The following is a 288,358-nucleotide window of genomic DNA, read 5'->3' as shown; positions in this document are numbered from 1 at the left end:
TGGCACATTTTGAGTTTGCGAAAAGACATATGGGAGACTCTGTTCTGATGAGACTAAAATTGAACTTTTTGGCCATCAAAGAAAACTCTATGTCTGGCGCAAACCCAACACATCATATCACCCAAAGACCACCATCCCCACAGTGAAATATGGTGGTGGCAGCATCATGTTGTTGAGATGTTTTTCAGCAGTCGGGACTGGGAAATGGGTCAGAGTTGAGGGAAAGATGGATGGTGCTAAATACAGGGATATTCTTGAGCAAAACCTGTACAGCTCTGTGTGTGATCTGGGGCTAGGATGGAGGTTCACCTTCCAGCAGGACAAGACCCAAAACACACTGCTAAAGCAACACTTGAGTGGTTTAGGGGGAAACATGTAAATGTGTTGGAATGACCTAGTCAAATGCCAGACCTCAATCCAATGGAAAATCTGTGGTCAGACTTAAAGATTGCTGTTCAAAAGCGCAAACCATCCAACTTAAAGAAGCTGGAGCAGTTATGCAAGGAGGAATCGCAAAAAATCCCAGTGGTAAGATGTGGCAAGCTCATAGAGACTATCCAAAGCGACTTGGAGCTGTGATAGCCACAAAAGGTGGCTCTACAAAGTATTGACTTTAGGGGGGTGAATAGTTATGCACATTGACTTTTTCTGTTATTTTGTCCTATTTGTTTTTTGCTTCACATTAAAAAAAAACATCTTCAAAGTTGTGGACATGTTCTGTAAATTAAATGATGCAAATCCTCAAACAATCCATGTTAATTCCAGGTTGTGAGGCAACAAAACACAAAAAATGCCAAGGGGTGAATATTTTTGTAAGACACTGTATTAACTTAATACAGGTGAAGCTTTTATATTTAGTAGGGATTTTGTAAAATTCTCTGTGGTTTAATCTGCTAATAATGGTTTCAGTGTATTTTTTGCAAATATATTGGTTTGATAAACATTTGCGCAAATACCACAGGGTCTAAAAAATCATTAGCACCATCTTTTTATTCTACTGATCATGTGCTTTCACAAAATGTATGGTTTATATATAGCTTTCACAAATTCTGAAAGTTATAAGTGAAAAATAAAAAAGGAAAAATTGCAAAAATGGTCTGGCCACCTGAGTGTACAAAATGGAGCACAGGGCCTGGCAGGGAAAGGGTTCATTAACCACTTAACAACCGGCCCATAGCTGAATGATGGCTACAGGGCGGTTGTTTAACTCTGGGAGGCCGTCATATGATGTCCTCCCAGAATTCCGCTGTTGTGCGCCCCCTGGGGCGCGCACTCGAGAGCATCCGTGACCGCCGGGTCCACAGGACCCAGCGCATCACGGATCACGGCTCATCGCGGCCGTTTACCACGTGATCGCTCTGTCAAATGACGGAGTGATCACTTGTAAACAAACCGGCTTCATGTTATAACGTCGGTTCCTCCCTCCCCCTCTCTGTACCAATCGGTACAGCGGAGGGGGAAGAGATCAGTGTCAGCAGCGCTGTGGGCTGCATCTGCAGTGCCCACATCGCTGCTCATCGAAATTTAACCCCTCAATTCCCTGCCATTACTCTGCAATACCCTGCAACACTCTGCAATACCCTGCAACACTCTGCAATGCTCTGCAACACCCGCCAATACCCTGCAACACTCTGCAATGCTCTGCAACACCCACGAATACCCTTCAACACTCTGCAATACCCTGCAACACTCTGCAATGCTCTGCAACACCCGCAAATACCCTGCAACACTCTGCAATGCTCTGCAACACCCGCCAATACCCTGCAACATTCTGCAATGCTCTGCAACACCCGCCAATACCCTGCAATGCTCTGCAACGCAATACTCTGCAACGCCATACTCGGAGATACCCAGCCATAGACACCCCCCCCCCCTCCCGCCGCCCTCCGGTGCTTCTACCAACTCGCCAATACGATCAAAGCCAGAATCTTTTTTTTTTTTTTCAGGCTTCCCAGCTTAGAGGTGAGATGCGGGGTCTTATTGACCCCATATCTCACTGTAAAGAGGACCTGTCATGCCACATTCCTATTACAAGGGATATTTACATTCCTTGTAACAGGAATAAAAGTGATCAAAAAATGTATTTTTGGGGAAAAAAATGTCAAACTAAAATAAATAAAGTAAAATGAACAATAAAAAAAATATATTTTTTTTAAAGCGCCCCTGTCCCCATGTGCTCGCATGCAGAAGCGAATGCATATGTAAATCCCGCCCACATATGAAAATGGTGTTCAAATCACACATGTGAGGTATCGCTGCGAACGTTAGAGCGAGAGCAATAATACTAGCCACAGACCTCCTCTGTAACTCAAAACATATAACCAGTAAAAAAAATTTAAATCATCGCCTATGGGGATTTTTAAGTAGCGACGTTTGGCGCCATTCCACGAGCGTGTGAAATTTTGAAGAGTGACATGTTAGGTATCTATTTACTCAGCGTAACTTCATCTTTCACATTATGCAAAAATTGGGCTAACTTTACTGTGTTTTATTTTTTTTAAGCACAAAACTGTTTTTTTTTTTTCTAAAAAAAAGCATTTGAAAAATTGCTGCGCAAATACCGTGTGAGATAAAAAGTTGCAACGACCACCATTGTATTCTCCAGGGTGTTTTCTAAAAAAAACATATATAATGTTTTGGGATTCTATGTAATTTTCTAGCAAATAAATGATGATTTTTACATGTAAGAGAGAAATGTCAGAATTGTCCTGGGTGCTCCAGAACGCCTGATGGCGCTCCCTGCATGTTGGGCCTCTGTATGTGGCCACACTGTGTAAAAGTCTCGCACATGTGGTATTGCCATACTCTGGAGTAATAGCAGAATGTGTTTTGGGGTGTAATTTGTGGTATTCATATGCTGTGTGTGAGACATAAACTGATAATATGACAATTTTGTGAAAAAAAAAAAAGTAAAAAAAATCTTGATTTTGCAAAGAATTGTGGGAAAAAATTACAACTTCCAAAAACTCATCATGCCTCTTACTAAATACCTTGGAATGTCTTCTTTCAAAAAAGGGGTCATTTGGGGGGTATTTGTACTTTTCTGGCATGTTAGGGTCTCAAGAATTCAAATAGGCCGTCAGTACTTCATGTGTGATCAATTTTCAGATATTGGCACCATAGCTTGTGGACTCTATAACTTTCACAAAAACCAAATAATATCCACCAATTTGTACTTATTTTTACCAAAGATATGTAGTAGTATAAATTTTGGCCAAAATTTATGAGGAAAAAATTACTAATCTGCTAAGTTTTATAACAGAAACAAAGAAAATTTTATTTTTTTACAGAATTTTCTGTATTTTTTCTTTTATAGCACAAAAAATAAAAAACCGAGCGGTGATTAAATACCACCAAAAGAAAGCTCCATTTGTGTGAAAAAAGGACAACAATTTCATATAGGTCCAGTGTTGCATGACTGAGTAATTGTCATTTAAAATGTGAGAGCACCGAAAGCTGAAAATTGGTCTGGTTATTAAGGGTGTTTATGTGCCCAGTGGTCAAGTGGTTAAAGAATAAAATGTAAAATATGAAGTTAACCTGTACTCCATTTTAGGCCGCGTACACACGCGGGGACTGTTCGCCCAACTTTGTCCGTCAAACAGTTTCGGCAAACAGTCCGCTCAAAATTAGCATGGACGGACATGGCCACACACGACGAACGAACAGTTTGCTGAAACCGTGCGCGATGACGTGAACGGCACGTACGACGGGACGAAAAATACGACGTCCTATACACTGCATTATAACTTTCGGCGTGTAAATCCTTTCTGAGCATGCGCGGAACTTAGTTTGACGAACAAGGCTACACACGAGCGGACTGTTCACTGAAACAAGGTTTCAGCGGACAGTTTTTCGGAAATTCCGTAAAACCTTGTTCGTCAAACTGTCCGCTGAAACTGTCCGCTGAAAGCCCACACACGAGCGGACTGTCCGCCCAAACACTGTTCAGCGGACAAAGTTGGGCGAACAGTCCGCCCGTGTGTACGCGGCCTTAGAGTATTAAAAGCAAAAGTCCTGTTAAAGAACTGACACCACAAAATCCATATGATTGCCTTTTTTTATCCCTCGAACCCTCTTCTGATTTAGTTTTTCTTGGATATTGGGGCCTGACCTTCCTTGACTTCACATTTAAAGGACTACTTTTATATATAAAAAAAAAAGTTGACCTGAAATATTAAGTATATAAGAATTCCTTTTTTTCACAGGCATTTACTTAAACTAGCAAAAGGTGCATGTTCCAGAATGAGCGAAGTTGGAGATATTATCAGCAATGGAACAAAGTATAATACTAGTTATTTTTAAATACAAAGCTTTTGAACAGTGTTTGTAACCTCGTCTCTAGCTGGGAACAGCGTGTCTTTTTTTTCTGTATTATTAGAACCTTTTAAAACATTTCCATACAGTCAAGAGTTCAGAATATGTTTAAGTTTGTGTGCATGTTTCCCACATTTGTTAAAGCTAAAAAGCACATAATTTAAACACAAGTCTAAGGGCCAGTTCACACCACATGCAGTAAAGTGCATTTTTTTCTGCATCAAAAATGCATGGAAAGTAGGTTAAATGATTTCCAATTGCATAGTTCACACCAGTGCTTGCAGTTCCAGTGTGTTCCAGTTCCAGAAAAAAAGTAGAACATGCTGCATGTTTCCTGCACTAAACTGTACCGGAACGCCGTAAAAAGCATCAAAAGTGCACTGGAATGCACCTAAACGCACTTAAACACACCAAAAACACTGGAACACCTATGTCTTTATATAATGTTAAGGGCCAGTTTACACCATAGAAACTCTGGATACATTCCACAAGCTTTTCTGCATGCATATTTTTGACGTGTTATTGGTGCAGTCCAATGCATCCCCCCCCCCCTCCCTTTTTCTTAACCTCAAATAAGAACATGGAATACATGTAAGAAGCTGTGCTAAGTATTCAAATAATAAATTGTGTGAATAAGCAGCAAACCTCTTGTGAGATATAAGCATAATAATAAACATAAAAAACATATAGGTTGCGCTAAACAAACGTAAACATAAACAGCTGTGATGCAAGTAGTTAAATAAATAGTCCACAAATAATGTGATATATGGATCCTAGTATCACTCTACTTCATCCACCACCATAGCGATCCTTAAAACTCAGTGACTTCACCCATCAGCAGAATTGCTCACTTACCAACTATCTATCTATCTATGATGATTTCTCAAAAAAAAAAAAAGAAGTGCTCCACATAGTGTAAAATCCTTAAAACGTTCATGAAAAAGTAAAGGAATGCACTTACAACTATCACTGGTATATTGCGCCTTTTGTTTAATGTGTATGGGCACTACACAAACACAGCTGTCCTTCTAGAGCACGTGTGGGATTGGTGACGTCAGCATGTCGCTCTACCCAGGGTGTAGTGGCCGACACACTTTAATCTAAAGGCGCAATATACCATTATAGTTGCATTTCTTTACTCTTTAATAAAGGTTTTAAGGATTTTACAGCAATTCTGCTGATAGGTGAAGTCACTGAATTTTAAGGATCACTATGGTGGTGGATGATGTAGAGTGATACTAGGATCCATATATCACATTGCTTGTGGACTATGTTATTTATGTTTTTATTTTTTTTTAAATAAAGACTTGTGTGTACCAGTGCATTTTTGGTGCATTCCTGTGCATTACGGTGCATTTCCATGCTTTTTTGATGTGTTTTACAGTACAGTCCAGTGCAGGAAGAATGCAACATATTCTACTTTTTTCTTTTGGAACTGGAACGCATTGGTGTGAACTATGACATTGAAAATCATATAACCTACTTTCCATGCGTTTTTGGTGAAAAAAAACACACTTGACTGCATGTGGTGTGAACTGGCCCCAAGAAAAAAATAGGGGGACAATGTACTAGACTGCATAAAAAACGCACCAACACCCATCAAAAATGGACTGGAACGCATCAAAAACACGTCAAAAATGTACATGCAAAAAAAGCATCTGGAACGCATCCGGACTGCATTTCTATGGTGTGAACTGGCCCTCAATGATTGAATTTGACTTGCTATCAGCTTTTAAGTAAATGTATGCCTCAAAATAGTTGGATCTCTGCAAGTTAAAGGGGTACCATCATCCTGTTGATAGCAATTATGATATAGCCAGGGGTTACCCCCACTAGACCCCCAACATGGGGAGAATGGACTATCTCTGTACCCAAGAAAGTAACACAGATTATGTAATAAAAATGTTTTTACATTTTATTTAAACAAAAATTTAAAAAAAGAACACACATCCTTACACATAAAACAAACAATTATTGCAATAACATTTGTATTACATAGGTATTGCTAGTTACAAAGTTAGTCAGTTACATAGTTAGTCAGGTTGAAAAAAGACACAAGTCCATCTAGTTCAACCACAAAAAAAATTAAAATAACAATAATAATATCATACAATCCCATATACCCAATTCTATACCCACAGTTGATCCAGATGAAGGCAAAAAACCCCAGCAGAGCATGATCCAATTTGCTAAAGCAGGGGAAAAAATTCCTTCCTGATCCCCCGAGAGGCAATCGGATTTTCCCCGGATCAATTTTACCTATAAATGTTAGTACACAGTTATATTATGTACACTTAGGAAATAATCCAGGCCCTTCTTAAAGCAATCCACTGAGCTGGCCAGAACCACCTCTGCAGGGAGTCTATTCCACATTTTCACAGCTCTTACTGTGAAGAAACCTTTCCGTATTTGGAGATTAAATCTCTTTTCCTCTAGACGTAAAGAGTGCCCCCTTGTCCTCTTTTTTGACTGTAAAGTGAATAACTCGACACCAAGTTCACTATATGGACCCCTTATATATTTTTACATGTTGATCATATCCCCCCTTAATCTCCTCTTTAGTGATGGCCGAACGGTTCGCCCGGCGGTCGTTTCGCGGCGAATTTCGGCTGTTCACGGTCCGCCCGTTCGGCGGACTATTGGCGCCGTTCGCCCGGCGGACTTCCGTGTTTACTGTGTAAAAGAACTTTGACCTATGATGACACATCCCTCATGGGGTACAGGACAGCCAATTGAGACATTACAGCACATGGACACTTGGACATTCCCCCTAACTTATAAATACACCCGATCCGGCGGCCATTTTACATTCTTTCTTCTGTCACTATAGGGAGAGGTTGCTGTGTGGAGCAGGGAGAGATTACAGTGACCCAAATCGCTAGCTATTTGGTACACAAAAGTTCTTTTCAGGACTGGTATAGGTGTTAGGTGTAGTTCAGGATAGGCAGTGCTGTGCTAGTGATTGTTGCAGCAGCCTGAGTGTCTTTTGTCAGTTTAGAGAAAGGGACAGGACGGTGTGTGCTGCAGGGACAGCCAGTTTAGTCATTAGCTGTTACTATCAGGTCCACAAAAGTGCTATTTCAATTATTGTTCCAGTAGCCTCTGTTTTGTCAGTTTATATAGAGACAGGCAGGAAGCAGTGTGTGAGGCAGTGAGGGCCAGTTTAATCAGTAGCTGTTACTATTAGTTCCACAAAGGATCTTTTCAGGACTGGTATCAGTGGTATGGTAATAGGCTTGTACACGTATAATATTCTTTCTTCCAAATATAGAAAAAAATATTATACTTGACTGCTGCCCTTCTGCTGCAGTCTGCTAATCATTCACAACCCACTTGTTCCACAAAGCTTCTTATAAGGACTGGTAACTTGGTCTGTCTAGGGTGCTACAGTAGATAGGGTTGAGTGAGGTACAGTCTGCCGTTCTATAAGGACTGGTATAGGTCCACAATACATAGGGTTGAGGTGCACTACTGCTGACCGCTGCCCTATACTGCAGAAGTCCTTCATCGGTATAGGGACTGACGTACAGTCTGCTAATCACTCACACACAACCTACTTGGTCCACAAAAGTCCTTATAAGGACTGGTAAGGTATAGGGTGCTACAGTACATAGGGTTGAGTGAGGTACAGCCTGCTACTCTATTAGAACTGGTATAGGTCCACAATACATAGGGTTGAGGTGCACTACTGCTGACCGCTGCCCTATACTGCAGCAGTCCTTCATCGGTATAGGGACTGACGTACAGTCTGCTAATCACTCACACACAACCTACTTGGTCCACAAAAGTCCTTATAAGGACTGGTAAGGTATAGGGTACTACAGTACATAGGGTTGAGTGAGGTACAGTCTGCCATTCTATAAGGACTGGTATCGGTCCACAATAAATAGGGTTGAGGTGCACTACTGCTGACCGCTGCCCTATACTGCAGCAGTCCTTTATCGGTATAGGGACTGACATACAGTCTGCTAATCACTCACACACAACCTACTTGGTCCAGAAAGGTCCTTATAAGGACTGGTAAGGTATAGGGTACTACAGTACATAGGGTTGAGTGAGGTACAGTCTGCCATTCTATAAGGACTGGTATCGGTCCACAATACATAGGGTTGAGGTGCACTACTGCTGACCGCTGCCCTATACTGCAGAAGTCCTTCATCGGTATAGGGACTGATGTACAGTCTGCTAATCACTCACACACAACCTACTTGGTCCACAAAAGTCCTTATAAGGACTGGTAAGGTATAGGGTGCTACAGTACATAGGGTTGAGTGAGGTACAGCCTGCTACTCTATAAGGACTGGTATAGGTCCACAATACATAGGGTTGAGGTGCACTACTGCTGACCGCTGCCCTATACTGCAGCAGTCCTTCATCGGTATAGGGACTGACGTACAGTCTGCTAATCACTCACACACAACCTACTTGGTCCACAAAAGTCCTTATAAGGACTGGTAAGGTATAGGGTGCTACAGTACATAGGGTTGAGTGAGGTACAGCCTGCTACTCTATAAGGACTGGTATAGGTCCACAATACATAGGGTTGAGGTGCACTACTGCTGACCGCTGCCCTATACTGCAGCAGTCCTTCATCGGTATAGGGACTGATGTACAGTCTGCTAATCACTCACACACAACCTACTTGGTCCACAAAAGTCCTTATAAGGACTGGTAAGGTATAGGGTACTACAGTACATAGGGTTGAGTGAGGAACAGTCTGCCATTCTATAAGGACTGGTATCGGTCCACAATAAATAGGGTTGAGGTGCACTACTGCTGACCGCTGCCCTATACTGCAGCAGTCCTTCATCGGTATAGGGACTGACGTACAGTCTGCTAATCACTCACACACAACCTACTTGGTCCACAAAGGTCCTTATAAGGACTGGTAAGGTATAGGGTACTACAGTACATAGGGTTGAGTGAGGTACAGTCTGCCATTCTATAAGAACTGGTATCGGTCCACAGTACATAGGGTTGAGGTGCACTACTGCTGACCGCTGCCCTATACTGCAGCAGTCCTTCATCGGTATAGGGACTGACGTACAGTCTGCTAATCACTCACACACAACCTACTTGGTCCACAAAGGTCCTTATAAGGACTGGTAAGGTATAGGGTACTACAGTACATAGGGTTGAGTGAGGTACAGTCTGCCATTCTATAAGGACTGGTATCGGTCCACAATACATAGGGTTGAGGTGCACTACTGCTGACCGCTGCCCTATACTGCAGCAGTCCTTCATCGGTATAGGGATTTATGTACAGTCTGCTAATAACTCACACACAACCTACTTGATCCACAAAAGTCCTTATAAGGACTGGTAAGGTATAGGGTGTTACAGTACATATTGTTGAGTGAGGTACAGTCTGCTACTCTATAAGGACTGGTATAGGTCCACAATACATAGGGTTGAGGTGCACTACTGCTGACTGCTGCCCTATACTGCAGCAGTCCTTCATCGGTATAGGGACTGACGTACAGTCTGCTAATCACTCACACACAACCTACTTGGTCCACAAAAGTCCTTATAAGGACTGGTAAAGCATAGGGTACTACAGTACATAGGGTTGAGTGAGGTACAGTCTGCCATTCTATAAGGACTGGTATCGGTCCACAATAAATAGGGTTGAGGTGCACTACTGCTGACCGCTGCCCTATACTGCAGCAGTACTTCATCGGTATAGGGACGGACGTACAGTCTGCTAATCACTCACACACAACCTACTTGGTCCACAAAGGTCCTTATAAGGACTGGTAAGGTATAGGGTACTACAGTACATAGGGTTGAGTGAGGTACAGTCTGCCATTCTATAAGGACTGGTATCGGTCCACAATACATAGGGTTGAGGTGCACTACTGCTGACCGCTGCCCTATACTGCAGCAGTCCTTCATCTCTATAGGGACTGAGAGTTTTGTCACAGGGTCATTTAAAAAATGACAGGCAGAGGAAGAGGCAGGCCCTTCCGCAGGGGTGGTAGGGGTAGGGCAGGAGCAACAGGCTTGAGCCAAAGTGGGAAGTTGCAGAAGGTGCGTTCAATTACTTTAAAGGACGCACCAGACTTGGTTGAGTGGCTCGCTCAGCCTTACTCTTCTGCACCCTCCTCATCCTCTCGATCTGCACCCTCTTCTTCACTCTCTGCTATGTGCACCCCCAAAGACACTACCACCAACAACACCACTACCACCACCACCACCACCACATACCTTCCGCTTGAGTCACAGGAATTATTTTCCGATCCATATCAAGACATTTCTGATGCGCAGCCACTCTTGGTATTGGATCAGGAAGAGGAGGCAGCAACAACCGCTACTCAGCAGTCTGACGACAGTACCCAGATCAGCCCAAGGAGGAGGTTGGTCCCCGGTGTTGCTGCCTACTCCGAGATCTCTACTTATAGCGGTGGGGAAGGTGACGTTGCTGATGGCGTGGGGAGTTCAGAGGGAGATATGGACCAGCAGACAGGGAGGAGAAGCAGGAATAACTTACATTGCACAGGAGGGACAAAGCAGACTGCAAATGTATCAGGAGCGAGTCATCGACCATGTACGGTCACATCTGGCGCTCCCAGGACACCGGCACATGGCTTCGCAGTCAACGCATTAGTCGCGGTAAGCCCAACACTCACCTTGGGACGACTGCCTTAAGAAGGCACATGAGCAGCCATCACGAGCCGAGTGGGAGCACCGGAACACACAAAGCCACACTGCAGGCTCTCACCGTCCAGCCTCGTCTTCTACTTCTCCTTCTCCTCTCTCCTCACAATTGTCCTCCACTCCACCTTCCATCACGCCAAGCTCACGTTTTTCTGCAAAAAGGCAGGCTTCCGTGGGCCTAATGTTCAAGCGTACAAAAATGATGACGCCGGATAACCCTCTTGCCCAACGGTTGACGGCTGGCTTGTCAGAACTCATAGCCCGCCAACTACTGCCATATAAACTGGTGGACTCGGAGGCCTTTCGCAAATTTGTGGCCATTGGAACACCACAATGGAAGGTCCCAGGAAGGAAGTATTTCTCAGAGACGGGCATCCCAGAGCTATATGGCCATGTTCAGCGGCAAGTGAATGTATCTCTGGCACACAGTGTTGGTGCCAAGATACATCTGACCACAGACACGTGGTCTAGCAAACACGGGCAGGAAAGGTATATCACTTTTACTGCCCACTGGGTGAACCTTCTGACGGCCGTCAAGTATGTAACCCGTGGCACCCGTGTAGATTTGGTTTTACCGCCACGGATCGCATGCAGGCCTGACTCTTCTTCTCCTCCTCCTCCTACTCCATCCTCCTCCCTCTCCTCCTCGACTGACTCCTCCTTTTCCGCTGCTAGCGTCTCTTCCGCTGCGCTGCCCAAGCTCCCCAGAACCTATTCGACATGCCAGGTGAGACGTTGCCATGCCGTGCTGCGTCTGTTGTGCCTGGAAGCCAAGAGCCACACTGGCCCGGCACTCCTTTCAGCTTTGCGTTCACAGGCAGATCAGTGGCTAACACCGCTCAATTTGACAGTTGGTAAAGTGTTGACAACGGTGCCAATCTGCTTAGCGCATTGAAACAGGGCAAAATCACGCACGTGCCATGCATGGCACACGTCTTAAACTTGGTCGTGCAGCGATTCCTTGTCAAATACCCTGGGGGCCAGGACATCTTGCGGCAGGCAAGGAAAATCTCGGCCCATTTCAGAAGATCTTACACGGCCATGGTTCGCCTTGCTGACATTCAGCGGCGACACAATCTGCCGGTCAGACGTCTTATTTGCGATTGCCCGACGCGATGGAACTCAACCTTCTATATGCTTGATAGGCTGCTCCGGCAGAAACGTGCAGTTAACGTCTACCTGTATGAACTCTGCGGCAGAACCGGTTCTGGGGAGCTGTTTTTTTTTTCACCGCGCCAGTGGTTGCTCATGCGCGACGCATGCAGACTTCTGCGCCCATTTGAGGAGATCACCAAACTGGTCAGTCGCAGCCATGGCGCCATCAGTGACATGGTACCTTATGCCTTCTTTATGGAGCATGCATTGCGTCGTGTCATTAATCAAGCTGTGGAGGAGCAGGAGTGGGAAGATGAGGAAGTCACAATGCTGGATGAATTCCCAGGGGGGCTACTCTATCTGAGACAAGTCAACAACAGGAGTCTGAAGAGGAGTCAGAGGAGGATGGTGCCGGGGCGGATGAGGAGGAGCAAGAAGAGCATGCTTTAAACCTTTCTGGGATCCCTGTTGTGCGTGGATGGGGAGAGGAGAATGAAGAGGACGACATTATCCTGGATGATGAGCAGGAGCCAGGCCACCACACCGCTTCCACTTTAGTGCAAATGGGGGCCTTCATGCTCCAGTGTTTTAATAGGGACCCCCGTATAAAAAGCATAAGGGTCAAGGACCAGTACTGGGTGGCAATGTACTTAGACCCCCGGTACAAACACAAAATGGCGTAAATGTTACCGCCGTCACAGAGGGCTGTCAGAATGCAGCACTTCCAGGCCTTGCTTCGAGAAATGCTGCATTCTGCAATTCCCACTCCCAGAGAAGGAGTTGCGGGTACCAATCCAACAGCGCCTGCAAGAAGAGGCCGGTTTGAAGATGTGTTGGTGACTTCAGATATGAGGTCATTCTTTGAGCCGACTCATCGACAGGTGTCATCCGGATCCAGCATCAGGGAACGCCTACACCGTCAGGTGTCCGACTACATCGGGTTAACGGCCGATGTGGACGCTCTGAGGAGTGAGGAACCCCTGGACTACTGGGTGGGCAGGCTTGACCTCTGGCCAGAGCTTGCCCAATTTGCAATCGAACTGTTGGCTTGCCCCTCATCCAGTGTCCTGTCCAAAAGGACGTTCAGCGCAGCAGGGGGGATCGTGACCGATAAGCGTACTCGCCTAGCTCACGACAGTGTTAACTACCTCACATTTCTAAAAATGAATGAGGCATGGATCTCGGAGGAATTCAACACATGTGACCAGTAGACCATGTATATGTCTATAAACAATTTTTTTAATCGAGCACAGAGACCTTCTTTCTTCATTTGGCTCACTTCTTTGTCCAAAAAAAGCACACCGTACTATATGCCCGTACCCTCCTCTTTGAAGAGGTTGAGCGGTGTCATATTTCTACTGGGGCTGCTTATTATGAGGGGCTGCCACCATCCCTGTGCTGTGTTGACATCCTCCTGGGGCTGTACCTCTGCTGTGCATATTATGAGGGGCTCCCACCATCCCTGTGCTGTGCTGACTTCCTCCTGGGGCTGTACCTCTGCTGTGCATATTTTGAGGTGCTCCCACCATCCCTGTGCTATGCTCATTATGAGGGGCTCCCACCATCCCTGTGCTGTGCTGACTTACTCCTGGGGCTGCTTATTATGAGGGGCTCCCACCATCCCTGTGCTATGCTGACATCCTCCTGGGGCTGCTTATTATGAGGGGCTCCCACCATCCCTGTGCTATGCTGACATCCTCCTGGGGCTGCTTATTATGAGGGGCTCCCACCATCCCTGTGCTATGCTCATTATGAGGGGCTCCCACCATCCCTGTGCTATGCTGACTTCCTCCTGGGGCTGCTTACGGTGCAGGTGTCAGTGCTGTATATCACGGTGCTGATGTCAGTGCTCTCTGTCACGGTGCTGCTGTCAGTGCTGTATATCACGGTGCTGGTGTGAGTGCTTTATGTCACGCTGCTGATGTCAGTGCTCTCTATCACGGTGCTGGTGTCAGATCACTCTATCACGGTGCAGGTGTCATTGCTGTATGTCACGCTGCTGATGTCAGTGCTCTCTATCATGGTGCTGCTGTCAGTGCTGTATATCACGGTGCTGGTGTTAGTGCTTTATGTCACGCTGCTGATGTCAGTGCTCTCTATCACGGTGCTGTTGTCAGATCACTCTATCACGGTGCAGGTGTCATTGCTGTATGTCACGCTGCTGATGTCAGCGCTCTCTATCACGGTGCTGCTGTCAGATGACTCTATCACGGTGCAGGTGTCATTGCTGTATGTCACGCTGCTGGTGATCATCTCCTGCACCCTCTTCTTTGCCTACCCTGGTCCCTGACCTTCCCTCTCCTCCATTGCCTTCATGCGCGCCACAGTCCTGAATTGTCACAACAATTTCCCATATAAAAAAAGAATGCTTGTAGTTGTCGATCCCAGATTCACCTCATACATGTGTTATGTCATTGGCCATGTGGTGGGACTATGTTTGCACAGCTATTAATTATTTTGTGTCTGCAAATTTGACCTGTAGGTTTGCGAAGTTCGCCTCCCATTGAAGTCAATGGGGCCCGCCGCGAACGTTCCGGTTCGCGAACTATCGGCCGCGTTCGCGGAACGTCCCGTCGGAAGTTCGTCCATCACTACTCCTCTTATCAAGAGTGAATAAATTCAGTTCCTCTAATCTTTCCTCATAGCTGAGCTCCTCCGTGCCTCTTATGAGTTTGGTTGCCCTTCTCTGCACTTTCTCCAGATCCCCGATATCCTTTTTGAGAACTGGTGCCCAAAACTGAACTGCTCATCTATTCTAGATGAGGTCTTACTAATGATTTGAACAGGGGCAAAATGATATCTCTCTCTCTGGAGTCCATGCCTCTCTTAATACAGGAAAGGACTTTGCTCGCTTTGGAAACCGCAGCTTTGCATTGCATGCTATTATTTAGCTTATGATCTACCAAAACCCCCAGATCCTTCTCCACTATGGATTCCCTCAGTTGTACTCTCCCTAAAATCTATGATGCATGCATATTCTTAGCCCCCAAGTACATAACTTTACATTTCTCAACACTAAACCTCATCTGCCACATAGTCGCCCAATTAGACAGAGCATTGAGGTCGGCTTGCAAACTGGAGACATCCTGTAAGGACGTTATTCCACTGCATAGCTTGGAGTCATCTGCAAAGACAGAAATGTTACTTTTGATCCCAGACCCTATATAATTTATAAAGATATTAAAAAGTAAGGGTTCCAGCACTGAACCTTGGGGTACACCACTGATAACCTTAGACCATTCAGAGTAAGAATCATTAACCACTACTCTCTGAATTCTGTCTTTTAGCCAGTTTTCTATCCATTTACAAACTGATATTTCCAAACCTGTAGACTTTACCTTACACATGAGCCATGTGTGCGGAACTGTATCGAACGCTTTTGCAAAATTCAAGTATACCATGTCCACCGCCACCCCTCTGTCCAAGGTTTTACTTACCTCTTCATAAAAAGAAATCAGGTTTGTCTGACAACTTCTGTCTTTCATGAATCCATGCTGTCTGTTGCTTAAAATATTTTTTTCCTGCAAGAACTCGTCTATGTGGTCATTTATTAAAGTGGTTGTAAACCATTATGCGATGCATAGTAGTCCATTATGCTTTACCTTTGCAGGGAATGAAAGAGGAAGTAAACTCATCAGGGTTTACTTCCTCTTTAATCTCTCCAGTATCTTCCCAACTATAGACGTTAAACTAACAGGTTTATAGTTACTTGGTAAAGATTTTGTTGCCTTTTTAAATATAGGCACCACATTGGCCCTGCGCCAATCCAGTGGTACGATTCCTGTCATTAATGAGTCCCTAAAAATTAGATACAATGGCTTTGAAATTACAGAGCTCAATTCTTTTTGTATCCGTGGGTGGATGCCATCAGGTCCAGGTACTTTTTCCACCTTTATTCAGTCCAAATATTTCTGGACCATATCACTTTTGAGCCATTGTGGATTTGGGCTGTGTCACTACCACCCCCAGTATGGACATGAGCTCCCCCATGCTCCTTTGTATACACAGAGCTGAAGAAAGTATTTAATAAGTTAGCCTTCTCTTTGTCCCCAGTCACCCACTCCAGATTATTTTTTAACCACCTCAATACAGTGTCCTGACCAGACCAATTTTCAGCTTTCAGCGCTCTCACAGTTTGAATGACAATTAGTCAGTCATCCAATACTGTACCCATATGAAACTTGCGTCCTTTTTTCTACACAAATAGAGCTTTCTTTTAGTGGTATTTAATCACTAGTGGGTTTTTTTTTTTCATGCTATAAATAAAATAATACGTAAATTTTGTGGAAAAGGCCTTCAGTACATCAGGTGTATCTCATTTCTTGAGACACTAACAAGTCAGGAAAGTACAAATACCCCCCAAATGACCCCTTTTTACAAAGTAGACATTCCAAGGTATTAAGTAAGTAGCATGGTGAGTTTTTTTAAGTTGTCATTTTTTCCCACAATTCTTAGCAAATTGAAGATTTTTTTTTTTATTATTTTTTTTTTTTACAAAATTGTCATATTATCAGGTTATTTCTCACACACAGCATATGCATACAACAAATTACACCCCAAAATACATTCTGCTTCTCTTCCCGAGTATGGTGATACCACATGTGTGAGACTTTTACACAGCCTGGCCACATACAGAGCACCAACATTGATGCAGTACCTTCAGACGTTCTACGAGCAAAAATGACGCATCTCATTTCTCAACCACCTATTACACTTTTGAAGGCCCTGGAGTACCAGGACAATGGAATTTCCCATAAAATTACCCCATTTTGGAAAGCAAACACCCCAACGTATAATCTGTGAGGCATAATGAGTCTTTTGAATGGTTAATTTTTTTTCCAGAAGTTTTTGGAATATGTGCAAAAAAAATTTAAAACGCATTTTTTTTTACACAAAGTTGTCAATTTATAAGATATTTCTAACACATAGCATATATATAGCAAAAATTACACCCCAAAATACATTCTGCTACTCTTCCCGAGTATGGCAATACCACATGTGTAGGACTTTTACACAGCCTGGCCACATAGAGAGGCCGAACATTGAAGTAGTACGTTCAGGCGTTCTAGGAGCATAAATGACACATCTCATTTCATTCCTACCCATCACACTTTTGAAGGTCCTGGACCACCAGAACAGTGAAATTACCCACAAAATGACCCCATTTTGGAAAGCAAACACCCCAACGTATATTCTATGAGACATGGGCAGCAAATAGGTACTCAGGTACTCTGATGGGCTGGAGATAGGTACTCTGGTACTCTGATGGCCTGGTGACAGGTACTCGGGTAGCCAGATCGGGTAGTCAGCCAGTCCAAAGTTCATAAACCAGATCGGGTAATCAGCCAGTCCAAACGTCAGGAATCCACGGAGAGCAACTGCAAGCAGGATGGAAGCCAGGAGGGATGTTAGCAAGCCAGTCTTGAAACAACAGCAGGAGATGGTTCCTAGTGATGTGACAAAACGTGAAGGCAAATGAGAAATGAGCTGGAAGACTTTATATAGGCAGGCCAGAGGAGCATCATCGGGAACAGCTGGTAACTGAAGAGAGAGAAGAGAGCTGACAATTAGCCAACAGCTGAGCGGCCAGCCCAGAGGAGGAAGGGCTAAGCCAGCCCTGACAGTACCCCCCCCCCCAATGACCCCTCTCCCTCGGAGGGCCCGGGCTTGAGGGGAAACCGTCGATGGAACTCGCGGAGGAGGACACGGGCATGTACGTCAGAGGATGAAACCCAGGAGCATTCCTCCGGACCGTACCCTTTCCAATGCACGAGGTACTGTATGCGCCCAGGGAACCTACGAGAGTCCACAATGGATTGTACCTCATATTCCTTATGGTTCTCAACCTGAATAGGGTGAGGACGTGGCACCGAAGTGGTAAATCGGTTACAGACCAACGGTTTCAATAAGGAGACATGAAACACATTTGAGATGCGCATACTAGGAGGAAGTTCCAACACGTAAGCTACTGGGTTAATCCTGCGAAGGATACGGAAAGGCCCAATAAACCAAGGTGCAAACTTCAGTGAGGGAACATGAAGCCGGAGGTTGTGAGATGACAGCCAGACCCTGTCCTCAACCTGGTAGGAAGGCGGTGACAGGCGTCTGCGGTCAGCATGGAGTCTGTACCTATCATTAGCATGACGCAAAGCCTCCTGGCAACATGGAAGGTTGGAAACCATAATTTGCCATAAATGGAGACAATCGGGAGGCAGAATTCAAGGCACTGTTGTGAGAAAACTCTGCCCAAGGTAATAGGTCAGATCAGTTGTTATGATGGCCAGAAATATAGCAACGTAGGAATTACTCCAAGGACTGATTGGCTCGTTCTGCGGCCCCATTAGACTGCCGGTGATACGCAGAAGAGAACGTAAGCTGGATTCCCAACTGTGCACAAAAGACTTGCCAGAATCGGGAGACAAACTGACTGCCCCTATCCGAGAAAATCACCTTGGGTAGCCCATGTAAGCGAAAGATCTCCCAAGCAAAAATGGAAGCCAGTTCCTTAAAGGTGGGCAACTTCTTAAGCGGAATACAATGACACATCTTTGAGAACCGGTCAACCACCATAAGGATAACAGTGTTGCCTTGGGAGCTGGGCAATTCCACAATGAAATCCATAGACAGGTGAGTCCAGGGCCTCTCTCCATTGGGTATGGGTTGTAGGAAGCCCACTGGAAGGTGTCATGGAGTCTTACTCTGAGCACACACGGGACAGGCAGCTACCAAAGCAGTAACATCAGCCCATAGACTAGGCCACCAGAATTGTTGGGAGATGGCCCAAATAAGTTGATTCTTCCCAGGATGGCCAGCTGCCTTGGGAGAATGATAAGTCTGGAGCACTGCAGTATGGAGACTCTCTGGGACAAAGCAGCAGTCACAAGGTTTATCAGGAGGAGTATGGACCTGAGCAGCAAGAATTTTGTCACCCAAAGGAGAAGTAAGACTGGTGCGAACCGTAGCTAAGATACGATCAAGAGGAATCATAAAAACCAGAACCGACTCCGACTTGCAAGTGGAGGAAAATTGTCATGACAAGGCATCAGCCCTTACATTCTTAGTACCGGATAAGAATGAGACAATGTAATTAAAGCTTGACAAGAAAAGAGCTCATCGTGCCCTTCTGGGAGAGAGTCGTTTAGCCTCAGACAAGAACGTAAGATTCTTATGGTCAGTAAGAATAAGAACAGGCACAGTGGTACCTTCAAGGAGATGTCTCCATTCTTTCAGGGCTAAAATGATCACCAACAGCTCTCTGTCACCAATCTCATAATTGCACTCAGCAGGTGATAATTTCTTGGAAAAGTAGCCACACGGATGCATAGCACTCTCAGAGTTAGGACGTTGAGATAGAAGGGCGCCAACTCCAGTCTCAGAAGCATCAACTTCTAGGATAAAAGGCAACGTAGGATCAGATTGTGCCAACACAGGAGCAGAAACTAAGGCAGCCCTGAGAGTCTCAAAGGCCTTAATGGACTCCGGAGACCAACTCTGTGGGTTACCGTTCTTTCTGGTCATATCAGTCAGAGGCTTGACCAGAAACGATAAGTTACGAATAAACTTCCGACAGTAATTGGCAAAGCCCAGGAAACGCTGCAGAGGACGTAAACCCACAGGTCGAGGCCACTGTCGGACTGCCGAAAGTTTCTCTGGGTCCATTGAAAAACCAGCAGTGGAAATGACATAGCCCAGGAATGTAACCTATTCACGATGGAACTCGCACTTCTCCAGTTTACAATAGAGATTGTTCTCTCTTAGTTTCTGAAGTACACGACAGACATCTGTGTGGTGGCTCTCCAGGGACTTGGAAAATATGAATATATCATCGAGATAGACCACCACACACAACTGCAACAAATTTTTGAGGACATTGTTAATACATTCCTGGAAAACTGCTGGGGCATTACAAAGGCCAAAAGGCATTACCAGGTATTCATAATACCTCGAAGCAGCAGATGACGGAGAGCCGTGTCTCCTCGTACTGCTAGACCTAAGTGCAGCGTTTGATACAGTAGATCACAATACTCTACTCGTCCGCCTCACAGAAGTAGCCGGAGTCCAAGACATAGATCTCCAATGGTTCGCGTCCTTCCTAGGAAATCGGTCACAGACAGTGAAACTAGGAAAATTCCTCTCCGAAACTCGGGCAGTCACCTGCGGAGTCCCTCAAGGCTCTCCGTTGTCACCCGTTCTCTTCAACATTTACATTCGCCCACTCCTTCAAATCATCAGATGCTCAGATCTCTGCTTCCACTCTTACGCTGACGACACGCAACTTTATTTCCGGATCAATGGAAAAAAAGATCACCAACAACAACTTGAAAACTGCCTCAAATCAATAGAGGACTGGATGACCACCAACTCCCTCCAGCTGAACCAATCAAAGACAGAGCTTCTTATCTTACACCCAAATCATAAGCCCGCAACCAAAACCTCCTGGTCTCCACCAACCGTCTTTGGGCAGACTATCTCCCCAAAGACCAAAGCGAAGAGTCTTGGGGTTATTTTAGACGCACAATTGTCAATGGATGCGCAAATAGGATCTGTAGTCAGTCGATCTCACCATCTGCTGCGCATGCTTCGCAGACTCATCCCTTTTATCCCAAAGAATGACAAAGCAGTGGTAGTTGGAACAATCATTAATTCACGACTGGACTACGCAAACTCGCTTTACATAGGATTACCACAATATCAACTTGCGCGATTACAACTGATCCAAAACACGGCGGCAAGGCTGATAACAGCAAAAAAACCCTGGGAATCAATTTCTCCTTCACTGAGGAGCTTACATTGGCTAACCGTAAAAAATCGGATCACGTTCAAGACCCTTTACCTCACCCACAAATGCGTGCATAGAGAAGCTCCGCAATACCTAATGGAGAAAATAAATCATTACACACCAAACCGCAGTCTTCGATCAGCCAACAAAAACCTCCTCCTCGTGCCCAAAGCCCGGTATAAATCCAAGGGTGATCGGAGATTCGCTGTCCAAGGGCCTCGGCTATGGAATGCTCTACCAATCAACATCCGCCTGGAAGAAAATCACCTGGCTTTTAGGAAAAAACTCAAGACCTTCCTCTTTTAGCAGATGATCAAAGCTCGCCACAGCGCCTAGAGGCGATTCAGTTCGCATTGTGCGCTATACAAGTATTTCATTCATTCATTCATAATGGCCAGTTCTGGTATTAAACGCAGTTTTCCACTAATCACCCTCCTTAATGCGCACAAGATTGTATGCCCCTCTCAGGTCAAGCTTCGTGAAAACCGTTGCTCCCTTAAAGCGGTCAAATAACTCAGTAATCAATGGAATCGGGTAGGCATTCTTAATCGTGACACGATTGAGACCCCTATAATCTATACAAGGTCTCAGTTCACCGCTCTTCTTTTTCACAAAGAAGAAACCAGCACCAGCAGGAGACGAGGATTTGCGGATGAAACCTCGAGAAAGTGCGTCAGCAACCTACTCCTCCATGGCCTTATCCTCCAAGACCGACAAAGGGTAAACCCGGCCACGAGGAGGTATGGCACCAGGTTGAAGGTCAATTGCACAATCATAAGGGCGGTGTGGAGGCAAACTACCGGCTTGACCTTAATCAAAGACATCGCCAAAATCACGGTACTCATCCGGCAGGGAGGGGAGTGAAGCGGTGCACAGGACCTTGGATACCTTCAGGAAGCATGTCCCACTGCATTGTGGTGACCAGGAGAGAACCTCAGCACGGAGCCAATCAAAAGAGGGGTTGTGCCTCTGTAACCAAGGATAACCAATAACCAGTGGAAATCTTTGTGAGGAAATAACTTGGAATTGGATTATCTCATGGTGAAGAGCCCCTACGGCCATGGACAACAGAACCGTCTCATGAGTCACATGGGCACGCTGTAAAGGTCTCCCGTCAAGAGCCTCAATGGCAAGTGGAGTGTCACGCCGCTGCAGTGGAGTCGAGTGCTGCGAAACAAATGCAGCATCAATGAACAGGCCTGCAGCCCCAGAGTCGATTAGAGCCTGTATCTCGATGGACGACTCAGCCCAAGAAAGAGTGACCAAAACCAGGGGCTTATCCTTCTGGATAACTGGGGACGAAACAACGCCACCTAAGGTCTGTCCATGACCGGACCTCAAGGTTCGGGCGTTCCCTGGACGGGTAGGACAAGACTTCAAAAAGTGACCTGCCTGACCACAATAAAGGCACAATCTCTCCCTCCTCCTAAAGGCTCTCTCATGCGCAGAGAGACGCGTGAAGCCCAGGTGCATGGGTTAATCTTCACTGACCAACTCGGTACCAGGAGGCATGGGAGGTGAGGGAGGCATGGGTGGGACTACAAAGCTCGGAGGCAAACATACAGGAGGCTTCCGCAAGCGCTCCTTAAGAGAAAGTCTTTCTCTGAGTCTGGAGTCAATGAGGATGGCAAACGAGATCAAGCTCTCCAGCTCAGTGGGTATATCTCGGGCTGCTATCTCATCATTGATGTAATCTGAGAGACCATGAGAAAAAGCAGCCACGAGGGCCTCATTGTTCCAAGCAACCTCTGCTGCCAGAGTACGGAATTCAATGGCGTAGTCGGCAACAGTTCTCGTACTCTGTTTGATGGACATGAGGCACTTGGCAACAGAAGCGGATCGTGCGGGAACGTCAAAAACCCTTTTAAAGGAGGCCACAAACTGAGGGTAACTCAAGACAACAGGTTTTTGCGTCTCCCATAGAGGGTTATCCCAGGCCAAGGCTCTCTCAGAAAGCAAAGATATTACGAAACCTACTTTGCTTCCGTCCGTGGGAAACGCCTGGGGCAGCATTTCGAAGTATATCTCAACCTGATTAAGAAACCCTCTGCATTGAACTGGATCGCCCCCAAATCACTGGGGAAGTGGAGCAGAACCAGACATACCTCTTATAGAGGTAATACTCCAGGTGAGCCATGCGATTCAGGAGCGTTTTAATGCTAAGGCAAACTGATCCATGTGGTGATCTTGCTCAGCCAATCTGGAAAAAATATTGCCAACAAGTGGATTGACTGTATCTTCTGAATTCATAGCCTTCACGTACTGTCAGGAACCATGAAACAGACAGAGACAAAAGTACAATCTAATCACACTTGTTTATTAATAAAAATAAAAAGATAAATAGGAAAAAGCGTAGTCAAGCAAGCCAGAGTCCAGTAGCCAGATCGGGTAGTCAGCCAGTCTAAAGTCCATAAACCAGATCGGGTAATCAGCCAGTTCAGACGTCAGGGATCCACGGAGAGCAACTGCAAGCAGGATGGAAGCCAGGAGGGATGTTAGCAAGCCAGTCTTGAAACAACAGCAGGAGATGGTTCCTAGTGATGTGATCAAACGTGAAGGCAAAGGAGAAATGAGCTGGAAGATTTTATATAGGCAGGCCAGAGGAGCATCATCGGGAACAGCTGGTAACTGAAGAGAGAGAAGAGAGCTGACAATTAGCCAACAGCTGAGCGGCCAGCCCAGAGGAGGAAGGGCTAAGCCAGCCCTGACACATATTCTGTTATATTCTTTGTAACATTTAAATGACACTGTTCCTTCATTTTTATATTTTTTAAAAGCTCTTTTCTTATAATTTATAGCTTTTTTTTAACTTTGGCCGTTAGTTGTAACCACTAAACATGTTGAGGATTGGTTGTACATCAAGAATTATTACATCCTGTGTCCTCAGGATCCACCTGGGGATACTACACCACCAGCAATACCTGCATAATACAAATGTTATAGCAAGCATTGTTTGTTTTATGTGTAAGGATGTGTGTCCTTTTTTAAATTGTTGTATAATTGTTGTATTTTTTTTTTTTTTACCTACTGTCACCAGTCAGTATACAGTGTCTTAAAAAGTATTCATACCCCTCGAATTTTCCACATTTTGTCATGTTACAACCAAAAACTTAAATGTATTTTATTGGGATTTTATGTGATAAACCAACACATAATTGTGAAGTAGAAGGAAAATGATAAATGGTTTTCAAAAATGTTAACAAATAAATATGTGAAAAGTGTGGCATGCGAGTGACATTTTTCCCATTATTCTTTGCAAAATAGCTCAAGCTCTGTCAGAATGGATGGAGAGCATCTGTGAACAGCAATTTTCAAGTCTTGTCAGATTCTCAATTGTATTTAGGTCTGGACTTTGACTGGGCCATTCTAACACATGAATACACTTTGATCTAAACCATTCCATTGTAGCTCTGGCTGTATGTTTAGGGTTGTTTACCTGCTGGAAGATGAACCTCCACCCCAGTCTCAAGTCTTTTGCAGACTCTAACAGGTCTTATTTTAAGATTTCCCTGTATTCGGCTCCATTCATCTTCCCATCAACTCTGACCAGCTTCCCTGTCCCTGCTGAAAAAAAGGATCCCCACAACATGATGCTGCCACCACCATGTTTCACAATGGGGATGGTGTGCTCAGGGTGATGTGCAGTGTTAGTTTTCCGCTACCCATAGTGTTTTGCTTGTAGGCCAAAAAGATTTTGCTCTCATCTGACCAGAGTACCTTCTTCCACATGTTTGCTGTGGCTTCTCACAAACTGTATGGCTTCTCGCAAACTGCAAACAGGACTTCTTATGACTTTCTTCCATCAATGGCTTTCTTCTTGTCCCTCTTCCATAAAGGCCAGATTGGTGGAGTGCACAACTAATAGTTGTCCTGTGACTAGGGATGAGCTTCGAGTTCGAGACAAACTCATGTTCGACTCGAACATTGCCTGTTCGCCTGTTTGGTGAACAGTGAACAATTTGGGGTGTTCGCGGCAAATTTGAAAAGCCACGGAACACCCTGTACAAGTCTATGGGAGAAATCTAAAGTGCTAATTTTAAAGGCTAATATGCAAGTTATTGTCCTAAAAAGTTGTTTGGGGACCTGGGTCCTGCCCCAGGGGACATGTATCAATGCAAAAAAAGTTTTAAAAACGTAAGTTTTTTCGGGAGCAGTGATTTTAATAATGCTTAAAGTGAAACAATAAAAGTGTAATATTCCTTTAAATTTCGTACCTGGGGGGTGTCTATAGTATGCCTGTAAAGGGGTGCATGTTTCCTGTGCTTAGAACTGTCCCTGCACAAAGTGTCATTTCTGCAGGAAAAAAAGTCATTTAAAATCACTCGTGGCTATAATGAATTGTCAGCTCCCAGTAAAAATTTCACTTTTATTGTTTCACTTTAAGCATTATTAAAATCACTGCTCCCAAAAAAACTTACGTTTTTAAAACTTTTTTTTGCATTGATACATGTCCCCTGGGGCAGGACCCAGGTCCCCAAACACTTTTTAGGACAATAACTTGCATATTAGCCTATAAAATTAGCACTTTAGTTTTTGAATGTTTGAGTCCCATAGACTTTAACCACTTAACAACCGGCCCATAGCCGAATGATGGCTACAGGGCGGTTGTTTAACTCTGGGAGGCCGTCATATGACGTTCTCCCAGAATTCCGCTCTCGCGCGTCCCTGGGGTGCGCACTCGAGAGCATCCGTGACCACTCGAGAGCATCCGGATCACGATAAACGGCCGCTCATCGCGGCCGTTTACCACGTGATCGCTCCGTCAAATGACGGAGCGATCACTTGTAAACAAACCGGCGTCATAACGTTCCTCCCTCCCCCTCTCTGTACCGATTGGTACAGCGGAGGGGGAAGAGATCGTGTCAGCAGCGCTGTGGGCTGCATCTGCAGTGCCCACATCACTGCTCACCGAAAATTAACCACATCATACCCTGCCATTACTCTGCAATACTCTGCTGCAATACTCTGCAATACTCTGCTGCAATACTCTGCTCTGCTGCAATACTCTGCTGCAATACTGTGCAATACTCTACTGCAATACTCTGCAATGCTCTGCAACACCCGCCAATACCCTGCAACACTCTGCAATACCCTGCAACACCCGCCAATACCCTGCAACACTCTGCAATGCTCTGCAACACCCGCCAATACCCTGCAACACTCTGCAATGGTCTGCAACACTCTGCAATGCTCTGCAACACCCACCAATACCCTGCAACACTCTGCAATGCTCTGCAACACCCGCCAATACCCTGCAACACTCTGCAACACCCGCCAATACCCTGCAATACCCTGCAACACCCTGCAATACCCTGCAACAACCTGCAACACCCTGCAATACTCTGCAATGCTCTGCAACACCCGCCAATACCCTGCAACACTCTGCAATACCCTGCAACACCCGCCAATACCCTGCAACACTCTGCAATGCTCTGCAACACCCTCCAATACCCTGCAACACTCTGCAATGGTCTGCAACACTCTGCAATGCTCTGCAACACCCATCAATACCCTACAACACTCTGCAATGCTCTGCAACACCCGCCAATACCCTGCAACACTCTGCAACACCCGCCAATACCCTGCAATACCCTGCAACACCCTGCAATACCCTGCAACAACCTGCAACACTCTGCAACACTCTGCAATGCTCTGCAACACCCGCCAATACCCTGCAACACTCTGCAATGCTCTGCAACACCCGCCAATACCCTGCAACACTCTGCAATGCTCTGCAACACCCCCCAATACCCTGCAATGCTCTGCAACGCAATACTCTGCAATGCCATACTCTGAGATACCCAGTCATACTCGGAGATACCCAGCCATACTCGGAGATACCCAGCCATACTCGGAGATACCCAGCCATACCCAGCCATAGTCGGTGATACCTTGCAATACCCAGCCATAGACATTCCCCCCCTCCCGCCGCCCTCCGGTGCTTCTACCAACTCGCCAATACGATCAAAGCCAGAATCTTTTTTTTTTTCAGGCTTCCCAGCTTAGAAGTGAGATGCGGGGTCTTATTGACCCCATATCTCACTGTAAAGAGGACCTGTCATGCCATATTCCTATTACAAGGGATGTTTACATTCCTTGTAATAGGAATAAAAGTGATCAAAAAATAAATTTTTGGGGAAAAAAATGTCAAACTAAAATAAATAAAGTAAAATGAACAATAAAAAATATTTTTTTTTTAAAGCGCCCCTGTCCCCATGTGCTCGCATGCAGAAGCGAACGCGTACGTAAGTCCCGCCCACATATGAAAACGATGTTCAAACCACACATGTGAGGTATTGCTGTGAACGTTAGAGCAAGAGCAATAATTCTAGCCCTAGACCTCCTCTGTAACTCAAAACATATAACCAGTAAAAAAAATGTAAATCATCTCCTATGGGGATTTTTAAGTAGTGACGTTTGGCGCCATTCCATGAGCGTGTGCAATTTTGAAGAGTGACATGTTAGGTATCTATTTACTCAGCGTAACTTCATCTTTCACATCCTGTAAAAATTGGGCTAACTTTACTGTGTTTTTTTTTTTTAAGCACAAAACTGTTTTTTTTCCAAAAAAAAAGCATTCGAAAAATTGCTGCGCAAATACCGTGTGAGATAAAAAGTTGCGACGACCACCATTGTATTCTCCAGGGTGTTTGCTAAAAAAAACATATATAATGTTTTGGGATTCTATGTAATTTTCTAGCAAATGAATGTAGATTTTTACATGTAGGAGAGATATGTCAGAATTGTCCTGGGTGCTCCAGAACGCCTGATGGCGCTCCCTGCATGTTGGGCCTCTGTATGTGGCCACACTGTGTAAAAGTCTCACACATGTGGTATCGCCGTACTCAGGAGTAATAGCAGAATGTGTTTTGGGGTGTAATTTGTGGTATGCATATGCTGTGTGTGAGAAATAAACTGATAATATGACAATTTTGTGAAAAAAAAAAAATCTTGATTTTGCAAAGAATTGTGGGAAAAAATTACAACTTCAAAAAACTCATCATGCCTCTTACTAAATACCTTGGAATGTCTTCTTTCCAAAAAGGGGTCATTTGGGGGGTATTTGTACTTTTCTGGCATGTTAGGGTCTCAAGAATTCAAATAGGCCGTCAGTACTTCAGGTGTGATCAATTTTCAGATATTGGCACCATAGCTTGTGGACTCTATAACTTTCACAAAGACCAAATGATATCCACCAATTTGTACTTATTTTTACCAAAGATATGTAGTAGTATAAATTTTGGCCAAAATTTATGAAAAAAAATTACTAATCTGCTAAATTTTATAACAGAAACAAAGAAAAATTCTTTTTTTTTTTTACAGAATTTTCTGTATTTTTTCTTTTATAGCACAAAAAATAAAAAACCGAGCGGTGATTAAATACCACCAAAAGAAAGCTCTATTTGTGTGAAAAAAAGGACAAAAATTTCATATAGGTCCAGTGTTGCATGACTGAGTAATTGTCATTCAAAATGTGAGAGCACCGAAAGCTGAAAATCGGTCTGGTTATTAAGGGTGTTTAAGTGCCCAGTGGTCAAGTGGTTAATAGGGTTCTAAAGTTCACACAAAGTTTAGATCTGTTTGCAGGTTCTGGTGCGAACCGGGAGGGGGGGGGGGGGGGTGTTTGGCTCATCCTTACCTCTGACAGATTGTCTCACCTGATCTGTGGATCTCTGCAGATCCTCCAGAGTTTCCATGGGCCTCTTGGCTGCTTCTCTGATTAATGCTCTCCTTGCGCATTCTGTCAGTTTAGGTGGATGGCCATGTCTTGGTAGATTTGTAGTTGTGCCATGCTCTTTTCATTTTTGGATGACGGATTGAACAGTGTTCCATGAGATGTTCAAAGAATGGGATTTTTTTTTATAGCCTAACCCTGCTTAAACTTCTCCACAACTTTACCCCTGACCTGTCTGGTGTGTTCCTTGGCCTTCACGATGCTGTTTGTTCACTAAGGTTCTCTAACAAACCTCCAAGGGCTTCACAGAACAGCTGTATTTATACTAAGATTAAATTAAACACAGGTGGACTGTTTACTAATTAGGTGACCTCTGAAGGCAATTGGTTCTGCTAGATTTTAGTTAGGGGTATCAGAGTAAAGGGGGTTGAATACAAATGCATACCACACTTTTTACATATTTATTTGTAAAAATATTTTGAAAACCATTTATCATTTTCCTTCCACTTCACAATTATGTGCCACTTTGTGTTGGTCTATAACATAAAATCCCAATAAAATACATTTCCTGACAGACTCCATGGCAGTCTACGTGTAGGTTAACCCCAGGGCCCAGCCATGGGCGGGTGCGTGGCCTCAGGCCTCTGTGTTCAGTGGTGAAGACGGCCGGCGTATGCCCAGGAGTGAAGGATCGACTGGGCAAGGTCTCAAGCTTCCAAATTCCATGGCAGTGGTTTTTGTGTACATGTCTGTTTTTTGTCATTGTCCCCCCTCACGCCGTAACTGGTCCTGTTTTCTTTTTTTTTGTTCTTTTTTCCCCTTATGGCATCTGCAACATTATTGCATTCCAACAATAATCCAGGGTCCTGTTTGTTCAGGGCTTGAATAGCCAGATGGCATAGCAGATCCTGATCCCTCCTTAAGTCTTCACCTCAAACTTGCAACAGCCCACAGTAGCGCCTGGGTATCCCACAGGGATGAACTCTGATAGACTCAGCGGCAACATCTCCATTTATCTTCTGAGCCATGCCCTGGCACAAGGCCCACACACCTTCTTCAATCACGTAGACCCAATCCTTCAACTCTTCTTCTTTCCTACGCATCTCGATTTCCTGCACCAGGTCAGTACTTCAAACTGAACTTGAACCCAGCCAAGGCTGCCAGCCATCTGTGCCCTATAGCATCTAATTTGGCGGATGCCAAGAGGTATGTTAAGGGATTATTATCCTTCTTTACAACAACCTTAGCTTCATACAAATAGTCCTTCAATTTGTCTACCCCTGTCCACTTCAGGGCCAGGAACTCCAACTTGTAGACAGGGTAATTCCTCTCAGATGGTGTAAGGCTACGACTCACATAAGCCATGGCTCTGATACCACCATTCTGTTCTTGATTGAGAACTCCTCCCAGTTCCCCTTGACTGGCATCCACATGAAGTTCATAAGGCTTGCCAGGATCAGCAGCCAAGACCGGTACTTCCGTGAGGCTCTTCCTTAATTGCCAAAATGATCTTTCACATTGAGGAATCCATTGATTCTGGACTGACTCTCCTTTCCTGCGAGCACCAGACTTCTTCATCCAGGCTCCATCCTCTCCTTCTCCCGTGGCCACTTATAACAGCTCATTAAGGGGCGGAGCAATCTTGGCGAAGTTAGCCACAAATTACTGATAATAAGAACAGAACCCCAAGAACGATCTTAGTTCAGTCACAGTCCTTGGCCTGGGCCAGGTGGTAACAGCCTCCAACTTCTGCGGATCCCTGGCAACTCCTCCTGCGGAGACAACATGACCCAGATACGTGACAGAGGTTCTGTAAAACTGATATTTCTCCAAAGACAACTTCATGGAGGCATGAGACAACCTTCTCTAGTCAAGCTTCATGTTCTTCTAATGTTCTTCCAATGTTCTTCCAAACACAATGATGTCATATAGAAACACCTCCACTAGATTCATGTCTCCTACCTTTCTCTCCATCAGTTGCTGGAAGGTCGCAGGGGCCCTTGATAATCCTTAATTCATTTAGCTGAACTCATAAAATCCCAAAGGGCAAATTAATACAGTTTTTTCTCAGACTTCTGGAATGCGTGGGCATCTGATAGTACCCACTCTTCAAATCGAGTACACTGAACCATTTAGCCCCAGTAAGACACTGAAGGGCATCTTCAATGAATCCCTGAACAGGGATGTGTGCCGGTTTAGAGTCCGGTAGTCAATGCACATGCACAGTGATCCATTCTTCCGCACCACCACAATAGGGGATGAATATGGGCTCCCGGGTTCATGATTGACCCCTGACCTCTTCAGCTCCACCAACTGCTGAAGGTGTTCCAGGTCACTAAGCGGTGTTGTCCTAGCTAATTCTAATAAAGGCTTACCCTCCTGTAACTGGATTTGATTTTGAGTGCACTTAGCACATCCCACATCAAAATCATCATCCTTTGAAAATATCTTCTCCCATCTCATTAATTGGGACTTCATTATTTGCTGCCATGCAGGGGTAAAACTTCAGCACAACCCTGGAACTCCTTCCGCTTCTGCTGACCATCCTCTTGACCTTTGATCTCTTCAGAAAACTCAGGGGTGGCTGCACTTACTTGCCCCACCAACATGTGTGCCCCCAATGTGATTGGATGATCTGTAACATTCCGAAGACTAATTGTCACTTTTTTCCAGTTTGAGACAGATCCCTGGTGGGGACCAATTCAGGAACCATCTTTAATCTAACAGCTCTTACTTGTTCATCAGTTTCTAACACAACAAAGGGTCCTGGTTTTTCCCAGGTCAGTTTGACTTTAGCTTTCACACCAGCAACCTCTCCTGGCTACGACACTCTTTTCTTGGCTTATAACTTCCACAAGCCTCCCACCCCCTTAACAGGGGCATTCTTCTCTATTGCCACACGCTGACAGGCCTTCAGTAAGTGATGGTGGATCTTGTTTGGAATGGAACATCTTCTCCCAATGCCGATGACAACAATCTCCTTACCAGGTCAGTATTCGTCTCAATTAATATTGAATTCCATCCAGCCTCGGGTAGCCTGGGGCACACGACTGCCAAAGTGTCCACGGCCACCAATTTTCTGCCAGCTGCTGGCCTGAAGGATATTTGAATAGGGATGTACCCATCATATGGGCACTTGGCAGTTCCAATTCCCCAGATCTCCAGTTCCTCAAGCTTGCATAGAGAAAGGTGACTGAGGTACTTGTCATAGAAGTCCCAATATAAAAGCGTGACTTGGGCCCCAGTGTCTAACAAGGCCCTTGTGTAAATGCCCTCCATTTGTATGGACAACATCGGGGATGGTCCCACTGATTTCTCTGGAAAGCTCTCTAAGTTATTTCTGGTAGAGTTGGGTTTGCAATCCCTCTTAGATGTATTCTGAGAGGACCTAACAGTAGCCCTAGGTGGTGACACTAGGTTGTTTTTAGTAGAGTTATGTTTTCAATCTCTCTTAGGTGTATTCTGAGAGGACCTAACAGTGGCACTGAGTGGTGACAAAGCATTGACACTCTGTGTCCGGGTCCCTAAACCCGGAGATGGGTTACTTGGCTGCGAGAGTGATGAGGGTGTTGCTGCCAAACTCTTATTCTGAGGCCTTCTTCTGACCCTCCTCCTTCTTGCAGTTTTGGAGCCCTGTTTCAGAGAATTTAACTTCCGTGGGACTACAAGTACCACCAGCTAAACTGTGTGGGGGTTGTTTAACAGCAGGTCCTTAACTATAACAAGGGCTATGCCCGCTTACCACTCCAAGTTTCAGATGGATTAGATAACAGTGCAGATGATGAGAAGACTCCAGTCGGAACTCTCTCTCTGTGTCTTTGTTCTGTAAAATGGCGACCGGGGCACCATGCTGCAGCTCCCTGGAATCAGAATTGCAGATGCCTCTGGAAGAACCAGAACACCCGCCTGTCCACTGCACTGAAGAAGTCATGCTGTCTGCCGAGATTCCTCTGGGTATACCCAGTCTGGCTCCCCACTGTGTAGGCCACAAATCGTCAGAAAACTCACACCTGTCACACAGACCTCCTTCTGGCAGAGTAAAAACTTTGTCCAGAGAGGCTGATCTAGGCCATGCCAGCCCTTTTTATATCCTCTCTCAGCAGTCTGTTCTGTGCACTCAGCATTCTGTTCCTTGTAGTTCAGATCAATCCTGCTAGCAGTGTCACTTCAGTATTCTGAACAACATGTTCCATGATGCTTTTCTCTGAATCCTCACAAAGGAAGAGAAGAAATTCACACATAGAGTCCAGAATACACTATAGGGAGCCAACCCCACATTAACAACACAACTTATAAGCATAATAGCTGACCATGGCTACAGTTTTAACATGACAAAATGTGGAAAATTTCAATAGATGTGAATACTTTTTCAAGGCATACCATAGTTACCAAAGAAATGTAGTTGACTACATTTTGGTCTAAACTAATGAAGAAAGATTATTTGTTTGTTAAATTTTGTAACAGAATCTAAAACAAATTAGAATTTTTTTCTAAATTTTCTGTATTTCTTTCTTTATATAGCAAAAAACAAAAAAAACAAAAACAAAACAGTGGTAACTAACTATTGCTAACAGAAAGCTCTATTTGTGTGCAAAAAAAAAATTTAATTTAATTTGGATACAGTGTTGCATGACCGAGCAATTGCCAGTTAAAGTAGCGCAGTGCTTAATAGCAAAATATTTCCTTGTCGTGAAGGGAGTAAAACTTTCCGAAGGTCAAGTGGTTTAACGTACCTTTTTATTACATGCACCTGCATTGCCTAAATAAAATGCATCATTTAAAAATATTGCAATGTCTGTCTTGTAGCTATAAATGTTTCAGTAGTCTACAAAATGACTTGATGTCTTATTGTGGTATGCGTTTGATATTGCTGTTTCCTGTCTACAAGTGACACCTTTTAACATGTGGCTTTTGCTGCTGGGGCATGCAATATAATTACTGTAACTGGCTTTTTACCAGCAGCTTCCAGTAAAGTCTTGTCTGTAAGGTTTTTTTTTTTTAAATGGTAAGTATTTTGATCAACTTAGAAATAACTGAGATCATGTTTACTATTTGGTGTAAAGTGTCGCAGAGTTACTATTTATTTTAATAATATATACTGACAACTCCTAAATGTAGCAATGAATCCACTGACTCCTTTGCCATTTCCTAGCGCTTATCAACCGCATGCTTTACATACATAAGCAGACCTTTCATCTGACATAGCACAAGATAAGATATTCACCAAACGGATTGAAAACCAGAGCATTATTCTGCATAGACACATGCTTTAGGAACATTTTCATCAGGTTTTTTTTTTTTTTTTTTTTTTTTTTGAGGACAGATTTTAGATCTTAGACATATTTCACTGTCAGATATTTGCACAGTAAATGATAATAATATTCACATAGAAAATAAATATTAAATATGTGGTAACGCTGTCCAAGTTAATTCAATAATGTACCAGATATATCCATAAACATAAATAATTAAAGAAACCACATTTCATAGCATAAGTGCTAATGCAAACAATAAACAAACAATAAACCAGATAATTAGTACATGATTATAATGTGCAAAAATACAAATAAAAAGTCCTTATAATTGTGTTTAGGTAGTGATTATTCTTATAGATTGTGCAAACAAAAGTTTTTAGTCAATAAAGTTCTTCAAAAATACAACACACAGTGCTCTTCCACTTCACAAACTGTGCTCCATTCACCAGGTGAAGCGCATGCTCATCTTCATTTCAGACCCACAAAGCTTGTTTGGCTGCACTTCACCTATGGATCATAGGAGTGCAATTTGTTTTGCACTCCTGTGACCCGCTTCTAGCAGAGAGCAGGCTGAAGTCCGCTCTCTGCTGATGTCACAGAAGTCTGTCCAGGCACCGCGTCATCTCAACAATGGAAATCTGGATTCGCCAGGTGCCTGGACTGACACCCTGCTCAGCCTCTCAGCGCTGAGAGTCTGAGCCGGCCGCTCCTGCCCCCTCCACAGCCCAGCGCTCCAGTGAGTGAGGAAGAAGCAGAGCGGAGAGGTGTTGATTGAGTCAGCAGCTTTCTGCTTGGGGAACTGTCAGAACCAATCGATTGCGGTGTTCAAACACTCGGTTCTCAGTATAGAGGCGCCGGGGGACAGATACAGCATCATATCGATGCTACATTCACCTAGGTATGTATAAATCAGGAAAAACAAACCAACCCATACTTTTTTAAGAATGATCTTGTTTTCCTTCCAAAGAAGCTTCATTCTCCAAACAGTTTACAAGCAACTCACAGGTAACATATAAGAAAAGCAGCCTCCAATAGTGCAGTACCCGGATCAATCAACTTAACAAAACCGCACAAAACCCAGCTTCAAAGGTTCACATTTTTTAAATAAAACATCAGCATGTAATAAAATACAGCATGTATCTAACGTAATCCAATAGACAAGATCGCCGCCAGGCTCAACCTCTACGCATTATTCCACCTACGCACGTGGCTTAATCTGGAGGAAAGTCGAAGCTCGGTTATGAAGCACTTTATTGATTAAAGACTTTCGTTCCTTTGCACGATCTATAAGAAGAATAACTACCTGAACACAATTATAAGAGGACTTTTAGTTTTACCATGTTTTTATTGAAAATTAAAAAAAAAATTGAATTATAAGTAATCGAATAAAATAATTTTGATTTCCTGCTAATAGTAAGATAGGTACATGAAAATGAAACAGGTCTATTTAATGCAAACAATGTTGAAAAAATATAATATAACCAAACAAACATTGTGTATTAATGAATCCACAACAATGCAGTGACGTTAGTCATGGTGCCAGCACATCCGAACACCCCAATGGGAACAAACTGTATCCAGGTATGGTTCTTTCATATTATCAAGAAATATACTTGAATTTAAAAATTTCTGAAGGTTGTTTCATGTTAAGTCAAGGTTAAAGTGGAGTTAAGGGTAAAGTTAAACAAGCTAGTACTGTATGTTTATAAAAAGGTGACACGGTTTATTTGACCAGCTAGAAGGAGATTCTAGGTTAAGAGATTCCGAGTAGTGAATTCAGCATGCCCATGTATTAGTGAATTGGTAGGATTGTCCTTTGCTATGTGTATCAGCTCTTCCATTTCTGCTGTTTGACAAACATAGAGCGTCCAATCCACTAGTGATGGGGGAGTAGATGAGCCCCATTTCAGCAGAATACATATTTTAGCTGCATTTACAAAATGTAGGGACAGGGATTTGTGATACGTAGAGCATGGGAGAGAGGAGTGGTGTAAAAGATATCACGCAGGTATAAAATCTAGAGCAAATGTGGGCATTTTTATATGATTTCATGTATCTATATCCAAAAGGGATGAACTTTCGAACAAGGACTCCTAGATGTGTATTAGAGACCCACATTCGACACCACATCTCCAGCAGAGAGGTGATAATGATGTGAGGGAAAATTTGCTTAGTCAAACAAGTGTAAGGTACCAGTCAGTTTGCCAGTAACACCCTGGATATTGCTCACCCCTTGGTAGAGAGACAGTCTATCTACCTTCTTTTTTGTCTTTAGTATCAGACCAGAAGCTTCAAATGCATTACCCAACCATTACTAGAGACTGAACAACACACAAGAGCATCTGTTATGAAGAATGGCAGTTCTTAATCTAAATTATTATTCACCTTGTGTTAGCTTCAGGACTGAGACCCAGAGGACTTGATTAGAGACCTGTGGCCAGGGCTGCTGTCAGAAATCACAGGGCCCCATACAACCTAACTGACTCCCCCCCCCAAAAAAAATCTAAATGATATTTTTGCTAAAAATACACTAAAATCATTATTGGCAGACACAAACACAACATAACTTACAAACTACCTGCTAAATCTAACCCTGTGGGCTTGTTCCTGAGCCATGCTGTGTGCATCCATAGACCCACGCAATGCAACTCGGCCACACCGCTATTTACACAGAAGTAAATGGCGTTAAACTGGCAGTAATGCACAAAACTATATGGAGTTAAACTGGCAGTAATGCACACAGAAATATATGGCGTTAAACTGGCAGTAACGCATGCAAAACTATATGGCGTTAAACTGTCAGTAACACACACAGAACTATATGACATTAAACAGGCAGTAACACATGCAAAACAATATGGCGTTAAACAGGAAGTAACACACACAATATGATATGGCATTAAACTGCCAGTAACGCACACACAAGTAAATGGGGTTAAACTGGCAGTAACGCACACAGAACTATATGGCGTTAAACTGGCAGTGATACACACAAAACAATATTGCGTTAAACTGGTAGTAATGCATGCAAAACGATATGGCGCGAAACTGGCAGTAACACACGCAAAACTATATGGTGTTAAGCTGGATGTAACGCACGCAAAACTATATGGCGTTAAACTGGCAGTAAAAACTGAGTCAGGTTGTTCTGGGAGGTCACAACAAGTTTATCTAGGGAAAAATACAGGTAAATGTTTTTGTTTTATTAGTGGGTATTAGATTAACTCTAAGCCCTTGTACACACGGCTGGACATTCCGATGGAAAATGTCCGATCGGACAGTGTTGTCGGATAATCCGACCGTGTGTGGGCTCCATCAGACTGTTTCCATTGGAATATCCGACCGACAAAGTTTTAGAGCTGGGCTGTAAAATTTTCCGACAACACGAGCCAATCGGACTTTGTCCGATCGTTTGTAGAAAATTCCGATCGGACAAAGTGTCACGCATGCTCAGATCAAATTCCTAAACCAAAGATATTGGCTACTAGCCTGAATGTTGTCCCGTCATAACGAAATAACGTCATCACGTTCTGAACGATCGGATTTTCCGACAACTTTGTCCGACCGTGTGTATGCAACACCAGTTTCGGACAAAATCCGATGGATTTGGTTATTGGAATGTCCGACCGTGTGTACAAGGGCTAAAAAGGAGGGAGGATACAACACATATTTTGGTTTGCTTAATATCCCATAATTTTAGTTGAAAAAGTTATTTGGAAGTACCATTATAACCGGTCAACGTAATGGGGAGGAAGTAACTTGGCGGGAAAAAATTTGTTTTTTCTTATTTGTTTCTTTGGTGCTCACTAAGGTCGAGCTGAACACCCCCCTGTTCGGTTCGCAATAGAACCTGCGAACAGACCTAAACTTCGTGTGAACTTTAGAACCCTATTAAAGTCTATGGGACTCGAACGTTCACAATCTAAAGTGCTAATTTTAAAGGCTAATATGCAAGTTACTGTCCTAAAAAGTGTTTGGGGACCCGGGTCCTGCCTCAGGGGACATGGATCAATGCAAAAAAAAGTTTTAAAAACGGCCGATTTTCAGGAGCAGAAAAAATACAGCAAACGTGAGGGTAAGACTGCACTAATTTTTGCATCATTTTGGTTAGCTAACAATTACAGACTGTTATTGTTGCAAAGCATATGTCTCAAGGATAATCTAGAAATAGCCAAAAGTAATATCAGTACTCTAAGCCCTTGTACACACGATCGGACATTCCAACAACCAAATCCGTCAGATCTTGTCCGACGGATTTTGTTCGACGGATTTTACATAGTTACATAGTTACATAGTTAGTCAGGTTGAAAAAAGACAAGTCCATCCAGTTCAACCTTAAAAACAAATAAATAAAATAAAAAAACCCTGTGGGCTTGTTCCTGAGCCATGCTGTGTGCATCCATAGACCCACGCAATGTTAACCATCGCAATGTTAACCATCATCCATAGACCCACGCAATTTTTGCATACACACAGTCGGACAAAGTTGTCAGAAAATCCGATCATACTTAACGTGATGACGTTATTTAGTTAGGACGGGACTACTTTCAGGCTAGTAGCCAATAGCTTTGGTCTAGGAATTTGATCTGAGCATGCGTGGCACTTTGTCCGATCGGAATTCTCTACACATGATCGGACAAAGTCCGATCGGAGCATGTTGACGGAGAATTTTATAGCCCAGCTGGAAAACTTGGTCCGTCGGATACTCCGACCGAAACAGTCCGATGGAGCCCACACACTTTATCCGACAATACGGTCCTATCGGACATTGTCCATCGGAATGTCCGACCGTGTGTACAAGGGCTAAGAGTTTCTATGACAAATATAAATGCTAGCTACCAGCAGCCAACAATAGACAACCAAAACAAGCAGGGAGAGGTTGATCAGCTAATATGGGGGCTGAAGGCTGCAGACAGTAAATGTGAACAATTGTCTGCATCTTCCAGCCCAGGGCAGCGTGTGCAATCTACACATACCATAGATTGTAATGCAACCAGTTTGAGTATTTCTAGAGGCAACAGGAAATTATCTCCATCTGGAGTAGGTGTTATTTTCAACAACTCAGTGAAAGGTAAGAGCCATTTTGAAAGTGCCCCTAGATCTCTTATGAAGACAGCAGAAATTGTTAATCGGGTTGTAGCCATTGAATATTCTCAGCCTAAAACCACACCAGTTGTTAAGAGACACTTTAATGCTTTACAAAAGATAAAGTGCTACACCTGTGGGTTATTCGGACATATTTCTCAGTTTTGTTTGTCTTCTGGTGAAAAGATATCTAAACAGAAGCAATATCCAACAAAGAGGTTTGACGTGGATGTGTACTCACCACGCTGGGGTGAACGGCCTAGGAGTAATAAATATGATAATACAAAATCATACATCCCTTCCTCAACTAGTAAGGCTGAGAATGAGGCTTTACAGTATGAGATTAGGTAAATGAAACAGGCACGTGATGAGTTTGTGAAAGAATTCCAATTCTTTAAAAGAAAAGTTATTGAATATTTGCTTTGGAAAAATGGAGGGAGTAACTTGTCCTTTGGGAACCAAATCAGTGCACTAAAACTGGGGATGAAATACAAGATATAAGTTATGTTTTGGAGGTCTATGGCATTTTAGTTTCACTATATCAAGGCTGGAATGTCATTGACCATCTACCAATGTACACGTAAGAATGATGTATTGTTTGCTTTAAATAAAAAAGAAAAGGGGGACAGAGTAATAACGGTTTTCTTTTAAATATAATAAACGGTTAACAGTGTTCTGTGCCCTGCTTGGCTGAAGTGTTCACTGCTTCAGCCAATCAGGGCTTGGAATGCACTGTTGGATGACCCGAACTTATGCTCAGACTGAACCGTTCGCCCATCCCTAATTGTAATGCACATGTGCTATGCACAAATGAAACCTATCGAATACATCCATTAAAGTAGCAAGTCTAAGCCCTTGTACACACGGTCGGAGATTCCGACAACCAAATCCGTCGGATTAAAATCCGACGGATCTTGTCCGAAACTGTTGCATACACACGGTCGGACAAAGTTGTCAGAAAATCCGATCATACTTAACGTGATGACGTTATTTCGTTAGGACGGGACTACTTTCAGGCTAGTAGCCAATAGCTTTGATGTAGGAATTTGATCTGAGCATGCGTGGCACTTTGTCCGATCGGAATTCTCTACACATGATCGGAGTATGTGCGCTTGGAGCATTTTGCAAGTTGGAAAATTTGGTCCGACGGATATTCCGACGGAAACAGTCCGATGCAGACCACACACAGTCGGAATATCCATCAAAACGCTCCGATCGGACACATTCCGTCGGAATCTCCGATCGTGTGTACTATGATGGGCTATGAAATTTAAAGTGGTTCTGAAATCAGAAAGTTTTTTGTCTTAATGCATTCTATACATTAAGATAAAAAAAACTTCTGTGTGCAGCAGCCCATCTCAGCCCCCTATTACTTAGCTGCGCCCACCTTGATCCAGCGATGTGCACGGACTCTCTCTCATCACTGTGAATCAAAGTCAGTGAGCCAATGAGGAGAGAGAGGGGGTGGGGCCTTGCCTATGTGTCTGAATGGACACACAGAGCAGAGGCTCGGCTCAGGTGCCCCAATAGCAAGCTGATTGCTGTGAGAGAGGGGCCAGGAGCGCCGGTGAGGGACCCGAGAAAATGAGGATCTGGGCTGCTCTGTGCAAAACCATTGTACAGGGCAGGTAAGTATAACATGCTGGCTACAAGAGCGAGTTTACTGGGTAGTGATAAATGGGGAGTACTTGGAATGGCCAGTGGGGTGGGTAGTGGGGCCCCCCAGGGTTCTGTGCTGGGACCAATCCTATTTAATTTGTTCACAAACGACCTGGAGGATGGAGTAAACAGTTCAATCCCTGTATTTACAGATGATACAAAGCTAAGCAGGGCAATAACTTCTATGCTGGATGTGGAAACCTTGCAAAAAGATCTGAACAAATTAATGGGGTGGGCAACTACATGGCAAATGACAAAAAAAGCAAGTGGGCTAGCAAGCAAGCAACAAGGGGGTGGGCCTTTTTGTGAAGCACCTGGTTTGCAATGAGGTAGATTGGTGGATTGATAAATTGTTTAATAAATCATACACAATAGGTAACATCCATATTGCTGATGTAAATTTAAAGAGCAGTTGAACATGGTAATGACACTGGTAATTTTACATACATGATAAAATTAAAAAGCCCACCAATTGCATATAGAGGTATACAGTAGCTTCAAGGTCTTGCCTGCATGACCTATGGGCTCAATATTCCTGTGTGATTGATGAATTATAAACTTTTGAAAGGTAACATAAAATTGAAGTATGGCATCTAGTAGCTCAACGCATTTTGTGGCTACGTGCCACTCGTCAGGAGCATGGGTGCGGTGCATCTGTAATTTAAAGATCAAAAAATTGTCTATCATATATCAACATGAAAGCAGATGAGGTAGAAATAACCCTCCCCCAATACATGTGTACCCACTGGAGCTCATATGCTGGTGAAAAGAGCTGAGAGCAGTGAGCCATCCGGGGACATGATGAGCGGTATCTAAGGTGGGCTGCCCAGCAACAGCAGCCAACACAGGCACAATCCGGGGTGGACCCGAGACAGCAGGGCACTCTGGGGAAGTGGGTGATGGAAATACGCAGCCTTACCAGGCCATGATTTAATTTAAAGTCCCAAAAACCCGCCCTTGCTTTATAATACATGGCAAATGAGGATTAATGTAGAAAAATTTAAAATAATGCATTTGGGTGGCAAAAATACGAATGCAATTTATACACTGGGGGGAGAACCTCTGGGGGAATCTAGGATGGAAAAGGACCTGGGGATTCTAGCAGATGATAGACTCAGCAATGGCATGCAATGCCAAGCTGCTGCTAACAAAGCAAACAGAATATTGGCATGCATTAAAAAGGAGATCAACTACAGGGGGTGTGCCTAACCAGCGGAGAGAATGGCTGCACACTGAAACAGCTCTTCTCCACCGCTATCAGGGACTAACAGAGTGAATTGTGCCGTCATCAGGCTCCAGCACAGTGGGCACACTTTCCGATGACAAGTACCAGTAAGAGAAAAGACTGGCCGAAGCTGGGAAAAATGACAAACTTCTTCTTGCAGCCACCTGTTCTAACAGCCAAAATGGCGCCGGCGGCCCCGCTGGATCCACATGCAGCTCTCACCTGCAGCACAGCTCAGCTCACAAGCAAGTCCCAGCACACAGCATCAAACAGGAACAGGGAGGATATTCTCCTTGTCAAAAAGATTTTATTGAACATACAATAGAGTATTTGACAATAGGTTAAGTACATAAGATACAACAGAAGTAATGAAGCTCAGAGTTATATATTCAATACAATGTAAATTATATATATTTAACTATAATTACTACTATAACAATAATGCATATTAATGGTATGGTTTATTAGAGGAATTAGCTTCTTAAGTAGGAAAGAGCTTCAAAATCATAATAGGAATAGATAGAGAAGAAAGGAAAGATAGGAAGAGAAGAAACTAGGAAGGGAAGAAGAGAGGTCTGCAGGGTCAAGTCGAGGGCCGTCATATCACTCAGAATCCACATACTGTAATCACTTACCCATCGGGTCAGCTACCATGGTAATAGAACTTCTTTGTTAAAATTTGATGGTAAATAATTTTTTATCCACGGATGCCATACTTTTTCAAATTTGATAAGCTTGTCAGCTTAAAGAGCTGCCATTTTGGCTTGCGTCATAGTGTTGTTCATCCTATTCACTACCTCATCCACAATCAATGAAGGGGATTTCCAGGCTCTTGCGAGTGTTTGTTTTGCTGTGGTGAATACATTAACAATTAATTTAAATTGGGTATGTGTTAGAAAGTCTGTCTTTCGATTGATGAGTGCCATTGAGGGATCTGAGGTAATGGATATTCCTAACATTTTAGATGCTATAGTAAAGATCTCATTCCAATAAATTTGAGCTTTGGGACATGACCACCAAATGTGGAAATCTGTTCCTAACTTAGCGCATCCACGGTAACAATCTGAGGAGTAGTTATGCACATATTTCGCTATTCTAGCCAGTACAAGGTACCATCTTATTAGTACTTTATAATTCTCCTCTACCGCTAATATATTGGGAGAGGCTGTTTTGGTTGTTAACCAGACTTGATTCCATTCTGTGGTTTCCAGTGTTTGTTCTAAGTCCACCTCCCATTTCTGGACATAAGCTGGTTTTACTGTTTCAGGTTTAGCTAACAATTGAACATATAAGGTCGAGATTATGCCCCTAGCATGAGGGTCGTTTTTACAATATTTTTCAAAGTTAGTTAAATTGGTTAGTGAACTGTTTGTGGTTAAAAGAGGCATAAAGAAATTTTTGATCTGGAGGTACCTAAATAGTTCTGATTGTAGTATCCATAATTATCACAGGATAATCAATAGGCAAGAATTAAAATTGGAATTGGTAAGACTCTGAAAGGTACAATAATTTGGGTAAGACTGTCATTTTTATTGTGTTGATTCTTCCGAACCATGATAAAGGAAGGTGGTTCGAAGATTTCAACATATTTGTTATATTTTTTTAACATTGGAGGGCAATTAGCTAAAAAAAGATCCAAGAGTGATGCAGTGAGGTGTATTCCTAGATATGGAATTGATTTATCTGCCCAGGTAAAGGGGAGACCTACCTTAGCTGAACTTAATTCTAAATTTGAAAGAGATACATTTAGTGCTACACATTTCTTTGGATTAATGAAAAGGCCAGAGAAGGTAGCAAAGTCATTAAGTATTTGCATTAGGTTAGGGCCTGATACTTGTGGCGATGAAAGAAATAGGAGGATATCATCGGCCAATAAAATAAAAATAAAACATTTTGTGTTGAAATCCCCCTACTTCAACACCCGTTATGGTGGGATCTGATCTGATCCCTTGGGTTTTATAAGAAGTGCAAATAACAGGGGTGAAAGCGGACACCCCTGCCTAGTGCCCCTTTCAATATTAAAGGAATCCGATTTATAACCTGCATATTTAACATATGCATTAGGTTTATTATATAGTGCCCTGATCCAGTTAGTAAAATTGTGGGCCAAAACCCCACTTCTGTAATGTGTAATGCAGGTAGGACCAGAATATAGAATCAAAAGTCTTTTGAATATCAAGTGAGAGAAAGCAGGAGGAAATGCAACGTGTTTTGGCAAATTGTGCTAAAAGAACTGCTCGGCGTACATTATCGCCTGCTTGTCGTGTTGGCATAAAACCAACTTGATCAAGATTTATAAGTGTGCCAATGAATCTACTTAGACAGGATGCTAAGATCTTCGCAAGAATTTTGATTTTAAGATTTAGCATTGATATAGGTCGGTAGTTAGTACAAGAAGTATCATCAGAATGGGGTTTGGGAATCATACATATGATCGCCAATAAGGATTCTTGTCTAAATGATTTATTTTCAAGTAAATCATTGAATGCCTCTGCCAATATAGGGGAAATAGAGTCTGAAAAGGTGCGGTAGTATAATGCAGAATAACCATCTGGTCCATCTGGTCCTGGTCTTTTATTAATTTTCAACGATTACCTTTTCTACTTCCTCTGCCGTAATAGGTATCTCAAGTTGTGTTTTTTGTGAAACAGTTAGTTCAGGTAGATTAATTTGTGAGAAGAAGGAATCTGCTTCATTTGAATTGAATGTATTTGTGTCAGGCTAGGTGCAGATAACAAGTAACAGTTCAGGTGTGCTGATTATACAAAGAGTTCAAAGCACATACCATGAGCAGGTCTAAGCAGAGCAGGTCAGCTGGGACTTGTAGTACACCGCTGTAGACGAAGGTAGGTGATTGCTGGACCTTGTAGTTCACTGCTGTAGATGAGGATAGATGAGTGCTGGACCTTGTAGTTCACTGTTGTAGATGAGGATAGATGATTGCTGGACCTTGTGGTTCACTGCTGCAGATGTGGGTACTAGTAGAATCAGGCAAAGCGTAGTCTAGGCAAGCTGGGTCATACACAGGTAGATCAGAATCCAAACGGTGCAGAATCAGAAGCAAGCAAGGAAGGTCAAACAAGCCGGGTCAAACACGAAAGTCACAGAGCAAATATCAGCTGGATCAAACACAAGTGAACTCTAACACGAGCGCTGACTGAATGCTGATACAGGTGATTTAAACGTGAGCTGGCCAATCACTGTTGTTTCCCAGACACAGGCTGTGTCAGGTGAGTTGTGCTGGGTCCTAAAGGGATTCTAGCACTGACAGTACCCCCCCTTTCTCGAGGGGTTGCTCCTGCACCCCCAGGCTTACTTGGATAACGGAGATGGAACTTCTTCTTAAGTCGATCAGCATGAAGATCACGAGCTGGTACCCAAGATCGATCCTCTGGGCCGAACCCTTTCCAATGAACAAGATATTGTAAGGAATTGCGCACTTGTCTGGAATCAAGAATAAATGCCACTTCATATTCTTGACTGTCCAACACATCCACAGGTTCTGGTTCATTTACTAGGAGGCTGGAATGAACAGGTTTCAACAATGAAACATGAAAGACATTTGGAATGCGCATGGATGGGGGCAGTTTTAATCTGTAGGACACAGGATTAACAATCTCCGAGATTTCATAAGGCCCGATGAATTTTGGGCCAAGCTTTTTAGATGGAACATGCAGGGACAGATTCCGAGATGATAACCACACTTTGTCACCAACTTTATATTCTGGTGCCTTTGAGCGCTTCTTGTCAGCAGTTTTCTTAAAAGCCTGCACAGAGCGGGAAATAGCATGATTTACATCGGACCAGATTTTGGAGAAATGTTCAATCGTGGTGTTGGCATCTGGAACATCAGAGGGCGGAAGATCAAAGGAGCACACACGAGGATGCAACCCGTAAACACAAAAGAAAGGAGAGGTCCCTGTAGATGTGCTGGCACAATTATTAAAGGCAAACTCTGCCCATGGAAGGATGTTGACCCACTCCACCTCATCTTTGGCCATCAGACAACGTACCATCTTCTCTAGAGTCTGATTAGTCCTTTCTGTTTGGCCATTAGTCTCAGGATGATATGCTGAAGAATATGATAATTTAATCCCCAGCTGAGAGCAAAGGGCCTTCCAAAACTGAGCTATAAACTGAGAGCCACGGTCAGAGACAATGTTAACTGGTGCCCCATGGAGCCTGAAAATGTGCTTAATGAATAAAGATGCCAGTTCTTTAGCAGATGGAAGCTTCGGAAGCGGAACAAAGTGGGCCATTTTACTGAACCTGTCTACCACCACCCAGATCGTGGAACATCCCTGGGACAGAGGCAAGTCTGTGATAAAGTCCATAGATAAATGGGTCCAGGGACAGGTAGGTATTGGTAGAGGACGAAGGAGACCGGGGGGCTTAGAGGTACTGCTCTTGCTTCTGGCGCAAACTTCACAGGCCTGGACGAAGGCTAACACATCCTGCCTAAGCGATGGCCACCAGAGGTTGCGAGAGACAATCTCAAAAGTTTGTCTAAACCCTGGATGTGCTGCAGGTTTTGATGCATGTACTTGTTGCAATACCTGCAAACGAAGAGCCAGGGGCACAAAGAGCATACCAGGGGGAGTGGAGGGAGGGGCTTCAGCCTGTGCTGGTAACAAGGCCTCAGAGATGTCAGTCTGGGTAAAAGCCAAAATCCTATCCTCAGAGATAATGGGTTGAGGAGGAAGCGGAGGAGGAGACTCTGATAAAAAACTGCGAGACAAGGCATCGGCCTTAATGTTTTTTGGACCTGGTAAATAAGAAATTGTAAAGTCAAATCTGGAGAAGAACAATGACCACCTGGCTTGACGCGAGTTCAGTCTTTTAGCAGAACGGATATATTCAAGGTTTTTGTGGTCAGTCAGAACTATGAATGGATAGCGAGCTCCCTCCAGCCAATGTCTCCATTCCTCTAAAGCTAGCTTTATGGCTAAAAGTTCTCTGTTGCCTATATCGTAATTGCGTTCTGCTGGGGAATATTTACGGGACAAGAAGGCACAAGGGTGGATGGCAGCACTTACAGGATCTTTTTGTGACAAAAGCGCCCCCACTCCTACTTCAGATGCATCTACCTCTACAATAAAAGGTAGCTCAGGAACAGGATGGCGTAGAATTGGTGCAGAGGTAAAGGCTTTCTTTAACTGGGTGAAGGCTGCCTGGGCTTCAGTAGTCCATTTAAATGTACTAGGAGTCTTCCTGGTGAGAGAGGTGATGGGATGTGCAATGGTGGCAAAGTTCTTAATGAATTTTCGATAGAAATTTGCAAAGCCCAGGAAGCGTTGAACTGCCTTCAGGTCTGAAGGTGGTGCCCAGTCTAGAATGGCTTGAACCTTGGCTGGGTCCATGGTGAGACCTGTGTCAGAAATTAGATAACCCAGGAAAGGTACCTGTTTAACATGGAAAAGACATTTTTCAGGCTTTACAAAAAGGGAGTGAGTCTTTAGTCGGGCTAATACCGAGCAGACATGCTTCTGATGTGTTTCAAGATTGGGAGAGTAAATCAAAATATCGTCTAAATAAACAAGCATGAAGCGACCCATCATGTCACGGAAAATGTCATTCATGAAGTTCTGAAAGACGGCTGGTGCATTCCTGAGGCCGAAAGGCATGACAAGACATTCATAATGACCATCCTTGGTGTTAAAGGCCGTCTTCCATTCATCGCCTGCACGGATTCGCACCAGATTATAGGCTCCCCTTAAATCCAGTTTGGAGAAGATTTTGGCTCCCTGGATTTGAGAGAACAACTCTGTGATGAGAGGGAGAGGATACCGATTGGGAATGGTTATTTTATTTAGGCCTCTGTAATCAACACAAAGTCGCAGTCCTCCATCCTTCTTCGGGACAAAGAAGCATCCTGCTCCTGCGGGAGAAGTGGAGGGACGGATGAAACCCTTAGCTAGGTTTTCCTGGATGTATTCTTGCAAAGCAAGATTCTCTGGTTCAGACAGTGGAAAGACTCTCCCTCGAGGAGGTGTAGTGTCAGGCAAGAGGTCAATGGGACAATCATAACTGCGATGAGGAGGTAAAGTGTCAGCAATTCCTTTAGAAAACACATCCCGAAAGTCCTTATAACAAAGTGGAATCTGTTCTATTCCCACTTGACAGGTATCAAGTCGAACAGGGTGCTGGATGCAGCTCTTTTTACACTGATTGGACCAAGCCAGAATATCTCTTGTTGGCCAGTCAATTACAGGATTGTGCTTCTGAAGCCAAGGAAGGCCTAGGATCAAAGGAGTGGATGGAGAGTCAATGACAAGACAAGAAATCTTCTCCCAATGAAAAGCCCCTAATTGTAACTGGAAAGGGTTGGTGGATTGGAGCACTAGGTCTTGTGAGAGAGGCCGATTATCCACAGAGATCAGGCGGACTGGACAATCTAGAGCATGAGTTTCCAGGGACAAAGAGGTGATCAGAGTTTTATCAATAAAATTCTCAGCTGCTCCAGAATCCACCAAGGCCAGCAGTTCATGAGCCCCTGTCCCAAAGTGAATGACAGCGGGTAAAAGTATACGATTGTCCCCCTGGGGAGATGAGAGTAGACCTAAGGTGACCTCCCCGCAATCACCTAGGTCCTGGCGTTTCCCGGACGTGTAGGGCACGAACGGAGCATATGACCCTTGAGGCCACAGTATAAGCAGAGTCCCATATTACGCCTGCGTTTGTGTTCCTGGGCAGATAACCGGGTGGAGCCTAACTGCATAGGTTCTTCCTCAGATTTGGCACTGGAGATGGAATAATCAGGTGGTAAGGAAGGTATACAGTTTGCCACAGCCATCGTTTGTTCTCGCCTTCTCTCTCGCTGGCGGCGGTCAATTCTAATAGCTAGACACATAGCCTCCTCCAGTGAGGCTGGATAGGAGAAGTTGACCAGAGCGTCTTTAATCGCATCTGAAAGGCCAATTCTAAACTGGCTGCGGAGAGCTGCATCATTCCAGCCAGATTCCGGGGCCCACCTGCGAAACTCTGAGCAATACATTTCAGCTGTGGTAGTTCCTTGTTTTAAGTTACGCAGGGTCGATTCTGCAGTAGCAGCACGATCTGGATCATCATATAGCAACCCAAGGGCTTCAAAGAAGGCATCTACTGTTAGTAAGGCTGGATGGTTAGGTTCCAGGTTAAAGGCCCAAGCCTGGGGGTCACCCTGTAGTAGAGAGATAATGATTTGAACCCTCTGAGTTTCAGGGCCAGACGAGGATGGCCTCAACTTGAAATATAATTTGCAGCTGTTTTTAAAGTTGCAAAACGCTTTACGGTCACCAGAAAACCGGTCGGGCAAAGGAATTTTAGGTTCAGATGGAGTTTTAGTAATGGTGGTAGTAGAAGGAGATTGCACCTTGGTGAGCTCTGTGGCCATTTCCTGAACTTGATGCGATAAACGGCAAAGTTCTTGTGTAAACAACTGAGCCTGTTCAGGATTCATGATAGGTTTCCCTTTATGTATTGGCTCGTGTTAATGTCAGGCTAGGTGCAGATAACAAGTAACAGTTCAGGTGTGCTGATTATACAAAGAGTTCAAAGCACATACCATGAGCAGGTCTAAGCAGAGCAGGTCAGCTGGGACTTGTAGTACACCGCTGTAGACGAAGGTAGGTGATTGCTGGACCTTGTAGTTCACTGCTGTAGATGAGGATAGATGAGTGCTGGACCTTGTAGTTCACTGTTGTAGATGAGGATAGATGATTGCTGGACCTTGTGGTTCACTGCTGCAGATGTGGGTACTAGTAGAATCAGGCAAAGCGTAGTCTAGGCAAGTTGGGTCATACACAGGTAGATCAGAATCCAAACGGTGCAGAATCAGAAGCAAGCAAGGAAGGTCAAACAAGCCGGGTCAAACACGAAAGTCACAGAGCAAATATCAGCTGGATCAAACACAAGTGAACTCTAACACGAGCGCTGACTGAATGCTGATACAGGTGATTTAAACGTGAGCTGGCCAATCACTGTTGTTTCCCAGACACAGGCTGTGTCAGGTGAGTTGTGCTGGGTCCTAAAGGGATTCTAGCACTGACAATTTGATTCCGTGTATAGTGTATTTAAGTGAGAATGAAATTTGTGAACGATTTTAAGGGGGTTGCTTGTATATATGTTTTTAGATAGTTTTAATCTAATTGGTTTAAATTAGTTATTTGTTGATCTGAGTGCCCTCGCCAGATATGTGCCTGGTTTGTTAGATTTCATGAAGAAAGCATGTCTGGAACGACGCAGTAATTTATCAGGTGATTCTGTAACAAAAAGATCATGTTCCAGGCGTGCCTTCTCTAAATTATTTTTATTAGTTGGATTAGGATTGCTTTGGAAAGCTAAAAAAAGGAGATAAATTGTGTTTCTAATTTACGTGCAAGATTTCGGCGTTCTCTATTGAGTATTCCATACTGCTGCTGAAGTGTTCCCCTCAAAACCAGTTTATGTGATTCCCACAATGTTATGGGGAAATTTCTGGACTTTTGTTGAATGTTAAATATTCTTTCAGAGCATGTTCAATTTTCTGACAATATAAAGGGTTTTTAAGTAATATCTCTGGTAAATACCATGTTTTGTCTTGTGCTTTAGGTATGGTTGATGCAATAGTTGTTAGGATGGCATTATGGTCAGACCATGGGATGGGGATTATATTTGATGAGAGAATCTCAGGTATCATTCCCGTGGTCAGGAAAATGTGGTCAATACGACTGAATGTTTGGTGAGGGTGTGAAAAGTAGGTGTAATTTATTTTTGTTGGATTATTCTCTCTATGAATCAATTAAATTGTGTTTGGAAAGGAGTTGAGAGAGAGATATTTTAGAGTGGTCACGGGGTGGAGTATATGGTGTTTTGTCCAATAATGGTGGGAGAACCTGGTTGGAATCGCCACATACAATGATTGTTCCCAGCCTATGTGCATTAACTACTTGTAATAGATGTGTTAAGAATGGAATTGGCTGTTTGTTAGGTGCATAATAAGAAACCACAGTTACTTCTGTGTTCAAAATGTGTCCCGTAAGGATTAGATATCTTCCTTCCGGATCCCTAATTTCTGAATGAATTGTGAATGGAGTGGACCGGTGGAAAGCCCCAAGAGTTACACATTGTTTTGTATTGGCCGAGGCAGTGAATATTTGTGGATGGTATGAACTAAAAAATGTAGGCGTTGATTTTACTGTAAAATAAGTCTCTTCCAGGCACACAATGTGTGCATTTTTTTGCTTGGAATGACCTAAATTCTTTACTGTGTTTCTGTGGTACATTGTGTCCCCGTACGTGCAGGGATAAAATGTTTAAGGGGGCCATGGTAGCCGAGTCAATAGGCATCACTCCTCCCTTGGACTTGAAAAAGGAAAAAATAAAGAAAAGTCCAATGTTATCTAGATTAGGAAAGAAGAAAAAGACAGATAACTTTACATTACCTAAGCTTAATAATATAATATGAAAGTATTCAAAATGTACCCGTGGTGAAGGGTAAACCCCCCCCAACAGGGGACAAGAGGCCCTCATCGAGTCCCCCCATATTAAGGGAGGGGATCCGAGGAAGACTGGGTGAGGCATACGGAACTTCCGTGAATAGGAGAACTGCTGTGTTAAACAAGAAACAAAAATATAAATAAAAAATAAAATAAAATAAAAACTTTTTGCATCGCTAGGATGCATGTTTATAGCCCTTATGGCTTAATGAAAGTATTATCTATTTTCTATAATAGGTTTTCCAAGAAAAATAAAAAAATAAAATAATTAAGATTATTAAATTCCTGCAATACTTGAAAGAGTAGTCTATCTAATCTAAAAAAGGTAAATGTGATATGTCTTTTATCAAGAACTTAGACTTCTATAAAACTTTGTTTCTAAAGACTATATAAATACATCAACCCTATAAATAAATTATATCTTTTCAGTCATGAATGAGTCTCCTTATTTGTTTAATGATAATATGCAACGCTAGATGGCAAGTAGTGAATAAGGAGAGCTCTTTTAACCATTCTATTTAGGTAAAGAGAAAAATAAACTTTGTTTCATATATTGGAGATACTGTAGCTGATGAAAATGATGTTCCCATATGATTGTGCTCAGCATATTCAGGTTTAACCTTAGTAGGGGATTTCTCCTGACCCATAATGTATTCTATTTATAGGATACAGGTGCGGGCTGCAATTTTGGGTCAAATGAGCATAGTTAATGAGTTCAGTATGTTATTGTTCCTCTGGGAACATATCTCCCATATTAGCTTATAACTGTATCTCTTAAAGAATAGCCTGTCAGTCCATTGGATCTTCTTGGCCCTGTGGGGGGGAAACATAGCTACCCCTTTTGTGTGTGTGATGAACCCCATTTTTCTCAGTTGCATGGGATGAGTTAGGTAGGGAAGAGGTAGATGCTGTTCTTCTATGTGAGGTTGTAGCTGCAGATGTTCCATCAATCAATTTAAGGTCAAGTAAGGCTTGTTGAAGTTTGTTCGGTGATCTACAGATGTGTTTGGTACCTTTGTAGCTGAAGCGTATGGAGAATGGAAAACCCCATTGGTATGTGATGTTATGACGTTGTAATTCCATTAAATGTGGTTTCATGGCACGTCTTTTAGAAATGGTTACTTGAGAGAGATCAGCGAAAATCTGAAAATTGTGACCTTGGAAGGTTAGGTTGTCTTTCTCTCTGGCTGCAATTAAGAGTTGTTCCTTTGTGTCATAAAAATTTAACTTTGCTATGATGTCACGTGGGAGTCCATTTGCTTTTTTAGGCATGAGAGCTCTGTGCACCCTGTCCATTTCCAGCCTTTCAATCGGTATTCCTGGTTGCAATTCTTGGCATAATGCTGTTATTGTGGCAGATAAGTCAGTGATCGATTCAGGTATGCCTCTGAATCGCAAATTGGACCTTCTTGCACGGTTATCATAATCTTCCAGTTTATTTTGTAATGTAATGTTTTCTTCTTTAAGAAGATTTATTTCATTCAAGTATTCAAGTTGCACCTCGAGGTAAGCAGCTTTGATTCTTCACTAGATGATACCAGGGAATTACAAGACTCCATCTCTGAATTCCCCACAACAAACCAGCTAGTTATGGACAGCACATTGAAGGATATGTTAGTGTCACTGCATTCTACCCTTCATGCAGACATACTAGCACTGGCACAACAATTTAAATCAGATTTCTGCAGTAAATAAGAGAGTCTCCCATATTAAAACAAAAATGGTGGAATTTGCATAAATTTTTATTAACTTTGTTGATGCTCATAATGACAGAGATGATGAGATCATGAGAATGAAAACTAAAATGGCGGACTTAGAGGGCAGATCGTGATGTAACAACGTCAAACTTCGGGGATCCCCGAAACTATCAAACCTTCTGACCTGAAAGAATATTTTACAAATATCATGAAAGATGCACTCCCTGATGCAACATTGGAAGATTTCCTCATAGATTGCATACATAGACTGCCAAGACCCAAGCACATACCATCCCACCTACCCAGGGATACTATTGTTAGAATACATTCTACCACATAAAGGATCATTTAATATCGGTCACAAGATACTGTGATAATTTACACTAAAGTATGCAAGTCCTGTTATTCTTCACTGACCTATCTGCCTTCACTTTACAACAGCACAGGCAACTTGCTACCATCACAAAACTGCTGAATAAGCACCGCATCACGTATCACTGGCTGTACCGTGCTAAACTTCTAGTGACAAAAGAGGGCACCACCTATGTGATCACTACTGTACAAGAAGGCCTCCACCTCCTGCGAGACTGGCAAATCATAGAACCACAAGTACGGAAGAGGAAAGCATCTCCCACTCACCTCTGTCTACTCAGGAAAATGCAGATGTAGAAGTGGGCTGAACCTATGTATCTATCAAATATAAAATAATCCCACCCTCTGATGGCCCAGGAGATAGCCACATTGCTTTTCCTTTGACCCCAAAAGTTCTAGCGGTTGTTTATCCATACAGATTCTGTATAGAATCGTTTATTTTTATCTTGTGTTTTCTTTACTTTTGTTTTTGGTTTTAATAACATTCCTGTAAAGATCTTCAATTACAGACTTCCATTTCCTGACGTTCAACCAATTGTGATATCTTGTTTCCAATAATTCTATCCTTCCCTACTGCAGCTCCATTGACAACCATCTCTCTAACAGATAATACACTATTACAATTTTTTCCTGCCATACAGATTATCAACAACACTCCTACTACCGTCTCTGGGTAATTATGGCATTCAAAATTTCCTCCTTAAATGTAAAAGGCCTGAATAGTCCCACTAAGAGACAGATGGTCTAGAAGGAAGTGGGTCGACTTCTATGTGATATCATATGTTTTCAAAAGACACACCTCTGGTTTTTCAACATCGCAAATTCTCATGTTTTTATGGCTAATGACCCCTCAAAGAAAAGGGCAGTGGCAATTGCCATCAAAGACTCTATTCAATTCACTCAACTAAATGTATACTCGGATGCATCAGGCAGATTTCTGATCCTTATGTGCAAAACTAATAATACCACATATACGTTGGCCAACTTATATCTTCCCAATACAAAGCAACTATCTTTCCTGAGGAAAATCTGGAAAAAAGTTTCTTCACTCCATCAGGGACATGCAATGCTATGTGATGACTTTAATGAAATCTCAGATAAGGTCCTGGACCTCTCCAGTGAGACACAACACCAGCCGCGCAGATCGACATTGGCCCATTTTCTATCCACTTCAGGAATGTTCGATGTATGGAGATGCTAACATTCCTCAGAACAATGTTTCACATTTTTCTCCATGTTCATCATGCTTACTCCCACATCGAATTATTTTTGGTGGACAAGTTTTTGCTACAGAAGATTGTTAGGTCAGATACATGGTCTGACCATGCCTCAATTTCCATCAATGTGGGGCAAACAGATGGCGCAATGATATCTTCCCCCTCTCTCAACATGAGAACACAAAACAAATTCACAAAGCCCTTTTTGACATTAATGCCCCTTCAGTCAATGATCCCTTCACATTGTGGAACTCTCATAATGTTTACATTAGGGGACTACTCAAATAACTAAATGCAAAAATAAAAAGGCAAAGGACAAAGCGGCTCAATGACCTGTTATCGAATATACAACATCTAGAAAGCATTAACAAACAAAATACTACACAAACAGTCCATGAGCATCTATTTCTCGATAGACAGGACTTACGCACTCTTCTTATATCCCAATATGATAGCCATCTTCATTGCGTAAAAGCCCATTCATACTGATGTGGGAACAAAGCCGGGAAATTGTTGGACAATCAATTAAAAGAAAAAGTTGTTAAACAAAAAATCCCCTATATCCATAACCCAAAAACAAGAACAGGGAACAAAGTCACCAATCCAAAAGAAATTGCGGACACATTCAGTGACTATTATGAATCACTTTACAATCTCAAAACAACCCATCAGCCAACAGAAGAAACTATATCTGAATTTTTGCAGTCAGTAAGTTTACCCACACCCTTGCAAATAGAATTGTCGCAACTGAATCAACCCTTTACTGAATCAGAAATTGAGAAATGAATCAAAAGCCTACCCCATAACAAATCTCCTAGACCAGATGAATATTCATCAGAATACTATCAATTATTTAGCTCCACTCTATCACCATTCCTACTATAGGCTTTTGCTGCTGCAATGTCCAAAGCTACGTTTTCACCTGAAATGCTTACAGCTACCTATTGTAACCCTGCCTAAACCAGGCAAAGAGCCTAATGCACCTCAAATTTTTAGGCCAAATTCGCTACTGAATGTAGATGCGAAATTGTATGCCAAACTACTTGCCAATAGACTAACAAAACTACTAACAAAACAAATTAATCATGACCAGGTGGGATCTGTAAATGGGTGCCAAGTTACAGACGCAACCAGGAGAATGATAAATCTCATACACCTAGTGGAAAAATCTGGAGAGCCTTCTCTGCTTCTCATGTTAGATGCAAGGCTTTTGAAAAATTGGGGATATTTAAGTAAAGTGCTGGAGAAACTTGGTCTGATAGTGTCAGGATCAGTGTTATTGCTTGGATTACCTGCTGGTGTCACTATTTCTTTCAGCATCAAAGGGTGCAGTTCTGGTGGCCACCAGAGGGTGTCTCCCAGCAGATGACCGATAAGGGCTGCCCCTTATCTCCACTAATCTTCACCCTAATTATGGAACCCCTGGAGGAGAAAATTAGATCTAACCCAAGAATTTGAGGCTTTCCCTCCCAGGGCAACCAACATACAATTTCATATTCGTAGATGATGTTATACTAACACTATCTAACCCAGCCACTTCTTTGACAGCAGCTTATGAGGTGCTCCCCTTATTCATGAAAGTGGCCTACTACAAGGTCAATGACTCTAAATCTGGCATAATGAGCATAGCAATTAATTACACCTTTAAATCATCCCTGCAACATAGAATGCCTTATCCATGGACCACAGGGTCAATAAAATATATAGGAATCAAACTTACTTCCCCACTTACCGATCTCTACAAAGCTAACTGTATTCCACTCATCACCACCATGCAGCAGGAGATATCTAGAATCCAAAAATACTTTTTCTCCTGGTCTGGCCACCTGGCAGCTTTTAAAATTCTGTTGCTGCCAAAAATAATTTACTATTTCAGAGCACTTCCAATTCCCATACCCACCTCTTTCTTTACAACAAAAACAAATGTTACACTTCATATGGGCAGGCGGCAAGGTAAGATGTTCTCCTCAGACACAATGGAAGCAATAATCAGTGGGAGGAATGGCAATACCAGCATTATAGGACTATTAGGTAGCTGTTGTCCTGGACCAACTTAAAAACAGGTTCGACAGCACCACTTTAAAACCCTGGTACCAACTGAAGTCCACTTGTATGCACGCCAAATCTCCATTATCCCTCCTTATGACTTCTGACCTACTTCCCACATGGAGTAACATAGATCATCCCACCATACAAGCCACAATGCAAGCTTGGTCTTATATGAGGATAATAGGGGATGATACTTTACCATCCATTGACATCCCTATCCCCTTAGAATCCCTCAAATGGGTGATCCCAAACTTATCCCTAGACCAAAGGAGAATCAAAGATATCCACAATGTATCGGACATAATCATAGGACACAAACTAATGTCATTCTCGGAACTAGAGGCTAACTTTCAAATTCCAATGAAAGAAACCTTCATGTACAACCAGATTACCTCACTCTATCAATGCATAAAGAGATCAAAACATCAATCTTTGAAAAATTATGGAAATTTTGGAATACCAATGAACTGAAAGTAAAAGGAATCACTATGATATATAATATACTCCACTCCAAAATGATCTTTATCAAGCCAACCCCTTTGCTTAAATGGGAGCAAGAACTAGCTAAAATATTCTCTGACCAACAGTGGCTAAAAGCGATTAGAAATAACCACCGATTTTCCCAGTGTTCTAACTATGAGGAATTGGCACAACAAGTCCTCCTAAGATGGCATTATACCCCATACATAGTGGAAATAATTTCCAAAATTAACTCAAACCTTTGCTGGAGAGAATGCAGACAAGTAGGAATCTTAATGTCATTGTTTGGGCGTACCTTCATCTCAGCAGCTTCTGGTCAGAGATATTTAAACTAATATCTAGAGTGAATGGGGTCTTTGTGAAACCAAATATTGAACAAGCTATTCCTAGTGTTAACATGTTAATCTACCCAATTTCTGTCAGATCAATAGCCATGCATATATTCTTTACAGCACGTACCTAGCATCAGGGAGATCATTAAACAGGTCAACACGATAGGAGAATATGAAAAAATTCTAGCATATAGAGAAGTAAACATATCCAAGTATGTGTCTAACTGATCTATTTGGAGAACCTTCTCTACTATACCATAGATGAATATAAAATCCTTAAATTAGAAAACACTACTATTACCCCATATTTGATTATTATTCATGATTATTTCACAGGAACAGTTAATATAGTTAGTCAACTTTTTTCCTTTACAGTTCATCTCAAATGAGTATATTGTTGTATTCTCGTATGTTCTAAACCAATGTTTATTTATTGGTCAAGATGAGATCCCTCTACAAAGTGTAAAATAAAGAATGTACAACAGTAAGGCCGTGTACACACGGGCGGACTGTCTGGCCAACTAAGTCCGTCAGACAATCCGACAGACAGTCCGTCCTACTTTTGAATGAACGGACTTGACCACACACGATGCAATGCAACCTTCGGCCGTGTAAATCCTTTCTGAGCATGCGCCATACTTAGTCCGTCCAACTTGCCTACTCACGAGCGGACTGTCCGCTGAAACCAAAGTTGGACGGACAATATTACGGAAATTCCGAAAGACTGAGGCCGCGTACACACGGGCGGATTGTCTGGCCAACTAAGTTCGTCAGACAATCCGACAGACAGTCCGTCCAACTTTTGAATGAACGGACTTGACCACACACGATGAACAGACAGTCCGCTGAAAGCTTGCACGATGACGTATACAGCACGTACGACGGGACTAGAAATACGACGTCCAATACACTGCAATGCAACCTTCGGCATCCTTTCTGAGCATGCGCCATACTTAGTCCGTTCAACTTGCCTACACACGAGCGGACTGTCCGCTGAAACCAAGTTTGGACGGACAAAACCAAGTTTGGACGGACAAAATTACGGAAATTCCGAAAGACTTAGTCTGTCAGACTGTCCGCTGAAAAAGTCCGCTGAAGCCCACACACGAGCGGATTGTCCGCTGAAACACGGTTCAGCGGACTAAGTTGGGCAGACAATCCACCCGTGTGTACGCGGCCTTAGTCCGCCAGACTGTCCGCTGAAAAAGTCCGCTGAAGCCCACACACGAGTGGACTGTCCGCTGAAACACGTTTCAGCAGACCAAGTCCGTCAGACAGTCCGCCTGTGTGTACGCGGCCTTAGTGTATTAACTAGATGACTTGCCTTACCCATCTTGTTCAAACTGGTGACATACAATGATAGTTAATTGAAACTCTAATACTACAGCTACTGGAAGCTATATATATATATATATATATATATATATACACTCATCGATATATGAGTGTATATATGCATTGATATATATACACATATATACACTCATCAATATATATTATAACTTGCATCATTATTACTTGTACTTTGTTATAACTCAATAAAAACGATTTGAATTAAAAAGGGGATCAACTCCAGAGATAAAATTATAATATTCATGCTCTACAAGACTCTGGTCCGGCTGCACCTAGAGTATGCTATCCATTTCTGGGTACCAATCCTAAGGATGGATGTACTGGAAATGGAGCGATAAAAGAAGGGCAACAAAGCTAATAAAGGGTCTGGAGGATGTTAGTTACGAGGAAAGGTTGTGAGCACTGAACTTATTCTCTCTGGAGAAGAGACGGTTGAGAGGGGATATGATTTCAGTTTACAAATACTATACTGGTGACCTCACAATAGGGATAAAACTTTTTTGTGGAAGGGAGTTTAACATGGCCACTCATTAAAATTAGAAGAAAAGAGGTTTAACCTTAAACTACGTAGAGGGTTCTTTACTGTAAGAGCGGCAAGCATGTGGAATTCCCTTCCACAGGTGGTGGTATCAGCGGGAAGCATCAATAGTTTAAAAAAACAATTAGATAAGCACCTCAACGACCACAACATACAGGGATATAAAATGTAATACTGACATATAATCACACACATAGGTTGGACTTGATGGTGTCTTTTTTTCAACCTCACCTACTATGTAACTATGTAACATGTTTGTTGTTTTTAAATGATAAAAGAGCTTTTGAACAATATTAGTTCACTCAGTGATGACAAGATCAAATGCTCCGATTAACTATTTTTCAGAATTTCAAACAGACGTTTGAACAAAATATTACTGATGTATTGCTTGTGGGTTACTTTGCATGTTTCTTTTGATCTTCCTTATCTTGCCCAATCTGTTTCTCTCAAGGTTTTGCTTTGACTACTTATTTCCCAGTCTGCTCCTGCCTCAGTACTGTGTGCAAATACTTCCTATACCAAGTTCACATTTGTAATCCACTCTGCCTCACCCAGGTCTTGTCTGCTGCCCAGGCTTCCTCTACTACTGACCAATCTGCTGTTGCTGACATCCGGTCTTCTAACCAGTCTGCCTCTGCTGAGGTTCAATCTTCTGCTTAGACTGACTGTCTAGTCTAGGCTTAAGCAAGGTATACATGTTCAGTTTTCTTTTCATTCAACCAGAGGGTTGAGTGAGAAAAAAACTGACAGATTCCCGCATTAACACAAACTGTGTTATGCCACTGAGCTGTTGTATTCTGACAAGGGGGACTCCCCCCATCAGAATACATGGATCAGGGCTGCAGCCATTGGCATAAAGCACTGATTGAATGCTGGTTTTCAAGCAGGACCCTTCAACAGAAGCTTGTCATTAGACTGGCTTCTGTTGACCAATCAGCATTACACACAGACCAAAAATCAGCTGGTTCATGCTAAACCAGCTGATTTTTGGTCTGTGTATACTCTTCTTAAGACTGCCAAAGTACAATTTGTTACCTAGGTTGGCTCCACTGAAATCCTGTCTGATAGCAAGATTGAATTTATTTAGGTATCATCTAATACCCAGTCTGTTATCCAGGGGCCTCTACTTGTAACAGTAAGTTCTTGCTTGCTACTCAGGCTGCCATGGCAGAAGTCCTGTTTACTACCCTGCCTGAATCTGCCATTATTTTATCTAATCACCAGTCTGCCTCTGCTGAGGTCCCATCTGCTGCTCTGGTAATGTTGAAGGGCACAAAGGCTGAAAGAAAAAAACAACTAACAGTTTCCTCCATCCACATAAATGAGGTAGATGAGTCGAGAAACGTTTTCTAGCCTATCCCATTGACTTTGAATTCCTTTCGTCCCTTCAAAGGATTAACTGCTGGCGAGCAAAGATGGTCACACTCACTAAATTTGGTGTTATCATGCTCTCACTCTCTCATACTGGTCACTGGAGGTTCAATATGGCACCTCATGTCAAAGAACTTTCTGAGGATCTGAAAAAAAGAATTCTACGTGAAGATTACATCGGCTATAAGAAGATTGCCAAGACCCTGAAACTGAGCTGCAGCACAGTGGCCAAGACCATACAGAGGTTTAACAGGACAGATTCCACTCAGAACCGGCCTTTCCATGGTCAACCAAAGAAGTTGAGTGCACGTGCTCAGCGTCATATCCAGAGGTAATCTTTGGGAAATAGATGTATGAGCAGTGGCAGCTAGTGAAGTTTTTTGGATGGGGGGCGCCAGGCCCAACCCATCATTTTTGACTGTTTCCACTTCTCATAAACCACATCCCTTATATAATCCACCCACTCCGTCCCCTGTATTCCACTTGCTTCCACCCATAGTGTCAGGAGTATACAGCTCAGATCACAGAATAGAGCAGGGGTGACCAACCAGTGGCCCGGGGGCCACATGTGGCCCGCGGAGCCCTCTGATGTGGCCTGCGACCTCCTTCTGTGGGATGGCAGATTGGCAAACCCAGATCATGGGTTGCAGACCCACCATCCCAGAGCATCTGTGCTAATGAAGCCGACAAAGCAAGCAGCTGTGGAGCAGAGCTGTATAATCTGATGTTTCCTGTATACCGCCGTCTCTTGCCACAGGCGGAGTGATACCAAATGCACTCTGCCTGGGACAGCAACAGCAGGCGATACCTGAATGGGAGACAGTTATTAAAGGTCAGTTTATTACTAAAATGTCAGTGTATATATGGGCATATCTGCGCAGTAGTTCCTGGGCTGCTTTCAAACTGACCCGCAGGTGCAGTGCACCTTCAAGTTACCTGCACTGAGGCATAGACTTCTGTTATTACCTGTGGGTTCGGTGAGCTTTCAGAAAGTGCACCATACCTGCAGGATATAATAGAAGTCTATGGCAAAGTGTAGCTAACCCACAGGAAAGACACAGGTGCACTGTGCTGCATTAGTGTGAAAGGCCCCTTTCACAATATCGGTCCAACTCTATCGGACCCTCCATTCCCCTCTATGAAACGGCAGATGTAAACAGATTTGTGTCCTTTTACAACTGCCTACCTCCAAAATTATTTGCAAAAAAAAAAGAAAAAGAAAGAGGAGATCAATCCCCTTCCGTCACGGTGGATCGGATCGACAGACCCATAGAGTAGAGTGGGCTGTGTCTGTGTCTGCTCTGCATGGACCTGTCACCCGCCTGCTCTGCTCATTGTGGCCCGCAACCAGTTACCAAGTCGCTTACGTGGCCCTCGCTCTTCAAAAAGTTGGGTACCCCTGGGATAGAGCATACAGTCCCAGCATCACAGGACAGATTATATATCTAGATAAAATATTGAAAATGTTAATGTTTGAGTCAACTGTTAAAGAATGCAATAAATGTACCACGAATGAGTGAACTTTTTTACAACAGCAAACAAATCTTATTGTACAACAAACAACAACAGAAAAAAACTCTGAATCAGAGTAAAGGTGACATAATACAATAGCATGTCACATTCACATTATCGCCAGTAGAACTATTTGAAAATACATTTTGCTCTCCTTTCTTTGTGGCTTGTAAATTTCTCAGTGACCTTCTGGTTGAAGTCAGTCATCTCTGTCACCACTCTCTTTTCCATTGACAGCATGGCCAATGCATTCAGCCTTTCCTGGGTCATGCTATTTCTCAGAAAAGTCGTAATCCTTTTTAAGATTGAGAAGCACCTCTCAGTTTCTGCTGTGGTCTTGGGTGTGGTGATGAGGATCTTTAGCAGAGTGACAGTCTCTATAAATACACGAGAAAGATTGTTCTCCACAAACAGCTGGAATAGGTCCACAGCACCATTACACTTTCTGAACTCTCCTGTGTGGTACATGAGACCAAGCTCTGTCTTTAACGTATTCTTATTGAGCAGTGGATAGGCCTTCAAAGTCTCCTCTGGAAACTCCATTGCGTACTGTTCAAACCTGTCTGCTTGAGGCAAGGTGGCACTAACAAGGTGGTTTGTGAAGGAGAAACATTGCATGGTGTGTAATAGTATGGTATCTCAGACCTATAGAGTGAAGGATAAAAACAAAAATTAGGTAGTGATGACAAAATTTCAATGTCATCTCTGTTAACTCCCTGACCATCAGAAATGCATGAAACTTGGCATATTTTCTAAGAATGTCTTGTCCATGTGTATGGAGTTCTAAGAAAATTATGGATTCAAAAACACTGAAACTGATCTCCCTTCATAGCTTAAAGAGGAAGTAAACTCTCCTACTCTGATGCTTCTTTTCATTTAGTCCATTATAACAAGTAATTATCAAAGTATAGCCACTGTAATTCAGCCCAAATTGCATATTACTTTCCGTTTAAAGAAACTTTAAAAAAAACAAAGCCCACAGTGGAGTGTATTTCTGCCCTTACATTGAGCACTTCCTGTACTGTTAACCAAGCCCCCTTCTCAATCCAACGTTTCTATGGCAACCCTGCTTCCCTGTTCATAGCTGACTTGTTTTATTTCATAGTATTTACTTGTGCTGATTACCTAGTGTTTGCCTGTATGTGTCCTATCAGCTTCAGCTGATAAGACTGCAGTACTGCTGTCCCATTCCCTAGTTTACACTGTATGTCATGTCACATGGTCACATGGTGTGTAGGAGGAAGCTCTGAGCGATTAGCAGCCTGGGAGTTCAGTGTTGTGGGCCATAGGAAGTCCTGATAATGCCGCGTACACACGAGCGGATTGTATGGCGTACTTAGTCCGTCGAAACACATTTCAGCGGACAATCCGCTTGTGTGTGGGCTTCAGCGGACTTTTTCAGCGTGCAGTCCGGAGTACTAAGAATTTCGTTTTTTTTTAATTCTGTCCGTCGTACTTTGGTTTCAGCGGACAATACGGTCGTCAGTATGCTAGTTCGACGGACTAAGAATGGCGCATGCCCAGAAAGGATTTACACGGCGGAAGGGTGCTTTGCTGTGTCTTGGACTTCCTATTTCTAGTCCCGTCGTACGTGCTGTACATGTCATCGCGCAAGCTTTCGACGGACTGTTTGTGTATCCGTGTGTGGTCAAGTTCATTCAATGGAAAGTACGACGGACTGTCCGTCGGATTGTATGACGGACTAAGTACGCCATACAACCTGCTCGTGTGTACGCGGCATAACAGATAGATAAGACATAGAGAGTGTGCCATAAATCAGGGGAGATCTGGGCATGCTCAGTGACGTTTTTCTAAAGAACAAAATGGATTACAACAATACTAAGAAAGTAAGGAGATATCTACAAGCATTAGGGTTTTTATGCTGATTTACATGGGACAAAGTTGTGGGGGAGGGTTTACAAACACTTTAAAACTGGTCATTTTAAAATATTCCGTTTTAAGTTATAAAGGGAGATTTTCAGTGGTTTTGAATCCATAATTTCTCAGAACTCCATACACATGGACAAGACACTCTTAGTAAATATGTCAAGTTTCATGCATTTCTGATGTTCAGGCAGCTAACACAGATGAAGGCTGTAATGCTAATGTTATCCACTAGAGGGAATAACAAATCCTTTTAGATCACATCATTTTTATATGACTATTGTAAGAAAAAGATTTCATATCTATAAGGGAGCTATCAAAAAGACAAATATTGCAACAAATAAAAACTCACCACGGTTGCAGTGTGTTTATGTTCTCCTGGATTCAGCGAGCCCCGCCTCTTCGGTTGAGAACTACCCTGACTGCTTTGGTCAACCAGGGATGGGATAGAATCTCTGCAAAATGTATGAGCAATAATAATAAAAATAATAATAATAACAACAACACATGGAAAAGGAGGAATACAGCTGCTACCTGATCTTCTGTATGTCCCGCTGAAACCGCTGAATGCTCCCCTTAATGTGGACTGAATCTATGTCCTTCTTCTGGAGTTTGGCATAGCAGAGGTCTGCATGCAGCATGATGTTGTGGAAAAGTGTCAGAAAATATTTAAAATCCGTATCCTCCAGCAGCACGGCAAAGCCTGCTCTGCCTCTCATATGGTAACAGGGTCAAAGTGACCAGAGTCTCTCATGGTTTCAAAACAGTGGATGAGGTCCTCTCTGTGCTCAAACACTGTATTGACGGCACGGCTGTGGAAGTTCCATCTCACACTGCTTGATGTCGGTAGTGTATGGGCAACTACTTTATCAAGTACATCTGTGCGCTTGGGTGATCTCGCAAAAAAGCTGGCAAATCCTCCAAGGTTTGCAAAATAAAGTCTCACTTTGGACATTTGAGAAGTGGCCTGTTGCATTATCAGATTGAGCTGATGTGCATAGCAGTGGATGTAATGGGCATTTGGGTACATATTTTGAATCTTCTTTTGAACCCCTGTGTCACGTACCTGGTTGGAGGCCGAAATGCCGAGAGGGCTCCCCTTGCGGCTGAGTGCAGTACACCCCTGAAGTTGGGTACAGAGGGTGTAGTGCCCAGAGAAGCACAGGTTGCCAGAGGGATTCCGGAGATAAGAGCTGGTGGGCACCTGAAGGACACCAGGTAATGCAGGAAGCACAGCAGAGTTAAAGTCTATAAGAATCCTCGGTAATACTTGGCAAGGTGTGCATAAGGAGCAGTAGTGGAAGCCAGGCCAGGGGTCAAACACAGTAGATCCAGCAGGAGGATGAGGCAGGTTGCAGAAACGGGGACAAATCAAAGGTCTGGTATCAGGAAGCAGGCAGGAACAGGTAACTGTAGCGAAGTCCGTAATACTAGCCGGGATCAGGTATAGGAGAAGACAGCAAGTCGGTAAAGCAAGCCAGGGGGTCAAAACCAGAAGAGCAGATCAGACAGGTCAGGAACAAGCCGGGTCACAACAGGAATCCAAATAGTACTTTCACAGAGGTTCAGGAACACAGGAAGACTGACAAACCAGCAACTGCAGACACCAGCAGACTTCCTTATATAGGACCATGTGACCTGCTGGTAGAGATACTGGGTCCTAAAGTCCTTCTCCTGCCAGAGATTCTGGGTCCTAGAGCCCTTCTCCTGCTGTTGGCTCCCTGACAACTGACACTATAGCCAGTTCTCCTACGGCCATTTCTCTGACACCCTGAAGTGGCACCCCTCATCACACTGGCTCCATCATATGCTTGGGAGATGAGTTTATGTTTCTGATCCCCTGGAAGGATGACAGCAAGACGCTCTTGTTGTGCTGTAGCGATGGAATCAGAATTAGCGGAATGTAGAGGAATAAACTCAAAAAAACTCTCCTGTATGTTGTTTTTGGCATCAATATAGCGCAGCACAAGGAGAAGTTGGCACTGTGTGGCAATATTGGTGGACTCGTCAGCCTGGATTGAGATAAAATCACTAGAGATGTGCAGAGTGAAATATTTTGTTTTTCGGAATTTCATTTTCGTCAAAAAAATACATTTATTTAGTTACTCCCGAAATTCGTTTTTATTTATTTAGTTTTTCGTTCAAAAATTGCATTCGTCCGAAAATCCACATGAATTACGGTCGAATCTGTCTTTGAAGGCTTATGGTGTCTGTCGAATGTATAAAGAAGATTTGACGGAGCTGTTAAACTCTATTTCTTGATCATACATCACGGGACACAGGAGCTCATTACATAGTGGGTTATATAGGCTCCTCTGGTGATTGAACACTGGTTAACCCCAATTAAGGAGAATTCCTCCCCTATATAACCCCTCCCATATGGGAGGCACCTCAGTTTTGTAGCAAAGCAATAGGAAACCACGTAAAAACCAAGAGGGGCGGGAGCCTTGTGTCCCATAATGTACTCTCAAGAAAAGGATTTTACAGGTAAGCTGTATATAAAAATCCTATTTTCTTGATCATACATCACGGGACACAGGAGTTCATTACATAGTGGGATGTCCCAAAGCAATGCTCAGATTGAGGGGAGGGAGACACAGATCATAATTATAGACCGCCATGGGCCGGAGGACCTAAACTGCAGCCTGCAGTACACTGCGCCCAAAGGCGATATCCTCTTGCCCTCTGACATCCATCTGATAGAACCTGGTGAATGTGTGGACTGATGACAAAGTTGCAGCCTTACAGATCTGAGCCAGGGAGGCCTGGTGATGCACTGTCCAAGAAGCACTTACAGCCCTAGTAGAGTGCGCCTTCACTTGAAAAGGAGGGATTTTCCCTTTAACACTATAGGCCTGAGAAATAGTCTGTCTAATCCACCTTGAGAGAGTGGATTTTGATGCCGCCTGGCCCTTCCTAGGGCCTTCCGGCAAAATAAATAAGCAATCAGTTTTCCTTATCTGAGCAGTTGCTTGAAGATAGATACTGATTGCCCTAACCACATCCAAAGTGTGCAAAGATTCTTCTTATGCGGACTGTGGGTCCGGAAAAAAGGATGGTAGGATTACATCTTGATTCAAATGGAATCCCGAAACCACCTTAGGTAGAAAGGACCTGTTGGGGCGCATGACCACCCGGTCCTTATTAACAATTTGATACGGCTCTATGCTGGAGAGAGCTGCTAGTTCTGACACTCTTCTAGCCATGTATATGGCTACCAAGAAAACCATTTTTTTGGTCAAAAGAACCAATGAAGCCAGATGCAAAGGTTCAAAAGGTTGCCCCTGGGGTTTTTCGTTCAAAAATTGCATTCGTCCGAAAATCCACATGAATTACGGTCGAATCTGTCTTTGAAGGCTTATGGTGTCTGTCGAATGTATAAAGAAGATTCGACGGAGCTGCTAAACTCTATTTCTTGATCATACATCACGGGACACAGGAGCTCATTACATAGTGGGTTATATAGGCACCTCTGGTGATTGGACACTGGTTAACCCCAATTAAGGAGAATTCCTCCCCTATATAACCCCTCCCATATGGGAGGTACCTCAGTTTTTTCACCAGTGTCTATGGTGGTTGGTCACGTAAAACATGTGCTATGAAGAAAGCTCTGTGCAGGTCCCTGCGAGGCCTAAGGGCTACAACAAACCGGATCCATATCTCGGGACGATATTTGACTCCCAAGATGGTATGGTACCCGGGCCTCGTCATCTGAAGAAACGAGGTTTGGCCTGTAAGTTCTCTCCTATTGGAAGACTGGGCTCTGGGAAAACCAGACTTGGTGTACTGTTTATACATGTGGCACGAAAGTTACTGGCAGAGTCTTTTACAAGGTCCAGGTAGGAGGTTCTTCTGAGAAAGAACCCCAGAAAAACCTGAAGGTTGGCACAACTCTGCCCACCGTGATGGGTGAAGGCTGGAATCTGTCTGTTTTCAGCAATTCCTGCGGCGAGGACAGGTAAGGGAAGTTAATCCTATATATAATTATATGATGGATTTCTTCATTTGAGTAGTTGTATGTCTTACCTGGTTTCCACCACTAGAGGGAGTAAGAGCAGCCTGATGCATACTTACATGCCTTTCAGTACACACGCTCAGTGAAGCCTGGTTCTCCAGAGGTCTCACGTCTCCACTGCAGTCCCTGCCACAATAAGGTAATACAGGGGTCCCACGTAGTCTGGGGGTCCCACGCAGCTCTGATGAGATTCATTTCCCCCCTGGATTCTGGTGGTCCTCGTGCACGCGCGCGAGCGCGCTCCTGGGCTAATGGAGGAGGGGGGAGTGTGGTTGTGAGCGTGCACGGCGCTGTACTGCGCAGGTGCCAGGCGGCAGTTTTAAAAGCCCAGAGCGTCAGGGGGCTGTATGTGAGAGACACAGGAGTTGTGGGCAGTAAGCATCCCAGGTGATTGGATCCAGGCAAACCTTAGACACCTACTCAGCATCAGGTTGTGCAGTATTAAGCGTATATATTTTATTGTGAGACTTTTAGCACAACAGTGATTGCACTTTGTATTAGTACCTCTGCTTTGTAGCTTAGGACTATGTCTCCTCGTAAGAGGGTCTCAGGGGGAGGTAACAAGGGCACTGGTAAATCACTGCCTAGGTCCACGGGTTCTAAAAATGCCTGTAAGTTACCATCCCCCCCGCAAGACTGGAGCCAGCCTCACAGGATGAGTCAGGGCTCCTGTCAGGTTTTGCAGCCTCTCCTAATGTCTCAGCCCCGGTATACGTCACTGAGGACTCCCTTAGGACTACATTGGAGGGTTTTGAAGGGAGAATCGTGAATTTTATTTCTGCTTCCCTGAAAGATAGCAGGAAAAGGGGTAGATCCCCTCCCTCTACTGAGATTCCTTTTTCAGATGATTCTTCTGACAATGAGGAGAGATCCCTATCTTGGGACAAGGATCTTGAGCAGTCGGAGGAATCAGAAGAAGAGGAGAGAGTCCCCTCCTCCCAGGCGCTCAGAAAGCAGGTGCAGTATTATACTGAATTGGTGCATACCACATTCAGAATGCCTGCTGCTGAAGTCGCTACGTCCTCTGTTTCTTCCCTGGGATTCAGGAAAATCCCACAGACTGCTTTTTCCTTTCCAATTCATCCCTTAATGGATAAATTGATGTATGAGGATTGGGGACATCCCGATAAACTGTTTGCTCCTCCTAAAAGGTTTTCTATGCATTATCCTCTGGAGGAAAGTTTCACCAAGAAATGGGGGGTCCTGTCTGTCGATGCGGCTGTTTCTTGCGTGAATAAAAACCTGACCTGTCCGTTGGATAATGCTCAGGTATTTAAAGATCCAACTGATAAGAGGTTGGAAACATTATTAAAAGCCTCCTTTTCCACGACTGGCGCTGTAGTGCAACCTACAGTCGCAGCCGTGGGGTTGTGTCAGTTCCTCAAGGAACAGGTTAAGCAGATGCTTGGCCTCCTTCCCAGTGAGGAAGTGGAGAATTATGCAGAAATACCTCAAATTCTGTGTTTTATGATTGATGCGATTTTGGATTCTGTCCAACAAGCATCTCGTTTGTCTCTCCTGTTGGTACACATGCAAAGGGCCCTATGGCTAAAGAATTGGACAGCTGAGCTATCATGCAAGAAGCATTTGATTGGGTTCCCATTTAAAGGGGAACGTTTGTTTGGAGAAGAATTAGACAAATTCGTCCAAAAAATTTCAGGGGGTAAATCTACTCTCCTTCCAGTCAAAAGGAACAAACGTCCATACTTTAGGCGTTCTCTCTCTCCCGGAGCATCAAGCTCTAAGCAGTGGCGACGGCCTTCTCAACCCTCCTCTACAGGAAAGGTTCAGGGCCGAGCCCAGGGGCAGAAAAAGACTTGGGGGCGAAAGCCTGCCAAGCAGAGCCCAAAAGCTTCCTTGTGGGGGGAAGGCTTTGGCAGTTTGCGGAAGCCTGGCGGGAAGAGATCCGGGACAAGTGGCTGATCTCTTCGGTATCTCTGGGCTACAAGCTAGAGTTTCAGGAGATTCCACCTTCTCGCTTTCTAAGATCAAGGATCCCCAGGGACCCAGTAAAGCAAAAATCGCTATTTCTGGCCTTAGATCATTTACTATCCCAGGGGGTGATAGTAGAATTGGACCCATAGCAACAGGGTTCAGGGTTTTACTGGAATCTCTTCACCGTTCCAAAGCCAAATGGAAGTGTCAGACCTATCCTGGATCTGAAGGATCTGAACCGGTTTTTACGCATCCGGTCCTTCCGAATTCAGTCAATTCGCACTGTGGTCTCCTCCCTGCAAGGGGGAGAATTTATGGCTTCAATAGACATCAAGGATGCATATCTCCATGTGCCAATTTTTCCCGCACACCAATAGTATCTAAGGTTCGCGGTAGAGCGGCGCCATTTTCAATTTGTGGCCTTGCCGTTCGGGCTCGCTACGGCCCCTCAAGTCTTCACAAAGATTCTGGACCCTCTCTTGGCAAACCTAAGAGCTCAGGGTATAGCCGTCATGGCTTATCTAGACGACTTGCTTCTCATGGAGAAAACAGTAGCGTTCCTGAACCTCAGTGTTTCCAGAACGCTAGAACACCTGCAGCGCCTAGGTTGGATTATAAACCTAGAAAAGTCGTCCCTACAGCCTGCTACCAGGTTGGAATACCTGGGTATGTTTATCGACACCGCTCAGGGCAAGGTGTTTCTTCCAAGGCCAAAAGCCTTGGCCATTGGGGATCTGGTGTGCCTAATGCCGCGTACACACGGTCGAACTGTTTGACGTACTTAGTCCGTCATACAATCCGACGGACAATCCGTCGTACTTTCCACTGAACGGACTTGACCACACACGGATGCACAAATAGTCAGTCGAAAGCTTGCGCGATGACGTGTACAGCACGTACGACGGGACTAGAAATAGGAAGTCCAAGACACAGCAAAGCACCCTTCTGCCGTGTAAATCCTTTCTGGGCATGCGCCATTCTTAGTCCGTCGAACTAGCATACTGACGACCGTATTGTCCGCTGAAACCAATGTACGACGGACAGATTTTTGGAAAATCCGAAAATCTTAGTACTCCGGACTGCACGCTGAAAGAGTCCGCTGAAGCCCACACACGAGCGGATTGTCCGCTGAAATGTGTTTCAACGGACTAAGTACGTCAAACAGTTCGACCGTGTGTACGCGGCATAATTCTGGGCAGGAGATCTTCCCCCATTCGCTTGTGCATGAGACTGTTAGGGAAAATGGTCGCCTCCTTCGAGGCCGTTCCATTTGCCCAGTTCCACTCAAGGCCTCTGCAAAGATGCATCCTTGCGGCTTGGAACAGGAAGCCCCAATCCTTGGATCTTCCTATGCGCCTATCCCCAGGGACATGCAAGAGTCTCTTCTGGTGGTTACAAACCGAGAATTTGCTGAAAGGCAAAACTTTTCTTCCTCTTCCGTGGAAGGTTATTACGACAGATGCCAGCCTGACAGGCTGGGGAGCAGTGTTAGAGGAGACGTGCTCGCAGGGGAGATGGTCTGCAATCGAGAAGCTATTGCCCATAAATGTCTTGGAGATCCGGGCAGTTTACATGGCTCTCATAAAGTGGTCTTCCAGACTACGGGGTCTCCCTGTTCGGGTTCAGTCCGACAATGCCACAGCAGTGGCCTTTATCAATCACCAGGGTGGTACCAGGAGTCTGGTTGCGCAAAGAGAGGTGAATCGCATACTTGTCTTGGCAGAAAAGCATGTTCCATGCCTTTCTGCAGTCTTCATTCCAGGAGTGGAAAATTGGCAGGCGGATTTTTTGAGCCGCCAGCGGTTGTGCCCAGGAAAATGGGCTCTGCACCCCAATGTGTTTTTGGACATATGTCGCAGGTGGGGTACTCCAGACGTAGATCTGTTTGCGTCCAGGTTCAACAGAAAACTGGACAAATTCGTGTCAATAACAAGAGATACACTTGCTCAGGGGTCAGATGCTCTGACAGTTCCCTGGGATCAGTACAATCTGATTCGTGCCCGCTTCTGTCGCGGTTCCTGGGAAGAGTCAAGAGGGAGACAAAATCGGTTCTTTTGGTAGCCCCCGGCTTGGCCCAGGCGACCGTGGTATGCAGAGATCATGAAGTTGGCAGTAGGCAGGCCATGGATCCTCCCTCTCCAGCCAGATCTGCTCTCACAGGGTCCGATTTACCATCCTGCTTTACACAGTCTGAATTTGACGGTTTGACTGCTGAGACCCACATTCTGAGAGACCGTGGGCTTTTGGGGCCAGTCCTTTCTACTCTGGTTAATGCCAGAAAGCCGGCCTCCAGGCTTATTTACTACAAAATCTGGAGGGCATATGTTTCCTGGTGTGAACTCAGGAAATGGCATCCTAGAAAGTATGTCATTAGCAGGATCTTGGCCTTCCTCCAGTCAGGCCTAGAAATGAATTTGGCCGTAAGCACTATCAAGGTGCAGATTTCGGCCTTGTCAGTGTTTTTTCAGAAGCCACTTGCATCACATTCCCTGGTGCGGGCTTTCATCCAGGGGGCTATGCGGATAAGGCTGCCAGTCAAACCTCCGGTATGCCCGTGGGATCTGAATTTGGTTCTCTCGGCTTTGCAGGGGCAACCTTTTGAACCTTTGCATCTGGCTTCATTGGTTCTTTTGACCAAAAAATTGGTTTTCTTGGTAGCCATATCCACGGCTAGAAGAGTGTCAGAACTAGAAGCTCTCTCCAGCATAGAGCCGTATCTAATTGTTCATAAGGACCAGGTGGATCAAGGTGGATTAGACAGACTATTTCTCAGGCCTATAGTGTTAGAGGGAAAATCCCTCCTTTTCAAGTGAAGGCGCACTCTACTAGGGCTGTAAGTGCTTCTTGGACAGTGCATCACAGTGCATCACTAGGCCTCCCTGGCTCAGATCTGTAAGGCTGCAACTTGGTCATCAGTCCACACATTCACCAGGTTCTATCAGGTGGATGTCAGAGGGCAAGAGGATATCGCCTTTGGGCGCAGTGTACTGCAGGCTGCAGTTTAGGTCCTCCGGCCCATGACGGTCTATAATTATGATCTGTGTCTCCCTCCCCTCAATCTGAGCATTGCTTTGGTACATCCCACTATGTAATGAGCTCCTGTGTCCCGTGATGTATGATCAAGAAAATAGGATTTTTATATACAGCTTACCTGTAAAATTATTTTCTTGAGAGTACATCACGGGACACAGGGCTCCCGCCCCTCTTGGGTTTTACGTGGTTTCCTATTGCTTTGCTACAAAACTGAGGTGCCTCCCATATGGGAGGGGTTATATAGGGGAGGAATTCTCCTTAATTGGTGTTAACCAGTGTCCAATCACCAGAGGTGCCTATATAACCCACTATGTAATGAGCTCATGTGTCCCGTAATGTACTCTCAAGAAAAAGATTTTACAGGTAAGCTGTATATAAAAATCCTATTATAGCATACTTAGTGTGAACTTTTTAAAGACTATGGGACTCCAACGTTCAAAATCTAAAGTGCTCATTTTAAAGGCTAATATGCAAGTTACTGTCCTAAAAAGTGTTTGGGGACCCGGGTCCTGCCCCAGGGGACATGTATCAATGCAAAAAAAAGTTTTAAAAACGGCAGTTTTTTCGGGAGCAGTTATTTTAATAATGATTAAAGTGAAACAATAAAAGTGTAATATTCCTTTAAATTTTGTACCTGGGAGGTGTCTATTAGTATGCCTGTGAAGGGGTGCATGTTTCCCATGCTTAGAGCTGTTCCTGCACAAAGTTTCATTTCTGCAGGAAAAAAAGTCATTTAAAATCACTCGTGGCTATAATAAATTGTCGGCTCCCGTAATACAGAGAACACTCATTGAAAGTCATTGATAACAAAAAAAGCGCTCCCCCTCCTGAACCGTACCAGGCCACATGCCCTCAACATTGGGAGGATGCTTTGGGGCCCTCCCCAAAGCACCATATCCCCATGTTGATGGGGACAAGGGCCTCATCCCCACAACCCTGGCCGGTGGTTGTGGGGGTCTGTGGACGGTGGGCTTATCAGAATCTGGAAGCCCCCTTTAACTAGGGGACCCCCAGATCCCAGCCCCCCATTTGAAATGGTAAGGGGGTCTAAAAATCCCTGCTCCATGCTTCTTGAATAATGTGCTCCTTCACTACAGACAATATACAGTCCAACAGCTCGTTCTGCACAGATTTGAAGTTTCCTTAAAAACAGTGGCATTCTCAAGGTGCTCTTTCAAAACTCCATCAAGAGAAGCAACAAAATTGACCAAGTCACCGAATATCTCAGGATTATCGGAGTCTATTATTCTAGACAGGATGTGTCGATTTTTTGTGACCTCTTCATTGTGTCTTCTAATGGCAGTTCTTCAGCCTGCATCTAGCTGTTCACCAATGCTACACTTCCAAAAAAACTCGAGCCTCATAACATTGTCAAGATGGCAATAGTTTCATGTCACCTGCACTTTTCAGTAAGATGCTTTAGGTCGTTAACCCCTGTTGCCATGACTTTGGAATAGCAAACAGGGAAAACAATAATAGGATAGAGTCACATCACATCCAGCTAGCCAACTCCATTTATTATAAGAAGTGGTGGAAAAGCTTTGAGTGTAAACTCGACCACGATCTCTTGACCTGAATTTGCAATTAGGGTTGATGTGGTCCAAGCTGCTTTATCCTCTTTTTTTCCTCATCTGAACGCCTTGTGAAGGGAAACGAATCAACATATAACAGAGTGGTGTGGCTGTAGTCAAGGCAAGTTCCCAGGAGTGTCACAAATCCATACTGCAATGACGGCAGGGAGCCTGGAAGAAAACAGCAGATTTTTGCAGAGTAGAGTGGCGAGCAGCTTGTGGAAACTGCGTGTGCCGTCACCAAGTGAGGGGAACACAACGCATTTCATAGCATGTGCAAAGTCCGTGAGGCACATGCACACTCCTTTATCAAGTGTAATGACGGAGAACAGATGAGACGGCACTTAAATACACCATCTGCTGACCAAAAGAAACAGCATAATTTAAATCTGCACTGCGTGACACTATAGGAACTAGAAAATATATGATTGGAAGGTTGTATTATATACCTACTTAAGGCTGAAAAAAAAGTTTAATAAATAAAAAAATAATAATCTAAATAAAAATCTAGGTGCATAATGTAAGCTAGGAAGTAAATTAATTACAACACTAGACATAGTGTATGGCAGTAAATAATAGTGCAACTGAAAAGAGGTGCACACCTTCATCTAAAAGCTACATGCATGCACCAACCAAAAATAAATCATTAAGACCCATGGTAAAGCTATTGGAACCAATTTTGCACCATTTTACACCAACCTGACCATGGGTCTGTGGGAGAACCAATTCATATGGAATAATAACCCTTTTTCCCAACATGTGGTATTCTTTGGTCGTTACATTGATGATATTGTCATCATCTAGGATGGATCCTCGTCCCAAGTTGATGACTTTGTCGCCTATTGTAATGCTAACAATCTAGGTCTCTCCTTTACAGCTAAAAATATACTGATGGTAGGGGCGCTTAAGCAAATATAAGTATCAATCACAAATAAGTGAGAATTTGATAATCATATAGCATCAAAAGTGATACACACCATATCACAAAAATACAATAGACAAAAAATTACAACCAAAATATATAATGAGAACAATGATAAATAAAGTCCCAATTGGGTAGTGACACCAAAAAGGAAAAAAACTTATATAGAAATAAATTCAAAGTCCAAAGCAGTGATTTTTTCAGTGAAAAACTCCTTCTGAATCCATAAATCAGAAAAAAACTGGAATCTTCTATACCGTAGTGACACGTCCCTTCACCAAAAACTTATGGACATAGAAAGAAACACCACACTTGTGAAGATAAAGATGTCTTCTTACCAGATGCTGTTGACTACTTTATTTAAAAAGATAGTCAAATAGGCTTATGCAGGTTGATTCCCTGCTCACATGGAATAGGTGGACCTCGTATGGACAGAAGCTTCTCCTCATAGACTCAGATAGGTCATACAAAAAAAAGCCAAACAAAAATCCATAGCGTAACACCGTTTAATAATAAAAGTAAATTAAAAAACTTGTAACCTTCCTTGATGGTTCCGGCTTCCATTATTGCACGAGATGCAAAGCCTGCAAGACCACCAGAGGACCCGGTTCATCAAGGAAGATTACTCAGTTTCAATCTCAAGTCACTAAGCTGGAGTATAAAATCAAGCCACTAATCACGTGTAACTCAGATCATGTAACCTATGTGCTGGAATGCCCTTGTTCCATGCAGTATGTAGGTCGAACTACTAGACAGTTAAGAATTAGAATTAATGAACATCTTACAAATATTAGGAAAGGTTTTCCCAATCATAGCTAGTCGAGACATTTCAAAGCACATCACGATAGCGATCCTTCACTCTGTAAATTTTATGGGATCGATAAGATCTCAAAACATTGGAGAGGAACCCACATGAAAAGGGAAATATCAAAGAATGAGACGAAGTGGATATATATTTTAAAAACGATGCAGCCTCTAGGAATGAACATAGAGCTCGATTTAAATTGTTTCTTGTCCAATGATTGAAAAGTTCCCCGTATTTCTTGATTTAGGTATTTTTTCTGCCATTCCTCTATTTTTGAATCTATTCAGCGTGTTTTTCTGACCTATGAGGTGGGGTTTTTGTTTGTTTTTTGTTGTTTTTCCTCACATCTTGAGCCAGAGATGAATGCTGGATTTTTTCTGGTAATGGCATGAATATATTAAAAAGATTATTTATATATTTTTTTATATATAAGAAAACTATAACTAACCAGTCAGGTGAAAAATCCCCCTTTTTTTCCATCTAATCGTTGGTAGGAAAATTCCGATATTACAGACTGACATCTAGAGGTTATTTTGCAAATCACAAGTAACCCATTCCCTCTTGTTTTTTCTAATGGATAAACCCATCGGATTATTATATGTGTATTTTTTTTAATTTTTTCTTTTACTATTAAAATTCTGGTATGTACAATTCGTCCCTTCGTTTTTGGGAGAATTATGTTTTAATGTTCATTTGCCAGTTATGTTCTAATGAACCATGTATTATTGTTAGCCTTAAGTGGGACTGAGGCTGCGCATCAAATTAAGGGTCTCTCGATTGGTCTATGGATCGATCGAGACACCATAAAGAACGCTGACTTTGTGACTGGGTACGCTTCCTGATGACGTGTCAAACGAAATGAGTCTATGAGGAGAAGCTTCTGTCCATACGAGGTCCACCTATTCCATGTGAGCAGGGAATCAACCTGCATAAGCCTATTTGACTATCTTTTTAAATAAAGTAGTCAACAGCATCTGGTAAGAAGACATCTTTATCTTCACAAGTGTGGTGTTTCTTTCTATGTCCATAAGTTTTTGGTGAAGGGACGTGTCACTACGGTATAGAAGATTCCAGTTTTTTTCTGATTTATGGATTCAGAAGGAGTTTTTCACTGAAAAAAATCACTGCTTTGGACTTTGAATTTATTTCTATATAAGTTTTTTTCCTTTTTGGTGTCACTACCCAATTGGGACTTTATTTATCATTGTTCTCATTATATATTTTGGTTGTAATTTTTTGTCTATTGTATTTTTGTGATATGGTGTGTATCACTTTTGATGCTATATGATTATCAAATTCTCACTTATTTGTGATTGATACTTATATTTGCTTAAGCGCCCCTACCATCAGTATATTTTTAGCACGACAAGTTGTTTTTCTTGTTTTTTTAGGGAGCAGCTATCAGTGTTTTATTTAGTACATTTGATCCACTGAGTATTGGTTACATTTTTTATTTTTAGTGGCGCGGAGTTTACTAGTCGCTGTTGTTTTCAGCTACTTTTCTCACATCTCCTTTACAGCTGTTTGGAGAAAGGATAGCCTAGCTTATAGAAAAGGGTTATCCATCAAAATGTATAGAACAGGCTTACAATCACTTTCTTCCGGGCAAGAAGCCCAAGGCTGGTAAACCTCTAGAGGAATCAGTGGTACGTTTCATTACAGGATTCCATGGACAGTACAAAAAAATGGAACATATCCTAGGTAAACACTAGAACATTCTAAAGCAGGATCCTCATTTGTGCGCTACTTTATGTGATAACGGCAAAAGTCACTTATAGGAGGGCTCCTACGTTGAAAAATAAAATAGCGTCCAGTAAGCTAAAATGTAAAAAGAAAGATGGTCCTCTTTGTTTTATTCCCCTTAAAGAGATTTATAGGTGCAATAAGTCTTTGTGCAAGACCTGTCAGTTTGTCAACCATGGATAAAAGAGCTTTACACATAAAGATAAGATCTATTACCTTGACAATTTCCATAATTGCTCTAGCGATTATGTAGTTTACTGCCTTACATGCCCTTGCAAGATGCTATATGCTGGCCACACCATTGGCCCACTAAGACAGCGGTTTGGCAAGCACCGCTGGTTTGTGGAATTGGGATTTGATAAACATAGCACGCCACACCACTTCTTAGAGCATCATGCCCAGTCTACAGCGGGCCTCTGGGTGTGGGTCATTGAATCCATACCCAGGGGCTTGTCTGAAGCAGAAAGTTTTTCACGATTTTGTGAGCGTGAAATGTCCTGAATTTTCACCCTGGACACTCTTGCACCCAATGGGCTCAATGAGGAACTTGAGGTTAATACTAGTCTATAACCTCATGTTGCTTGCCCCCCTTATGAGTGGACTGGCTAATTGCTCGTCAGCTCAGATAATTCTTTCCCTTTAGTGTTTTGTTTCTGTTTTTTTCCTAATAGCTTCATGGTATTTGTTTGATCTAGGCGATTATTCTCTATCCACTTCTTTCTGAGCTAGTTTCTTATTTATAAATCTTAGTACTATGGCTATTTTTTTACATAGTGGTAAAATTGAAAGATGTATTTAATACATTTTGTGTTTATTTTATCTCTTATTTCTTACGTACTATTATTCTCCCAATTTTGATGCAAAATATCAAATTTTTCTTACAATTCTTTTAAATTTTTCATTTTTTTCCTCATTAATGTACACACAGCACCCCATATTGACAGAAAAACACAGAATTGTTGACATTTTTGCAGGTTTATTAAAAAAGAAAAACTGAAATATCACATGGTCCTAAGTATTCAGACCCTTTGCTCAGTATTTAATAGAAGCACCCTTTTGATCTAATACAGCCATGAGTCTTTTTGGGAAAGAACAACAAGTTTTTCACACCTGGATTTGGGGATCCTCTGCCATTCCTCCTTGCAGATCCTTTCCAGTTCTGTCAGGTTGGATAGTAAACATTGGTGGACAGCCATTTTTAGGTCTCTTCAGATATGCTCAATTGGGTTTAAGTCAGGGCTCTGGCTGGGCCATTCAAGAACAGTCACGGAGTTTGTGTGTGTCTAGAGTTGTAATTCATTTACTTCCTAGCTTCTATTACACAGCTAGATTTTTATTTAGATTATTATTTATTTATTAAGCTTTTCAGCCTTGAGTAGGTATATAATACAACCTTACAATCATATATTTTCTAGTTCTTATAGTGTCACGCAGTACAGATTTAAATTATGCAGTCAACTGTTTCTTTTGGTCAGCAGATAGTGTATTTAAGTGCCGTCTCGTCTGTTCCCCATCATTACACTTGATAAAGGAGCGCGCATGCGCCTCATGGACTTTACGCATGCTATGAAAAGTGTTGTGTTTCCCTCACTTGGTGATGTCGCATGCAGTTTCCACAAGCTGCTCGCCACTCTACTCTGCAAAAATCTGCTGTTTTCTTCCCGGCTCCCTGCCGTCATTGCAGTATGGATTTGTGACACTCCTGGGAACTTGCCTTGACTACAGCCACACCACTCTGTTATATGTTGATTCGTGTAGAGCTCCATTGCATATTGACATGTAAGTGGTAATCCACTCTTGGTATCCAGCGATGGGTGATCTCTTCTCCGGGGACCAGCGATGGGTGATCTCTCCCAATGGCCCAGCAATAGGAGATCTCTACCGATGCCTTTTTATTTTTAATAAAGGACTTATCCCAATGGTGTCTGTGTGTTTTTTAACAATTTTTTACACTTTCTTTGTGAAATAGTAGGGGTTTAATGTACCCATTACCATTTCAAACAGGGGGTCCGGGATCTGGGGGCCCCCTTGTTAAAGGGGGCTTCCAGATTCTGATAAGCCCCCCACAACCACCGGCCAGGGTTGTGGGGATGGGCCCTTGTCCCCATCAAGATGGGGACATGGTGCTTTGAGGGGTCACAAACCCCCAAAGCAGCCTCCCAATGTTGAGGGCATGTGGCCTGGTATGGTTCAGGAGGGGGGCGCTCTCTCATCCCCCTGGCAGCTTGCCAGGTTGCGTACTCGGATAAAGGATCTGGTATGTATATTTGGGGGAAACCCCACGTAATTTTTTTTTTTATTTGACACGGGGTTCCCCTTAATAACCATAAATGACCTGAAGGGCCTGGTAATTGAATTTGGAGGGAACCCCACACATTTATTTTTTTTTTCAATGACTTTCAATGACTGTTTACAGGGAGCTGAAAATTCATTATAGCCACGAGTGCTTTTAAATGACTTCTTTTCCTGCAGAAATTACACTTTGTGCAGGGACAGTTCTAAGCATGGGAAACATGCGCCCCTTTACAGGCATACTATACACACCCCCAAGGTACGAAATTTAAAGGAATATTACACTTTTATTGTTAAACTTTAAGCATTATTTAAATCACTGCTCCCGAAAAAACGTCAGTTTTTAAAACTTTTTTGCATTGATACATGTCCCCTGGGGAAGGACCCAGGTCTCCAAACACTTTTTGACAATAACTTGTATATAAGCCTTTAAAATTAGCACTTTAGATTTCACCCTTAGACTTTCACGGGGTGTTCCAAGGCTTTTTGAATTTGCCGCGAATACCCCAAATTGTTTGCTGAACGGGCGAACAGGCAATGTTCAAGTCGAACATGAGTTCAATTTGAACTCGAAGCTCATCCCTAGTCTCTAAAATCCACCAGCTCAGTAATGTCATCATGGAGGAGGGTAAGAGGACTCCAGTGGCAACCTGTGAAGCTCTGGTGAACTCCATGGTCAAAAGGGTTAAGGCAGTGCTGGAAAATAATGGTGGCCACACAAAATATTGACACTTTTGGCCCAATTTGAAAATTTTTCACTTAGGGGTGTACTCACTTTTGCTGCCAGTGGTTTAGACATTAATGGCTGTGACTCTCTCTGTATGAGAGAGTGAGAGCGATAACACCAAATTTAACATACCTGTTCCCCATTCACACCTGAGACCGAGTCATAACGAGTCACATCGTCGCTGAGGACGTCTTATGACGAAACGCATATGACGCAATCACGCACGCCACTTCCGCATTGTCACATGTATTAGGTGGAACGCAGGGCGGAATGCACGCTAGGTACGGCTGCCTACGTGCTTGTTCCCATGCTGAGGTTGGGCATTGTGAGCCTCCACACAGGTGGCAGGTCTTCACCCCCGTGTGAGGACCGACGGCGGAGCTGTCTCTATCCCCCCAGCCTGTAGCGTTTTTTTGGATGGAGTGGACTGTAAGCCTGGGGACCGGTCAGTTTTATTGAACCCCCCTGTCCATCCAACCCTGCTGTTTATTCTATATATATAATTTTTTCACTATTTCCTTATCAGTGCCTTAGTGAACATTTTACCAGGGCTCGCCATAGGGCTTATGGTATTGGAGAGGTGCATATACTTACAGCCACCTTATACTCTGTGTACAATATGAGTCTCTTATACATATAGACTTTTATTTTTATTTATTTTATTTTTTCATGCATCTTTGATTTTTATTTTTCAATAATATTTTTTATATATTTTTGGTTTTTAAATATATATCTTTTTGTACTCCTTGGAACTGATTACCTACCCTCTGTGTCAAATTGGGGTGCCACATCATATACCCCCCAAGGGCCTTTTGTGTGGAATTTTCTGTGAATCTCCTGGGGAATTTCTTTATAGTTTAGCTTATTTTATATATATTTTTTTTTGTTATTATATTTTTTATTTTTTGCAAAACACATCTCTTTCTGGATATTGATATGTGAATAAAGTTTATGGTTTTTTAAACAATACATACTCTCGTTGGAATTACTACACTATGGAATCCTCCCCCCTTCTTTTTCCTTGAGGAAACTCTGAATATCAACAACAGCCTCACCTACTCATCAGGAAGTGAGTGGACTACAACCTCTGCAACAATCCTTCATCAGCGCACCAACGCTTGCTGTGTGATACCTACGGGCCTGACTGCCCTTTGTGGGCTCATAGTTCCAGTGAGTGGGAAGCTAAGGGGGTGAGCACGGAAGTCACCTGAAATTTGTTCCGGGCACCAGTCACTTTCACCTACTGCACTTTTTTGAAATATTTGTGGACTATTAACAATTAATTTTTACTAGTAATATCTTTATTCACTTTGTGAAACTGCACTGTATAGATTATTGTCAATTTGGGTTCATATGAACTAATTCTGAGGTCTATATGAATTTTTTAAGAATTTTTTTGTGAACTATTTATCACATTTATTTATTTAATATTCCTTAATTTATTTATATACACTCTTTTTATTATCACACATCCATTTGAGGGTATATTTGACTGTGCCTCACTGTATGGTTATTGTATTTTTATTCTAGCTCCAATTAATTTCACTGTGTTAATTTTACAACACACTTACTTATATAGTGGCTTACTATTTTATTATTTATCACTTCTGCACGTTATGCATATTATTATATGTTATGTACCATACTAGTAATTCTCGCTGCTCACGCAGTTGTCTAGATTTGTGTATGCTGAGTTAAGTTTGGTCTACGTATAGCCATTTCTTGTGGTACCCTACTGGCTGATTTTAGGGATGGGTGCACATTACTGATGGTAGTGTTCATTTCCTTATTTTCTTATAGTAGTAGTAGTCAACTTGAGGGTTGATTTATATGCACTTCCCTTTTTTTCTCTTCCTTTTCACATATACACTCCCTTGGATAGGATTTGATACCTATATGACACCCATTGTGGTTCTGTGTTAGGCTAATGGTGGACGTGTACCTTTACCTTATGTACACACCCCATTGGAGCAAATTTACAGTGGCGCCGAACCCCTTATATAAATAAAAACCTCCTTTGATACTGGTTGCACCCCCTAGGGGTTGTGACTTTTAGAGTTGGCGACATTGGTTGTGAGTCCTTCTATTTACGCCTGTATCTCATTTTAGCCTCCGTAGCGCGGCCTGGGATCTGTAAGATCTGAGCACCTTTTTATCATAACGAGTCACATGACACCAGGGAAGGAAAATGGCTAATTGGGCCCAATTTGGACATTTTCACTTAGGGGTGTACTCACTTTTGTTGCTAGCTGCTTAGACATTAATGGCTGTGTGTTGAGTTATTTTGAGGGGACAGCAAATTTACACTGTTATACAAGTTGTACACTCACTACTTTACATTGTAGCAACGTGTCATTTCTTCAGGGATTTCACATAAAAAGATAGAATAAAATATTTACAAAAATGTGAGGGGTGTAATGACTTATGTGAGATACTGTATGTTGGTGAAGAGGGCCTACTAAAAATGTGGCAAACAATTACCCCTTTCTGAAGTTAAACTAAAGCTTTTTGTACTTTTGGACTGGAAAGCGAATCAGAATCCTTGTCAGGTGTTTTTTACTGTCCATTATCACTGAAAGTGAAAGAAAATTCCCAATTTCTAGGTCCCCAGAACAGTAATAAAGTGGAAATCTTCCAATGGGGACACTAGTTCTGGTGACCCTGGTGACAGCCAAGGGTTTCCTCACTCTAGAGGGATTTCATCTGACTTCCTGTTTTGACTATGAGACAGGAAGTGAAGAGAAATCTCTCTGATGGGACAGAGATGGCAAAAAAGCTGAGAGAAGTTATAACCCTCCCTTATTGTATCCAAAATGCTAAAAAGTTTTGCCTTTAGTACTACTTTAAGTAACAGAAGCCAGCATGTACTCCCACACTAGCCTATTTCTCTTTGTTTGTGTAGACGGGTGCTGCCCACTTTCTGGAGGAGCAGGCTGAGAGGTCCTGTGCCTGCTCTTTTCATTTCTGCCCACCACCGTTTGGGCTACTGTACAGAGCAGACTGTGTGCCCCAGCCTGCTTGTCTCCCTTTTCTTCTACTACTGCATGGAAAAGGAGCGGCTGTGTGAATCTCTGCTCACTCTCTCTTCTCTCCCCCTTCCTCCTGACAGCAGCAGTGGAGGGCAAATCAGGAAATAGAGAGGTGATGCTGTAGGGAAGAAAATCATGGGACATGTAGTTCCGGTGGAGCACTGTACAATGCAAATGCATGGGGTTTGGACTTTAATATACACAATTCCCTGCAGACAGAGGAAGAGATCAGGAAAGTTTTACTGTGTAATTTAGTGTGCAGAGCAGTACGGGAAGCAGCACAGACCTGCTGCTGTGCTCTGAGTATCTAGAGAGCTAACAGACTGAGCCACAGAGGGTCACTGTGTCTTGAGACCAGAGCTGTGCTGCTGAGGTGTCTACATCTACAACAGAGAGCCTGAGGACTGAGCCAATGAAAGGTTTTGTGCTGTGCTGGAACCAGAGCTGGAGGGACCTGTTGCCATGTGAGTGCCTACACGAGCAAGTACCGAGCCTTGTGGGAACCTGATTATGAGGACTGATCAACTGCGGACAACAGACCACCATGCGCTCTGGACCAGATCCATTGGGTACCAGAAGTGATGAGCGAAACAAACTATGCTTTTCCCCATACTGTCTGCAGTTAATGTAAGTAGAGACTGCCCAACAGTCATCCATTGCATACAGTTTAAAGAGACAGTAACACACACACCACCGTACAGACAGGCCCCAACATTAGCTTGATGTTGCAAACTAGGCACCAGGGTTTAAACAAACAGACAGAGTGCACTCGGGGACTCTTTTTTTTAACTAGTTATTACCAAGACTAATTGATTTACCATCAAGTAGTTTCTGTCCTGCTTTCTGTATTTTAATATAGTGTGGTAGCATACTTACACTTAAGTTATACAGGTTTGTGCAGTTTTCAAATTATATATAACTAAGTGTAGACAAAGTGGTTTACAGAGGTGTGGCAGAACAGACAACCCATAATACCAAGCAGCTTATGCTGGGGTAAGTGGTATATTTGTTTTGTTTAATAGGCAACCACATATCACTACAGAGATCTAACAAGTTAGTATTGGACTATGACTGGGAATTGAGTGATGTAAGTACATTTTCCCACCAAATATACTTGATACTCCAGTCTATCAGAGATCAAGTCTGAGTAACGATGGCCTGTTTTTCACAGTCAATCATTGCTACTGGCTATAGCCTGCAACACTGATCAGTGTATTCTGATGAGGGGATCATTTATTTGCCAGTGGGCAAGCATACAAAATCAGCAGGGGATCAAATACTTTTTTTCCCTCACTGTAGTTGGAATACCATATTATATATATATTATGTAAAATAACATATTCCACACTTGAAAAAATGGCTTTGGAAAAATGGAAAAAAAAAGTTTTCCCCCAATTTTTTTTCAGGCCTTGCCATCTTTATTTGTGACACAGGCAAAGCTGTCCTTTGTTAATAGTACATCACTGCATAATATTGCAGTCCAGTTTACTGCACAAGATCACCACAGTGCCAAGTGCACCAAAGTACCACATCCTCAATTCCCCTGTTATAATCATGGAAAGTCTAAAAGAAGAGACATAGATTATTTGTTTGCAACTAGTAGGGGGGAAAACAGTCTGTGTATCTGCAGCCCAAATTGGACAGGAGTCACAGGGGGTGAGGGTGTGTCTGATGAAGTTGTAATGATGAAACGCATCAGGGCAGGACCATATGGTGACTGGAAGTGACATCAATATGCCGACTGGAGGTAAAGTGAACTGGGAGGATCACAAGTGTGGGGAGATGCAGGGATCTGTTCCCATACATTCCTGGGTGGTGTGCTGGCTAATATTGAATGTGATGTGATGGGCATTATGCTCTTGTACTGTAGTCACTTTTGTGAGTATTTTTATTGGGGTCTTTAATTTAAATTAAGCTACCTAAATGGAATTACGCTATGTAGGCTATTTTTCGCTTTAAGCACAAGTGACAGTGGCGGAATTATCAGGGTCGCAACAGTCGCAGTTGCGACTGGGCCCTGGAATTCCATCACTGTGGGGGGGGCAGCGTGGTTGCTATCCACAGGGCTGTGAGTGTCCTGTGTTCCCCGTGGGCATTCAGGTGAGAAGCTAACAAGCTCACATTTCCCGCGGAGAACACAGGAGAGGAGGGGAGGGGGACCAAAGGGGGAGCAGATCCGCTGTGAGTTTTGTGTTCCCTGGGAGAGAGGACGAGGGAAAATTAAACGTCAGTCCCGGTGTCTCTGCGCTGCTGTTACATGAGAGACACGCTCTCCACTCACAGCCGTGCTGACCCCTCTCCAGTGTGTGTATAGACTCAGGAAGATCCCGCCGCCCATCAACATCATAGAGCTGCTGATCGTTGCCTCCCCCCGGGTGCGGGGGGGGGGTACAGAGATCTGCTGGGGGCCAAGGTGCACAGCGGAGTCCAGCAAGGTACAGAGAAACCTCTTTAAGGGGGGGTGACTGTCTAGGGACCCTAAAGTAAGGGGGGCTATCTGGGGACCCTGATGTAAGGGGGGTATCTGGGGATCCTGAAGCAAGGGGGCCTCTGTGAACCCTTATGTCCAGTACCACCGCCACCCCTCCTCCAGTACCACCACCACCACCGTGCCACCCACCTTCAGTACCACCACCACCCACCTCCAGGACCACCACCACCCCTCCTCCAGTACCACCACCACCACCGTGCCACCCACCTTCAGTACCACCACCACCTCGGTGCCACCCACCTTCAGTACCACCGCCACCCCCCTCCAGTACCACCGCCACCCCCTCTCCAGTACCACCACCATGCCACCCACCTCCAGTACCACCACCATGCCACCCACCTCCAGTACCACCGCCACCCCTCTCCAGGACCACCATGCCTCTCCAGTACCATCGCCACCCTCCTCCAGTACCACCACCCACCCTCCAGTACCACCGCCACCCCTCTCCAGGACTGCCATCCCTCTCCAGTACCACTACCCCCCCTTCAGTACCACCATCGCCACCCACCTCCAGTACCACCACCACCCACCTCCAGTACCACCGCCACCCCTCTCCAGGACCACCATCCCCCTCCAGTACCACCACAGCCACCCACCTCCAGGACCACCACCCCTCTCCAGGACCACCATCCCCCTCCAGTACCACCGCCACCCCCCTCCAGTACCACCACTGTACTGGTGACACAGGTTTCACTCGGGACACAGGCTGCACAGAAATGTTTTACTTTGTTGTACAGTGGAAAAAAATATAGTATCAAAATCATGCTTTTCGGGGGGGGGGGGGCCCTTCCTGATTTCTTGCATCGGGGCCCTGAGGTTTCTAGTTACGCCTCTGACAAGTGAGTATATCAACCTATGGTGGTATCTGGACTCTTATGAAGATCTGTTTATACGGAAGGATTTTCCAATGCCAGTTTTGCCAATCAGTAAAATGATGGGCAAAAGGAGTTGAGTGTTGAACCACAAGGGGAGCAGATCTCACTTGTTCACTGTGGTGAAGTCAATGTGGAGAATAATAAGTATATATTGCAATTTTGTATGGTTTAAAAGGGGACTTCTTACCTGAATTATTTAAATTGTTATACTTTAATTTATATATTTTTTCACTATAAAGGTGGACTGTTGTTTTAATTTATCACTGAGTGATTTGTATGTTATTATTATTGTTATGTTTATGTAATAGCCCTGCCTGGAGGAAACATTTGTTTTTTGTGTGCTAATTGTAAATGTTATGGTAGCATCTTTTCTTTCATTTTAATCATTTGTTTATTCTGGAAACGTGAGGGAGTCCTCCAAAGCTCAGTAGAATTGTAAGTATTATTTACATACAGTACCTAGCCACTGCTTCGCTGTCTGAAATTATGTGGCAACACCAGCTACCTGCAAATCCCCTAATTTGCAATATGCCCATGTGCTGGAACTCGACCTTGGCCATGCTGCAGAAAACAATGGGAGTTGTACGTGGGGGAGGGGGGGGGGGGTTGGTGTGTGATAACAGAGGAATCATTGTCCTCAGCAACTCCAAAAACTCAACTGCCTTTGGAAATTTGTGGAAGCTGGGTTCATTCATGCTCTGGTACCTGCAAAAGAACTCCTGGATTCAGACCATCAAGTAAAGGGACCATTACTGGTTGGCCACCTTTTTTGTATTCATATTGTAAGGGGGAAAATGGAAGAGCTTGCCCTGTCATCACAGGGGAGCAAAAAACTAAACACCTATGAGGATGTGTTGTGATACTGTCAAGGAATCCCTGTGAGACATGTTGTGTGTAGATATGCGCATGTGCGTGGTATTACCCACAGAACAGTGTTCAGGTGTGTGCATGTGCACAAGAATGCTCACCTGTACACACGTGCATGCACAATTCCTGTTGGCACCAGATAGGTTATTTAAAAGATGCTCATACCCATGTTCTGTGCTGACTGATCTTTAGCTGTTCCCTGTGTCCTGCATTTACCCTGTATGATTCCCATGTTGTTGTTCCAACTTGTTCCTGACCCAATCTTGGGTTCTGCTCCTGACTTGTTGCCAGTTCCTGACTAGGCACTGTTCCTGACCTTAGCCTTGTTCATGATTTGGTACCTCGCTGTTTGCCTGTTGATGACGCTGGTTATTCCTGTGACCACGCTTCTGTCTCTGATCCTGGCTTCTTGTCCTGCTCGAGTGCCTGTCTGAAGCTCTGCTGTACAAGCTCTCTGCACCACTTAGTGTTTCTGCCTCAAGTCTGCTGAGAGCTCTGACAAGCCACACGTCCTCAACCTGCAGCACAAACAGAATGCCCCTTTAACCTGGACTAGACTACTGTACACAGCTACTGTTCCTGAGCTGTTGGTCTACCAGTCTCCTTGGAACAGCATCTCCTGCTGCAAGTTCTCCTATCAACATCTGCTGGCACTCATGTTCCTCCTGTCCCTCAGTACCCTCTGTTCCACTTCCAGTGGGGGCTGGGCTGGAGATACAGGAGAGGCTGACCTTTCATTTCAGTCTCCTATCAGGTACGTGACAGACATAATCTCCTAATATCTTTTCCAGAGAGTGGCATTAACCACTTTCATGACCAACCTGACATGGGTTCTCCTGTCAATGAGGAGCAGTGGTGGTGGCTGCCTAACTGAAGCTTTTGGGTCCTTCTTCATGATATATCACATATTCCTGGCTGCAGGCACCAGTCACAGGGAGTACAAAACCCATAATAACAATGAGTATATGAGGTCAAGTACAGATGTGGATTCTTACAATGGATGACCTATTTGACTACTAGGTTTCAAGGATGGAATAATGACTCCAGCTTGCCTAGTATGCAGTCAAGCTGCTGGGCAGCCTTGAATGTTTTGTGGTTTATGACTAAGGTCTATGTAGGAGGCTGAAACATTGCAATAATTACAGGTATTGATTCATTTTAATGGATGTATCTAAAAAAATTGCATATGTTTATTTTTGAGACATCGTGGTGCTGGATTTTGTTCTCTTTCATTGGACGCTTGAATGCCTGAGTCCTGGGGTTAGCACATGAGTCTCTATCTCATTCTGTTTATCTTTAAGGGCTACTTTGGGGTAGCAGCACAATTTTTGGAGATTAATGTTTTGTGGTTGCTCCTCAGCTGCCAAACTTAGAAATTTCTGCCTGCAGGATCATTGCGGTATTATTCTGCTCCGCCATTGTCAAGGTGTCACAAATAATGTTTATGCTGCTCTTCAGTTATAACATTTTTAGCATTTGCTGCAGGCTATAACATGCTCTTTGTCTCCTATTTTGGTACACTCCAGTGCTCTTTCAAGCCATAATATTTCTGGTTATTGTCCCCTTAAAATAGTGTAAATAAGTGTTTTTGGTTTTCATTAAATTTGCCTGGTCTCTCCTCAATAAACTGCGGGCTAATAATTGCTTACATACTGAACATGGAGTGTACAATATTTTGATGGCTTGTTTGTAGTCTAGTAGCACAGAAGAGCCTGCAGTAATGGAAGATTGGGTAAGTTAAAGTGCTTTACAAAGTCCCCCAGAAATAAACAAGCAATTAACCATAGCAGCAATAGTTAAAATTTATAGGCATCTCTGAAGCTGGAATTTAAAGAATTTGTGTTTTTCCCATAACACCCTAAAAATTGCATAAAATAGAGGACACTCTCCCTATCTAACTTTATTAAAAAATAGTTTTTGCATTTGTACATATTTGCCTGTGAGTGTCCAGCGTATTGTGCCATTTGTTTGTCAATCCATTGACTATTTGTCTTAAAAGTCCACTGAAGGTTCCCATAAATTGAACCAAAGCAGATTTCACTATCACTAGTGTTGGTGGCGAATCACAAAATAACAACTACATTTAATAAAATATGGGGCTATATTGTAATACTGATAATAAATATAAATAATTATTTTCATATAAATTGTGAATAAAATAGCTTCTTCTTATGCTGAATTATTCTTCATTTTGCTCCATGTGTTGGTCTTCTGAAATATGGATGTCCATGTAGATAAACAGCTCTTAAATACAGCATTGCAGGAATGTAGCAACAAAGCAACAACATAATTTTAACATATTTTGCTTGTAAAATAACTTATTGAGCTTCCTTATGGATTATGGCAGAAGTTAAGGTAATGTTGTAAAACGGTATTCAGGCGTATCAATTTAGTAGAATTCAGTTTAGACAGAAGAGTAATCATCCAGTGGAGTAGGCAACATCTTCAGTACAACACTCTTGTGCAGCCATCTGTTTCCTTGGATAGGTGGTAGGTGCATGACATTAAAATACATTAAAATAACCCTGTCACAAGCTTTGGCAATCCAAATTGAGCCTATGATTACAAGGTGCATTATCATACGTTAACCCTAGTGAAAACAGCATGTCAAATGATAAGTAAATACAGAGATTAAAGCCAAATTTGAATGCATCTATGGGCAAGCTGGTTGTACTGAAGTGGATCTATCGTTCTACTTCTGTACAACAAGCCTGCTTGTTTTTTGTGAACGTTCACAACCGAAGGCTATAGCCAGCAGCAGTGCTCATTGTATTCTGATGGCAGCAAAACCTCCCACTGTCCGAATAAAATAACACAGTGGGAGGGATTCCCCCATCAACACTGATTGTGACTTTCTTTCCTTCACTCCGTGGTTGAAGGAAATACATTTGCCTAAGGGCCCTCTTCACACTGGTGCATTTTTGCTGCACTTTTACCTTGCTAAAATGCAAGAAAAACGCAAGAAAAATATTTCCCTTTAAATTCTATGAAATGCTTCACATAAGTGCACTGTGGGTGCAGAGCATTTTGAAAAGTCCTGCATGTTACATCTTCGGTGCACTTTTGAAAAACGCAGCAAAACACTGAAATTAATGGATAAAAAAATGAGTCAAAAATGCGATTGTGTTTTTGGTGCGCTTTTTAAGTCACATGTTCATGTTTCACAGGTGCATGCAGGGAGTCAGGCAACCAGGAAAAGCAGCGGAAATGCATGAAAATCACATCATAAATGCATATGTGTGTTTTAAAGGGCCCATAGGTAATTAACATTGTATGCACATCTTAACTTTAAAGACTCTAACCCTTCCTCCCTCCCAAGTTACCATTTTGATTCTTTCATTTGATTGATGGCCTCACTGTTAAAGCAGAACTTCAGGAAAAGGAATTTACGCTTGTCTGCCTCCTCCCGACCCTGGTTTTCGCCAGGTACATGCTCCCACTTCCGGTTGGATTGCCTTACAATTGAGCTGCAGGAGACCAGTTGTAGCACTGGAGGGATCCTGCTGGAGTGAGGATTAAGATAAGTAGTTTCTTCTATTTCCTCTACACTTAGACAACAAACAGTTAACCCTTGCAGTGTGTGTGTGTGTGTGTGTGTGTGTGTGTGGGGGGGGGGGGGGGTCACACTTTTATTTTTATGGAGTTGGGCTTTTAAAGTAGAACTATAGTCACACCTTTATGTAGATTTTGGGTTGGAACATCTCTTGGGTATTTACTACTTTATGTATACTCAATGAGGGAGATTAACCCTAATTTAATGTCCTGGTGACTCTTGTCACCTTAGAGAGATTTGCTCCCACTTCTCGCAGATGTTCTCGTTTTTCTCCACTCTATCCAAAGAAAAAATGGTTTGGCTGGAGGCCTACTTTAAGCCTCATTTCCATGTTATAAATATACCACATTGAAATCCTTTTGGCACTGATCTCTTTTTTTTTTTGCATTCCATTACTACTGCCACGTAGAACACAAATATTGTGAAGTTTCTTCATCTTCCATTGTGATTGGCTTCTCTGGAAACAGTTCTTTCTGCTGAATCTAAAAACCGTTGGAGTATATCAAGTTCAAAGAAAAATTTTTCCTGTACTTTTGCAGGTGTCTGGAATAAAAAAATGTATATTCAAATTTATATACATAGCACACTGTTATATCTTTAATTGTATGTTACTGTATAATCTCAATCATATTTTGAAAAGCTGTACACTGACCATAACTTTAGACTGATCACAATAAAAGCATTAATACAACACTGTCACTTAAAGGGGAACCAAACCCTCCTATCCTTTTCAGCCAAGGAAGCTGTTTCTGTCTGTAACTATGATGATGCTGCACATGTGATCAGTTATGACTCCCCCCATTTGATAGACAGTTTTTTAGTCCGCAGCCCCAAGGTATGATCGGTTCCAGCACCCATCGCCAGCGTCTGATTTACATGGTGCAGGAATACCTAGGGGCAAGGTCAGACTTGGACACCTTTCCCACTGAAAATCCTCTGGCTTACTGGGTCTTGAGGATGGATCACTGGCCAGAGCTTGCACAGTATGCAATTGAGCTACTGGCCTGTCCTGCATCCAGCGTTCTTTCGGAATGGACCTTCAGTGCTGCTGGTGGCTTTGTTACCGATCACAGGGTGCGCCTGTCCACCGAATAAGTTGATCAACTGACCTTCATCAAGATGAATCAGTCTTGGATCACCCACAGCTACCAAGCACCTGAAGCTGATGTAACAGAATAATTTTTTTTGAAATATCACATCCCTTCAAGACTGCCTATGCTGATGCTGAGTGACTGTTCTGTTATGTTGATTGTCTATCCTCTTCCTCCTCCGCTGGTATGTTGGAAGAACATTTCTGGTTCTGGTTGATGCCATCAGCCCAATTTTTCTGCCCCTGTTTAACAGGGGCGTTTAAGTACAATTTTTGATGCAATGCTTTGCAGCAGGGCTAATTCCTGAAATAAAACTAGAGTATATGGAAGAGGTTGCAGTGTGGTGGCACCAGCACCAGTGCCTAAGGCCCAATTTTTCTGCCCCTGTTTAACAGGGGCATTTAATTACAATTTTTGATGCAATGCTTTGCAGCAGGGCTAATTCCTGCAATAAAACTAGAGTATATGGCAGAGGTTGCAGTGTGGTGGCACCAGCAGCAGTGCCTAAGGCCAAATTTTCCTGCCCCTGTTTAACAGGGACATGTAATTACAATTCTTGATATAATATTTCACAGGAGGGCCCCTTCCTGTGCCCACCCAGAGTAACGGTGAGGACTTATAGTGTTGTGGCACCAGCACCACAACCACCAAAGGTCAATTTTTCTACCACTGTTCAACAATGGCATGTAATTACAATTCTTGATATAATCGTTCACAGCAGGGCGCTCCAGCGCCCACCAAGAGTCACTTTGAGGGCTTACAATGTTGTGGAAAAACCAACACCTTGTTCCGCCATTTCTGCAGAGCATATAGGGCGGGCCCCTACTTTCAAACATCCAATTTACAAACATCTCCTACTTGCAAACGGAAGGAGACAACAGCAAGTGAGATGAAAAAAGATGGACGACAAAACAAATTATACAGGGGTGATAACCCTTCCCTATGTTTTCCAAAAAGCTTAAAAATAGTTTTTTTGACTGGAGCTACACTTTAAAAATGTACCAGTTGAAAATTACAAACAGATTCAACTTAACACAACAAACCTACACAGTCCCTGTCTTGTTTGCACCGCCTGTATACTGCTGTTCTGAGTATATAGGGCCTGGGGGCCACACGCATTTCCTTTTTTTAATATGGGTACAGGGTTCCCCTTAATATGCGTACAAGACCCAAATAGGCTGGTAATGGGCAGGGAGGGCTACCCATGCCATTTTTCTCAACGATTTTCAACCATATTGCAGGAACCAGATATAACATTAAAACCGCAAGCAGTTTTAAATGGTGTTATTTCCGTTTAATGTCATTTTGTGCAGGGACTGTTCTAAACACGGGAAACACGTGGCACTTCACAGGCATACTACAGACACCCCCCAGGCACCATATTTAAAGGAATATTTCACGTTTTTTTTCACTTTAATCGTCATTAAAATCAGTGCTCCCGCCAAAACGGCCATTTTTAAAAACATTTTAGGCATTGACCCATGTCCCCTGGGGCAGGAGCCAGGTCCCCAAACCCTTTTTAGGACAGTATCTTGCATATTAGCCGTTAAAATTAGCACTTTTAATTTCAAACGTTCGAGTCCCATAGACTTCAATGGGGTTCTAAAGTTCGTTCGAATTTGGGGTCCGTTCGAAAGTTCTGGTGTGAAGCGAACCGGGGGGTGTTCGGCTCATCCCTACTGATAAAGGGATGTTGCTTTAAAGACAATGGGTAGAATGATTTTTTAATCCAAGGCAGAAATTTGAGGGGTAAAGGGGAGGATGTGCTTTACATAAAAAAACAATCCTTATTTTGAGCATGGTAGTGCCAGTCTATGACCCTTGAAATATGTGTGGCATAGTAATACAGTTTAAAATCAGGTAAGCCCATACCTCCTTCATTTTTTTGAACAAGTTATTGTGTTGAACTTTAATCACGTTTTTTTTTAATAAGCGCAGACAAATTGTCATTGAGCATATTGCAATCGTTTGAAAAAAGGTAGCTGGTGAAATTTCACTTGGCAAAGAATGCCCAATCATATGCAAAGTGAACTTTCTATTTGCCTTTAGTAAATAAACCCCAATATATATGTGTAAGGCTGTCCTATATATTCTTAAATTTAGGCACCCACAGCATCAATAAATTCTTTAGACATCTGAACATGCATGCTCAGCATTTCTTTTTCCATTAACAGCAAATCACAGTCAAACATTCATTTTCCTAATCCACCATCACCCATCACCAATTCAATTGCATTCCTCAAAACTGTTGCTCTCAACTGTCACTTCTCACAAGACATTCTTTAGAACACTTAAATATTCATATCCTATATATTTCTGCTTTAGAACACCTAAAGTTGGTGTGCCAATGTTTCATCTATTGTTACAAATTACTAGACATGTGCACACTGAAATATTTTCAGAATTTCGTTTTCGTCAGAAAAATAAAATTTAGTTACATGTCAAATCTTTTTTCTCTATGTTGAATAATCTTGGACTAATAGAGTTAGGTTAGGCACATTCAACCTTTTTTGCTATTTTCTCTATAATGTCTAATCTTTTCTCTCTATGTTGCATCTTTTCTCTCTATGTAGAATAATCTTGGACTAATAGAGCTAAGGTTAAGCACATTCGACCACAGGTTTGATGGACACAGATCATTGTTGTCAGTGTTATGTCAAATCTCCTATCTATATTGAACTATTGTTACAATGAAAACTAAAATAAAACATTTGTTTATGTCAGATCTTTCGGTTTTCAGATTCTGCACGTTCGTTATCGTTTGTTAAAATGATAATGAAAATACCCGAAATTCGGACGAAAATGCATTCGGACAAAAATGAATGTACATGTCTACAAATTACTGCATGTATTTTTTTATAGATTGTTTTTTTTTAAAAAGTACCAGTTTATCCCATGTCTGATCAGTTTTTGCTCATTTGTTAGAGCCTTTGGGACAATGATGACATTGTGAGAACATGTACACAGCAAGGTACGCAGTTGCAAAAGTATCTACGCCTCGATTTACTTCACCACATTGGAAGTTATGTATAAAAATTTGTTTAGTTAAATTAATTTGATCCGTTTATTTCATTTTCAGAATTAATTTTGTATATTTGTATTCGAATCGATTCAAATCGTTTTGCAATTCGAAAAGTTTTGGAATTCAAATCATTTTCAAATTCGAATCGTTTTCCAATTTCCAAAGAGAAAAAATATAATATAAAATAAAGGAATAGAATAAAAATATATAATAAAATAGAAAAGAATATAACAGAAAATAAAAGAATAGAATAGAATATAATAGAGTAAAAAAGAACAAAATAGGATACAAAATAAAAGAACAGAATAGAATGCAATAGAATAGAATAGAATAAAAAAAACATATAATTAAATATAAAGATTATAACCATCTTCGGAAATTCAAATAGAATTGTAAAGAATAGAATTAAAAAAACAATAAAATAGAAAAGAAATAATATAATAATTTTCCAAAAGTCAAATTGAATGAATTTGAATAGAATAGAAAAGAATAGAGTAGAATAGAAAATAACACAATAGTATAGAAAAAAACAACAGAATAGAATGGGATAGAATGAAAATAAAAAATTTTCTATTCTATTCTATTGTTTTTTTTATTGTATTGTTTTTCTATTTGTTTTTTCTATTATATGCTTTTCTTTTCTATTCTATTATTTTATTTTTTATTCTATTCTATTCTATTCTATTCTTTTCTATTCAATTATTCTATTAGAAATTCTAATTTTGGAAGATGGTTATATTCTTTCTATTCTATTCTGTTGTTTTTTCTATACTATTCTGTTATTTCCTATTCTATTCTAATCCATTCTTTTCTATTCTATTCAAATTTGAATTGATTCTATTTGAATTTTGGAAAATGGTTATATTCTTTCTATTCTATTCTATTTTTTTATTATTTTCTTTTCTATTCTATTATAGCTTATTCTATTTTTTATATTCTATTTGTTTCTTATATATTCAAATTCAAATTTATTCTATTTGAAATGAGAATTTCAGAAGATGGTTATATTATTTCTACATTATTCTAGTCTATTTGTTTCTATTATATTCTAGTCTATTCTGTTCTTTTATTTGCTATTCTATTTTGTTCTGTTTTACTCTATTATAGTCTATTATTTTATTTTCTGTTATATTCTTTTCTATTCTATTATTTTTTTACTGTTTGTTTATTGAATTTTTTAAAGCATACAACAACAATTGTACATTTCAAAAGTGATAGCAAAAAGAAGGTATAACAATATGCATAAATGCAACAGATGAAAGGTAATATAAGGAAACACAATGATAAAACATCATGGTACAAGTGATATCACTGTGAATGTGAAATCAAGAAAAAACTGAACAGGAGCTATTTTATACTGAGCAATGTGATGTGCACATAAGTTATAGTGTTATGGAACTGGAGGTAATGTCTCAGTATTATATTCAGAAACATCCAATTTGCCTCAAATTTTGTCAAATCTTGGCAGGGGGTCGTCTATCACAGCAGTCATGCTCTCCATTCTGCATATATTGGCTATGGCTGAGAGAAACTGCATAAAAGTAAGAGGAGAGGTAGACAGTCAACATTGAGGTATGGCATGTTTGGCCGCCAGTAAAATAAAAGCCATCAATCTTCTAGTAGCTTTGGGTGTATCTGGGAGTGGGAGGTCTAAAATAAGATGGCAGGGGTTTAAGGGAATAGTTATATCTAGGACCTTTTCCAGGAGGTTATGAACTTGTGTCCTGAAGGGTATAAGTGCAGTGCATTCCCAAAATATATGATAATGGGTACCTAAGGATAAACCACATCTCCAACATTGCCCAGATGATGTCAGCTTTCAAGCAAGTAAAAAGTCTGGAGTCCTATACCAGAACATAAGTATTTTGTAAATAGTCTTTCTCTGTGCCACAAACTGTGAAACTTTATATTTTCCCCCATTCACCTAGGGATATAGGTCGTTGCAGAATAGGAGACCATTTCCTCATGTATGCATGACTTTTTTTCAGTCGGGGGGGGGGGGGGGGGGGTGCATGTAGGATATTATAGATAGATGAGATCAGGTTGGGTTCATAAGGGCCTTTTAAGCATAACAGTTCAAATTCAGTTGGCATGTCTAAAGTCATATGAGGGTTTTTGGTGGCAAAAAAAAAGATTAATTTGTAAAAAAGAGTAAAAGAGATATTGGGATTTAATGTTTGGATTGTAGGTCAGAGAAGGAGAGGAGTTTACGTGTCACTGGATGTACCAAGTGGCATAACGGAAATATACCAGCTTGGGTACATGGTAACATAGGGTTATAGGATAAACTGTCTGGGATTTCTGGGTTGAATATAATGGTCACAAGGGGCAAGCATGGAGAAGAGAGAGAGTATCTACCCGAGCAACGTTTCCAAATCAGAAGTGTGAATAACATCAAGTTCAAACATACACTTTCGCAGTTGAGAGATGGATTTGTCAGAGGATGGCCATAACATGCAGCGACAAAGGGGTGTGGCTTTAATTTTTTGGACCAGAATTCTATGAGGCATGTTAGCATATTCATAATTTTTTTGCCTGGTCCATAACAAGGACTTAGAGATTGTGCTTAAATCTTGTGATTTAATACAGTTACAAAGAGAGACTACAGCATGGAGACAATCCACAGTTGGGACGTTGAGTATTAGTTTCTCCTCTGCAGACAGTTGGGTAAAAAGAGAAGAGCATTGGAGGGTAGATTCACGCTTTAGGCGAGATCCAGAGGAAATACATTCACCTCTGAAAAAGCCTTATGTTCTTCCCACAGAGTGGAGGTCCCAGATACCGTACCCTCATTGGGTTGAAATAATTTGTTAAGTTCTTGTTGCAAGTGAAGCTTGACATCAGGAATATTCAGGAGGGATTCATTAAGGCGCAAGTGAAATTTTTTGGGGGTCGGAGCAGATAGGAGAAGGTCAAGTACTATGGGTTCGTGATCTGACCAAGTAATCGGGTTTATGTCAGAATTAACTACATGCATCAGTAAGGGTGCAGAGACAAAGAAGTGGTCAAGTCTCATATATAGTTTGTGAGGCGGGGAGTAAAACGTAAATTTTTTGTCAGTTGGGTGCTTCACCCTCCATGTATCAAACATATTACGATCTCGGATAAGTTTTTGAAATGAGAAAGAATGTTTTTGTACTTGGAGAGATGTTGTAGTTTGAAATAGGGCAAATCTATCATTGGTCAGAGACATGCACAGATTAAAATGTCCACTCATGATCATGAAGGATTGCGAGAAAGATTAAATTTTATCAAAAACCTCAAGGAATCCAATCTGCCCCGAATTGGGTGCATAAACATTAGCTAGGGTAAAGGAAGTATTCATGTGGTAACAGCTCAGGAGGACATAGTGGCCATGATGGTCTAGGTAAGATGATTTAATGCGTATGGAACAGGAGCATCTAATGACAATTGTTACTCCAGCTTTGCCGGAAGGGTGAGACGGTGGGAAAGGCAGAGGATTTGAACTCCTTCAATGCCAACCGGCGTTAATGAATGGAGTTAAACCTTTTACATTACATGAGATAATACTGACAGCCATGACTAGGTCGTGGAGACATTGCAAGCGTTGTGTCAATAAACAGGAAAATGTGCTTAAACCATGTACAAAACACTAAAACCATTATAGTACAGATAGCGAAAAAGGGTAGAAGTTTTGCTGTTGGATCACAATAGGTAAAATAAAAATAGGATCAAAATCAAAACCAAAAAGATAATATAATAAAAAAACAAAAACCATTTAGGTATAAGGCCTGAGGAGAGCGTGCACCTCAAGAGTCCATGGCCAGTTCCCAAGACCAAGGAGAGGGAACCATGACAGCCCATAAGGTCCAACTCACAGGCCTTGTCCTGTTAATAGCTTGTGGAAGAAACAAACAGGAAACATCCAAACGGGTAACAGTTTAACAGGCATCAACAAAGGTGGTGATCCCAAAACAAAGAAAGAGGGGGGTTCAGACTCTTGAGCCAGAGTTTTAAGACACACAGGTGGGAACAGAGACATCTATGAAGAGATAAAGTAGTAAGGCATTCAGAAGATGATGCTCAGGTGCTCCTCTGGATGTTTCAGCTTGTTGGGGAGTGGAGAAAGCTTTCTACGATCTCTGTGGGCTAGGGTCTAGATCTTCCCAGGAGTGGAGAGCGGTCTGGGAGCTGGAGCGGGAATCTGAAGGTCTTTTTCAGGGATAGGTGGAAGACCTAAGTTCACTGACACTGAGAGGCAGAATGGAAAGCCCCTACGGTATGGAACCTGGTGGGCTTGCAGATGTGCAGTGACAGGACGTAAGTTGCGCCATTTCGCCAGGGTAATAGGTGACAAGTCACTGAAGATTTGAATTTTTGCACCTTTAAATTCAACCCGTGTTTTATTGCAAATGGTGATGGTGAGAGTTTCTTTGCTTTCATAAAAGGAGAAACGAACAATGATGTCTCTGGGGTTGACACCATGAGGAGGCTTAGGAGCCAGAGATCTGTGAGCTCTATCTAGGAGCCAATAAATATCAGCAATATGGGGTGTCACAGTAACAAACAGTGCAAGGAGATATTAATGTATTTCTTTATCTGCAATGGATTCAGAGACCCCCCAAATCCGCAGGTTCTGGCGGTGTTCCTTATTTTCCAGATCCTCCAGTTGCATTTGCAATTGGGATGCTGTATTTTTAGGAGTAGTGGTTTCTTCCTCCAAAACATGGACATACTGCACCATGTCATCAAATTTTGTTTTCAGTGTGTCTGTGCATTCCCTTCAGTTGATCAATTTCCCCCCTGAGCTCATGTGCTATCTTCCCCACCTCCTTGGCGATGTTCTGGGTCAGACTCTGAAGCAGAGCCTGCAGCTTTGAATCCAAAACCTTCCATAGTCACCATTGTTGCTGAAGCTGGTTGTATGGGTGGTTGTGCTTTGTGCGAGGGCCATTCAGCGTAAAGAGAGGGATTGATGAGCGAGAGTGAGTTGGCTAATCCTCTGGACTACTTGAGACCGGTTATTGCGGCCTACACAGGTAACGATCCATGAACTGGGAAGGCTTAACGCGGCCTGTGATAAGTGCCTCTGGTAAATTTGCCTTTGATCACCAATCTTACCCCTGTCCCCATTCTTTCCTGGCCTGCTACTTGGACCATGTTCCTACTTACTACCAGGTCCAATATTTTGGCACTGCTGGCAACGTTTCTACTTGCACTGACATTCTGACCACAAAATCTGTCTGATTTTTTCCGACTGATTTTTGACCTGAACTGGTGTTGCATACACACAGTCGAACAAAGGTTTCAGAAAATCTGATCGTTCGGAACATGATGATGTTCGTTCGTTACAACGGGACTACATTGAGGCTAGTAGCCAATAGCTTTGGTCACGTAATTTGATCTGAGCATGTGTGGCACTTTGTCCGATCGGAATTCTCTACAAACGATCGGTCTGATCCGATTTTTTTTTTACAGACAATTTGAGATCCTGCTCTCAAATTTTTTCCATCAGAATTTCCGACAGAAAAAGTCGACAGAGCACACACACAATTGGATTTTACGAAATATAATCCGATCCGACCTTTTGCGTTGGAATTTCCAACCGTGTGTACAAGGCATAAGAAAAATAAATACGTTTTCATTTTTTTCCACATTTTCCAAAAACTTCTGGAAAAAATTTACCTTTCAAAAGACTCATTATGCCTCATAGATTATACGTTGGGGTGTTTTCTTTCCAAAATGGGGTCACTTTGTGGGCGTTTCCATTGTCCTGGTGCTCCAGGGCCTTCAAAAGTGTAATAGGTGGGATTAGATGGGTAATTTATGCTCCTAGAACACCTGAAGTTGCTACTTCAATGTTGGCCCTGTGTATGTGGCCAGGCTGTGTAAAAGTCTCACACATGTCATATCGCCATACTCAGCAGGAGTAGCAGAATATATTTTGGGATGTAATTTTTTCTATGTACATGCTATGTGTTGGAAATATCTTATAAATGGACAACTTTGTGTAAAAGATCAATCCTAGAGGCAGGCAAAAGATCAATCCAAGAGGCAGGCAAAAAACTTGGTCAAACAGTCCAGGGTCAGTTCCAGAGCAGGCAGAGGTAGGTACAGTTTAGCATTAGGCAGAAGCATGGTTGCATAACAGGCCAGGGTCAGTTCCGGAGAAGGCAGAAGTATGTTTAGCGTTTGACAGAAGCTTGGTCATATAACAGGCCAGGGTCGGTTCAGGAGAAGGCAGAGGTATGTTTAGCGTTAGGCAGAAGCTTGGTCATATAACAGGCCAGGGTCGGTTCTGGAGAAGGCAGAGGTATGTAAAGTTCAGTGCAGTGGCATAGGGGTGTGGAGGAAAATGACAGGAAATGAGAATTACGTTTACCATACTTCTCTAATAATGTAGAGAGGTATGGTAATGGCGGATACATTCACCTATATAGAGGCCTGGTTGGGAAAGACAATCGGGACAATAAAACGTGGTGTCTCTTCGAATTTCTCCTCTGGAGCACACCCAGCATTTCTTCTGATGTCGGTGGCCTGTTTCACGGGGGGATTTTGTCAGGAAAGTGGTGCTCATGGAGTCTGCTCACGGAATCAGAGCGAATAGTTGCTGGTGGGCTTTCAGGGTAGAAAATGGCGGAAATAACTTCTTCTTGGTAGTGCAGATAGGACACGGGGTTCTCTGTAGATTTTTGGTAAATAACATAAGTGTTATACATTGCCAAACTGAAAAAATAAATGGACACTTTTTTATACCAGTGGCGGGATTTTCTTGTGGGAAGGTAGGGTTCAATCATCTGATCGTTGAAGTCCACTCCCCCATAAGCAAATTATAGTTATAAACACAAGCTGGTTTCTGGATTGGGCCGCTTCTTCTGGAGACTTCCCCGTAGGTGTCATTATGGATTGTTGTGAGCATGTGGACATTTCCTCTGTCCCTCCACTTGACAGCCAATAGCTTCTGGTTCCGCAAAGATGCCGTCTCCCCTCATCGTAGCCTTTCATTGATGAGTTTTTGCAGGAAGCCCTTTCTATTGGCTCTTACTGTACCACATGCTGGGGTGTCTCTCCAGTGAAGATTGAGGAAGAGGGGCAAGCTAGTATAAAAATGATTCACATAAAGATGGTATCCCTTTCTAAGGAGTGGATAGACAATCTCCCAGACCACTCTTCCGCTGGCTCCGATTTACTCTGGACATTCAGGGGGATGCAGTTGGGAGTCCTTCCCTTCGTACACCAGGAAGGCGTAGATGTACCCAGTGGCTCAGTCACAAAGTTTGTACAGTTTAACCCCATATTGGGCTCTTTTGCTGGAGATGAACTGTTTGATGCCCAGCCTGCCTGAGAATTTTACAAGGGACTATAATATTCTGTTCTGGGGTATATAATTGGGGACATTTTTCAGAGAAATAATTTAGGAGTGGCCTAATTTTAAACAGTTTGTCAAAAGCTGGGTCATTTCGGGGAGGGCAATGGGTGTTGTCATTGTAGTGGAGGAACCGCATAATCATTAGGTATCTATACCAATAGGTGTACAATTGTCCCATAGTAAAAGTTAGGCCTAAGAAAATTTTTAATTCCTCTACGCTTAGTTCTCCCCACTCAAAGGGAAGGGCATAAATAGAGCCAGGGTTGCTTACTATGTGCTGCTGTGCGTAGAGGTTGCACTGGGCCACAATGGACGATAGTAAGTCTTCGGTGAAAATCAAATGAAAAAAATCAAGCATGGCAAAATCATCGGTGTTCACCTGGACACCTGGTAGGGTGGTGAAAGGGGGGATATTTGCTGCTCTGGAATTAGGAGGAAGCCACAGGGGGTTTCAAAGGGCATAGGGAAAGCTGGCATGGCCCCTATCCCTTTGGGGCTGAGATGACACCCTACTGGTGCCTGGCCTTTGTTGTAGTGGCTCTGCTCTCGAGGTGGACGGCTCTGCTCTCGAGGTGGATGGGTCTGCGCTGCTGGTAGTAGGCTGCTGCTCCACGCCAGAACACTTTCTTTTCATGGGCACACATTCCTCTTCCGATTCTGTATCAGACCCGCTGCTTGTAATGGGTTCATAGGCCGAGTCCGAATTGGACCAAGACTCAGAGAGCTCCCTGCTGCTCTCATTGGTCATACTTAGAAGCTGGTAGGCCTCCTCGCTAGTAAAAAATTTTTTGCCACACTGGTGGCTGGTGAGACTGCACTGCAGAGCACTGTGGTTGCACTAGTGTGGCTCTGGTGGCACTGATTGGCACAGAGGCCGCACTGGTGGGCACAGGCAGCACCGATGTGGCACTGCAGTGGTGCAGATGAACACTGATGGGCACAGGTGGCACTGATGGGCACAGGTGGCACTGGTGTGCACTGTAGTGGCACTGGTGTGGCTCTGGTGGCACTGGTGTGGCACAGAGGTGGCACAGGTGGTACAGATGACAGATGACATTGTTGTGGCACTATTGGGCACTGTTTGGGCACTGCTGGGAACTTATGGGCACTGGATAAAATTAAACTCCCTGTTTGGCACACGATTGCTCTCTTCTCCTCTCACGCTGCATCGGTGTGAGGAGAGGAGAGCGATGAACTTGTGATGACCCTGCCCGACTGTCTTTGTTGATATTTGTGTTTGCTCCATCATTGGACAGAGCGATCACATGGTAAAGGGCTGCTGTCATTGGCCCTTTACCGCGATCCATGTTGGGCCGGGTTCCATGAACCCGGCAAGCACGGATGTTCCCATGGGGTGCACAGGAACGATTCTCCAGGAGGATGTCATAGTATGCCCTCCCAGAGTTAACAAACCGCCCTGTAGCTGTCATTCAGCTATGGGCCGGTTAAGTGGTTAAAGGTGCCAAAATGTCAGCAGTACCTTGAAATTCCCTGACTACTCAGGAGTTCCATCGCTGTTGCCTATGGTTCCACATTCACATGGACAAAGTGTTTTTGTCTTGGTCGGGAGGAGATGACATCCAGTATTACGTTCTCAGGCAACATCCCCTGACTGAAGAGTGGTGGGATTACTCTGAACCCAATTATTAACTATGCTTGTATATGTGCTCTGTCATGGTGTAATGTTTTCCCTCTTTGTTTTTTTAAGCATACTGTGTATGTTCATGTTCTAAAGTTTGCAACATGTTTTAAGCTTCGTACCAGGTAGGTATAATGTTATATATGCCTTCTGTAATATATTATTTAAGTGTGTGGTTGAGGCCAGTTTCTCCCAAATTTGTGGTACCGCAGGCACAGGGACAGGCCAATGACAACAGGGAGAGAGTGTAAGCAAGAGTTGGTTTCCCTTTTAATGAGACCCCTCCCGTGGATGGTTGGTGGGTGGAGTCAGTACACTTTTATAAACTGTGGTGGGTGGAGCTCTAGTCAGATGGGAGTATCGGAACAGGTTACCTCTGACTTACATTATATAGGTTTGTGACCTAGGCAGGAGAGAGTTGTTTGTAATGTGCACCTTACTGTAAAGGCTAGTTTACAGATTAGGGTGGTTGTCACTTATATGCACAGCTTTTAGGCTAAATTTGGCACGGGGACACATTGGATGCCTTCAGCTGCCATTGTGCTTTTGCTGGGAATCCAGTGCATCCCTGTGCCTTTAAGGAGGAGTTTGCTCCCTCGAGGCAAATCTGCCCTTAATTTATCCAATGCTATATGTGTTCCAACTTGGAGACTCTCAAAACTATAAAGTTAGGGCCACAGGCCACAGTATACAGAGGAGCCTTGACAAGGCACTGTGGCTTTAACATATATTTGCAACTATGTCCAACTAAACCCTCTGTTTTTAGCATGAACTGTTAACCAGGGCTAATCTGTTTGTTTGTTTTTTGCAACCTAACTTGTAAGTGTGCTTGGAAATTTTCTGTTGTTGGTACTGGACAGGAGAGAGGGCCCTTCAAGGATGAACTTACAGGAGGCTTTGGATAAGGACCCACAGTAGCGTGTAGAGAGTAGTAGTAGTAGTAGTAGAGAGGGTGGGAGAATTGGCTGAACTTTCTTAGTTCTGAATTATCTGCACTGACATTAACTACTTGACCAGTTAGCACTTAAACCCCCTTCCTAACCAGACCAATTTTCAGCTTTCAGTTCTCTCACATTTTGAATGACAATTACTCAGTCATACAACACTGTACCCATATGAAGTTTGAGAGCTTTCTTTTGGTGGTATTTCATCACCCTTGGGTTTTTTATTTTTTGCGCTACAGAAGAAACAAGACTGAAAATTCTGTCAAAAAAATTCTTTGTTTCTGTTGTAAAATTTAGCAAATTAGCAATTTTTCTTCATAAATTTTGGCCAAAATTTATACTGCTACATATATTTGGTAAAAATAACCCAAATTGGTGTATATTATTTGGTCTGTGTGAAAGTTATAGAGTACACAAGCTATGGTGCCAATATCTGAAAATTGATCACACCTGAAGTACTGATGGCCTATCTAATTTCTTGAGACCCTAACATGCCAGAAAAGTACAAATACCCCCCAAATGACCCATTTTTGGAAAGAAGACATTCCAAGGGATTTAGAAAGATGCATGGTGAGTTTTTTGAAGTTTTCATTTTTTCCCATAATTCTTTGGAATATCAAGATTATTTTTTTATTTTTTCCACAAAATTATCATATTAGCAGGTTATTTCTCACACACAGCATATGCATACCATAAATTACACCCCAAAACACATTCTGCTATTACTTCCAAGTATGGAAATACCACATGTGTGAGACTTTTACACAGCGTGCACACATACACAGGCCCAACATGCAGGGAGCACCCAGGTCAATTCTGACATTTCTCTCCTACATGTAAAAATCATCATTTATTTGCTAGAAAATTACATATAACCCCAAAACATTATATATGTTTTTTTTTAACAAAGACCCTAGAGAATACAATGGCGGTTGTTGCAACTTTTTATCTTGCACTGTATTTACATAGCAATTTTTTGAACGTGTTTTTTTTGGAAAAAAATCAGTTTTGTGCTTTAAAAATCAAAACAGTAAAGTTAGCCCAATGTTTTTGCATAATGTGAAAGATGAAGTTTCGCAGAGTAAATAGATACCTAACATGTCACCCTTCAAAATTGCAAACGCTCGTGGAATGGCTCCAAACTTCATTACTTAAAAATCCCCATAGGTGACGCTTTAAATGTTTTCACTAGTTACATGTTTTGTGTTACAGAGGAGGTCTAGGGCCAAAATGATTGCTCTCGCTTTTTCAAGTCATGTGACATTGAACGCTGTCACGTAACATGTGACGCAACAGGTCAGGAGGAGGAGCCAGTGACGGCATTTAATGTGATTGTCAGCACAGCAGATCCTGTGTGGAGAGCGGTGTCAAAACTTCTGACTATTTTAACCAAAGTGCTTAGATATTACATAAATGTGAGTGGATTTAATTCATCTTCTAGACCTATGCAACTTGTATCATTGTGCAATAATGCGTTTTAATTTTTTTTTTCCATTTGAATCAATCATCATTCAAAAACGTGAATGGGAGTGGAACAGCAAGCAAGTTTAAAGGCACATGAGTGGACACTCTTTTTTGTAGGACTGATCCCGTTTATTAATCAGTGGGCATTTCACTGCATATTCACTATTTGTTTTTATTTATTTGAATTATTGTTTGTTCCCAGTACTAAATGAATTCTTAATATATACATATACATAGGGGTTGTTTGATCCCCATAATTTGGGTGTAATTATATATACTGGCAGCACTTTATAATTTCAAAAATTTATTTTTATTGTAGTTCACTATGGGTAAATATGGATTATCCCTTGAGTGGGTTGTTGATTTAAGCGCACCAATATATTTATATAATTTAACTTTAGAAAGACATTCATGCAGAAATCAAAAGTACAAAGAATTTTTGTATTAATGTTTGTACAAATATTTGTACGAGTGCTTCTTCTAAAAATCTACTAGTGCACAGCCAGTTTTGCCTGGGAAATTTTGGCAACATCTGTTCTACAGTCATGTGCTCGAGAATCATAGAATGTTGGTCTGGTCTAAAGGTCCTTTACCCTTAAAGACCTATTTTTCTTGGATTCTCCTGTGTCCTTTTGGTGTCCTAACACTCTCTCTCCCATGAGTTTACTGTATGGTGGGTCAGCGAACACTTTATGCATCCAAAAATGCCAGGCATCTGTTCACAACCCCACTATACTAAAATGACTCTACCCTAAGTGTGAAATGTCAGCCCACTCAGCAACTATGGCTCGCTAACTGCTCCTAGAGAGTAGGGGGTGTTGTTCTATAGTTTAAGTGAGTGCACATTTTGAGTTATCATTGCAGTGTTTTCCCTAGAGATTTGTAGATTCAAAACTTGAAAGGACTCTCACTGGCTTGATACAAATATTGTGTCCCTCCTATAACACTATCGATATACCGAACTATAGGCAAAACTTTTTTTTTTTTAATTTTAGATAGAGTAAGGGAGAGTTATAACCCATATCAGTTTTTTATTATTTTGCCATCTATGTCCCATTACAGAGATCTACCTTCACTTCCTGTCCCATTGCCAAAATGGAAAGTGTGAGGAAAAGGAAATCCCTGGAAATTAAGGGAATCTCTTGGGCCCCTCAGGTCACTAGAACTAGTGTCTCTATTGGAGGAGCGGAAATCTCTCTATCACATTTCTGGGGACAACTCAAAATTTTGAATTTTCTTTTACTTTCACTTTCATTTTCAATGATAATGGTAAACAGGACCAATCGAGAGGGTGAATCTCCCTAATAGGGGCACAGACCTCAATAGGTGTTCTAATCCATATCCACTCTATCCAAAAATGTTTTGCCTATAGTTATACTTTAAGGAATGCATTGTCATCCAACTCAAAGACTTGCATTTTGAAATAAAGCCATAAAGCATGATCCCTGTTCAGCACTACAAAGCAGGTATGAAAGCCTGCATTTGTAAAGACCAAATATGGCTTTCCCATGTACATATATAATTGCAAATTATACACAACAACAAAGCTCTAAAACATTAAAGTGATTGTAAATGTATGGATTAAGAAGATAAAAAAAACCTTCTGTGTGCAGCAGCCCCCACTAATACATACCTGAGCCCCATCTATATCCAGTGATGTTGCAGCAGTGTCCCAGCTGACCGGGACTCCCCTCCTCATCAACTGAGACAGCAGCACGGCACCATTGGCTCCCACTGCTGTCAATCATAGTCAGTAAGCCAAAGAGAAGAGAAAGGGGCTGGGGCCGGGCTGTGGCTCAATGTCTGAATGGACCAGGGAGCTCTGACTCAGCTCGGGTGCCCCCATAGCAATCTGCTTGTTGTAGGGGCACTCGACAGGAGGGAGGGGCCAGGAGCACCGAAGAGGGACCTGAGAAGAGGAGGATCTGGGCTGTTCTGTGCAAATCCACTGAACAGAGCAGGTAAGTATGACATGTTTTAACAAAAAAAAAAAACAAGACCTTACAATCACTTTAAAATATATTGATAATGTATTTTTACTTCAAGCTGATCTCTTGTTAATGCTTATCTAAAATAAAACAACATTGGAAATGCCATACATCTTCTTTACACTATTGAAATCCTAATCCTATTATATGTGTGTTGTGAATATGAACAACTGATTTGGTGTGCTTTATATGAAATAATAATCTTATAACTGTGCAATGCTGGTAAACAGAAATTCTAATCAACTTAGGGGCAAAGCCATAGCACAAATTCAGCTTTGTAGACAGGAGATTAGAAAAAAAGGAACTACCATGGTACTACCTGCCTGGAGTTTGCATTTTCTCCCTGTGCCTGTGTGGGTTTTCTTCCATACCCCAAAGACATGCTGGTAGGTAATTGGCGCCTGTTTAAATTGGCCCTAGTATGTGTATTTATGAATGCAAGTTAGGGACCTTATATTGTAAGCTCCTTGAGGGCAGTAACTGATGTGAATGTATATTACACTGTATATGTAAAGTACCTCATAAATTGACAGCGCTATATAAGTATCTATAAATAAATAAGTTAATAAAATACTGGAGCGTAACTTACCTTTCTCTTTTCACGTTTTAAACGGCTCAACTGACAATTTATTATTGCTGTTCCATTTAAATTCATATTCCTTTTGTAGTTACTGCACTGAAAAATAAAATAGACAGCAAAAAAAATAAATGAACTCCTGCTCATATGAATAGCACAAGAATGTGAATGCTCATGATAAATTCATATTTTATTTAGAAGCTTTCAGTTAGGTAGTAGAATACTGTTTATAATTCTGTGCTATAGCTAAAATTAACCAAGCTATCATAAAGAATTTTCACTAAATTATGACATTAAAACACCTGACTTACTAGAGGTTAGCTTGAAGTATATGTGTAACATCTATTTTTTTCTCCCTTTAGTCTGTTGAGTATATCAATAAATATGTTTTGTAATATCAGTTTGATAAAACAAATACCCATTGATCCTGCCAGAACTCAAATGAGCTCATAACATCTTGCGCTCAACCTCTGATGCAACGTTATTCGTTTTCATAGATATCCATTCTCTTTGTAGGCTACCCCCTCAATTTTAAATCAATAGACCTCTCAATTCCCTAGTGGTGGAAGCCTCCAAGTAATCATATGAGAGAAATCAACAGTGTGCTTTAATAATGTTGACATGTGCCCCATTGATTACGTTTTCATTATACTGTAGGTACAGGTAAACTTTGCAATTTAACATATTGCTTTAAGATATTTTTAAGGATTAAAATAATTAATTTATCTAACACATTTTGACAATATTGCTCCATTATTGCATATATCTGCTATCGATATAAATGCTTTGTTGGTCCAACAAAACTGGGGGGATTGAGACCTGGCGTGAAAGCTGGATTATTACATATTGGAGCCATAGAGTTATGCTGAAATATAAATTTATGGATTCTATTTAACCACTTCCCGATCGGCGCACGTTGATGTACGTCGACAGAATGGCACGGACAGGCATATTGGCGTACAGGTACGTCCAATTTTAAATGCCGCCCTGCCATCGCAAGCGTACCGGTCGGGATCCCCGTGGGTCCGGTCACGGGTCCCACGGACTCGATCGCCGCGGGCATACCCGCGATCGTCTCACGGGGCGGCTGAACTGGGACATGCCATTGTAAACAGCATCTACCCGTTCTGCCTAGCAACAAGTGACGCTGATCTCTGCTCCATGTGATTGGAGCAGAGATCAGTGTTCACTAAAAGAAAGCCCAGCCCCCAACAGTTAGTAACACGCCCCTAGGAACACTTAACCCCTACACTGACACCCACTGGTTAACCCCTTCACTGCCAGTGTCATTTACACGGGAATCACTGCATTTGTATAGCAGTGATTGCTGTATAAATGACAATGGTCCCAAAAATGTGTCAAAAATGTCCGATGTGTCCACCATAATGTCGCAGTCACAATAAAAATCGCTGATCGCCGCCATTACTAGTAAAAAAAAATGATTAATAAAAATGCCATAAAACTATCCCCTATTTTGTAAACGCTATAACTTTTGCGCAAACCAATCAATAATCGCTTATTGCAATTTTTTTTACCAAAAATATGCAGAAGAATACATATTGGCCTAAACTGAGGGAAAAAATGTTTTTTTATATATTTTTGGGGGATATTTATTATAACAAAAAGTAAAAAATAATGCGTTTTTTCAAAATTGTCGCTCTATTTTTGTTTATAGCGCAAAAAATAAAAACCGCAGCGGTGATCAAATACCAAAGCTCTATTTGTGGCAAAAAAAGGACGTCAATTTTGTTTGGGAGCCACGTCGCATGACAGCGCAATTGTCAGTTAAAGCGAAGTTCCAAATCACAAAAAGTGGTCTGATCTTTGGCCAGCAAAATGGTCTGGGGCTGATGTGGTTAACCTATCCCATAAACTCAAGGAAAATGAAATGGTTGGGCAAAGAATAGAGTAGTGGGATCTGTCCTTTGCTGATAGCCACATTGAGTAATTGGTTTCAGAAAATTAGGGATAAGAATCCAACTTCACCCAAGAGGGATTATATAATTGTTTATGATATTTTGCTAGTTGAGCTAATTGTACTGCTTGATAATATTTAGTCTGGCACTCTAAGCCCTCCATTTTGTTAAGCGTTCAGTGTATGTCTATTGACTCTGTTTCCTAAAAAATCGAGTAATTTCCTATGGAAAATAAAAGATTATTTGTTTGAATAGCTATTGGGATTGTCTGAAATAAGTATAATAATTGTAGTAGAGAGCTGGCTATCTTACCTGCATTATCAAAAGACACTCTGCAACATTGTTGCAACAAGACTCTTTCCCTCTAGTGTCAGCTAAGACTGTCACATCCTGTCAGCAGAGTGATTACCATCAGGCAGCAAAGCATAAAAGGAAGTGTAGTTCCAGGACTCAAGTTTAATATAGTTAAATCATTAAGATTTAACTACATGCAACAACAAAAGACCAACATGCTCTGAGGGCAGGAAAGGAGAGACTCCATTTGGATTTCAGACCTGAGGGAGAGATGCTGTCTCCTAGGTGATTTCACTGCAGATTTAGGCCTTCGTCGCCAATTGGGATATCCAGCCTAAGATAGGGGGATCCCAGGTGCACATCCAGGTGCACCTGTCCCAATGGTGAAGCATTCCAGTGTGAGATGTCCAGTCGGGTTGCCAGGAGAGCCTGCTGTTCCAGGACATTTGTTTGGGCCTTGACCGCGGGTTGGGTGAGAGGGCTTTTGCCCATTTTCAAGAAACAGGCACACTGTATACAGACATCATTGCTGTTAGTCATCTTTCTGGCACTTGTAGTGCCACAAGGCAAAAAGGATAAGGTCATCCATTTCCATGGACACTGTACACAGACACCATTGTCCTTTCAACTTGCTGAGAAAGATCCTGCCTTCTTTCACTTGATAATCAGGGCAGGAGTTTAAGTGCACCAACTAAAGTGGCTAGCTGAAGACACAAAGTTTTATCTTTTCTTCAAATGGACTGCTGCTACTAGTGTCATACGGACCCACACACACATATTCATGGCTCTGTGTATGCAGTGTGTGTGTGGGAAAGTTTATCTAGGAAGTTAAGCCATTACATGTTGATTTAAATAGTGTTTAAAGTTAGGACTGTGGTGTCAGGGACAGAAGAGAGAGACCAGAGAATAACTCCAAAAGCAGAGGCAAACTTACATGGCAAATAAATCACAATATGGCAATCCATATCAGATTGTTTACCTTTACTAAGGTTGGCTCTATGAGTCCAGGCAGAAGGAGGGCAGAGGAATGATCCTCTTTGTGTCAGGCCTCTCTCTCCTGTCCCCTGACACCACTGTCGGACTACAAGTGCCAGAAAGATGACTAACAGCAATAATGTCTGTATACAGTGTCCATTTAACTTTTTCTGTGGTGCAGTGTCCCTGTTTTCTGCAAATGGGCAAAAGCCCTCTCACCTTATCCTGCGGGCAAGGCCCACACTGGAACACTTCACCATTGGTGCGGGTGCACCTGGATGTGCACCTGGGATCCCCCTATCTCAGGCTGGATGTCCCGAATGGCGACAGAGGCCTAAATTGTGCTGTGAAATCACCTAGGAGACAGCATCTCTCCCTCAGTTCTGATCTCTTCTTCCATCTCATGCTGTCTGAATTCTCCTCAAGAAATCAAAATTTCCTGCCCTCAGAGCATGCTGGTCTTTTGTAGTTCCATACAGTTAAATTTCAATGTGAAACTTGAGCTCTGGAGCTACAATTCCCTTTATGCTTTGCTCCCTGATGGTAATCACTCTGCTGACAGGATGTGACACAGTGTCATAGCTGGCCCTAGAGGGAAACCGTCTAATTGCAATAAATTCCAGAAATCAAGGAAAATTGGTGTAATGCACTATATAATTTGGAATGGAAGTGATGGGAGAAGAGATGATCATTAAAATGTTGTCAGCAAAAACCTATGTTCGTGTCCCCTGCATAATTTGCCTTTGATATTCAGAGATTCCTTTATTTTATATAACTAGTGGCTCTAAAGCTAAAACGAATACTTTTGGAGACGATGGGCAACCCTGTCTAGTACCTCTATATATATATATATATATATATATATATATATATATATATATATATATATATATATATATATATATATATATATATATATATATATATATAGATAGATAGATAGATATATAGATCTATATACAGTATATAGCTCTATATATCTATATAAAAAGATTGGGATTGGTAACCCTTATCAGTTAGGGAAGTTTCAAATTTATTAGAGAAATAGGACAATAATTCAAATAATCCAAGGTCTTTACCTGGTTTTGGAATAACACGTATAAAGGCTTTGTTTTCATGTGGGGATAATATTGTATCATCTCTTAAACTATTGAAAAAAAGCACATAAGTAAGGGACGAGAAGGTCAGCATTTTTTTTATATATCCGTGAGCTGAAAAACTATCAGGGTCTGGTGCCTTAGTGATTCTAAAAGTTGGTCTTCTTCTTTTTGGGTCTCCTGCCAGCAGTCCTTTCTCCTCCCCCCTGCCTACTGCCCCCAATTACAAGCATCTTGCTATGGGAAAATTCACTCCCAAGCCGTGCTCCTGTGAATGGACATTGCCCATTAACACACAGAGTGCGCCCCCCATTCTCTCCTCATTGGCTTACTGGCTGTGATTGACAGCAGTGGGAGTGCTCCTGCTGCTGTGTGAGACAATGAGGAGAAAGAAACCCAGGAGAGCCGCTGCTCTCATTCACATCGCTGGATTGAGATGGGTTCGGGTAAGTATAAAAGGGGGCTGGGGGGAGGGGGCTGCATAGAATGCATTAGGGTAAAAAAACCTTCTGCCTTTAGAACCACTATAAATGGGCTAAGATAGTTTGTGGCTGGTATAACTTTTCTCTCTGTGAATTCTCCCTCTAATAAATCAAGATATTTCTTTGAGAGATGCGGTAGAGGGGGATCATAGATCAATTGTTCAGTTATTTGTACATGGAAAAAATGAGAAGGAGTATAAAGTTTAGAGTAAAAATGAAAAAATTCACATAAAATTAACTGTAGATTTTGAGTGACAGAGCCATTAGAAAGGTGTAATTTGTGGCGGGCCATGGTCAAAAGCAGCAAGTAAAATTTTCTGGCAAGTAAAGTACCATCTCAGGTATTTTTCAGCCTTTGTAGTGAGACTAAGATTTAAGAGAGTTTGTGCTGGTTCTATTTGAGGTATTCAGTTTCTGTTTGGGGTTTTCTTTTGTTTACAGATCAAATGTTTCCACCTTTCTTCCTGTTGAATGATGGCATTTATATGACACTGGGGTGGCTTTCTTTTGATTTATTACCTTGACAAAATTGTAGTTTCAATTTCCTTAAGAGTTACAGGCTAATTACGAAGTGCAGTATTGAGCCGCCATTGTGTCACTTGAGGTTTAGTCCAAATTTTTGGTATAGACAATTATACTGGAGATTGATCAGACCATGATATTTTAAGGATCTTGAAAGATGCTACGAAGGAAAGGGGTGAAACCAAAAGTGAAAGAGAATAAGTGGTCTACACGGGAATATGTCCCATGGGAATAAAAGGTATAGTCTCTAGTATTAGGATTACAGGATTGAGATATCAATTAATTAATTTTGGTGTAATAAATTAGCAATTTTTTGCTTTGTTTAAAGGGAGGGGGGGGGGTGTGTTTCATTATTGTCTTATTAGGGTTGGATTTATCTATATTTGATCAATAGGTATAATACTATCACCTCCCAAAATTACATGACCCAACAATTTAGGTAATAAGGAGTTCAGCAGGTTGTGGAAGAATTAGGGGCATAATAACATACTAAAGTAATGGTGTGTTTGTTAGTTGTCCCTGTTACTAAAATATATGTCCTTTCTTTATGTCTAATAATAGTTTGTAAAGTAAATGAGACAAATTGCTACACCTCTCTTCTTTTCAACGCCATTAGCGAGATGAAAAGTGGGAAATTTATTATGATGATACTTAAAGGCTATTATTGCAGGGGGAACTACTTTTACTTGGGGGAGCTATTGTTGCTGGTTGCATGGGATCCATTTTACTGCTTTTCTTATTATAAATACAAAGTTCCCTACAGATTGCTTAGATAAAAGAGCTAGTACTGTGAGGTGGATAGGGGGCAGAGACAAAGGAAAAGAGGAGAGTTCCTGTATCCATTATTTCATTTTGAAGTATGAATTGTAACAGGTTATCATTGCGATACATTTACAGTGCCTTGAAAAAGTATTCATAGCCCTTGAAATGTTCCACATTTTGTCATGTTACAACCAAAAACGTAAATGTATTTTATTGTGATTTTGGGATTGCCGATTGGCAAATGACCCTCGGGCATGTTAGTTCTGCGCGCTGCTAGGATTACCACTAATATATTATAGCACCATTATACATGAGTACCATACACTCTATACCTGTGGATGTTCATCCAAGTGCTATCCTTATCATTTAGTATCTCCACCGAAGTGGGCAATTTCACCAGCTTTAAATGCTGGTCAGTTGCTTCCCCCAGGTCTAATATTGTTTTCAATACTTACACTGATACCGATCTGTCTGTCTTTAATGCCTCCCCCAGTCGCCGGGGGAGACCTTCTTGGGGTCTTTTAGGCGTTGTGTTGGTACACCATTGGGGACGTATATTTTTCCTGAAGAAGCTCACTTAGAGCGAAACTAGTAGAAATACATCCCCACTTGTACTAGCTTATATGTTGTGAAATGATTTTATTGTTTAAATAAATTTTGTCTGCATTTTACTTGTGTTATATTACTTTGTTATTTACATTTTCATATGTACCGTGAAAACCAAGATTAGATACACCATTTCCGCATCAAAATACCCCTGGAATTTATTTTGAAATGTTGACATTACATTTATCTGGTGTATTTTGTATCACATACCTTTCTTGATTGTGTTTTATCTCCAAACATTCCTTTGCAAACTTTCTGTAAAGGTAGATGACAGCAGATTAACAATTATAAAAACTACAGTAACATCACAATTTATCTTTCTCATTTTGTTTGGTGAGAAAGATGAGATGGATCAACTTGCAATCCTTTACAAGCATGCATCTGTGTTATTTAACTCTAATTAGAATAAAGGGTTTTGGGCAATGTTGCTATGGGCCTTTTGTGGAAATCAACCAACTTCATGGTAGCTCATTCCCTCTATTCGATGTTCCATGATTCAAACCTGTAGCCAGGGCATACTGTTCGTAGGAGAAGACTTTAGCAAGCTGATGCTACAAACATTCTCCCACAAGGGTTGCTTTCAGAAGAAACTTCGCCAAGTTATTCCTCAAATCATTTATAATGTGCAGTTCCAAAAATGTGATTTACATGTTACAGTGCCCTTGGGGCCTACAATATGTTGAGTACATTACATGTCCGTCTCAACAAACATGTGACAAATATCAACAAGGGATTCAAAGGACACAGTGAGGGAGATTTACTAAAACTAATGCACTCAGAAGCTGGTGCAGCTGTGCCAATCAGCCAATCAGCTTCTAACTTCAGCTTGTTCAAATAAGCTTTGATGATAAAACCTGGAGACTGATTGGTCACTATATAGAGCTGCACCAGATTTTGCCCTCTCCAGTTTTAGTAAAAAATCCCCATAGTGTCTAAACATAACGTCAGCCATCATAATAAAAATCCTCCTGGGACCATGTTTATTGTAATAGACAACTACCCTCTATTCGATGTTCCATGATTCAAACCTGTAGCCAGGGCATACTGTTCCTAGGAGAAGACTTTAGCAAGCTGATGCTACAAACATTCTCCCACAAGTGTTGCTTTCAGAAGAAACTTCGCCAAGTTATTCCTCAAATCATTTATAATGTGCAGTTCCAAAAATGTGATTTACATGTTACAGTGCCCTTGGGGCCTACAATATGTTGAGTACATTAAATGTCCGTCTCAACAAACATGTGACAAATATCAACAAGGGATTCAAAGGACACAGTGAGGGAGATTTACTAAAACAAATGCACTCAGAAGCTGGTGCAGCTGTGCCAATCAGCCAATCAGCTTCTAACTTCAGCTTGTTCAAATAAGCTTTGATGATAAAACCTGGAGACTGATTGGTCACTATGTAGAGCTGCACCAGATTTTGCCCTCTCCAGTTTTAGTAAAAAATCCCCATAGTGTCTAAACATAACGTCAGCCATCATAATAAAAATCCTCCTGGGACCATGTTTATTGTAATAGACAACTACCCTGTTTCCCCTAAAATAAGACCTAGTGTGATTGTCGGTGATAGCTGCAATAAAAGCCCTACCCCCCAAATAAGCCCTAGTTAAAGTCCTTGTAGGTCTTCTTTTCAGGGTAGGGCTTATTTTTGAGGAAACAGAGTAGGGCTTATTTGGGTGGTAGGGCTTATATTGCAGCCAACACCGACAATCACGCTAGGTCTTATTTTAGGGGAAACAGGGTATGTTTGCCACTGGAAAGAATATAATGCTGGGAAAGAAATATCTTGCTCAGAAAATAAATAGATTTATGATTTAAAAACCTATACACCATATGGCCTATTTTATTATTAACAGTTAATATTTATCCCATGAGATTTAAGTAATGTCAGTTTTGTGCAAATCAGTAAATACTGGAGGTGTATTTTTAACTTTAATAATAAATAAAAAACATTTTACATATGAAAATATTTATAATAATCTAGGTTTTAGTTTAGTCATGTATTTGATCCGAATATAAGCCGAGGCCCCTAATTTACCACAAAAAAAATGGGAAAATGTATTGACTTGTGTATAAGCCGAGGGTGAGACATGCCTGTCCATCCCTGTGTGTCCGTCCATCCCTGTGTGTCCGTCCATCCCTGTGTGTCCAGCCCTGTGTGTCCGTCCATCCCTGTGTGTCCGTCCATCCCTGTGTGTCCGTCCATCCCTGTGTGTCTGTCCATCCCTGTGTGTGCAGCCTTGTGTGTCCAGCCTACCTGTGTCCCGAGCCTGCGTCCCGAGCCTGCGTCCCGAGCCTGTGTGCTTCTGCCATGCCAGGATCGCCGCTCTTCTCGTCTGACAGACGGCGTCGGCGCCTCGGCGGCCATTCCACTGTTCAAAAGCCGCGCCTCCGTCTGTGATAGGCGGAACACTCAATTTCCCAGCAGTCTGTGTTCCGCCTATCACGGACATCCTCTCATCCTCGTCCGTAGTATGAGGATGAGTGGATGTCCGTGATAGGCGGACCACTGACTGCTGGGAAATTGAGTGTTCCGCCTATCACAGACAGGGAGGCGCGGCTTTTGAATAGTTGAATGGCCGCCGTCTGTCTGCTCGACACGCTGATCGGGTAGACAGACGGCGGTGACTCGAGTATAAGCCGAGGGGGGGCACTTTCAGCCTCAAAAAAGAGGCTGAAAATCTCGGCTTATACTCGAGTATATACGGTATCTTCAAAATTGTATTGTGTGTTTTTACAATAGAATTAGGATCAGTAAATATTATTTCACAAATTTACCTGTATATCATATGTGCAGATGGAGATTTTTTTATTTAGATTCCTTTCTGGTGGCAATTTTTCCTTTTGGTCACCGGAGGGCTCTGTCTATAGTTTGGGGGGGGCAGTGTGATTATAAGGCGCCTTGAAGATACGACAGACTGTCTATTTACATAATAATTACTGTACGGTTGCCCAATCAGAGCTGATCCTCGTTCTACTGGTCCTTATATGTGTTAAAGTGCATGTTTACTGGCGTGCACCCTGAATTACTAATGAAGTCACCTATGACAAAACTTGTAGGGCAGAGCCGGGGCTTACGTGACCACACATGCATGCCAGAAGGCAGCCATCTTTGGTTCTGGTGACATCAGAATTTGTGTTGAATACAGCACTGTTTACCTTTTTGTTACATAGTTGGTCGGGTTGAAAAAAGACAAAAGTCCATCTAGTTCAACCAAAAAAAATTATACAATCCCATATACACAATGCTGTACCCACAGCTGATCCAGAGGAAGGTGAAAAACCCCAGCAAAGCATGATCCAATTTGCTATAGCGGGGGAAAAAAAATCTGAGAGGCAATTGGATTTTCCCTTGATCGACTTACCTATAAATGTCAGTACCCAGTTATATTATGTACATTTAGGAAATAATCCAGGCCTTTTTTAAAGCAATCTACTGAGTTTCCTGGAACCACCTCTGGAGGAAATCTTTTCCCCATTTTCACAGCTCTTACTGCGAAGAAACATTTCCGTATTTGGAGATTAAATCTTTTTTCCTCTAGACGTAAAGTGTGCCCCTTTGTCCTCTGTGATGACCTTAACCCTTTAAAGTCCACATTTTTCAATCTGTTAGCATGACTCAAAATGTGCACTACCAAACGATGGAGCCGAACGTTAAAGGGTTAAAGTGAACAAGTCATAAATTGCATTTTTGGATGCAGTAAGTGTAATTTTTAGCAAATAAAGCTTTCAATATATGATTTTATACTTTAACTGGTATGTGTATTTCCTACATGCTCGATATGTGTATCTGAGTTCTTGGAGCCATAAATTAATCTGGTAACCTTGTGACACCTGCCGCATGGTGCTGGGAGATTGGAGGAGCTGAGAAATAAGAAGGATATTTACATCAAAATCATTTTTGACCACTCTTTTATTTGGGGGTCATCATATTCTGGTAAGCCTCTCCTGTGCACCATACTTTATCACGTACTTTATAGATGTAATATTTTTGACTGTAACATTTATTTGTTTGATTAAAGAGCACATTATATGGGAATTGTTTCAACACGTTACTTATATATTGTTACAGAGATATTGTAGCGCTGCACATTTTTGTATTTATTTCTGTATATCTTGTATCAGGATATTGTGATATAGAGTACATATTTTTTTCACTGTTTCTCCACTAAGGCAAACCTTTAGTGCAGATTTTCAGCATTTATATTAAACAATTACTCTCAATCAAAACGGCACTGGGCAGCGCAAGCAGCACAATAGGTAAGCATTTACATTCTTTTTTTAAAGGAGCAGGAATCATTTGAACTTAAACATTGCTGAGATGCCCATTTCAAAAAATATAGTTTACTATTTTAAAATCTTATGGGGAGCATCTATTGTGATGAGTGTTTTTTTTTAACAATTATAGAAGTTAGGTGGCATTTATACAGTAGTGGGTTAACAGAATTGTATAAAACCTCCAATCCACTTGTTTGGCAAGCTTTAAGGAAGAAAGCTGTGGTTTCTCCAAAAGTGTCAGCAGAATCCAGGAAAATAAATGATAACACATTTATGTAGGGTAAGGGCCATTCTTGGAGCTTTCCCTGAATTTTACCACAGAGTGTTAAGGGCAGAACAGTTTTTTTTACAGAATATCAATGGCCTGCTGCAAGTGGGAGCACATGGAAAAATTCTGTTTTACATAGCAGAATACCTTTGGGGCTTAACTACAGTTGGGACCTAAATTTACCCCCCCCCCCCCCCCCCCTTTTTCTTACCTGAGTCTGATCTTTCTAGTGACAGAGACGAGCACAGCAGCTCCAGCCACTACCTCAGATCCTCATTGGATAGATTGATAGCAGCAGGAGTCATTGGCTCCCGCTGCTGTCAATCAAATCCAGTGACAAAGCAGGCGGGGGTGGGCCCGAGTCCTGCTGTCAATGGACACAGCATCAGGACTTGGGAGAGCACCAGCATGAGTGTCCCCATGGAGGGGGGCCCCAAGAGAAGGAAGATCAGGGCCACACTGTGCAAAACCCTTGCACAGAGAAGGTAAGTATAACATGTTTGTTATGTAACAAAAAAAACGTAGCTTTACAATCACTTTAACCACTTCAATGCTGCATTTTCACCCCCTTCCTGCCCAGGCCAATTTTCCTCTTTCAGAGCTGTAACATTTTGAGTGACAATTGCGCAGTAATGCAACACTGTACCCAAATTAAATTTTTATCATTTTTTTCCCCACAAATAGAGCTCTCTTTTGGTGGTATTTGATCACCTCTGCATTTTGTTTTTGTGCTATAAACATACAAAGAGCGATAACTTTGAAAAAAACACAATATTTTTTACTTTTTGCTATAATAAATATCCCATTTAAAAAAAAAACACATTTATTCCTCAGTCTAGGCGGATATGTATTCTACATATTTTCGGTAAAAAAATGCAATAAATATATATTGATTGGTTTGCGCAAAAGTTATAGCGCCTACAAAATAGGCTATTAATTTATGGCATTTTTATTATTATATTTTTTTACTAGTAATAGCGGTGATCTGTGATTTTTATCATGACTGTGACATTAGGGTGGACAGATCGGACACTTTTGACACTATTTGGGGACCAGTGATATTTATACAGTGACCAATCAGTGTTCCTATATACTAGGAACAAACGATCTGTGATTACACACACAGATCCACGTTCCTGCTCTGTCACATCCGGCAGACAATGCGGCCATCGGGCATGCGCATCAGCTCCTCGATGACGTGACATGCGCACGCACCCCCTATATCGCCAGGAAGCCAACGACGTCATATGACGCCCGCCCAGGATAGGAGATCCCATCTGCGGACGTCATATGACTATAGCCGGGTCGGGTAGTGAAGTGGTTAAATAGTTCTATATACTGTCTATAGTTTTTTCGCTTGTTTTCCTGCTATAGTTTGATCAGCTGTCTAATGTGTGTTCCCAAAATTTCTATGATGGTTTTAATGTGACCTTTGTACATATGTATTATATATATTTTTTTACAAAATATCCTTGTTTCCTATTAGAAAGCTTTGTTTCTTTTGTAAACAGCTGATTTAATGATTGCCTCTACCACTATTGCATGGCTAGAGAATTTTAATCGGCTGTTTTAATGTAATATGTTTTATTTATATGTTTTTACAAAGTTTCCTTAATTCCTATATGTAGCAATATTTTTATTTTTTATAGAGCTAGTTGATTGGTTATTCTTCCCACCATTGTGTGGCAATGGTAATTTAATCGGCAGTATTTTTTAAAGGATAGCTCCTGTATATGTAAAACCTTTCCTAGTTGAAATGCATAAGCTGTATCTGTTTTATGGGTGACGACCCTTCAATAAAGTACATCTAAGAGGATTATCTTGAATTCTGGCTTGTTTACAGTCTAGGTTTCAGTTTGAAGAAAGGACTGTTACTCAGCACCAAAATAGTGGAGCGTGGGTTGGATGCAGGTTCAGAGCACACATCTTTTTATAGTTTGAATTTATCTTTCAATATGTGCCATTGATAGATTGTTATTGCAATTTGTAGCTGGGATAATTGCTCCTTCTCTTCCTCTGAATACTTACAAAGATTTATCTGGGTCAAGTGACTCTAGAGAATTTCTCAAGATGCAGCAGTCACTTTTATTTTTGTACCACTCACACACAGAGATTATATTTTCTAAGTTTGCAAAAATTTTTCTTTAAGTACTCTCCCACCATAGCGTGGCTAGGGAATCTTAGCCCTTGTACACACGGTCGGAGATTCCAACGGAATGTGTCCTATCGGACCGTTTTGTCGGATATTCCGACTGTGTGTGGTCTGCACTGGACTGTTTCCGTCGGAATATCCGACGGACCAAGTTTTCCAACTTGCCGGTAAAATTTTCCGACAAAATGCTCCTATCGGACATACTCCGATCATGTGTAGCCTACTCCGACGGACAAAGTGCCACGCATGCTCAGATCAAATTCCTAGACCAAAGATATTGGCTACTAGCCTGAACGTAGTCCCAACGAAATAACGTCATCACGTTATGTATTGTACAATCGGATTTTCCGACAACTTAGTCCGACCGTATGTATGCAACATCACTTCCGGACCTCTTCCGGAATTAATCCGACGGAATTACTCAGACGGATTTGGTAGTCGGAATCTCCGACCGTGTGTACAAGGGCTTAGAGTAGCTTGGGAATTTTAATCAGCTGTTTCTATGTAATTATAAGTGTGTAATTTTAAGTGTAAATGTATTTTTTTATATGTTTTTACAAAGTTTCCTTAATTCCTGTATATGTAGAGTTCATTTCTTGTTTATGCAACTGGTTCATTGGTTTCCCCTCACGCCATTGCATGGCTAGTGTATTGTAATACCCTACATATTAGATATTAACTGCTAGCAGTTTTGGTAATTTAGTGTAGCCTTGCCAGTAAAAGTAGAAATGCAGTTGTCAATGTCCTATATAACTTTACATTTTAAATAATAAAATAATATAAACAATTAACATCCACAATATTTTCTACAGTTTTTAAAGCTGTATATTTGGTTTTACTTACCTTTTTTGACTGTTTTATTTCTGTACAACGTGTCTGTGAATAAAACAGAATACAAAGCTATTTTTTACAGAAATTAATTTATGATCTGTTTATCTAGCAAAGTATAAGATAAAGCAGTAAAGTGTATTTAAATCCAAGAACCAAAATGTTATTTCCTGGCTAACCTCACATCAGCACACCATGGGTTAATCCTCCATAGGTAACCCCAAAGACCACCTCCAATAGATAGAATAAAAGTCCCACCCTCCTAATCCCGGTGTTCTTCATTTTTGGTTGCTCCAGGCCACCTGCCAAAAGTTTCCAGATTGGATGGATGTTGGTAAGCAGTATCCCCCCTACTGCACCCGCACCTCCCCCTAGGTTCGCTGCCTTTCCTCGGTTTGAAGACCCTGTGTGTGGGTGGTAAATCCCCTGTAAGCCAGGGCACCCTTGTGCCTAGATTGCGGGCATTGTTGCTTAGACATTATTTACTGACCTATGTGGTGCTTCTTAGGGACGCTGTGGCTGCACTCCTTGTTTATCTCCCATACTGTGTCTCCTTAGCAGCATGACAGGCTCTCTCTCTCTTCCTTATCCCGTTGGAGGGCGGTTCCCCTCCAGTCATCTGGCAACTGAGTAAACAAAAGGCAGAGAGTCAGATGGCCTGAGCGACCATGCTTCCTGTTTTCTCTGCATGTCAGTTGCAGGTAAGACAGTCTCTCTCTTTCTCCTTTTTTCTTATCAGAGAGGCTGTAGAGTAAGTAATCTTTCTTTCTTCTTTTAGTCTTTGACTGATTAGTGACCTGCCTGTGGACTTAGCAAGCTGCCCATTGCACCCTGCTGCCTTCCCCCACTGTAAGCTGCTTAAAGGGGACATGACACAAAAAAAATTTTTTAAGGAGAAAAGCAGGGAGTGGGAAGAGAGTTTCTCTCTGTGCTCCCTGTCTCATACAGTGATTCTTATTTTTTTTAAGATGAGCACACTGCACAGGTCAGAGGCACGAAGATCTAAAGAAAGGTACAAGGGGACGGCATGCAACAATGGGGACAAGCGTGCTAACCGTTAGCTCACGGTTGTCTGTCTTTGCTGTTTTGCAGGAGCCAAAGCCAAAAGAGCAGATGATCATCAAAGTATAAGTCCTGGCAATGTTCTGCTTCACCGCGGGGCCATGAATCCCGTCCATCTGTACAGAGGCTCTCGCTTTCTCCTGACCCGCATGAACTGGGTGCCCAGACATCTACCTCTGGCCAGACTCAAGCGCAACATCCTCCACAGGGTCTGTGCTGGGCCTGCAAACTCCCAGCCTTGCCTGGAAAGCTTATCTGCAAGGGTTGCCTTGGAGAAGTGGCAGCAGATAAAGAGGATGATGCAAGGAAGTTTAAAGATTATATCCGTGAGGCAGAACAGGAGAGCCTCCAGGACATGGCGATTCTAATGAGACACTCTTCCCATAGGCTTACACAGCCCAAGACATTGAGCACCTCACCTGAAGAGAGTGTATCAGCGTTATCTAGGTTAGTTAGTTAGGTTCTTTCCTAACTTGAAAAAGGAGGGACCTGCCTTCACAGTATTTCCTGGAGATTAAGGAATTGATCAAGGACAAATGGGAGAAACTAGATAAAAAACTGAATTTGCAAAACAAACTCTCAAAGCTGTATCCCATTCCTTCTTTACAGGCTAGCCTTTGGGAGACCCCAACAAATGTGGATGCAGCCTTGCAGCATTTGGCACAGCATGTGGAGAATTTGGTTACTTTAAGGAATCCAATGGATCGCTGGGTGGACACAGATATTAAAAGGATTTATTCTGTGGCTGGGTTGGCCATTCACCTAGCCATTGCCCTGATGGCCTTTTCAAGGGCCTTGAAGACATGGCTTGCCAACATTGATACTGCTTTAAACACAGGGGTAGACCCCTCAAAGATTATTACAGCTTTGGAGGAGCCAAACATTTCAGCAGATTTCCTTGCGGAGGCATCGGTAGATTTAGTAAAGCTGCTGGCCAGATCTATAGCCAGTGCTGTTACAACAAGGAAGGTCTGTGGCTCCGCCTTTGGATGGAAGACAGAACTTCCAAACAGGCCTTGTGCAACATACCATACAGCGGCAAACTCCTGTTTGGAAAGACCTTGGATGATGCAATTAAGAGAATCTCGGGAGGTAAGTTCGCTCTTCTCCCTCAGCCTAGCTGAAAGAAACCATTTGGACAACCCAGTCAGTCAACCTACAAATGCTTCCAAAAGGCAAAATGGTACAGGCCAGGCTGGCCAGAACGCTCCTTCACCTGTCGGCAGACATCTTTACCTGGGCAGAGGAGCATCTTCAGGACCTGACAGCAGCATATCTCACTGGAAGTCAGAATCCACTGGCAGATCAGCTGAGCAGACACTTTCCGGAACACAGCGAGTAGTCACTCCAACCAAGGTACCTCCAGACAGTTTTCAGGAAGTTGGGCACTGCCACAGTCGATTTGATGCCGACCCCACAAACATGCTCAGCTTCCCCTGTCTGTGATGAAATACAGTTATGTAGGAGCACTAGCACAGGATGCCGATCTGCTGGGCCTTTCCGATGGTGTACATTTTTCCACCAATCCCATTCATTATTGAATGTCCTGTTGAAGATCAGAGCAGAGAAGGTCTACATGGTGTTGGTGGCTCCCTGATGGCCAAGGAGGCCTTGGTTTCCTTTGATCATACAGACATTGTCAGCCCCGCCAATCCTGTTTTCAGCCAAGAGGGACCTTTTGGCCCAGAACCAATGGAGACCCTCCAACCTAAAGCCAGTGGCATGGCTGCTGAATCGGCCCAATTAAGGGCCCAGGGACTTTCCTGACAGGTGGTACAGACTCTAATGAAGGCCAGAAAGACCAGGAATGCAAGCACTTTTATGCTGAATCTCCTTCTTGGCCAAACATACTGGATTTCCTGCAGTCATGCCTTGTCAGGCATTTTCTGCAGGCTGCAATTCTCATTAAACCACCAAGGAAATGCCTCATACCTTCCTGGGCTCTCGGCTTGGTCCTCAGGTCACTCACACAACCTCAATTCATACCTTCGGCCTCTAGCTTCTTATGATCCCTGACCTTAAAAAGGGACCATAAGCCTTGGCATGGAGAGTTTCAGAAATGGTGGCTCTTTCCTGCACAGAACCTTACTGTGTGATCCTTCCACAAAAAGCCATTCTCCAAACTGCTCCAAGTCTGAGGTTTAAGGTTGCATCTATCTTCCATGAGAATTGGGAGGCAATCCTCCCAAGTTTTGACCAAATACATTCATCTGCACTAACGGAGGATTTCAGCTCACTAAATCTGGTGAGCCTGCTGGCCATGTATCTGAAAAGATCTGCTCCTATTATGAAGGTGGGTAACCTTTTTATCCTCCCAGTTGGGGCCAAAAGGGGTGAGATGGCAACGTCAAGAATTATCTGTTCCTGGGTATCAAGGGTCATCACCCTAGCCTACAAGAACCAAGGTCTGGTTCCTCCAGAAATGACACACGCTCATTCAATGAGAGTGATGTCAGACTCCTGGGCAGCATACACTAATGATCTGCTAGAAGATATTTGTAGGACTGCCAGTTGGAGTTCCTGCACAACCTTTGCGAGCTACTATAGCCTGGATATTCAGGCCACAGCATCTGCCAATTTTGAGACATCGGTGGTCTCGGCAGCCTTACAAGAGAAATAAAATTAGTTTTTCCTTATTATACAGCATATCTTGGCTAAGTGTCCTTTTGTTTTCCCCACCCTTCTTCTTTATTGCTAGTTACATCCCATGGTGTGCTGATGTGATGTGAAGTTAGCCAGGAATATGGAAAATTGTTATCAAATACTTACTGTAATTTTCCTTTCCTGACGTACTCTCACATCAGCACAACTTTCCCGCCCTGGTGGCCTGTTGCACAGCCTGCACTCCCTCTGTGATCAGCGAGTCTATGAGACTCGCCTGATCACGGATCGGAGCAAGGGGTCGATCCCGACCCCTTACCACGTGATCAGCTGTCAGCCAATGGCAGCTGATCATGTGACACAACAGAGCCGGTAATCGGCTATTTTTCCTCCTCGCACTGACAGCACGAGGAGAAAAAAAAAGCCGATCACTGGCGGCTGTGATCGGGACATTACTCCCGATCACGGCCAGTGTATCAGTGCCCACCTGCCCCCTGACAGTGCCACCTATGTAATAAAATAAGTGCCCCCCATCAGTGCCACCCATCAGTGCCCACAGTGCCACCCATCAGTGCCCACAGTGCCACCCATCAGTGCCCACAATCTGCCTCAACAACAGTGCTGCACCCCAGTGCCACATATCCGTGCCCATCAGTGCCATCTACCAGTGCCCATCAGTACTCATCAATGCCGCCCATCAGTGCCCATCCGTGCCACCCAGCCGTGCCACCCATCAGTACCATCTTATCTGTGCCCATCTTTGCCCATCAGTACTGCCTTATCTGTGCCTATCGGTATCACCTTATCTGTGCCTATTAGTGCCGCCTTAACTGTGCCGTATCAGTGCCCACCAGTGCAGCCTATCAGTGCCCACCAGTGCTACCTCATCAGTGCATTTCAATGAAGAAGAAAAATGACCTGTTTGCTAAATTTTATAACAAACTATGAAACATGATTTTTTTTTTTTTGCATCTTTTTTTGTTTGTTTAGCAAAAAATAAAACTCCCAGCTGTAACTAAATACCACCAAAAGAAAGCTCTATTTGTGGGAAAAAAATGATAAAAATGTCATTTGGGTACAGTGTTGTATGACGGCGCAATTGTCATTCAAAGTGCATCAGCGCTGAAAGCCGAAAATTGGTCTGGGCAGGAGGGGGGGTTTAAGTGCCCAGTAAGCAAGTGGTTAAAGAAGTTGGGACTTTTATTATATCTATTGGAGTAGGTCCTTGGGGTTACCTACGGAGGATTAACCCATTGTGTGCTGACGTGAGGGTATGCCAGGAAAGGAAAGTTATGGTAAGTATTTGATAACAGTTTTCCATAATATTGCAGCTTACCAGTTCTTAGATGTGGTGGCTGCATTAGTTTTCATTTTAGGCACATTTTCAGAACATTTCAGCAAGTACAGAGATCCTGCCAAAATAGAAGCGTCCTTTGTAAGTTCCTGTGAATTAAACTCATAAATTACGAATTACCCCTCCTCCCATGTAATGGAGATAAAGAGAGGAAGACATTATTGTAGTCTTAAGGTGTTCATGTCTTCCACTATAGATACAGTGGAGTGAGTGGGTGTTGTCACTTTAGGGCAGGGAATATGTTATTTGCAGAATCATAGGTGAAAAAAAGGGAAAAAGCCTGAAAATGAATAAAGGACTGATAAGCTGCAATATATATGTTTTCTGGTTTTGGGCTACAATTTAAGCCTTTTAAAGCTGAAATGTGGGATAAATAAATATTTTCTAAATACGTGAGGCATTTACATCTCAGTGTACTTTGTGCTTTTGTTGTGGATCTCTGCAGTAATCTATGAAAAACATTTCCTTTTTTGCAGAAGTGTCCTGTAGTAGAGGCCAACCACTGCTGCTGTTTCTCCTTTTGCAAGGTGATCTTGTGTGTAGTTACCAGTGATGTAAGTAACTCAGTTAAAATAAACGGAGTTACTTAACGCAGTTACTTTAGAGGGTAACGAGTAATCTAACTGATTACTCTTCCCCTCATAGTAACTCTGTTCCCATTACTTGGGCGCCGTTACCGCAATTACATTTACCACCCGGGAGGCCCGTCGTGGCCGCTCTGCCTGGCCATTCATCCCGCCGCGGGGAGGGGGGCTTTCGCCCGCTGAGCTGAGAAGAGGCCGAGACTCAGAGAGACTGTCTGGACTGCCCCATCCCGTCCCGCCTATCCAGAGAGAGAGAATGTAGGGAGGATTGCAGTGCAATTGATCCATTACAAGTCCTCCACCACCTCTGCTTCTTACTGATCCCATCCCTACCCAACCACCATCACTTCTACAATAGAGGTGATGGGAGGATAAGGTAAGGATGAGATCAGTGGTGGTGGGGGATGGGATCAGTAAGAGGCAGAGATGGTGGTGGGAGGAGAGGATGGCACCAACACCACTGCCACCCCCCCCCCAAGTACCACCACTGCCTGCCACCCCCCCAAGTACACCACCGTTGCCAGCCCCCAAGTACCACCACTGCCACCCCCCCAAGTACTGTACACCACCACCACTGCCCCCCCCAAATACCACCGCTGCCACCCCCTCAAGTACCACCACTGAGTAACGAATTACTTTTCCAATGTAGTAACCGAGTTACTAACACAATTACTTTTTGGGAGAAGTAATTTGTAACCTAACTAATTACTCACGCGTGTACTGAGACAGCCAAATCAGGTTTTTGACCAATGGCTTTTAAGCATTTCTCCTATTAAATGAGTGAAAGGGGTGGCAATGGCTATACATAAATGATGTCCTTTAATCCCTCTGAATCATTTTGCAGACTCAGAAAATACGTGATGGTTAGGAGCACACTGTATGGGTCTCATTATGTTTGCCAACATATATGCCCTTAAATCAGGAAAGATTGGCTTTATGGATGGCATATCGAACAAAGTAAGTGAATTTTCCTTCAGGTTGTTAGTAGTAGAAGGGGATTTTAATGTGAGCTTGGATCCTTTACTGGATACTACCTCTGGAATGGCAACTCTGTCAGGGGCTTAAAGAAAACATCTTTGCAAATCTTTTTAACAATTGAGATTGGTGGACAGTTGGTAGGTCCTGTATGCTATAGAAAAGGACTATACTTATTTTTTCAATGGTGCACCAATCATATTCTCAAATAGATCTTTTTTTTAATCATTCAAGGTTACTTAGACAGAGGCTCATCATTAAGGATTTACCCCATCACTATAGAATCATACTCCAGTAGAGCGTATTATAACCCTTTTTAAGAAAAACAGTCTTTGACATGACACCTTAATGAAAGTCTTTTAGACGACCTTGCTGTCACTGAGAAAATTAGTTCCACTCTTAAAAGTGGCTCTGGAGAGATATTTAAAAGCATGTTGTGGGAAGCCGTAGTTGGGGGTGCATTCACTACACAGGCTTCTGCTTAAAAAAAATGTTTAGGTCTGATATGTATGAGCTATTAGATGAAGTTACTATTTTGAAACATTGTCATAAAACGGGGTGAAATCCAAAAAGGGCAAAGCTTAGCAAAGCTTAGGTTGCAGCTTAATCAGATGCTTGGTTTACAGGTTCAGTGTAGGTGTAGATTCTTAGCCCACAGGTTTTATGAGCAGGTGAATAAATGTGGCCTCATGTTAGCCATAGCCTTCAAGTATACATTTGGGAGAACTAATGTTTCCTATGTAAAATCTCAAACTGGTAAGAAACTCTATGAGCCTTTGCAAATTGCCCAAAATTTCCAGGAGCATCATCTTTCCGTGTAGAATCTTAAAATAGAGGAATCAGACATAGAAAAAAAAAGTTATCGGATAAATTACTATCTATCTGAAATAAGTTATCCCCAATTAGCAGCACAGGCTATAGAGAAATTAGAATAGGATATTTCACCCAGTAAAACTTTGCAAAAGCTCAAGAATGCTCCTTTGGGTAAGATTCCTGGGCCATTTGGTTTCATTAAGGTGTTTTTTCTTTTAAATATTCTGATGCCCTCTTTCCCTATTTGACTTTGTATTATAATTCATAGTTACATAGTTGGCAAGGTTGACTAAAGACACCAATCCATCCAGTTCAGCCTGTGTTGGTATGTATTTTTGTCTCTGTAACTTCCAATATCCCTGTATATTGTGTTCAATAAGATGCCTATATAAATGTTTTTTTAAATTATCGACATTTCCTGCAAACACCACTAATTGTGGAAAAGAGTTCCACATCTTTACTGCTATAACAGTAAAAAAAAATGCTCAGTTTTAGGTTAAACCATTTCTCCTCCAACTTCATTGAGTGGACTGACAAAGAAGGGATATAGCCCCAAAGACACTTTGGCCACCCATGTGGTACTTTTGGCCAAAGAAGGGAAGGAACTTACATTGTGTCAGAGCTATAGGTCAGTCTCTATGCTAAATCCAAATATTAAGATCCTTGCAAAGATTTTTGCTGATAGACTTAGCGTTGAACTGGATGGACTTGTGTCTTTTTTCAACCTGACTAACTATGTAACTATGTAACTTAAAACACATTTATCAGCAATAATATACAAAGACCAAGTAGGTTATATTCCAGGCAGAAAAGGTAAAGATAAATTTCAAAAAATTATCTCCCTTATTAATTGGTGGTAGTACATTGAACCCCCTGTCTGATTCTGTCCTTGGATGCAGAGAAAACGGAAAATTGAATTCAAATACTTACCGTAATTTTCCTGACGAGCTCCATGGCAACACAGCTGGGGTATAGGCTCCGCCCCCATGACTCCAGGACTTAACTCATATAAATTTGAGCCCATCTACAGCCTAGGCATTCTCTAACTAGACCTACCAAGCTGGGTGGCATCTGTGCTGCCATGGAGCTTGCCAGGAAAGGAAAATTACAGTAAGTATTTGAATTCAATTTTCCGTTTTCCTGACAGCTCCATGTCAGTACAGCTGGGAACTGACTAGCCAAAACAGGGGAGTGATAACGCTACACACTCATCAATTCTGACAAAAAAAAAACAGAAGCCAGGATGCCTCTGCCAAACTCAACTGTCATTAAGCCATAAATATTTTAGTGCCCACATAGCTGTCTTGCAGATAGTTTCAGACACTCGGCCTGCTGCTGCTCTCAAGGTCGAGACCCTTCTAGTGAAGGGTGCTGTTACTCTCCTGGCACTGCCAACTCTTTCAACTTGTAGGCCAAGGAGATGAGCTCTACCAACCAAGAGGCAATAATCTTGCCGGAAGCCGTAAAATCATTATGTGTTCCACCTGGAACAAACAGATGCTCCGACTTCCTGATGGCAGATGTTGCCTTGATTAAACATTTTAAAGCTTGGCCCAAAACCAATGGGCTAATTTCTTGAGTACTCCCCAAAAGGAACATAGGAGGACAACCTCTTGGGTGATATGGACTCTGAAGGTCAGCTCAGGCACAAAATTTGAGCATTAGCATGAGTACCACCCTGTCTGGAAGTACGCGAGTATGGGTTCTTTAAACCCCAAGGCCACCAATGCTGACTCTTCTGGCTGATGTAATTACCACCAGTAAAGCAGTTTTCAGTGACAGGTACCACAGGGTGATTGAAGGCATCTGATGCAATAACGTCCAACAACAATGGGAGATCCCATTTCGGAAACAATTTGAGTTTTTAACCAAATTGCATCTTGAAAAACAGTATAATTAAGTGTTAGATGCCCACTGTATGCCGGTGAAGGCAGAGATAGCCGAAATGTGTGCCTATAGCATACTTACGCATATACCTAAATAAAGCCACGCCTGCAGGCATTTCAGAACAGCCTTCTGAAGAGTCCAACGTAAAATCTTGATCAGCAATAATACTGGGAATTTATGCCATATTCTACTATAGGCACGGTTAGCGCTGTCCTTTCTTGTTTTTTTGTAAGAGTATTTACAATCTTCACAGAGCATTCAAAATCCATTAGCCTCTGCCTCTCTAGACCCAGGCCATCAGCCTGAGCCTGTTGGATGCTGGATGAATGGGACTTTGGAGAAGATTTGATCTTACAGAGGGAGTCAATCCTTGACACTTAGAAGGATGAGCAAAGGGTACCAAGGCGACTCCCGCCAATCTGGATCATGACCAGAACTGTCACCTTCCGCCACCACAGCCTCAGTTGGAAGCAGAGAATCAGAGGAAGCAGCAGAAAAGCATAAGCTGTCTTGGAAATTCACTCTGCTTTCAGCACCTCTACCCGATTGCTAGCAGATTCTGGGTCCTGGAATGGAACTTCAGCAATTTGGTGTTGATTGGGGATGTGAGCGGTCTACCTCGGGAAGAAAAATACCAATCTCTGTTAGTTCTCGAAATATTTGCAGTAGTCTGGACCATTCATTGTCATCCAGACTTGTCCTGGACAAATAGTTTGCCTGAAGAATCTTCTGACCAGGCACATAGGCCGCAGATAGCTGTAGAAGATTGACTTGGGCAGATTCTATAATTAGATAAACCTCCTTCAGAAAAGAGAGACTGAGCCTTGTTTCCAGATGTAGGCCACAATCGTTGCGCTGTCCAACTTTACCAGGACAGGCTTACCCCGGAACATTTCAGATGATTTTGTTTCTTCAACCACCAGATTAGGCCACTGGTCCAGAAACCTGATTTGAACGGGGCCGAGAGTTAAACTGAGCCTACCTGAGCTGCTGGAGTGAGGCGATTTTTATGGCTCAATCTGAGACATGAAGGATGAAAGATCTCCAAATTTGGCCTAAAATGCTTGCCTTAATGGACCATGTATCAATCACAAAGGCTGTACCTATGTCCACAGAGGAGCCACATAGTGCTCCTAAGGCATGTATTTGGGAGGCATAATCCCAAAATAACAGAAAGCATCCTAACATGGAACTCTTTACTGACTTACTGCATTAGGTTCCCAGTTTTTCCTGGACTTCCAGCCAGAAATGCAGAAGCTAGCCTCTCTGGGGTGAGAGTGAGCGTGGAAACTGACTCTTGAGTTTTTCGGTCTCCTTTAACTCAGCAGACATCTTGAGGCAGGAAGCCAAACTTACCACTAATACATTTAAGCTTGACCTTCTAGGATCAAGAAAATCGCAGTGATAGCGTTTATCCTTGAAGGCCACAACATATTCTGATGGTAAGGACATGTATATAGCCAATCCCACAAGGGCTGACCAGAGTGGTGATCCCAACCCCTAAACATCTTTCAGTTAAAAAGCGCATAGCTTTCACATCCTGCTGTGACAACGTACTCCAATCTTGTAGAATGAGCACTTGATCCATCCAACATAAGAGAAATGTCAAGCTGTCCTCTGGAAGTACCTCAAATACTTCCAAAGCTTCACTTCTATTTAAAGGCATTTCACCAACCTTACCAATCTGGACAAAGGTCATCCTCATCTTCCTGTTCAGACTGAAGAGGATTTATTGGCTTGATAAGGCCCTGAATAGGAGAATGAACATTACCAGAATAGATGGCCCTTGCAGAAGATAAATTCAGCAATTCCTTTATGCCGCGTACACACGAGCGGACTTTTCAACATCCAAAGTCCGACGGACTGAGTCCGTCAGACTATTCGATCGTGTGTGGGCTGCAACGGACTTTTGACTCGCCAAAGTCCGAAGGACTTTAGAATATGGAACATGCCGGGTCCCTTCGAAAACTCCGCTCGTGTGTATGCTATTCCGACGGACTAAAACCGACGCTAGGGCAGCTATTGGCTACTGGCTATGAACTTCCGTATTCGAATCCAGTCGTACGTCATCACGTTCGAATCCGTCGGAGTTTAGTGTGATTGTGTGTGGCCAAGTCCGCTCCGCCGAAAAGTCCGCCAGAACTCCGTCGGAACTCCGGCAGAACTCCGACGGAACTCCTTCGGAAGTCTGTCGGACATAAGTCCTCTCGTGTGTACGGGGCTTTAGAGTGCCTTGACCATATGTTTAATTTTGACAACTTGGTCACCATCATCTTAATCAAAGCCTGCCTGAACAAAGTAGGAATCACATTCATTCACCTCTACTTGGGAAGAACAACTGGTTAGGTGTCATCATCATCTTTATCCTTGGTCGCCTGAACAGGGCAACATTCTTGCAGTCATGCTCGTCTGTCTTCTCTGAGATTGCTTGCCTGGGAAGGCTTGAGACTGCTCAGTAATCCTTTCACAGGGTGGGTGGAAACACTCCTTTAGAGTGCATTGACCACAGGCTTAATGAATGTAACAACCTGTTAGGTGTCATCATCCTTATTCTTTGTTGATTGAACAAAGCAGAATTATGCGGTCATGTCCATCCGTAAATTTAGAAAGTGGGCCTTTTCACCTGGTATGGCTAGGCAGCTTCTCATTGCCAGAGCAGATAACCCTTTTAAAGGGTGAACAGAAACCACTCATTTAGAGTGTATTGACAATGTGTTTATTGAATGTGACATCCTATTAGGTGTGATAAGGCCCTTATCCCTGGTTGCTTGAGCCAGTGGGATACATACTGTCATGTCCATCTGGAAATTCGGAAAATGGGCTGTTTCAACTGGTATGGCTAGGCAGCTTCTCATTGCCAGAGGAGGTAACCCTTTCAAAGAGTGAGCAGAAAATACTCCTTTAGAGTGTATTGACAACGTGTTTATTGAATGTGACATCCTATTAGGTGTCATCCTTATCCCTGGCTGCTTGAGCCAGTGGAATACATAACGTCATGTCCATCCATGTATTCCTCTAAGCCCTTGTACACGCGGTCGGACACTCCGGCAACCAAATCCGTTGGATTTTGTCCAACGGATTTTGTCCGAAACTGTTGCATACACACGGTCGGACAAAGTTGTCGGAAAATCCGATCGTTCAGAATGTGATGACGTTATTTCAATACGACGGGACTACGCTCAGGCTAGTAGCCAATAGCTTTGGTCTAGGAATTTGATCTGAGCATGCGTGGCACTTTATCCGATCGGAATCTCTAACACAATCGGACAAAGTCCGATCGGATCATGTTGTTGGAAAGTTTTATAGCCCAGCCATAAAACTTTGTCTGTCGGATATTCCGATGGAAACAGTCCGATGGAGCCCACACACAGTCGGATTATCCGACAACACGGTCCGATCGGACATTTTCAGTCAGAATGTCCAACCATGTGTACAAGGGCTTAGAGTCTGAAGGGGGATGTTTTGCTTGGGAAAGCTGTGAGACTGCTCCTTGCCAGAGTATTCAACCCCTTCACAGGTTAAGTGGGAATAACTCCTTTGAGTGTATTGGCCACTTGTTTAATAAATAAGACAACCTGTTAGGTATCATCATCCTCATCTCTGGTTGCTTAATCAAAGAAAAAATTACACAGTCATGTTCCTCCACATCTTCCCCTTTGGAGAGTCTGAAGAGGCTGATTTGCCTGGAAAGGCTATTAGACTGGTCATTGCCAGAGCATATAACCATATAAAAGCAAGACTCATACAGCCATGTTCGTCCACATATTCTTTATTGAAGAGCCTGAAGAGGGTTGTTTTGCTCTGAGACTGGTAATTAGCAATAGATAACCTTTCCACAGGGTTTTTCATGCCATTTAACAAACCAGCCCATAAAAATAATTAAATGCAGTAAAATAGCCGGCTTAGTAAAAAAAAAAAAACCCTAAAAGGTTAACCACTGCTACAGGGAGACTGAAGCCTCCATCTACAGCCCTGATTCACCAGGTGGTTAATGAGCTAAACCTTGCCCTTCCAGGAATCAGGGCATAATGAAAATGTTTGTTCAGAATAGTAGCAAAAAAGGTAGGAATTTTCAACATAATTTTTGCTTGAAAAACTGGAGAGTGCATATAAAATATAAAAGGATATTCCATATCTCAACAGGCCAAAGCTGGCTCCAGTTGTTATCCACAGGTGAGTCCTCTACCTCTACTCTACTCTACTCTAGAAATGCTGGTCTTTTGAGGGCATTGGCATAATGGCAACAGTAAAGCAAACATGAGAAGCCACCAACAGGTTACTGCCATGTGTGAACAGACAAAGTGTTACTTTGTGTATCTGTTATGGAGAGTACTCCCTGTGGAGGAGCTCAGGCTATGCATAGAGACTGCAGGGAGCAAGGCACCACAATACCCAGCAATGCAGCATTCATTTGGATCCAAAACATTTTTAAAATTTTTCAAATTTAGCTCACCCATCCTCCGTCATCTGACCATAAACAGCGGCACAGGTGTGCGTGCATAGGGGAGACTCTGGCAGCAACGCTGCCCACTTTACATGGACTCAGCAGACACCAGACAAGGCTGTTGGCCCTGACAAAAGCCACCCGAGGACCAGCAGTGGATTATGGATCATTTAGCTGAGACTCCAGGGACTGCGTCCAGTCTAATCCACACATGGACAGACGGCCAGCCATTTAGACCAGACAGGTAGAGGAGCATACCCAGGTCCTGCACATAGGAAGAAAAAGAACGCCTAGGCTGTAGGTGGGTTAAAATTTATATGAGTTAAGTCCTGGAGTCATGGGGGCAGAGCCTATACCCCAGCTGTGCTGCCATGGAGCCGTCAGAAAAGTGTTTGACAAGATTGATTGGACTTTCAGATCCTCAATCCTGAATAGATTAAGTTTAAGAAAGAACTCTGCACTTTATTCTGCACCTGCAGCTCGAGTAAAAGCAAATTATACAATTTCATCAGGTTTTTCTATCAGAAAAATGGGATGAGTCAGGTTTGCCCTCTATCCCCATTGCTGATAAAAATTAGGACTAACCCAGACATCTCTGGAGCTGGGGTCAACAGAGCACAAGCTTGCTACTTTTGTGGATGACATATTTTTTTTTGTTACCAAACCTAGTATGCCCTAACCTCCAGAGAGAATTTGTGAGATTCCAAGACCTCACCAATTTTAAAATTATGATGGGCAAATCTGTGATTCTCCAAATTGATGCAATAACTTTAGTATGTGAGTCTATGGAGGTGTCATTCCCTTTTCAGTGGCAAGATGCCCCCATTACTTATTTGACAGTTAGGGTGACTACTAGGATACAGGATTTATTCACAGTTAATTTTCTACCACTGTTACAAAGGATTAGAGAATATTTAAAATAATAAGATAAGCTACAATTCAATAAACATTCTGAAGATGGTGATTCTTCATAGATTTTAATTTTTTATTCAAATACTCCCCATTAATGTGCGTGCCCATGGTACTATTTCCAACATCTAAAGGGGAATTTATAAAGTTCAGCTGGGGATGATACTCCTGCAGGCTTTCATATTATCTTATACATAGGGTGAAAGAGAAAGGGGGCCTGGGTCTTCTAAATATCTATTTTTTCTACCAGTCCAATGCACTGATGAAGATTGCAAATTGAAACTTGCATGTTCAATATAAACTGTGGATTCCTCTAGAAAATATAAGGCAGGCCGAAACCTGGCCTATGTCCTTTGGTTCCCAGAGAAACATAGAGGCCTGGCTGATTAAATGACACAAGCAACGTTAGAGTTCTGGGACTGATTAAATAAACACGGGAGTCTAGTACCCTCCCATCTCTGCTTATACCAATGGGAGGCTTCCCTTGGTTTGTACCTGGAGAAGAGCTAGCATTCTTTAACTTATATGGAGGTAAAACAGAAATTAGTTGCTATAAGTTTTTAAAAGGCTTGGACTTAAAACCTCTTTCTGCATTCAGGAAGGAATGGGGTATGTGCGTTATGGATGGCTGGAAACAAATCCAAACTCAAGCTTTTTTTAATAGCTTAGATAAAAAGCTGAGACAGGTGACATCCTTAACTTTTTTCAAAACCCTGTGTGTCTCAAAATATCTATCCACTAGGTTGCTCTCCATATCCTATAAATTGCTTCTAGACTTAGCCTCACAAATTGTTCATTAATATTTCAGGGACTGGGAGGGTAAGACTCTGCTTGAGAGTGTGGTGGACAAAATAACTAAGCATCAGTCCGGAATACAGGAATCTCGCTATTGATTCATTAGTCAATGTGAAGTTGGCCAGAATTTTACCATCTGTGTCAGCGAACTGTTGGATGGGGTGTGGCTTGAAAGGGACCTTTTTGAACATATGGTGGGACTTTTGACAAGATGTTTATTTAGAGATGTAGTCGGGTTCAGCTCAACGGCCATTTGCATTAAGTTTACCACTGGTTATAATATTAAATACAGAAAGCAGGTGTGATGTCATAGTGATGTCAAATTTGTTTTTTGTTTGTTTTGTTTTGGGGGTTTTTGTGTCCTTTTGTGCTTTTTTGTATGTGTTGATTTATCATTTATATGCTAATAAGATTGTATTTGTGTTATTTTATGTAAATAAAGATTTAAGAAAACAAAATAAAAGTTTTTTTGTGTCCAGAGTTCAAAGTTGTAAAAGTATATTTTTGTAAAATTTAGGAAAATGTACTAAAACACGGAGCTGCAATATACATGATTTAAGGAGAACACTTTTATCTGTATATTTAAACAAAAATCAAGATATAGGGCACTAAATGTAATGTTTACTTTATTTGATATATCACTTACCCCATTTGATTGTTTTTCATTTTGTGATACTTTCCTGCAAATATTCTGTAAAATACAAAGGAAAATCAGATTTACATTAGAAATTAAAGCTGTTTGACTGTCCTGTGGGCTGGTACCCTCAGAAAATGTCTGCACTGCCAACAATACTCACCCTAAGGAGATAACATGCAGTCTAGGTCACCTATCAAACTATGCTACTATCCCTACCAACACTTACCACAGAAGCAACTCTGTAATTTTTCCTTTTGCATCGCCTAGGCTTTCAACACCTACAGTCTACAGTTTTCATCCTTAATAGAATAATATACAGGACACAGTTTGAGAGTTACTGTAGGTCTTTATTTTTTTTAAATAGCTGTATACTTTATATCTAGATTGTGGCACATGCAGGGGATTTTTATTGCAGAGAAGATTACTGCCATCTATTTGTAAACTTTACTATTTGGAAATTTCCAGAAGAAATCTATTGATATCTGAACCTTTTAATGTAATAAATTGATGTAAGTGGAGGTGATTTATGTTAAGAATGTTGGGCAGTGGACAACTCTGCTGTTCTACCAGAATTTAAACTGTTGTCAGAGGTTTTAGAGGTTCTTATGCCGCGTACACACGACTGGACTTTCCGGCAGAAAAGGTCAGATCTAATGATTTCATCGGATATTCCGATTGTGTGTGGGCTTCATCTGACTTTTCTTTCAAAAATTCTGATGGACCTAGAAATAGAACATGTTTTAAATCTTTCCAACGGAATCAATTCCTATCGGGAAAACTGTTTGTCTGTATGCTATTCCGACAGACCAAAAATGATGCAAGGGCAGCTATTGGCTACTGGCTATTGAACTTCCCTTTTATAGTCCCGTCGTACGTCATCGTGTTCTAAACAAACAGACTTTGGTATGATCGTGTGTAGGCAAGTCCGTTTCAGCGGAACTCCATCGGAAAGAACGTCATAGTTTATGCTGATGGAAAAACAACTGGTCGTGTGTACACGGCATTACAGAAAACCAATAGATTTTTGGAGAGAGAGCAAATAATCTTTTACAATACAGTGATTTACATGCAAACAAATTACATAATTAGGTTGAATATAGAAAATCCATCAAGCTCACCCAATAAAGTAAATTATATTATTTTATTGTAGTTGTAGATTCTAACTAAAGGGCATTTAGTTTGCTAAAGCACTGAGTTTCATAAATAACTGCTATTCATTAAAATAAAGTATGTATTCAGCTCCCTTTACTCTGATACCCCTAACTAAAATGCAGTGCAACCAATTTCCTTCAGAATTCAACTAATTAGTAAATAAAGTCCACCTGTGTGTAATTTAATCTCAGTATAATTACAGCTGTTCTGTGAACCCTTCAGAGGTTATTTTAGAGAACCTCAGTGAACAAACAGCATCATGAAGGCCAAGGAACACAGACAGGTCAGGGACAAAGTGGTAGAGAAGTTTAAAACAGGGTTAGGTTATAAAAAAATATCCGAAGCTTTGAACAGCTCACAGAGAACTATTCAATCCATCATCTGAAATAGGAAAGAGTATGACATAACTGCAAACCTACCAAGACATGGCCATCCACCTAAACTGACAGGTCGGGCATTGATCAGAGAAGCAGCCAAGAGGCCCATGGTAACTCTGGAGGAGTTGCAGAGATCCACAGCACAGGTGGGAGAATCTGTTGACAGGGCAACTATTAGTTGTGCACTTCACAAATCTGGCCTTTATGGAAGAGTGGCAAGAAGAAAGCAATTTTTGAAAGGAAGCCATAAGAAGTCCCCTGTTGTCGAGAAGCCATATGGGGGACATAGCAAACATGTAGAAGAAGGTGCTCTGGTGAGATGAGTCCAAAATTGGCCTAAAAGCATTTGTGGTGGAAAAACTAAGACTGCACATCACCCTGAACACACCATCCCCACCATGTAACGTGGTCATGGAAGCATCATGTTGTGGGGATGCTTTTCTTCAGCAGGGACAGGGAAGGCGGTCAGAGTTGATGGGAAGATGGATGGAGCCAAATATAGGGCAATTTTAGAAAAAAACCTGTTAGAGTCTGCAAAAAAGACTGGGGCGGAGGTTCACCTTCAAGCAGGACAACAACCCTAAACATACAGCCAGAGCAACAATGGAATTGTTTAGATCAAAGCATATTCATGTGTTAGAAATGCCCAGTCAAAGTCCAGACCTAATTCCAATTAAGAATCTGTTGAAATGTGGGAAATTTCAAGGGGTATGAATACTTTTTCAAGGCACTGTACATGCATGTACTTAATCAATGGCTGCATGACATTTTTCAATGCAGACTGGTGACAACAGTGACAACGTGTATTGTCATAGACACTTGCAATCTCCATAAATTACCTTTTCTCCTTTTCTCTTCTTTTCATTTACTTGGTAACATTTCTAGAGAAAACAAAACAAAAAACAGAATGATATAGATACTTTTTTGTCTGCCTTATATAATATGGTAAAGGTAAATTAACTCAAGGCTAAAAAAATAATACTCAAGTGATCTATTTGAGAGCTTTGTGGCGTCCTTCAAAACGGAACCCCAGACAAACAACTAAATACACACTTAAATGATATACTGTATATGGGAACTATCAATAGATTTTTAATTCTGTTAAGCTACTATGGTGAGCCAGACACCCTGCCAGACATCAGATTTAAGTAATTGATCTCAATATTCCATAATGTTACCGTAATGTTAAAGTAAAAAAATCTTTAAATTAATTGCGTATCAGCACAGAGTGGTGCTGTGGATACGAAACATAGTAAAACATGCCACGTCCCGATATTTGAAGTTATTAGAAAGAACAATTTGTTTAAAATTATGGACTTTATAGGCATAACACACAAGTTTCTTTAAAAAAGATTTTTAACAAAATGTATTTACAAAATAAAAAATGCTTAATGCAAAGCATACATAGATTTGCATGAAACACTAATTGCCTCAGAGCATAACGATTACACTGTCAATGTAGTCTATTTAAATCATATATTGATCAAAGACTCAAACAATTCCATTTTGCTATAACAAATAATAATTAACATGAGCAAAAAAAACAGTAATGTAGACAGTGTATCATAGATGACTCAGCTCGAAATTGCCCTACATTGTTACGCGTTATACAAACGCTTCATCAGGAGCTTTTGCCGTTTTCTAAAAATAAATAAACAAAGATTAAAACAAACACAAATTCATAAATAATTTATTTATTTTGCAAGTATGCTCCCCTTCACCCAAGACACTGAATTTTATCCACCACCATCATAGAATTAGAGAGAAAGAGAGGGAAAAAAAATACCAATTGATCGAAGATATCTATATGTTTGCACGAAGCTTAACATATAGATATATGTTTGACCCAGACACTGTTAGAAATAGGTAAGAATGAGAACTCTCGAATAGCATCAAACACTATACAATGGCAGACTTTCGAGCCCTCCACAATTTGATGCTACTCCTAGAAGAGAACAGTGAGATTCTAGAATTAACCGATACCAACTCATAGGAAGTACCGCAAGACCAGCCCTTATTGGCAATATCATCTCAAGAGTGTATTGTCCCCAATAGGATCAATAAGTTTAAACCAAAATCACAAAGATTTCCAGATTTGACCCCTAATCCACATATTTGGGCTTTCCTAATAAGTGTAGTGAGTGACATTAAATGTATGCAGGTTGTGCCTCATCACTATAATCTGACTGCCTCTCAGAAACAGGCTATTACAAAATTGAGTAATCACCCAGATTTAGTTATAAAGGCATCAGATAAAGGGGGAAATATTGTTTTAATGACAAAACAAAAATATGAGACCATGTTTTATGATATATTATCTAGCAAAGATTGGTATAAAAAAAGTAACCCTTTCAAGCCTTTCTATCTTTAAGACTCAGTACTTAGCTATTATTAATGAAGGGTATCAACAAGGCCTCATCGACCAGGATACATACAACTACCTTAATAATAAATATCCTAGGGAAGCAACTTTTTATGCACTACCAAAGGTGCACAAAAAATGTACACCTGTGCCCAGTTGACTAATCATCTTGGGAATTGGCTCATTAACTGAAAATGCCAGTAGACCCATAGACTCGGTATTGATGCCTCATGTTATGAGCCTATCCTCATACACTAGAGATACACTCGATTTACTTTAAAAAATTTAAGGCATGGTGGTCCCTCCCGGCGCCCTCCTCGTGACACTGGATGTGGAGTCATTATACTCCAGCATCCCTTATGAGCAGGGTGTTGGGATGGTCCGTACTTTCTTATATGAAGAACCACACACAAAATGGAAATACAATGAGTTTATATTAACTCTTAAATTTGTCTTGACTCATCACTGATTTTGTTTTAAGGGCTCCCACTACCTCCAGGTGCAGAGGGTAGCTATGGGCACGTGTTGTGCACCTGCCTACGCAAACCTGTACCTGGGGGGGTGGGAGCGCTACGTCTTTGCGGACGAGGGACTCTCTGTGTATACTGACCAGGTGATGTCCTGGATGCGTTACATAGATGATTTATTTTTGATTTGGACTGGACAATCCACTATGCTGACTACTTTTATTGAAGCACTCAACACTAATTCTTTTAATTTGAAATTTACCCTAAACTCAAACCCACAGAAAAAATTACTTTCCTGGATTTGGTGATTTTCAAAGATGAAACAAACTGTCTAGCTACTAGTCTTTTTCAAAAAGAAACCACAGGCAATACCCTCTTGCATGTGGTTAGTGCTCATCCTGCAGCCCTAGTCTGAAATATCTTTAGACTTTATCTCTGAGGCCAAATTCCTCCGTGCACACCTGTTATCTAGGGGCTATAGTAAATCTCTTTTACGGAAAGCCTATAACAAGGCCCTTAAACAACCAAGAAATAGCTTGCTGTATGCCAAAAAAGGCTACTCCTACTCCTTTGAGACCAGTTCTAAGTTAAGAATCATTACACGATTTTCATCTCAACACCAGGAAGTACGTAACATACTTACAAACCATTGGCATGTATTACAGCAGGACTCGATGGTTAAAAAACACGCAGGTATTAGACCAGAACTCACCTTCAGGCATGCAACCTCTATACCTGATCAACTTGTATCTAGTCATTACTCTATAGCCCCCCACCTTGGAGGTAGATGTAACGGCATTTACAGATGTGGGAACTGTGATTCTTGTCCCTGGATTTGCCAGGGTACAACGATCACACTCCCAAAGGGGGAATCCTTTCAACTCAGATTTAGAGCAGATTGCAATACACAGGGGGTTGTATGTTTAATGTCATGCACCTGTGGAGCCTTTTACGTCGGGAAGACAGTTTGCTGTCTTTGGCAACGCATATAGGATCATGTTTATGTTTCATCTAATGGAAAAATGCTAACCATGGTTAGTAAACACATTGACCTCTATCATGGTTTTGATGCTACTTGTGTCACATTCAGTGTCCTGCCAGTTATCCCAAAAGATCCACGTGGAGGAAATTGGGACAAACGGATATTACAAAAATAAACATTATGGATTGAACACTTGGATGCTACCCAAGCCCCAGGGCCTAAATGTGACACAATCATATAAATCTTTCCTATAGGGAGATTGGTTAGATATAACACCATTCCATCTGTACAAAAATAAAACTATGCTCCCCTTCCCCCTTTTTTTTTTGTTTGATTGGTTTTCAATAGTCAGTATAGTTGCTATATTTTTTTTAAAATAAAAATAAAAAGCCCTCTATTTACTGACCATCTATAACCCTTTTTAATATTTTTTTAAATAATTATTCAGTACTATAATTTTTTCTTACTTGTATAAAAACATTCTGTGGAATGTACATAATAAATAAATATATATTTGTAAGAATTGCTCTAAGGGACCCCACACACTGGATTTCCATCTGCCGTCTTTTGTGCCATGGAAATTTATTTTCTTCTCTGCTTCTATAGACTTGTTTGGTGAGAGTTCTCTAGTTGTACCATGCGGCCACAAAGCATCGCTGTTTGCAGCCTTTAGGCTGATAAGCGACGCTCTTAGCCCTGAGAAGGAGCATTGTGCTTTTTTCCAAGTGCTATGTTCTGCACATGCGCTAACTGCCGGATTCGTCCGCTGTGTGTATGGCGTAGTGTGACGCACCGGGGGTCATGGCACATGCATTGTGGAACCTGGCCGGGTGTGTTAACGCCTGGCTATGTTCCGCACATGCGCAGACCGCCGGATTCATCCACTGTGTGTACGGCACAGCGTGACGCACCGGGGGTCATGGCGCATGCATTGTGGAACCTGGTCGAATGTGTGAGTACCATGACCGCCATGCGGAATGATGCCACTACCGGGATGGTTGTGCTTAAATAGACACTGTGGGCTGGCGTCAGTTGCAGCAGCCCTTTCCATGACATGGTGCTGTCTAGTGATGGCCGAACGGTTCGCCCGGCGGTCGTTTCGCGGCGAATTTCCGACTTTCGCCGTCCGCGGGTTCGAACGCCTTTTTCCGTCGTTCGCCCCGGCGGACTTACGTGTTTAATGTATACAAGAACTTTAACCTTTCGTGACACGTTTATCATGTGTTACAGGACAACCAATTGAGACATGACAGCTCATGGACACTTGGACATTCCCCCTAACCTATAAATACACCCGATCCGGTGGCCATTTTACATTCTTTCTTCTGTCACTGTAGGGAAAGGATCCTGTGTGGAGTAGGGACAGAGAAAACGCTAGCTATTTGGTACACAAAAGTTCTTTTCAGGACTGGTATAGGTGTTAGGTCAGCAGCCTGAGTTTCTTTTGTCAGTTTAGATAAAGGGACAGAGCGCTGTATGCTGCTATTTTAGGGACAGCTCAGCCAGATTAGTCTTTCTTCATCATCATCATCATCATCATCATTAGCTGTTACTATCAGGTCCACAAAAGAGCTGTTCCAGCTAATCGTTCCAGCCTACTCTTTTTTGCCAATTTGTATAGGGACAGGCAGGAAGCAGTGTGTCAGGCAGTGAGGATAATTTTAAAGACTTGCTGTTACTATTAGTTCCACAAAGGTTCTTTTCAGGACTGGTATCAGTGGTACGGTAATAGGCTTGTACACGTATAATATTCTTTCTTCCAAATATAGAAAGAATATTATACTTGACTGCTGCCCTTCTGCTGCAGTCTGCTAATCATTCACAACTCACTTGTTCCACAAAGCTCTTTATCAGGACTGGTAACTTGGTCTGTCTAGGGTGCTACGGTACATAGGCTTGGGTGCGGTACAGTCTGCTGTTCTGTAAGGACCGCTATCGGTCCACAATACATAGGGTTGCCGTGCACTACTGCTGACCGCTGCCCTATACTGCAGCAGTCCTTCATTGGTATAGGGACTGACGTACAGTCTGCTAATCACTAACACACAACCTGCTTGGTCCACAAAAGTTCTTATAAGGACTGGTAACTTGGTATAGGGTGCTACGGTACATAGGCCTGAGTGCGTTACAGTCTGCTGTTCTGTAAGGACCGCTATCGGTCCACAATACATAGGGTTGCCGTGCACTACTGCTGACCGCTGCCCTATACTGCAGCAGTCCTTCAGCGGTATAGGGACTGACGCACAGTCTGCTAAACACTAACACACAACCTGCTTGGTCCACAAAAGTTCTTATAAGGACTGGTAACTTGGTATAGGGTGCTACGGTACATAGGCCTGAGTGCAGTACAGTCTGCTGTTCTGTAAGGACCGCTATCGGTCCACAATACATAGGGTTGCCGTGCACTACTGCTGACCGCTGCCCTATACTGCAGCAGTCCTTCATTGGTATAGGGACTGACGTACAGTCTGCTAATCACTAACACACAACCTGCTTGGTCCACAAAAGTTCTTATAAGGACTGGTAACTTGGTATAGGGTGCTACGGTACATAGGCCTGAGTGCGTTACAGTCTGCTGTTCTGTAAGGACCGCTATCGGTCCACAATACATAGGGTTGCCGTGCACTACTGCTGACCGCTGCCCTATACTGCAGCAGTCCTTCATTGGTATAGGGACTGACGTACAGTCTGCTAATCACTAACACACAACCTGCTTGGTCCACAAAAGTTCTTATAAGGACTGGTAACTTGGTATAGGGTGCTACGGTACATAGGCCTGAGTGCGTTACAGTCTGCTGTTCTGTAAGGACCGCTATCGGTCCACAATACATAGGGTTGCCGTGCACTACTGCTGACCGCTGCCCTATACTGCAGCAGTCCTTCAGCGGTATAGGGACTGACGCACAGTCTGCTAAACACTAACACACAACCTGCTTGGTCCACAAAAGTTCTTATAAGGACTGGTAACTTGGTATAGGGTGCTACGGTACATAGGCCTGAGTGCAGTACAGTCTGCTGTTCTGTAAGGACCGCTATCGGTCCACAATACATAGGGTTGCCGTGCACTACTGCTGACCGCTGCCCTATACTGCAGCAGTCCTTCATTGGTATAGGGACTGACGTACAGTCTGCTAATCACTAACACACAACCTGCTTGGTCCACAAAAGTTCTTATAAGGACTGGTAACTTGGTATAGGGTGCTACGGTACATAGGCCTGAGTGCGTTACAGTCTGCTGTTCTGTAAGGACCGCTATCGGTCCACAATACATAGGGTTGCCGTGCACTACTGCTGACCGCTGCCCTATACTGCAGCAGTCCTTCATTGGTATAGGGACTGACGTACAGTCTGCTAATCACTAACACACAACCTGCTTGGTCCACAAAAGTTCTTATAAGGACTGGTAACTTGGTATAGGGTGCTACGGTACATAGGCCTGAGTGCGTTACAGTCTGCTGTTCTGTAAGGACCGCTATCGGTCCACAATACATAGGGTTGCCGTGCACTACTGCTGACCGCTGCCCTATACTGCAGCAGTCCTTCAGCGGTATAGGGACTGACGCACAGTCTGCTAAACACTAACACACAACCTGCTTGGTCCACAAAAGTTCTTATAAGGACTGGTAACTTGGTATAGGGTGCTACGGTACATAGGCCTGAGTGCAGTACAGTCTGCTGTTCTGTAAGGACCGCTATCGGTCCACAATACATAGGGTTGCCGTGCACTACTGCTGACCGCTGCCCTATACTGCAGCAGTCCTTCAGCGGTATAGGGACTGACGCACAGTCTGCTAAACACTAACACACAACCTGCTTGGTCCACAAAAGTTCTTATAAGGACTGGTAACTTGGTATAGGGTGCTACGGTACATAGGCCTGAGTGCAGTACAGTCTGCTGTTCTGTAAGGACCGCTATCGGTCCACAATACATAGGGTTGCCGTGCACTACTGCTGACCGCTGCCCTATACTGCAGCAGTCCTTCATTGGTATAGGGACTGACGTACAGTCTGCTAATCACTAACACACAACCTGCTTGGTCCACAAAAGTTTTTATAAGGACTGGTAACTTGGTATAGGGTGCTACGGTACATAGGCCTGAGTGCAGTACAGTCTGCTGTTCTGTAAGGACCGCTATCGGTCCACAATACATAGGGTTGACGTGCACTACTGCTGACCGCTGCCCTATACTGCAGCAGTCCTTCAGCGGTATAGGGACTGACGCACAGTCTGCTAAACACTAACACACAACCTGCTTGGTCCACAAAAGTTCTTATAAGGACTGGTAACTTGGTATAGGGTGCTACGGTACATAGGCCTGAGTGCAGTACAGTCTGCTGTTCTGTAAGGACCGCTATCGGTCCACAATACATAGGGTTGCCGTGCACTACTGCTGACCGCTGCCCTATACTGCAGCAGTCCTTCATTGGTATAGGGACTGACGTACAGTCTGCTAATCACTAACACACAACCTGCTTGGTCCACAAAAGTTCTTATAAGGACTGGTAACTTGGTATAGGGTGCTACGGTACATAGGCCTGAGTGCAGTACAGTCTGCTGTTCTGTAAGGACCGCTATCGGTCCACAATACATAGGGTTGCCGTGCACTACTGCTGACCGCTGCCCTATACTGCAGCAGTCCTTCATTGGTATAGGGACTGACGTACAGTCTGCTAATCACTAACACACAACCTGCTTGGTCCACAAAAGTTTTTATAAGGACTGGTAACTTGGTATAGGGTGCTACGGTACATAGGCCTGAGTGCAGTACAGTCTGCTGTTCTGTAAGGACCGCTATCGGTCCACAATACATAGGGTTGACGTGCACTACTGCTGACCGCTGCCCTATACTGCAGCAGTCCTTCAGCGGTATAGGGACTAAGAGTTTTGTCACAGGGTGATTTAAAAAATGACAGGCAGAGGAAGAGGCAGGCCCTTCCGCAGGGGTGGTAGGGGTAGGGCAGGAGCAACAGCCTTGAGCCAAAGTGGGAAGTTGCAGAAGGTGCGTTCAATTACTTTAAAGGACGCACCAGACTTGGTTGAGTGGCTCACTCAGCCTTATTCTTCTGCACCCTCCTCATCCTCTCGATCTGCACCCTCTTCTTCACTCTCTGCTATGTGCACCCCCAAAGACACTACCACCAACAACACCACCACCACCACATACCTTCCGCTTGAGTGCAAATGGGGGCCTTCATGCTCCAGTGTTTTAATAGGGACCCCCGTATAAAAAGCATGAGGGTCAAGGACCAGTACTGGGTGGCAACGTACTTAGATCCCCGGTACAAACACAAAATGGCGGAAATGTTACCGCCGTCGCAGAGGGCTGTCAGAATGCAGCACTTCCAGGCCTTGCTTCGAGAAATGCTGCATTCTGCTTTTGCGTGCGCTGGCAGAGGAGCAATTCCCACTCCCAGAGAAGGATTTGCGGGTACCAATCCAACAGCGCCTGCAAGAAGAGGCCGGTTTGAAGATGTGTTGGTGACTTCGGATATGAGGTCATTCTTTCAGCCGACCCATCGACAGGTGTCATCCGGATCCAGCATCAGGGAACGCCTAGACCGTCAGGTGTCCGACTACATTGGGTTAACGGCCGATGTGGACGCTCTGAGGAGTGATGAACCCCTAGACTACTGGGTGGGCAGGCTTGACCTCTGGCCAGAGCTTGCCCAATTTGCAATCGAACTGTTGGCTTGCCCCTCATCCAGTGTCCTGTCCGAAAGGACGTTCAGCGCAGCAGGGGGGATTGTGACCGATAAGCGTACTCGCCTAGCTCACGACAGTGTTAACTACCTCACATTTCTAAAAATGAATGAGGCATGGATCTCGGAGGAATTCAACACATGTGATCAGTAGACCATGTATATGTCTATAAACAATTTTTGGAATCAAGCACACAGACCTTCTTAATTCATTTGGCTCACTTCCCTGACCCAAAAAAGCACACCGTACTATATGCCCCTACCCTCCTCTTTGAAGAGGTTGAGCGGTGTCATATTTCTACTGGGGCTGCTTATTATGAGGGGTTCCCACCATCCCTGTGCTGTGCTGACTTCCTCCTGGGGGTTCTTATTATGAGGGGCTCCCACCATCCCTGTGCTGTGCTGACTTCCTCCTGGGGGTTCTTATTATGAGGGGATCACACCATCCCTGTGCTGTGCTGACTTCCTCCTGGGGCTGCTTACGGTGCTGCTGTCAGCGCTGTATGTCACGGAGCTGCTGTCAGCGCTGTATGTCACGGAGCTGCTGTCAGCGCTGTATGTCACGGAGCTGCTGTCAGCGCTGTATGTCACGGAGCTGCTGTCAGCGCTGTATGTCACGGAGCTGCTGTCAGCGCTGTATGTCACGGAGCTGCTGTCAGCGCTGTATGTCACGGAGCTGCTGTCAGCGCTGTATGTCACGGAGCTGCTGTCAGCGCTGTATGTCACGGTGCTGCTGTCAGCGCTGTATGTCACGGAGCTGCTGTCAGCGCTGTATGTCACGGAGCTGCTGTCAGTGCTGTATGTCACGGAGCTGCTGTCAGCGCTGTATGTCACGGAGCTGCTGTCAGCGCTGTATGTCACGGAGCTGCTGTCAGCGCTGTATGTCACGGTGCTGCTGTCAGCGCTGTATGTCACGGAGCTGCTGTCAGCGCTGTATGTCACGGAGCTGCTGTCAGTGCTGTATGTCACGGAGCTGCTGTCAGCGCTGTATGTCACGGAGCTGCTGTCAGCGCTGTATGTCACGGAGCTGCTGTCAGCGCTGTATGTCACGGTGCTGCTGTCAGCGCTGTATGTCACGGAGCTGCTGTCAGCGCTGTATGTCACGGAGCTGCTGTCAGCGCTGTATGTCACGGAGCTGCTGTCAGCGCTGTATGTCACGGAGCTGCTGTCAGCGCTGTATGTCACGGAGCTGCTGTCAGCGCTGTATGTCACGGTGCTGATGTCAGTGCTCTGTATTACGGTGCTGCTGTCAGTGCTCTGTATCTCCTGCACCCTCTTGTTTGCCTACCCTGGTCCCTGACCTTCCCTCTCCTCCATTGCCTTCATTAGCTCCATAGTCCTGAATTGTCAGAACAATTTCCCAAATAAAAAAAAAATGCTTGTAGTTATTGATCCCAAATTCACCTCATACATGTATTATGCTATTGTCCAGGTGGTGGGACTACGTGCTACCCCCTAATAATTACCCCGTGGCCGCAAATTCGACCTAAAGGTTTGCGAAATTCGCCTCCCATTGAAGTCAATGGAGCCCGCGGCGAACGGTCGTTTTCGCGAACGTTTGTGCCCGTTCGCGTTTCGCGTTCGCGAAACGTCCCGTCGGAAGTTCGTCCATCACTAGTGCTGTCTCCGAGCAGGGGAACGTTTTTAATCCTTGGTTTAGAGGTAAATATTGACACTTATTTCACATCATTTACTAATTAGCTAGCACTTTAATATACACTTGAAGGAATGTTTTTCCTTTCTATTCACATAACATATAGCAAATTATACCCATACACATCCCTTTCTTTTTTTTTTTTTCCTATTATGATTAGATTATGGTGGTCTTCTATCAGCAAGAGAACTTTATATGATTTTCCATTTTTGGAACAGCCTGGGATTGACTGTATTTGGAGGTTACTACTCCTGGAGAACCCGGGTAAATTTAAAAGGATCACCTCAAGCTCATTAATCACTAGGTGAGAATATAAAAAATAAAAAACACAAAATACATATATTAAAAATTACTATATATAACATTTTTCTACATCAATTAAGTATAATTTTGATATATATTGCACAGAAGTATCTTCAATCCCCTTTGTCCTTGGCTGTACCCAAGGTCCATATTACTATCCCCCGCTCATATACACACATTTACTCTACCTATATTAGGGAATGTAAGTAACAAAATAATTTTTTAGTATCTAATTTCTGAGTTTGTCACACCCGTTTCCCCTGGTGCGCTTATTTACTTTACACCTGACGGTCTAAATATAATTTTTTTTTCCCTCTCTTTCTCTCTAATTCTATGAAGGTGGTGGATAAAATTCTGTGTCTTGGGTGAAGGGGAGCATACTTGCAAAATAATATATGTACTATATGAATTATTTATGAATTTGTGTTTGTTTTAATCTTTGTTTATTTATTTTTAGAAAACAACAAAAGCTCCTGATGAAGCGTTTGTATAACACGTAACATGTAGGGCAATTTCGAGCTGAGTCATCTATGATACACTGTCTACATTACTGTTTGTTTTTTTTGCTCATGTTAATTATTATTTGTTATAGCAAAATGGAATTGTTTGAGTCTTTGATCAATATATGATTTAAATAGACTACATTGACAGTGTAATCGTTATGCTCTGAGGCAATTAGTGTTTTATGCAAATCTATATATATGCTTTGCATTAAGCATTTTTTATTTTTTAAATAAATTTTGTTAAAAATCTTTTTTAAAGAAACTTGTGTGTTATGCCTATAAAGTCCATCATTTTCAACAAATTGTTCTGTCTAATAAAGTAAAAAAATTAGTTTTCCAAATTATTTACAATAAAATACAATAAAATACTTAAAATCTTGCATTAATACATTTTTTGCTGAAAAGTAAGACTCATAAAAAGTAAGTCCTCAGAAGTGCTAAAATCAGTTGAATGGAGCCTACCTATTAATTATAGCTTCCACACATACTATATATGGGTCAATATCAATTTTGAAAATGTATGGTAACTTTTAAGGCACTGCCAAAATTATTACCAGCATTATTAAATAAACTCTTAAATATACAGTTGTCTTTATTGTGTCTTATTCTTAAAACAACAGAAAGAATATGCATTTTCTAATGCTGTTCAGATATATGTAGTGTGTAATTCATAGATTCATGACCCCTTTCACACTGGGTCGCTATTGCTCTAAAAATGGCGCCTGCAAACCAACCTGAAAAAGCCACTGCAGGCACTAGCAGGACTGAGCTATTTTTAGCTCCACTTTACCGTTGTTTTATCGGCAGTATTTGGCCGCTAGCAGGACGGGTTTACCCCCCGCTAGTGGCTGAGAAAGGGTTAAAACCACAGCAAAGAGCTGCTGCAGAAGCGGTATAGCCGCGCTGTCCCATTGATTTCAATGGACAGGAGCGGTGAAGGAGCGGTGCATACGGTGTATGCTATGTCTCCAGTGTGAAAGCCCTCGGGGCTTTCACACTGCAGACACAGCAGTGGCTGTTTCAGGTTGGTTTGCAGTTGCTATTTTTAGCGCAATAGCGCCTGCAAAACGACTCAGTGTGAAAGGGGTCTAAAAAAAGACTTCTAGCAGTATCTTTGGAGCAGTGAAGGAGCGGGATGTACACTGCTCCTTCACTGCTCCTGTCCATTGAAATCAATGGGGCAGCGCGGCTATACCGCCGGCAAAGCGCCTCTGCAGAGGTGCTTTGCAGTGGTTTTTAACCCTTTCTTGGCAGTTAAACCACCCCACGAGTGGTCGAATAGTGCTGCAAATCCGATGGTAAAGCGCTGCTAAAAATATTGGCGCTTTACCGCCGACACACCTCCCGCCCCAGTGTGAAAGGGGCCTTAGGCCAACTCAGTATATAACATCACTACTAACTACTTCAGCTAACATCTTGCTGCAGCATTGAATCAACTTTTTTGTTTATTAGCAAAAGCCTATTACCTCCAATACTGCCACTAAGTTGAATACAAGGATTATCCATGTATTTATTTAATGCGGCTGATTGGGAAATGGGACTTTGTTGGAGTGATAACATCACCATTTTGAAGTATATGTTATTCACAATGTTAGCCCCCTGTAAGGCTGGTCATACATTGATCAAAAATCAACCAGTTCAGCAAGGACTGGTTGGATTTTTATCAGTGTGTGGCCATCCCCACTCAAAAGAATTTGATCGCTTGATTTAAACATGCTGGAAAACTTTTCTCAATCAGTGGCTGCAGCTAAGGTACCTCAATTATCTATTGGAAGTTAAGGGTATGGTAAGTTAGACTTCATTTAATATTGAGGGCTAATACACTGGATGTAAATATAAATGTAAAAGGGTTTTAGGAATTCAACCTCATAACCTATGAGTTTTATTGTTTTTGCCCTAGTGACCTAGAGGATATTTTCAAATACTATCAGAACCACTAAGGAATTATAAAGCTTTAGACAGTTTATGAGTTAGTAACTGACTGGCTGTCAATGCTGTTGACTGGAAAGGAAATTTATTTCTGATTATCCATTCATTTTAAGGCAAGTAATCTCTAAAGCTACTCATAAAAAAGATAGGATCATAGCCTAATCTGGCTGATTACGGCAGAATCAGTAAAAGTAGTGTTGCAAAACTTCCCATACACAAGAACAAATAACCATGTTATATGGTTAAATGGTTATAAGGTTCATTATGACTATATTGGACATAAAGAGCAGTGGCATCTGGTGTACCAATAAAGTGTATGCAGGGCCGGTGCTACCACTAGGCAAACTAGGCAGCCGCCTAGGGTGCATTGCTGCCTAGGGTGCCCGGCCACTGGTGTTTCTACACTCTTCTCTCTGCAGCAGGCAACTAAGTCTCAGCATCAGCAGGCAGCCACCGCTCCATTCGCACATAATGTCAGAGGCGCAGCGGTGGCAGAAGCCTGTGTCCTGACTCCCAAATGAATGGAAGCAAGCAAACATTCATTGATAGGCACTGTTAGGCTGCATTGATGGGTGCTGGTGAGGCTGCATTGATGGGCGCTGGTGAGGCTGCATTGATGGCCGCTGGTATGCTGCATTGATGGGTGTTGGAAAGGCTGCATTTGATGGGCACTTCATTAAAAAGGTGGTATGTATACATGGGTAGGGCTAGGGGGGGGGTCAGGGGTGGAGCCAGGGGGGCGGTAAAATAAGGTTTTGCCTCGGGTGTCAAAAATCCTTGCACCAGCCCTGAGTGTATGTATAGCCAAAACATTTTTGGTGACAATAATCATCAGAACAAATATATTGGACTGTTCAAAACAAAGCCTAAAGGATAAGTGTAAGGCTGGCCAGAGGCTAGCCTGTATTTGTGGGAGGAGTCTGAGAGGGCTATTTAATCCTCCTCCTCTGTCAAGGCCGGTATCGTCTGCGTTTCTGGGTTCAGGAGGGGGTGGGGCCGACACACGTCACTTCCGAGCGAAGATCGGCTGCCGAGCCGAGTCCTTGCCGAGCTAAGATCGGCTGCAACAGTGATGGCGGTGCCTCTCTCCATGCTCTCACTGGGGAGACCACCTGCCCACCCACCTTGTTAACCCTGGGTACATCGGTATTTACGCCGGGGGGGGTCAGCCGCCCACCAGCTCCTCTCTCCCTGGGCAGATCTGGCTTCAAGAGGGGGGCCGTCCGCCCGCTTCCTCCGGTGTTCACACCTCTCCCCATGCACATCCAGCTCCATGAGGGAGCCGCCTGCCTGGTAGTGGGGGAGTGTTCGGCCGGCAGCCACCAACTCCTCTCCCCATTCACATCCAGGTCCATGAGGGAGATGTCTGCCTGGTACCCCGCCGGAGGGGGAAGGTGATCGGCCGCTCGCCCCCCGACTCCAGTCCCCACACCTGCCCGCTTCTCCGAGTTTTTCACCAGGGGGTGATCAGCCGGCCGGCCGCCCGCTCCTCTCCTCATGCACAGCTCCATGAGGGGGCCGCCCGACCATTTCTCCCAGTGCTTACATGGGGGATGGGTAGCCACCTGCCTGCCTGCTCCTCTCTCCTCACAATTGGCATTGCTGCAGCAGTCACAGAGGACATTAGACCTACACACAACAGTCATGGCAATGGCCAGACGTGAGGTGACGGGTCTGACGAGGCTTGTAGCTGGAGTATTGTTGTGGTTTTAGTCATATGTCATTCTCAAGCTTGCATAAGGTCACATTCAGTGTCAGCAGGGCTTTGCATTTTTGGGAGGCTGGCAAGACATGGAGGACGTAAACCACATACATTTCTGCTTTTACTTTGTTATTTTGTTTTCTTTGGTCAGTATTTCTATCGTAGCATTTCTGCCCCAGGAGTTCTGTCATAGCGTTTCAGTCTCAGCGTTTCTGTCATAGCGTTTTTCGGCCATATAATTTTTCGGTCATATCGTTTCCGTCATAGCGTTTCTGTCACAGCGTTCTGCCCCAGCATTTCTGTCATAGCGTTCTGCTCGGGCACTTCTGTCATAGCGTTCTGCCCCGGCATTTCTTTCATAGCATTTCTGCCAGAGGATTTCTGTCATAGCGTTCTGCCCCAGCTTTTCTGTCATAGAATTCTGCCCCAGCATTTCTGTCATAGCATTCTGCCTCAGCATTTTCTGTTGTAGCATTCGGCCCCAGCATTTTCTGTCGTAGCATTTGGCCCCGGCATTTCTGTCGTATCATTCGGCCCCCAGCATTTCTGTCGTAGTGTTCAGCCCCAGCATTTCTGTCGTAACGTTCGGCCCCAGCATTTCTGTCATAGAATTCGGCCCCAACATTTCTGTCGTAAAGTTCGGTCCCAGCATTTTCTGTCGTAGCGTTCGGCCCCAGCATTTTTGTCGTAGCATTCGGCCCCAGCATTTCTGTCGTAGCGCTCGGCCCCAGCATTTCTGTCGTAGCGCTCGGCCCCAGCATTTCTGTCGTAGCATTCGGCCCCAGCATTTCTGTCATAGCTTTCAGCCCCGGCATTTCTGTTTTAGCGTTCTGCCCCAGCATTTCTGTCACAGCATTCTGCCCCAGGATTTCTGTTATAGCGTTCTACCCCAGCATTTCTGTCTCCGCGTACAGTCTCTGCATTTCTGTCATTGTGTTTCTGCCCCAGGGTTTCTGTCATAGAGTTTCTGCCCCAGCATTTCTGTCACAGCGTTCTGCCCCAGAATTTCTGTCATAGCGTTTCTGCCCCAGGGTTTCTGTCACTGTTCACCATAATGTTGCAGTTTCGATAAAAATCACAGATTGCCTCCATTACTAGAAATTTTTTGTAGACGCTATAACTTTTGCGCAAACCTATTGTGATTTTTATTACCAAAAATATGTAGAAGAAATCATATCAGTCTAAACTGAGAAAAAAAAACACTTTTTTTTAAACAATTGGGAATAATTATTGTAGCAAAAAGTACAAAATATTGTGTTTTTTTTTAAAATTGCCACTCTTTTTTTGTTTATAGCTCAAAAAATAAAAATGAAATACCACCAAAAGAAAGCTCTATTTGTGGGAAAGAAAGCACATCAAACTTTGTTTAGGTAAAATGTTGCATGACCGCGCAATTGTCAGTTAAAGCAAAGCAATTGCCATTTCACCAAAAAATGGCCTAGTTATTGAGCAGCCAAATCTTCCAGGGCTGAAGTGGTTAAAAAATGCTCCTGTACTTCTTGGGTGACAGGCACTTGAGCACGTAGGTGTGAACAGGCACCATTTAAAACAATAGGATTTTTAATGTTGAAACTTTTCGTAGCTTCAATCTACAATATGTTCCCGTGTGAATGGGGGAAAAGTTATTATGAAAATCCCAGAAGACTACAGTTCAGCTGAAACCTCATAGACATGACCCTGATCCATATATTGATGAAGAAGTCATTTAAAGAGCAGGGGCATTTGAGCATGAAATACCTTAGCCAATATTTTTGTTAGTACTTACCTTCTTGGATTTTGCTTTACTTTCAAATATTCCTCTGCAACCTTTCTGTAAAATATAGGAAAGATTACTATTATTTTAATCAATATTTTACTTTCAAAGAGCAGCTACATAATCAAATCCTACCCTAATTTGATCTATGATAGCTGTACCAGATATTGAGCACCCTATTGTTCCCAGACAACATTACGTCAGGTACTCTTATATGTACTGTACATCTGCCAACAGCTTCTGGGCCACTACTGGGTTCCTGAGCCTCAGAATGTAAACTGCTGCCATAAAGAATCCAAAAAAGAGTTATTACATATTTCATATTTAATTATGTATTAATTAAATTGTGTATTTATATATATTGTAACCTGGGGGGACAGGTAGCAGGTACAAAGCTCCCTGGGATGAGCAGTTTCTCAGGCACAGATACCAAATCCAGAGATGAAGTGACAAACAGTGCTGTGTTTATTTGTGTTATATACAAGTCCAAATACAGATGCTGTACAGTGTTCCAGAAAAAAAAATAAAGGACAAAATAGCAAAACACAAATCCTAGCCATGTCTCGGCTCTAACTATACAATCTGCAGGCCCTCCCTACCAGGCAGACCAAGCCTAACGCTTGGCAGTCTCTACAAAAACTGCTTAACAGCTTTTACCAACCTTACTCTCTTCACAGACCAACTTTGTGTGTATGTCCCAGGCAGAGAGCAAAGGCTGTCTGCTCATGTGAGCTTAAATTAGCCTGGGGAAGAGGACCAAGACCCGAACTGGATCATGGATCAGAGATTTCGGAATGTGTACGAGAGGAGCCTGGGAGACGTATAAACCCCGAACAGGACTTTTCCTGTCTCTCTCAGGAACGCTCTACTACATATCCTCCCCCTTGTTTCAACCTCAGGGTTGGAACACCTGTGGCCCAACAGGAGTGAACACGGGACAGGGCATCTACATTCCCCATCTCAACACCTGGCCTGTGTTTTACGGTGAAGGAGTAATCCTGTAGAGCCAAAAACCACTGGTTCACCCGTCTTTTAGTCTCCTTCTTTTGGGCCATCCATTTCAGGGGAGCATGGTCAGTTATTAACTCAAACTGGCGCCCTAACAAATAGTACCTGAGCGCATCCACAGCCCACTTTATGGCCAAACATTCCTTTTCAATGACTGCATACTTTTTCTCATGGTCATTGAGCTTTCTGCTTAGGTACACCACAGGGTGTTCTTCCCCATTGTGTACCTGCGATATTACTGCGCCGATACCAACATCAGACACATCTGTCTGAACCGAAAAATCTTTGGAGAAATCGGGGGAGTACAGTACTGGCTGTGCACAAAGAGCCTTCTTCAGGACTTGGAAAGACTCCTCTGCTATTGAGGACCATTTCACCATTACAGAGTCTTTACCTTTCGTCAGGTCTGTCAGAGGGGCAGCTATAGTTGCAAAATTTGGAATAAATCTTCTATAATACCCCGCAATGCCAAGAAAGGCCCTGACCTGCTTCTTGTTTGCAGGACGTGGCCACTCCTGGATGGCTTCTATTTTACTCACTTGAGGTTTTATGACACCACGGCCAATAGTGTAGCCCAAATACTTGGCTTCCTCTAGACCAATGGCACATTTTTTTGGATTTGCTGTAAAACCGTCTTTGAAGAGGGAATCAAGGACAGCCTGGACACGAGGCAAGTGAGACTCCCAGTCAGTGCTATATACCACTATGTCATCTAAATAGGCTGCTGCATATCGTCGGTGGGGTCTTAGGGTCCTGCCCATGGCCCTCTGAAATGTCGCGGGGGCGTTTTGCAACCCAAAAGGCATTTTTTTATATTGAAATGAACCCTCCGGGGTCACAAATGCAGTCTTCTCTTTGGTGCTACCAGTAAGGGGTATTTGCCAATACCCTTTTGTCAAGTCCAAAGTGGTAATATAGCGAGCTTTGCCAAGTTGGTCTATAAGTTCGTCTACTCTGAGCATTAGGTATGTGTCAAACTTTGTCACTGCATTAAACTTCCTGAAGTCATTACAGAACCTCCAAGTGCCATCCGGTTTTGGGACTAACACGATGGGGCTAGACCAGTCACTATTGGATTCCTCAATAACATCTAGCTCCAACATTCTTTTAACTTCATTGCTGATGTCTTTTCTCCTCGCTTCAGGAATTCTGTATGGTTTGAGCTTGACACGTACCCCAGGTTCAGTAACAATATCATGCTGAACTGCTGAAGTCATGCCAGTTAACTCTGAAAATTTCTCTCTATTCCTTATCAGGAACTCTCTAGCTTCCTGTTTTTGGGACCATGACAAGGTATCTGGAATTGTGACCTCAGAGATCAGAGGGGACTCAGTACCCTTTGGCATTACCAGGAGGGACCGCGCAGTTAACGCCAGTCTATCCTTCCAGGGCTTTAACAGGTTTACATGGTAAACCTGCTCAGGCTTCCCTTTTCCTGGTTGATACACCTTGTAGTTGACTTCCCCAACTCTTTCAATTACTTCAAAAGGGACCCTGCCACTTAGCCAGGAACTTGCTCTCAACAGTAGGAACCAACACCAGGACCCTGTCACCAGGTGAGAAAACCCGGAGTTGGGCCCCCCTGTTGTATATTCTCTGTTGGGCTGCCTGGGCCTGCAGTAAGTGTTCTTTTACAATCAACATGATTGCTGAAATCCTCTCCTGCATTTGAGCGATGTGCTCAATGACACTTTTATGGGGTGTCTGCTCCCCCTTCCAAGTTTCTTTGTCTAAAAGTCCCCGAAGGTGTCTCCCATACAGCAACTCAATGGAGAGTACCCCGTAGAGGACTGTGGAACCTCCCTGATGGCAAACATCAAGTATGGTATCAGGAAGTCCCAGTTTTTCCCATCCTTTTCAACAACCTTTTTTAAAATGCTCTTTAACATCTTATTGAAGCGTTCCACCAAGCCATCCGTTTGAGGATGGTACACTGAGGTTCGCAACGGTGTCACCTTAAACAACTTGCACAGCTCCCTAGTTATTCATGACATAAAAGGGGTGCCCTGGTCTGTAAGGACTTCTTTAGGGATGCCCACCCGAGTGAACACCATAAACAGCTTTTTGGCAATGTTTTTAGCAGACACGGTGCGTAAGGGAACCGCTTCAGGGTAACGGGTAGCATAATCCATGATTACTAGGATATGCTGATGACCCCGGGCAGACTTGGGGAGTGGACCCACAAGGTCCATGGCAATCCTCTCAAAGGGCACTTCAATAATAGTTAATGGCACTAAAGGACTTCGGAAGTGGGGTAGTGGGGCTGACATCTGACACACAGGACAGGATTGACAATAATTCTTAATATCTTTCTGTACCCTGGGCCAGTAAAACCTACGCAACACCTTTCAGTATTTTCTTCAACCCCTAAATGGCCTCCTAGCAAGTGCCCATGGGCAAGTTCCAACACCACCCGTCTTTATGGCTTAGGGACCACCAACTGTTCAACCACTTCATCATTCATTTTACATACCCGATACAGTAAATCCTCACTGCTGCTGAAATAAGGAAAACAGGGCCTGTCTCCTGGTTCGACAGGTACCTCATTAATCACTGTTACATTTTCCCAGAACCGGGCAAGGGTCTGGTCTTTTCTTTGCTCAGTACCAAAATTTTCTTTGTGCACATTAGGGTCAGCAAACTCCAACGTAGGCTCGGATTCAGCAGACGGCTGTCCAGCTCTACTGGAGGTGGGGACTTCCTCAGACTCCTCCAGTTCTCCTGCCATACCCGATAGAGGAAAACCTGGGGAGCCCTGAAAGGAATCCCCTGTACCCTCCTTGTCAGTAGTGGCCAGGAGTTCTGGCTCTGCCACTGAGTCAGGTACTGCGACCGGATCGGGACGATCCCACAGTTCCCAAAACTTAGGGAAGTCCCCACCAATTATGGCCCTGTGCACCAAGTTGGGGACAAGTCCAACCTGATGGGTCACCGTACCTAAGCCAGTTTTAAACCGAACAGTGGTTATAGGGTACTCCTTGGTATCCCCATGAATACAGATCACAGCAATTTTTTTTAGCATGACAATTCACAGGTTCAATCATTTCAGCTGTAACCAAAGTCACTAGACTTCCAGAGTCCAGCAAGGCTGTAATAGGCTTATCATTAACAGTCATTTGGCACATTGGTTTTCCCATATTTGGCGCTGCAGCGCATGAAACAGCTGCAGACATAGACTGTCTCCTAATGGAAAAATCGCACTGCATCGGTTCATCTGTCAATGGACAATTTTCTGCGACATGTCTTGGCAACGAAAACACCTGACGTTTCCCCAGTTTGGTTTGCTGACAGGCAATGGCTTCCCTTGTTTGGGACGCCAAACTTTAGTCCTGGCAACAAAATTCCTCCCCCCTATTTCCTTGCCATCTTTACCACCCACTTCCCCTGGAACAGTCTTACCAGTTGCCTGGGGAGACCGTGGCTTTGGATGGAAAGTCTGCGCAGTTGTAGGGGTGGTGACCAGGTTTTCTGCAGCAAAGTACCTTTCAACGAGTTTCACGAGGTTGTCCGCCGATTTGGGGTCTCCTTGACTCACCCACTTCTGCAGAGGAATTGGTAGTGACCTCAGGAACCGGTCCATGACCACACGCTTCACTATTTGTGGCCATTTCCTCACCAGGTGAATTAGGTCGAACATCTGCGATTATGGGGGCTGCTCCCCTTGAAAGAACCAGCTGTGGACCCGCTGTGCTCGAACTGCCAAAGTGACACCAAGTCGTGCCAGGATTTCCCGTTTGACCTTTTCTTAGTCTCCCGCTTCTGCTGATTCCAAATCATAGTAGGCCTTCTGTGATTCTCCAGAAAGCAAGGGAGCAACCAGTCCTTCTCACTGGGTTTTAGGCCAACCTTCCCTCTCAGCGGTCCATTCAAACGTTAGCAGAAAGGCCTCTGGATCATCATCTGCAGTCATCTTAGAAAGAAAGCGACCCACATGGATGACTGAGGGCTTATCTCCAACATCATTAACTTTAGCAGGTGACCACTGTGCTAGCATCTCTACAACCTCCGCCACGGTTTTCCTATCCGCTTTAGCATCAGTGGCTAGCTGTTCAAACAGCCTCTGCGATTGCTCCTGTGCGATAGCATTAGCTTTTTGCTGTGCAAAATTGGCTTGCTGTTGTGCAGCATTGGCTTGCCGTAGTTCAGCGTTTGTTTGCTGTTGTGCAGCATTGGATATCATCAATTGTTTTAGGATTTCCTCCATGTTTAGTCACTCTAGGTACTGGCCTTTTAAGTAGTAACTTACTACAGCTGGTCGCAGCCTCTACCATATGTAACCTGGGGGACAGGTAGCAGGTACAAAGCTCCCTGGGATGAGAAGTTTCTCAGGCACAGATACCAAATCCAGAGATGAAGTGACAAACAGTGCTGTGTTTATTTGTGTTATATACAAGTCCAAATACAGGTGCTGTACAGTGTTCCAGAAAACAAAATAAAGGACAAAATAGCAAAACACAAATCCTAGCCGTGTCTCGGCTCTAACTATACAATCTGCAGGCCCTCCGTACCAGGCTGACCAAGCCTAACGCTTGGCAGTCTCTACAAAAACTGCTTAACAGCTTTTACCAACCTTACTCTCTTCACAGACCAACTTTGTGTGTATGTCCCAGGCAGAGAGCAAAGGCTGTCTGCTCAGGTGAGCTTAAATTAGCCTGGGGAAGAGGACCAAGACCCGAACTGGACCATGGATCAGAGATTTCGGAATGTGTACGAGAGGAGCCTGGGAGACGTATAAACCCCGAACAGGACTTTTCCTGTCTCTCTAAGGGACACTCTGCTACATTATATATATATATATATATATATATATAGTATCTCACAAAAGTGAGTACACCCCACACATTTTTGAAAATATTACATCTTTTCATAAGACAACACTGGAGAAATTACACTTTGCTACAATGTAAAGTAGGGAGTGTACAGCTTGTATAAAAGTCTAAATTTGCTGTCCCCTCAAAATAACTCAACACACAGCCATTAATGTCTAAACTGCTGGCAACAAAAGTGAGTACACCCCTAAGTTATAATGTCCATATTGGGGGCCCAATTAGCCATTTTCCCTCCTCGGTGTCATGTGACTGCCATGCCTTGCCATGCCTTGCCAGACTGCAGACAGTATTCAGATACCCTTTCCTTAGCAAGCCATCGCTGTTATCGTCAGATTTTATTGACCACTTTATTGAAAAAGTTAGTCAATAATAGCCTGGCTAATGGTGCGAGTGTGTGGAGTGCACGCCAACTGCAGTGGATAGTGTGGATACCTTCTATATTGCAGCTCGCCCTAGAATAATGAATAACGCCAGTAGTCCCAGTGCCGGGGGAAAGGCACTTTTAAAAGTAAGGAGCCATTTGGCTGTGTATTATTTTTAATTTTTTAATAAAATTGAATTACGCTATGAAAGCGCTCCATCTGTCTTTTATATATTGCACTTACCGTACCTGTCTGTGAGGAGAAGGGCTGAATCTATCTACAGGCACAACCCTGCAGAGGCGATTATTGACTAACATTTTCAATAAAGTGGTCAATTAAATCTGGTAAGCTGTATCACATTACAATCACTTATTGGGTGTGGATAATCGAGGCTGTGGTGTAGAATCACATGGAAGGCTGTGACTACATTCTTTTACATTAAAGATCTGTCATCGTTCTGTGTGTGGCAATCATATCACGCTATAGGAACTTTTTACTGAAATAGTTCAAATTTCAAGGACTTTTTCTAATATAGTTGTTGCAGTAACTGCTGTCACTGGGGTGTTATCACATGAATGTGTGAATTGTTGTAAATTTAATTTAATTTATATATTATGGTGAATGTACTATGAGTAGTTGCACATATGATATGATATATATTATGAGTAGTAAACAAATTACATTTGTTTAAGAGTGGCAAAATATTGATTGTTAATGAGAGGGGTATTATTCACGTTGATGATCATTTTTTGCCAACTAGCACCTCCTATATGTTATCTGCTCCTTGATGATGCCCAACCATTACTGGATTCAGATGTTGGTTCTGAGGTTGAGGATAACAGAAACGTGAGCCTAGAGAGAGGGAGGAACACTGGTAGACAAATTGGCATTCATGTTCCCCAAGCCGCAGCGCATTGCCAAGTTGTCTCCAGTGGTAATGATGAAGATGGAGGAGATGGAGATGATGATGATGAGCTCACTGATTTGACTTGGGTCCCCAGCAGAGGAGGAAACTGAAGGTGAGGCAGCACAACCCCAAGGAGGCCGACATCAACAAAGATTAGAGAGCAGCCACCCTATTCCATCACATTCTGCATCTGTTATCTCCCGCCCACTCCCAAAGCTCAGCTGTCTGGGCCTTTTTCATCACATCTGCAGCAGATCGCACTGTTGCTATCTGCAAACTGTGTCTCAGGCGCATCAAACATGGCAAAAACACCAACCATTTGGTACCACATGCTTAACAAGGCATTTAACGTCCAATCACTCAGCCCATGGGCAAGAGCACCTAAAGGTCACACAAAGGGGGCACAAATCTGTTCCCCTTCCTCCTCCTTACCCACTTCAGTCTGCCCCTGTGATACCAAGATGGTATATCACAGGGTGTCCCAGGTCCTAGCAGCACATCTGCCAGCAGCACACCACCAGCTGTAGACTGTAGCCAGAAAATTTCTCTGCTCCATCTGCTGCAGCAGAAAAAAAATACAGTCCTGGCCACCCACATGCCCAGCATGCAAATGCAAGCTTGTCAGAGCTGTTGGCTCTCCAACTTCTGCCTTTCAGCCTGGAGGATTCTGCCCCCTTCCGTGAATCTGCACAATGTGCTGTACCACAATGGCAAGTTCCCAGTCGTTACTACTTTTCACGTGAGGCCATTCCATCTCTTTCCCAACATGTGGAAGGGAATGTTCTGGCATTGCTGGGCAAGGCAGCCAGCCATAAAATCCACCTTACTTCTGACACATGTTCCAGTCAGCATGGGCAGGGATGATATATTTTGTTCACAGCACACTGGGTAAAGCTGCTTGCAACTTGAAAGGATGCAGGACAGGGCTTGGTGCTGCAACTTGTTGTGCCCCCACACCTCCATACAGCTGGTGGTGATGATGCCAGACCTGTGAGCTCTACCCCCTCCTCCTCCGCCACCTCCATGCCCTCCTCTGTAGAGTTGTCCTATGAACATCATGTACCCCCTAAGTGTTCAAAGGGCTATTCCCAGAGCCAGCCTAAAAGGTGCTTTGCAGTGCTTCAGCTGGTGTGTTTAGGGGACAGAAACCACACCGGAGCAGAGAATCTTACAGCTCTGCAGGGACAGGCCCAGAGGTGGTTCACACCATGCCAGCTGGAGCCAGGAATGGTGGTGTCCGATAATGGCTCAAACCTCCTGTCTGCCCTTAGACAGGGTAAGTTGACATGCCTGGCACATGTCCTCTAGGGATGAGCCAAACACCCTCCTGTTCGGTTTGCAGCAGAAAATGGAAAACAGCCAAAACATTCATAAGAATACATGAACACCACAAGTCTATGGGACACGAACATGAATAATCAAAAGTGCTAATTTTAAAGGCTTATATGCAAGTTATTGTCATAAAAAGTGTTTAGGGACCTGGGTCCTGCCCTAAGGGACATGTATCAATGCAATTTTTTTTTTTTAAAACGTCTGTTTTTTCGGGAGCAGTGATTTTTTTAATGCTTAAAGTGAAACGATAAAAATGAAATGTTTCTTTAAATATCATGCCTGGAGAGTGTCTATAGTATGCCTATAAAGCCGCACATTTTCCCATGTTTAGAACAGTACCAAGGCAAAATTACATTTCTAAAGGAAAAATTGTAATTTAAAACTGATCACAGCTGTAATGAATTGTCGGGTCTCAGCAATATAGACAAAAATCATTGAAAAAAAGAGAATATTATCCCCCCCCAGTCCATTACCAGGCCCTGTGGGTCTGGTATGATTATTAAGGGCAACCCAAAACCAAAATTAAAAAAAAAAATGCATACCAAAGAAGGGAGATTAAGGTCTGGTGTGACCCCTCTTACACCTCCATCCCTAATAATGCACAAAAAACAAGAAAAATAGCCCTGGGACTTAAAATGAGGTGAGAGAGGTTTAGCCAATATCCACAGCAAACACTAAGACAAAGTCAATGTATTTGTTTCAAAATGTTATGTAAGAGAGTGGCAACAACAATGATTGTGAATTGCCCGGCATAATTTAAAGTCCCAGGGCTAAAATCCATACCCCCAAAGCACCTTGTCCCTATGTCGATGGGAACAAGGACCTCATCCCCACAGCCATTGCCCTGTGGTTGTGGGGGTCTGCGGGTGGGGGGCTTATCAGAACCTGGGAGCCCCCTTTAACAAGGGGACCCCAGATCCCAGCCTCCCCCGTGTGAATTGGTAAAGGGGTACAAGTACCCCTACCATTTCACCAAAATGTGTCAAAATGGTAAAAAAGACAAGAGACAGCTTGGGACATATTAAAAAATAAAGAAATGAAAATGTCCCACGATGTAAGTTCACGCCGCCCGATGGACCGAAAAAGAAAAAAAAAGTCAGTGACACCAGAATGTATCCAAAAAATCTCTAATCTTGTACCCAGTGCCCTATATTATGACCTCATCATGCACACTGGCTCTCCAGCTATTGCTGAGCAAAATAAAGGCAGCTTGCAGGGAAAATTTCATTTTTATTTGGCTTTATAAATGCAATTATTGCTGCAGCAGATTCTAGAAATGCTACAGATCTGCCACTTTACAGGTAGACTAAGGGGCCCCCCCATGCACTATATTGGAAGGAATTTTTTATTTTTATGCTTTCACTTTAAAAATAAAAAAATCACTGCTTACTTAAAAATGAAGTTTTTCACAAACTTTTTTTTTATTGATACCCCCAGGGCAAGACCCGGACTCCTATAACCACTGTATGCCCAATTACTTGCATATAAGCCTTCAAAATGGACACTTTTGATTTTTGACATTCGGATCCCATGGATCTTAATGAGGTTCATTATTCGAACCGAACAGGGGGTCCCATCCCTACTCACTCTCTCATACTGGTCACTGGAAATTCAACAAGGCAACTCATGGCAAAGAACTCTCTGAGGATCTGAAAAAAAAATGTATTGCTCTACATAAAGATGGCCTAGGCTATGAGAAGATTGCCAAGAAACTGAGCTGCAACACTATACAGCGGTTTAACAGGACAGGTTGCTCTCAGAACAGGCCTCGCCATGGTCGATTAAAGAAGTTGAGTGCACGTGCTCAGCATCATATCCAGAGGTTGTTTTGGGAAAAATAGATGTGTATGAGTGCTGCCAGCATTGCTGCAGAGATTGAATGGATGGGGGTTCAGCCTGTCAGTGCTCAGACTATATATGCCGCACACTTCATCAAATTGGTCTGCGTGACTGTTGTCCAAGAAGGAACCCTCTTCTAAAGATGATGCAAAAGAGATCCCGCAAACAGTTCGCTGAAGTCAAGCAGACTAAGGACATACACTACTAAAAACCGTGTCCTGTGGTCTGATGAGACCAAGATAAACTTATTTGGTTCAGATGGTGTCAAGTGTGTGGGATGGCAACCAGGTGAGGAGTACAAAGACAAGTGTGTCTTATCTACAGTCAAGCGTGGTGGTGGGAGTGTCTTGGTCTGGGGCTGCATGAGTGCTGCCGGCACTGGGAAGCTACAGTTCATTGAGGGAACCATGTCAACATGTACTGTGAAATACTGAAGCAGAGCATGATCCCCTCCCTTTGGAGACTGGGCTGCAGGGCAGTATTCCAACATGATAAAGACCCCTAACACACCTCCAAAAGGACCACTGCCTTGCTAAAGAAGCTGAGGGTAAATGTGATGGACTGGCCAAGCATGTCTCCAGACCTAAACCCTATTGAGCATCTGTGGGGCATCCTCAAATGGAAGGTGGAGGAGTGCAAGGTCTCTAACATCCACCAGCTCTGTTATGCCATCATGGAGGAGTGGGAGAGGACTCCAGTGGCAATCTGTGAAGCTCTAGTGAACTCCATGCCCAAGAGGGTTAAGGCAGTGCTGGAAAATAATGGTGGCCACACAAGATATTGACACTTTGAACCCAATTTAGACATTTTCACTTAGGGGTGTACTCACTTTTGTTACCAGCGGTTTAGACATTAATGACTGTGTGCTTAGTTATTTTGAGGGGACAGCACATTTACACTGTTATACAAGCTGTACACTCTCTACTTTACATTGTAGCATTGTAACAAAGTGTAATTTCTTCAGTGTTGTCACATGAAAATATATAATAAAATACCTAATTCCTGTTCCAGCACCAAGATCAGGTCTGTTATTGTCTGCGGGAGTGATTTTCTGGTCGAGTTGCTATATTTCTATAGCATAGAATGACACCTATCAAGAGTCTGATAAGGCTGCACACCCCAAAACAAATCTTGCAAAAAACACATTAAAGATTCCCCATGAGTTTTTTTTTAGCAGCAAAAGTAAGTCAAAAAGAGCGATTTTTCATAAAAATTGATTTTATTGACAAAAAACTTTGGACATGGGTTACACAATACAAAAGTTTAAAACATGAGCTCCGGTTTACATAATACGAGACAACTTGGATTCAATAGCAGATTGAACAGTAAATGGTATCATAAAAAGTTTTTGTTATAGGGAATATGCATCAAAATAGGCTACCCACAAAATTGGTTATGGTTATACTGTCCGATGCTGAGAAAAACCTTGGTTCCTCATGAGTTTTTTGTCAATAAAATCAATTTTTATGAAAAATCTCTCTTTTTGACTTACCTTTGCTGCTAAAAAAACCCATGGGGAAACCTCAAAGTGTTTTTTGAAAGTTGCATTTTTCTGCCCAGAAGAGCAAGTTATCCCCCCTTCCCCATACACACACACACACACTCACTTAGGCCTCTTTCACACTACCGATCTGTTCAGGTCTGCCTGTCAGTTTTTCAGGCGGACCTGAACGGATGCTCTATAGAGGTCTATGGAGCGTCGGATATCAGCAGTGTCATGTCCGCTGACATCCGACCCGCTCCGATCCGAAAAAGTGTGACAGAGGAAAAACCTACCTTTCCATCCGTCATGGGATCGGTCCGTCGTCATCGGATCTCCCATAGGGGAGAGCAGCGCTCTGACAGGTCCGTCCCTGTGCAGTGAGCAGAGATGGACCTGTCATCTTCCTGCTCAGCCGGGATCGCTCCGTCGGATGTCCACGGGGTGGATCAGCACTGATCCACCCCGCGTGAAAGGACCCTTAAGCACTAATGCATTATTCTCCCCACTTTACTCACACCAATTTTTTATGTTCTCTCCTCCAACTGATACGAATTTTTAATTTCGCCCCACAGCTGTTACAAGTGCACCCCACTAACACCAATATTTTATTTATCCCCTGACTAAGGTAGTTATTGTCTAAACAGTTGCTGTGTGGTTTCCAGCTATCTTAGTGATGTTCCTCCTTAACCACTTCAATAAAGGGCACTTTCACCCCCTTCCTGCCCAGGCCAATTTTCAGCTTTCAGCGCTGTAAGATTTTGAATGATAATTGCGTAGTCATGCAACACTGTACCCAAGGGGAATTTTTATAATTTTTTACCCACAAATAGTGCTTTCTTTTGGTGGTATTTGATCACCTTTGCGTTTTTTATTTTTTGCGCTATAAACAAAAACAGAGTGACGATTTTGAAAAAAATAATATTTTTTTACTTTTTGCTATAAGAAATATCCCCAATTGAAAAAAATAAATCCCATTTTAGACCGATACGTATTCTTCTACATATTTTTGGTAAAAAAAAAATGCAATAAGCGTATATTGATTGGTTTGCGCAAAAGATATAGCGCCTACAAAATAGGTTATTGATTTATGGCATTTTTATTTTTTTATTTTTTTACTAGTAGTGGTGGTGATCTGCGATTCTGTGATATTGCGGCGGACAGATTGGACACTTTTGACACTATTTTGGGACCATTGACATTTATACAGCGATCAGTGCTATAAACATACACTGATTACTGTCTAATTGACACTGGCAGGGAAGGAGTTAACACTAGGGGCAATCAAGGGGTTAAATGTGTAACCTAGGGAGTGATTCTAACTGTGGGGGGATAGGAATATATACTAGGAATACACGATCTGTCTCCTCTCCCTTGACAGGAAGTGGATCTGTGTGTTTACACACACAGATCCATGTTCCTGCTCTGTCACGAGCGAACGCAGGTGACCGGCAGACATCGTGGCCACCGGGCATGCGCATCGGCTCCACAGTGATGCCTGGAAGCCATAGACAGTATAGTATGCACTCAATACTTGAACAGGGCTCCTTTTGCATTAATTACTGCATCAATGTGGCGTGGCATGGAGGCAATCAGCCGGTGGCACTGCTGAAGTCTTATGGAAGGCCAGGTTGCTTTGATAGTGGCCTTCAACTCATCTGCATTGTTGGGTCTGGTGTCTCTCATCTTCCTCTTGACAATAGCTCACAGATTCTCTATGGGGTTTAGGTCAGGCAAGTTTGCTGGCAAATCAAGCAGTGATACCATGATCATTAAACTAGTTATTGGTACTTTTTGCAGTGTGGGCAGCTGCCAATTCCTGCTGGAAAATGAAATCAGCATCTCCATTCTGGTCAGCAGGGGGAAGCAGGAAGTGTTCCAGAATTTCCTGGCAGAGGGCTGCACTGACTTGATAAAACACAGTGGACCAACACCAGAAGATGACATGCCTTCCCAAATCTTCACTGACTGTGGAAACCTCACACTGGACCTCATGCAGCTTGGATTCTGTGCCACTCCACTCTTCCCCCAGACTCTGGGACCTTGATTTCCAAATGAAATGCAACATTTTCCACAGTCCATGTCATCTGCTGGTTTTGGTGTGTTTTATCAAGTCCAAAGTCAGTGTAATCCTCTAGCAGGAAATTCTAGGGCACTTCCTGATTGCCTCCATGGCACGCCATATTGATGCAGTAATTAATGCAAAAGGAGCCCTGACCATGTTTAGAGTGCATACTATACTGTACATGAACATACTTTTCAGTAAGCCAACATTTCTGTATTAAAAATCCTTTTTTATTTTTGGTCTTATGTAATATTAGAATTTTCTGAGATACTGAATTTGGGGTTTTCACTAGCTGTAAGCCATAATCATCAAAAATAAATGCTTGAACAATATTACTCTGCATGTAACCCATCTATATAAAATATATGAGTTTCTCTTTTTGAATTGAATTACTGAAATAAATAAACATTTTGATGATATTCTAGTTTTATGAGATGCACCTGTACATTTGTGTGGGCATCAGTGTGGTCACACCTTCTGTTAGATGTGTACTGCATCTTGTTTCTAGCTGCAGGGCCTAGGGCTGCCCAGGTCTTTCACAATCTTACAGAAACAAAAGAAAGAAAGAGAGCGCATGCACCCTAGTTTAATACATTTTAATATAGAAAAATAATTGCACTCACATGGAGTTTGCATTTTGTAGCCTGCACCACTAGCACAAAAGAGGGCAAAATAGAATTAACGATGACTGTTGCCTGGACAACACATTTCAGGTGCATGGTCCCCCTCTTTCAAGTCTAAAATATAGACTTGAAAAAGGGGGGGCCATGCCTGTGAACCACCTTGGGAGAAATGTATTAAAAATAGAGCACTCAGAGTCTGGTGCAGCTGTGCATGGTAGCCAATCAGCTTTTTAACATCAGTTTATTCAATTAAGCTTTGACCATATAACCTGGAAGCTGATTTCTATGCATAGCTGCACCAGTTTTTGCACGCTTCAGCTTTAGTAAATAATCCCCATTTGTCTATATGTTTTTTCTATATTCCATTTTTGAACACTAAGACGCATGCACTCTCTCTATTTCTTTTGTTTCTGTTGATTTTGTGTATCCGCCACCTGACAGTGAGAGCTGTAGCTGCCAGTGGATGTTTTTATTCATGTCAGTTTTGGATTTTAAGGAGAAGCATTGAGTGGCATTATGCTGAATTTAATGAACTGGGAATTAGCATATAGCAGGAAAGTCTGCACACCAGCTTTACATGAAGATGATTAGGTGAGTACATAGGTGGGGGGGGGGGCACAGTCTGGCATCTTTTCCCTGGGCACTGGAAAATTTTGTCTCAGCACTACATGCAGTAGCCAGCTACATATGCTGCACATCATGCCATCACTGCTGGTCAACTTCGTCCCCCCGAGCTGAGGTGGAAAGTCCTCTTGTTGGGGGTAAATCCCCCTGAGATTGGGCGTTCCTGGTGCTGGGGTAGAGCAACTGCATAATATGCAGAAAACCTTTAGTGGGGCTGGGGTCACCATCCGGGGCTATCTATCTCTCTTTATGCCTCTCCTCCTCCTTTCCTCTCCTTGTGCAGCCAGCATGCATTTCGCGCTGGTCAGCAGGCCAGTGAAGCCAGGTAATCCAAGAGCTCTTATTGGGGGAGCGGGCTGGTTGGCCAACCCATCCTCCATTGTTTGCCTCCACTCTCCTGCATTCCACAGGCATGGCACAAGGCGATAATGTCAGAGCCCTGTCTCTGATTGGTCAAAAGCCCAGAATCCTGATTGGCTGAGGAGCGCTGGACACTCATTGGATGAGCAGAGGGGGCACAGCCTTTTAAATGCCTGCATGGCAACTCTTCTACTGCTACTGCCCAAGCTGTCAGTATTGTGTCTGGTATGGATGTTAGCCCTCAGCTGCTCCAGTGTATTGGATTGCACAGCCCATGTGCTACCCTCTGCTATCTGTTCCTAACAGCCTGCACCTGTCCTTGTGCTGCTGGGGAAGGGGTCTCCATTTACCCAATTACTGCTTGTGTGCCCTGCTACCTGAATTACTGGTGGGTATTACAGGTTGAGTCTTTCCTATTTTTCCTATTTTAATGGGTTAAACTTCTGATCCTCTATTCCCTTTGCTTCTTCTTTCTTCTTAGCCTAGGATGAGTTCACCAGCTCCTGTGGATGAGGCACTAAAGACTATGGAAAGGTAGGGGCCACTTATAGATTCCTGTGTAGTTATTTCTTCCTCATTTGATATTGAGCAACCCTTCCTTATTGCAGGGGAAAAGGCTCTTCACACAAAAATCGCAAAAGAGTAATATCTTCATCCAGTAATCACACTCACCATCTTCTGTTGCAAGAGCCATAAGGGTGTGGTCTTCAAATGTTGAGTTGGCTCTCGGATCACAAGGCGATGAGGAAGCAGTTTCTATCCAGCCTCCAGGGCCTCAAGCTGGCTGTGGAATTTATAACGGAATCAGCTGTAGATCTAGTGAGGTTTGCTTCACAAGTTATGGAGCATTCTGTCACGGCCAGATGGGCCTTATGGTTGAAGCACTGGTCTGTGGGCTCAAAACAAGGCCTATGTTATAAGAAGAAAATCAACCGCTCCAGGCTGATCCACCGAGAAACTGACCGCTGTTTCTCCAAGCAGATAGGGGTCCCAGGTGCAGGCTAATTGCACTAGCCAAATGAAAAAGAACAGAGGAACTCTGGATAGCCACACTCCGGATCAGGTAAAGTAAATTGTGCCTTTATTGTTTCCACTAAAAAACCTTCACATCATGCAAGTCACAAAGCGAATGTAGAACAAAAAATTCTGATGCTTTTCATGCTGAAATTAGCGCTTACGCGTCAGCATTCTTTGTTCTACATTCCCTTTGCTGTTGTGACTTGCATGATGTGAAGGTTTTTTAGTGGAAACAATAAAGGCACAATTTACTTTACCTGATCTGGAGTGCGGCTATCCAGAGTTCCTCTGTTCTTTTTCATAAGGCCTATGTTATATCCTATTTTCAGGAGTAACACTATTTGGGTAAACTCTAGAGGATGCGATACGTCCGGTGACTGGAAGGAAATCTGGCCTCCTCCCACAGTATCAAAGACATCGTATGCAGTCCTTTCGCACCAATAGGAGATCTCTGGATCAGTTCAGAGACACAAGATCCTATTGCCCTGGGTAGAGAGTTTAACTGTTTTTTCATGTCATGTCCTTTGGGGATCAAGCAAAATCGAAGGCCTTTCAGCCTCCCAAGACAGCTACCAAGTCTTTCTGAAGGGTTGCCTGCTCAGATGTAGTCAGTAGGGGCAAGACTGGCTCATTTTGGCAACATCTGGGTTCAAAGAATATCAGATGTGTGGGTCCTACGAGTGGTTCGCAAGGGGTTTTGACTTCACTTCGAAAGTCCACCCCCAGCAAGCCTTGACAAAGGTCCCTGCATCTTCAGAGAAGTGAATGTTGCTAGAATCCTACGTTTCAGAGCTGCTGAGTCTGCAGCCTATAGCTCCAGTTCCAAGGTCATAAGAAGGCAGGGGTGTCTATTTCCCTTTATTTCTAGTACAGAAGTCTTCAGGCAAGTGGCGCCCCATCTTGGACCTCAAGTACCTAAACTATTTTCTCAAACAGGAGTTTTTTCGCATGGAATCGCTCAGGACCATGGCCGCGGTAGTAGAAAGAGGTGATTGAATGATCTTGATAGAATTCTAAAATACTTATTTTCATATCCCAGTGGCCAGGGCTCATCTGCAGTATCTCAGGCTCCACTTCAGCCGCAGACATTTTCAGTTCAAATGCCTATCATTTGGCCTCAGTTCGGCCCCAAGAACATTTTCAAATGTTTTGGTGACAGTGATTGCCTTTCTTCGCGAGAGGGGTATTGGCATATTCCACTATCTGGACGATCTCCTGATGTTGTCACAGTCCAAAGATCCTCTAGTGAAGCACCAGAATCAAGTCTTGAAGGCCTTGATGGAATTCAGTTGGATGATAAACTCACCAAAAAGTCACCTCAAACTGATTTAAAACATCACATACCTGGGTATGATCTTCGAAACCATGCAATAGAAGATTATCCTGCCAGGAGAAAGGGTCAGTCATGTTTGTGCGGAAGCAGCAGAGGTGATGTCTTCAACAGTGATCACCGTACACCTTGGGGCATACGTTTTGTGGGCCTCTTAATGGAATGCATTCCAGTGGTGGCTTGGGTACAGTGGCATACGAAGACGTTTCAGCTCTAACTCCTAAACCAGTGGCATCACGGTTCTCTGAACCAGAAGTTCCAAGTTCCTCACTTCATTTCCAACAGCCTTCTGTGGTGGACCAGTGAAAGCACCCTCTCCTCAAATTGGCCAGGTGGGCGCTCCAAATTTTTTTGCCTGTTATTCAGGGCAGAAGAGTCAAGATAATGATGGGCAACACAACGGCAGTTTACTACATTGTGAAACAAGAGGGCACAAGGAGTCTACAACTTCTCCAGGTGGTAACCAAGATATTCTCATTTGTGGAAGCCATTTTCTGGACCTGTCTGTATCGTATCTACAGGACCCTCAGAACATCCTGGCAGATCATCTGAGTCGGAAGTTCTCGAGTCACAATGAGTGGATGCTGAACCCAAAATACCTGAGATCTTTAACCAGTGGGGGGGGGTTTCCGAAATAGATTCAATGGCAACACCATTCAACTGTCAAGTGCATCTTTTATCCACAGGCTCTAGCCCAAGATGTGCTCTCTCAGAGATGGCACTTTAAACAAGTTTATCTACTTCCACCTATTGTCCTGATGCTCAAGTCTTTACTGAAAATCACAGAGGAAAGATTACCAATTATCGTGATTGCTACATTCTGGCCTAGGGGGTCATGGTTTCCCTTTCTATTTTACCTGACGGCGTGTCCTCCAATCAGGCTGCCTCAAGTCCAAGACCTGCTCCTTTGCAACGGGCACACTCACCCCAACCTGGCCATCTGGTCTAGGTGGTGTGACCTAGATATGAAATCTCTTCCCCAGACATACTTGGACAGAACTGAAACATTCCGGAAGACAGATGCTCTTTTTATATTTCCAAAGGGTCCTCAGACGGGCATTTCAGTCCCCTAGGAGTCATCTCTACATGGAATGTGAAAACTATCCAATCAGCTTACTTTCTAGAAGGCCTCCCCCCTCCGCAAAAGATCCAGGCACACTCCGCAAGGGCATCTTCGTGGGCATCCTCATGGGTATCTTGTTTCTGCAGACATAGTTTGTAAGGTGACAAGCTGGAAGTCACCTAATACCTTCGTAAGGCACTATTAGCTGGATGTGGTGTCATCCTGATATGCTCAAATTGGAGCTTCTGTATTGTCTAATGCTCTGTAAAGATATTAAAGATTTTTTTCTGCAGTAGAACCTGGTGTTTATATCTTGTTCTTCCCTCCCTGGGATTGGCTAGTTAAATTAAGCAGTGATGGCTTGACGCAGAGCCAGGAAAATGGAAAATTGTTACCAAATACTTAACGTAATTTTCCTGTCCTGGCTCAGCATCAAGCCAGCACACTCCCTCCTTGGTCCGTTGCAAGCTCTTCGCAAAAACACCATCACTAGGTGCTGCCTACCTTTTATGTTACTATTCAGGAGGGTCCTATTGGGGGTCAAGGGGGCGGAGTTGGCCAGCAGCAATGGCATGATGCCGAGCCAGGAAAGGAAACTTACGGTAAGCATTTGGAAATAATTTTAAATTTTTTCTGAGTCTGGATAAAAAGGCTGCCTTTGTCCCCCTGCTCACACATCCACCCCCAGTGATTAAATGAAAGAGATGAATGTAGAGTTTCAGGTGGGGCAGAGTTGTGACATGCTCGGCAGCAAGAGACTGTGTAAACTCTGCCAGCATACCATGCTTGTATCTGCCTATTACTGGCAGTTCTGATGTCAAACACAGGAGGGCAAGGATACAACTATTCATAGAAACGCTTGCATTGGCTGGTCGACTTCACAGGAAATAGGCGCCGCCCCAATGAAAAAACTCAACCCATTCTTTTATTCTATGGAACACAGCAAAAAGTAGGGTTAAATAAAGACCTGATTCATAACAATTATCCCATAATGCAACTTTTTCTACTGCCTAGATTTCAGCTTTATCAATACCTTGTTGTAATGCATAAAAAACAGACTTGCTATTACAGTTCTATTTTTCAGATGAGATTGGCAAAAGCTGCAATCAAGGTCACGTGTGTCACAAAGTAAGAAATGGGGGAGATGAAGATGATGGGGGAGAAGTGGACTGTATATTTTAGGAGAAGTGGGAGTCCTATTTGTGTATGTTTGTGTAAAATATCCTGATCTGAAAACATGCTCTGGGTTATTTACTCTGAAAATAGGAAAGCCACTGGTCAGAGAAGTGACATTCTAACCTAAAAATATCACTGCAATCTTTGCAAAGTTATATTGTAACCATGGTGTTTTGTCACTTACCTTCATTGGCTTTGTTGTATTTTTGAATATTTCTTGACATGCTTCCTTTAATATAAGATTGTAAAGCTGATTAGAATGTAAACACTCCTAGTACAGTTCTAGTGAAACAGTGAATTATTTAATTTTGACTTCAAGCATATATAGAATTATATTATTTAACACAATTTCTAATTACTAGCAATTAGTTTAACAAAATTTAAATAATACACATTTTTTTAGCAGTGTGATGTAATTTATTAGACTGCAAATTAAGTATGCTTGTATTTATTATATTAAAATAATAAATAAAAGTACACACATTTGCAATCTAAAAAAATGATTAACTAAGGAAAGGTAATAGTATTTAAAGTGGTTCTAAAGCTTTAGGCCCCTTTCACACTGGGGCGGTTTTCAGCGTTAAAAATAGCGTCTGTGTAGCGCCTGAAAAAAACGGCCCCTTTCACTCCAGTGTGAAAGCCGGAGGGATTTCACACTGGAGCGGTGCACTAGCAGGACGGTGAAAAAAGTCCTGCTAGCCGCATCTTTGGAGCGGTGAAAGGAGCGGTGTACTCACCGCTCCTAAACCGCTCCTACCCATTAAAATCAATGGGTATGGGGCAGCGGCGCTTTGTGGTCGGTTTTAACGGGCAGACCACCGCTAAAACAACGGTAAATCGCTGCTAAAAATAGCGGGGCTTTACCGCCGACGCCCGCACCGCCCCAGTGTGAAAGGGGTCTTAAGGTTTTTTACCTTAATGCATTCTATGTAGTTATTACTCATTACAACCAAGGTATGCAGAATACCATCTCTAAACGCACAACACATCAAACCTTGAAGAAAATGGGCTACAGCAGCAGCAGGCCGCATTGGGTGCCACTCCTGTCAGCTTAGAACAGGAAACTGAGGCTACAATTCGCACAGGTTCACCAAAATTGGACAATAGAAGATTGGAAAAATGTTGCCTTGTCTGCTGAGTCCCAATTTCAGCGGCAACATTCAGATAGTAGGGTCAGAATTGCATGGATCTATCCTGCCTTATATCAATGGTTCAGGCAAGTGATGGTGGTGTAATGGTGTGGGGGATATTTTCTTGATACACTTTGGGCCCCTGAGTACCAATTGAGCATCGTTTAAATGCCACGGCCTACCTCAGTATTATTGCTGACCATGTCCATCCCTATATGATGGCTACTTCCAGGAGTATAATGCACCATGTCACAAAGCTCAAATATCTCAAACTGGTTTCTTGAACATGACAATGAGTTCACTGTACTCCAATGGCCTCCACAGTCACCGGATATCAATCTAACAGAGCACCTTTGGGATATGGTGGAACAGGAGATTTGCATCATGGATGTGCAGCCGACAAATCTGCAGCAACTGCGTGAGGCTATCATGTCAATATGGACCAAAAATCTCTGGGGAATGTTTCCAACGCCTTGTTGAATCTATGCCACAAATAATTAAGGCAGTTCTGAAGGCAAAATAGGGTCCAACCCGGTACTCGCCAGGTGTACATAATAAACTGGCCAGTGAGTGTACATTTTTTTAATGCAAACAGTGGACTTTAAAGCAGTATTAAACCCAAAAGCAAACTTTATTATATCGCAGCTTACCAATTCTTGGATGTGATGGTTATATTAGTTTCCTTTTTAGGCTTTTTTGACTCTGTTTTCATCTGGTGATCAAGCCAGCAAGTCTGTTGTTTTTAAAAAGCACACGTTCTCCAGCAGACTGTATCAGTTAAGTTATATGAGACAATCCATTTACCAATGACACAGGTGATTAAATTCATTAGCTTTTATTTATTCATGTAAGAGTTTTATCCAAAAAGGAAAAATTGTTGTTGTTGTATTCAAATCTGCTAATACATTTAACACTCTCCTCCCCCCAGATTGACAATGATGCTGTCTGTTGTGCCTCCTGTTCTCATTCATCCAGAGTTCTGTCTCAGTAATACAGGAGGTGTGTTACTGTCTAGATCAGGGGTCTCCAAACTTTCTAAACAAAGGACCAGTTTACAGTCCTGCAGACTTTAGAAGGGCCGGGCTCTGGCAATTGGGAGTAGAAAAGGTCCCGAAAGTGGGAAAAAAAGTGGGAAAAAATAATGCCCTTTAGTTTGTTTCAGTGGGAGTGACTACGCTCCATCAATTGGTGACAGAGTGAGGAATTGTGCCCCACCATTGATGTCATTAGGCCCCATTGTTGGTGTCATTGGGAGGAATTATGCCCATCATTGATGTCATTGGATGCCATTGTTGGTGTCATTGGGAGGAATTATGCCCATCATTGATGTCATTGGAACTCTTTGTTGGTGTCATTGGGAGGAATTATGCCCATCATTGATGTCATTGGATCCCATTGTTGGTGTCATTGGGAGGAATTATGCCCATCATTGATGTCATTGGATGCCATTGTTGGTGTCATTGGGAGGAATTATGCCCATCATTGATGTCATTGGATGCCATTGTTGGTGTCATTGGGAGGAATTATGCCCATCATTGATGTCATTGGAACCCTTTGTTGGTGTCATTGGGAGGAATTATGCCCATCATTGATGTCATTGGACCCCATTGTTGGTGTCATTGGGAGGAATTATGCCCATCATTGATGTCATTGGATGCCATTGTTGGTGTCATTGGGAGGAATTATGCCCATCATTGATGTCATTGGAACCCATTGTTGGTGTCATTGGGAGGAATTATGCCCATCATTGATGTCATTGGATGCCATTGTTGGTGTCATTGGGAGGAATTATGCCCATCATTGATGTCATTGGAACCCTTTGTTGGTGTCATTGGGAGGAATTATGCCCATCATTGATGTCATTGGATCCCATTGTTGGTGTCATTGGGAGGAATTATGCCCATCATTGATGTCATTGGACCCCATTGTTGGTGTCATTGGGAGGAATTATGCCCATCATTGATGTCATTGGACCCCATTGTTGGTGTCATTGGGAGGAATTATGCCCATCATTGATGTCATTGGACCCCATTGTTGGTGTCATTGGGAGGAATTATGCTCCACTGTAGGTATCAGTGGATACCAAGGGCCTGATAAAAGCAAGCAAAGGGCCACATCTGGCTCTCGGGCCGCAGCTTGGAGACCGCTGGTCTAGATCACCATGTGAAAACAGAGGGGGAAAAAGTCAAAGAAAAGAAAATTGCTACAGCCACATGTTCCACCCCATGAATCCATAATCAAGCTGCCACCTTTTTGCAGCTGGTTTCCAACCATTTCTAATTACTCCCAGACTAAAAACTAAAGACAACATAATAATCACTGTCCCTTTTACACAAGGAGGCATTACAATATGTCAATATGTTCTATATGTCAATATGTATATATTGTATATTATATATGGTAAACTACATAAGGAAAAACATAAATGGATTTAGTCAAATGTATATTTTTTTTTACTTTTTCTATTTTTTTTTAATATTTATATCTGTTTTATTTTTAACATTTTTAAATGTATTTAACACATATTTACTATTGGATTGACAGAGTATTATGGATCGTTGAATGCAGCAGAAGCTGTTTGCCTTCAGACTTTTTCTTTCTGATTAAACTCTGTACAGCCCCTCTGAACAGAACAAGCCAGGAGGGGGAGAAAGGGGATGAATCGCTTCTCTGATACAGTACATTCAGTTGTGTGTGTAAATAAATCAGTGTACATGTGAAAAGGAATCCAATGTTTTATCTGCTGGCTGGAAACATAAATACAGTATCTCACAAAAGGGAGTACACCCCTTACATTTTTGTAAATATTTTATTATATCTTTTCCTGTGACAACACTGAAAAAATGACACTTTGCTACAATGCAAAGTAGTGAGTGTACAGCTTGTATAACCATGTAAATTTGCTGTCCCCTCAAAATAACTCAACACACAGCCATTATTGTCTAAACCGCTGCTCTACATAAAGATGGAATATAAGAGGATTGCCAAGACCCTGAATCTGAGCTGCAGCACGGTGGCCAAGACCATACAGAGGTTTAACAGTACAGGTTGCACTCAGAACAGGCCTCTCCATGGCCAACCAAAGAAGCTGAGCGCACATGCTTAACGTCATATCCAGAGGTTGTCTTTTGGAAATAGACGTATTAGTGTTGCCAGCATTGCTGCAGAGGTTGAAGGGGTCAGGGGAGTCAGCCTGTCAGTGCTCAGACCATGGTGGCCAAGACCATACAGCGGTTTAAAAGGACAGGTTCCACTCAGAACAGACCTCACCATGGTCAACCAAAGAAGCTGAGTGCACAAGCTTAGCATCATATCCAGAGGTTGAGTCTGGGAAATAGATGTATGAGTGTTGCCAGCATTGCTGCATAGGTTGAAGGGGTGGGGAGGGGAGGGTCCGCCTGTCAGTGCTCAGACCATACGCCACACACTGCATCAAATTGGTCTGCATGGCTGTCATCCCAGAAGGAAGCCTCCTCTAAAGATGAATTGTGAAGTGGAAGGAAATTGACAAATGGTTTTCAAAATTTTTTACAAATAAAGTCAATGCTTTGTAGAACCACCTTTCACTGCAATCACAACTGCAAGTCTTTTGGGGTATATCTCTACCATGTTTGCACATCTAGAAAGCCTATATCTTTCTAAGCCATATCTTTTCTGCAAAATAGCTCAAGCTGTCAGATTGGATGGAGGATGTCTGTGAACAGCAATTTTCAAGTCTTGCCACAGATTCTTAATTGGATTTAGGTCTGGACCTTGACTGGGCCATTCTAACACATGACTATGCTTTGATGTAAACCATTCTATTGTAGCTCTGGCTGGTTGTATGTTTAGGGTCGTTGTCCTACTGGAAGGTGAACCTCTGCCCCAGTCTCAAGTCTTTTGCAGACTCTAGAAGATTTATTTCTAAGATTGCCCCGTATTTGGCTCCATCCATCTTCCCATCAATTCTGACTAGCTTCTCTGTCCCTGCTGAAGAAAATTATCCCCACAACATGATTCTGCCACCACCATGTTTCACAGTGGCTATGGTGTGTTCAGAGTGATGTGCAGTGTTAGTTTTCTGCCACACATAGCGTTTTTCTTTTAGGTCAAAACGTTTTAATTCTGGTGTCATCTGACCAGAGCACCTTTTTCCACATGGTGGCCAAGACCATACAGCGGTTTAAAAGGACAGGTTCCACTCAGAACAGACCTCGCCATGGTCAACCAAAGAAGCTGAGTGCACAAGCTTAGCATCATATCCAGAGGTTGAGTCTGGGAAATAGATGTATGAGTGTTGCCAGCATTGCTGCATAGGTTGAAGGGGTGGGGAGGGGAGGGACCGCCCGTCAGTGCTCAGACCATACGCCACACACTGCATCAAATTGGTCTGCATGGCTGTCATCCCAGAAGGAAGTCTCCTCTAAAGATAATGCATGAGAAAGCCTGCAAACAGTTTGCTGAAGACAAGCAGTCTAAGGACATGGATTACTGTAACTATATCATGTGGTCTGATGAAATCAAGATAAACTTATTTGATGTAGATGGTGTCAAGCATGTGTGGTGGCAACCAGGAGAGGAGTACCAAGACAAGTGTGTTTTGCTCTACAGTCAAGCATGGTGGTGGGAGTGTCATGGACTGGGGCTGCATGAGTGCTGCTGCCACTGGGGAGCTACAGTTCATTGAGGGGACCATGAATGCCAACATGTACTGTGACATACTGAAGCAGAGCATGATCCCCTCCCTTCGGAGACTGGGCCACAGGGCAGTATTCCAACAAGACAATGACCATAAACACACCTCCAAGACGACCACTGTCTTGCTAAAGAAGCTGAGGGTAAAGGTGATGGACTGGCCAAGCATGTCTCCAGACCTAAACTCTATTTAGCATATGTGGGGCATCCTCAAACAGAAGGTGGAGGAGATCAAGCTCTCCATCATCCACCAGCCCTGTGATGTTGTCATGGAGGAAAGGAAGAGGACTCCAGTGGCAACCTGTGAAGCTCTAGTAGACTCCATGTCCAAGAGGGTTAAGGCAGTGCTGTAAAATAATGGTGGCCACACAAAATATTGACACTTTGGGCTCAATTTGGACATTTTCACTTAGGGATGTACTCATTTTTGTTGTCAACGGTTTAGACATGAGTGGCTGTGTGTTGAGTTATTTTGAGGGCACAGCAAATGTACACTGTTATACAAGCTGTATACTCACTACTTTACATTGTAGCAAACTAGTGTAATTTCTTCAGTGTTGTCACATGAAGAGATATAATAAAATATTTACAAAAATGTGAGGGGTGTACTCACTTTTGTGAGATACTGTACGCTATACGCATATACACTATGTTAGATTTATTTTAATTAAAACATGTGGGTAGCAATGACCATAATGTGATTTAATTTAACATAGGTTGTAAACACCAAATGCATATTGTAAAGAGAGAAGATTTTCCAATGATGAAGGATGATCTCCAAGACTGGAGATGGGGGGAGTATTGTTTTCAAGGAATTAGGAATATTTCAAATTAACTAAATGCAAACTCATTGAAAAATATATTTCCATGAGCAATACATTTTAAAGGCTAAAAGTAAAACCAATGTGGCCCATGTCCAATGTTAAAAAAAAAACATTAAGAAAAACAAACAAGCATTTAACAAGTACAGTGCCTTGAAAAAGTATTCATACCCCTTGACATTTTCCACATTTTGTCACGTTACAACCAAAACATTTCAATGTATTTATTGAGAATAATTGTGAAGTGGAAGGAAATTGACAAATGGTTTTCAACATTTTTTACAAATAAAGTCAATACCTTGTATAACCACCTTTTGCTTCAATTACAACTGCAAGTCTTTTGGGGATGTCTCTACCAGCTTTGCACATCTAGACAGTGACAATTTTGCCCATTCTTCTCTACAAAATAGCTCAAGCTGTCAGACTGGATGGAGAATGTCTGTGAACAGCAATTTTCAAGTCTTGCCACAGATTCTTAATTGGATTTAGGTCTGAACTTTGACTGGGCCATTCTAACACATGACTATGCTTTGATCTAAACCATTCCATTGTAGCTCTGGCTGTATGTTTAGGGTCGTTGTCCTACTGGAAGGTGAACCTCTGCCCCAGTCTCAAGTCTTTTACAGACTCTAAAAGGTTTATTTCCAAGATTACCCTGTATTTGGCTCCATCAATTCTGACTAGCTTCCCTGTCCCTGCTGAAGAAAAGTAACCCCACAACATGATGCTGCCACCACCATGTTTCACAGTGGGGATGGTAGGTTCAGGGTGATGTGCAGTGTTAGTTTTCCGCCACACATAGCGTTTTACTTTTAGGTCAAAAAGTTTACTTCTGGTGTCATCTGATCAGAGCACCTTCTTTCACGTGTTTGCTGTGTCCCCCACATGGCTTCTCACAAACTGAAATCAGGACTTCTTATGGCTTTCTTTTAACAATAGCTTTCTTCTTGCCACTCTTCCATAAAGGCTAGATTTGTGGAGTGCATGACTAATAGTTGTCCTGTGTACAGATTCTTCCACCTGAGCTGTGGATCTCAGAAGCTCCTTCAGAGTTACCACGGGACTCTTTGTCACTTCTCTGTTTAATTCTCTCCTTGCCTGACCTGTCAGTTTAGGTGGATGGCCATGTTTTGGTAGGTTTGTAGTTGTGTCATACTCTTTCCATTTTCGGATGATGGATTCAACAGTGGTCTGTATGATGTTCAAAGCTTGGAATATTTTTTATAACCCAACCCGCTTTAAACTTCTCCATTACTTTATTCCTGACCTGTCTAGTGTTTTCTTTGGCCTTCATGATGCTGTTTGTTCACAAAGTTTCTGTGAAGGGCTTCACAGAACAGCTGTGTTTATACTGAGATTAAATTACACACAGGTGGACTTTATTTACTAATTAGTTGACTTCTGAAGGCAATTGGTTCCACTAGACTTCAGTTATGGGTATCGGAGTAAAGGGGGCTGAATACAAATGCACGCCACAATTTTCAGATTTGTAAAACATTTTGAAAACTATTTATTATTTTCCTTTCGCTTCACAATTATGTGGCACTTTGTATTGGCCTATCACATAAAATACCAATAAAATACATTTACACTTTCGGTTGTAACATGACAAAAATGTGGAAAATTTCCAGGGCTATGAATACTTTTTCAAGGCACTGTATAAAAGCAAAGTAACACTTTTATCATTTAAATGTTACAAAGAATATAACAAAATATGTTAAAAAGGAAATTAGGATAGCAAAAAATGCAATTAATCACTTCAGCCCCAGAAGATTTGGCTGCTCAATTACCAGGCCATTTTTTGTGATACGGCACTGCATCGCTTTAACTGACAATTGTGCCGTTGAGCGACGCTGTACCCAAACAAAATTTATGTCCTATAAACAAAAGAAGAGTGATAATTTAAAAAAAAACCACACAATATCTTTTACTTTTTGCTATAATAAGTATCCCAAATTTTTTTTCAAAATTTTTTTTTTCCTCAGTTTAGGCCGATATGTATTCTTCTACATATTTTTGGTAAAAAAAAAAATTGCAATAATCGTATATTGATTGGTTTGCTCAAAAGTTATAGCATCTACAAAATAGGGGATAAATTTATAGCATTTTTATTATTATAATTTTTTTTTTTACTAGTAATGGTGGCGATCTGTGATTTTTTATTGGGACTGTGATATTGTGGCAGACAAATTGGACACCTTTGATACATTTTTGGGACCATTGACAATTATAAAGCGATCGGTGCTATAAAAATGCACTGATTACTATATAAATGTCACTGGCAAGGAAGGAGTTAACACTAGGGGGCGATCAAGAGTTAACTGTGTTCCCTCACTGTGTTCTAACTGTAGGGGGGGGGACTGTCTAGGAGAAGAGAGAGATCGGTGTTCATACTTAGTAGCTCAGCTAGCTAGTAAAAGTGTAAAAGTTTGTTGTCATTCCACGAGTGGGTGCAACTTTGAAGTATGACATGTTAGGTATCAATTTACTCGGTGTAACATTATCTTTCACAAAATGAACACTATTGTCTTATTTTTTAATTAAAAAAAAATATTTCCTCCAAAAAAAGTGCGCTTGTAAGACCGCTGCGCAAATACGGTGTGACAAAAAGTATTGCAACAACCACCATTTTATTCTCTAGGGTATTAGAAAAAAATTATGTTTCATTTTCTAGCAAAAAAAAACTGTTTAACTTGTAAACACCAAATCTCAGAAAGAGGCTCGGTCCTTAAATGGTTAACTATAATTTATATTGTGTTAGTCATTCTCCTCTTTTTTTTTTTAACATAGATTTTATTTCTTTGCAACAAACAAACAGAACATAATTCAATTTACGTTACAATCATACAGATAAGGTATATGTTATCTAGTCAGGTACGTCTAGTGACAGTGAAACATTATGACATTAAGACCATAGCGCACAGTCGGTGCCAGCTGAAACATATGAAGACCAAGGTTGAGACTGAGAGGGGGGGATGGTCCGGGCCCGCAGAATCCTTTAGAACATGTCTTCTTAACAATCATGCGTGGCTTCGTTCGGGGATCGAGGGGCTATGGAGGACATGAACCCGACAGAGACCTGAGAGGGTCTTATTTCTAATCAAGAGTCAAATGTATGGCTTCTACCCAGGCCGCCCATATTTTATCAAATTTCTTCGGTCAGTTCCTACCTAGTTATGTTATTTTATAAAGAGGCAGTGCCGTGTAGATAAGTGTCAACCAGAGTTGTTTGGTGGGGGGTTGAGCCTGATTACAATTAAGGAGGATTGCCTTCCTAGCATACAATGTAGTGTAAAAGACAAATAGTTTTTTCCTCTGGGGGGGCTTCAAGGAAGTCACATTTGCCCAGAAGAAGGGGGATAGGGCTGTTCGGGACACTCAGCTTCCCTATGGAGTTGATATCATCCAGGACCACCTTCCAGAAACTCTCTATCATTGGACACGACCACACTATGTGAAAGAAATCTGCATTATCCGATCCGCACCTGGGACATGCTGCTGATCTATCGGATATAGTTTGTTATATAGTTAGTTAAACGCACCGGGGAATAGTAGGCACAATGTAAAAATTTCAGTTGGGCATCTGTCCCTGGATAAGATAGTTAAGGTCAGTTATTGCTGTATCCCCTCCTCCCAGTCGTCATCAGCCAATTCAGGAATGTCCTGCTGCCAACACGTGAATAATTGGGAAACCTTAGATGTGTCCAGTAAAGCTAGCATGTTATAGATAGTTGAAAGCGTTTTACTATGTTCTGGGGATCGGAGCTCCTTTTCCAGGTCTGGCATCTGTAAGGTAACCGAGTTGGGGAATTGGGATCTGAAAGCATGTCGTATTTGAAGATGTCTGAAGAACATTCAGTTTGGGAGACCTCTGAGATTCTTATCAAATGGTATTAACTGTCCCTGGGACACTATATCCCCCAAAGTTACGATCCCGTGTCTAGCCCATACAACTGTGTCTGGAATTGAATGGAAATGGGGAAGTCTTGGGTTACCCCACAGTGGTGTCTCAGGAGACCATGTATTTGGTCTCCCAAATTTCAGACTGACAGTGTCCCATACTATAATGGTCGTCCTCATAGGAGGATTTACCTTTGGGTTGGATCGGGGACCTCTATGCATGAGGTTTCTTAATAGGAATCCAACAGTGCAGCCTCCACAGTGGTTCCTCTGCCAGCTACCACTTAAGTGTCACTAAGACCGCAGCCCGGTAGTATTTCAAGAAACACAAAAGAGCCAGACCTCCTAGCATAACCAAGAGGTGTAGAGTTGTTTTCGCTATCCTGGGGACCTTCCCATTCCAAATAAAGGAGATAATGATACTGTCTAATTTTTTAAAGAAGGAAATAGGTATGTGAACAGGAGTCTGTCTAAAGAGGTAATTGAGTCTAGGGAGGATTGACATTTTAATTAGATTCACTCGTCCTACAGGAGAAAGGGGGAGAGACCTCCATGTTGTACAGCGATGATTTATCTGAGACACCACTGGGGCGAGGTTGAGGGCAATAAACTGGCGAAGATCTTTTTGCATTCCCTAGCTTTTGAAGAGAGATAGCATCCTCTAATATAGGCCTTAAAAGCATCCCAGTCATTGCCCGGTGAAGTGGTTCAGGCATTTAACAGCCAATATTGTTTGATCATTGAAGCCATTTCAACCTCTATAGTGGGGTTAGTTATCCAAAATTTGGAGAGGCACCAGATTCTCTCAGATGGGGCTGTCATTGTTTGTATACTGCAGAGCAGTTGTGAATGATCCGATATACCCCTGGGGAGAACCCTAATCTCCCCAATCATGAGCAGCATGGTGACACTAGCGTGAATGAGGTCTATTCGAGATAATGTATTATGTGAGTAGGAATGACAGGTATAGGAGCGTTCTGATTGATTTTTCCATCTCCAAACATCCTCCAGGCCAAACAGTCCCATCCATTTAGATAGAGTAGAGTCTGTAGCAGGGTCTGGGGTGAGACTGAATAATGATGGGTTCCGAGCACTATTGAAGTCCCCCGCAAGAAGAACATTATCCCTAGGGTATTGGGCCAATAAGGGAATGATACCATGGAAGAGGGAGAGGTCAGCTGGGGGGGGGGGGGGGGGGTACAAGCCCACCACCATCATTTCAATTGTATCTATATATGCATGAATTGTGACATACCGTCCCCCAGGGTACAGCTTAACATCCAGTAGCTCAAAATTAAGGGCTTTATTTAATAGAATACTCACCCCGTGGGAGTATCCCGATTGGGTAGCATTGAAATGTCGCCCCACCCAGGGACGTTTAAGACTGAGGATTTTGCTGCCCACTAGATGCATTTTCTGTAGGATGCATATACGGGGGTTATATTTTTTAAGGTACTCAAATACCAGGGACCGTTTGATTTTATTGTTAAGACCCCGGACATTCCAGGAAAGGACCTTTAACGGGGCCATAATTTGGGGGGGGGCAAAATATCTAGCGGATAAGTCTTGATAAGCTGAACCCTGGGAGAGCGACGCTACCCCCGGTACATTGCCAGAGCAGACCCACCATCCACAAGTAATATTGAGACCAGGTGACAGATGCACTCCGTAGGAGTCGGAAGTGCACCGCTAGGTAGTAGACCTTAGGACTGACTGCTGCAGATTGTACCCAGGGAAGTTCAGGACACAGGTCTACAGGATCACTAACACAGATCCCAATGGGAGCTGGAGCATAGATTTCCCAGGGCGCGGAGTCTAAGAGCAAGCAGGTGTTCGCCAGAGCCTCCAGTGGTGAGGATGGACTTCGCTGCAGTCTGGCTCCAGGTCGCGGCCCCTAAGGTCTCACAGCTCATGCTCACAGTAGACTACAGGAGAAGGAAGCAGCAGGCTGTAACGACAAGGATAGTAAGGAGATACAGTAGAGGTCAGAGCAACTAGCAGACAGGAACAACAGAGTACACGCCAAAGGTTCAGGGTCACAGGCAGACAGGGATGGTCAGGGACATGCAAAAAGGCCAAGGTCACAAGCAGACAGGAATCGTTGAGAACACGCCAAGGTGGGTAACAGAGTCAAACATAGAGCACACGGCAAGCAGGCACCAGGAAGCCAAACACACAATGAATACACAATGGTTGATCAGCACTGTTGGCTTGCAGTGCACAGGTTAATATAGGGTTGCCTGATAGGGCCTGGGGTGGAGCCATGCTTAGAGGAGAGGTTATAAAAACCACCAGGTGGAAGTGGTTGGCCTCTTAGTCAGAACACATGAGGGGAGGTAAGCAACCAGAGGAAGATCACTGCATAACCATGACAAATATATAGCCAGAAGGCCTCAAGTAACCACATTAGCCATGTGCATTCACTATCAAATATCTGTCTGTTATATAAAAGATTAACACAAAAAAGAAACGAAGAACAAAACAAAACTTAAACATCCCTCCCCACACCCTGCTAACCATAGCACTGGCTGTCTGAATACCCAAACCAAACTAAACAGGTCCCAGATAGGAAGGTCTCCTATGGGGGCAGTGTGTTACAGATAGCACACCAGGGACACACTTCCTACCAAGAAGGGGGGGAGCAAATGGCTCTGCATGGCACTTTTTCCAAAAGAGTCATAGTAGTAAGGGATCTTAACTTGCTCAGACTAAAAATACGCTTGCAGTAACTTTATCTTAGTGTTCACTGAGGACTCTATCTTATGTACACAGTGTCTGCTTAGGCATCTAGTAGATGTGTTGAGGTTTCCTACTCCGTAATAGCTGATCCTGGAGGGGAAACCTATTGATCTCCAACTCGATTAGGTATAGTCATACCTCTGGGGCTCTCGTCCCCTCCGGTCCTCCCCAGCAAGTAGGGTGAATGGGCAAGCTTAGATCCAGGAGTGCACCAGAGGAGGAGGGGGGGAGTTGGGGGGGCAAGCCGCCATCGTAAGTAAAAAGAGAGGAAAAAATAAAAAATTGAAATAAAAGTAAAAAATTGTTCCACTGGCACCCCCCTGTGCACCATCCATGCTGCTGGTATATTTCACTGTGCCAATTCCATCTTAGTAGTATGGGGCAACACATAGTTCTGTGCACGGCGGGTCAAGGTAGCCCCAAGAACGTTATCCAGCAGACCCTCAGTGTGCAACGCTAAGCGTGGGTCAGTTGCAGCCAGCAGCCTGTGTAGGTCTTTAATCCAGGCAAGGTCAAGCGAAGCGGGGGTATGCCAGGGGGGAGAACCAGCCATCAAAGAGAGAAATTTGAGAGAGCATCAGGTCCCAAAGTCAGGGGGGATACACAGGTTGGAGGTAGAATAACAGCAGTACTGAGCACTACTGACCTCTGGCAGGTGTGTTAGCGGTCCTGGGGAAGGGATTCAATCCAGCGGGATGCCTCCTCTGGGGAAGTAAAAAAACGTAGTAGTCTCGCCGTCCACCACCCACAGACGAGCTGGGAATAGAATGTTATATTTCAGGCCTTTGGTGCGGAGCTGGGCTTTGACCTGGTCAAAGGTGCGTCGGAGTCGATGTGTTTCAACCAAATAATCAGAGAACAGCGTTATTTTGGCATTCTCATGCCACAGCTCTCTAATCTTCCTCACCTCTCTCAGTACAAGATTTCGATCACGGAAGTTCAGTAGCCTGAAAATAAAGGTTCTCATCGGTGCTCCAGGTGGACCTCTAACCGATGGCATCCTATGCACCCGTTCGATTGTGAAGTAGGGGGAGAAGATAGCTTGCGGCAGGAGGGTGCGCAGCAGTTGTTCAGTGAAGGTTGCTGGATTGCGACCCTCCACCCCCTCCGGGAGGCCCACCAGGCGGAAGTTGTTTCTCCTATTTCTGTTCTCCTGGTCTTCCACGAGGGACTCCATTGCCTTCATTTTAACCTGTAGAGTGCGGAGGGAGTCACCGTGTGCCTGGATCATGTCCTCTGTGTCTCCCACTCTCCTCTCTGCCTCAGAGAGTCTGTCACGATATTTATCCATGTCTCTCCTGATCAGGCCCATTCCATCTGCATTTGTTCTATTTTGGCTGTTAGTGTGGTCTGGCAACCAGTGATGGCTTGCATGGGAGCAGTGAACTGTTCATTCCCCAGCGTAGACGGCTCCAGCTGTTCTGTCTGAGATGCCATATTGGAGAGGTATGCCGCACGTGAACCCCAGGGAGGCAGCAGAGTTTTTTGAGCCTGTTGCCGCTTTTTCTGTGAACCGGAGTTCCCTCTTTTCATGCCTGGAGGTAAACAGCACTGATGTGAGGGTTGAAGGGTAATATAGATCCTTGATAATCGGATAATTAGGCCATCTAAGTGTGGAGCTCCCATCTGACACGTACACCTAGGTCACCATCTTGACAGCGCCCCCAGTCATCCTCCTCTTTACTCACTATGAGTATGAATGCAAATACATCCACTGTTCAAACTATCTCTATTCAGAATGTTACTACTCAGAAAACAATTGAAGGTAGAACACAGTTGAGGAGGTCTTTGACCCAACATTAAGGGACGTTTTCTCTTTGATACAACACTTTTCCTCCTCCCTTTCCCTACTTACAGGTCAGGTACATGCCATACAGGAAGAGGTGGTTCATATACGCGGGGATCTTCAAAATGTACAGGAACGTACTGAGGCATTAGAAAGCCGGGTTAGTGGCATAGAGGATATTTTTCTTCCATTGGTAACAGAGATGAAGTCTGCTACACACAAGCTTAATACTACTATTTCTAAAGTTGAAGACCTAGAGAACCATTTACGTTGTAATAACGTTCGGGTACTGGGTATACCATATAAGGCAGAGGGTAATGACCCAATTAAATGTGCTGAACAGTGGCTCATTGAAATCCTTGGCAAGGACTATCTTTCTTCATTATGTATAGTAGAATGGGCTCATCTGGTCCCTACTCGGCTTCAGAAACTGGGTAATACACCACGGCTTTTTCTAATATGCCATTTAAATTATCGAGACAAGGAGAATATCTTGCAAAAAGCGCGAGTATTAAATGACATTAGATATAATGGATCCAAAATGATGTTCTTTCCTGACTTTTTACCAGAGGTTCAAAAACAAAGGGCAAATTTTCAGGAAGTTAAGAAACACCTGCTACTTCAAGGGTTAAAATATCCTGCTTGCTTGCAGGTGGTTCGTGAAGGTAACATACACGTATTTCAAACCCCCTAGAATGCACAGAACTGGCTTGACGGTCAAGTTAAAAATTAAACCTTAGGAATTCATGTAAAGCTGGTTGTGGGGAAAATAGTGCACATTTAAGTATAAGCCAGGTTGTCTGAGGCTTAATCAGCGATAGGCACTAGATGTTTTTTTTCTTTTCGGTGGCTCTTTCCCATGTGGAACTGTTGTGTTTTTTTGGGGGGGGGGGGGTTGGGCTGAGGGGAAGTGGGGTGTTTTGGGGTTTTTGTTGGAGTATTTATTATCTTTTATACCTACGTGCTATCTATTATTGTGCTTAGTGCGGGTTGCTGGCTAGTAGTTTAATTTTACTTTTGTACTTATAGTAAATCGATCAATTCAACATTTTTCATGGAGTATTAGGGGAATGAATAATGCTTTATATATATATATATATATATAGCTATAAATGAATATATATATATATATATATACATATACACACATACACATACTGTATATTTATATATTTACAATGCTATACTAAAACACACAATTCATTATTCAGAATTGATTTAGCTCTGTGTTCAGCAGATATTATACCATGCATAGTAGATGCTAGTATAGCACCTCAAGGATTTTCAGATCACTCCCTTCTGATAGTCACCTTAACATCAGGGCATCGGATGTCCAATATGCCATGGCGGCTGAACCCCTTTTGGCTTGAACTATTTCCCAAAGAGTATGCTATTGCTGCTCGTATTATGGATTTCTGGTCTCTTAGTTTGGGCTTTGCTCCCATGCAGGCTGTATGGGATGCTCTCAAGTCCTATCTTCGGGGACTGTTGATCAAAATAATTTGTGTCACCAAAACTGTTTCCCGTAGAGAACTTGAACTTGCAAAGTCCAATACCTGTGCAGCGGAAACCCTATATTTACAGGATTCCTCTCCTGATGCCCAACAGGAATGGCTTTCATCTCAAAAAAGGCTGAATGAACTGTTGGAATCCAGGGCAAGGAATAAACTCTTCTTTCAGAAGAGACTTAGTTGGGCAGAGGGAGAGACGAATGGTAGACTGTTGGCTCAGATAATAGGGTCTCAATCCAACCCCACACATGTTTTGGCCTTAATGAATAGAAAGGGGGAGGTTATTAACCAGACTAGTCCCATTGTATCCACCTTTAAGTCCTATTATCAGGATCTACAGTATCTAACAAAAGTGAGAACACTCCTCACATTTTTGTAAATATTTTATTATATCTTTTCATGTGACAACACCGAAGAAATTACACTTTGCTACAATGTAAAGTAGTGAGTGTACAGCTTGTATAACAGTCTAAACCGCTGGCAACAAAAGTGAGTACACCCCTAAGTGAAAATGTCCAAATGGGTCCCAAAGTGTCAATATTTTGTGTGGCCACCATTATTTTCCAGCGTTGCCTTGCAGTGCAATGTTCAAAAACAAAAAAGTCCAGTTCATAGAGTGAAAGGAATCCAAAAAAAAACAGAGAAGGATCCCTGTGCAATCACAATGATTATGAATGACAGCAATAACAATTCATGTATCGATCACCCATACATGAATATTCACCACCAAAGGAGATAATGCGCTTACCAGAATGTACAGACTTAGATACCTTAGCACTGAGTCAATAACGCTTATGTAGATCAGGAGTATGGTATTTAGAAGGCAGCTCTGAGGGTCTCACATCTCAACCTCACGGGATTACCACTTACCATTTTTTATGTTGATTCCTTGATGTTTTCCAAAACTGAGCAACAGCTTGCACATCTGTCAGGGACAAACAGTTTCAGAATTTCTGGACCAACAACTGCATCAGGCAGATGTTTCTCAATTTCCAAGTACTCCTTCCGATTTACAAAGCTACGAAAGGCCCTTTGTTTTTAAGCAATGACCCAAGGTAATTGGATTTACTCAGAGACTGCACCTGCACAGGAGGCTAGGCTACATCTGTGCATCTCCAATGTAGTATGGGCCTTTTGCAGCTTTGCAAATCCGAAGGAGTACTTAGAAGTTGAGAAACATCTACCTGATGCAGTGGTTGGTCCAGAAATTTCAAAACTGTTTGTCCCAGACAAGCTGACAGGATGTGCAGGCTGTGGGTCAGCTTTGGAAAACACTAAGGAATCAACATAAAAAATGGGGAGTGGTAATCCGCCTTGAGATTGAGATGTGAGACCCTCAGAGCTGCCTTCTGACTACCATAACCCTGATGATCTGCATAAGCGTTATTGACTCAGTACATCCATACATTCCAGTAAGTGCATTATCTCCTTTGGTGGTGGATATTCACGTATGGGTGATGGATACATGGATTGTTATTGCTGTCATCCATAATAATTGTGATTGTACCGGTATTCTTCTATTTTTTTTTCCAATTCCCTTCACTATATGAACTGGACATTCTAAATAAAATTTTTTTTTTGCACATTGCACTTTATGGTTTATACTGAGATACACATTTGTGAGATGTATTAACTGTTTTTCACCTGACTTGTTTTCTAGTGGTGCACTATTATGATATATATGGTTTCACAATGGTTTGTCAATTGTAGTGCGAGCAGCTATATATTTTCTTTATTGTTTTAACGCAGTATTTTTCACTATATAGAATTATATTTTTAATTACTTCTGTGCAAGGGGAATAATGACCCTGGAATTGATTGGATATTTGGAGCAAACCTACAGTATCTCACAATGGTGGTGGGAGTGTCATGGTCTGGGGTTGCATGAGTGCTGCTGGCACTGGGGAGCTACAGTTCATTGAGGGAACCATGAATGCCAACATGTACTGTGACTTACTGAAGCAGAGCATGATCCCCTCCCTATTGAGCATCTGTGGTGCATCTTTAAATGGAAGGTGGAGGAGTGCAAGGTCTCATCCACCAGCTCTTTGATGTCTTCATGGAGGAGTGGAAACGGACTCCAGTGGCAACCTGTGAAGTTCTGGTGAACTCCATGCCCAAGAGGGTTAAGGAAGTGCTGGAAAATAATGGTGGCCACACAAAATATTGACACTTTGGGCCCAATTTGGACATTTTCACTTAGGGGTGTTCTGAGTGCAACCTGTCCTGTTAAACCGCTGTATGGTCTTGGCCACCATGATGCAGCTCAGTTTCAGGGTCTTGGCAAGCTTCTTATAGCCTAGGCCATCTTTATGTAGAGTAGCACTTCTTTTTTTTCATATCATTAGACAGTTCTTTGCCATTAGGTGCCATGTTGAACTTCCAGTGACCAGGTTGAGAGAGTGAAAGAGATGACACCAATTTAAAACACCTGCTCCCCATTCACACCTGAGACCTTGTAATTCTAATGAGTCACATGACACTGGGGAGGAAAAATGGCTAATTGGGCCCAGTTTGGACATTTTCACTTAGGGGTGTACTCACTTTTGTTGCCAGCGGATTAGACATTAATGGCTGTGTGTTGAGTTATTTTGAGGGGACAGAAAATTTACACAAGCTGTACACTCACTAATTTACATTGTAGTAAAGTGTAATTTCTTTGTTTACAAACGGTTTTTATTAAAGGTTATTGAAACATATACAATAAAAAAGGTCAATCGGTACAAAAGTAATCAGAGAGAATAGCATACAATGTAACAACAATAAATCCTTGATACTCTGATATGACATAGAGTGGTATGCTAATCCCAACAGAGAGAACTCATAGAAAAATTCCGCTGAAACCTTGTACCTCATTGAGTGAAAATAGAAGAAAAATCAAACAAAGTAAAGAAAGAAGTAAGAAAAGAAAAGAAAAAACTAAAAAGAAAACCAAAATGCTACCACAAGTGAATGTCATCAAAAACCTTCATATACCCTGTCATTAAACACTGTGCTCAGCCGGACTGTCAGGCCTTGGGGTTATCCATTGCAGAGAAGTCCAAACGGACCATTTACGATCAAAAATCTGCATGGAGTCTTGCAAAGTGTGGTGTAATCGCTCCATGAGCTTAATCGACTCCATGCGCTGCAAAACTTGTTCCCAAGGAACCCCCGGGGACCTCCAGTGCAACGCCACAGTCCAATGAACTGCATTGACTAGTGTATGGGCTAATTTCTGAGCCGGGGGAGTTAGTCCCGGGATGTCAGCAAATAAAAGGCCAATCCGGCACGTGATTTCAATATTAGAGCCCGTAACCTGGAATAATTTATCAGCGACCCGTTGCCAAATGGGCTGCAGTACCCCACAGCCCCAAAATATATGGGAGAAGGAGCCCGGCTCCGGACATCCACGAAAGCAGCTCCCCGGGACCAGTGGGCAAAATCTATGTAGCCTGGCAGGGGTATAGTACCATCTAGTGTGCAGTTTTAATGCAGTTTCCCTGACCGCCAACGATTTCGTGCATTTACGCATGTTTGAAATCGCATCTTCCCATTCCTCCGGGGTCATTTCGAAGCCAACCTCCCTCTCCCAACCTAGCATAGCCTGTGATTTAGCCTGTAGCTGTACCTCTCCAAGAGAACGGTACAACCAGGAGATATTTCCCCGATCCCTAGATGAGGACTTACAAATCTTTTCAAAATCATTAGGAGGGGGAAGCCCCCACTTCAAGTAATGAGTGGCGTAGAAATGCCGAACCTGCAGGTATTTATAAAAATCTTCTCTGGGCAACCCGAACTGCTCCTGGAGAGAAGCAAAGGTACAAAACGGCTGTTCTTGGGAAAGGGCCTCAAGGGTAACCAGGTCTTTCTGAGACCAACCCTCAAAGCTCTCCGGTGCCGAAAAAGCCGGCGGGAATCTAGGGTCCCCCAAAAAAGAGGCCAGGCCGGGGCAGGGTGGGCACAGGGCATATCGCTTTTTGTATAAAGACCAGAGTTGAAGGGATTGTGCTACCACTCCATTCAAAGTGGCTAATTGTTTGGGGCGAACCCCATCCAACCACAGAAGGCCCGGGAGGTAGAAAGGGTGCACCGAGGATCTCTCAAATTGAAGCCATGAGACCGTACCCGGGGGATAATGCCACTGCGCCAGCTGCACCAGCCTGGCCGCGAGGTAATATAACCATAGATGAGGGAGCCCCAGACCCCCACGGACCGCTGGCCTGAAAAGTAGCGTCTTGTGCAGTCTAGGTTTTTTGTTTTGCCAAACGAACCGATTGATCTCTTTCTGTATACCGTCAATCGTGTTCCGGGAGACATATAGAGGCAGTGCTCTAAAAAAAAATAAAAGCTTCGGGAGGATAGTCATTTTGATAGCCTGGATTCTTCCCATAAAGGATATCCGATAACTATCCCATGATCGCAATAATTGTGTGACCTGGGCAAAGGCTTTGGGATAATTTGCATAATACATTTTAGGTAAGGAAGCAGCCAACTTGATACCCAAATAGGGCAACGAGTCGCAGCACAATGTAAAACCAAAGCTCGCCTGTATACCTGCAAGTGTGGCATTGGGAATGTTAATAGGAAGGGCCGCACACTTAGCAAGATTGACGCCCAGACCAGACATGCCATGGAATGAATTCAACAGGGGGATCAGATTCGGCAGCGAGACCACAGGGTCTGATAAAAATAATAGTACATCGTCTGCATACATACTCAGTGTGAAAACCTGATCCCCCTTAGAATATCCCCTGATATCCGGGTGTAGACATATCGCCCTGGCAAGCGGCTCCACCGCCAGGGCAAATAGCAGGGGGGAGAGGGGGCAACCCTGCCTAGTCCCCCTGCCAAGCGGAAAATAGTCAGAGGAACATCCCGGGAGTTTAATTCGGGTGCAGGGGCGATGGTACAGAGCCCTAAAGCCGTGCACAAAAGCCCCCCCAAACCCGAACCTAGACAGGACAGATTCCAGATAAGGCCAGGTGACGCTATCAAACGCCTTATGGATATCTAAGCTTAGCAGTAGCACCTTTTTGGAGAATAAATTGGCGTCCTGAATAATATTAGTGGTAAGACGGATATTGTCTGTAAGTTGGCGAGAAGGGATAAATCCGGTCTGGTCTGGGGATATCAGAGTGGGGATAATATTAGAAAGTCTATTTGCCAATAGGCGGCCAAATATTTTCAAATCATTATTAATAACCGAAATTGGTCTATAATTTTGGGGGAGGGAGTGGTCTTTGTTCGGTTTGGGGATCAAGGACATGTTCGCGAGAAGCATGTCCTCGGGGAAAGTGTGGCCTGTTAAAACAAAATTAAACAATTTCGCCAAATAGGGAAGTAGTTGGGGTGAAAATTTTTTATAATATATAGAGGTAAAACCGTCTGGACCAGGGGCCCTAGAGGGTTTCAGTGATGAAATGATCGTCTGGAGTTCCTCCGTACTGCAAGGGGCATTCAAAGCCAGAGTTTGCTCCTCAGTCAGGGAGGGGAGGGGAAGGCCATCAAGCCAATCTTTAACAGCTAGACCCGGCGTGGGGGTCGGGGCTGCCAACAAGTCCTGGTAAAATTTAGAAAACAGTCCCAAAACCTCTGCCGGATGAGATACCAATTCTCCCCCTGCGTTCCTGAGTTTGTAAGTGTGTGGCGGTCTCATAGTAGCATTCAACTTCCTGGCGAACATCGCAGAAGCCGAGTTACTGTGCAATAAAAATTTAGCCCTTGACCACCTCAACGCCTTCTCCGTCTGCCCAGAGAGAAGAGTGTCTAGTTCCGCTCTTTTAGTCAGGATCTGTGCGAATATGTCAGGGGAATGGGAGTGGCCATGAGTGTGATATAGTTTCGCTAATTCTTCAGTAAGTCTGGAGATGTCATGTAGTCTCTGTTTCTTCTGCGTGGCCGCTATAGAGATCAAACGACCCCTGAGAACCGCCTTATGAGCGGCCCAAAGGGTGGAGGGGGAGATGTCCTCAACGTCATTTAAAGTAAAATATTCCTTTATGTGCTCTGCAATCTCCGCCACCAGGGCCGGATCCGAAAGCATGGAATCATTAATGCGCCACGAGGCCTGGGATGGGGCTATACCTATATGTGCTACCGAGAACGACACCGACTGATGGTCCGACCAGGGGCACGGGATAATACAAGCCTTAGATGAATTAGCTAACAGTACCGGAGTGCTAAATATATAATCCAGTCTGGAATAGCTGTCGTGAGGATGGGAATAAAACGTATAGTCTCTGGCACCCACATTATGGGCGCGCCATGTGTCGAGTAGTTGATGGGAACCGAGCAGACGGACAAGGGATCTCGGAAAGGCATTAGCAGTACTCACCACCCGGCTTCTATCCAGCTTAGAATGTGCCACCAAGTTGAAGTCACCACCTAACAGTAGATGGGGGGAAAGGTATCTGTCCAAAATCTGGAAAAAAGAAATAAAAAAAGATGCCTGCGAGGTATTAGGAGCATAAACATTAGCCAAAGTAATCTCCTTACCATTCAACAAACCCTGCAGGATGATAAATCTACTATGGGGATCTTTATAGACGTGTTTAACCTCCAACCTAACTGAGTTTCTAATAAATATAGCCACCCCCTTAGATTTCGAGCTAAAAGTGGTGAAATAATATTGCCTGTAATGTCGGTCAAAGAAACGAGGGTGATTAGTTTCAGAGAAATGCGTTTCTTGTAGAAACAATATATCCCCCCCCATATGTCTATAATACCGGAATGCTTTCCTACGCTTATGAGGAGCATTGAAGCCCTCTACATTATGGGAGATTATTTTAAGACCCATGACAGGAGGAAGGAGAACGCTATTAATAGGCACAATAACAGTATACTAAAGTACATTTCTGGATGGCAGGGCACCCAATACCAATCTGAAGATAAATTCACAAGTGGTAAAAGAAAAGACAATAAACTAAAAAAACATTTGAAAAGAAAAAAGAAAAACCAAGCATTAGTGAAACACCATGGCTTCGGGGGTATACCAAAGACAAAACCAAACTCGTGGATACCCCCGATAAAAATAACATCAGTCATCAGTCAAGTGGACTCTTAAAGTCCAATGCTCTATTCCGTAGGCACTGTCAAGCTAAAATGCAGTGCGATTCCAGAACCCAGGATCCAAAATCCGGAACCCGAATCTTGATGGCAGCAAAGACCGGGTTCACCAGGCGCTAAATAGAAAGAGCAGGGGGACACCTAAGCGCGAGCAGTGAGAGTAGTTCTGGTGAAAAAGGCGCCAACCATTCATCAGAAAAATAAAACAAGGGTGATTGAAGCATATATCAAAACGGGAATGCGAAAAAAAAAAGGAAAACTAAAAATATTCATGAAAACCAGGGAAAACCGGTAGCATAACTGGTAACTCAACAAAAATTCTCAGAAGAGGGAGCTCACTCATCCGGACGATCTTCAAAGGTGATCACATTTGCAAGTCTCGGAGCTCTTGACGCTGTCGTCTGCGATCTCGCTGTGGAGACGGGGTAGCCCAAATGGGCGAAGGACGAGGGGTAGAAGGAAGCCTCTGAGGTTGCTCTGGAGCCAGCAGGCCGAGTTTGACAAGTAACTCCTTGCCGCCTTGCAAAGTGGTGACCGTATGGGTTGTTCCATTATGAGGGACTTGCAACTTGAAAGGAAACCCCCAGCGGTACCTGATTCTCGCCGTTTGCAGAGCCGCTGTGACCTCTTTAAGATTCCTCCTCTTTTCCAAAGTTGCTGGGGACAGGTCAGGGAAGATTTGAATTCTCACTCCATCTAGCTGAATATTAGGGGTATTGCGGGATGCACGCAGAATTTCCTCCTTGATGAGAAAGTCCTTAAGGCATAATACAATGTCTCTAGGCGGCTTATCCTCAGGGGGTTTGGGCCTCAAAGCCCTGTGAATCCTGTCACAGGCAAATGCGGTTTCCGGGGAGTCCGGTAAAAGTGACATAAAAAGCCTCTTAATGTAAGGAAGCAGATCCGTTATCTGTTCCGGAACCCCTCTCACCCTGAGGTTGTTCCGCCTGTTTCTGTTGTCCAAATCTTCGAGATTGGCCTGCAGCTGAGTAACAGTATCTGAGATGGAGTCATAATCTCTGCGTAGATCCGAGTACGCAAGGTGCAGTTCATCATGTTTGGCTTCCAATAAATCCGTCCTCCCTCCCAGCGCTGCCAACTCCTGTGTCAGAGTGTTAGTAGATTTATGAAGTTCCACTTGGAACTTATTAGCCAGCTTTTCATACATGGCAGAGAGGCTAGCATCTAGCTCTGCCTTGGTGAGGTGTACAGCGTACTCACTGGATGGTGCGGTGGACGCCGGAGGGAGACTTGGGCCTGGCGTGACTGCCGAAGCTTGCGGAGGCTGGGCGCCATTTTGCGACATCCCGCTCTGTTCCCTCGTCCGGAGAAGGTAAGTAGTCAGGGACTTCTGAGTAGTTTTCCCACGGTGAGATTTACGTGTCGGCATGCACCTCTGATTCCCCAAGGGGTGTAGGCTGTAACCGATCGAAAATGCAGGCTGAAATCCCCTCGGGGAGTGATAGATCTCTCACAGGTTCACGGAGCTCTCACTCCATGCGTCCTCTCCTCACCGCGCCGCGCATGCGCCCCCCCGTAAAGTGTAATTTCTTCAGTGCTGTCACATGAAAAAATATAATAAAATATTTACAAAAATGTGAGGGGTGTACTCACTTTTGTGAAATACTGTAAGTTTACTTGGCTAAACGAAATATGCTACTTCAGTGAATCTTTCTAACAAAAAGGATATACTGCATATAAAAACTGCAGTACTTCTCTGCAATGTGTGAACCATGTTTTGTTTCTTCAAAGACCCTGAAAATACAATGGAATACATTTTGATTCACCAGAAATGCATTTAAACATTTAAAAGCCTATATTCTGTTGTGGGCTTAAAACACACAGCACTTTTGTAGCGTAAAGATGGCCAGCTGGCAGGAACCGACTGAATTTTAATCAATGTTTGTCTGTTCACATTCATGAAAAGTTGATCTATCAACTTTTGACTAACAGGCTTGTTGATACAGTGGGGAAAATAATTATTTGATCACCTGCTGATTTTGTAAGTTTGCCCACTTACAAAGATATGAAGGGTCTATAATTTTTTATCATAGGTGTATTTTAAATGATAGAGACAGAATATCAACCAAAAATCCAGAAATAACACATGATACAAATGTTATAAATTTAATTGCAGTTCCCCCAAGCAAAACATGATATAGTACTTGGTGGAGAAACCTTTGTTGGCAAGCACAGAGGTAAAATGTTTCTTGTGGTTAGTGACCAGGTTTGAACACATCCCAGGAGGGATTTTGGACAACTCTTTTTTACAGATCTTCGCTAAATCCTTCAGATTTCCTGGCTGTCACAACTCAAAGTTTCAGCTCCCTCCATACATTTTCTATAAGATTAGGTCTGGAGACTGGCTAGGCTACTCCATGACTTTAATGTGCTTCTTCTTGAGCCACTCCTTTTTTGCCTTGGCAGTATGTTTTGGGTCATTGTCATACTGAAAGACCCATCCTTGACCCATCTCCAGTGTTCTGGCTGAGGGAAGAATGTGCTCATTCAAGATTTTACAATACATGGCTCCATTCATTGTCCCCTCAATGCGGCAAAGTCAGTCTGTACCTTTAGCCGAGAAACAGCCTCAAAGCATAATGTTTCCACTTCTGTCCTTGGCTGGAGGGATGGTGTTCTTAGGGTCATAGTCAGCATTTTTTTCCTCCAAACACAAGAACAACCTCAAGAAGGCACATATACATGCATGCCAAAGAACATCTAAATGATTCAGAGAAGGATTGGGAGGAAGTGCTGTGGTCAGATGAGACCAAAATTTATCTCTTTGGCATTAACTCGACTCGCCATGTTTGGAGGACGAAAACTGATGCATGAGGCCTGCAACAAAACTTTTTAATGGTATATTTAACAGATGAAAAAACAAACAAACAAGATAAGTGTGTTGTTATGGTTTAAATACACCTTCAGGCTGGGTTCACACTGCTGCGGGGGGAGATCCGGATGTGATTCGCACCGCACTGCAGTGCAAATCACATCCGATCTCCGTAGCGATGCGAGTTCAGCCATACAGATAGTATGGCTGAATTCGCATCGCTCCCGCAGCAAACTCGCACGGGACCCTTTTTTTGGTCCGCAGCAGAATCGGATCGCATGGGTGTTCACACCATGCGATCCGATTCCTGTGCGAGTGTGCAGATCGCACTGCGATATGCGGACGGATCTGGGGGTGTCATTAACATTTCATTGACACTCCCAGCCGTTCGCATAGGGCAGTGTGAACTGCCGGCGGGAGGCATGCGATGCAGGAAAACGCAGCGGATTCGCGGCGTTCCCGCATCGCTGTGGTGTGAACCTGGCCTAAATTGTTTGTTACCCTAAAAAAAAGTATCCTGTTCCTTTAAGTCATGTTACACAGTACAGTGTTTGTGCTGCATAATTTGGCCCCCTGTATCACCTTAATCACCTTGCTGAAACTGTCTAGCTATGCCCTCCCCCCTGTAAACTGACCACAGTTTATCATGACTGCTGAGCTCTGACACCATGATCAGTTTACTTGCCTCCATCATCCGCTGCTATCTGCAGCTCTCCTCTGTCTCCCCCCTCCTCTCCCTGCTTGTCAGCTCTCATTAGCGCCACTCTGCTCTGCTCCCCATTGCTACAAAATTATGTGATCTTTATACCATCCCAATTGTTAGATAACAACCTGTGTCCCAGTGTCTGTGCTTGATTAAAAACAAAACAGATTTATAACTGATTTCACAATGCCTCCTGGCGCTCACATGACTCCCGGCCCTCTCCTCCTCTCCTCTCTGCCTTCCTGGCTGATGTCAGTGCAAGTTCTTGGGCCTGTGCGCTGGAGATGTCAGACGGGGAGAGAAGAGAGGTGGGAGTCACATGAGCGCCAAGAGGCGCTGAGAAATCAGGTAGAAATCTGCTTTTCTTTTATAAAGCACAGGCACTAGGACACAGGTTGTTATCTAACAATGGGGATGGTATAAAGATCACATAGTGGCTTAACAACCACTTTAAGTCTTTACTATAGCTACATGAGTGCAGATAAAAAAAAAAAAAAGGATGCTCAATCTTTTTTTTTTATTTGCGCAATCCAGTGCTTCTCTTTGTCTCTCACACCAGCAAGTGCATAAGTGTCTTACTGGATATACAGGTGCATCTCACAAAATTTGAATATCATCAAAAAGTTAATTTATTTCTGTAATTCAATTCAGTTCAGATGCCATGGTCCCCCAAATCATCAAGGACTGTGGAAAACTTTGCATTTCATTTGGAAATAAAGGTCCCAGAGTCTGGAGAAAGAGTGGAGAGGCACATAATCCAAGTTGTATAAGCTCCAGTGTGAAGTTTCTACAGTCAGTGATGATTTGGGGAGCCATCTGCTGGTGTTGGTCCACTGTGTTTTATCAAGTCCAAAGACAGTGCAGCCCTCTACCAGGAAGTTCTAGAGCACTTCATGCTTCCCTCTGCTGACCAGCTTTATGGAGATGCTGATTTAATTTTCCAGCAGGACTTGGCACCCGTTCACACTGACTAAAGTACCAATACCTGGTTTAAAGATCATCGTATCAATGTGCTTGATTGACAATAGTTCATGAAAAAGGAGCCCCGACCAAGTATTTAGTGCATACTATACTGTATATGGATATACTTTTCAGCAAGCCAACATTTCTGTATTAAAAATCCTTTTTTATTGGTCTTATGGTCTTCAAATTTTCTGAGATACAGAATTTTGGGTTTTCACTAGCTGTAAGCCATAATCATTAAAAGTAAAAGAAAGAAATGCTTTAAATATATCACTCTGTGTGTAATGCATCTATATAAAATATACAAGTTTCACTTTTTGAATTGAATTACTGAAATAAATTAACTTTTTGATGATATTCTAATTTTATGCAATGCACCTGTAAATGATCACTAAGGCCACGTACACACGGGCGGACTGTCTGACGGACTTGGTCCGCTGAAACACGTTTCAATCCGCTCGTGTGTGGGCTTCAGCGGACTTTTTCAGCGGACAGTCTGGCGGACTAAGTCTTTCGGAATTTCCGTAATATTGTCCGTCCAAACTTGGTTTCAGCGGACAGTCCGCTCGTGAGTAGGCTAGTTCGACGGACTAAGTATGGCGCATGCTCAGAAAGGATTTACACGGCCGAAGGTTGCATTGCAGTGTATTGGACGTCGTATTTCTAGTCCCGTCGTACGTGCCGTACACATCATCGCGCAAGCTTTCAGCGGACTGTCTGTTCGTCGTGTGTGGTCAAGTCCGTTCATTCAAAAGTAGGACGGACTGTCTGTCGGATTGTCTGACGGACTTAGTTGGTCGGATAGTCCGCCCGTGTGTACGCGGCCTAAGTTATCAGAGATCTGTAGCACTTGCATTAATGGATGTCAGTTCAAAAGCTCCCACAGTCCACTCACCATTCACAAAACGGATCACTGGTAACCACAGAGAACATAAGGGGCAACAAAGGCATGTAATATGGCTAAAACATGCTTTATTATTTCTCCCAGGGTCCACTACTCCACCTTCTAAAACATGTCTGAAATTCTACACCACTAACTTATCCCCAGAAAATTGATTTCCTGCTTGTTTGCTGGCCATAAAATAGGGAATTATATTATTTAGTTTCAACTTTCAATCACAGGAAATCTATTACCTACAGTTTATTTTATTTCTTGGTCCGGAGGGGTTAAACTGGAGGGGTTAACATTTAATAAATATGCTTTTTAACTGCCACTAAAGTGGTTTAGATTGACTTGCTCCACAATTTTTTGTACATTAGGTTGTGCATAACTTGGAAAGATGCAATATTGCTGTGGTTTAAAGTTTTTGATATCAACAAAGTTGGCAAGTGTACAGTCAAAATTTTAAGTAATCAACTGAAATTGTTCTATAACGAGAAAATACATCCAGATCTAATCTTGCCTGTTCAAATATAATGAAAAAGTCAACAATCTTCACAGTGTGTGTGTATATACTGTGTATATATTGATATATGCATACATTATGTATATATCTATATATACAGGTTTTTCTTTTGTTACATCAACTCCACCATTTAATAGCAGAGGTATTATTCACATAAAGAAAACCTTTTCAATTTGATATTCAATTTGTTGCAAGGTGAAATATGTAATATAAATATAGCATAATGTTTTATGTTGAATAATCTTGCATTCCCAAAATATCACTGTATCCCTGGTCCTTATAAGTTACACAGCCCAGGCATTCCTGAGGCCACCATGCCAGCTATTCTCTTTCACTACCATGATAGGATAGTGCAGGAGGGAGAAAAGAGAGGAGGATCTTAAATGGCTTCCAGCTGGACGTTGGCCCCACTCGCCAGGCCTACAGGAAGTGCAAGGAGAAAGTGGAGACAGGAGGGGACAGTTGGCTGTGGGGAAACCTGGAGGCTGCAAGGCTACAGGTCGAGAGCTGGCAGGAGCCTGCATGGGAAAAGAAGGTAGGGTGACAAGGACTGATTAAGCCCCTGGGGACCTTGAACTGATTGAGGACAAGAGGCTGGGGGGGGGGGGGGGGCTTCCGCACGGGGGAAAGCCAAGCTTCAGAAAGTGTGCTCAGAGCAAGCAGCAATGAGAGGGAAACAGTAAAAACTACTCATGGGCGTTAGCATGGAAGCAAGAAGAGAATGAAAAGAAAAAAGTGCTGCCAGATAGACCATAGAGAGAGGAATTGTACAATGAGGAATAAGCATGGAAAAAGCTGCATTGCACAGAGCAGAGAGACTGTTGAAGTGCACAACATGTGTTATTATCATACATTTGTGAATTGGTACTGTCTGGCTATCCATAAGCCAACTGGACACTACTGGAGATCATCTTGGAATACTAGTAGGACAAAATTACAGCAGGGGGTTGTAAATAAGGATTCCTCTTCTAAAAATGATGTTCTTACACAAGCCTCCTGCTTTGGCTGCAACAATTCAAAACGAATGACAGGAGGTGTAAATGCGTTGGACAAACTCCCCATAAATTCTTAAAATATATTATTGGTATACACAGGAAATTAAGGAAGCTCAGTTCCATAGTAGGGATAGTATTTACATAGCCCAAAATGAAACGGCTCAAAACTGATATTGTACAGGAAAATGTAGACAAAATAAAGGTAAATAAAGCACCTGGGCTAGATGATTTGAAACCATGTGTCCTCAAAGAGTTGAGATGTGGTATTTCAAAGCCATTGCTTCTAATTTTTAGAGACTTTTTAACCACTTACGGACCACCCGCCACAGTTAACGTCAGTACATTGAAGAAGAATATCATTGTTATGGCAGTAGCTAGCTGCCATATCCCCGATATCCTCTTTTTCAGCGGGTGGTCCGCTTTCAGATAAAAGTGGTCTCTGCGGAAGATTCACCTCAAAATCACTTTTATCAGCACCGGTGCCCTCCGCCATCAGTAGCAGCGGAGGACATTGAATCTTTCTCCTGGCTTGGTATGGAGCAGTGGCGTAACTAGAACCTTCAGGGCCCTGATGCAAGAAACCATGAAGGGCCCCCCTGAACCCCATCCAGAGCCCTTCCCTCCGAGTCTGGCGGTGGAACTCCAGGGCGTGGTCACAGGTATGACCTTTGTGAGCCCTGTAGTTCCACCACTGGTATCAGTAGTTTTTTTTTTATAATTTTTTTTTAATTTTTAGGTGCCACATTGGGGGACTGTCCCTAGGCAGGATGGGGTCCCCGTCCCCAGAAGAGATGAGGCCCTTTTCTCCAGGGCAGATGAAGTTACTGCCCCCAGGTGAGAAGGGGTCCCAGTCCCCAGGGGAGGTGGGGGTCCCTGTCCCCACGTAAGAAGGGGTCCCTGTCCCCAGGGGGAGAGGGAGGGGGTAGGTAATGGTGTGTGGGGGATGGGGTCCTCTCACTCACCATGACCAAGCTGTAGGCCGCGCACTCATCCATGCTGGCCTGGGCTCCATCCAGTGTGCTGGATGGGCGATCAGCATATCGCCCAGAAAGACCTTTCATCATCTGTGTATGACGGGGGAGGAGGGGGGCTGGCAAACAAGCCTGCAGTGTCCGCCGAGGAGCTGGCTCTCATAGGGCTGCACTGCATCTGTGTGCTTAAAGTTTGTTTACCCGGGAGAAGTATGCAGTGCAGTGTGGGCCGGACTCGGGGGGGGGGGGGCGGGACTCTGGCTGGGGAGAACAGACATCGGACTGAGCGGCAATGCATGGAGCAGGATAGGGGTACTCTGAGGAGCCGGCTGAGGACACAGGTCATGCGGGGAATGCACAACTAAAGAGCAGCCAGTGCGATAGTCGAGCATGGAGCTCTGCTAGTCACCCTCCACCTCCAGCCACCCGTGTGCATGGTCCACTGGTACCCCTAGCTGCCTATGCTGCTGCTGGCCATATGTAGAGGGGGCTGCATGGGCCCCCTGCATCACAGGGCCCGGTTGCGGTCGCGACTGCTGCAACCCCTATAGTTACGCCCCTGGTATGGAGACAAGTGACGGGAAGATGGCCCCCACCCGTCTCCATATCATTGCAGGGAGGAAATGACATCAAAACGTTACTTCCGCCCATAGCTCTTAAAAGGACATTTTTTTATTTTATTTTTATTGCATTTTAGTGTAAATATGAGATCTGAGGTATTTTTCACCCCAGATCTCATATTTAAGAGGTCCTGTCATGCTTTTTTCTATTACAAGGGATGTTTACATTCCTTGTAATAGGAATAAAAGTGACACAATTTAAAAAAAAAAAAGAACAGTGTAAAAATAAAAAATAAAAAAGGTAAAATAAATAAGAAAAACAGATTTTTTTAAACGCACCCCGTCCCGCCGAGCTCGCATGCAGAAGCAAACGTATACTTGAGTATTACCTGCATATGAAAACGGTGTTCAAACCACACATGTGAGGTATCGCCGCGATCGGTAGAGCGGGAGCAATTCTAGCCCCAACCTCCTCTGTAACTTAAAACATGCAACCTGTAGAATTTCTTAAACATCGCCTAGGGAGATTTTTAAGGATAAATGTTTGTCGCCATTCCACGAGCAGGAGCAATTTTGAAGCGTGAAATATCAATTTACTCTGCCTAATATTATCTTTCACAATATAAAAAAAATTGGGCTAACTTTACTGTAGTCTTATTTTGTAATTAAAAAAGTCTATTTTCTCAAAAAAAAAGTGCACTTGTAAGACCGCTGAATAAATACGGTGGGTTCATCCATAGGCCTATTTGTTATCTGTATGCACCTTGCAAATTATTGTTCGTGGTCACTTTTAAGGTCCCGCCCATCAATGGGGGTTCATGTGTTTTTTCTAGAAAATACGGTGTGACAGAAAGTATTGCAACGACCGCCTTTTTATTCTCTAGGGTGTTAGGGAAAAAAAATATATAATGTTTGAGAGTTCTAAGTAATTTTCTAGCAAAAATGGCTGGCTCAGTACCATTAGATTGGAGCAAGGCCAACGTGGTTGCTGTATTTAAAAAATGATCAAAGTATTAACCAATTAACTACACACCAGTTAGTTTAACTCCTGCTATATGACGCCCTCCTAGGATTGTGCCTCACGAGAGGACCTCACGGGCCACATTCCAGCGAGATCTGTCACCCGTTGGGTCTACCAGACACAGAAGATGACAGATCATTATACCAGCTCATTGCCGGTACCATGGGATCCCTGTGACCAACCACAGCAGATCACATGATAATTGCACACAATGGATGGCTTCCATTCATGCAATTTGTTGTGTATTATTGTGTTGATATATGTGATTGGCCACAGAGATAATATGGTACATACAGGCCAATCACAGCCCATCTGTACCATGTGATTAGCTGTGGCCAATCACAGATAATCACAATAGTTAATACTGAATGAATGGATTATATTTAGAAAAATGGTTGCTTATAACAGTGAAACTGTTATAAGCAATTATAGTGTGTAAATTACTATGATAATTCTATATTCCTCTGGTTACAGTATGTAAAAAAAACTCATACAAAAAAAAATGTCATAAAGTAAACAAAATGATTAAAAAATTGAAAAGAAATGAGTACATTGTTTTTTACATACTGTCACCAGTCAGTGCCCCTGATCACCGCCCCACCAATTGTATGATGACGCTGTACTGCTCTGGTGACAGTATGTAAAAAAAAAACATATTTTTTAATTTCTTCAGTTTCCAAAATATTGTGACAAAAAATTACAACTTCAAAAGACTTGCAATGCCACATACTAAATACACTGGACTGCCTACTTTCCAAAAGCAGTCATTTAGGGAATATTTGTACTGTCCTGGCATTTGTGGGCCTCAAGAAGTAAGATGGGCCGTCAATACATCAGGATTGATTAATTTTCAGATAAAACAATATATTCTATAGTTTGTGGACTATAACTTTCCTACAGACTAAATAATATACACTGATTTGGGTTATTTTTTTTCCAAAGAAATGTAACAGAATACATTTTGGCCTAAAATTATGAGTTAATTTATGAGTTAAGCGCTGAAAGCTGAAAATTGGCCTGAGCAGGAAGGTTGGTGAAAGTGCCTGGTATTGAAGTGGTTAAGGATCCCAATGTTAGCAGAGGGCATAGTTGACCTTCCATTGGGCAGTGTTGTAGATAGGGCCTAAGAGCAGTAGATAGGCCATATCATTTACTACATCTTTTGGTGTTTTCTTTAGAGTTATTCTTTACTGTGTTTTATTACATTGTTTTTTACTGGGTCATTTTGCTATTATCCACCCATTGCATTTGGCATATTGTCTTTCACAGACAAAAGGAAGAAACGAGATCCAGGAACCCTGTCTTCAAAATTGTTTTTTTCCTGTGTTTAATATTTTGGGGTTTTTTTGTTTCTAAACACCCCTGCCTCTAAACTCCTCTAAATGCTTATGTGTGCATGGAGACATAAGCTAACATGCGAGGGTGTATAGAGGCAGAACAAAAAAAAAAAAAAAAGGAGGGCAGGATTCATTTATGTTGATGAAATAGTAGGCAATAAAACAGAATACATGAAAATTCACAACATGGCTGCAAGTTAAATAACTGAACTTACACATTTTATACAGTTGTCTTTAAAATATACTAGAAGATCATGCATCTCACATATATGTTGCTCTGGTAGCTCCTTGGTCCATACATCTTCATTTACTAGCATATAAAATTCCAACACTTTTTGTAAAAGACATATTTTTTCAGTGTTCTGTAAGGGAAAAATAATAATATAAAGAAAAGACATAAGGCAGAAGCAGAATCAGGTACCGTATATACATTGTAAAATTAACAGCAAACGTCACAATAAATTTGGTTCTAGGCAGAAACCGATGGAGTGGATCACCTTTCAGCTTCCTATATTTTAGAGGATCAAGTTGAAAGGTTTCCTTGCTGTAGCTAATGTCCTTACCACCTCCCACAGGACAAGCAAAGGTGTTTTGTACTTGCAGCTAGTCTTCCTAATCATTGGTTTATTTTGCATTATTGATATGCCATGAGGTATGTTTGACACCATTGTAATAACCAGAGGCGTTACTAGAACCTTCAGGGCCCCAGTGCAAGAAACAATGAAGGGCCCCCCACCTCACTGGTTTTGGGCTTTTTCCTCTGGTCCCGAGGCCCTCCCCTCTGAGCCTGAGTCTTTACTCCCGTTGTGGGGCCCTTTATTACAATCCCACAGTGGGACCCTTTTACCTGTTCTGCAGTGGACCTCCTTCCTGCCAAGTTGGGCCCCCCCAAAGCAACACAACTAATCTGAAAACTACACAGTACTGATGTCAAAACTCAGTATTTCAAATCACTTATGAATCTGATTTTTGTGCAGAACCTGGTAGTTCAGCCACTGAGTGAAATGCTCTGCAGTGTCATGGGATGGGTGGAATGTTCTGCAGTGTATCACAGAATAGCTGTAATGTTCTGCAGTCTATCATCGGTTGGGTAAAAAGCTCTGCAGTGTATCATGGGTTAGGTGAAATGCTCTGCAGTGTGTCATGGGATAATTGTACTGTTCTGCAATGCATCATGGGATGGGTAAAATGCACTGCAGTGTGGCATGTGATGGGTGGAATGCTCTGCAGTGTTTCATGTGATGGTTGGAATGTTCTGCAGTGTGTCATGTGATGGGTGGAATTATCTCAACACATATACACACACACAGTCTTTCAAAAATCCAGCAGTACAGTACCTTCAATCACAAAGCTGGGTACTGCACTGAAGGGGGAGGCAGAGAGCAGAGCTCTCGGGAAGACACCTCTCCCTCCTTTGCTTTCACTTTGCTGTATGTATTCACTGTCTAACCACACTCCCAGTGCCAATTTGTAGTTCGGCTGATGATGAGGAGTTCGTTCTGACAGGCATTCTCTACCAGCTGCATGGGCCCCCTGGAGCAGGGGCTGTTCGCCATTGTGACCTCTGTGACCCCTGTAGTTACGCCCCTGGTAACAATAAAAGTGTTGAAAAACTGAGGATTCTAAGGGGATACCTCCCCACTGGGGAACCCAATAAATATAAGTCAGATTTCCAGACAAAGGGCAGAAAATCTCCCCATCCACTCCATACTGTGTGACTGTGCTCTTATCATAAGCGTGCACAGCCTATTGCATTAGGGTTTGCACCCCAAAGCTCAAACACACATGTGTGTGTGTATGTATCAGACATGGAAGTAAGTCACACAAGTGCAAGTCACAAGAAACTCTCAAGTCTTAACCTTCAAGTCTCAAGCAAGTCCCAAGTTACTGTAGCGAAAAGCAAGCAAGTCAAGTCGAGTCCCTGCTAGAAGTCAAGCAAGTCAAGTCAAGTCATTTATTTTGGTCAAGTCACAGATCAAGTCAAAATACTGATCTACCCCATTTCCACCTTTAAATGAGTTAAAAGTCAGTGTTCAGGAAAGGTTTTGTTTTATTTTCAACATTGACAAAGCTGCTTTGTGCTTTTTTCTTGGTATATTAAAGAAACACTTTGAATGCCCAAACAGCAGACAAGGAGCAGAACACTTAGCAATTAAATGGGCAAAAAGCCTGGAAAAATTTAGTCCTTGCTGAGGGGGGGGGGGGGCAATAACTAAGTTCAAAGTTTGAACTTCAAACTAATAACAAAGTATTTTAACATCTAAATCAGTGGACAAAATGCCAACATCTGGACACTTGAATGGTGATGAGAATAGCCACTTAAAATGCCACATATGGGGGTGTGCAATGGATCAGTTTTAGGGTTTTAATATACTTTGTAAATAGCACTCTATACATTTATAGTCAGTGGTAGTTGTATCCTCTGCATTATGCCCTGATAAAATAACATTTAATTACAGTGCAAGTCAGTGTGATAATCACTATGATTGCATCAGCTAGCACTTATGTACAAGTTTCATATAAAAACACAATTTTTAACATATGTAAAACAAGTGACCTAATGGACAATTCTGAGTGAGATTCTTTTTGAACCAAAGATGTGGGCTTTATTTTTTGATTGTGCATTGTACTACAGCAGAATTAAAAAACATACTATATAAAAATATACTATGCATATACAATATACTAAACCTAGTATTGACAAGATATCTTCTCTATTAAAGAGGAGGATATGTAGAGGTGGTTGTCCATATAAAAATGGCAGGGATGAGGAACAAGGAAATTACTTCTCACTAGTATATATATATATTACTTATTTATATATTAAATTACTTCTCACTAGTTATATATATATATATATATATATATATATTTATATTATGTTAAATTACTATATATATATATAAAATTACTTTATATTAAATTATACTGTATATTATATTATAAACTTTATGGTTAGGCAGCCGTGTACCTGATCAGCAGTGTCCCGGCAGGCAGCGGCCATTCCAGTATTCAAAAGCCGCACCTCCTCCTCGTCTGTGATAGGCGGAACACTAAATTTCCCAGCATTCAGTGTTCCGCCTATCATGGACATCCACTCATCCTTATAACACAGACGAGGATGAGAGGATTCCGTAATAGGCTGAACACTGCCTGCTGTGAAATTGAGTGTTCCGCCTATTACAGACGAGGAGGCGTGGCTTTTGAACACTGCAATGTCTGCCATCTTTCTGCATGACACGCTGATCAGGTAGGCAGACGGCGGCTTGCAGTTAGTGTGTTAGTGGTGGTTACGGTTAGGGGTAGTGTTAGTTGGTGGTGATAGTGTTATGGTGCCAACTTGCCAAGTCATTGCAAGTCATATAGGCCAAGTCAAAATCAAGTCGCAAGTCAGTAGTGACAAGTCGAAGCCAAGTCGAGTCATTTATTGAATTCAGTCAAACAAGTCGCAAGTCCTCAAACAGGTGACTCAAGTCTGACTTAAGTCAAGTCATGTGACTCAAGTGCTCCACCTCTGGTATATATATATATATATATATATATATATATATAAAAATGTATGTATGTATGTATGTATGTATGTATGTATGTATGTATGTATGTAGATAGATAGATAGATATCAATATATATCTATCTATATATCTCAGTGGACAGTTTCAGTAGGGCAGAGGACAGTGTCAGTAGGGCAGAGATTGGTGCAATTAGTTTATTGGTATTATTTTGGTTTTATTCTTTTACTATTTTATTTTTATTATTTTTTACAATATTATTTTTTTTTATTTTTTTAGGAGCCCCATTGGGGGGAGGGGGGCTTTGGTGTAATATCAACCACCTCCTGATGTCTCACTTTTGAGACAGAAAAAGGGACTTCCCCAGGCAGCAGGGGTAATCTTTGTAGGCACACCTGGCACAACCTGTGCACATGTCTATGGCTCTCGCGTAGGGTAAGTCACATGCTTTTGCATACCCTGAAGTAATGCGTATTACACATGCCAGCTAAACAGAGTAGTGAGAGTGTGAAAAGAAAATGAGTATGTGCTGCTGAGAGACCAAACCCTAAAGTAAACTTAAATTATAGTGTTTTATTCCTGCGCTACCACTGGTGAGCTATCAAATGTCAGGGGCTGCTGCTAGTACCGGAATGGATCACACCGTATCCACTTAATATGAAACTAAAGATATGTTGGTATTGCGCTGCCCCTATATTAAATAACCCTCCGAGGGTGATAAGTATAATGCCTAGTTACACAAATCAATAGTGTAATATAAATAAATATATATATATATATATATATATATAAATATCTACTGAATAATATCAAAAAGTGCAAAGTGCTACATTAAATAAAATAAAATAAACACACCACAGAGGTGATAGAATCCAAATAAATGAAAATCAAGTGAACAAAGGTAAGTAACTAAAAACAGTCTCTTAAAAAATTACTATTTTGATAAAGTGCAGAGAAAATGCAGAAAAAAAGTAAAAGTAAACGCACTACAGAGTCAATTGAAAACCTCCACGGAAACACAACTGCTTCAATTGAGTGTAAAGCCAAAAAACAGTGAATTGATCATAAAGTGCCAAGTGCGCCTTATAAATGTGCAAATAAGTAAACACTCTCCAGAGGTGATATAAGTGAACCACCCTAATAATAAACAAATGATATACAAGAAAATAAGAAAGAGTATACCTAGACCAAAAAGAGGGTACCCTCTCCTGATCATATGAAAATAAACTTTAGAATTAAACAAAAAATAGATATAGTAGTAAACGCACTACAGAGCCGGCTGTAACATACGTTATATCAGAATGAATCCAGCCTCTATAGATTAAATATTCATATTGAAATCCATCAAAAATAAAAAAAAAAATAAAAAGATATAAATATTCAAGTCCATAAAGAAACAACAGTCTCCTTTAAGTGCAAGTGCTTTGTGCAAACTTGTGCAAATTCAACTGAGGTGTGGATCTCCCAATGCTTAATCCCGCTGTGATCACACTTTAGTGGGCAGTGGCCCCTTACCTATAGCAAGGAGGGATTTGCATAAAGGTATATAGATTTCTTTATATGTCTTCTCTCCTGGTAAATTCGGTCACCTTCTCCTTTAAATGTTATTCTGATTGCTCCATAGGACCCAATAGATTAATAGAGAGGTAATACCATAGAGTAGTATTTCACAAATAGCATTTATTAAAAAAATTCATACACAGGGTACTTACACATTAATAGATAGAAAAAGCCTTTTTCTAGTAATCACAGAAAGTGCATCCACAGTCAGCTTCCTTCCCGTCCCTTTATGCGAATCCCTCTTTGCTATAGGTAAGGGACAACTGCCCACTAAAGTGTGATCACAGCGGGATTAAGCACTGGGAGATCCACACCTCAGTTGAATTTGCACAAGTTTGCACAAAGCACTTGCACTTAAAGGAGACTGTTGTTTATTTAGGGACTTGAATATTTATATCTTTTTATTTATTTATTTTTTGATGGATTTCAATATGAATATTTGATCTATAGAGGCTGTTACAGCTGGCTCTGTAGTGCGTTTACTACTATATATATTTTTTGTTTAATTCTAAAGTTTATTTCCAGGTGATCAGGAGAGGGTACCCTCTTTTTGGTCTAGGTATACTCTTTCTTATTTTCTTGGATGCTAAGGGGGTAAGCATGCAGATTGGTGCTCAATTTTTTTAAGGGGATTTTTTTTCAATATCTATTTTTTTTTTTTTTAAATGACAAGTAAATATCCAAGTGTAAAAATATATCACTTAACATCCACCAACTACTAGTACCTTAATTAATCCAAACCCCCTTTTTTTATTACTAAAACCCTGCCATGACTCCCAACCCTATCCCTTCCACTACTCTCTTTAATTGTACATATCTCCCTGACTGCTTAAACTCTCCAGATCTTCCATTTACTTTCAAATCGTTCTATTCCCTCCTCTCCACAAAACCTGAGATATTCCATATTGTAAATCTCATCTACCTTTCTACACCAGCTTCCCATCTTAGAACTTTCCTTCTCCTGCCATTGTCGAGGAATTAACCTTTTAGCTGCATTCATTACATGGGGAACCAATGTTCTCAAGTAATGTTTGATTGGCATTCTTACCCCATGAAACAAACACTTCCATGGATCTTCTGCAATTTCTATATTAGTGATTGCTCTTTAATTACCTGCAACACATCTCTCCAATAAATTTTACATTTTTGGGCAAGTCCACCATATATGGGCCATCGTTCTCACCTCCCCACACTCCCACCAGCATAGTTGTGAGACTTGCTTTTGATATTTATTTGCCTTATCCTGTGTTATGTACCAGCGTGCTAAACATTTGTATTTCATCTTAAACATTTTCCCAAAATCCTGATCTTTCTCTTCCTTCCCCAGTTCATCTTCCCACTTTGTCATGAATGGTGGTATTTCCAGCCCCTCCAATCTCATAAGCACTTTGTAGAGCCTTGAGATCCCCCTCTTTGTTCCTTCTGTCATACATAACCACTCAAATGGTCGTAAGTCCTCCTCGGGTCATACTGGCTGGGGCAGCGATGTAAAAAAATGTTTCAGCTGCGAGTACCGCAATTCGTCTACTACCATGAACTAATTTTTTTGTTTTAACTCCTGTAATGTGTATATTTTACCTTTCCTCATGATATCTTTTAGTTCTGCATCTTCTTTTTTAATCCATTCCCCAAACAATCTCCCTTTCCCCAGTGGAAAAAAGTTAGTTTCTTTTAATGGTATCAAGGGTGAATTAAATTCACATTTTACCTTCATGTGCATCATGTCCCAAATTACCCAAATTTTCTGTGTGATAATGTGTGCATTTTCGCTTATTTCTCTGTACTCAGGTGGTATCCATATTATATTCCCCAATGCAACATTGCTAATCGTATTTCCCAATTTAACCCATCTTTTTTCCTTATTCGCTTTTACCCATTCTAACATGATAGTATTATTGTATTATAGTATTTTTTAATATCCGCCACCCCCAGCCCCCCTTGCTTTTTGTCTTTGTTCAGTACCTCGAGGCTTATCCTCGGCTTCTTTTTCTGCCATATAAACCTGAGTATTAATGTTTTTAATGTATTAAGTAGTAAGTATGCTTGTGGGAGGGGGATTGGCAGCATCTGAATTTTATATGTAATCTTAGGCAAAATTGCTATTTTAAAAATATTAATCCTGCCTAACCAGGAGCGGTGTCCTGTTGCAGTTTTATTAATTTCCGTTTTTATTTCATTCCGGAGCGAAATAAAATTTACTTGGTATATGGTCTCTTCAGATGGTGTTATTTTTACTCTCAAGTATTTTAATTCCTTTTCTTGCAATATAAATGGGAACTCTTGTTAGAATATCTGCATGTCCTGTTTCTTTATGTTAATATTGAGAATCTCTGATTTTGAGGGGTTCATTTTAAAATGTGATACTTCCCCATACGTTTTTAGTAGCTTTGTTAGGTTGGGAAGGGTTACTCTATGTTTGGTAATGTAAAACAGTATACAGTGGTGTGAAAAAGTGTTTGCCCCCTTCCTCATTTCCTGTTCCTTTGCATGTTTGTCACACTTAAGTGTTTCGGAACATCAAACCAATTTAAACAATAGTCAAGGACAACACAAGTAAACACAAAATGCAATTTGTAAATGAAGGTGTTTATTATTAAAGGTGAAAAAAAATCCAAACCATCATGGCCCTGTGTGAAAAAGTGATTGCCCCCCTTGTTAAAACATACTATAACTGTGGTTGTCCACACCTGAGTTCAATTTCTCTAGCCACACCCAGGCCTGATTATTGCCACACCTGTTCACAATCAAGGCATCACTTAAATAGGAGCTGCTTGACACAGTAAGGTCCACCAGAAGATCCTTAAAAGCTACACATCATGCCGAGACCCAAAGAAATTCAGGAACAATTGAGAAAGAAAGTAATTGATATCTATCAGTCTGGAAAGGGTTATAAAGCCATTTCCAAAGCTTTGGGAATCCAGCGAACCACAGTGAGAGCCATTATCCACAAATGGCGAAGACATGGAACAGTGGTGAACCTTCCCAGGAGTGGCCGGCCGCCCAAAATTACCCCAAGAGCGCAGCGACGACTCATCCAAGAGGTCACAAAAGACCCCACAACAACGTCCAAGGAACTGCAGGCCTCACTTGCCTCAGTTAAGGTCAGCGTTCATGCCTCCACCATCAGGAAAAGACTGGGCAAAAATGGCCTGCATGGCAGAGTTCCAAGGAGAAAACCACTGCTGAGCAAAAAGAACATCAAAGCTCGTCTCAATTTCTCCACAACACATCTTGATGATCCCCAAGACTTTTGGGACAACATTCTGTGGACCGATGAGACAAAAGTGGAACTCTTTGGAAGGTGTGTGTCCAAGTATATCTGGCGTAGAAGGAACACTGCATTTCATAAAAAGAACATTATACCAACAGTAAAATATGGTGGTGGTAGTGTGATGGTCTGGGGCTGTTTTGCTGCTTCAGGACCTGGAAGACTTGCCGTGATAAAAGGAACTATGAATTCTGCTGTCTACCAAGAGATCCTGAAGGAGAATGTCCGACCATCTGTCCGTGTACTCAAGCTGAAACGAACTTGGGTTCTGCAGCAGGACAATGATCCTAAACACACCAGCAAGTCCACCACCGAATGGCTGAAGAAAAACAAAATGAAGACTTTGGAGTGGCCTAGCCAAAGTCCTGACCTGAATCCTATTGAGATGTTGTGGTATGACCTTAAAAAGGCCGTTCATGCTCGAAAACCTTCTAATGTAACTGAATTAGGACAATTCTGCAAAGATGAGTGGGCCAAAATTCCTCCAGGACGCTGTGAAAGCCTCATTGCACGTTATCGCAAACGCTTGGTTGCAGTTGTTGCTGCTAAGGGTGGCCCAACCAGTTATTAGGTTTAGGGGGCAATCACTTTTTCACACAGGGCCATGATGGTTTGGATTTTTTTTCACCTTTAATAATAAACACCTTCATTTACAAATTGCATTTTGTGTTTACTTGTGTTGTCCTTGACTATTGTTTAAATTGGTTTGATGTTCCGAAACACTTAAGTGTGACAAACATGCAAAGGAACAGGAAATGAGGAAGGGGGCAAACACTTTTTCACACCACTGTATTATTGGCATATGCCGCCAGTTTGTGCTCTACATCTCCAATCCTGACCCCCCCTATGTCTGGACTTTGTCTGGTCTCTGCCAGAAGTAGCTCCAGCGAGAGAACGAACAACAGGGGGGCAGGGGACAACCCTGTCTGGTTCCGTTTTGCATCTCAAAGGGCATAGACACTTTCCCTTCCTGGAATGAATCCGACCTGGTCCGCATGGACCAAGTTGTTCATTACCGTTTTCATCCTACTCACTAAAACCTTAGCAAATAGTTTCATATCTGTATTTAGCAATGAGATAGGTCTGTAACTTGAACATAGAATTGCATCTTTCTCTTCCTTTGGGATAATTGTAATAAGCGCTGCTAGGGCTCCCCTTCTCATCCCATTCATATACGTACATAATCTAGGGATTAATATTTCCTTGAACCTCTTATAGTAATATATTGTCAGCTCATCTGGGCCTGGACTTTTCCCTGAAGCTGTATCTTTTAGGATCCTACCTATTTCTTCTTCTGTAATGGGTTCTTGTAGCTTAATCTGTCTTCTGAGATGTTATTTAGACTTACTTCTTTCAGGCACATTATCATTTTCTCTCTCCTCTCTTTTTCCTGCTCTAGGGTCTCTTTCTGTTTTACTGAGTACAGTTCTTCATAATATTTTTGAAATACACCTGTTATTCCCTTTGTAGTAAAAACATTTCCCATGTACTACTTTGGATTTTCTCTATATAATTTTGAGGTTTTTTTTCTTTTCAGTACTCGAGCCAGGTACTTCCCCATTTTGTTCCCTCCTTGATACTTCTCTTTCTTAATTCTATTGTAAGTACTACGGATTTCTTGTTCTATTCGCTTTTTTGAATTCATCCCTTTTTATGGTGAGCTCATTATACACTTCTTTCTCTGCTTTTTTTTACGTTGCTGTTCTAAAGCATATGTTTATTTCATTAATACTTCCCTTTTCCTTATTCTTTCCTTTTTTTCCTGCTTCCAGTGCTATCAGGATTCCTCTTATGTAGGCCTTGTGGGCCTCCCACAGTGTCGTCACCATTACTTCTGCGGTATCAATAATTTTAAAGTAATGTTCTAATTCTTTTCTTATCCTATCCTCTGCTTCTTTTCTTGGATTAGTTCTTCGTTTAGTCTCCATAAATTGACCCTGTCTTGGGCCCTACTTATCCTCATTTTCAGAGCATGGTCTGAGAAAGATGTGACTTCTATATTTGTACTAATCACTGAATCCAGTGAATTATGTTCAATCAAAAAATAATCTATTCTTGAGTACGTCCTGTGTACAGGGGAGTGGAATGTATAGTCACGTGTTTTCGCATGTTGTATTCTCCATGCATAGATCAGCTGGTTCTGATGCAATTTCTTTTTTAATAACTTCAGTCTAGCATTCCCGATCCCCTGCACCCGGGACATACTATCCATCTCAGGTTCCATACAGAAATTAAAATCACCTGCTATAATAATTCCCCCTTTTTTGAACTTCATTTGTTTCTCAATAACCACATTTAAATATTTTATTGGGTTCTTATTTGGGTAATAGATGTTTGCCAGGGTGTAATCCTCCTCATTTAGTCTTCCCCTCAGGAACAGGTAATGCCTGCCTCTCTTCTAGCGTGAACCTTACTCCTCTGGCAAACCCGATTGCCACTCCCTTAGCCCATTTTGATTTAGAATCTCCATAGAACCATCTATCTATCATTTGAGCTTAATTTTATAGCTGTTTCGTGGGAGATATGAGTCTCCTGCAGAAAGACTACCTCTCCAGAGAGTCGATTAATTTCTCTTAAAATATATATATTTTTTTGTTTATGTGTTTAGCCCCGTACATTATACGTCAAAAAGTTCACTACGGTCATCTTTGCTCGCTGTACTCCCCTCTCCCAATCCTATTTTCTTTACTCTAGAATTTAAAATTCAGGATAGTTAAATCCACATACTAGTGATTTCTGCTTTGGTGGGGGGTTCAGCAAGCCTAGAGAGATCGGCAGCTTTACAACATTCCTATTTCCAAAAAACAAAACAAAAAAACTCCTTCTTTACCACCAACCGGGAATCTCTAAGGTTGGCATATCCATTCTTTTACAAAATGTGTCAGTTTCTTCTGGGAACCTTAGGGTTGCTGAGCGACCTTCTTTTTGTCCTATTAAACAGGCTGGGAAGCCCCATGAATACTGGCTCCCGTAATTCTTCATTTGTTCTAGTAATGGTTTTAATACTTTTCTCCTTGCTAATGTTTCTGTTGCTAGATCAGGAAATACCTGTAATACTATTTCTTTGTGTTTTGCGAGGTGTTTGGCTTTGAGGCTTTCCCATATCTGTTCTTAATCTTTATAGTTCTGGAATCTCACAATCACGCGATTTCTCTTGTGACATCTGTTGGTTTTCTAATTCTATGTACAGTACTTTTTTCTGTCGTTGCCCTTCCCAACAGTGGGCCAAATACTTTGTCCATTTTATCTTGTAGAACTTCTCCCTGTATGTCAGGTAGGCCCCGTATTCTTTATTTTATTTTTTATATTGAAAAATATAACTCTTGTACAAAATTGGACAGTAACAAAATCCAATATTTGGTTGAAAAAGAAAAAAGCAATCATCATAAGAAACAAAGGCATGAGGAATACGAAGTGGCTCAGCTGACGGTCACTTCTCCCACCACCCCTCACACCCCAAGTGGGAGCCTGCTGTGCAAGGGGTAGCCGGTCAGCCCGCATCCACGAGAAGAGGGCTGTGCATCTTTCCTACCAGGATAATACAAAGTAGTGAGAACCTTATCATTTTATTTACCTGGACTGGTGAAAGCTAGTGCTAGATAGACTTTGGAGACTGCAAGGGAGAGTATGAAAGGCCCACTCTCTCTGTAACTCATTCAGTCCATCTTTTGGTACTGGGACGTTTGCTACAGCTAGGCGATTCGATAGCCTGAATCGGCTCATGATTGACCTGAGAGTAGGGAGAGAGAGGAAATGGGGGGGAAAGAAGGAGAAGAGCAGTCAGAGAAAATATATGGGAGAGAGGACTAGTGGAGGAGGTAAAGAGAAGAGGGAGTAACCTCTCCCGAGCGCTGAGGGTTAGGTCTGGGAATTTAGCCTACCAGGACATAGTAAGGAATCTACTTTCCTAGGGATGTAGAGACACTCCGATGCTTTTAGCCCAGGGTTCCCAGGTGAGTTTGAATTTCTCTAACGTATCCATGATGGTGTTGGATATTTTTTCCTTATCCAAGAAATTTTTTGTTTGGTCAGGTGATATTAGACTGAGGGGGATTTCCACGCTCAAGCTATTGTTATTTTGGCCCCCAGGAAGATTAAGGGGATTAGGGCCTGGGTTAATTTTGGTGCTTCTGGGATTCGACTATTGAGGAGCGCGATAGCAGGGTCTTGTTTCACCGCAAATCCAGTGGATTTGCAGATTAGATTAAAAAATTTTGTTCCAGTACCCTCTAATTCTGGGGCACTCCCCTAGGGTATGGAGGAGGGAACCCAAGTGGCTGCAGACTCTAAAGCATAGGCGGGAGGATTGAGGGTAAAATTTGGTGAGGCAAGTACGAACTAGGTACCAGCGGGACATGTCCTTGAGGTCTGCTGCTTTAAGGGAATTATTAAGGATACCCTTGTATGAGCGGGCAAAGTTAGAGTGGCAGGTGTCTAGGTCCAAGTTGATCTCAAGGCACATTCCCATTTCAGCATATAGGTCGCTTTCTTCGAAGGCTCAGCCAAGGCTGAGTATATTAGGGAGATTCCTCCTCTCGCATCCACAGCTGAGGAGCACCACAGCTCGTGTCGGGTTACAGAAATAGACTCTCAGAACTTTTCCATATCCGATGCAGAAAGTGTGACAGTTGGTTGTATTCAAATTTTTCCGAGGGGGGCATGTCCAGTTTGGAGACACATTAGTGCAGGGTGAGGGGCCATTCGTGTTGAAATATTGCCCTATTCTGGCAGGAATTGGAGATTATGGAAAATGTGTGCCAAAGGTTGCCAGTCAGAAGTCAGGGAATTCAGCTTGTATAGTGAGTCACATAGAGTCATTAAATGGGTAAGTGTAGGGGACAGGATTGGCAAGCGGTATCTATGGGGATGCCAAACTAGGAAATCAAGTCTGGTTTCTGACCTCTGGAGTATATGATCGAGAATTGGCTGAGTTGAGCCGCTTGGTAATACTACCATAGATTAGCTAATCTCAGTCCCTCCCTTCTTCCTGGGTCTAAAGAGAACAGTTTTGGAGAGGCGATGTCCCTTTTTAACCCAGGTGAAGCGAATAATTGCTGATTGCAACTTGTCGAGAAGTCCTTTGGTTATGGGTATGGGAAGGGAATGGAAAAGATATAAGATTCTGGGTAGTAAGGTGCCATGACAGATACACCTCAAAATATCATATTTTAATTTAGACTATTAAAAGTCAGCGCTCCCAAAAGAGCACTTTCCCTCCCAACAGAATTAGGTGACTAAGTTATATGATCCATTGGCAAGCTAGGAGGCAAGAAACAGAACTCATGTTGATAAACAGAAACCTGATAAAGAAATCAGTTGACAAATAGTCAGATTGGGTGGTCAGACCGAAGTTACGAAACTTTTAATTCAAGGAAGACTTGGGTAAAAGTGCCCTATTGTTTCAGAAGATGATATTGCCTTCCTAGTCAAACCCTGATGTTGACTCATGCTTTTTCCCCAGACAATGGCTGAGAGGCAGTGTTAATATTACACCAAATGACACGCACAGACTTACCTCTCTGAACCATATGTGACTAAATTGTCTGACAGGAGAGATGGTTTGAACATTTAAAACATGTACATATATGAGATATATATATATATATATATATATATATATATATATATATATATATATATATATATATATATATATATATATATATATATATATATATATATATATATATATATATATGATAATAAGTGATGCCAATGCTGCACCTCAAACATTTTAAGAAAACACTGATAACATGTATACATGTTTCATTATAAATACATGTGATATTAAAAGTAAGAATCTGATATTTTAATATAGGATGAAGGAAGAACTGTGTTTTAGATAACAGCATGGTTGTAAAAACATAGAAACCATAATCGTATCTACATAAAATTACATATACGTTTTCATAGGATTGGCAGGAGTCTTGCATTTGTCCATGTAAGTATCCATTGTGTGTGTATTAATCAAATTCTTACTAAATTATTATATTTTATACTAATTGCTGGGGTTTCATAAACAATTTATACATATATTTATAGCCCCATATATAGATAATATCCTGTATGAAAGAAGCCGGTGGCTGAAGATAATACTACCTAATTGTACCTGGTAAATCATTGGAATTCCCCAACCAATGGAGAGTGAGCCAAACCTTCTGGGCTGACTTATGATAATTTTATTGTCCCAAAATGGTATAAAGATTGTGAGGGCCCTAAGGAAAGGATCACAGACCCATACACCAGATGCACCCCTATATGATCAAGAAGTCTTCTGATATTTGATCGATCCCCATCTTGCTGGACCTTGTGACTGGAACCACTCGATGTTCTTAGATATTGGCGGACATCTCCCCCTTTTAGGCTGATTGGCAAAACTACAGATCATACAGATTCTATTTCATTTTCTCTCTCAAAATCATAGGGATTATGTTTTATAGGTTATGTATTGACATTTTGACTTTGACTGTCTAGGCCAGTGATGGCAAACCTCGGCACCCCAGATGTTTCTGAACTACATTTCCCATGATGCTCAACTACACTGCAGAATGCATTAGCATCATGGGAAATGTAGTTTCAAAACATCTGGGGTACCAAGGTTCACCATCACTGGTCTAGGCTGTGCATTATTATAACTGGGTTTTAGGGAATTCGGACAAACACATTTACATCAAATCATAATTCTATGGTCCTAGGGAGAGTTTTATTGCTCCATTTAATTTTAGTAGCTCTGTTGGTTTAATACTTATTTCAAATTGGCAATATCGTTCTGTTGACTTGGTGAGACGTACTTTGGATTCCTTCCGGTCTGAGAAATTCAGAAGACTGTTTCCCAGAGCGACAAGGGATATTGTGTTCTTGAATATAAAGCGTAAATTACCACACATATTTTTCCAACAGACCAATTTGAACTTCCCTGAGTAGGTATATATCCAGGTATCGTTTCATTGCTGTGTTGATGTTTTGATAATGTATGTGTGGAATATCAATCACCAGAAAATCTAGTTTTGTATGACATTGTATAATTATACTAGTTAATTTATAAAGTCAAATTATTTACTTATTAATTTTGTTGGGAGATATTTATATTTGGTAAGAAAACCCCTATAAATTAACAAACTCAGGAAAAGATTGTGATATGCACTGATATTCTGAACTAAGTTCACAAAATTATCATAAGGTTGGAGGCACTAAAAAACAAAACATTGAGATCTTAATTAAGATTCCACACTCACAACAAAGGTTATCTTGACCACATTCACTCTTCCTAACCAGGGCATCTTATATAGTGGCCATTAAGAAAGGTCTTCTGTTAACCTCTTGAGAATAGGGGGGTAGATGTATTGGTGCAGTAGGTCTATTTTAGACGTGAATTGTATGCCTAGGTAAGGGATAGAAGATGGGGTTCCAGGAGAAGGGGAAGTGTCTTTTTACTCTACCTACTAGGTCCTGGGGAGTTGAGATATTAAGGGCAGTTGACTTGGTCATGTGTACTTATAGGCCTGAGACTAGCCCAAAGTCATTCAAAAGTTGGAGAATGCTGGGGGTGGAGATGAGGAGGAAAGTGACGGGGGAAAGGGGGCAACCCTGTCTGGTGCCTTTTAGAATGGGAAACTGGTCAGAGAGGTGTCCTTGCATTCTGATTTGGGCTTTGGAGGCTGTAGAGGGCTTCCAGAGTTTTAATAAAGTCGGGGGCCAAATCCCCATCTTTGTAATAAGGTGAAAAGGTAAGGCCAGGTGACCGTGTCAAAGGCTTTTTGGAGATCTATGGAGAGAAGGTAGCCTTCCTGGGGAGGTCCTCCGCCCCATTAAGACTTCATGAGGGAAATTAAGTCCACTGCTCTCCTTTTCTGCTCCAGCCCCTGTCTCTCAGGGATAAATCCCACCTGGTCCTTATGGACGTAAGAATCAATGAAGCATGCTAGTCTGATAGAATTTTTGTCATTATTTTTAAATCGTTGATTAGGGAGATCAGTCTGTAATTGCCAACTTCACTAGGGTCTTTGCCCTGTTTGGGGATTACAGAAATGTATGCTAGGTTGGCTGCCGGTTCTAGGGGGAGGCCCCGTATTCTTATTTTTTTCCTTCTGTTGCGTTTCCTGATCTTCTATTTTGTACCTCATATACCATTGTTCCCGCTGCAGCTCCTCCATCTGTTCCTTAAGTTCTTTTATTTCTAGCATTTTTACTTCCAGTTTTTCTTCTGTTTTTCCATTCCCTTTAGGTTCTGGTTCAGATCTCCGTGCAATGTTGCCATTTCCCCTTTTAAGAATAGTTCCAGTCTGGAGAACATCTTTGCCATTTCATCTTTCATCAAAAGTGAAAAGTTGACTTTTTGTTCTTAATTCTGTATCTTTTTCCTGCTCTTCATTAATGGTCATTGAGCTCCTCTCCCCGACTTCCCATTCATATTGATGTTTTATATCGGTGGTAATTAGAAATGTTATGGTGTTCGATGGATACATTGCATCCCTGACTGCTTGCACCTTTTCTCCGAGGCCCAACTGTATGTCAGTCTCTCTCACAGGCTTTTTCCTGCCTATAACAGAGCATGACTTTTTATCTGTCTTCATCTGTGTTTTGGTCCCAGCATATGTACTCCTTTTTAATCAGCCTCTCTCACAGGCTGTTTCTGGATACTACCTGTGTATATTTTTAGAGGTGTACCTAAAAAGATGTTTTACTGTTGCCAATGAAAGTAGTTCCATCACAGGTAATAAGAAGAGAAACAACAGAAGACTATTTGTGATAGTGCCCAGCTCCCTTCTTTCCTTCAGGTCAGTCTCTCTCACCGTTTTCTGCTTATAATTTTTGGTTCAAGCATGGGCTTTCCTTTCCGTCCACCTCAAGTGTAATTTTAAAGGTTTTAGTAACAGTGTTTTAACCGTTTTAACGGTTCCGGCAGAATAGTTCAGGCAATATTGTTAGGGGTAGTAAAAAAACAAATTGTTAGTACCGGGATCCCAGCTTACTGATGAATCTTACCATCTCACCATCCGTCCGATCCCATAAGGCCCCATTTCCCTTAGAAGACATAAGAGTTACAGTGTATATAAAGGCTGATACAGGTTTCTAGTTATATGTAGAGTATGGGAAGGGGGGGACCCCAAACTTCCTCTCTCTCCCAGTTTCATATAAAGCATTCAGACAGTCTTCTCTATGAGCCAGTCTCTCTCACAGACTGCTTATAGTCTTCTCTTCAGGGGTAAGTTGCAGTCCAATCCACATCTTCTAAAAAAAACAAAACAGACATGACTTACCCCCCCCCCCCCCCACCAGGAGTCTTGCTGGAACAGGTAATGGTACAGTTACAAAGTTCAAGGATTCCTTCCAGATCCTGATAGTTCTTATTAGTCCATCTGCAGCTTCTTCAAGTCCCGGGGCAGTGATGAATGAATGAATGAATGAAATATTTGTAAAGCGCACAATGCGAACTGAATCGCCTCTAGGCGCTGTATATGATGAATTCAGGAACTAGGCAGGGGTCTTGTGTCCAGATCTGGAGGGTGGGGGTCGGAGTCAGCCCTTTCACAGAGCCATTTGCACTTCCTCCAGCTTGGATCCAGAGATTCCTCTCCTTTCTCTCCTCTCACTTACTCCCCCTCTCTGGGCTCCACTCCTCGCAGCACGCCGCACACTTGTTCTCTCTCACTCCCACTTCCTCCTTCCAACTGGTGATTAGCAGCGCTCCCTGCTCTCGTTGTTCCTCCTGCTCACCACTGCAAATCACCACCTGTCATCAGGATACTATCGGGCGGCACACACCACAATGTCCATTCAGATGAGGTTCCTCAGACAACGCAGCTCAGGGCTCAAGGGAGACTGGCAGGTGGGAGGGTAAATTCAGCAGGACACCAGACAGACCTAGCCTCTCAAATTAGCATCTGCAATTGGGTTGTGGAGAGGGGTTTCAGGAACTCAGCATCAGCAACAGCTAACCGGCGCCATTATCAGGCTCCTCCATCAGCAGCAAACCTTTTAAGCGGATTTTGAGGGGATTTTTGCTGACACATAATGCTCATACATCTTGGGGGGAGGGAGTGCAGTTTGGCATGTTCTTCCTGGGCTCTAGATGACCTTGTCTCGGCACTGACAGTGTGAATTAAAACACCTCCAATCCACAAGCCCACATTGCAGAGCTGAGGCAGTTGCTATGCCAAGCAAGAAAATAAAATCACAATGTCATGTTTTAGAGACAAAAGAAACAATTTTTAAACAGTAGCTGGAGAGCATGTAAGCAGTTTGATTGAGTTCCAAGGCCATAAATGTAATAGGGAGAGATGAGTAATTTTTCCATAAAAACAGACAATTAGATATTCCAAACATGAGTGGCCCAATATTAGTAGAGACTTGCTGCCCTGGCTGCAAGCATTTGTACTTGGCCACTATGGCAGAAGAGGAAGTGAGGCATATTTAATTTAGGCCAAAAAAATATTTCACAATCAAGAGCCAGAAATATTGTATGGACACACAGGACACAGTGTAAATGTGCAATGCAAGGTTGAGACACTAGATTTTAGGTTTTATTCTCCTAAATTAGATTTTGCTTTTCTGGGGCCACATGCCAGAAAAATGTAACGGATTAGCTAATAGCTATGACAGAGGGAGATCCGGCAGACCTGATCTTGGATAAATTAATCACGATTTCATTTTTTCTCAGACTATAGATTTAAACAATTGTAACAATTTTAACAAGGGGGCCCCAGATACCAGCCCCCCATGTGAATGATTATGGGGTACATAGTACCCCTATTCAGTCACCAAAAAAAGAGTCAAGTGTAAAAAATTACAGTAGGCAGTTTTTGACTAATCCTTTATTTAAAAAATAAAAATAAAATGTCCCCTTGGTGTAGACCCATCATCAATCATGATGCCTGCCACCACCAGTGACCTGAAAAGAAAAAAACCTCCGGTCCAGACGAAGGCTCCTGACGTCTGCCAACTCTGCAGTCTGCCAGCTCTTATAATGATTGTAAAGGCAGAAGGTTTTTTATTTTAATGCATTCTATTCATTAAGATAAAAAAACCTTCTCTGTGCAGCAGCCCCCTTCAGCCCCCATAACACTTACCTGAGCCCCATCTCTATCCAGTGATGTGCACAAGTGCCTCTGTCATGCGGAACTCTCCCTCCTGATAGGCTGAGACACAGCAACGGCACCATTGGCTCCCGCTGCTGTCAATCAAAGTCAGTTAGCCAATCAGGAAAGAGAGGGGCGGGGCCCTACCACGGCTCCATGCCTAAATGGACACACGAAGCTGCTGCTTGGCTCCAGTACCCCCAAAGCAAGCTGCTTGCGGTGGGGGCACTCAACAGGAGGGACAGACCAGGAGCACTAGTGAGGGACCCAAGAAGAGGAGGATCCAGGCTGCTCTGTGCAAAACCATTTCACAGTGCAGGTAAGTATAACATGTTTTTTATTTTTAAAGAAATAAACAAGACCTTAGGATCACTTTAAATAATTAAGGGGCAGGGGCCACCTGGTAATGTCACAAGAGTTTTTTTGTGGATTGTTTTGGGTCGATGGTGCGGCGGGCGTTATGATTGATGATGGATCTAGAGTGATGATTTTTTGAGAGAGTAGGATGTAGAGGATGTAGAGATAGGTAAATTTGACCAGGCTCCTATTCTTTGCTAGGCCTGGTTGTTTATTTGGGGATAGGAGTGTTAGTGTAGAATGGGGTGTGACCGCTTCCAACAATTGGGCTCAGGGATAACTCCTCTGCTGGACAGTGGGTAGGACTGGAAAGAGAGGAAGGACTGAGGTCTGAGTGGCAGGAAGCCCATGTGAGAGAAGGGAGCAATAGTTAATTTCTTTGGTCAATGAGTGTCTCTCATATAAAAAACAGGGGTCACATGCTCAAAGAGGGGTAGAAAAAAGGAAACAGAGGTGCGCTGGAGGGCCGGGGGTTCAGAGACCCCGGAGCCTCTGGGGAGAGGTTTGAAGGCCTGGGGGTTTAGAGACTCCAGAGCTGGAAAATCGGAGGAGAAGGAGTCCAATTCGGTCCACATCTGGCCCCTGGAGAAAAGTCACCATGTAAAAACCTAATGAGGACCGGGCGTCCCATGTGGGGATGCACCGGACATCAAAGGAGGAGGAAGTTGGAGTCAAGCAGACAGAAGAAACTGGGAATCGGCTTTCTGTGAGTAACATGGACTGTTGATTGGGAGTGAGCAAAGGGAGTGCAACCCAGTGGTGCTATTCCGTAACACGCTGTGTGTCCAAGGACTACAGTGTTATACATTTTCCAGGAATCATGGAGACTGGACGGCAAGAGTCATGGAAATAGGCAGTGTGGCCTGTGACTCTGAAGTCTAACCTCAACGCATTATTCAGAGTGATGCTGGTCGTCTATAATGGAAATGTTCAAGTTCTGAAACAAAAGTTGAGAGCAGGAGGTAGTCACCAGGAGTAAATTGTAGCATTACAATATGATAAGAAAACGGGGCATCTCATATCATCCATTTAATTGCTTATTGATTTACCACAGAATAAAGCATTATAAACTTTAAAGTCGTTTGGTGTTCTGGAATTGCATGGGACAGGAAGAATGGGACTAACTGACAAAAAGGTAATGAACAACACTGCAGCTCCCAAGGGGGTAGTGTGCTACATCTAGCAATTAAGCCAAGCTGGCATTTAGGTGTTGGTGGCGGTGGCTGAATATTTTTTTCTCACTCTAGCAGCTAGAGCAGCAAAACTTTTCTGCTAAATGCTACTGCTGGTGGGATGGGGTTGGCAGAATCAGAGGGCAAATATCGATGGTGTTGTCTGCTGAAAAAGGCCCATACAGATAAGCCCTGGGGACTAGCGGACAACAGCTTCCTGCACTTTGGAGCTCTGCATCTGGTTGAACAGGGTGGCTGCTCTGTCCCCTCTGTAAGCTGCCCCTGGATGACATCATGCCTTTATGGGGTCCTGCCTCTCCCTCACTTTCCTCCTCTATCCATCAGGGCACTCATGTACGGTCAGAGATTTCATCATCATTCCCTTCCTCTTCATTACTGGGAGCAATTTGGCAGCATGCAGTAAGTGGCTCATGCTGAGCTCAAATAATTCAGCTGACCCCTCCATGACAGTTGGTGGGGTAAAAGCAGGAGTATCTATGGATAAGGAGGCAAAATAAGATGCCCTGGCAGCTGCGGTTGACTGCAAGTTGCCTGCACCTTAGTGACAGAGGAGGAGGATGATAACAGCTTAATTAGCCACTCCACCACCTCCTACATGTGTTCTAGTTTTATAGCATGACCAGCACCTGAAAAAAAAAAAGTGCCCTGCCTGCAGGTAATGCACCACATCCAAGACCAATTATTACACCTATGAGAAAGGGGCTGCTCATTCCCTAAAAGCTGCACTGAAACCTCTGCCTCTCCTGTTAGGCCTTCCAGACATGCTAAAAATGTGGGTGTTATTCCCTACTTTCGAAAAAAGTGGCAACCCCCCCCCCCCCAACCTATAACTATCTTATAAGGGTGTAATGAAGGCAAGGTGGGCTTCCATACTTTCACTTTCAGCTTTTGGAAGAGTTATATTGGGGGGGGGGGTGTTTAATGGTACTTAGGTGCACTGTAAACTGTGGTGCTTTGCTGGATTAAACAGCAATGATCTGTTTTGTTCTGCAGCAAACAAAAGGCAGCTGTTGTGGTGACATCATACTGCTGTTGCTGCTGCTGACCCCATAAAAAATAATTCGATTAAAGACCCTAACAAAATATAGCCCAAATAAAGAAAAATTTTAACACAAAAGAAACTCCAAACGCCCACCTGCAAACACTACAAGAAAAATAAAATCCTATTATTTATTTTGCTTAACGTGGCACCTTCTCTCCAACAGTGCAGTGTTCCAGACCTTCACGTCAGCCTCTAAAATCTTTGGCCGGTTGGCTTCCAGGTTCCAAATCCATTTTTTTTGCCCAGGCCGAGATGGCGTGACTCCCGCGAATCTTGGCTTTACCAAAATTGTACACTGAGCTGACAGGAAAGGAACTTTAATGCAGAAGAGACATAGTGGGGTTTATTTACTAAATCAGGCTCTTCTGCATTAAAAATTAATTCTGTTGCAATTATTTTTTTTTTCTACATTAGGAAAAAATAAAAAAGAGGACCAACTACTATTAAAGAAAAGCAAAGAAACAGGCCAAAGGAACAAAAAAGGGGGAACAGTAGCAACGTAGCAGACACAAACAAAAAATTTCATAAAATTGGGTCTTAGGAAATCACTATGAATGCAGGTTTACTTACATTTCACTTTCACTAGCCACTCAAACTGCAACTCAAAGCAAAGTATCAGTAGAAAATATACAGCACGGAATATAGTACTGTACATGCAGTAATGTCACAGTAATGTCCTCCAGCAGCATTGTTCCATTCTGCATGCCATCCCCAAATCAATGGGCACCAAATACGATCGAATACAACAATGTTCTCCAGTAACATTGCCCTAATCCTGATCCAGGATCCAGGTCAACACTCACCTAGCATGATGTGCAGAGTTACCTTTCAGAAGTTGACAACATGGAGCCTTTTTACATTCAATATACAGGTATATGTGTTGAATTTATCGAAGTAAGAACAACAGATGTAAACATATACTGAATGTAAACATGGAACCTTTTTTAACGCAAGCATACCAATATTTCATAAATGAAACCCACAAATGCAAACATAGTAATGGTAAAAATATTTATACTTTATTCCTAAGAGGTTAATTGCAGATACCATCACCAGGTCAACAGGTGGCAAACAGAACTCAACACAAAGATAAAGTCCTTTGTCATCTAATGCCCTGTACACACGGTCGGAAATTCTGATGGAAACAGCCCGATCGGATTATGTTGTTGGAAAATCCAATTGTGTGTGGGCTCTATAGGACTTTTTCAGTTGGAAATTCAGACGGAAAAAGTTTGAGAGCTGATAACAAAATCCAATCAAACTTTTTCTGATCGTTTGTAGAGAATTCCGACGGACAAAGTGCCAAGCATGCTGAGAATAAATTACAAGACAAAAGCTATTGGCTACTGGCCTCTATGTAATCCCGTCATACGCAACGAACGTCACCGCGTTCAGAACGATCAAATTTTCCGACAATTTTGTCTGACTGTGTGTATGCAACACAAGTTTCGGCTAAAATCCATCTGAAAAAATCTGACGGGTTTTGTGGTCGGAATGTCTGAGAGTGTGTACGGGGCATTACAGTACTGGGACTTGCGTTGAAGTAAGTATCAACATTTCTAAAAACTTGAGATAGCACTTGTATTGATACATTTTGCATAAGCATTTAAAGTGATTGTAAGGGTTTTTTTTTTTCTTTTAAAATAACAAACATATCATACTTACCTCCGCTGTGCAGCTCGTTTTTCACAGAGTGGCCCCGAACATCCTCTTCTGAGGTCCCCCGGTGGCTCACAAGGCTCCTCCCTACATCAGATAACTCCCTAGGAGAAGTGCTCTCCCGAGGGGGTTGCATTGGACTCCCGAGTCCAGCATTCGATGTCCATAGCTGCCGAATGTATGACTCGGCCCTGGATTTGATTGACAGCAGCGGGAGCCAATGGCTGTGCTGCCATCAATCTATTCAATCAAGAGCCAAGAACCCCAGGCAGAGAGACAGCGTGTCCCAGACAGGTCAAGTTCCAGGGCTCAGGTAAGCAAAAAAAGGGGGGGCTGGGGGATCGGTCACTGCCAGGTGTTTTTTCACCTTAATGCATAGGATGCATTTATTATATTTTCGATATATATTCCCATTACAAGGAATGTAAACATCCCTTATAATAGTAAAAAAGCATGGCAGGACCTCTTAAATATCAGATATGGCGTCAAAAAGACCTCATATTTCATACATACACTAAAATGCAAGAAAAAAAAATGATGTGACGGTGCTGAATATTGGAGGTTGGTCACTCAAATGCCCTCCATTGTCATATATGGTTTGGAAGAGAGTACTCTATTAATAGCAACTCTCTAAAGGTGGCTTGTGGTTTATTTATTACAAGTACTTATATAGAACCATCAATTTACATATATCGTAGAGTATATTATATCTTCACATCAGTCATTGCCCTCTAGGAATTTACCATCTAAGTTGCTAACTGGCATCAACACATACTAGGGTCAATTTAGAGTGTGGGCAGAAACTCTGTGCAGGTAGTGCCATGGTTGGGATTCAAACCATGACCCCCTAGTGCTGCTAGGCAGAAGTGCTAACCATTTACCCACTGTGCTGGATCATGTAATTGCTCCTTAGTTCCCAGTAACTAAATGGAAGGTTAATTGTTAACAGTATCTGCAGTTGGGGAGCTGCCAAGTTAGATCACTGAAACTGGATTACATCTCTTTGTGCTGCGTGCCTGCCATCTGATGATAGGAGAAATGAGAGCTCAAATTAATGTTTTATTAATGTTTTATGCCGGAACTATCATTAGGACACAGCGAACAACTGGACAACAAGATGCACATATCGTGTGCTGTGTTCTTGTAATAACTGTTTCATCTTTTTTTTTTTTTTTTTTTTTTCAAGTTTTAAGAAAGATACAGCCGATGCTTGAAATCGGGTACAACATTTTTTAATTTTTTTTTTACTTTTTTCAATCTTTTTTTACATCCTGTCATTAGAGCAGCTCAGTGACATCATGATGACACAGTACTACTTTGGGGGGAATTGGGGATTTTTTTTGTTTACACTGTTATTTCTTATACAGTGAAGATCATGGTATAAGCAATAGTTTTAGCTGTTATGAATGAATTAACCATTCGTGAACAGCTTGCTTATGGTTGTGATCTGTGATTGGTGTAGTATATTGTAATGCTGCGTACACACGATCCGACTTTCTGGTGGACTTGGTCCGGTGGACCAGAGTCCATCGGACAATTAGATTGTGTGTGGGCTCCAGCGGACTTGTTTTAAATCTTTCCACCGAAAGTCAGCTGGACCCAGCACCTGACGTGTAGCCCACTCGTTTGTATGCTGGTCTGACGGACTTTCCAAATAAACGGACTTGCCCACACATGGACTAAAGTCCGTTCGTTTTGAACGTGACTGCAGGTACGACGGGACTAGAGAAGGAAGTCAATGTCACCGCTTTCATACCAGGTGACCAGGCTCACAAGGTGTCAATCTTGCCGATGAAAGCGACAACATTGACTTCCTTCTCTAGTTCCATCATACCTACAGTCACGTTCAAAATGAAAGGACTTTAGTCCGTGTGTGGGCGGATTGTCCACTGGACCTAGTCTGCCGGAAAGTCAGATCATGTGTGTGCAAGTCCGCTCGTTCGGAATGTCCGACGGACCTCCGCTGCAAAGTCCGGCGGATTGTCTACTGGACCAAGTCTGCTGGAAAGTCCGATCGTGTGTACGGGCATAAGTGTGATTTTATATATACAGAATCTCACAAAAGTGAGTACACGCCTCACATTTTTGTAAATATTTTATTATAACTTTTCATGTGACAACACTGAAGAAATGACACTTTGCTACAATGTAAAGTAGTGAGTGTACAGCTTGTATAACAGTGTAAATTTGCTGCCCCCTCAAAATAATTCAACACACAGCCTTTATTGTCTAAGCCGCTGGCAACAAAAGTGAGTACACCCCTAAGTCAAAATGTCTAAATTGGGCCCAATTAGCCATTTTTCCTCCCCGGTGTCATGTAGCTCATTAGTGATACAAAGTCTCAGGTGTGAATGGTTCAGCAGGTGTGTTAAATTTGGTGTTATCACTCTGAGGCCGCGTACACACGGGCGAACTGTTCGCCCAACTTAGTCCGCTGAACAGTGTTTCAGCGGACAGTCCGCTCGTGTGTGGGCTTCAGCGGACAGTTTCAGCGGACAGTCTGACGAACAAAGTTTTTCGGAATTTCCGTAAGACAGTCCGCTGAAACTTGGTTTCAGCGGACAGTCCGCTCGTATGTAGGCTTGTTCGACAAACTAAGTTTCGCGCATGCTCAGAAAGGATTTACATGGCGAAGGTTGCATTGCAGTGTATTGGACGTCGAATTTCTCATCCCGTCGTACGTGCCGTTCACGTCATCGCGCACGCTTTCAGCGGACTGTTCGTTCATCGTGTGTGGTCAAGTCCGTTCATGCAAATTTTGAGCGGACTGTTTGTCGGATTGTTTGACGAACAAAGTTGGGCGAACAGTCCGCCCGTGTGTACGCGGCCTCACCCTCTCATACTGGTCACTGGAAGTTCAACATAGCACCTCATGGCACAGAACTCTCTAAGGATCTGAAAAAAAAGAATTGTTGCTCTACATAAAGATGGCCTAGGCCAGTGATGGCGAACCTTGGCACCCCAGATGTTTTGGAACTACATTTCCCATGATGCTCCACTGCACTGCAGAGTGGATGAACATCATGGGAAATGTAGTTCCAAAACATCTGGGGTGCCAAGGTTCGCCATCACTGGCCTAGGCTATAAGAAGATGGCCAGGACCCTGAAACTAAGCTGCAGCACGGTGGCCATACAGTGGTTTAACAGGACAGGTTCCACTCAGAAAAGGCCTCGTGGTGGTCAACCAAAGAAGTTGAGTGCAGGTGCTCAGCATCATATCCAGAGGTTGTCTTTAGGAAATAGAGGTAAGAGTGCTGCCAGCATTTCTGCAGAGGTTGAAGGGTTGGAGGGTCAGCCTGTCAGTGCTCAGACCATACGCCGCACACTGCATCAAATTGGTCTGCATGGCTGTCATCCCAGAAGGAAGCCTCTTCTAAAGATGATTCACAATAAAGCCAGCAAACAGTTTGCTGAAGATGAACAGACTAAGGACATGAATTACTGGAACCATGTCCTCTGGTCTGATGAGACCAAAATAAACGTATTTGGTTCAGATGGTGTCAAGCGTGTGTGACAGCAACCAGGTGAGGCGTACAAAGACAAGTGTGTCTTGCCTACAGTCAAGCATGGTGGTGGGAGTGTCATGGTCTGGGGCTGCATGAGTGCTGCCAGCACTGAGGAGCTACAGTTCATTGAGGAAATCATGAATGTCAACATGTACTGTGACATACTGAAGCAGAGCATGATCCCCTCCCACTGGGGCCTGGACCGCAGGGCAGTATTCCAACATGATAACGACCCCAAACACACCTCCAAGATGACCACTGCCTTGCTAAAGAAGCTGAGGGTAAAGTTGATGCAATGGCCAAGCATGTCTCCAGACCTAAACCCTATTGAGCATCTGTGAGGCATCCTCAAACGGAAGGTGGAGGAATGCAAAGTCTCTAACATCCACCAGCTCCATGACGTCAACATGGAGGAGTGGATGCGGACTCCAGTGGCAATCTGTGAAGCTCTGGTGATCTCCATGACCAAGAGGGTTAAGGCAGTGCTGGAAAATAATGGTGACCACACAAAATATTGATACTTTGGGCCCAATTTGGACATTTTTACTTAGGGGGTATTCACTTTTGTTGCCAGCAGTTTAGACATTAATGACTGTGTGTTGAGTTATTTTGAGGGGACAGCAAACTTACACTGTTATACAAGCTGTACACGCACTGCTTTACATTGTAGCAAAGTATCATTCCTTCAGTGTTGTCACATGAATAGAATATTTACAAAAATATGAGGGGTGTACTCACTTTTGTGAGATACTGTATGTATATATATATATATATATATATATATATATATATATATATATATATATCAGGGAAGTTTTTTAGCTGTTAAACTCATGCATTCATCATAATTATGGAAGCACAGGTCTAGAATATAACACAGTATATACAGTATATGTTGGATGAGTGAATTGCCTCTATACTTGTCATAACATAAAGTGTTTTGAATAGTACTCTGAGGGCCTCTGGTCATTGTAATACTTACAAATACTCTGCTGGATTTTGTCATCTCTTGTAAGTATCTTGTGGACTGTTCTGGAATCCAGTAAATGTATCTCTCTTGTAAAGAAGCGCATTGCGGCAGAGATTCATTTTACAATAATGGTTATTGACACTCTTCATTATCCACAAATATTATATTTGTATTCCTATGATGGTCACTTCCTTCTAGGTAAGTCCAAGCAGTAATTAGAACTTCATGATCTCTATCCTTCTTGACTATGCCCTTCACAGTGTCCCCATGTATCTGAATGCATTCTCTAAAACTTTAAGTTCCATAGTATGATCTCCTTTGTCCTCTACATTCTTTCATTTAAATCATATTCCTCCACTGGTAAGCATTTGAATAATTTAACTTGACACTTCTGAACTCTGTCTATTATGATGCAAATTAGTAGAGTGATTAAAGCGGAGTTCCACCCAAAAGTGGAACTTCCGCTGATTTGTCTCCCCCCCTCCCCCATGCCACATCAGGTATCCCGTTCCCACGTTCGGGAGTCTGCGCCGTGGCCCATGACATCACCGCTTGGCTCTCTCCTCCTCCCCCTGCCGCCGGACCAGTAGGAGAGAGGATGAGCAGTAGGGTTCCCGGCCTGAAGCCGTAAGGCTATATTGCTGGGTTATTTTACCCGCAATGGCGGCGGCATGCACCCGACAGCTGATGGAAACATCAGCTGCGGTGCCAACATCGCTGGACTCCAGGACAGGTAAGTGTGTGTTTATTAAAAGTCAGCAGCTGCAGTATGTGTAGCTGCTGGTTTTTAATTTTTGCAGCGGTGGGTGGAACATCAATTTAACTCCGATGTCATCACACATATTAAAGAGGAACTGCAGTCTGCTCACATAATTTGTAATAAAAACATCTTTGCCATTCTGAAGCTTTCATCCAATCACTTTGCATATTATTTTATATATACTGTGATTCTGTACTTGCCAAAGATGCTGCAGAAATCTCCCTCCATTAAGTCTGGCTGCAACAATTTTAACTGTGGGCAGCTGAAGCTGCTGCCTGTTCACTTCCTGGATTTACACAGACACACACACAGACAGATAGATACACATACAAATAGACACGCACACATACACACATACAGACAGACAGACACACACACACGCACAGAAAGACAGACACACGCAAACACACACCACTGCTTGCCTGCACATGTCTCCTCTCTCGATGAATACACATGGGTCTCTCTGCAGTCTCCTCCTGTCTCCTGCCTCATCCAGCCCTGCAGCTTACCTGTGACTCATCCCTCCTCCACTCTCCTGTCCCGCCCCCTCCCTTGCTGGTGTTTTGTCAGATTTGGCAACCCGTCAGATTTCATAACAGAATTGACGTCCAGTTTGGCTCCTCCCCTCTCCTCACACTGATCAGTACATCGTGTGAGGAGGGGGGCGGGTGCAGCAGTGCTGTGGGCTGGATCTGAAGTTCCCACAGCGCTGATCTTTGCCCAGCCATGACTCACCCAAGCATCCATGCTTCATCCATGGCTCATCTATTCATGCTCCATGTGTGCTCCATCCGTGCTCCACCCATGGCTTAACCATACATACAGGCTCCAGCTGTGCTCCATCTGTACTCCATCCATGCTCCATCAATGGCTCATCCATCCATCCATGATCCATCTGTGCTCCATCCATGGCTTATTCCTCCATCCATGCTCCATTTGTGCTCCATTCAAGCGCCATGCTTGCTCCATCCATGGCTCATCCATCCATGCTCCATCCGTGCTCCATTCATGGCTCATTCATGTTCCATCCATGGCTCATCTGTGCTCCATCTATGCTTCACCCAGGGCTCATCCATCCATCCATGCTCCATCCCTGCTCCATCTGTGCGCCATCCGTGCTCCATCCAAGGCTCATCCATCCATCCATGCTCCATCCGTGCTCCATCCAAGGCTCATCCATCCATCCATGCTCCATCCGTGCTCCATCCATGGCTTATCCATGCTCCATTTGTGCTCCATCCATGCTGCATCCATGCTCCATTTGTGCTCCATCCATGCTGCATGCATACTCCATGCTTGTTCCATCCATGGCTCATCCATCCATGCTCCATCCGTGCTCCAGCCATGGCTCATCCATCCATCCATGCTCCATTTGTGCTCCACCCATGCTGTATCTATACTCCATGCTCCATCCATGCTCCACCCGTGCTCCATCCATTGCTTAATCATGCTCCATTCATGGGTCATCCATTCACATTCATGGCTTATCCATCCCTATCCATGGCTCATTCATGCTCATCCATGCCACATCAGTGATCATTCGTGCCACATCCATGCCACATCAGTGATCATCTGTGTCACATCAAAGATCATCTGTGCCACATGCATGCAACATCAGTGATCATCAATGCCACATCCATGCCACATCAGTGGTCATCCAAGCCACATCCATGCCACATCAGTGGTCATCCGAGCCACATCCATGTCACATCAGTGATAATTTGTGGCACATCAGTGATCATCCATGCCACATCACTGCTCATCCATGCCATATCCATGCCACATCAGTGTTCATCCGTGTCACATCCATGCCACATCAGTTCTCATCTGTGCCAAATCCATGCTACATCAGTGCTCATCCGTGCCACATTAGTACTTATCCGCATGCCACCTCCATGCAACATCATTGCTCATCCGTGCCACATCAGTACTCATTTGTGCCACATCCTTGCCACATCCATGCCACATCAGTGTCACATCCATGCCACATCAGTACTCATCCGTGCCGCATCCCTGCCACATCAGTTCTCATTCGCGCCAAATCCACGCCACATCCATGCCGCATCTGTGCCGCATCAGTACTCATCCATGCTACATTGGTTCTCATCCATGCCACATCAGTACTCATCCATGCCACTACAGTGCCCATCGGTGCCACTACAGTGCCCAACAAAAGTTTAATAGTTAGTCAAAGTAGTTTTAAAATGTATGCCCTTAGAGGGACTATCTAGAAGGCGCAAACTTATCCAGACTCTCACCAGACGCCCTAATCTCATTGGAGGGGGAGCTTACCACCTCGAGGCTACATATTGCCCTAAAAGCCATGGCCAACGGCAAAGTACCGGGTCCGAATGGACTCACGGTAGCCTATTAACGCTCTTTTGCAGACATATTACTGCCTCGATTGACTGAGTATGCTAACGTGACCTCTAATGGTGGTAACCTCCGACCCGAGACTATTCATGCACACATTACACTCATCCCCAAACACGATAAGGTTCCAAGTAACTGTGGAAGCTACTGTCCCATCTCCTTACTAAACATAGACACTAAAATATATGCCAAGACTATTGCAAATAGACTCCTCCCCCTGATTCCACAATGGATTTCAAAAGATCAAACAGGCTTCATCCCAGGTAGGGAAGCAAGGCACAACTCCCTTCGCACCCTCTCACTGATGGCATATGCTCGCAGAACCTCCCAGCCCACCCTTCTGCTCTCCACTGATGTTGAAAAAGCGTTTGATAGGGTGGACTGGGAGTATCTCATGGCAACATTGGCCTACCTAGGCATAAATTAATCTCTTATATTCCAAATCTCTGCGTTATATAATCACCCCATGACACAACTACGCATAAACAGTACATTCAGCGACCCCTTCACCCTGCATAATGGCACGCATCAAGGATGTCCCCTCTCGCCAATTTTATTTGACTGCCATTAGAACCCTTCCTCTCCATAGTAAGACACAATCTGAACATCCACGGTATAGTCATAGGTAACTCAGAACACAAGTACGCTGCATATGCAGATGATATTTTGTTCTATATACAACAGCCCTTGATAACCCTCCCTGATCTTATGTCAGAATTCTCAACATACAGTACTATCTCTAATTTCAAAATTAATATGACAAAATCTGAAATATTGAACCTATCTACCCCCTCCTCTACTGTGTCGCAGTTAAAACAAGCCTTTCCTTTTAGCTAGCAGGCGAGAAAAATTTAATACTTAGGTATTTTCCTCACACCAAACCCAGCCGCATTATTTAGCACAAATGTTATGCCCCTTCTTAATGCAGTCAGATCTGACCTACAGAAATGGTCCCACCTCGCACATTCATGGTTGGGAGGAATTGGAGTCATAAAGATGAATATACTGTCCTGGGTAGGGATGAGCCGAACACCCCCCGGTTCGGTTCGCACCAGAACTCTCGAACGGACCCCAAATTTGTACGAACTTTAGAACCCCATTGAAGTCTATGGGACTTGAACGGTCGAAATTAAAAGTGCTAATTTTAACGGCTAATATGCAAGATACTGTCCTAAAAAGGGTTTGGGGACCTGGCTCCTGCCCCAGGGGACATGGGTCAATGCCTAAAATGTTTTTAAAAATGCCCGTTTTGGCGGGAGCACTGATTTTAATGACGATTAAAGGGAAAAAAAAGTGAAATATTCCTTAAAATATGGTGCCTGGGGGGTGTCTGTAGTATGCCTGTGAAGTGCCACATGTTTCCCATGTTTAGAACAGTCCCTGCACAAAATGACATTAAACGGAAATAACACCATTTAAAACTGCTTGCGGTTTTAATGTTATATCTGGTTCCTGCAATATGGTTGAAAATCATTGAGAAAAATGGCATGGGTAGCCCTCCCTGCCCATTACCAGCCCCTTTGGGTCTTGTACACATATTAAGGGAAACCCAGTACCCATATTAAAAAAAGGAAATGCGTGTGGCCCCCAGGCCCTATATACTCAGAACAGCAGTATACAGGCGGTGCAAACAAGACAGGGACTGTGTAGGTTTGTTGTGTTAAGTTGAATCTGTTTGTAATTTTCAACTGGTACATTTTTAAAATGTAGCTCCAGTCAAAAAAACTATTTTTAAGCTTTTTGGAAAACATAGGGAAGGGTTATCACCCCTGTATAATTTGTTTTGTCGTCCATCTTTTTTCATCTCACTTGCTGTTGTCTCCTTCCGTTTGCAAGTAGGAGATGTTTGTAAGTTGGATGTTTGAAAGTAGGGGCCTGCCCTATATGCTCTGCAGAAATGGCGGAACAAGGTGTTGGTTTTGCCACAACATTGTAAGCCCTCAAAGTGACTCTTGGTGGGCGCTGGAGCGCCCTGCTGTGAACGATTATATCAAGAATTGTAATTACATGCCATTGTTGAACAGTGGTAGAAAAATTGACCTTTGGTGGTTGTGGTGCTGGTGCCACAACACTATAAGTCCTCACCGTTACTCTGGGTGGGCACAGGAGAGGGCCCTCCTGTGAAATATTATATCAAGAATTGTAATTACATGTCCCTGTTAAACAGGGGCAGAAAAATTGGGCCTTAGGCACTGGTGCTGGTGCCACGACACTGCAACCTCTCCCATATACTCTAGTTTTATTGCAGGAATTAGCCCTGCTGCAAAGCATTGCATCAAAAATTGTAATTAAATGCCCCTGTTAAACAGGGGCAGAAAAATTGGGCCTTAGGCACTGGTGCTGGTGACACCACACTGCAACCTCTCCCATATACTCTAGTTTTATTGCAGGAATTAGCCCTGCTGCAAAGCATTGCATCAAAAATTGTAATTAAACGCCCCTGTTAAACAGGGGCAGAAAAATTGGGCCTTAGGCACTGGTGTTGGTGCCACCACACTGCAACCTCTCCCATATACTCTAGTTTTATTGCAGGAATTAGCCCTGCTGCAAAGCATTGCATCAAAAATTGTAATTAAACGCCCCTGTTAAACAGGGGCAGAAAAATTGGGCTGATGGCATCACCCAGAGCCAGAAATGTTCTTCCAACATATCAGCGGAGGAGGAAGAGGATAGACAATCAACATAACAGGACAGTCACTCAGCATCAGCATAGGCAGTCTTGAAGGGATGTGATATTTCAAAAAAAATTATTCGGTTACATCAGCTTCAGGTGCTTGGTAGCTGTGGGTGATCCAAGACTGATTCATCTTGATGAAGGTCAGTTGATCAACTGATTTGGTGGACAGGCGCACCCTGTGATCGGTAACAAAGCCACCAGCAGCACTGAAGGTGCGTTCCGAAAGAACGCTGGATGCAGGACAGGTCAGTAGCTCAATTGCATACTGTGCAAGCTCTGGCCAGTGATCCATCCTCAAGACCCAGTAAGCCAGAGGATTTTCGATGGGAAAGGTGTCCAAGTCTGACCTTGCCCCTAGGTATTCCTGCACCATGTAAATCAGACGCTGGCGATGGTTGCTGGAACCAATCATACCTTGGGGCTGCGGACTAACAAATTGTCTGAAAGCATCAGTCAGACGGCCACCTTCTCCACCGCTCCTTCTGACCAATGCCTCAGCAACACGTTGTCCAGGACCAGGAGTTTGTAACCTCCCAGTCTCTGGAAACGCATTGCACAGACCTTTATGCAAGGCCTCCCGGAGATGTCTCATCCTCTGCTCCCTCTGCGATGGCAAGATAAGGTCGGCAACCTTACCCTTGTACCGTGGATCAAGGAGAGTGGCCAGCCAGTAATGGTCCCTCTCCTTGATCCGAAGAATACGAGGATCCTTCCGCAGGCTTTGCAGGATCAGGGAGGCCATGCAGCGTAGGTTAGCTGAGGCATTCGGTCCGGAGTCCTCTGGGTCACTAAGGACAACATGATCCGCAGCTACCTCCTCCCAGCCACGTACAAGTCCACGTGTTTCTTGGGACTGTAAATCATCCCTACAAGACTGCTGCTGCTGCTGCTGCTGCTGCTGCTGCTGCTGCTGAGTGCCAGCCTCCACCTCCATGCTGACACAATCATCCTCCTCCTCCTCCTCCTCATCCTCTTCCTGTGTAATGGGTGGCACAGCAGGGACACTGTCTGGATAAAGGGGGCCTTGAGAGGCAAGGAAGTCCTCCTCTTCCTGCCTCTGTTCTGCCTCAAGTGCCCTGTCCATTATTCCATTGTTCTTAGGCAGGTTCAACTCCTTTTGGAGCTCAGCCAGCCGAGCACAGGCATTAAATGATCGGCGGAAATGCACACAGACTTTCCTGGCCTGCTTCAGAACATCCTGTAAGCCGGGGTACCTGCCCAAGAACCGCTGCACCACCAGGTGCGTGACCTACACAGGGCGTGAGCTACACAGGGCACATGGATCAGTTGTCCCTGTGGGAGGGCGGAGAGGAGGTTGGTGCCATTGCCGCAAACCACCATTCCTGGCTTAAGCTAGCGTGGCATCAACCACCTCTCGGCCTGCCCCTGCAGAGCTGACAAAACATCCGCCCCAGTGTGGCTCCTGTCCCCCAAACAAACCAGCGCAAGCACGGCATGGCATAGTTTTGCCTGCGTACTTGCGTAGCCCCTGGAACGCCTACGGAGCACCGCTGGTTCTGAGGACAGAGCACTGGAAGAGGCCATGGAGGAAGAAGAAGAGGAGGGGGTGGAGGAGAGAGGTGTGCCACAACCAATAGTAGGATTTTGGAGGCGTGGTGGCGGAACAACCTCCAACACTACTGCACCTTGTCCTGCATCCTTCCCAGCTGCCAGAAGAGTGACTCAATGGGCCGTGAAAGACAGGTAACGTCCCTGTCCATGCCTGCTGGAAAATGAGTCAGCGGTAATATGCACCTTACCGCTGACCGCCCTGTCCAGTGAGGCAAGGACATTGCCTTCCACATGCCGGTAGAGAGCCGGAATCGCCTTCCGTGAGAAAAAGTGGCGTTTGGGGACCTGCCACTGAGGAACCGCACATTGTACAAGCTCACGGAAGGGGGCAGAGTATCAGGGAAGTAATTTGAATCAAACTCACCATCTACCTGCGCGTAGACGCACACAAATTTGCCATGGATCGGCGCTCCGGCGCACGCACATTCGCAGCCCTACTGAGAGGCATGCGCGAGTGCGCTCAAGCACACGCATAACGTGAATTCCCTGACCAGCCTATAAAAGGATCCTTAGCACACAGACAAGTTGCTGTTTTGTCTCAGCTCACCTGTGTTTCCCTGCTTCCTGTTCCTGTTTGCCACTTCCTGTTTTGACCCGGATTGCCTGAAGACTATGCTGATTCTCTCCTGACCTGACCCCTGGCTTGTTTAAACGGACGTCCTACTCTTAGCCTTGCTGCGCACTGGACTGATACTTGTGTTTGACCCTCGGCCTGCATCTGGATTATTCTCTGTCTGCGGCACTTAGCCTTGCTGGCTCCAGGACTGATCACCTGTGTTTGACCCTCGGCCTGCCTCTGGATTATCCTCTGCACTCAGCCTTGCTGGCTCCAGGACTGATTACTGGTGTTTGACCCTCGGCCTGTTTCTGCACTTTCTTTACTTGTTTTACAGACCTGCTGGCTGCTTACCTTCTGGTCCGGTCCATCCTGCACAAGCCTTCCTCCAGACCTTCACTCAAGTCAGGTATCCCGCTGGAGGCTTGTGCCTCTTGGTGCAACCCATTCCCTGTATCACCTCCAGGGGTGGTGTGCGCTGAGTCGCAACAGCCACCGCTCTCTGCATCTTGGCCTCGTGAGTACCTCTTTGCTGATAGTACAAACCAGCCATGTCAGAGGCCAACAGAGCGGATTCACCTTTGGAGATGTTGTGCCAGCAAGTTACAGCCCTTGCAGACGCTGTGCAGAAATTGCAAGAAGGGTACACCCAAATCGACAGCCGTCTTCAGCAATTAGCAGGAACACCTTCACCAGTTAACGCAGCACCAGCGTCCCCTGGCGGGGCCTCCCTACCACAGGCCCATTCACCGCCTGCCCTGTTGATGGCGACTCCTGAACCAAGGGTACCTATCGGCCGATAATGATCGGTGTATACTGTGTTGAAGGTACACAGAACACCCACTAACTGCTTCAGACGCCAACACACTACACAAGGCCGCCGCGCTGGTGGCCTTATATAGTGTGGGGCGTGTACTACACAGCCTGAGCTATGATTGGCCACAGGCATCCTGCCTGTGGCCAATCATGGCTCTCCTCGCTGCTGGCGCTGTGATTGGCCAAGCATGCGGGGTCACAGTGCATGCTTGGCCAATCATGAGCCAGCAATGCACTGCGATGACGCAGTGCATTGTGGGCCGTGAGCGCCACACGAATTTGGCGCAAACGGCCCATAACTTTCGGAATTCGCCGAACGGGCGAACAGCCGATGTTCGAGTCGAACGTATGTTCGACTCGAACACGAAGCTCATCCCTAGTCCTGGGTGTTGTTTTTGCTTCAAATGATACCATATGGAATACTGGTTGGCTTCTTTACATTATTAAACTCCTTAATTGGTAAATATGTATGGAATAGAAGTAGACCTAGACTTCCCAGGTCCCTCGTCATTAGAACCAAGAGGGACGGAGGCCTACCCCTACCGGACTTTAGGATGTAATTCAGATCCATCATATTAAATAGAATATCCGACTGGCAATACCAAAGAGATATTAAACTTTGGGTAACCCTAAAATTGGAACTTAGAGGCACGGATCTCGCTACACAAATATGGATCCCAGGGAAATACAGAAATTAGTCCCCGGTCACTTTACCGTTAACACGCTCCTCCCTCATGACATGGGATTCACTGTGTAAAGCACATAAATGGCCATATAATTCTCCCCTACTACCTCTAACGGGTCACAACTACTTCCCTCCAGGAAATATTGAGTCCGGGATTCATACTTGAAACTTTGGGACCAAGGCCCTACTTCCTCAAATCTCCAGCTCCTCAGGTATATTGCCTTTATCCACCATACTACAAACTTCCACCATCTCTACAATAGATCAGTGGAGATACCGGCAACTATTGGCCTTTGTACACTCTCTCCCGAAACCCTTGAGATCGCTTTCTGAACTGACACCCGTGGAAGCCGCATTTTCCAAGGTCCAACCCGTAGAGAAACCCATCTCTCATTTTTACCACATGTTACTAGCACTGGCTTCCACAGGAACCCCCATGTTTGTCCAAAACTGGGAACAAGACCTACAAAAAGAATTGCCAACGAGTCAAAGGTCTAACATTCTTCTCCTGGCTCACACCTCCACCGGAGCATCCAGAATGGTGGAAGTAAACTACAAACTTTTGAAAGGTGGCACTACTCACCTGTGGTGCTACATAAGACTTTCCCACAGATATCCCCTTTGTGTTAGAGGAGGTGTGGGGAGAAAGCAACACATGCTTACATTTGGTGATTTTGTCCATGGATACGTCCGTTCTGGCTAGCTATTTTGTACTGGATCAAAGAAATTCAGTGTTGGGAGGTTCCCAATGACCCGTGGTTTGTTTTATTTCACTGTTCAGGCAAGCCAGTAGGGCCATATAAAAAGTCAATTATACACCAACCCTATCTTCTTAATGCCGCAAAGGCACTTATCCCTCAATATTGGAAAACAACGACCATTCTGACCCTACGTCAATGGTTGACTAAAGTGGACAAGACCTATCACATGGAAGATATAACACTTTCCCTTAGAAACAAATCCGACCTAGCAAAGAAGATATGGTCCTGCTGGCTTGTGTTTAAATACACTAAGGCATAAGCGGAAATTATGTCTCAACCTATGTAATATGGTGATGAATGGGAGCATTTGTGTAAGGGAGATTGGATCGAGGCGGCTACACCCTCCCCCACCCTCCCTACCCCTTCGTTCATCTTTTGCTCTAGCTTTACTCTTTCTTTCCCTTTTCGTATACTATACCGTCTAAGGAGGTATACTCTATCAATGGTTGTCAGAGTGGATGCCAACGTCTGCATTTTCGACAGGACGACTGTCTATTTTCATGATACTTTTCTTGAGTAGGGCACTCTGAACCAAGGTAGGGCTATAGTGGATGCGTATTGTTTTTCTTAGACATGTCCTGTTGTCACCATACATTACATATACTATAAATGTGAATGCCCTAACTACGCAATATTACTCTGTAACGTGCACCAGTTGTTATATTAAGTAAAGTGTACTTCTTAATCTTTTTACTCTTAATAAAAACTAATTGAACAAAAATAAATGTATGCCCTTAGAACGCCTGATGGTGCTTCCTGCATGTTGGGCCTCTGTATGTGGTCAGGCTGTGAAAAAGTCTCACACATGTAGTATTGTCATAGTGTCAGAGGAGTAGCAGAATGTGCTTTGGGGTGTAATTTTTGCTATGACCATACTAGGCGTTAGAAATATCTTATACATGGAAAACTTTGTATTTTCATTTTCTTTCTGTATTTTTAAAAAATTGTGCAAAAAATTACTCATTATGTTCAAAAGAGTCATTATGCCTCATAGATTATACGTTGGCGTGTTTGCTTTCCAAAATGGGGTCAATTTTTGGGGCGTTTCCATTGTTCCAGTGCTCCAGGACCATCAAAAGTGTAAGTGGTAGTCTAGAAATTATATTTGTAATTTACAGTATCTCTCAAATGTGAGTACACCCCTCACATTTTTGTAAATATTCTATTATACCTTTTCATGTGACAACGCTGAAGAAATTACACTTTGTTACAATGTAAAATAGAGAGAGTACAGCTTGTATAGCAGTGTAAATTTGCTGTCCCCTCAAAATAACTAAACACACAGCCATTAATGTCTAAACCGCTGGCAACAAAAGTGAGTACCCCCCTAAGTGAAAATGTGCAAATTGGGCCCAAAGTGTCAATATGTTGTGTGGCCACCATTGTTTTTCAGCACTGCCTTAACCCTCTTGGGCATGGAGTTCACCAGAGCATCACAGGATGTCATTGGAGTCCTCTTCTACTCCTTCATGATGACATTACGGAGCTGGTGGATGTTAGAGACCTTGCTCTCCTCCACTTTCTATTTGAGGATGCCCCACAGATGCTCAATAGGGTTTAGGTATGGAGACATGCTTGGCCAGTCCATCACCTTTACCCTAAGCTTCTTTAACAAGGCAGTGGTCGTCTTGGAGGTGTGTTTGGGGTCATTATCATGTTGGAATACTGCCCTGTGGCCCAGTCTCTGAAGGGAGGGATCATGCTCTGCTTCAGTATGTCACAGTACATGTTGGCATTCAATGAACTGTAGCTCCCCAGTGCCGGCAGCAATCATGCAGCCCCAGACCATGACACTCCCACCACCATGCTTGACTGTAGACAAGACACACTTGTCTTTGTAATCCTCACCTGGTTGCTGCCACACACGCTTGACACCATCTGAGCCAAATATGTTTATCTTGGTCTCATCAGACCACAGGACATGATTCCAATAATCCTTAGTCTGCTTGTCTTCACAAAACTGTTTGGGGGCTTTTTTGTGCATCATCTTTAGAAGAGGCTTACTTCTGGGATGACAGCCATGCAGACCACTTTGATGCAGTGTGCGGCATATGGTCTGAGCACTGACAGGCTGACCTTCCACCCGTTCAACCTCTGCAGAAATGCTGGCAGCACTCATATCTCTTTTTCCCAAAGACAACCTCTGTATATGATGCTGAGCACATGAACTCAACTTCTTAGGTCGGCCATGGCAAGGCCTTTTCTGAGTGGAACCTGTCCTGTTAAACCGCTGTATGGTCTTGGCCACTGTGCTGCAGCTCAGTTTCAGGGTCTTGGCAATCTTCTTATAGCCTATGCCAATTTTATGTAGAGCAAGAAAAAAAAATCACATCCTCAGAGAGTTATTTGCCATGAGGTGCCATTTTGAACTTCCAGTGACCAGTATGAGAGAATGAGAGTGATAACACCAAATTTAACACACCTGCTCCCCATTCACACCTGAGACCTTGTAACACTAATGAGTCACATGACACCGGGGAGGGAAAATGGCTAATTGGGCCCAATTTGGAAATTTTCACTTAGGGGTGTACTCAGTTTTTTTGCCAGCGGTTTAGACATTAATAGCTGTGTGTTAGGATATTTTGAGGGGACATTAAATTTACACTGTTAGACAAGCTGTACACTCACTACTTTACATTGTAGCAAAGTGTCATTTCTCCAGTGTTGTCACATGAAAACATATAATAAAATATTTACAAAAATGTGAGTGGTATACTCACTTTTGTGGGATACTGTCCCTAGAATGCCTAATGGTGCTCCCTGCATGTTGGGCCTCTGTATGTGGACAGGCTGTGAAAAAGTCTCACACATGTGGTATTGTCATACTCAGAGGAGTAGCAGAATGTGTTTTGGGGTGTAATTTGTGGTATGCATATAATGTATGAGAGAAATAGCCTGTTAATATGATCATTTTGTGAAAAAAAAAGTTAAAAAAATCTTAATTTTCCTAAATACCTTGGACTGTCAACTTTTTTAAAAGGGGTCATTTGGGGAGTATTTTTACTGTCCTGGTTCAAGAAATGAGATAGGACTTCAGTACATCAGGTGTGATCAATTTTCAATGATTAGCACCATAGCCTTTAGACTCTATAACTTTCAAAAAGACCAAATAATTTATACTGATTTGGGTTATTTTTACCAAAGATACGTAGCAGTATACATTTTGACCAAATTTCTGAAGAAAAATTACTAATTTGCTAAATTTTGCCTTTTTTTTTTTACAAAATGTTCAGTCTTTTCACTTATAGCACAAAAAATGAAAACATAGAGGCTCACAAATACAACCAAAAGAAAGCTCTATTTGTGTGAAAAAAAAAATCATATGGGTACAGTGTTGCATGCCTGAGTAATTGTCATTCGAAATGTGAGAGCACAGAAAGCTGAAAATTGGTCTAGTTAGGAAAGGGGTTTAAGTGCCCAGTGGGCAAGTGGTTAAGGACGTTATATAATGACTAATTCTGTGTATGTAGTGCATGTTCAAATATTAATACCATAAATAATAACATATTATATTCTTAACTCCAGGAGTATATAACGAGTTTTGGAAATTGTAGAGAAATGCTTAAATAATGCATAACAAATTAACTAAACCCATTCGATTTTGTTAGACTAAAATGGATGGTCGGACTTTCAGCCAACAAGTTCACATCCAACATTTGTTGTCAGAAAATCCGATCGTATGTACGGGGCATAAGACTAAAACAAATTCTAAATTTGCTGCCAAAATTAACACTGCTGTCAAAGAGGTATTACCTATCACCCAGAAGATCAATGGGGCTACTAAAACTTACCAATCCCATTGCTTGATATTTTACTGAATGTAGAAAATGTGTGTATTAGGGAAGGTTTTTTTGGCAGGTTATGACAGGAGAAAATAGGTTCTCTGAAGTTGTCTGATTGTTGCATGAATATTCCAAGTACCCTGTCATCTACCCTGTCTGTACCTCTGTTGGTTGTTCTGAATTCCAATAAATGCCTCTCTGGAGGAACCAAGTTTCTGCGTGAAATTTCTTTTGGATTAGAGGAATTTACATTCCATATCAGCTAGCCTAGTCTTATGACTCCTCATCTAAATATTACAACAATTGGCTACAGCTAATCACATGGTACAGGTAGCCAGGTACCACATAATTGCTGTGGGCTAAACCCAGATCACAACAGTAAGCAAGCTGTTCAATAATGGAATGCCTTTTATGACAGTTTGTTTACATTATCATCATGTGATCGCTATGATCAATCAAAGCAATCATATGATGCCCGGTTACTAATTACTGGCAACTGTAATCCATTGTGTCCTGGACATAGCGGTCACAGGAGGGACGTGCTGCGAGATTCTAACCCGGGGCAGGCATAATGATGCACAATGGTGTACATACACGTAATTGTGCCGCCCATGACATTAAAATACTGTGGTGGGTCAGCAAGCGGTTAATGCAGTGCAATGAGTGGGGAGATATTTACAGCTTATTTATTAAGCAACAATTAGAAGAATAATGTTGAAAGTAGGGATGAGCTTCGAGTTCGACATCAGCTGCTCGACTGTTCGTCGAATTGCGAACGTTATGGGCCATTCGCGTCAAATTCGAGTGGCGCGTCATGGCCCATAACTCACTGCGGCATCACAGTGCATTGCTGGCTGATGATTGGCCAAGCATGCACTATGACCCGCATGCTTGGCCAATCACAGCGCTGTCTGTACGCTTTTTTTTTAAGGCCGCCTGGAAGTCGGCCTTGTGTGGTGTGTTCTGGCGTGCTGATAGAGAGAGAGAGATAGACGGTGTAATTTCATTTCATTTGAGTTAGATAGAGAAGGCAGGAGGTGAGTCAGTTAGCTGCAGTGAGTGTATTTGTATATATATGCATCATATATATATATATATATATATATATATATATATATATATATATATACATACACACACACACTGTATTCAGTTTAGCTAGATTCGTTCCTGTGTACTGTTCTTCTGATCCCATACCACAGGCAGGAAGCTGCAGTAATTACAGTTGGTGTACTGTGTACTCTACATATTGTGCACTTAAAGCTACCCCAATTGCTGGTGTTCTTCTGATCTTATACTGCAGGCAGCTGCAGTAATTACAGTAGGTGTACTGTGTACTCTACACAGTGTGCACATAAAGCTACCCCAATTGCTGGTGTTCTTCTGATTCTATACCACAGGCAGGCAGCTGCAGTAATTACAGTTGGTGTACTGTGTACTCTGCACAGTGTGCACTTAAAGCTACCCCAATTGCTGGTGTTCTTCTGATCCTATACCACATGCAGGCAGCTGTAGTAATTACAGTTGGTGTACTGTGTACTCTGCACAGTGTGCACTTAAAGCTACCCCAATTGCTGGTGTTCTTCTGATCCTATACCACATGCAGGCAGCTGTAGTAATTACATTTGATGTACTGTGTACTCTGCACAGTGTGCCCTTAAAGCTACCCAAATTGCTGGTGTTCTTCTGATCCTATACCGCAGGCAGCTGCAGTAATTACAGTTGGTGTACTGTGTACTCTGCACAGTGTGCACTTAAAGCTACCCCAATTGCTGGTGTTCTTCTGATCCTATACCACATGCAGGCAGCTGTAGTAATTACAGTTGGTGTACTGTGTACTCTGCACAGTGTGCACTTAAAGCTACCCCAATTGCTGGTGTTCTTCTGATCCTATACCACATGCAGGCAGCTGTAGTAATTACAGTTGGTGTACTGTGTACTCTGCACAGTGTGCACTTAAAGCTACCCCAATTGCTGGTGTTCTTCTGACCTATACCACAGGCAGCTGTAGTAATTACAGTTGGTGTACTGTGTACTCTGCACAGTGTGCACTTAAAGCTACCCCAATTGCTGGTGTTCTTCTGATCCTATACCACATGCAGGCAGCTGTAGTAATTACAGTTGGTGTACTGTGTACTCTGCACAGTGTGCACTTAAAGCTACCCCAATTGCTGGTGTTCTTCTGATCCTATACCACATGCAGGCAGCTGTAGTAATTACAGTTGGTGAAGTGTGTACTCTGCACAGTGTGCACTTAAAGCTACCCCAATTGCTGGTGTTCTTCTGATCCTATACCACAGGAAAGCAGCTGCAGCAATTACAGTTGGTGTACTGTGTACTCTGCACAATGTGTACATAAAGCTTTCCCAATTGCTGGTGTTCTTCTGATCCTATACCACAGACAGGCAGCTGCAGTAATTACAGTTGGTGTACTGTGTGCTCTGCTGAGTGTGCACTTAAAGCTACCCCAATTGCTGGTGCTCTTCTGATCCTATACCGCAGGCAGCAGCTGCAGCAATTACAGTTGGTGTATGGTGTACTCTGCACAGTGTGCACATAAGCTATCCCAATTGCTGGTGTTCTTCTGATCCTATACCACAGGCAGGCAGCTGCAGTAATTACAGTTGGTGTACTGTCTACTCTGCACAGTGTGCACTTAAAGCTACCCTGAATGCTGGTGTTCTTCTGATCCTATACCGCAAGCAGCTGTAGTAATTACAGTTGGTGTACTGTGTACTAGGCACAGTGTGCACCTAAAGCTACCCCAATTGCTAGTGTTCTTCTGATCCTATACCGCAGGCAGGCAGCTGCAGTAATTACAGTTGGTGTACTGTGTCCTCTGCACAGTGTGCACATAAAGCTACCTGAAGACAATTGCTGGTGTTCTCATACTAATAAAACAACATGCAGGCAGTTGATTCTGTTAGCTGCAGTATAATCAGTATATACATCCCAGCTTTGTGCAGCTACAACTCCCTGCCAACAAGGAGAGGCAGTCACGAGCCAATAAAACAGGGCAAGCAGGCTCTGTGTCTAGAGGCAACAGTGCTGGTCGTGGACACGGTGCATCCTCATCAGCACGTGGCCATGGGACATGCTTGTCCTTTTTTTTCGGCAGCTGGACGTGTTGAGCTGCAACATGCCAAAGACTTGGTAGAGTGGATGACCAAGCCATCCTCATCCTCCTCCTCTCTCACCCAGGCTCAGGGTACTTTGTCTGGCAAAGCATCTGCCAACGCAGCTTCTTCCCTCGGCTCAATGGCATCAGTCACTCTTTCCCTAGCCCCACCATGTCTTCCTGAGGAGTCCCCCGAACTGTTTGACCACAGTGTCGGGTACATGCTCCAGGAGGATGCCCAGCATTTTGAAGGCTCTGATGATGGTACCCAGCTAGAGGAAGGCAGTAACGTGAGTCCAAAGAAAAGGGGTGCCCAAGAAGGACAGCAATCTGACAGTCATGTTCCTCCAGATGCAGCATACTGCCAGGTTTGCTCCAGTGATGAAGAGGGAGGGGATGATGAGGTCACTGACTCCACGTGGGTGCCTGATAGGAGAAAGGAGGAGGTACATCTCCAATGAGGGAGAATGCCCTCCAGGGGCCAGCTTAAGGGCAGCACCCCAACTGCATCACACCGCAGAGCTCCGCATGTGCAGGGCACTGCCTCTACGCGTTACCCAAAAGTTCTTTGGTGTGGGCCTTTTTTGAGAAGAGTGCATCAGATTGCACCGCTGCTATTTGCAATATATGTCTCAAGTGTATCTTGTGTGGCCAAAACATCAGCACCTTGGGCACCACATGCTTGACCAGACATATGTCGACCTGCCATGCAGTTCATTGGCAAGTGTACCTAATAGACCCACACCAAAGAACAAAGTGGAGCTCTCCTTGCTCCTCATCAGCTCCAACCACACTATACCTTAAGTCCTCTCTGAAATCTACACTAAGAGGAATGAAGGTGTAGCAATAGGTGTGTCACAGCGGGCAATCTGCTATCGGTACACCAACATCCGATTGTACCAGGCAAATTTCCCTGCCCCAGCTGCTGTACCGCCGAAAGAAGCTTGCTCCCAGCCATCCACATGCCCAGCAGGTGAATGCTAGCTTGGCTAAATTGCTAGCACTTCAACTGCTCCACACCTCCAAAATGCTACTACTGGTGATTCTGACACACCTCTCTCATCCATCCCCTCCTCCTCTTCTTCCTCCATGGCCTCTTCCTGTGCTTTGTCCTCTGAACCAGCGGTGCTCCGTAGGTGTTCAATGGGCTATGCAAGTACGCAGGCAAAAAGTTGCCATGCGGTGCTTGCGCTGGTGTGCTTGGGGGACAGGAGCCACACTGGGGCAGAGATTCTGTCAGCTCTGCAGGGGCAAGCTGAGCGGTGGTTGGCGCCATGCCAGCTTAAGCCAGGAATGGTGGTTTGCGACAATGGCACCAACCTCCTCTCTGCCCTTCGACAGGGACAACTGACCCATGTGCCCTGTTTGGCTCACGTCCTTAACTTGGTGGTGCATTGTTCTTGGGCAGGTACCCAGGCTTACAGGATGTCCTGAGGCAGGCCAGGAAAGTCTGTGTGCATTTCCGCCGGTCATATAATGCCAGTACTTGGCTGGCTGACCTCCAAAGGGAATTTAACCTGCCCAAGAACTGCCTAATCTGTGACATGCCCACCAGGTGGAACTCAACGTTGGCCATGCTGAAGCAGCTGCACATGCAGCAGAGGGCCATCAATGAGTACCTGTGTGACTATGGCACAAGGACAGGGTCAGGGGTGCTTGGTTTTTTCCCCACGCCAGTGGGTCATGATCAGGGATGCATGCACTGTCCTGTCACCATTTGAGGAGGCCACGAGGATGGTGAGCAGTGACAGTGCATGCATCAGTGACACTGTCCCTCTTGTCCACCTGTTGGAGCAAACACTGCATGGAATAATGGACAGGGCACTTGAGGCAAAAGTGACGCAGGAAGAGGAGGCGTTCCTTACCTCTCAAGGCCCCCTTTATCCAGACAGTGTTCCTGCTAGCCCGCCAATCACACAGGAAGAGGACGAGAAGGAGGAGGAGGAGGATTGTGTCAGCATGGAGGTGGAGTATGGCACTCAGCATCAGCAGCAGTCTTTAAGGGATCATTTACAGTCCCAAGAAACACATGGACTTGTACCTGGCTGGGAGGAGGTGGCTGCAGATCATGTCATCCTTAGCTACCCAGAGGACTCCGGACTGAATGCTTCAACTAACCTACGCTGCATGGCCTCCCTGATCCTGCAAAGCCTGCGGAAGGGATCTTCGTATTCGTCGGATCAAGGAGGGCGATTATTACTGGCTGGCAACCCTGCTTGATCCATGTTACAAGGGTAAGGTTGCAGACCTTATCTTGCCGTCGCAGAGGGAGCAGAGGATGAAACATCTTTGGGAGGCCTTGCAGAAAGGTCTGTACACCGCGTTCCCAGAGACTGGGAGGTTACAAATTCCTGTTCCTGGACAACATGTTGCTGAGGCTTCAGTCAAAGAAGGAGCGGAGGAGAAGGTGGCCGTCTGACTGATGCGTTCAGACAATTTTTTAGTCTGCAGTCCCAAGGTTTGATCGGTTCCAGCAACCATCGCCCGCGTGTGTTTTACATGGTGCAGGAATTCCTAGTGGCAAGATCAGACTTGGACACCTTTTCCACTGAATATCCTTTGGGTTACTGGGTCTTGAGGATGGATCACTGGCCAGAGCTTGCACAGAATACAATTGAGCTACTGGCCTGTCCTGCATCCAATTTTTCAGCCCCTGTTTAACAGGGGCGTGTAATTACAATTTTTGATGCAATACTTTGCAGCAGGGCTCATTCCTGTGCTCCAACTAGAGAATCTGTGAGGCGTTGCAGTGTTGACACCAGCACCAGTGCCCAAGGCCCAATTTTTCAGCCCCTGTTTAACAGGGGCGTGTAATTAAAATTTTTGATGCAATACTTTGCAGCAGGGCTCATTCCTGTGCTCCAACTAGAGTTTCTGTAAGGTGTTGTAGTGTTGTGGCATCAGTGCCTAAGGCCCAATTGTTCTGCCCCTGTTCAACAAGTGCATGTAATTACAATTCTTGATATAATATTTCACAGCAGGGCACGTTCCAGCGCCCACCAAGAGTAACTGTGAGGACTTACAATGTTGTGGCATCAGCACCACCACCACCAAAGGCCCAGTTTTTCTATCACTGTTCAACAATGGCATGTAATTACAATTCTTGATATAATAGTTCTCAGCAGGGAGTTCCAGTGCCCACCCAGAGTAACTGTGAGGGCCACTGTTGTGGCAACACCAACACCTTAGGCCTAAATTTCTGCAGCGCATATAGGGCAGGCCCCTACTTTCAAACATCCAACTTACAAACGACTCCTACTTTCAAATGGAAGGAGACAACAGGAAGTGAGATGAAATCTACCCCTAGGAAGGGAAATTATCTCCTGTAAGAGTTGTTATGGGAAAAACGTGTCTCCTCTCCACTGATGGCTTTATCCCCAATTCTTGTTTCACAAAAAAAAAAAAAATTTCTAAAAACATTTGTCATTGGGACAGAAAGTCAAGTGAAATATTCTGAAAAGGTATATAGACAGCAAAACAAATGTTACAGGGATGATAACCCTTCCCTATGCTTTCCAAAAAGCTTAAAAATAGATTTTTTGGCTGGAGCTACACTTTAAAAATGTTGGGTGCGGGGTTCCCCTCAATATCCATACTTAATATCAAGACCCAAAGGGCCTGGTAATGGACTGGGGGGGGTACCCATGCCGTTTGTCTCACTTATTTTCATCCATATTGCCAGACCAGACATTACATTAAAGCCACAAGCAGTTTTAAATGACTTTTATTCCTTTAAAAATATCATTTTGTGCAGGGACTGTTTTAAGCACGGGAAACACATGCCACTTTACAGGCCTACTATAGACACCCCCCAGGTACGATATTTAAAGGAATATTTCACTTTTTTTTTACTTTAAGCATCATTAACTAGATGCTGACCGCCGGCCGTCAAATGACGGGCAGGTGGCACACCTATTGTGGCTGGGGGGGCGTCATATGACATCCTCCCGTTTAAACAGGGAATGCGCACAATCGTGCGTGCACATCCCTGTTCCTTCGGTGGCGGCGTGTCACAGAGATACCTCTCGCCACCGAGGGGGGTGAACAGCCATTGCGCATGGCTGTTTACCACATGATGCTGCGCATGCACGTCGGTGGCGGCGTGTTCCCGGGAACACTGCTCGTCACCGACGCTGGTAAACAGCCATTGGCTGGCTATTTTCCCACGTGATCGCCTGTGATCCTTTCACAGCCGATCACTAAATGTAAACAAACCACGGTAACGAGTACCTGTCAAAGTCCATCAGAGTACCCAAGTACCTGTCACAGCCCATCAGAGTACCCTAGTACCTGTCACAGCCCATCAGAGTACCCGAGTACCTGTCACAGTCCATCTGAGTACCCGAACACCCGAGTACCTGCCACAGCCCATCAGAGTACTCGAGTACCTGTCACAGCCCATCAAAGTACCCGAGTACCTTTCACAGCCCATCAGAGTACCCGAGTACCTGTCACAGCCCATCAGAGTACCCGAGTACCTGTCACAGTCCATCAGAGTACCCGAGTACCTGTCACAGTCCATCCGAGTACCCGAGTACCTGTCACAGCCCATCAAAGTACCCGAGTACCTGTCACAGCCCATCAGAGTACCCGAGTACCTGTCACAGCCCATCCGAGTACCCGAGTACCTGTCACAGTCCATCCGAGTACCCAAGTACCTGTCACAGCCCATCAGAGTACCCGAGTACCTGTCACCAGGCCATCAGAATACCCAAGTACCTGCCACAGTCCATCCAAGTACCCGTGTACCTTTCACAGTCCATATGAGTACCTATCACCGCCCTTGAGGGTACCCAAATACCAGGCCATCAGAGAACCTGTCACCAGGCCATCAGAGTACCTGAGTACCTGTCACCAGGCCATCAGAGAAACCTGAGTACCTGTCACAAGGCCATCAGAGTACCTCAGTACCTGTCACCAGGCCATCAGAGTACCAGAGTACCTGTCACCAGGCCATAAGAGTACTCAAGTACCTATCACCAGGCCATCAGAGTACTCAAATACCTGTCACCAGCCCATCAGAGAACCTGTCTCCAGGCCATCAGAGTACCGGAGTACATGTCACCAGGCCATCAGAGTACCCGAGTACCTGTCACCAGGCCATCAGAGTACCCGAGTACCTGTCACCAGGCCATCAGAGTACCAGAGTACCTGTCACCAGGCCATCAGAGTACCCGAGTTCCTGTCACCAGGCCATCAGAGTACCCGAGTACCTGTCACCAGGCCATCAGAGTACCCGAGTACCTGTCACCAGGCCATCAGAGTACCCGAGTACCTGTCACCATGCCATCAGAGTACTCGAGTACCTATCTGTAGTCCATCAGAGTACCCGAGTACCTATTTGCAGCCCATGCCTCATAGAATATATACGTTGGGGTGTTTGCTTTCCAAAATGGGGTAAATTTGTAATGGGTAAATGGTAAAGGTAAATCGGTAATTTCACTGTCCTGGTGCTCCAGGACCTTCAAAAGTGTGATAGGTAGGAATGAAATGAGATATGTCATTTTTGCTCATAGAACGCCTGAAGGTACTACTTCAATGTTCGGGCCTCTGTATGTTGCCAGGCTGTGTAAAAGTCCTACACATGTGGTATCACCATACTCGGGAGGAGTAGCAGAATGTGTTTTGGGGTGTAATTTTTGCTATATACATGCTATGTGTTAGAAATATCTTATAAATTGACAACTTTGTGTAAAAAAAAAATGCGTTTTCATTTTTTTTACACATTTTCCAAAAACTTCTGGAAAAAAATGAACCGTTCAAAAGACTCATTATACCTCACAGATTATACGTTGGGGTGTTAGCTTTCCAAAATGGGGTCATTTTATGGGCAATTCCATTGTCCTGATACTCCAGGGCCTTCAAAAGTGTAATAAGTGGTTGAGAAATGAGATGTATCATTTTTGCTCGTAGAACGTCTGAAAGTGCCCCTTCAATGTTGGTGCTCTGTATGTGGCCATGCTGTGTAAAAGTCTCACACATGTGGTATTGCCGTACTTGGGAAGAGTGCCAGAATGTATTTTGGGGTGTAATTTGTTGTATGCATATGCTGTGTGTGAGAAATAACCTGATAATATGACAATTTAGTAAAACTAAAAAATAAAAAATCTTCATTTTGCAAAGAATTGTGGGAAAAAATGACAACTTAAAATAACTCACCATGCTACTTGCTTATTACCTTGGAATGTCTACTTTCTAAAAAGGGGCCATTTGGGGGGTATTTGTACTTTCCTGACTTGTTAGTGTCTCAAGAATTGAGATACACCCGATGTACTGAAGGCCTGATCAGATGTGATAAATTTTCAGTGATTGGTACCATAGTTTGTAGACTCTATAACTTTCACAAAGACCAAATAATATACACTAATGTGGGTTATTTTTACCAAAGATATGTAGCAGTATAAATTTTTGCCAAAATGTATGAAGAAAAATTACTAATTAGCAAAATTTTATGACAGAAACAAAGAAAAAGGCATTTTTTTCACAAAATGTACGTTTTTTTTTTTATTTATAGCACAAAAAATAAAAAACCCACTAGTGATTAAATACCACTAAAAGAAATCTCTATTTGTGTGGAAAAAAGGACGCAAGTTTCATATGGGTACAGTGTTGCATGACTGAGTAATTGTCATTCAAACTGTAAGAGCACTGAAAGCTGAAAATTAGTCTGGTCAGGAAGGGGGTGTAAGTGCACTGTATTGAGGTGGTTAAAAATCAGTGTTCCCGAAAAAACTGACGTTTTTAAAACTTTTTTTTGCATTGATACATGTCCCCTTGAGCAGGACCCGGGTCCCAAAGCCCTTTTTAGGACAATAACTTGCATATTAGCCTTAAAATGTAGAACTTTCGATTTCAAAGGTTCGAGTCCCATAGACTATAACGGGGGTTCTAACATTCGTGTGAACTTTCGGTTTGTTCGCAGGTTCTCGTGCGAACCAAACCGGGGGGTGTTTTCTGCTCATCCCTACTTAAAAGCATGCCCTTCCTTCCCATCCTGTGTTATACAAAAGGGGTAGGCCAGGTTCTGATGTCCCCTGCCCAAGCCCGTTGCTGGCCCCAGTTGACATGGGATACTTGTATTTGACAGCAGTGAGGAGGAGCTGCCACCTCCTCTTTCCTTCTCCCCTGTTTTGTCTACCACTCCAGGGGGGCACTCATACCAGCCAGATCCCCGATCTCTGAGTGACCATTTTAAGAACATTAGACACCACCCTACAGACACTTACCTCCCTCAACGGTCAGTACCACCCATAGCAAAATCACCAGACACCGCTGCAGTAATATTTTAACAATTATGTTGCTAGCTGCTATGGATACACTTTTCCATGCATCCCAGAGGCTTTGTTTACTCAGAGGAAGAGAGACCTAAAATCTACAGTCAAGCCATATGGGAGAAGCTAAGGATACCAAAGCATCTAAGAGACTTTCATCAGCAGAATGAGTTCATAGAGGCGGAGTACCACCGGCTTTATAGTGAAATTTTTATTTTTATACCAGGTGCTTCCTTCCAATTTGGCACACCATGAGTTAGGTGCAACTGGGCTTTACGAGTTCAACCTGGTCCATGTATATGTGCCGGCACATGGACCAGGTTGAACTCGTAAAACCCAGTTGCACCTAACTCGTGGTGTGCCAAATTGTAAGGAAGCACCTGGTGTCGGGAGAATGGACCTTGTATTCAAATCCAGCCTTCTACGTGTATTACCTACTAGTAATGGACTCATGTTTACTGTAACATGTTGTAATTTTAGGCACTGTAACATGAAGTTAATATGTTTGCATCCCTGTTAATTATTATGCATGCTGTTGTTTTATCAGTATTGTCTGCAAGCCGTAACGGCTTCCAAAAATGAAAGCGGAAGTTTTGGCAGGTTGCAAATATGGGTTTATTTTGCAGTGAGTTAGCTAGTCTGCCCAGGCTGGGAAGCGGTTAACTAGGATCTGACTCCTTTCCTTAGCTTTTTGGGCCCTGCCTTCCCAGCTTGTGACATAAAAAGTGGCAAAGCTGGGTCCCAAGGCTCCCCCACGCTTTCCTGATCCTGGCCGCAATCAACATGGGATACTGAGAAGAACTGCTGTGCCATGGGGTCCTACTGAACACCGGATTACCGAATAAGCTGGCAAGTGTCTGGACAACGCCAATCGTGGACTTGCACCTTTGGACTTTGCTTTCTGAAGTTCTTAGTAAAAGTTTCTAAAACTTTCTGACCCTGGACTGAAGTTACTGAAGGGGTGCATGGCAGATTATGGTGTATCTGAAGAACAGGGTCTGTAAAGCACCCACACTCACATATGAACAGGGAGCAAAGTGTATGGCGAACCCAGCGCTATCTCAATAAAAAATCCCACAATCAATTCCAACAAACTATTATAAATGTCTCTTCGTGCGTAAAGTATAATTTCCAAAACTCTGTGTCTTCACTATTAAATAAGATCTTTCTCAGATGTCCTCACATATATCCCCCCCAAAAAAAAAAAAACACTCATATAGTGTAGTATGCTCTCATTCAATAAAACATAATATTTAAAAAATGTTCTCCCATGTGTAAGTGACACCATGCTATACAACACCACATGACCTGTACCTTCTTCATACCCACATTTGCTTACATTCTTATCAGATTTTGAAACTTGAATAGCTAATATATCCCAATAAAACCTTCCTCTTACAGTCTCGCTGTTAATCTTTAATAATCCTCACGCGTAATCCCCCAAACAACTCCAAACGAAGGGTTCAGTGGTTGCGCTTGTACAACTTTCTCAAATTTCTTCTTGGTTAATAATAGTGTAATACGTTCATAAAACTTCAAAACACATACATGAATACTGCTCACATTTTATTTGAAAACCTATCCCCATGTGATCATTCCCACCACATGTCAGTCTTCATACCTGTTTTATCCCTTCCAGCATGCACAGGTCTCCAGCTGTTCATAGACATTGGTCAGATGTTTAGATACAATCCATGATACAAAAGCTGGCTCTGGGAACATGTATGCTTGGATTGTTTGAGTGGGAATGGGAGCATGGCCAGCTTAACAAAGAACAAGGTGAGTGGGGAGCTGGTTGCTGTGAAAATTGTCTATTGGCATCTGATGCTTCATATTCAACCGTACATTGGGGAGTGCCACAATGGGAAGCACCAAGAATAAATTTGAGAAAGTTGTACAAGCGCAATCACTGAACCCTTTGTTTGGAGTGTGGTAGAAGGTTCCCAGGGTGATCAAAGGGGTTTGGTTTTGCACAATTGATCACCATTCATGTATGTCATTTAAAGGTTTATGAATGTATTACACTGTTGTGTTTTCTTTTTTTTTGGAGATTAAAAGGAGGTTTTATTGGAGTATTAATTATTAAAGATTATGAGTGTAGTAAGAATGTAAGCAAATGGGGGCATGAAGAGGGACACATGTGAGCACAATTAGTAATGTTTCATTGATTAAGAACATAGTACACTATATGAGTTTTTATTTTGGGGGAGGGGATATATGTGGGGACATCCAAGGAAGATCTTATTCAACAGTGAAGATATAGCGTTTAAAAAAAAGAATGCTTTATTAGACCCAATTCAGTTTTGTGGGTCAGTCAATTTGGTAAGGAGCTGGTACACTATATGCACGAATAGACCTTTCTAATAGTTTGGTGAGGTTGATTGTGGATTTTTTAAATGAGACAATGAGACAATGATGGGCTCAAAAAATGTGAATTCTTTAAAAGAATGCAAAGAAGCAAGAGTTCCAGTCCAGGCAGTCCAGGAACTAGGCCCTCCTGTTAGGTTAGTTTAGTAATGCAATGGGATAGGAATTGTATACAGATGTCTATAAGAAGAAAATCTTCTTGGAATTACAGACCACAATCATGGCTTCCAAACAGTAGGAAAATATAAACAAAAACAGAGCAGCCTATACAGGCCACATGTAGGATTCAGGAAATATAAAACTTTACCACAATGAGAGGGTAAATTATGCAGGGTGCTGTTAGATCTTACACAAGTGGTCAAACAGAACACAATGGGTCAGGGTGGAGATGTTCTTTAGCCTGCTTAAAGGAATCTATTCACTTTCTTTCCAAGAGTGGACTACGGCAGACAAATCATTGGTTTTGAATTGACTGTGGCAAATACTGCATATATGCAGTGACAAACTCAAGAAGTTTACATGTTTCAGAGGGAGTGGTTACTGTTTTAACTTTACTGTTGTAGTTGAAAGAGAGTTTCAGGGAAAAGTCGCATCTATATGGGATTTCATATGTCTGCAACACATTCAAGTATTGTTTGAGTTCTATGCATTTTTTATATGATAAAAGGTGCTAGATCTGCAGATTTTTTAAATGGGTATCCTGGAGAATTTAAGCTGCCTGCAATCCCTTGCTGGCAGCATTTTGATTTCCACTGTCAGACAGAATTTTGACTTCACTGTAATGTCCCTAGGTCCCTAGGGGGTCCCCTCTGGTCTGTTTTGTCTAAGGGCAAGGTATATCTGCTCAAATTCTAGGCTTTCAATAGGTATTTTTATTGTTGAAACAAAAAACAGTGGAAGTGAGATCTTCTATGGACTTCTATGGACTGGGGAACCTCTTATTCTTAAATCCCCCTTCTAACATTATTTTCATGATTACTAAAAAAGGGGGGGATTGGGGAACTTGGGACTTTGAGTGAAGCCATGACTGGGTAAAGTCATGTGCCTCCATCCCTAACATCTGGAAATAAAAGCTTCACCGTGGCAGGGGGCAGCGGTGGTGCAAAAAGGAAGAAAGTGGGACTTTAAATGAAGCTCAGGATGACAAAATTGAGTAAAATGGTAGAAAATAAGGATTTAATAATGCGTAAAAACAAGTTTACATACAGTTCATTCCATGTATACAAAAATTTACCCATAACATGGTTGCAGATTGACACCATGTTATGGGTGCATTTTTGTATACATGGAATGAACTGTATGTAAACTTGTTTTTACGCATTATTAAATCCTTATTTTCTACCATTTTACTCAATTTTGTCATCCTGAGCTTCATTTAAAGTCCAACTTTCTTCCTTTTTGCACCACCGCTGCCCCCTGCCGCGGTGAAGCTTTTATTTCCATTATTTTCATGATCTCCAATTTTAGTAATAGCAGAGGAGAAAATATTACTTATTGGAGCCCATTTACTAAAGGCAAATGGGCTTTTCACTTTGCAAGAAAAAGGTGCACTTTGCAAGAGAATTTTCCCCAGAGTTTAGTGAATGTAGTAAAATGTCACCTTTTAAGGAATACCCAATCATGTACAAGGAAAGTAAAACCGCATTTTCGCTTGCACATGGTTGACTGATGAATGTCAGCAGAGCTTTACCTCATATACTAAGTTCTTGGGAAAGTGTCATTTCAAAGTGAACAGTCTTTAGTAAATAAACCCCAACATGCCAGTCTTTCTCTTGGGAATCCAGCACCATGATAACATTAGTTTGCATTCCAGCTGGTCTGCGCAGGCTCCTATTTTATGAATTTCATGTGTGAGGCTATTTTGTTAGTGTGTCTGTAGTGGCCGTGAGCTCAGCCTGTAGCATGGTCTGGAATTTGAATACCAGAGCGGTGTCCCAGACAATCTCCCTTGCATCTCTTGCATTGCCCAGTGAACAGGGCATGCTATCTAAGGAGGAAGTTTACACAACTTTACACAACTTCAGTGAAGATGTGCAGAGACAGGTATTCAGCCTCCTTTGGCATTGTGGCAGCAAATTTGTCAGTGGAGTTTTTCCAGAATCTCTTGGTACTTTAGCACCTGGCATTTCACTGTTGCATTTTTACTGGGGCCACAGGGAAGTGAGAAGTGAGAACAAGGTAGGGTGAGTAAAAAGCTCCTAGTGGCCAGTGTTAGCTACAATGTGCAGGAGTCATTGAACTAATCTAGTTAGTGGCCATTTTGCTTGCCTGCTGACTAGCAACCCCCATTACATGAATATTGTCAAGGAACCAACATTTCTACCCCTTTGTATACAGCTTTGCCCCAAATTTGCACTAGTAAGTGGTAAATACAATGCAAAGTATAATTAGCTTGTGACGTGTTGTGGTATCAGGAATAAACGCATAGTTATTGGATGAACGGTGTAGTTGTCTCATGTTGGAAAATTTGAGTAATTGTCTAGATGGGCCCCAAGACATACTTTTTCCTGGTGTGCCCCAGTGTCTCAGTTTGCACTTGCATCACACAGTTTAATTCTGCAACTGGCTGAAACCACACACATACACACTGACTAGCCACACAGGTAATCATTAATCAAACCAAATGTTTACAAAATGACAGTTGAATTTTGACTAATTTCCAATACTGAGAGCCTCTTTGACAAAATACATATAGTTGCTCCAAATATAGTTTGAACATTAACCTAATCTCTGTTCCATGAATGTACTGACATCAGTAAAATATAATGACTTGATGTTGCCTGAGGCTAAACTGGTGCCAAAGAAGGCATATCCTCTTGTCACTCTGCTACTGAACATCTGCTTATGCTATTAAGCTGAAATCTTTTAAAAGAAGCTTCATTGTATAACAATTAAGTATGACTTAAAAATTTTAATATATTATAGTGTAACGGAAATAAGTATAGCTAATAAACATAATATCCATTTAAAAAGTTGTAACTTAAGCCACACTTTCAAATGCACCAACATCAATCATGCAGCATTAAGAATTGATATGGCCTGAAGCTAAGCTGAAAACAGAAGTATGTCCCCTTGCCACTCTGCTTTGCTAAATCTTACAAAATTCAGTCTACAGCAGAAAAAAACATAATGAATGCTATGACACTGAATTCCTTTCACCTATTAAGCTTTGTAAAAGTAACAGTTAAGGATGACCTGTCAATTAAAAAAAATCTGTACGTAAAACAGGTGTAACACTCCTCCTACCTAGGCAGCATGGAATGTCCCTTAAGGCAGTGTGGCTATCATATTAACATCTTCTTGGTATCATGTGGAGTAAAGCAACAGCTGAGTGGCAATCATTTTAGTCTTTTCAATATTGTATGAGGGAGGGCTAGAGCACACGATATCCAAACTAAAACAATTAGCAAAATATCCTAGGCTTTTTTTAATAAAATAAATACAAATTAATGGTGCTTTAATGTTTCTGTAGCAGCCTCCCAGAAGTAACAGAATTAGTGATTCTAGTAGTAACAGATCCTCCAACAGCAACTATTGATGGCCCTAATTTGCTCAGCAGCATTCTCCCAATTATAATAGATCCTTTAGGAACAACATCTTTAGCCCTAATACTTTAACAGCAACATCTTAATAGGAATCTAACCCTATGCAAGCAGTCTCAGATAGTGAGTTCTCCATGCAAAGCCTCTCTGTCAACAGCTCTAAAGTTCTTGTGGACATTCTTCAGAGCAGTAGACCCCTCTAAAGAGGCTTCAGACAGTTAGACATCTCCCTAATTCTCTTTCCTTGAAGTATTGCTAAAGGCAAAACTTTTTTTTGTTTTGGATAGAGTAGAGATGGATTAGAAGAGGTGTCAGTTTTTATTGCTCTCTGATCTCATGTTAAGGAGATTCACACTCTCTCTATTTGTCCTGTTTACCATTATCATTGAAGATGAAAATAAAATAAAATACAAACTTTTGGGTTGTCCCCAGAAAAGTACAAGAGGGGAAATCTTATAACGGGGACACTAATTCTGGTGACCTGGAGCCCCAAAGGAAGTCCCTTAATGTGCAGGGATTTCCTCCCACTTCCTATGGTACAGGAAGTGAATCTCTGCAATGGCACAAAGATGGCAAACAATTAAATAAAAATCTGACAGGGTTATAACCCTCCTTTGCTTTATCCAAAATGAAAAGGTTTTGCCTATAGTTCTACTTTAACACAGAATGACCTGGATTTTTTGAGCCTTGACTCAGGCCCCTGACAGGGGCTAAGACCTCCTCACTATGGCATTCTGTCCAGCCATCAGCCCATAAGGGACTTGAAAATACCCTTCTAGAAGGTTGCTTCAAATATTGAGCCACTTCCTTCAGCTCACCTCTCTTTCAAACAAAACTTTAATTTATTGGCCAAAGCAATTTAATTCAAACATTCACAACCAAATACATTGCTACTTCTTACACTAACTACTGGAGACAATTAAACACCAGCCAGCAGAAATAACCAATGTCCTAAGCTAAGGAGAAACCCTAAGCACAAAAAACATAAACAAAACCCGAGTTAGCTACAACCCAGCTAAAATTTAAGGACACTCCAACTTAAGGCAGGGTCTCTAAACAGGTATAGTTAATAAGCATATAAAATATACAGCACTTTGATATAGCTATCAATGCACAAACAAAACCACACCTCAGACTGCATGCTACAGATGGATTGACTATTTCACCCCAGGCATCAGCAAAGAAGACACATGCCATAGTCAGATCTGTTAAAAAGTAGAGCATGCTTTAATAGCTGTTAATAGCTTTGGTTGAATAAAAATTTTTGATTTACTTGTATACTCTTTATGAGCTACTTATTCTATCATTTAAGATTTCACAAGAAATGAATGACTTTTTTGGAGTAACCAGCCACAGACCTCCTTTTAAGTCCTCCTCACTTCTACCACTATAACCTCACACAAAAAAAAAAGAAGATATAAATGAAAAACATCAGAATTCATATTGTTTCCTAGACATTGTCAATTTGTGAATAGCATTTAAGTACAACAAGCAATAGTAAGCCACAGAGTAGGGAAGATAGCACCAAAGAATCAATATTCATACAAATGAATGAAATATTTAAGTGGTTTAAATTAGTTTAAAAAAAAAACACTTTTTATTGGTTTTTATATGTATATAATAGAATTCAGCTAGCACACATGTACTAAGCAACTGCTCAGAAACAGTTGGAAGACACACTGACTGGGAACCACGTATCTATATTATAATGTATATAGATTATACAAGCATTACATGCAAGTATTCATCTGACAAATTGCAAGGTGTCCCCAGAAATTATCTGCAAATATATGGCAAGTATAGTGGTCATGCAACACCTTTGCTTGTCACTGTGAATCAGTTCTATTTATTTCCAATCACTTCTTACAAATTTCAATGGGGACTGTATAATACACACATATTTATGCAGGCATACCACCAAGCACCTCCACTTGATGTAGGGAGCATATCACAGAATCACATAAGTGCCTAAACACTATAAAACACTAAATGTAATAGAAATGTGCACACATCAGTAGTTGGGATGTGTAAGAAAAACCATTAAAACATTAGAAACAATAGCAGTCATACCATATTTAGTTTTCCCCATTATAAGAAAACACTTTTCCATTGTATTCACTTATTAGGAAATTGAACTTACACTGAGTTGTTCAAAGTGGTTGTTGAAAATAAGGAGTCGCTTTTCTGGGGTAGGCATGTCCTGCACGCAAAAGTACACAATGTTAACCAGGTAATAAATCTGCAAAAAAGTATGAGAAGAGGAGGAATAAAAGTGAAAGTTACTTTCACTTACCTTGATTTCAAAATTGAACAGGTTATGACACGGTGCCCTTTTACTAACTATACAGTCACTTACACCTTGCATGAAAGCCAGAGGCATCAGGAACAGGCAAGCACATGTAGCAGCCAATCTCATGTTCTAGAATCACAAGGGACGTGACATTCTGAAATGTAACAGCAAGGGAACAGTCACTCAGTTTGGTTATTATTGAACTGTCCTTCCAACTTCTTCTGTTCTTCAATGCTTGCCTTCTGCTGTCTATTCAGTTGTTTTGTAGTTGTTTTTTTTTTCCTTTATATCCTTTGCCAGGTTTGTAAAGCCATTCTAAGGTCAGACTTTCACCTTCTTATCGATCCTCAGTCTTGTCGCTTGCTGCTTTATTCTTGTACAGTTTGTAAATGTGAGGCAGGAATGCTTACAGGAACCGGAGGAACCGGAAGTATTTATATATGGTCCTAAGAGTGCAAGAATGTGGATTTGGCAAAACAATAAATCCTGTGATGACAAAGTATTTATTAATGAGCTTCTTTTCTGCTTGTATTAAGAACTTGTACAGCAGTTACAGAAACATCGGAAGGCTTGCAGCTGCTACTTGTGCTGTCTTCTTCTTGTATTTGACTAGTTAAAGTCAAACACCCACAAAGAATCTGATAACTAGGTCAGATAACAACAATTCTGCTTCTGAATTTAATTGTACAAGTGCCTTTCAAGTCATCATTTATACAAAGTGAATGGAAATATTTGCTTTTTCAGCTACTGTTTCAGTTGAAATACATTTGAAAAATAGAAAAATTAGGTCAAATAACAAATCTGACCTAAAAATATTTTGTAATAGGACTAAAAAACAAATCATCCAATAAACCGCAAAGAAAATGCTTATGTAACTGAGAAGCATTTAAAAATGGGCATTTATAAGGCTCCATGCACACTGAAGCTCAAAAAAGCTATTTATGGACGCCAGATTGCTGGCAGAAAACGCTGGTTGAAAAACCTGCTTTTAACAGCGTTTTATACTAGCGTTAATGAGCGTTAATGAGCGTTTTACAGCGTTAGCGTTAATGGGCGTTTTTTATAAAAATACACAGAGGACACTCCAAAAATCCCACAATGCATTGAAAAATAGAATGCCGAACACTAATGAACGAGCGTTAATGAGCGTTAATGAGCGTTAATGAGCGTTTGTCGTTTTTTACCGCTGAAAAACGGCACTTTGAACGCGAATTTCTGGCGTTCAGAAAAAAGCCCATAAACTCCACTGCTCATTAAAGCTGAAAAATGTCCATGTGTGCATGGACACATAGGCTAACATAGAGTGGAGTTTATGGGCTTTTACAAAAAACGCCCAAACGCCAATAAACTGCAGTTTATCAGCTTCAGTGTGCATGGAGCCTTAGAGTCTTAATTCCATTCATTAGCAAACATTTAATTGCAAAGGCAGTCCTAGTCTAAAATGAAGTCCAATGTACACCTCTGTGTTTTAAAGCCCCACTTAAGAATGAAAAAAAAATACCCTTGCAGTAAAGCATCCCATCCCCCTCCCCGCACTTTAAGAGTTAAAAGTCTAGACGTTGAAGAATGAGTTATAAATACTTACCTTATTCCTTGCTCAACCAGGCTTTGAAACTGGTCAAACCAAAGGCACTTCTCTTCTGCTCTTCTGCTGGGAGTTGGCCACAATTCAGTTGTCCTGCATTGTATGAGAGGATGGCTAGGGTTTGCCCATAATCTGCAGTATTGGGGATGGAAGTAAAGCAGCAGAAGCCTGCACCCAAATACAGAGGAGAAAATAGCCCTAAATAGAAAAGAACCTTTGGTTTTCGAACATATTTAACATTGAAAACTTACACTACCCTAACCTCTGCATTCTGTAGGTAACAACACCTTACCCTTGCAGTCAATGCATTACACACACCTGACCCCTGCATTCGATGCATTACACAACCCTGACCCCTGCACTCCATGGCTTACATACTTCTAACAAAGTACTCATTCCATTATGTATCCCTGATTCCTGAACTCTATGTGTTACATATCACTTAACTCTGCAATCTGTGCATTATATATCACAGATCCCTGCACTTACACACTCCTGACACCTGCAATCTGTGAGTTATACACTCTCAACCCTTGCATGCAGTGCATTACACATCTCTAAGTCCTTACATACTCCTTACCACTACTGTCTGTGCCTTTCATACTCCTAACCCCTGCACTCTGTGTGTTACATGCTTCTGACTCCTGCAAACTGTGTATTATGTACTTCTGACCCATGAACTTTTTATGTCATGTACTTTTAAACCCAGTCTTCTGTGCACTACATACTTTTGACCCCTGCACTTTGTGCATTACATGTGACTGATGCCTGCACTCTGTGCATTAGAAACCATAGAACCTGTGAGTTACACATCATTGACTCTCCCACGCTAGTGTTGCACACTGCACCCTGCACTCTATAAACTCTTGACCCCTGCACATTCTGCTGGACATAATCCTGACCCCTGCACTGTGTAATACACACTGTTGACAGTGTATTATGCCGCATACACACGAGCGGACTGTATGGCGTACTTAGTCCGTCGAAACACATTTCAGCGGACAATCCACTCGTGTGTGGGCTTCAGCTGACTTTTTCAGCGTGCAGTCCGGCATATTAAGTATTTCCGTTTTTTCGAAATTCTGTCCGTCGTACTTTGATTTCAGTGGACAGTACGGTCGTCAGTATGCTAGTTCGACGGACTAAGAATGGTGCATGCCCAGAAAGGATTTACACGGCGGAAGGGTGCTTTGCTGTGTCTTGGACTTCCTATTTCTAGTCCCGTCGTACGTGCTGTACACGTCATCGCGCAAGCTTTCGATGGACTGTTTGTGCATCCGTGTGTGGTCAAGTCCGTTCAGTGGAAAGTACGACGGACTGTCCGTCGGATTGTATGACGAACTAAGTATGCCATACAGGCCGCTCGTGTGTACGCGGCATTACACACATTTGACCACTGAACTTTGTGTATTACACACTCCTGACCCCTGCATTTTGTGAATTACATGCTATTGACCATTGTACTCCATACAGTATGTGCTCCTGACCTCTGTGCACTACATGTTCCTGACCCCAGCATTACCTACGTCTGATTCCTGCATTTTGTGCATTGTGTGCTCCTAAACCTGGCACTCTGTCCATTACATATTCCTAATCCCTGGACTCTTTGCAGTACACACTGCTGACCTTTGCACTCTGTGCATTACTGACTTTTGCACTTTGACCAAAGTGCTCATTGTGGCAGTCGCTAACTATTTTAATGAACTTCTCCTTTAAGGCAGGCTTAGACAAAGTGTCCGCTCTCTCAATTTTAAGCAAGCATATATAATAGAAGCATTTAATTAAAAAAATATTGTGCTGTGGTTTGTTCATGTCTGTTAGACTCTTGCTTGTGACACAGCAGTTAAAGCATATGCCCTGTTAAGCTCCTACCACTATTAATTGGATCACACCCACTGTTTGCTGCCATGCACCATGTGTGCCACATTATCACTCTCCTTGGGGTGCCCAAAGGTGTCCACCACAATCTTTTACAATCCTAGCAACATCTCAGCTGAGGACCCAACAAATCACAGCAAATGTTATGACTTTATTCAGTTGTAGACACTGTGCTTGTGACCACAATGCTATTCAGTGACCAAGGACCAATTACAGTTTAACAGCCATTAGTGGAATAAACATTTGTGGAACCAAGTATACATTTATTGTGATTATCATATGCCTATAAATATGTTCCTTTGCTTCATTTATTATTAAAACTTTTTTACCTTAATGCCTTCCCTACATTAGGGTACAATATTTTTTTTTAAATAAAATAACAATGAGTATTGGATGATGGAGTGTGTATTTATATGTTATAAGACAATGATAATCTATATAGTGCTGACTGTTATTTAATTTAAAGCATAAAAATAGAAAGCTATTCACATGACCAGACATGCCTAAAACAGCTTTAGAAAGTTCCCATCTGCATCAGTCAGGCAATGTTTTGGATCCTTCAATGTAAGCTTCCCCTGTGAGCTTGCTTGCTCTCTCTCTCAGTGGCATTAAGCCATGCTTTGGCCACGCCCCTAGGCCTTTCGTCATAATGACATCATCAAAGGGCCAGCTATTTAAATAAAATAACAGTGAGCACTATATAGATTCTCATTGTCTTTTAATATGTAAATACACACTGAATCATCCATCCACCCACCTGAGCTGCTGAGTTTCTACAATAGTCAGAGTCCTTGCTGACTAAGAAGGAAAGGAGTCCATCTAGTGCCTCAGCGCATGTTGACCTTTGTTGTGGGGGTCAATACAGAGAGGTGAGAGTTTGCCCATAAGAGATTCACTTTGGTGGATCGTTTTCTACTTGCATGTTCTTGCAGCACTTGCCTGGGAGTGATATACATCACAAGTCATGTGGAACTACTACATTGACAATTATATGGACGTTTATTGTTGTATTGTTTATGATTGGTTAATAGTTGCTTCGGGTTTTTTTTTTTGATTACTTGATGATTGCTGAAAACATATACAACATTAGATTACAGACATTGGTTATTATTATTCACACTTTGTTATTCAAACAATTTATTATTATTATTCACACAATTATTCACACGCTTGTGCACAAATAATCACATTATTATTATTATTATTATTATTATTCACGATTTATATAGCGCCAGCAGTTTACGCAGCGCTTTACAATGTATAGGGGGGACAACACAGTTTATATTTATATTTAGATATTTAGATAAACAGTTTATATGTTTAGATTTATATAGCGCCAACAGTTTATGCAGCGCTTTACAATATAGGGGGGACAACAGGGGGGACAATCACATGCACACTTTTAAAATAAAGCCGTCATAAACCCAGGCATATCAAACTAAGTATATATATTATTTAATTATGCATTTGTTTTTTAACGTTTAAAAGTTAAAGAGAGTCTGTGTGAGCAGAAATATGGGAGCTGCCATTGCTGCGATTGCTGTTTTTAAAATTGGAGGTTACACAGCTGTAAACCTGACTCTGTCTTCAATATCTACTGGAGGGACTTTACTAAAATAGTAGAGAATGTGCATTTAGCAAAGAGAATAGCGTCAATCATATTTTATTATTTTTCTTGCTTGTGATCAGTTATTCATAAAGAACTTAAACAATTGCAGGTAAAAGGACGGAGAAATCGTTTTAGCAATTTAAATACCTTATTTGAAGCCTTTCCTTTCAATATATGATTGGTATCTACTTGCTATGTGCAGGTAAGTAAAGTCTTGTTTGCCACACATTGAAATGAATGTGTTGTAGGTAAAGTTGTTTTTAAAAAGTTCCCGTCCTGCCATAAAAAAAAAACGGTAGCTTTGTTCGCAATGCATACAGTGTGAAATTAGACTGTTGACCCTTTTTTTACTCGAGCGCTGACCTTAGAAGAAACAGTTGTTCCACAAGTAGCTACGAAATAGCAGTAACCTCCATCTATAAATTATCTGTAAAATGCTAACAATGTGAGCTTGCTGGCCGCAAGCCATTATGACATTTTGATAAAGGTACAACTGCACACATATGTTAAATTGTTTCTCAAACACTGCACTGAAATTTTTGTATTCACTTGAAATGTGTGTGTTCTAGGGGATGTTGGATGTCAGGGTCAAATTCTTATTGAATCCACCCATTAATTTTACATGATCACTACAACATGAACTGATAAACAGTGATAACTTAGGAGTTAAATGCTTTGAGCTGCGAGCCTTCTTGTGCAATCAAAGACTTGGCAAGTTCTCAGCCTAAAAATAAACACATTAGTGATAGGCCTAATTTGAATAGCTTCGTTTTACAAATTTGATAAAGTCAAATAATATTTATAAATGTGTTTAGCAAACTGAACATTGACCGAATGTTTGGCTTAAGCTAACTATACGTCATTTGGGATTGGTATATGACAGCTCACATTTCTCAACTATTCCGGACCGCAAACATTATTAAGCAATGTTGTCAAAAAGTGAGTCTCATAGTTACATAGTTATTGGTGTTATATTCGCTTTCCACTGCATGCAGCATATGATATTACACTGGTTTTAAAGGAACCAGTGGTGAACAAAACATGTAGGTCGCTATTACTGAGCACTTCTCAACATTTTAGTTTTATTGCTGTCTTGCTTTTCCACTGGCTACATTACTTCATGGGTCATTCATTTGGATATTTCTCTGCATGTATCTGTCCTTATACATACATGTAGAGATTGGAGGCACATCCAATATTCAGAAAGAGGTGAACAATGTGTGTTTTTATGATATGGGGCCTTCTTAACTAATTTTTTAAGATTGTGATTGCTTTGAAATAAAGGGGATTATTTTTTTCTAGTTTTCAAATGTTGGTGTATGCGTCTCTACTGGTTATGTGTTGATACGTTTGACAACCTCAGTGGGTAAAAACAGGGTATTAGATATGACTATTTTTGTCTAGTTTTGTCTATTTTGAGGTGATCAACACAACAATATATAAAATAAGAACCCAAAAATCATCAGTTTAGGATGTTCAGTATTTGTAGATTGGTACGTTGAAGATTTGAGCCAAAAATTAAGGTTACATCATAGGCGTGCGCAGGGGGGGGGGGGGGCAGGTGTGCCTGGGAACACCCTAATCACTACGCGCAGTGCTCATTTCCCCTACAGCTGGTCTCCTCCCGTGTTGCCCTCCGCCTCGCAGTGCTGCTGTCTTCCCTCCTCTTCCCCCGGCTGCTGCAGGGAATGTTTCAGGATGGAGAGTGGAGGAAGGAGCTAGTAAATACATCATTTACCAGTGCCTTCCTTTTCCAAATGCTACAAATTCTACAAATTCTGAATGAACCCCCTTTGCACATTGCCATTTCCTTTTCTAAATGCTACAAATTCCAAATAAACCCTCTGCACACTGCCACTTTCTTTTCTACATGAACACAGTGAACACACTCACTGTATCCATTCATAAACGAAACACAGTAAACTGTGTTTACCATGCTTCAGTTGGTGAATGAACAGGGAGCCGCTCAGCACAGGAAACTTCCTATTCATTCACTATGCTGTGCAGCTGATACTGCAGAGAAAGGCATGTGTATTTTAGCTTTGGGGTGCACACACTAATGAAATAGCCTGCGCACACCTATGGGCTACATGTACACTAGCCTACCCTGACTGGTATGGGAAAATGTTGCCACGATTTGCGGTTTGCCATGGTGGCTGTAAAAATGTTCCTATCTTGAACGGGATTCTTCTGTGTTCAGGAGAGAGAGGTTTATCCTCAGTCAAAATGCCGCAGCTCCTAAACTCTGCTAAAAGTCTATGAGTACATTGACACATAGGCTTTTATGCAAAAAATGCCAAAAGCTCCTAAACTCAAGTGTGGGAGCTGCCAGGAGCTGCCAGTGTACATGAAGCCTAACAGGTTTTTCTGTCCCCAGTGTTTTGGTGAATGCGTGTGCTGCAGTATTTACTTGAAATTCACTCAGGTAAACTCCCACATTGTGTGCCAGAACCCTGTTGCTGTCTGAGGCATCCCCTGATTATTGTAAAGACTTCAGAACAAGGTAAGGGAAAAACATATGTAGCACCCTCTAGTGTGCTAGTGTGTATAGTTGTAGTGTAGGAAAATTTGGCCTGGCTGAGAGCCAGGCCACGGTGGGATCTGGGTCAGGACTGAGTGACTCATGGAGGCTGGATGACTGAGTAGGCAGCATCTTTGGTAACTCTCCCTGCTTTCTGGAAGCTTGGAGAAGCTTCCAGAAGTAGAGGGTGGAGTCTAGGATGAGCTGCTTGGATGATCGATGAGGGCCCCAGCCAATCCCCAGCAAAATGGGCTGGCAGGGAGCAGGCACCTCATAAATACTCATAAGCCATGCTAGCAGGGGCAGTCAGGTGGAAGATGGAGAAGGAGTGCTGAGGAGGCTGTTGGTGGCTCTTGAGGGAGCCACCTAGTCTAGGGGGTGATCTGGGCCTGGGGCTCGGGTGTTGGAGGGACCCTCTACAACACACATGGGAGCAAGGAGAGGACAGCAGAAGCAGGTCAGTGCCTCCAGGAGTTCTCCAGAGGAATCAGCCAGGTGGGCTGATGAGTGAACAGTCTGGAAGGACTGTGGAGAGAGAGAGAGAGAGTGAGAGAGAGAGAGAGTCAGTCTGGAAGGACTGTGGAGAAGTAGCCAGGAGGGCTAATGAAATAGACAGCTGCAGCCAGGTGGGCTGGCAGTGCCTGAAGAGGTGGTGCTGGGATCAGTAGTCACAGGGATGTAAGCTGGACACAGCTCAGAGGTGTGTATATAGACTGTATATAGCAAAAAATGTTCCTGAAGTTTCTTAAAGTTAAGTAGGCATCCCATAATACCCCTTCTCCCCATTCAAGTTTTAATCTCCTCAAAAAAATAACAAAACAAAGTGCTGAACTGTTTCTGACTCTGGGAGACTTTGAAAATGTGGTGTGCCTGAATGTGCAGGGTGGGGAATCCCATTTCACCTGTGGCTCCTTAGGGGGTGTGCTACACATAGTATACAGTGCTGCCTGCTGACCTTCATAGGTGAGCTTGGGATGCACTTATCGTAAGTCATAAGCCCAGAGTTGGGTTTCATTTTTCAGTTTTCTTCACAGCAATCTCTTTCTTGGGCTGCTACAAAGTAATTTGAGCAAAGGCATTTTACAGACCTAATTATTGACTTCTTTAAGGCAGAGACTAGTGATACTAGTGATCTTTTGGCTGATTTTGGCTTTTAGTAGGCACCTTGTGAAAAGTAGGTTGTGCTCCAGGTAAACTGCAGGCATACATTAATGTTTGGGATACTTTTTTCTCCACGCTGATATTGGGGTATTTCTTCCTTTGCCACTGTTAGCCCCATGATTTGCACCACTTAAACGCTTCAATTTAGTGCAATGTGCAACAACTACAGGCATACCCCACGTTTAAGTACACAATGGGGTTAATTTACTAAAGCTGGAAAGTGCAAAATCAGGCTCACTTCTGCATAGAAACCAATGAGCTGCCAGGTTTTATTACCAAAGCTTAATTGAACAAGTTGGGGTTAGAGGCTCATTGGTTTCTATGCAGAAGTGAGCCTGATTTTGTACTTTCCAACTTTAGTAAATAAACCCCATTGTGTACTTAAAAGTGGCGTATGCCTGTATTGTTCCTATTTTAGAGCATGCTGCAACCATTAAATTTGTCTTGAGGCTAATATTAGCCCCATCTCCTAATCTGCCCTTTTTCCTACCCCATTTTTTTCAGATTCACTGGTTTTCAAATGTTCCCAGGCATGGTTCATGTCCAAAAATAAACTTTAATATAATTTTTCTTAATAGCATGCATGGGTAATGGGGAAAATAATTAATGTATTACTTTGCAGGAGTATCAGATTCTATAACATATTGAAAATGGATTACCTGGGTTGTTTTTTGGTTAGAAAAGACAAAACGAGAGGCTTTTTTCTACCAAACACGGGTACTGTGAAATTAGTTCCATCTTATGAAGTAATCTACTGAAAGGCATGCAATCGGGAAACACCTGTTTTCACTTCGAACAGTCAATCAGGTAAAAATACATTTATTTTGTATTATTAATGCAAAATTCCCCTTAGCATGATCGGCTATTTGGCAAAGCTTTAGTAAATGATTTCCTTTAATTGTTTATTACACTAAGACAGATGTTTATGTAACGGATAATATAACACTGACCAGCATTAAGATACTTCTGCAGCTGCTTTGACAGTACTAAAATCTAGAGAAATTACCAGATTTAGCCTGAATTATGTCTGGTGAAAGGGCACCTGTAAGTACAGGAAACAGCAAATGCTAATGCTAACAGTTTTTCTTTTGTTTAGGGAAAGAAAGTGGTTTAGCAAAAAATAAAAGTGTTTTTTATTGGACCTGTAAGTTTTTTCTTTCTTGTGGATGCAAGGAGGGAGTTTTCCTGCAAACAAACGTTTACATTTGCCAACCAATATATTAAGTTTATTTCCTGGTTTAAAAAAATGTTCTTCCTCATTTCTCTGTGTATTTAAAAGGTCAAATTTTACATTTTGTGAAGAATAGCCAGCATTACAGATCAATGGTAGATATATGGGCTTTAATACATTTGTTTATCTTGCATGTTGCTTATCTCAATTCTAAAAATAAACCATGCAGATTTAAAAATATTTTCTATGTATTGGAGTATTACATAACTTAAGTTTATTTATTTATTTAAGGTATTTATATAGTGCCGTTAATTCAGGCAGCACTTTACATATACATTATACATTCACATCAGTCCCTGCCCTCAAGGTGCAAAGTCTAAAGTCCCTAACTCACATTCATACATACATACTAGAGCCAATTGGAGTTGGATGTTGGTAAGTTAACACTGTTTTGCACCTTTTTATTAATAGTAGGTGGGACCCTGATGATTTAATTTTTTTAGGACATGATTCCCTAAAGTTTTTTTTTTTTTTTTTTTTAATAAGGGGAACAAAGTTATTTAAATATATTATAAAGTGTAACAGCTGCGGTTATTTCCTGGAATTAGTGTAGGCATGATTTACCATTGTACCAAGATAGATAAAAACGTATAGGTCAGGTAGGGTTCTTAATCATGACATGGCAGATGGGGATATTTTCATATTATGAAGCTGTAATGGCTATAGACACTGCTGCTTTTCAGCACTAGCAGTGGTGGTAAAGCTATGATGCAGTAGAGAGCAGAAAGGTTCATTATCCTTAAAAACATTAGGTAATAATCCCTTTATGCCCCAGCAACTCATATGTGCGTCTGAAAAATGCTGGGCTTTAACGCCCACACGCTGCACTTATGTGTCGCTGGGCGTGCAATCTTTATGTGCTGGCAGCGCACTCCCTGTACACTTCCAGCACACAGACCGAGCTGCCAAATTTTGGGTATACTTTGCAAAGTGACATTTCACCACATTCGCTTAAATCTGGGGAAAGCTCCTTTGCAAAGTGCAGCTTCCTTAGCACAGTAAACAGCCGATGGACCTTTAGTAAATTATCCCAAGTGGGATCACTTTTACTATGTGAGAGACATGGTGCACAAGAAATATGGATTATTGGGGCAAGAGGATTTATAGACATTTTTGATTGATAATTTAATTCACCTTTACACTGGGATTAGGGAAATAGATGTTGCACTTTATTGGATGTTTGTTATGTTAATTATCAAGTGTATTTTACTGTATGTTATTACTGCATTATTGTTTCTTATTTTTTGTTTGGTACCAGAAATAATATGATAAATGAGGTGGGGGGCGATGGATAACTAAATTGATAATATTAAGGTCAACAACTTCTGGCAGACATCTATTCCAGAGCAAATTTGGGTGTACAGTGCAGTCGGTGAAGGTGGGCCATCTACATAGCGGAAGCAGCACTTCTTTTGATGTCTACTTGCCCTTTGTATTGAAATTTTGCACAATTAACTTTTTTTTTATGACTGAAGATAAGCTTTGTTTAGCAATTGCCGAGCACATATGACTGGACATTTTTCATTATAATTTTTTATGTATGCACTATTTATACATAATTTTGCAACACTGATACAGTGGTGGTTTTGGGTGATCCAGACCCATAATCGGTTACACATTTATATTGTTATTCGTTGTGATCATGGTTTTTATCACTGATTGAGTGTTATTATCAATTTAGTTATCCAGCGCCCCCCCCCCCACCTCATTTATCATACTTACACTAGAATTTCTATATCTAGCACGGGGGGATAGCAGATTCAGTTTTTCTCACTTATTAATTTTTTATTATTTTCTTATTTATTAATTTTTTGGCACAAGGATTTTATTTATTTTCACCAGAAATAATATGTATGTGTCAAGATAAACAAGGCAAATAGCAGAAAAAATATAGCACTTTGTATGTATGGCAAACTTGCTGTTGAAAAGGTCATTCTTTTTTATTTTATTTTTTCTTTAAAATATGTATACAAAAATGAAACAAATTTTTATAGACAGTACCTCTGCTTGTTTGTCAGCCCCCCAAAAATATATGCCTCATTTCTACATCTCTAGTAAAAGCAAAGCAGTTTCAGCCTCCGCCACTTGTTCATTCCATGCTAGTCAGCGACGAAAAACCACATAGCTTATCTGCAGATCACTATAAAGCCACGGCTTCCAAAATGATGATTTTGCTTTAGTGATAATGTGACAATGTGACAGTGTAAGCCCCACTTTAGCCAAGACTTGCACATGACCACTTGCACCAAATTAACTTCCAATTTTGGATCTCATCAATGGATCAGCTTTGTAAATTTAAAAAATGTATTATTTTTTAAGAAGGATGACACTTAGATAATGTACGTGGCCACTGTGTTCACATTATAAAATGTAGAGCTGACAAGATATCCATCAATTATTGTGCCATGTCATAGTAATGATTACATGGAGTCATTGTGGCTTTTACATACAAAAGTGTTGTGTTAATCATAATCATCTTAGAAAATTACAAGAGGTTTGGAAGCCTTCACGAAGAAGGCTTGGTGTGCCCTGTGTAAATAGGAAAAATGTACAGTATCTAGTTACACTGTAGATGGACAAAACACTGGGCTTTATAAATTAGCAAGACCAAAATGACAAGAGACAATTAGAGACATCTTTCTTTAGTTACCCACTGTATATACCACCCTCATGTTATAAATGATAGAATAAGTGAATGTTACCAGAGATACTATGTTACAAGTAAAGCCGCATACACACGGGCGGACTGTCTGGCCAACTAAGTCCGTCAGACAATCCGACGGACAGTCCGTCCTACTTTCGAATGAACGGACTTGACTACACACGATGAACAAACAGTCCGTTGAAAGCTTGCGCGATGACGTGTACAGCACGTACGACGGGACTAGAAATAGGACGTCCAATACACAGCAATGCAACCTTCCGCTGTGTAAATCCTTTCTGAGCATGCGCCATACTTAGTCGGAAATTCCGAAATACTTAGTCCGCCAGACTGCACGCTGAAAAAGTCTGCTGAAGCCCACACACGAGCGGACTGTCCGCTGAAATGTGTTTCGGTGGACTAAGTTGGACAGACAGTCCGCCCGTGTGTACGCGGCTTTAGACAGCAGCATTTCAAATAATTGTTTATATTTTTGCAAAAACATTAAAAAACAAAGTATGCTTCGCAATACATATAAGTATACTGCCTATTCATGCCCCTTAAAAATTTGCCACATTTTGTCATGTTACAACCAAAAACATGAATGTATTTTATTGGGATTTTATGTGAGAGACCAACACAAAGTGGCACATAATTGTGAAGTGGAAGAAAAATGACAAATGGTTTTCAATTTTTTTTTACAAATAAATATATGAAAAGTGTGGCATGCATTTTTATTCAGCCCCCTTTACACTGATACCCCTAACTAAAATCTAGTGGAACCAATTGTCTTCAGATATCACCTAATTAGTAAATACAGTCTACCAGTGTGAAATATAATCGCAGTATAAATACAGCTGTTCTGTGACGTTCTCAGAGGTAAAAAGAAATCCATTGTTTAAAGAAAGCCATAAGAAGTTCAGTTTTTCAGAGAAACCATATGGGGGACACAACAAACACGTGGAAGAAGGTGCTCTGGTCAGATGAGACCAAAACTGAACTTTGTGGCCTAAAAGCAAAACGCTATGTGTGGCAAAAAACTAAAATTGCACATCACCCTGAACACACCATACCCACCATGAAACATTGTGGGGGCAGCATCATGTTGTTCTTCAGCATGGACAGGAAAGCTGGTCAGAGTTGATGGGAAAATGGATGGAGCTAAGTACATGGCAATCTTAGCAAAAAGCCTATTAGAGTCTTCAAAAAACTTGGGTAACTGGTGCTGAGGTTTACCTTCCAGCAGGACAATGACCCTAAACAGACAACCAAAGCTTCAATGGAATGGTTTAGATCAAAGCATATGCATGTGTAATGCCGCGTACACACGATCAGTCTATCCGGCGGACTTAGTCTGGCGGACAAACCGCCGGAAAGTCCGCCGGACTTACCGAATGAGCGAACCTGCCCACACACGACTGGACTTTGGTGGGATACCGCCGTACCAAGTTCGCCGGATAGTTTGATTGTGTGTACGTGGCATAAGAATGGCCCAGTCAAAGTCCAGACCTAAATCCAATTGAGAATCTGTGGCAAGACTTGAAAATTGCTGTTCACAGATG

The 288,358-nt window shown here is 42.7% G+C and overlaps 1 protein-coding gene across 4 annotated transcripts; it reads right to left on the bottom strand.

Moving 5' to 3' along the window:
• Nucleotides 1-90,394: 90,394 nt before the first annotated feature.
• LOC143960591 (uncharacterized) lies at nt 90,395-274,746 on the bottom strand. Of its 4 annotated transcripts, XM_077469343.1 has the most exons (12): nt 274,174-274,746; nt 274,021-274,080; nt 213,673-213,819; nt 179,245-179,289; nt 159,058-159,102; nt 142,530-142,571; nt 140,171-140,215; nt 124,116-124,148; nt 116,785-116,829; nt 109,933-110,019; nt 101,625-101,727; nt 92,292-92,408 (listed from the first exon to the last, which is right to left on the bottom strand). In XM_077469343.1, exons 1-11 carry the CDS (start codon nt 274,294-274,296, stop codon nt 101,647-101,649), a joined length of 753 nt encoding a protein of 250 aa, XP_077325469.1. In that variant the 5' UTR covers nt 274,297-274,746; the 3' UTR covers nt 92,292-92,408; nt 101,625-101,646. The 4 variants fall into 4 exon arrangements, with proteins under 4 accessions (XP_077325468.1, XP_077325471.1, XP_077325470.1 ...); XM_077469342.1 differs by lacking the exon at nt 101,625-101,727 and having other exon boundaries at nt 90,395-92,408; nt 274,174-274,742; XM_077469345.1 differs by lacking the exon at nt 101,625-101,727 and having other exon boundaries at nt 90,395-92,408; nt 213,723-213,819; nt 274,174-274,250.
• Between the last annotated feature and the right edge of the window lie 13,612 nt (nt 274,747-288,358).

The sequence above is a fragment of the Lithobates pipiens genome, unplaced genomic scaffold (genome assembly GCF_037356315.1).
Source record: "Lithobates pipiens isolate NorthernLeopardFrog02 unplaced genomic scaffold, aLitPip1_a1.2 Scaffold_8, whole genome shotgun sequence".
NCBI lineage: Eukaryota > Metazoa > Chordata > Amphibia > Anura > Ranidae > Lithobates > Lithobates pipiens.
This window is presented reverse-complemented; position numbering and strand designations above follow the sequence as displayed.

Coding starts and splice junctions, on each gene's coding strand:
- LOC143960591 (XM_077469342.1), bottom strand. CDS start 274,296: ATGAGATTGGCTGCTACATGTGCTTGCCTGTTCCTGATGCCTCTGGCT. Junction 159,103..179,244: donor ATACAACAAAGCCAATGAAG/GTAAGTGACAAA, acceptor TATATTTTACAG/AAAGGTTGCAGAGGAATATT. Junction 116,830..124,115: donor AAATAAAACAGTCAAAAAAG/GTAAGTAAAACC, acceptor CTACCTTTACAG/AAAGTTTGCAAAGGAATGTT.